General features: G+C 46.8%; 2 protein-coding genes across 18 annotated transcripts; one reads left to right on the top strand and one right to left on the bottom strand.

Annotated features, from left to right (window-relative positions):
- Positions 1-3306: 3306 nt before the first annotated feature.
- On the bottom strand, positions 3307-121669 carry BTRC (beta-transducin repeat containing E3 ubiquitin protein ligase). Of its 17 annotated transcripts, none has more exons than XM_082309074.1 (16): positions 121461-121668; positions 108689-108772; positions 104638-104706; positions 72509-72586; positions 59830-59919; positions 27717-27948; positions 22907-23093; positions 18367-18463; positions 17346-17483; positions 16754-16872; positions 14135-14384; positions 13328-13446; positions 8992-9102; positions 8310-8388; positions 4730-4923; positions 3307-3716 (listed from the first exon to the last, which is right to left on the bottom strand). In XM_082309074.1, exons 1-15 carry the CDS (start codon positions 121506-121508, stop codon positions 4762-4764), a joined length of 1863 nt encoding a protein of 620 aa, XP_082165200.1. In that variant the 5' UTR covers positions 121509-121668; the 3' UTR covers positions 3307-3716; positions 4730-4761. The 17 variants fall into 17 exon arrangements, with proteins under 17 accessions (XP_082165200.1, XP_082165191.1, XP_082165203.1 ...); XM_082309065.1 differs by lacking the exon at positions 104638-104706 and adding an exon at positions 93224-93331; XM_082309077.1 differs by lacking the exons at positions 59830-59919; positions 104638-104706 and adding an exon at positions 93224-93331 and having other exon boundaries at positions 121461-121669.
- Positions 121670-219803: 98134 nt separating this feature from the next.
- On the top strand, positions 219804-220955 carry LBX1 (ladybird homeobox 1; the record flags this gene model as incomplete). Its single annotated transcript, XM_082309157.1, has 2 exons — positions 219804-220128; positions 220453-220955. 2 exons carry the CDS (start codon positions 219804-219806, stop codon positions 220953-220955), a joined length of 828 nt encoding a protein of 275 aa, XP_082165283.1.
- Between the last annotated feature and the right edge of the window lie 5532 nt (positions 220956-226487).

Raw genomic sequence — 226487 nt, 5'->3', positions numbered from 1 at the left:
TCTCAACTTGTCACCTGAATCCTTCCATTCCAACAGCGGATGTGTCTGTCCCTGAACGTTAGCGGGGAGCAGAGGGAGCTGCTCCAGAGGAGACAGCCGCAGAAGTTTTCTCGCTGCAAATTCCTTCATGCCATTTTCTATTTGCATATTTTAAAGCAAGCTGTATTCCTCTGAGGATGAGAAATATTTGCAGCAAAACTGTGCCCTATTGCAAAGGAGTCACAAGCAGGAGACGGTGTGGCCATACCAGATTGTCCTGCTCTGAATGTCCCACACCTCCAGTACTTTCCATCCCATAGTCCAAGGGGAAAGGCTAGTGTGAGCTTCCTACTTGTGGGAGAAGTGCCGATCTCTATGCAGCAGAGGTATTTCATTTCATTTCAAAGCGATGTGCAACACTTAAAGCCCACAGACACTTCCAGCCCTTTTTTACCTCCTTTCAGCAGGCACGTTCTAGTTCTTTTCATTATAAACTCTGCAATTACTCCAACCTGGCTGAGGGATTATCCATCCAGTTCATGCTGAAACCTCTCTCTCACATGCACTCTTGCACACTCACACACACGCACACATATCCTAAGGGGGGGAAGTTTGAAAAAGCCACTTTCTTCTGACATTGGGAGATCTACTTACCAGATTGCTCCTCCCTGGGTGCGCAATAAACACCACCAAATGTCAGGCTGTGGCAGTTTCAAGTTCAAGTTAGATCAGTTAACTTCAGTTTCCTTCTTAGCTATCAGAATATTTGTATAACTCGGGGAGCGGGGCAGGAATCCTCGCCCTTCTGCGGTTCTGTATGAAGTACCCAGACACAGTCCCTTCTTGAGGGCAAGACACCGTTCTTACCACGTGCCAAAAACAGATTTCAGCTGTTGCTCACTAACTGTACCTTAAACAGCTCTATACAGCAGAGTTCAAACTATGGTACCACTTGAAGACCCAACAGTGCTTAGAAGTTACAGAATAGCAGCATGGAGCAGCAGGGCTATGACAACCAAGGACAATCTGCAGTGGTGGTGTCTCTGCGTTTGGCCAGCCAGTCTTCTGATTCTCCCACATTCTCTCAACTAGCAAAATAAAATGCATCCTTGCAGGTATTGCCCTCAAAGACGCAATTAAAATATTAGAAAGTTCTGCAGCCTCCAGAGGCTGGAGTAACAGATCATTGTTTTCTACAACAACCTAAATGTAAAAGACAGAGGATGACCAAACTGAGGAAAATAACTATTAAATCTGCAGCCAAGGTCATATAAACCCCTGCTGATATGCAACCATGCTGCAGACCTTGTAATAACTGAACTTAGAGGAACAGTGTTCAAATAACATTAAGAATAAGACTCAGAACTTCAACTCAGCAAAGTTTGGGATGTAAACTTTGATTCTCTCTGCTCCCTTGCCACTTCGGCTTTGGGACTGCAGTATGCCTGATATGTAGAGCTGCCTGAAATCCAAAACAGCCTTCCTAGACTTAAAAGTAGTGCCAAAATCAGTTGTGGATGAACTTACCATTGTGACTCAGAACTTTTCTGACTCTGCAGAGGTAAGTCACACTGTCAGTGTTACCTGAACAGAGTCGAGATGTTAACCTGTTTGACTTTTACAGTAATAGTTCAAACAGAAAACAGGAGTGTCACCACATGCTTTGAGACGCTCTTTAGAACTGATGTAGTCTCTAGGCTCAATGAAAACACAGGGAGCTGACTGCTCAACACTGCTGCCCACGGGCTTCAGGAACTGCACTGGGTACTCCCCAAGCACCAGCTTTCCCTTCCTCCATAACTCCATCGCCTTCTTGTCTGCCTTAGCTGTCACCAAAATGATTTAAGCCCTCTGGACTGCTCTTTAGGGATTCGTGGCCCAGCTCCTTGCAAAATTTCATTGGTGGAAAAAGCGCATCCCAAGCAATTAGAAACAATGCAACTGCTTCCCCAGCAAAGTGAAGTTGATGAGAATAGCTTAAAAAAAATTCCCATCTGCCAAGTTCCAAGTTTAGAAGGTTTTAACAAAGCCTGTTTAAAACCCCTCCAGCCCGGAGATGAAGGGCCCCGATTTCCTACTGTGGGACTGGAACAACTCCCCACTAAGGCAGTGGGGGTTATTCAAGATCTACAGTGGAAGATCCGGGCCCAAACCTGGAATGGCCAGGGACTGCTTTGCACAGTCTTTCCTGATCCAAATGCAGGCCTGCTGCAATTCCTTCCAGCTCTGTAAAAACAGCTGTTTTCCCCCAGACCTCTCTGTCTAGTTCAGAGATATGCAGAATTGTTTCTCATGTCCCTCCTCTTCAGGGCTATTTTTATCTTCTAAACAATGGCGATTTGCAAAGCCTCAGCTAGGAAGCAAAGATCCAGCTCAGCTACCAGCAAAGGGACTAATCAGCCTGTGTCCCTAAACCGCAATGCAGCATGCACGTAGGTTAGAGAAGCACACCAAAGGCTCTGCCTCCGAAGGCTTTCTAGCAAGGCCAGCCCCAGAAATGCTGCAGAACTGGCCTGGAGCCACTGCTAACTGCACTGACTGTACTCACGGCCATACTCATTTTACCCATCTGCCATCACCAGGAGACTGTGCCCCACTGGTGCTCACGTGAGCAAAATCTTACTGTCATGGCCAGAGTGTTTCTGTGGTGTCTCCACTCTAGGGTGGCTCGATCTTGAGAGCTCCACAAGGTTTTTAGCAGCTCCCTCTTCCAGCACCCAGCTACAGCCTCTCTGAGGGGAGAAGGAACGGAAAGAAAGGAGCAATGTCCAGCTTTTCTCCTCACCCCAGCCTCTAACTTCCTCCACTTTACAGAATGATTCGTAAGCCATCAGCAACTCTTCCGGGAGAACAGCAGGAGGAAGATGGTACAGACAATCCCTTTGCTAGTGAATTACTGCCCTGGGCCAACGGTTCACCCGGGGTGGGGGTGGACGGGATCGCAGCCCCAGTCCATCACACTTGGGACTTTGGCAGAAGAGAGTTTAACTTTTCATTGACTACCATTCCCCAGCCAAGCAGATGTTAAGGGAGACTACAATACACATCCAGCTTCCAAAGGGTTAGCAGAGCAGGCAGGAGAGGAAAGAGATGGATTTGGCTCATAATAGTCAAATTGCAAGGGTCCTCTCTCCACAAAAAATAAGTCTGCAGTCAGAACAGCCAAAAGCCGCAGGGAAGCTGGGGAGGAAGGGGGGCTGGTCTGGCTGTTATAAGTGTTTCTGTTGCTCTTCAGAGCTGAATGCTTTTTCAAAGGCCTAGCAATGGATATTGATTTCAGTTTGAGAGTAGCAGCCTCCTTCCCACCCACCCTCCCACCCACCCTGAGGTGACTCTCTCAGCAGGGTGGACTGTGGCTATAAGTCTTCTGCTTAACAGCAAAGCAACACATTCTGGCAACATCTTAAATATATTCATAGGACATCTGTGACTGGGTTTGGAGGGGAACCAAACAGGGAACAGGGGAGAGGAGTGAAGAGGAAGAGGGGGACAAGGGAGGAAGGGGATGGGAAGGTTTAAAAATGTTAACTGTTCATGAAAGATAAAAGTCATCTTCTGATATAGCAGCACTTTAGCAGTCAGCCGCGCTGAGTAGACCCTGTCTGAGATCAACCGCATGCCAACTTTGTTCCAGAAACAAGTCTGAGAGCCTCTCTCTTCAGCAAGTATTGGTTACGTGGATAGTTCTTTTGTCCTGGCATTGGCAGATAATTCAAATACTGCAGCTTAAATGAGTCCTGGGAACAAAAAACAGAACAAACCAAACAAACCCCATTCGTACTAAACCTTTTAATGATTTAAAAGAACATCTGATTGACTAGAGTGTTTGAGAAAATCAAGATGGCTGATCTGACAGCTCTGCAGCATCACTGTATATTTGCCAATCAAACAGGATACGGGATGTGCCCCATGACAGAGCATTTTCATGGGAAAATGTCACTGTGGACACCCCCCTGCAGAAGCCTGTCAGCTCTTGTGCCATTTCTCTCAAGCTACTAACAGTAACGGTGCATGTACCCACCAAAGTGGGCAATCATGCTATCCCACTCCACTCCTATACATCAAATCCACTCTACAACTGACCCAAACATATGAAACATTATGTCTTCCCCACACTGTGTTGGCCAAGACAAAAGGGTAAGGTGATGAGCAAACCAGCCGGGCTCTAAAACAAACATTTTAACACCCATGCTGTGCTAGACAGGACGAGGGCTAGGCCCTATCAGTAAATGATTTTGCACATTGATGCATCTCGATTTAATTTGCCTGGGCTTGTGCCTCAGTGTCTCCTCCCCTAGCCAAACTGTTCTCTTGAATCAGCTTGCTGCAGAGTGAGAAGAATGGTCACCACTTCGGAGGGAGGGAATAAAGCTGACGCTTCTTGGCAAAACCCTCCTGCCTGGTGACAAGTGCCCAGGGTCAGGCCATCTGCATCCCCTTGTTAGGCAGCAGCTGCTCTACTCGCTCTGCAGAAACCCTCTTCCTTCTGGACAGCAGTGATAGCTGATTTAATTATTGATGATGATGGACAGAGGAGGAACTCACAGGCACCATGTGCCACAAATCCTAAAATAAAGTCCCTATTCTAAGGTATCAAAACCATTCCTGTCCTTTTACAGGACACTGTAATTACTGTCCAACCAAGATGAGAAATATTGATAGACCCAGCTAGTTATTCAAGCAGCACGCTCGCACTACATCCAGTGTCACCTTTGAGCCTCTTCTTTATTTTTTTAATATTTTTTTTTACCTGTGCGAGTGTGAGGTACGGTATAGTGTTATTTATCTTGAGATGTAGGTGTATGTTCTGGATGGGGAACGAGTGGATTCTGCTTGGGCAGCTGGGTCATTCAGAAAATCCCAGATGAGGATGGTGTCATCATGTGAGCTGCTGACGATCTGGAACTCATCAAACTGAAGTCGAAAGACTCTTCCAGAATGCTCCTAAATGCAAGTGGGAGACAGAGCACGTTACTTCACAAACTTGCTGGCACCTAGGATGGAGCAGGGAAGATGAACTTGGGCTTGGATTCTAGTGGTACATTCATTTCTCAGTAAACCCCACATGACATGCTGTGCACAGCGTAAATTAAGCCCTCTTTCAGTGAAAAGGGTTTGCCATATCTGAGTACTTGGCTCGCAGGAAGTTTTCATTACCATTACCCTGTTACTTCTTAAATCCCAATATTGGACACACACTGTCCAGAACAAACCAAGCTCCCTCCACCACACAATTCAGTCTGGCAAGGCTGACAGGAGCACTGTCTTCCTTATTCCATGGTGAAACTCCTTCCTGAAATCACAGCATTCCCAGATGCAGTAGGTTACAGGGGGAGAGATGAGAACTTTGCATTCAAGACTTGGCACCATTGCCACTGCTGAAGAGGAAAGAGCTTAATACTGGAGGACACTAAGGAGCCTGTTGTAAAGTCCAGTGACACAGTAATAATTCCTCTTAAGCAGTTCTAAAAATATGAACCAGAAAGGGCATTCTTTATAGGCACTTTGCATTCTGCTCTGAGGCTGAGTGGAAATGGCATGATGACTTGGCAAGAGTTCAGACTGTAATTAACAGGAGGTAACGGCAAGATCCTGGATATCACAGAGCAAATCCGCTATACTTTCCCTTCTGTGTTGCCTGTTTTTTCTTGGTGCTTACACTGCTGCAAGAGTAAGTGGTGGCCTCCTCAGTCAGAAAGGAACAGAAACCATGCGAGTAGAGTGAGCCCCACCTCTTCTATTAATACTTATTTCTCTTTAGGGCTCATATGTTGTAAGGGGCCTAGGGTCAGGAAAAAAACATGCTTTAAAATATTTTAGTACTGAAAATACAGGTTTCTCAAATATTTAGACAAAAGAGAATTGCTAGCTACTAAATGAGAAGCCTCTGTCTTATGGCACAGGACTACAAAAATACAGCTTGGTTTGCAAAGCACAACAGCTGCTTTAAAGTGAAACTCTGTATTTTTAAATTAAAATTAACTGAAAATACACACACACACACACACAAGTCAGATTCTATTTTTAACATAAATTTTAAAAAAGGCCTAGTCATTGGAAGCTTTCTGATCTTCTAACCTAACTCAAATTTATCTTAAAATCACCTTATGGGTTTCTATCTTCCCACCTATTCCAAAGAGAAATGTTTTTCCAGAGTCTGTGTTGTAGCAGTGAAGTAAGTGAAGTTCTTGCTAAAAAATATCACTATGGCAGTCAGATTCACTGAGGGACTGCCCGCCGAGAGAGAGAGAGAGGTACTTCCAAAGCCCGTTTCCAAAACCCCCTTTTTTCTCCCAGTCACTGTAGGCTAAGTAAAGGTTGCCCTGTAAGTTCCACACAGCACCTGCCCTTTGCTGTTACAGTGGCAATAAGCAGACCGCACACCTGAAGTTGAGGCCACAAGGACCTGAACCTTGTAAGGAAAGCTGAACTCTGTGCTTATTCTACGCCTGGAAAGCTTCTGTCAAATTCATGCGGCCGCTGTTCCAGCTAACGGAAGACAAAACTGGAAGGGACCTGGCATGCAGTGAGCATTTGTTATCTGTGCACTTTCCTCCTACTGTTTGAAAATTGAACACGAGCAGCAGGAGACTGACGATGTTCATTGTGCAGCCAGGTTTAATTTTGGAGGCCGAGGGAAGAGAAAAAAAAACAAACCATGGGTAAGCGGGTATAAGGACGCCCTGTTGTCATAAACATGAAAAGTCCTAAAAGCGCCACAACAGCCTCTTCTGTGCCCCCCCTTCTGGCCCCCTCCATCGCTATCAAACGGGGATTTATGAGTATCCATGTGTTGAGATTCCTACAGTGTTTCCATCCCACCGCTTCTGATTTATAATATAATTAGCTGGGGCACTTTGGCTGTCCACTGCTGGAAAATGCAGAGGAAATCACACCAGTTAAATTAAGTCTACAGGTTACAAGGCACACATTTGTCTCAGGCTGGAGCAGGAACACTGCTAATACCAAGGTGAAGTCTTAGACTCTCAGGATATGTGCTCGTGAGCACAGAGTTGTTCCATAGTTTGCAACTGGGTGGCTGATGACAAAGGGTTTTTTCTGGATTTCAGCCATGAAACTATCTGCAGTTCTATTTGGCTAACACGAAGGTTTTTCAACATAGTACCTGCAGGCATCCAAGGCTCTCACAGACTCTTACTCTGCAGCTTATGGTCCAAATACATGATTGGAAAAGAGTTAGCATGGCTTAATGATCTACTGCCTGTCAGCTGCGTCACAGTAACCCTCACAGCCTGCACCAAATGTGAAGTAAAATACTTTAGCGAAATCTACAGCAACAGTAGCAATTCAGGTGGTCGATGAGTGTGCAGAAGGTCAGCTAGCACAGCTCAACTGGTGAGATGTAACCACACTTGTAGAGAATCAGACAGCCTCGGTATGATCTTGGTTCAGAGCACAGACTGCAGTCACATGCCACAGCAGGCAAAGGTCTAACATACACCAACTCCAACGCTGTCCAAATATTTCATATTTAAAAAAAAAAAAAAAAAAATTGTACTTCTTTTTCAATGAGAATTTGGTACTAGATTGTAATCTTCCTTTATCCCCAGGGCAAGTGCTGTCAGAGCAGCAACAGTGCAAGTTTTTTCGGGTGAACATGATGGAGGAATGCTTCTAGGAACCATCCCACAGCCTTGGCTGTACTGGCATTTTACTCATAACCTTCCTGTATTATTCTAAGACCAGTGCAGAGCCACAGTTAAGCATGACTGTGAATGCTGTTAATGCTCACACAATGACATTTTAACCACACCATCATCAGACCTGCACTAAATATCAATGGACAGCATGAAAGTAGTAGTTCCTGTTTAAGGATGATGCAATTTCACTGTCTGTTCCAGTCCTTACCTTCTCTTTCCTTAAACACCCAAAAGCCAGTTAAAAGCAATCCCAAGGATGTTTTTTTTCTTGTTCCTCAAATTTGCGATGTACTACTTTTCTTTGAGAAATTTCATGTCAACAATTCAGACAACGTACTACTACATCGTTAGGTAAACACAGGTTAAAGTAAACCCAAGCACATGGATTCCAGGAAGGACAAGTCTCAAAAATGGATTTAGTTATTAACTTCAAATCACAGAACAAAACTGTTAAAAAGTGAATGAAACCTCCACAGGTTCTAATTTTTAATGCTTTATAGCTTGCAATATTAAAAAAAAAGTTGGGCACCCAAAGAAGCCAGACCCCTAGAAATGATTTCTAGATCCTGCAGACTGGGGGCTAAACGGACTTGAGTTTTCATGGCTCAAGATAGTCCTGATCAAGCACGCTTTTCTGCCCCCTCCACCACCCCTACCAAAAGCTCTTACCACAAGGGTTCGCAAGCAGAGGGTCCCTGCTGGAGCACGAGGGTCCAAAGCAGCCACAAGATCCCATACTTTAATTTTCCTAGTAGTGAAAAAATAGACAAACACGATGGCTTTGTTAAAGAGAAAAGAGCAAGTGCTCGTAGAAGAAAATTAACTGTTAGTACAGCTTAGCTAATACACCAGTTCAATGAAAATTGCAGCAATCCTTCTCCTCTTGAGACCTGGTTCTTGTATTTCCCCTTTGTAAAGCTTATAGAGTTTAATGGGAGAAAAAGAAATGCTCTCAACAAAGTAAACCACCTAAAAAGCAGGCGGTAATAACTAACAGAAACATGTGGGAGTGCAGACACCTAGTCTGAAATGGCAAACGGTCCAGAAGATATAACCACAGATGGGAAAGATTATTCTTACCAGTGGTTCAGCTAGAAGAGGTTTCAAGTTGAGTTGGTCAGATATGCTTACAAGCTAAAGAACTGGAACACACACATGAAATCACACTGACTTATTTCAAAAGATGAAAAAAAGGTATATTTTGTAGTGTGGTCCTGATTTACCGGCCATTAAAAGGTCCTCTTGGTATGACAAACAAGGAGTCTAATATTTATAATGAAGTTACAGCAAAGTAGGATGTGAGACACTGAGACAAGAAGATACAAGGTATTGACTGAACTGACAGCCTCACCCATCATATGCCCCGCTGACTATCCTCTTGTTATCAAAGCGTATGCATCTCACCAACTCTTCATGGCCTTCCAGTACTCGTAAACATGCCCCACACTCGATATCCCACAGCCTGGAAGAGAGTAGGAAGAAGCCCTAAGAATTTTTGAGTATCTGATCACTGCAACAAAACATTTGGTCTTTGCTTGTAGTTAATGGAAACTTGGAAATAAAGATTATGGTGAAACAACAAAGAAGAAACAGACTACATTCATCACTCCTTTTCCTGCTGTTAAGCTGATGCATGCTTTTCAACATGACCCTGTCATGTTACAGTATCACACGGCAAATGAGTCAGAGATCCAAACATTTTAAGACCAGTTGTGTCTACTGCTCTAGTAACACAGGATATCTCCCAGTTATCTTCACAATGAGCCTCATAGCTTTATTTTACTGAAGCTGATTTTTCATAAAAACATCCTGCCTTGATTTTAAGATGTTAACAGAAGGAGACTTACCAATCCCCTTGGCAGCTTGTTCCAATTGGTAAGATCACCTTCACAGGGCACGCACCCCTTTCTGTACCCCTACACGTCTATTTCTGATTTGGAGACTACCATCAGACAAACTAAGACATCAATACAGTGGTGAAAGGTACAAGAATTAACAAGCCCTTTTTATTTGCAATTTCTCCCACTGAAGGTATGTTTACTCTGTAATCTAGGCACTTTATGCATAAGATAAAATGGACACTCTATGTTTATTATTTTGTAATGCATTTTCTTCTTGCTCTCAAATAATTCCTGTGGTGCTCTGCTAACTGTTGCTAATAATCCAATATTTTAAAAAAGTTCTGGCACCAAACCCAGTACACAGTATCCTAGTAAGAGACCGAGCAATGTGTTAGTCTCTCAGCTGTAAATATCCCAGAGTTTTGGGCTTTGTGAAGGATTTTTAGCATGAAGAATAAATTAAAATACATTAATTTTTACACTTACACACTACCTTGAAAAATACTTAAGAAACGCTTGAAATAGTTATGACCTAAGTCTATTTGCTTTCCATACTTTTGTCAGCTCTTTGACATGACTCCCAATTACTATGGACAAAGAAAGATTATTTGCCTACAAGAACTGAAATTCTTTGACATATATTGTCTAGAGGTGTTCCACCTCTGGCTGAGACACGCTCTGCTCATACAGGAATCTTTTAATAGCAGTGTCTGCTGCAGCTCCCTGACACACAGCTGAAAGAAAGCAGTCACAAGTGTTCTTAAATGCTCATTCAATTAGCATTCAGACTGACATGAACTTCACAGTAGTGAGAAATATGGGTGGTTTGTGGAATTTCTCTGGGTGACACATCTCGAAGCAGCACAGCTGCTGAGGGGTCAGGTCACTTTTCCTTGAGAGACAGACAAAGAAAGAGATAAATTGTCCCCACATATTTTACTCCTGAGGTCCCCCAGGGAATAATCCAGACCCAGTGGGTGCGTGCCCAAGGCTGGTGGATAATGATTGCAGCTGTCCTGCCACAACAAGCTGCTCTCACTTTGGACAAGAGAGGAACGAACAGAACTCTTTCATCACTGTAGAACTGGGAAAGGATTTGTCTATGCACACATTTGAGGCCAACGAGAAGCACAAGATACCAACAGTTTTCACATGAGTACCAGCACACCAGTCAAGGTCAGAGCAAGCAACTCCATGGCAAAGGTCAGCCAAAGGCACTCGGGCTGGTCAGAGAGCATTAAGTCTCTCAAGGACCGTAAACAGGATGGACAATGCCAGAAATGAACTGGTGCGGAAAGGTTTGAAGAGCAATCTCGTGCCAGGAACTTTCATGCCATGTGTTGCCATTCCTTGCCATCAATTTTGAGATCGCCAGCAGCTCTGGGAGGCTGCATCACACTAATTCAGGTCTGTATTTTCAGGTCCCAGTTTGAGGTTTTACCCGAAGCTGAATGGGATTAGAAGAGATGATCATGTCCCTAGCCATGTGGGGAATGGGCCTTCATGTACAAAAGGGATAACTGCTATGTAAGAGCAGAATCTCTGAGCAGAACTGGTGCCAAGGGTACCTCCCAGATTTGATAACCTTCTCAAATTTCTACTTCTTTAAATAGTCATAGGACGAAATAGTAAGAGTACTCTTAAGGCTTGAGAACTAACTAAAAAAATCACTACAAAGTGTACGCAATCAAAAACACTACCACTCTTTCTTCCTGTAGCTTTGGGAGAACTTCTGGACGTAGAGGGAGGTCTGCAATTATCTCAGCCTTTAATTCACTTGAAGTCCTGGCAGAGCTGTAAGATGTACAGAAGGCAGGTGAGCCTGAATCCCCATCTCCTAGAGAGAAAGCTGTTGTCTAAACAGTCCAGTATCAGATCCCCATGTGTGCACACACCGGAGGTTGAATACATATATCAACCACTCATTTAAAAATTAATCCAAGATGATGGAGTCTGATTCTATTTTCTTGCTCTAAATTACCTGTTTTTCCCCTCTTTTTCTATACCATGCTTGTCTGTAGCAATTAGGAACTTTGATCCTAGAGGCTAAGATACTGAAGTGATTGGATATAACTTAATGGACCAGTTTCTACCTGATGGAAATCGGTACAATGATAGTAATGCCTATGTAGCGGTGTCCTTTTACACTGGTGACATTTCTGGCCTAAACCAAAACCTAAATCATTTTTATACATGGATTCTCCGTACAGAATAAATACATTGATTTGTCAGCTACTTCACATGTCCTTACCTTTGCATTTGCAAAACTAGAAATCACAGAGTCATCTTTTGGAAAAAAGTTCCCCTGCAACTGAGGAACAACGAACTTCAAATTCTGTATCAAGAGGCAGCCTCTACTAAAGGCCAACACACAACATTTGGCATTTTATAGAGGATTAAAATCAAACATACAAAGCACCAAGCCACCCACAAAGATGACTTACTAACCTGCCCTTTCTTAATCACCCTTCCACTGACTTGTGCCCTTTGTTAATGGCTGGGAGAAAATGATGTGACCAGGTAAGTCTTGTGCCTTGCCCACACAGCTGCCAAACTTGACTTCCATTAAGATTCACTGCCAACATTCCTGAAATTCTAGCACAACTTATCTGTCAACTAGGGATTTTGTCCAATGTAAGCATAAAAGTAACCGTATTCCTCTTCAGTGTTATCGCTATCTTGACATTTATTTTTATTAGCATTGCAAGTCATATTTTAGATCCTTCCCTAACTGCTGTAATATTTAACTATTTCTTAATCTAATTCTGAGACCAAGTTTCATAGTACAATTGCAGAGGATTATTTTTTTCTATTTGAAGTGAAGGAGTTCTCACCATGTATAAGTGGTTCTACTGTTACACACGCCTGTAATACTTTTTCCCCTGATTAAGAGACAGAAGTTCCAGCCCTCTTGGTCATGCTCTCAGACAGCCCTATACTAAAATCTGTCACAATGACCTGGTCATATCAACCAAAGGACCACCGTTTTCCTACAGAATGCAAACCAGGGAGAGGCAGTGTGTTGCAAGCAAAGTCCACAGGGAAACAGTAGCATGAATCATTCTCACTGAGGAGAAATTATTACTAACACGCAAAGTGAAGACTTTCTGCTTACACTGTCCAGCTTTCAAGTTTTAACAGAAGGCAGACAATTATTTAAGGCAATGACAGACAAAAGGGAGGTTGCTCTTACTCCTGTTTGCACGACAGAGCCATTTCCCTACACCACGTACACTGCTATTTAAGCTTGCTCTGTGCACCCCAAGATTAGTGGGACATCCCTCTGCCAGCAGCTGCAGGATGTAAGGAAAAATCCTGGCTCACGATACCAGAAGGAGTTAAATCTCAGATTGCAACCGGGGCAGCTGGAGAAGTGCAAAAGGCAGCAAACTGAACTTCATGCTCTAAACCAGCTGTTCCAAACTTAACCAGGTGCCAAGTACCACAAGAAGAGTTTGGCGAGAGCCCAGGAGGATTTCTGCAGAGGATTAAATGCCTCTTACTGCAAATCTGACCCCTTTAACTAGACACATAGCCCAATTAAAATATCACAAGAGGACATCACAGAAAGTGGTACTTGCCAGCTCTTTCATACACCAGAATTGTCAGAGCAATGCAACTTGTTGATTAGTATGGGACTCTTGAGATACAGAGGATGAAAGACAACACAGTAAAACAGACTTCTAAGATCTCTTTCCAGTAGTTCCCAATGTTCTATACCAAAGAAAGCATATTTCAAAGACGACAAGGGTACAGAGCACTTCAGTTGCCTAACCTCTGCACATCCCAGGGAATCAGACACAATTTGCTTGCACAGAACTCTGCAACGGGGAGTGTGTCTCTCACCTGATAGTATTATCTGAAGAGCCGCTCACTACTAGCCTGTCTCTGTACTGCAGACATGCAATGCCTCGTTTGTGGCCATTTAAGGTGCGCACAAATTCGCAGGTACTAGTGTTCCATACCTGTGACAGGAAGGGGGGAGGGAACCACACAGAGACAAAATTATTAGGAAGAGACTAATAAAAGCTGGTATCTGTATGATATATAGGTGCATCCAGAATGCTTTTAATTGAAGATGTTATCATTAAGACTGGGAAAATTACCCCTCTGATGACTTGTGACTATAGTCTGCAACTGTTAGCAGCTTGGGTCACTGTACACACAAGATTTTTGCCACACCGTATGAGAATCAGCTTCCAAAATCAGACTTTAACACTCTCGGGCTATGATTTAGTCTACACAGGATCTCGATTTTCCTCAGTTTTAATGCTGCAGATTGGGGTCACAGCAGTAACGCTTAAGTGACTCCTATCCACTCACCTTCGCTTTTGCCCTTATGCTGCCCTCTGACAACTGTTCGAATGACTGATGCTGAAACAGATTATGGAAGTGGTCAAGTCGAAAAAGAACACAGAAAAAAAGTCCTTTTTCAACTGCATCTGTACCTGGACCTGATTTGCCATATAGCTCTGTAAACAAGTTGTGCAAGCTCAGCAGAGGAGGAGGAGTGGAAATGAGCAGCAGGAAGAACACTGCTTCCAAAGGAAGATTTGCGTAATAACTGCCAAGGACCATCTTCCCTGTCTGGTCACTGTTCTTGGTTATTAAATACCCCAGTGCTGCCAATAAAAAGCCTCTGAAACACCTCACCTTTATAGTTCTGTCACCTGATGCTGATACAATGTACTTGTCATCAAAGTCCACTACGTTGACGGCAGCTCGGTGCCCTACTAGCACCCTCCTCAGGGTGATGTCTGTTGGTGAAGCCATGTCCCACACAGCAATGGAGCGGTCTTTGGAACAGGTCACCATCATGCCGTTATTGAAGCGGAGGTGCAGTACCGCTTCGCAGTGGTGAATCAGCGTATTCAGCATCTCGCCTGCATTCACATCCCACACCCTGCAGTTTCAAATTTCAAACCAGAGAGAACAGAGTTAAGAAAACGTACAGTGGATTTTCTGCAGAGCGAGAGAGGGACGGGGAGAGGTAACCGACTCTCTAGCAATATTAGAGAAGCAAACACCACAAGTTATATCTACGTCTATTAAATAGTTCATTAAAAGATGTATTATATAAACCTGTTGATTATGCATACATTGAAACAGTCCAGCAGCCAAAAACCCTGCAATGCAGTTAACACCATAAAAATAACCCAGCCAGGAAAAAAGCATTCTTTAATTAAGGGAATTTAGTGCTGAGGAAAGGTATGAGATTGATGGCCTTAAAGACTGATGTTTCCTGGTTGTGTCAGCCTACCACACACTCCATTTCCAGTCAATGAGTACTTAATCATGACCTGTGGAGAAGCAAGTTCAGTGACAGGTTTCATTTTTGACCTCTCTCACAGGACTATCAACTCAAAAGATAATTTATACAGAAGCAGAAGACAAGATAATGCTTTTCAAACAAATATAAGTAATTGCCACAAGTTGCACCACAAATTGCATTTACCCTGCAGTGCATCTGGTACACAGCTACATTCCAGGAATGTGCTGAATACCCAAATTAAGACAGAGCATTTATGTCAATTTAATATTATTGGAACCAACTGTTTCAGCTGAAAGATAATTTAAGATTAAAGTTAGACAAAGGCTTCATACAGAACTTCTAGGACTTGAAATGAAGATTTTAAGCCTTAAAAATGGTTCTTTTGGGCTATTCAGTTGGAAAACTTCTTTTACCCTCCATAAAGAGATTTCTTTTGGCATTATCACACCTGTATTCCAGATACACTACGTGAGAGCAGAAAATGGCTGTAACATCAGGCACATCAGACATTGCAGAAGTTAAGACTTTCCTCTGCCAATAAGGCGAGCAGTAAGAAAAGGCAAGATGTGAGAAAGATTTCTAATGTTTTATTTTCTAACTTATGGAGGCTGAAGTGCATCAACTTATAGACTATAAATGAGAAAGAAAACTACATTCCAATGACAAAATGCAAAGGAGAAAACCCCACAGACTAAAGACCTGAGCCATTAACATACGAGCAGTTTGCAGACAGGGTTGCCAAACTGAACAGGAGCTGGAGACCTACTGACTTCTTTGGACAAGTGCATCCCTGAGATCTCAGAAGCATTAAGAGCCCATCTGTACTGTCTATTGGATAAAGCCCCTCTTCCTGAGGAGACCCAAGGATAAAAGTGATGCATCCTATGTGCCTCTGGGGTCTGCACAAACATTTATAGATACAGTGGGAAACAAAGTATTTCTGGGCAAGTAGCCAGTCTGCAATTTGGCCTGCCCAGCCTGATATGGAAGATGATAGTGCTTGTTATAGAAATCAGCCTCTCCTTTTGCAATCTGTTTAGCACAGTGCAGTTCCCACACTGTCTCCAGGCAGGCGGTGTTGCCGAAATTCTGGATTCCTAATAATGATAGGACCCCAAAATCTAGCAGCACCACAAGACTGCGTGCATCACATGTCAGGAACCAAATTTAATGGTTATTAGCTTAACAGTGGTATTTTACATGCAAGCACGGTGATAACCATGAGGAGCTTGCAGCCATAGGAACACATGCTAATAGCTTCAGAAAAGGCCACTGACACAGCTTTTTGTTGCCTGTAACTTCACCGCATGGGCCTTGTTTGTACTCTGGCAAGAAGAGAATATATAACAACATGGAGAAGACAGACTTGCTCCTCCACATCCAAGTTCATATTGCAATTCACTAACTCGTATGTGCCTGTATTTACACTGCAGGCCTTAGACTCTCTGGGATCCTGCAATATGTCTAGTGGACTTCACATCTGCACAATATGCACCACAAGTGCTGACTTGAGGTGTCCAGCCTTTTGCTGGAGACTGGAAGGAAAGCAAGGTTAGAAAGACTGAATGAAAAGAAACATCATGCTGAAATTAAAAGCCACAGGAGATCTAGTCATACATCTTTTGTTAAAATTAAGTGACAATGGATGACTAAACCTTCAAACTTGCTTTGAAAACTTCAACCAATTTTTTAAAAGTTATTCTCAGGGAGAATTTAAAACATTCTCAGGAAGTGTCAAAACATGCAAAACCTTGGTGAAATGCCAGATGGCCTTCCTAAGTCATCTTGACCTTGACTGGCCTTTGCTTAGGTTCTCATTTCTCCTTGACAGCCATTTGCATGGACATCTGATAAACAAGGACAGTACACTCCTGAACAAATATGCTGAACTACTTCATGGAACCGATTGAACAGGACACATTTAAGAAAATATCATTTCAGCAGCTTGCAAGGCTAAAATCTTAGAGGCAAACAGAAAGTTCCAAATCATGAGCACACACCTGACTGTTGAGTCCGAAGATCCAGTAATGATCACCCGTTCATCGTACTGGAGGCACAGGACAGAACCCGTGTGTCCGGTGAGAATTCGCTTGCATTCCAATGTATTCTTATCCCAGATCTAAGATAGCAAACATTCAAAACCAGACAGCTCAGTAAGGTTTTCACCTTTCAGCACTTACTGGTTTGACTTGTCTGTTTTTTACCACAACACATCATCAATAGCGCAGTTAGAACATCTTTAGTGGCACCTATAGAGTATTCTACAGGCTCTTTGGTACAATACATTAACGTCTTTGATATTACTGGCTTTACTATGAACACCGGTTTTACCCTCCTTGTCAGGGTACAGGGCACAGTAATTACGTAGCCTGTAATTACTGACGGACAAAAACTCTGCTAGTGAAGTCTGTAAGAAAACAGGGTCTCTCTTGCCAGATAAGAGAGGCATACATGCTGTGCAAGTGTGAGATGGGGGAAGGAGAAGGCTAGGTTACTACCAAGAGATTGAGTAAGTGTCACTGAAATTAGGACACTATTATTTATGGCATAGACACTGCGTGCCATTAGTATGCCATTCTGGAGCATTCTCACCTTAATAGTATTGTCTCGTAGGCCACTTACTATCTTCTGATCATCATACTGTAAACAATAAACCCCTTTGCTTGTCTCGCTTCGGCAGTGGATCCTCTGTAAACTGTGCCTTCCACACCGCCAGTTTGACTCTATTGTCTTGAGGAGAGACAGGAGACAAAAGAGAAGTAAAAATAAAGCACAGAACTATCTCCCCTTTCTTTGTTTGTTTGAGAAGACAGCAGATACTTTTCTTCACACTTTTTCCTGCAATCAGGCCCATACACTGACATAACTGTTTTCTAGAAGTAACACATGTAATAAAACCAATTAAATGGACAAAAGCCTGGACAACATATCGTGGCTAAACTTGTCTGTGGTATCTGAAATAGTGAGGAAGAAGTGACCTAAAAGCTTTTTTATGTCTCCAACCTTTAACCCTCTGTGACTCAACGACGAAGCAACTGAAGAGAAAGTCTCAGTTGAGCTCTAGCTAAGTGCTTATACAAACTTGTCACAACAGTGCCTGGGCACCACTTTTGCCATTAGGAAACCACCAGAACACGGCATTTTGCTCACGCTAGATACAAGGCAACAATGCTCAGTTGCCTCCTGTTTTCCTGGGTCTTAGGCTTGCAGTCTTTAGCAATGCACCTTCTCCCTGGCTCAGTTCCTGATATCTCCCTGTAACATCTTATTAGGTCTCATCTGCGCTGGGTGGAGCAAAGTACTGCGGAACAGAGAAAATCAAGGTGGTAAGGTGCTGCTGTGACATCTGACGTGCAAGGTGTAGAGACTCCATCTGCAAACAGCTCACTGAACAATCCAACCCATCCTCTGCCTAAAGGAGCAGCGAAGCCTGGGACCTTATATAACTATCCCAGATCTACAAACTCTGGACAAACACAGACACATCAGATTTAATGAAATATTTTATTAGAACAAAATATTCTCAGAATTTCAGCATCATGAATAAATCAGGGAGATATAAAAAAAAAGAACAAACAACCAAACACCACCACATCTGGAAGTTGTTTCTTACCTCTATATCCTGTATAATTTTGGGGTAAAGTGCTCTGTAGAAGGAGTTGGGTGGTGCAGTCCCATCAGGAGGTTTATTTTTAAATAGATATTGTCCCCTGGAAGACAAAGAACACTCCCATTGAACACAAATCATGTTTCAGCATTTTGGAGAAAGATCCTTCTGGCATTTTACAAACCAGTAACCACTGTTGAAAAGCACAGACAGATTCAGATTCAAACTTAATTTACTCAGTAACACAGGGTGGTTCCTTGTTTGTTTGCCCTGCAACATGTCAGTGTTGCATTTTGACACTGCAATACTCATGAAAAATCTGTGCCTAGTCACTCAGGGAAGGGAAATATATTACCCATTACGGACTTGAGCCCATTCAACTCAACAGGAGGTGAGAATGGCTCATGCCCGCAATACACATACCTATATCAGAGGTCACTTTTAAAGTAAAGTGTACAAAGAAAATGAAAGAAGACAAGGAACCGTGCAACGCACTATGCATTCAAGGCTAGCTTTTATCTGCATTAGCAGGAACAGTATCAGTTTTGGTACATGGACATTTTACTGCTACTACTATATTTTGGTAAGCAACACTTCATCTGTGGTGCCTCCCTCATTTCAACACTGATTTGGAATACTCATATCCCAAGCTAGATTTTTGCTACAAAAAAAATCCGTAAACGGCAATCACTACCTGCTGTGTAAAAAACTTTAATTCCTCATCCTGAAGTTAAGAAGCCACCAAACACGGTGTGGAAGCTAGTAAACCCCACCATGGGCGTACTAACTGCTGTTCTGCCTGGCAACATGCCTCACAAAATGGAGAGAGGCACAAATGCCTCCAAGTGTAATCCTGGCATCAGAGGCACAGAGTTTACACTGGGCCAGCTCTCCACTTCTCCCTCCCTTGCTCCATTATGGCATAATTAATTCTTCAATGCTTCCTTGCACATTTCTTTCTTGTCCTTTCCATACAGTATACCTTGAAACTCATTTGAGAGACTGTACGTTAGCTGCCCTGATGTACTTGAACAAGGGAAATCACAACAATGAACCACAATATTTAGGTTATAAGGCAATAGTAAACTATAGGACTGAACAAATAAAATAACAAATGCTCAAGAAAAGAACTTCTGATAATTCTTTAAATAAAGTACTTTAAGTGTGACTTGAGAGAAAGGTGCTTTCCACTTTGGACAGAGCAATCATCTGAGTCTTCAAATACAGTGACCAGCAGCCACTCATATGGGGACAAACACACACGAAGAAGGGACACATGGATGCACTAACTAGACGGTTGCCTATTTACTGTGATCCGGTCTGGAAGTGCATACAAGAAAATTAAAATTATTGGCCCAGGGAGACGAAAATGCTTTGGAGATACACAGAATACCTAGGATGCATCCTGGAAGACTTGGGGTAGGTCTACGACAATCTGTATACTAGCCTATGTGCCTGAAAACCTGTCTATTGTTTCCATCTTTACTAGCTGATCTAATACAAGGTCTTGTTGTTACCCATAAGCCCTGCCTTGCTGCGTGTAGACTCAGTTGTTTACAGTTCAGCTAAAGGATTGCTTGGAATTTCCACGGCATCCCAGTGGCCCTTGTGCTGTGGCTCTGGGATAAAAGGAACTATTGTTTGCAGGTTTTGATGACTGGCCAATTCAATCAAGTATTCAGATGGACACAATCGTGCCCAGATTTTGGGCTTCTGTTTTATATTTCTCTAAATCTGTGTAACCCTTACTGCTCCCTGACAAGCTGTCAGTGAAGGCTACCGTGCTGCAGAACTGGGTGTTTCTGTTGTAAACCACGAGCTGCAAATGCTGAAATCAGGCAGCCCCTGTGCAAAGTGAGGAGCTGTAAGCAAATAACACCAGTCATCTATCATTCTGAACTGTCCAGTTAGTCACCTCCTTGTTCCATGCATGGCGTTAGCATTGATTACAAGCTATAAAGCTCTGTATGGCAGAGATGCAATTACACTGGATATTTCTTGTCTGCGTCACTTAACCACCCCACCGTGCCTGCAGTTGCATCTCCTAGAGCTAATCAGAGGGCAATCTGAAAGAGAGGCCACAACTTGCTCCTGTTGTGTCACAGCAACCTCCAGGATAGTGTAAACCTGAAGAAGAGGTGCAGTAACAGGGTGTGACTGTCCTTTGAGATGAGAAGCAGGATTCTGCAACTGTTTTTTAGAAATGTCATGTGTTGTATGACTAGTAATCAGTGCTAATGTTATTTCTAAAAGCTGGAGGAAGAAACTTGAGAACTAACAGCCAGGACCTCTGACAAGATGTAGAGAATCGGTAAAGTTCTACAGAACAGGAAGAAGACAAATGTAGCTCTTGCATTTTAAAAAAAGGGAAGGTCTACCAAGGAAATGGTGGACTGTCCAACTCAACTTTGACAGCTCAGCAGTTTTAGAGCACACAGTCAATCAGATGAGTGCCTAGAAGATGACAAAGTGACAAACAACAGGCAGCACTGTTCAATACAGAATACACCATGTCAAACTGGCGTAATTTCTTCTCATGGGCTATTCCCATGACTTAGCAAGGGAAATATGATCTTGGAAGAGCTCAAGGGTGGACACACAAATGGCTGGAAAGTACAGTTTACCAATGGTGCACTGTCAAACAGGATGGCAACTGGGATCTTGCATGGAGTCTGTCCTAGAGGTGTCATTATTGAGCATTTTCATTAATGACAAAGAATGGAAGAGGGAGTGCATTTATTACCTGGCCAATGATACTAAAGCTGGGAGAAGCTACAAGCGCTTTGGAGGACAAGATTAAACTCATAATGCTCCTGACAAAATGGAGAAATACCAAACAATAAACAGAATCTAATTCAATAAGGACAAGTGCCAAGTTCACCACTGAGTAACAACATAGGCATGCAAGATGAGGAATAATGGCTAAGTAGAACTTCTACAGAAAGGGTAATGAATTTTATAACAGTATTATACCACTGTTTAAAAAAAAGGCACATGTTCTACTGGAAAGCACAAAATTGTCCTCCATGTATGCATGGAGGCATGCAAGCAATGCTTCCCACACCACCAAACTCTGGTGATGCCTCAGCAGAAGCAAGACACCCAGCTGATTACACCATTCTCCAAGAATGGAGTAGAGTAATTGGGAAGGGTCTAAAGAGAGAAAACCAAGAATGACAAGAGGACAAGACGACACAGGATTATGGTTGGTTAACGCATCCAAAATGTAGGAAACATTATCATCTTCCAACATGGAAAAGATTACTGCAAAAAGGAGAATGAGAAACTGTCCTGCATGTCTGTGTAGGCTAAATATAATATGCCGAACTGTAGCTAGGAAGATAGCCTTGATTTTAGGAAAACCTTTCTAACACTACAGTTAGTGAAACAGTGGAAGTCCTGGGGAATCTCCATCCATTAAGGTTTTTAAGAACAAGTTAGACAAACACCTAGGATGACTTAAGAGAAACCTGGCTCTGCCTCTGGGAAACAGGAGGGACTAAATAACCTCTCAAGGTCCTCTTCGGACTTCCTGTGACCTCAACAATACAGAGCAAAGACAGAAGTCCTGGAGAGAACAGGGCACTAAAAGGAATGCAAAAGTTACCACGGCCATGCTTGTGTTTATTTTACACTCTTTCTAAACATTACACTATTGGAAGCAGATCAAAATAGTATTTATTTTTAAAGGATGTTTCATAATCCTGATTTACTTGCCTTTACTTCCCGAGACAAACAGTATAACAAAATTAACCATAAAACAGGAGTCTTTGTTTGCAACTCTGTATCTTTTTCTTTTTAATAGCAACCAAAATGCCTGAGCTGTCACTTTTATCTTGTTTATGAAATATTCATACCCAGCTTCCTTTCTGCCAACATCCTAGGGACACCCTTGGAAAAGAAAATTATGTATTAAAGGACGTACCCCTGAGAGGGAAAGTTCTAATGAAATGTTAACAGAGCAGCTTCAAACTTGAGTGAGACCCACATTGTAGTAAGGCTATTCCAGATGATTATTAACTAATCTATCTGCATTTCTAAAGTCCCCTATTCTCCGTGGTACCTACCCTCAGCTTCCAGTTTGAAAATTAAACAGATATCTAATAGTGAAAATCTGCTGAGGAAAACAAACAGACCTATCAGGAAACAACTAATTCATAGCACATGCTGCCCCACTGCCACCCCTAAAAAAGCTCTTCTGCTCTGAACTGCTGACTAGTTTAGTGTTCCCCTGGGGCGTACACAGCTTCTTAATTTGAACTGAATGACAGCTGGGCGTAAATATCTCAGTCTGTGTATCTGACTTATCACAGTGGGATAAGAGCATGATCAGATGAGGAAGATGAGGAAAAAGCCCCCACATTGCCTGCATAGGCAAATGATGCCCTAACTCCCCAACTCCCGAATTTTGATTTAAGCAACTGTCAGGTTTGGAACCAACATGATGTTTCAGGGTGCTAAATAACCCTCTTCAAACATGGTTTGAAACACACAGGACCTACTGTCCTGAACGGGGGCAAAAGAGGTGAAGATGCAGTTTCCTCACCATCCTCTCCTCTCTGACAACCCCCTCCACAGGGAGTCTGTCCTGACCATTCTCTCGATGAGCTTCTTCCACAGCATGCCATCCGACGTCACCCGGTACCACTCCTTGCACACCAGCTCAGCAGCACACAACGATTTGGCATCCAGGTATGACAGAATGTTCTCAGCAATGTGATCTAATCCCCGAGCTGGCGGAGGAAAAAAAAAAAGATTATTTGCTGGGGAGACACGGAGTTTAAAACAACTCCCCTTGCTAGTACAAAGATACCCTCTCTTTCCATCTCCTCTTCTGCATGCAGAGCTGGACCAAATGCACAGAAGAGCATTTGCCGCTAAGTTCAGGAGCGAACAGCGTTCTCCAACTTCCTTTGGATATAACACAACAAGTCATTAAAAATAATAAAGAATCCAAGAAGTCATTCCAATCTATTTCGATGGGTTTTAGCACTAGGGGGATATTCTATGGATGGCATTTCCAACTCAGCGACGCAGCCCCCAAAATCTCTCTATATTAGGACCATTTCTCATCTCACTGCTACAGCTGTTCTCATGTTCCAACGGCTCAAAAGCTGTTTTTGCTAAAGCAGTAGCTTTTAAACGTAATGAAGAAAAAAATATATATTCCCAATGTGTGCCCTGAAGGGTAGTGGTACCTTTAGACATGGGGGAGGGAAAGATATGCAGATGCACAAGGAAGTCGAGAGGGAAGGAGAGGCTGTGTAAGGAGAAAGTGAAGCAGGTTTGCTAGTTTCATTTATTTTAGTGGGTGGAGGAAAAATATGTACCAAAATGGTATAATTTGCAAATATTTTCCAGTGTGAATACCAGGACTGGCTTTGTTTCAACATGGCTGGAGTGAAATGTAAAGCAATTGCCTGGTTAGCACCAAGCAGCCCAATGTAACATCTGCGTAGCTGGGGGCCAGGGAAGGTTATGCTATCTTAACTGTAAGGATGTATTCAGTAATAATGTGCCCTTACCCACTCAAATTTATTCACCAGCATGACTTCAGGAAAATAAGATGCCTTTTAAATGAGACGTTGCATAAATACAGCTTCTCTTGGAGGCTCTTTAATTCACGAGTGAGACACACCATCAAGAGATTATCTCACTTCACAGGTCAAATTTCAGAGGCTTTGTGAAAGTTGTAGTTTAGACCCCATCATCCCTCAGGCATAATGTTCAGACCAACCAAAAAGGAAGCATGGCAGATTGGTATTACATGCATCTTCCCTCTGGTTCACATGTGGGACAGAGTTAAATATGTCTTTTCTTGCTTTTAAAACAACAGTCTCAAAGACCAGGCCCTGCTTGTGACATGGAAAGAAAAAGAAGCAAGTGCATTTTTACAGTCACATGTCCGTACTTCTGCAAACCCAAACTGGGTGCAATCAGCTGATTCTGATTAGAGTTCATGAGACACAAAAGGCCCAGCCTTTCCAAAAGACCTCAAAATTGTCTTCCAGTGCATGAAAACAAGAAAATCCAGCATGCCTCCTCCTGCTCCTTTCAAACATCTGAAATGTATAATACACTTTGGGTGAGACATTCTGCCCAGCATTTTATGCTTCCATGCATACATAGAAAAAGCACGTGAATGATACCATGCACAACCAGAGAGTGCAGAAAGAGGTCTGACATTTCTTATCTTTATAGATGCAAAATTAGATGTCAACCTGCAAAATAAAAGCATCAGCAGCCTTTATTATGTATTTAATCTGAAAAGATATATAGAGCCGCTATATAAAATTCTTTAAAAAAAGAGAAAAAAAGAGTGTTTGTAAATGTAAATTGACTCTACACCAATTCGTAGAAAGAGAGATACAATGTTTTAGTGAACGTGAACCGGAATTTGCAGGAATTCTGCAATTTGGTAGGGCAGACATGGACATTGTGTCCCCCTGCTTCCCCACCCTGACACCTGGAGCCCTGAGCTCTCTCCACCGGGTGGAAATGGCATATTTGCTTTCCCAGCCTATGTTGCTTCCAATGGGCCCACAGACATTTACAGACCCACCAGGACATTTACAAATGCCTGCCTGTGTAGTATCCACACTGGTGGCTTTATATCAGCAGCATCACAGCAAGAAATTATTCTATACAGGGAACAATCGGTGGCTTTAGGAAGCAGGGCTACACTGCATAAACTGGGCACAGTAATGTTCACCCACGAGCCTGCCTCTGACCCACCTGCCCTTTCTGGATCATCAGTAGTTGCACTTCAGATCTTGCTGCAATGAGGTGTTGTAACTACTTCCATGACCATAAGTCATCCTTTGCCATTGATCCTAGACCCTTCACAAAGAAGGAATACCAATGTTTTGGCCTTTCCTCCTCACATGTATAAGTGGATGGGCAGAGCTATTTTGGCCTGGCTGCAAACTCAATTTTATTATTTTGTTTCTTAGGAACAGCCCAGCTCACTGAGACATATATCTAACAAAGCATTGCTTCCTTAAAAAAGAGAAATCTCTGCTCACAAAAGTTTTTGCTAAATCGATGTGAAACATGATTAGTCCTTCAGCCCTCCATACCAACAGGAATGTTTCAGTTATTTCACACATGAAACCCTTAAAAAATGACTTTCCTCATAAAAAATGTTAAACAGCTTGGAAATGCTAAGCAGAGACCTTATTTTTCAGGAACAGAACAAAGTTTGTTAAGTACACAGTTAAGCTGTATTTTCCAAACAACCTTAATTCTGTTCAAAGTAGTGGGAAAAAAATTTGAGCCAATTTTACTCCATTTCAGTAAAACGTGCTCATGATCTAAAACTACCTTTAATTTTGGTCAGTCTTTGGGACAGTGCTAGCAGGACAGAGATAAGATGCCTCATGATTTTGAAGTAGCTTTATTGTTTTATTTACTCGAGGGGGAGAGCAGGAGAGAGAATGAAGGACTAAAAATGGAACCAGAATACTGAACACTTGAGAATTTCAGAAAGCTAAAAAATACTTAAAGAGTTTAGTCTTTTTTATTACGTGACTTAATTTAAAATTTTAGGTTCACCACTCTTTCCTAGGCAGTTTCTTACCTTCCCCTTTCCCACTCCCCTCATTAGAAACCTGCCTATACTCAGGACATCCTGCACAGACTGCAGAGGCTGCGCCAGTGTAATTCCTTGCCATTAATTTTCTCCCTTAGAGCTATATTCACTAGGACATTAGCACTTTGCAAATATGCAAATTGATGCACATACATTATTTAAGCATACAGTTCCCACAACTATTCAAATACTCACATACTAGCTGCCTGATTCCTATCTGTTCTGCATTCTGAGATAGTAAAATTAGCTGCTTCCTGGGTAACTGTGAAAAGACCACTAACAAATATGGCATGGCTAGGAAATTTTGAATGCCTCTGAAAATATTTATAATGTGCACAAAATTTTCAGAAAAAAGCCTGTAGGATGAAATTAAGCAAGTGCAAATGAGATGTGTTGGCTTACTCTGATGGAATTTTGTGGAGAAAGACCTGGAAAAATTGTGCATGTAACTATACGTATACTTCCACTGTAAAAGTGGGGAAACCAATGCACTTTCAAAATACTCTCTTTTTCTGAAACAGGACAGCTCCACAAGTTATAATGCTGCTCTAAGTACACGAGATTATTGCCTTTGGACTACTAAAAACTAACATAAAGCAGGTACTTAGCATAACTAAGATTTTTTTTTTTAATGCTACAACAGCCATTTGATTACTGGGCACAAGCAGCTTAAAAATCCAGTGAGTCTACATATTTAACTTCATACCAAAACTCCTGCAGTGATTTTATGCTTTGTACAATTCACACTTAAATATGCTTTTTTCTGTCGTTTAACCCTCAAACTTAAATTTCATGTTGAGAAATCCTTTCTGAAGAATGATCAAATGACTGGATTGAACAAATTCTTGGAGTTCAGCAGTTCTCCAAAGCTATTCACAGAACAAGCTTTTGGCAAGCAACTCCTCTCTTCAACTAGCTATTTAGAGACAATGCCTGCAGTGGTTCTTGGTCAGGTCCATCTCAAACTAAGGACCTGTGCCATGGGAATGGTAATCTATTATCTATCTATCTATCTACAGAGGTACAATCTAATGGTCTGAAAAAAAGACCAAAGAGCCAGGAATTTCTGTCTGGTTCTGAAACTCTCTTGCTGTATATATTTTATTTCCCACTGCCTCAGTTTTCCCATCTATAAGACAGCGCAAATACAAAACTGCACGTACACTACTACTTTACGTGTGCATTCTGTCAGATACACCCAATGCCACATCTGAGAACAGCTGGAATAATATTCCCAATGGAAAGCACTATGGAGTTGCAAAAAATAGAAGATTTCCATCCTTTGATCTTATGTCCTCCATTCTCTATTAGCAATAAACACATAATCAAAGTGATGGCTTCAGGAAGTTATTTTAGTAGGAAAGAGAGACAAAAAAAAATCTAAGTAAGAAAAGGGAAAACATAAACTGAGCAACCAGAAAGAGCAGTAGTTTTAATTTTAAAAATTTTCATTATTTGTGCATTGTTGTGGGCATTATGAGTACAACTGCCTGCCCTGTGGCCGATGACTACCCTTACGTTACATATATGAGCCATCATTTACTCCTAGCCAAACCATGGTGGTATTAGATCATTCCTTGAGAGATGGTAGGAATACAAAATAAAATATTACTACATTTCATACTGGTATAGAGGTTTTCATTCAAAAGCTATCATCTGTTTTGCAAGCTGACCCTAGAAGAGATCTCCAGCAGGGCAGGCCAGAGCGGAATAGTCTTCTGAAAGACAAGACGGAGGAGCAAGCTCCCTCTGCCTGCAGAAATACCTGGCAGTGCAGTGATGAAGTCCCGCTGTAACATGGGTTTGAGGTATGAGTTTATATGTCCGTGCTGGTAGTGACACATCTGGGAGATGAGGTGCTCCACAAACTCCACCTGGTCAGACTCGGACCACTGTTCAAAATACTTGACGCAGAGTTCCTTCTCCTTCTCATAGCTTGCAGACAATTTTCTTTGCTTGGGCACAATCATACTGGAAGTGCCATTGGCAAGTTTTGTCTGTAAAGAGGATGGAGAGAAACAACCCAAATCACACATATGAAAAGAAGCACAAGTGGTTTTATGATTTTTGGGGGGGAAAAAGCAGAAGGAAAAAAGCAGCCTGATACATAACGTTGGTGGAGGCCATGTATCCCATTTGGTGCCATCAGTCGGAGCGCAGCCACCGCGAGCTGTAATCCCTGCAGGACAATGCACCGGCTCAGGCCAGAGCCCGCACAAAGGGCTCTGGCTAGACGGGAAACCTTGAGTGGCAATTTAACATAAACACTACTTTATTTACATCTTGCAGACAGTAAAACATATTTGGATTCCTAATCTACGGTTACCAGTTACTTCAACGCACCAACAGAAAACTGCATTTGTATTTGGTTTTTTTTCCCTAAAGACTGGGCTGCTGCTAAAATTCATAGGGAATGCGTGAAATGGATGAGAAAAAAAATGATACTACTTCTTTTGAGTATAAAATTATACCTTGAGAGCAAAGACAGCTAAACACCCCCGGATATTTGGTACATACTTCTTTCACAGAATAAAAGATTTTCAACTTTCTGAGCACTGTTAATATGTTGTCAGAAGGACTCAGCTTGAAGACGAGTTTCAGGGACAAAACAAAACACTGACATTTCAATTTACTACTTGATAGCAAGATATAATTTCTGCTTTCTAAACAATTTAACTGGAAGAAAAGTGCACATTTTGCATTGCAAGGATATCCTTTGTCCAAGTAAGATTAACTGTTCGCTGGGAAATTACTTTTTCCAATACTGGTCAAATAGTTTGTATTAAATGCTGAAAACATGTGATTTTCTCTCTTTCATTGCAAAAGTTTAACACCAGACAGCATTATAATAACACTCAATATTATTACATCATTTTTATTTGCAAAATACATTTAGAGGTTCTCTATTAATTATCAAATAATTAGAAACAAATTACAGATAGCAGAATATATAAAACATTTATGTAGGGATGACATATTTTTGCTCTATTATGATAATTCCAGACATGAACCTCACCAGGAGACTTTATTAACTTTAGGAGAAAAAATGAGTACCTAAATCTCTCTGCAAAGGTATCTAATGATCTAAAAGAAATGCATGGATTAACAGATTTTACAGGAAAAGAAAAAACAACAAAAAGCCTTTTTTCAGCAAGTGCCGAAACAGTCGGTTATTTAGAGACCACAAAATCTAGTTACCAAAACTGGGTTTAGAATGTAGAAATTCCTTATTTCTCAGGAGTAAATAATTCCTGTATTTCAATACCCCTCCAACCTTGACAGCAATACTGACTTTGGAAACACCAAAAACCTCGTAATTTGAAAATCTACTCAACTAATCACCATTTACATTTCATTTTCTAGAGAAAATCCACCTAAATACTCTTTTCAGCATTTCCAGCAGAGCTGGACAGAATGTAGAAGACGACAGTAATTAGCTGTCATTTTTAACAAGCAGTTTCTCCTATTTCTGAACTACGGTTTGATTTAGGTTTCTTTGAAAACACAGAACATGGAGATCACATCATCAGTGCTGAATTCTGCAGCTCAGTGTTTTCAACCCTACTTTTATCCTCATTGCTCCCTGCAAATTTCTGTGTGTGTCCAGTAAGATCATGCAAGACTGAGCTGTGCTTTCATTTGGTCACCACATGGACAGCGCTGACTGCAGGTGAGTCGTAGACCCAGTTACTGGGCAGAAGGAAAGAAGTACTCTCTCTTGGGCCAACTTTTTATATAGAGAAATCTCTAAAGGGACTGTGTGCGTGAAGTCCTAGGTGTGAGAGGCTGGAGTTATTCTAGCAAAGTCCACGGTAGGCAACAGCCTGGCAAAAAATAATTACCAATGGACTGCACTGAACATTGGTCTTAAGGGATTCTTGTCATTTTTGCTGCAGTTAAACTGCCTGCAAAACAGACATCCCTGTAAAAATGCTGGATTAAGACAGCAGAGAGATGTTGTATTCTACAAGCCTGATCTCATTTCATTTCTCATTTTGTCTGCTATGCAGCCAATCTCACAACAAGCTGTCTCTACAAAGCATTTTTAAAAAAACTATACTTCTGCCTTTTAATTTGAGAGACTGTGAAGTCTGACTAATACACTGAGCTGGAGCTGACGTGCAAAGACCACAAGACGGGCAACTCCTTTCATGGGGTGCCACCACGTTCCGGCCCTTCCTTACCTCCTGAGCACCCTTCTCCCAGCAGCCTTCAGCTCCCCAATTACCTCTAAAACATCAGTTTGGGGTATCAAAGAGAAGCTGCAACATCTGCAAAAACAAGTAATGGCTTATATGTGTACAAACAGATGGCTTAGATGGGACAAAACAACCCATTTTGCCTGGATCCCAAGTGAATACAGGCCTCTTGGGTGGGAATAATGATTAAATTAAAGAGTCCATTGACCAACACTTCTAACAGCTCTGGAAGTCAGACTCCAGGTTTATACAGTGGATCTGCTAAGAAAAGCACTATACACGTTACAGTGTTTATGTCCAAATTAGTGGACAGGGGAACACCACATTTTCTAGGTTCACGCACATACTTTGGCTGCATTCTGACAATGTCAGTTTGAGACCTGGTTTGCACCCTTGCCTGCTCTGGTTTCCCATCAAAAGGAGTGAGGACAAGCCCAGAGGTAGCCGTGGCATGCCCAGCAGGTCCTGTGGTCTGTGCAAGCAGGGGACCAGGAGGACAGGGCAGACCACGAACACACCAGTTCTGCAGAGTAGAGACGGACGAATTCACAGGGCTCACAAATCACTCAGTCGCAACACATGCTCACATGCCTCCCCCAGACCGTTTGTAGCTACAGTTTAGAACAAAATTCCAGAATTTCCATTTGAAGATTCCTGAAAATCCACTGGGGGTTCAGTGAAAAAGGCCTGTTATTAAAAAAAAGCCAACAACAAAACAACATCAAGCATCTGTATTATTAAAGCACTGGGGGGGAGGGCGGTTACTATCAGTAAGAGAATTGATTTGCTTCCTGAGAAATGCTGATGACTCAACCATTCTGATCAACTGCCTCAAGTTTACGACAAACCATCTCACAACAATATCAGCAACTATTTCCTGGAGCACACAATCATCTACAGCCTCTTCCCCCTCCTGGTACAACCACCAGGTCCCACCTGAAAAAGAAAGAACTGTCCCACATGCCATCCATACTGCTAGGGTAAATATCCATCCAAATGCACTGTGTGTGGTTATGCTTTTTATAAGCTTCACTTCCAAAAGTGGCAAAGAAGAATAAGCACTGGTAGTCGGTCACATGGGAAGAAGGTTGGGTGGAACAGAGTAAACTACTAACTCAGACCAGATAAAGATTTTCTGACTCCCCTTTCACAAACCCCTGTAAGCGAGGGCTGAGAAGTGCCCAGGCTGGCTTGAGGCACAACTCATCTGCAGGAATAGCAGAGGTGTCCTCCCACAACCGTGTGCCTGAGCTAGTAAGCTGTGCCAGGAAACCCAGGGGATTGAGTGCCTCAGGTTGGTACTAGCTCAGGGATCTACGTACTATGCTCCATTGCAGCCCATAATTACAAGACCATTTCTCCAAATGGCTACATTTAACAGAAAGCACATTTGTATGCCCAGTGAAGTAGAAGAGGACTAATATATGAAAGGACTTTAATCTAAATAATGGCTTGCAACTATAGGAAGGTGCAATATTTCAACACAGATAAATAAAGCCTGGATAAATCTACTGCTCTGCATATAAAACAAAACGGCCATGGTATATCACAGCTGTAACCCACATATGACAACCAAGGTTACTTTTGGTTTTGTTCAGTACAAGGGATCAGGGATCCTGCTAAAGCACAGAAAAAAACCAAACATGAGCACAGTTCCCTGATTCTAGTATAGGTATGGTGTTTTCCCACCCATATGAGTAGTCACAACTTTTACATATTTTTAAAAAAAACCCACCATGTCCTCTCATCATTGCAGAGGACTTTGTTAAGGCACTTTCCACAGGGTGGATGAATTCAGATTATATGTTTCTTAATGTAAGAAGACATCTCTTAAAGAGAAGCTGTCTCCTAGAATATCGAGAATGGCTTAAATGATCCCAGCAAGGTTTGGGACCTTCTGAACCTTCAAGACATCTTCATGCTGGAGCTCTGAAAAGACTGAGAGCTTAGACCACCACTGCACATTTCTCGGAGTTTCTCTCTAGACAAAAGGAAGGGACTTCCCTTTGACGTTCCAGTACTGACAGTCATACTGGGCTTCTCCCTTCCTTCCCAGACTCCCTGGGACTACAGGCTCTGACGCAGAGAGATGTCTTCTACTGCTTATCCGCAACCACAGCATTTCACCTCCAACTGCTTGCACTGCCAGTCGTGGTTAAGTCACTGATCTAGACAGAGCCACCTTAACAGGAATTTTGGATGGGTCTTAGTGAAGGGGAGGAAAAAAGAGGACATAATGTTTAATTATAAGAAATGATTGAAATAGGCACAGACATACCCCGGGTGCCTCTGCACTGCAGCAAGCTCTAAACTTGTTATCGTTAATGGTTTAAATTTCACTGTGCTAATCATTTCAGGACACAAGCCTTTCTTGATAATCTAATGAATTATTCCAACATCCTTCAGCAAAAAAAATCCTCCATGACAGCACTAATTACAAGACGTTTTCCCAGTGCTTATGTAAAATATGACAGAGCAGCAGCTTAGGGAATTGCAGAAAACTGCTTCTAATTTCCACTGAGAAACTGACAAACACCTCTCTTTCATCTCTCCCAGCTCTCAAGTAAGATTTAACTTTCTCATTTAGTTAATTACCGAGTGAGGATCATCATTTTCCCGGATCGGAGCGGCACAGAGCCTTTATCGTGTTAACTTGTGAACTTGATCGATGGCTGCTGCTAAAACTTAATAACTTCACCCCCTGGCAAATTGTAAGATAAATATAATAGGAGAAACTCTGACAGTAAAAACCTGCCAGAAATGAGCGCTGTGTTTATGTTTCTTTGCAGGCAGCAAAAAAACAACCGACAGCTTATTACTGGGTGCGTGTTACTTATATTTAAAAGACTCCAGGCAGTTAACTTTCTGCGTACTGTTCAAACTTTACTCACAAGATAAAAGACACTGGGGAAAAAAAACAAGCAATGGGATGACAAAGAAAGGAACCATGGAGGTGTATGTCCAGAGTGGGGGGGAAGATGGGAACTTCACAATGAAAGCAGAGCCACACTTGTCTCTGTATCCTGAATATTCTTCAAGATTAACCACATTAAAAATACCCACAACAGTGAATCTAGACATGAAACTAGTTTCAGCAGCGGCACAAAGGTCAGGAATTTTGGAGCATGTTAGAAGCTCTGTGGGAAAAGCACAGGGATTAAAAAGTACCGGTGTGGCAGCGAGACGATTCGGTTTGATGCCTGTAATGCTGCTCTTAGCCAGAGAACCTCAGCACAGCTGGCTTTTCCAAAGCTACTTGTGTGGCCATGAAACTGCTTGCTACTGCCCATGACGAAGTACCACTCAATACCACTCCAATGTAGCAATGTAACAAAAATGGTGGAACGGAGCTGAGAATGTATGCGAGGCCTCCATGCTAAAGGGCAGAGCTAGTACTTGAGAATCCTGTTGAAAGGGTGTTGTTTGCATGGCCTAAAGGCAATAACAGCATAATTAAGAGGATACAGGTTCCATTTCTATGGCTGGCTTCTTCTTTTTTAGGCTTGTAATTACCAAATGCTGCAGAACTGATTCCCAGACTGCCACGGCTAAGCAAAGAGGGAAGATGTCCTTTGCAGCTCCTTACTGGCAGCTTCCTATTAAAAAGCTCCTTTGCTTTGAGAATTCGGGGTGGCGAGGGGGTGTCTCACCATAAAGAGCAGGATCTCGCAAGCCATAGCACCTGAAAGACATGAGTAGGGTAGCCGTCTCCTCATTTTTCTCCTTTGCAGGATGAACCTGCTTTTCCAGTGTCTGACTTGACAGCAAAGCTACAATGGCTAGGTCATTAAACAACTCACTCCATTTACTTTTATTTTAAAAGCTCAGTTTAGAATCTACCCATTTCTGTCCGCCTCCATCTCACATAACAGTCTCTGTGAGGTTAACCATGGGTTTAGCACATATATGGACTTACTCGCTCAGTACTGAATTAGTTTCCACGCTGCAAAGCTCACTGAAACATTCTGAAAAACGAACATAACCCAGAAGTAGATGATCATCAATCACATATGAGAGTCAAAAAGAAAGCACCATGAAAGAAACCACAGCATCTTTACTATTTATTTTCAAGAGAAGCTTCAAAATACGTGCTCACACGGAAATTAACAGTCCCCTGGATACCCAAGGAACTAGCAATTTTGCCTGTCTGGGGCTTTCAGCTGCTTGTCCACATCTGGTTTCTGATCACACTGCAGAAAAACTTTGATAAGAAAGGATACATCTAGATGAAAGATCACAGGAATTATGCTGGACACAGCAGCCCAACCTGCTGCACTTTCTGAAATCCTGGGGGGCCAATACTTTTCAGAGGTACCATGTAAGTACCTATGATATGGTGTCAGCCTGGAGGGCACCTGACTAAGGATATTACCTCAGACACAGAAGAAAGGGAGAAGGTTGTTTTGGTTTGGGGCCAGAGAAAGCTGCAGACACCAGAGAAGTAACAGGCTGAGTCTCTCCGGGGACCGGGGAGGCCGGCCTGAGCCATGGGCACTTGCACACCGGCTATACAAAGAGCAGCAATAATACCTTGCTGGAGAAGCTGCTCCCCTCCCACACTGCTACACAGTAAACAGCAACAGGGAGAGGAGATTAAAAAACTATTCTTTTAAGCTAATACTTAATGTTTCAGACAGACTAATAAAGTTTAATTGTCTGGAATCTCGTAGCTCTTACTGTAAACTTTCCTTTGATATAGGTCTCCCATCTAGATTTTAAGTGCTGGCAAAAACCTCCAAAATAAAATGTCTCTGATGCCAGCAATGGATGTGAACTGGGAGTCCCTCTCCTCCTCCTCCCTTATCTCCAAGTTGTCTTTGCAAATAACAAGCACTGATGAGAAATCTGCTTGCATCAGCACAGCACTGGCATATGTTACCTTCCCAAACTACGATCCCTGACCAAATGCATATCTAGACACATGGGGGGGAGGGCAGACACCATCACTCTTAAAGAGCTAGAATTCAGAGCATACCTTTTGTTAGTTGTAAAGTGATCATACACACATTTCAAAGCAGATCCTTCAGTAATGACGAATCACTTCCAGTGGAAGTCACCAAAGGAAATGCTTTCTTCCTCGGCATGGCTACCAGAACCAGAGTTGAACTGCTGGGACCATTACATGTTATTACTGTTAACGGAGGGAAGGAATATGCACATTATCACTTGAAGAACCAGTCTACTAAAGTCATCGGGTAATGGCCAGTAGCAGCAAAGGGCTCATTTATGGCAGGGAAAGGCATAAGCTATGCTCTAAGCAGCAGTTTCGTAGTTTTCTGGAACAGTTGCTTCTGTTTTTAAAATACCCAAGCATGATCTACCGCCTGAGTGAAGTTACTCTTTATGGGTGTTATTGTTGATTTTCTTTTTGCTCCAAGTACTCCCTTAACTCAGAGAGAAAAGCAGCCAGGAATAGGCAGGTGGACTCAAGTGATTCAAAACATGGCTGAACAGTGAAGGCTATACCAAAGGGAACACCACACACATAGCGGGGAGAATGACCCAAAAGACCTGTTATCTGCTTTCAATAACACTACTGCGATTTTCAAAACACTGTGGTTCTGTCTATGTAGAGCTTTTATCAACAAGAAACACAAGCCCTCCAAGATAGTTTACCCAGTAGTATTTTCTGTGAGTTTCCTCCATGGAGATGCATTTTGCTACCAACAACAAAGTGGGCACAAGCGCACCAAACTACCTGGCCAAGGCAAAGTGAGATCTGAAAGTCATGAATATACATGCTGGATATCATACACCATTTCCCAGCTACAGGAGTACTACGTATTTCCAGGCACACTGGAGCGATGCAACAAACAAAATGCAGCAGCGTTCCGAAGAACTGCAAGATTCACGTACGTGCTTTGCTCCCGCTGCAAACGTACTTCTTAGATCTGCTGGCAGAGTTGGCTACACGAGCACTCCCTAACCTATTTCAGTCAAAATAAGCTTGTTAGCAAAGACCTGCTATTTAAACTGTCTAAGCTAAAACACCTCATCTTAACTGAAAGCAGGTTTGCAGTTTTGCTGACAGATCCTGGAGGGCAGCAACCTGCAGCAGCCAGACAAAGGCTGAGTGGTATTCTTTTCTACCAGTACAGCGAGATCTAGAAGAGGACATCTCATCAGCTCACACTGGCTGGTACCAATACTACTGCTGTTAGCAGCCACCACAGAGGCAGCTCTAAGAGGAAAAGCCCATGAAATGCTCTTGCACAGTGTCAGGTCAAAGCTGGTCAGTGGGCTGCAGCCAAAATCTTGACAGATTTTGCCTTGTAGCCTCCTATAAACCCTACAAAATCACCCCATAACTCTCACTCACTAATGAGTATTGTCTTCATGAGATGAACTGTTCTGCTGACCTTGCAGTCAAACGTTACCTTGCTGGCAAATGGGAGTGATTCCCATGGAGGACCACTAAGATTTCTAGGGGAGCTAGATGTGTTTGGCCTGGGGAAGACTGGGGGCTATCTACTAGCCTTCTGCTACCTAAAGGGAGGTTAATGAGCAAAGTAAGACAGAGTCTATTCAGAAGTGCGTAATGACAAGAAGAGGGGCAACAGGCACAAGCTGTAGCAAGCAAAACTCTGGACATTAAGAGGAAGATTTTCAAAATAAGAGTGGACAAGGTCCTAAGCAAAATGAGCTGGTTGTGAAGGTAATCCTTCTCTGCACAGGCAGTTGGACTGGAGACCTCCAGGGGTCCAGACTAACCTAAAGTTTTCTATGACTTTATATCTTAAGATTGCGTCGGCCCATTCTTTCATTGGTACCTGGCAAGAGATTCACGAACTGAGAAACAGACTCCAAAAATACAAGCTAAGGACACTCTCTAATGAATTCTGTATCTTCAGAAATTGCATTAGGTTGAGTTAGGCCAAACGCTGTTGATAGGTGAAAGTACATAACAGAAGAAAGGCAAGAAACAGCACCCTCTGCAACAACAAGTGACCAGCTCTGACCATAACAGCACTTCAGGAAGGCATATTCAGTTTCACAGTTGAGCAGACTTTGTCCCTATCAGCTGATATTCAAATTGCACAAGCCAGAAGCCCAAGTCACAGGCTAGCGCACTAGGGATTCCTCCTTGGCTCGGTGCTTTCAGAAAAACCCCTCAAACTAAAGAAGGGACAGAGCCTTTCAGTATTCCACTCCCTGTAGTAGACTTAATCAAAGTGGAATTGTTTGAATATAACATACAAGGAATATAAAAACCCCAGTAAATTAGGGCAGAACAGGACTGCTAGCCTCACTTGGTCCTTCAACATACTGTATTTTCCACATGATGTTCTTTCACTCAAAGGCATGATTGCACTATTCCTTTTGATGAGATTAATAAACAGTGAAAATAGTATCAATCTATCTGCATTTCCCTTTCTACAAATACAGGCTAAGTTTCCTTGTCTTCTTTTCATCCCACTTTGAGACTTACTTTCCTGTCATATCGAGAACATAATCAGTGTGGAGCATATCTTGTGAGAAATTTGTTCCATCCTCATGCACTGATGCACCCCATTGTAAATTTATCTAACAATCACTAACCCATTCTTTAACTTCTGCTATAATAATTGGCTAAACATCTAAGAAACAACTACATGCTGAGTAAAGTAGCTTTTCTTTCCAACAGTTTTAAATATATGCTCTTTTAAATATCATTAGGTCTTCTATTGTGAGAATTGTCCTCCTTTGTGAAACAAAGGGAATATTAGACTTCATCATTGCATGCTATTTGTTAAACACTTCTGTGGTACCTCTCACTTTCTTCCTGTATTTTCAGTCAGCTCACAATAGCCTGTATTAAAAGTCTAGTATTAGTATACTCGAAAACACACTATTTGCATCTTCTCATCTAGGAAGAGCAATTTGGGATCATGCCTGGAACAAACATACGCGACCTTTCGATACAAAACAAAATTAAAGATCAAAAGAATTCAATGTTTCCTACCACAGACCAAACTAGGCAGATGCACCATTCGTAGCCTGTCCCTTTCATCGAGGGGTTAGAGCTCCCTCTAGCACCCTCGAAACAGAAGAGCCATAGATGCTAAACGGTGACTATCTGGTCTCATCCAAAGCAGTCTTGCATAGGGTTATCCGCAATTTTTATTTGATTTAGTTTTTGCTGTTACATGAATAATTAAGAATACATCCACTAGTTTATCTGAAATTCAGGAGAAACAAGTGTCAGGAGAAATTCTCTCTATAACCGATTAAAATTACTCAGATTGCTATAATTAACTGATCACTATTGTAAAATGTAATTTAGGACCAGCTGAAGGATTATCATGTCAGCTGTATGTACAGTGTGAAATGTAGCAAGAAATTAAATGAAAAAGTTGTTAAGAATAGTCAATTTTCACAGCACAAAAAAGTCTTGCTACCTCACCCTCCCTTGCAGCTGACAAACATCCCAATGCAGCTGACAGGTCGCCTGCAGTTGTGAATTACATGTTTCTATTTCAGCATTAAATATTGAGTAACACCGCTTAAGTAAAACTCAAAAGGTGTAACCCTGCTGAATTCTGCACAATGCTGAAGACAGAGAAACATCTCATGACAGAAAGAGTGTCAGCCCTTTTTAATCATAGGTTATTACTTATTAATTCTTGATAAACTGAAAGCTGGCAGTACAATGTAAAAATAAGAAAGGAAAATGGGAGCCAAGCCTTTTCGAGTTTTACTCCTAATTCTCCCACTGCCTTCTCACGCTGCCACAGGCAAGTCACTCCTCTTCATTTCACGAGTCTATCGGTTAAATAGATGTATCCTAACACACTTCACACAGAAGCAAAGCACAGCTTAATGCTGGGAACGTCTTCAGAAGCCTCTGCACGGAAGGTGCTCGGTAAGGGCAACGTCACCAGGTGACACCACACCACGCTCTACACGAGTGCAAACTTCCCCTCAAGCGCCAGCAAACAACTTTGTCACTTACAAACTAAACAAAACCAGACTCGTTAGAAAAGACATGGCCTCAACTTCACCAATTAGAAAAAATGCAGCTCTACTAATTGTTTCAGCAGCCTTCCAAAGCAGAATCAAAAGTCGAGCGTGTTAAGAAAAAAAATTCACCTCGATTTTTCTCAAACTGAGACACCACATCCAGATACCACTCCTAAAATCAATACAAATGTGCAAACAACTCGCACGCCCCTGAAGGCGAGCGCCCTAGGGAGGGAGTGCTTAGTTAAGTTCCTTTACTCATCACAGCAATTTCAATATGTAACCGCCAGGGGACTTCTGGACATCGCTTGGGTTTAGAAGTTTGCAATTTTAATATTAGTATGTGACGGAGATGAGGAAATACAATAGGATGTGTTAGGCTATCCACAGCTACGTTTTTACGTCTCTGACAAGTCCAGTAAGAAAGACTAGAAGTAACTAGACCCGAGTAGATGACAGAAGCACCTGACAAAAACTTCCCGGCGTCGCCCGTCGGTGTCCCTCGGTCCCGGCCGACAGCTGTCCTTGCCATTCTGGGCCCGAGCTCCGTACACAGTCCTGACACACAGACCTTCCCCCCCGCCGTACAGATGGCATCAAGGCCGTTCCTTTTACCCCCTTAAGAGGACTCGGAGAAAAGCGCTGGCAATGACTTGTCTCTCCCCACACCTCTTGCATGTGGCAGGAGAGGATTACAGGCCGATACCTGACCTGTCCAGCGGGAGTGAAAGGACATCTGAGTGAAAGCAAGACCTCTGCAGTTGCAGATCTGTGAGTGATGCTGGCAGCCCTCAGCCGCCTGCCTCTCTGGGCTGACACTGCAGTCCGCCTGTTCTCCCCCGTATCTCCAAAGAGTTGTGGCTTGGATCCGAATCGGAGACAGGTAAGAGAGAGCTTGTGCTGACCGAACTGCAGTAAGACATGGCATCAGCAGCACTTCCCCACACATGCGTGCCCAAGTACTGAAACTTTCAAGATCTCTGATCACTTCTGTATGTTAGAAGCAATCTATCTCCCATCCTCATTTAGGAAGCAGTTTGCAGCCGTTGGTTTTGTGCCTTTGTTACTTCCAGACTGCGTAACTTAATGAGGTCCTTGATGCTGTCTTAGGAGATAAAGGGAGGCGGCAGCTAGCGCCAAATGTAGCCCTTCTCATGCAAATACGTTACATACTCCAAGTGTTGGCTTCATTTCTGGGTGCAGTGGGAGACTTGGAATTGTAAGGTAGACATTCTGTGTATATAAAACTTGGGTAAAACTGCAGGTACCTAGCAGTGGAGGCTAACTGGGACTAATGAATTCAATATTTACCCTGCTCTGAGCAGAAGGCTGGACCTCCTGAGGTATCTTTCAACCCGAGTTACTCTGTGTTTCTAACCTCATAGTCAAAGCTCATCTACACTTCCCAGGCTTTTGGAGAGAAAAGCGATTTAGATTTTGACTGAAGCCAAGTTATAGTTGTCTGATGTTGATGTATTTCGATGATCATAAGCAAAATCTGAAATTCTTTTTAAAAGATGCTGTATAGAGAATTATTTTTCTAAAGGCTTTCCAACTCTGGGCTTCACAAGCCTTTGCTATTGCATCATTCATTCTTCGTAGCAACCAAATACCAGGTTCTTAAAGAGTACTGCAGATAGGCCTGCTCTCTGGCTTTGCAAGTTGAGAGAGTGCAGTATTCAAGGGACCTGTCTGGCTTTCTTGACTTTCCATTCCATTCCTCCAACTATTTAAAATTTTTCAAAACCTGTTGATTTTGTTATGATGCATAAGAACTGCAGCTGATTCTCTCCAAAAATTATTAAATTCCAAACTTATCTTCACTTATGACCTGAACCAGTTTCATAACTCAGGTCTCAAACAACAAATTAATTGACTGCAATGCCTAATCATCTGCAATCTTCCAAATCAAATCTCAAAATACTGCCATTAAAACCTACCTCAGAACTGTCCAGGATTACAAATTATGATCCAGAACAGGGCTAACAGATCTAAATTAACATGGCAGGAGAACAACCTGATTCAACTCTGTAGTTCACACAATTTCATAAAATCCAGTGACTTGAACGAAAACAACACATGCACAAAATAGGCATTAATTAAGCAACGTTTTTATTACCTACAATCGAAGACTTATAAGGAAGGTTTACTTGTCCAAAAGAGGGCTTTCTTTGCTGAGAAATTACAAGTATTACTTAATTAACAATCTAATTTTTTTTGTGGTATTGTTGTTAACTTAAGTATTTTTCACTTTTATTTTCTTCTAAATGAATGTTAGTCTAAGCACAAAAGCCATAGCTTAAATTGACAGAAGCGGGGTCAGAAAAAACAATGCTGGAATATTTTAATCATCACATATTTTAACTAAATTCTCAGTCTGTGGTCACTGTTACAAGGGTTTCATTTTGTGTGGAGAAGCAACAGGAGAATCTTAGACTTTATGGGTATGAGAACACAGTTAAATCTGAACTTGTGCCCACAATTAGGACAGACCTATCATATTTCACAAATTCAGGGCATCATGAAGGCAAGTTTGCCTATTGGACATAAGACCCAAACAGCCTGGCTACATACAGCACCCGTTTCATTCCCTAATTTCAAACTACTCTATGAGCTGAGCAAGTAAGGACTACTTGCCTGTCAAGGTTCACTACTACAGTAAAATAAGTAGTTGCAGCTACTTTGAATAGTATTTTCAGGTCTGTGAGAGCAACTACTACAAGGTTACTCAGTTTTAATTTTCCTCAACAATAAGGTTCAGCAATTTATACAGTGAGTACTGCTGTCTGTCTCCAAGCTGCAGCCTCAACTAAGCCGTCAGTCACATGCAACAAGGGACTGCCTGCCTTGTTGAAGTTATCTTGCGTATGAGCTTCCACAGGCAGACTAATTCAAATCTATTTTTGTAAATTACAGATTCTGTTAAATATACATGAAGGAAGATATGGAACAGTTTCTTTTACTGCACAACATGAGTTATTCCCCATTCTAGGTTCCCTCCGAGAAAACTCTAAATTTTAAAATCTGCCAATTAGTGGCAGTGACTACTGGTGAGACTGAATCCAGTCAAGCAGTAGTATTCGCTGAGTACTGCAAAGGGCGGAACGAGGCTCCAAGAGAACAAAGGGACCAGGATACCTGACAATAACAAGGAGGAGCATGCAGTCATTTGCCCAAGCTTCTGTCTCCTTTCAGAAGAAATGCAGGTTGTGTCACTGCCTTAATGTGACAGTTAAACCACAAGCTTCACATCAGCCAGAATTAGATCTTTACATAAGACTGTTAATAGCTGCAGTACAGTTTAGGGCAATAATTTGACAATTTCTGTGTAAGAGAAAGTGATCAGAAAAGTAAACATAAATAAATTCCTCCTAGAAAACAAACTCCTCAGCAACAAATATGCAAACATCTTCACCGTTTCTCTTCCCTCATTTCTTAAATTAAACCACTCCCCAAGGACCATTCAATTTATCCTAATAAAACAAAGAAGATATGACTGCTCTCTAAAAACATATGGCAATAAACACCAAAAAGGGTAGAGGAACTATTAAAACAAAAGGAATAAACAAGCCGAAGAACCAGTGGTACAATCTCTCCATGAATAAGCTAGCTTGGAAACTTGGAGAGGATTTCCAGGTGTTAGAAAAATCGGGTTCTGGAATCATCTTCTGATGGAAACAGAATGGAAAAAAGACCTCAGACCAACCTTTAACTGGTTGTAAGATGAAACTCAGTAAGTTCACTAAAGAGGCAAAGTAGTATCGGCAAGAGCAAGAGGCTGGAATCAGTGACCTGCGAGGTCCCAGAAGGCAGAATGACACAAACCGGGCAATGTCCTGTTCTGCAAGAGGACATTCATCACCTTATAGCTCAGAGTCTATCTGAGAGGGCACGGATACAAACTTGTTGACTGGTAACTGAGCAAACTGACTTTCAATGAGTAGAGAACATTGAAGGGACCATGGGCGCCAGTCTGTTAAGTATACAAAGGTAGGGCTTCGTTCTTCTATCATGGATGATGGGCAGCTGCTTCACCCAGAAAAAGAGCTGTCAATTTTCAGTCTGGCATGTGCCCAATGAGATTTTGCACACCTGGGCTTTATGAAATGTACAACCTTTCCACAAGGTGCTGAACTGCTGAGTTGCACGTGACACACAAGAACACTATTTATTCTGGTATGGTTTTATCCATCTGTCTCAGCTCCAGGAGACTCATAGGTAACTTCAGACTGCCCTGAGGCTATATTCACTGTGTCTGTAGATGGTTCAACAGGACACTCCTCATGGTCTCTGATGCATTTATAACACATGTATTACATGGAAACAGAGAATCTCTCTTTTCATGCCTTCATTGCCTCCAGGTAAACTCTCATAGGATCTGGGGCAAACCTTTAAGCTGTTCGTTCATGTGATGTTTGGATGTTAGATGAAGATAAGATCCGGATGTCAGTAATGCACGTGACCTTAGAGTCCCTGATATGGAGGCACTTTTGCTGGATGAGTTACCTTCAAGTCACTTACCACTGACTGGGAAGATTGGGCTGTGACCTGCTGGGCAGTCAGCTGTTGCGACTATGAACTCTATTGTCTCCAGGGACTATTGTCTCCATAATTAGAAGAAAAGATACATGGCTGATTTCAACATTGTTGCTGCCTTCTGCTAGCTTTTACCTTTAACTGAGCAGTTATCGGGGTATAGGTTGCAATGGATATCTGCCGTTCTTGGGACCATGATGAGCAAAAACTCAAGACAGGTACCATCTGGAGCCTGGTATGACTCCAAATCAATTCTTACGACCAGCAGGATCAAAATTTGTCCTGCCAGTCGATGGTGATCTACTTTGAGAAACAAAATGTGAGGCAAGTGTCTGACCTCCCAACAGACTATTTATGTTGAGCCACTTGAGGCCCCACGTAAGATGAAGAGTTCTTTAGTTCCGTACCAGGAAACTCTGAAGGTAAATGTGTCTCCACCTGAGGACAGGATTTGAAACCTGTTGATCTGGTCTTTCATATTAGAAGGGATTCTAAGTGTCAGCACTTGATCCAAAGAAGTTACTGTGGTGACAAATGGTCAGAAATGAAGGTAAAGACAGTTACACATTTGGAAGTAAACCGAGACATCAAGTTCTCCAATGAGAACTGTTTTATTCTATTAAACACTATTGTAGGAGATGAGACTGCAGACTCAACAGCGCTGCTCCCATTTCCCAACTGATAACTTATCTATGCAACCTATAAATTCAGATTTCTCTGACCTCACCTTCATGGGAACTACAAAATATATATTATAGGGACTAGTACTTTAATATATGTATTGATTTCATTAGTACAGCTAAGGTTTTATAATCTCTCTAAAGACAAATTACATTCTGTAATAGTTTATAAATAACTGTTTAGCCATGAAAACCTTGATAGGTAAACTTACAAAATTATTTGTCTATAAATAGATGTTCTCCTTGTGTTTTTATATTATTCACAAAAAGCTTAATGTTGTACTTACATTTTATAGATCAGATACCACGTTGCGGTACTTAAGAAACAAAGTTACCATGTATCACAAAGGGGACAGTGAAAAAATCAAATAAAAACTTTGAATCTTCCAAACTTTAAAGTGTTTCACCTACAAAAAGATACTACTGTAAATTTTAAGCGAGGAAGGATTTCTAGGGAATAGTAATATTGATTATACAGCTGGAAAAGACATACAAAACCTTTAGATATATAAGACTTGCTACTACTTTTTCAAACACACAAAAACCTTCTAAGTTAAATTGAGTCTGAAAATTGTTTAATATGGCTTTGTTGTTTTTTTTTTTTTTTTTTTTTAAAGAGAGAGAGAGAAATTTTAAAGAAAATGTTGCTGGTGTTCTGTCAACAGCTAGTAGATAGTTCGCTAGCTCTCAGAGAGCAAAGAAAGAAATGGATAATTGGAATAAGTAAAATAGAGAGAGTTTACCTAGAGGTAGGAAAATTCTAACACATAATACAAACAGGCTTGGTTTTGGCTTCACCAACAGTATTCGGGAAGGCTTTTGGTGCGCTGGACAAAGCATATATATTCTAGGAGGTGCACAGGTATAGGATCCATGGAGCGTAGCATTCTGCTTGGGGCCATTACAGGGGAGACGCTTTGGGAACTTTCATTACTTAAACACAGCCTGGCATGTGCTTGGTTGCCTGAGCGTTTGTTTCTAGCAATGTGTTTAGTGAGGTTGTGGGAGCTCTTTGAAAGCTACAGGGCAAGGTGAGAGAGGGGGAAGGGTTCTGGGAAAATGTCTTCCTCTATAGGCTCTAATTACTCCATGATTTTCTTTACTAGATCCAAACTAGGCTGGCTTGTCCATACAACTTGCCCTGCAGCAGATTGTACAGGGATTCTGGGTAGCTTACCCAAAGATGAAAGCCACCTCTCTCAGGGCAACGAAGTTGGTGAAGGGTCTGGAGCACAAGTCTTATGAGGAGCGGCTGAGGGAGCTGGGGTTGTTTAGTTTGGAGAAGGGAGGCTGAGGGGAGACCTTATCGCTCTCTAAAACTACCTGAAAGGAGGTTGTAGCGAGGTGGGGGTCGGTCTCTTCTGCCAAGTAACAAGCGATAGGACAAGAGGAAACGGCCTCAAGCTGCGCCGGGGGAAGTTTAGGTTGGATATTAGGAAAAACTTCTTCACCGAAAGGGCAGTCAGGCATTGGAACAGGCTGCCCAGGGAAGTGGTTGAGTCCCCATCCCTGGAGGTATTTAAAAGACGGGTAGATGTGGTGCTTAGGGACATGGTTTAGTGGTGGACTTGGCAGTGATAGGTTAACAGTTGGACTTGATGATCTTAAGGGTCTTTTCCAACATTAATGATTCTATAATTCTATGATTCTCTCTACAGAGGAGTCCTGGCTGGGTGAGGATCTCTTTAAATCACAGAAGCCAATACAGCTGTATCCTCCTCAGAGCACACACAACATTGTCTGAGAACCTGGCTGTACATCAAAGCCTTTGTGGTGGCCTCAGGTCATGGCTAGCTTTACAGAAGCAGGTATACTGCTCTACGGGGTTCCCTTTTATGTCAGTCCTGATGTTCAGAAAGTTACATTCATAGAAGGAGTATTTTAGAGAGAGTTTGATGAAGAGGTGATGGTTATTGAAGTTGTGATGAAAATCGGTGGGAGTCCAGTAAGTGAGCACATCCCTCTGTGAAAGGAAAGATGAACTTGCAGTTAAAGCAGAAGACTAGACTGTCAGCAGAGCTAGAGGACAGCTTTTACTCCTGGTTCTTCTCAGGTTTTGGTCTGAGCCTGGCTAAGACACCCCTTTTCTCCTGAGGTACTAGGTGGCTACTTCGCAGGGTGTTGCAGAGTTACGTTAATGTTCCCTAAGCTGACTGAGCCTCAAGGAGAAGACACTAAGTAGTAACACTCTACACACAGCTCTGATCCTGAAAGATGGTAGAGAAAAACTTCAGAGAGATCAGAGAAAAAAGGTAAAGCAAAACACCCCAGAGAACGACTTTTCCCCCATCTTGCTGGGGAGCAAATGTCCCCAGTCTCAAAGCAGCTCTCAAACTGAAGGGGCCAGAAGAGGGAGAGCCGGGCGTGGGGGTGGGAAGAGAGAGGCAGGAAAACTGCACGAAGAAAATGCAAAATACAGACAATTGAATGTGAAAAGTATGTGAAACATTTTAAATTAACAGAAAACATGATCCAAAAAACAGTCAAGAACTTCTAGCACTGATAAAATCATCCAGGTGCAAAACTCAACCAGGAGCTAGAACAAAATTATTTTATTAGGTTAAAAAAGAATTAAGATTAGCTGTATGTTCATTTTAACACGTATGTAAACATTAACAATCCGTAGGCTGCTTATTAATTCACACGTGGCATATTTACACTATTTATGATATTATACCCCATGCTGGGGCATCCCATTACAGAGTCACGGTAGTGGCTCCATACTTAAGGTGAATTCTGCAACACATTGCCTCTTTCCTGTTGTTCTCTTGCAGTAAGATTACTTTTGGGCAAGAATTTACCATTTGGTTTCAGCCCACAAGGGAATCTCTTTGGGAACTGACAAACTGATTTAAGCAGCTGTGGAATAATTTACTGGGCTTTGTTTTATTAAAGGAGAACAAAAGGCTTTGAGAGCTTTTGGTGTTTTATGCAGCAACAAGAAGAATGTTTGGCTTAGAAAGTGTCCACTTTTTCTTAGATTTTCCCCTTGCCTCCCATAAGGATCAAATTTGACTGCAACCACTGGCAAGTGCATCTCTCCCAAGATGCAGGTCTACCACAGCCTTTTAAAAATGCAGACAGACCTGGGGAGAGAGAAGGTGCCAGAGGAACAGAGCCCAAATCAACATTAGGTGTATACAAACAAAAATAACGCTTAAGTACAAAACATGCTTCAACTGATCTCATGTTTCCAGATCCCCAAGTGGCTAATAAGGAAATGTTAAGCAGCATTATCCCCTTTTACAGATGGAAGAACTGAGATGGAAAAGCAGAATACCACAAAGACAAAAGATGTCTCAAAATCTGGAGCCATAATTCCTAATCTAATATTCCTCCTGCGAGGCCTCATTGCTTAACATAAATAAACTATTTCCTCCCTAGATTTCAGTTGTAAAAGTAACTTTTGAACTTCTCCGCAAAGAAGGGATGCTGTGAGTCCAGCCCTTGCCCCAAGAAACACTGGAAGGATTAATTAAGGTTTGTGAAGCACTCAAACTACAGGGGAAACCCCCAGGAGGAAGTTTGTATTTCCATATTCTGACCAGGGCTTGAAAGGCATGCAATAAATACAGCCCAGGGCACAGAACAAACAACAGGAATAGAATAAAATAAAATATTGAACAGCTGTTCGTTAAGTGAATACTGTTCATCCCACACACCAAACTTTATTTCTGCCTCAGGCTGCAGGGAGTGGAGAGGAATCAGACTGAAGACAAAATAAAATTTTACTTCAAAGGGTTAAATAGTAGCAAAATTATAAAAAATTGAAACAGTTTCTTAAAAAGGAAAATATTAGACTACCTTTACAGGCAGAACCGCAGGCCCCACTCATTATTATATTAGAAATACAACTGGTTTCGATAGTACAAAAGGTCTGTGATTTACCAGGTTACCTTCTTTGCAGAGATGCAATGGTTTTCAAGCTGTAAAAACTACATCAATATCACCAAATTCATACAAAGCCCCCTCATTTTTAAATGAGGGGGAGGGAAGAGGTTACATCACTGTTACAAAGTAAGAAAGTTCAAAATACTACAGTAAGCAAGGATGGTGAAATCTGCCTAGAACTAAAAACCAAAGAAACCAACCTCACGCACGCAAGCTTTCCTTTCTAGCACATCTGTTTACTGCTACCTACCTAAAAGCAAGCAATGCAAAGTTGACGGGCGGGTGCGAGCTTACAGCAGAGCCACGCAAACAGCCTGTACAGTTTGCTGGGTGCAGGGCGCTGATTTTTGGCTTTTCTTGCAAACTGGTAAGATTTTACTTGCTTTTCAGTATCAGAAAGTGGGATACCTAGAAGCGAGGAGAGCCTGCATCTTGATTAGAAAAATGAAAGAAAAGCAGCACGGACACCATGCGCAGAATGACGGAGCCTCACTCTTCAACCGTTACAACATCTTTGGGAATTATGGGGAAGGAGAAAAGAAATGCCTGAAAAACACAATGCAGAGAGCAAGGAAGGAAGAACAGGAACAATGTTAATCAGAAGTAGCTGCATTCCCCTGCACTGCAAACGTTAATACTATTTTGTAATATTTCTTATTTTCCTTCCCCAAAATCGCCCCCTAATATCACTCTTTTCCCCACATTATTTTTTTCCCTTTACAAAAATACCAGTTTTCCTAAGACTGGTATTCAGATCTGACAGTCATTAATTCCAGTGTCTATTTTTAGAATGTACTTGAGAAAATTGTAATTTTATCAAACCACTAGGAAAAAAAAAAGATCAAGTCAATCTTCTTAGCAATTACAGCAGCCAAATCCTTCAAATTATAATTTCTTGTTGGTAAGTGAATAAACTGAAAAATATTGGTACCAAAAAACCCATCGACAAAAAAAACCCAACAAAAAGGAGCATTAGGAAATCAACACAGTATTTGATCTCTCCTCTTTTTTTGCTGCTGAAAGCCACATGGCACGCATAGTATTTTTAACTGGAGTCTCATTTCAAATATATGCCGAGGAATCTTATTTCAAACATACACTAAATAAGGAGGGGAGTAATAAAACAGGCAGTCCCTTACTCTAATTTTATCCATCTCCCTCCTCTTCTTTCCTTGATGCAGTGAAACTTTAAATCCAACACCAAACCCTGCCTCTCTCTCTTTTTTTTTTGTAAACAGTGATCAACATTTTCCTAAATGACCCCCGAAAGGACCTACTTCGAAACTACTCATTAGTAACAGCCACGTTTGCAATATTAACCTGGATGCGGCTGTTTATTAAGATCTTTTAAGGGGTTTAGAATGAAGACACACTGCCGGTGTACAGGGAGCACAGAAGGGGTAATTTAAAACCCATGTTTTTCCTCCCCCTCACCGAAAACATGCCCAGCATTGTGCAGCTGTGCTGCCAGCTTCATCACTCCCTCCATCTCCACTCTTGCTAATTAAAAGGTTGATCACAGAACAATGCTCTTCTCATTAATTTCGGCTTTCTGATTGGGCAGGATTCCCGCTCGCTCCGCCTGATCTTTTCCACACTGCTGAAGTTAATGTGACAGGAGCCCGAAGATGGATTACCCGCTGCCATATTGCCCATCACCTCCAATCAGCAGCTATCTGGGTAAACTGATTGTTCTAATTTGCTCTCATTATTTTTACAATATCAGGAGAAAATAACGCACACAGCTCACTGTCAAAGCCGTGAAAATCAGCCATTAGTTAAAGCCAGACACTGAGTGGCTTTATTAGAAGCACTGCAGTTTATTGATGCAGCTTCGGTAAACTAAGATAATACCTGCCCTCTTTAAACACACTTTTTTAGGCGTATTTATGTTGAAAGAAAATATTACTAGGATACTTTTGGAAACACTCGCCATCTCAGCCTGTTATCTTGATACGCTGGCAGACAACGAAGATTAAGAACAATGGGGGCTTGACTTCCACATAAAGAAGGGCAAAATATGCAGCATTATCCATACGGCAGCCTGCCTGCACATCTCAGCTGCTATTTTACAGTTTAAATAAAAATCATCTCAGTATTAATATGGCAGGTGAATATGTAAATATACCCCAAAATCGCACGAAATATGGTACTACCGTAGAGTCAAACACAGTACGGGCATAATTGTGTGAGCTGTATGTACAAGGTCAACAATTTAGTTTTGGGGGTTTGTTGGGGTTTTTTTGTTTTTTGTTTTTTTTTTTTTTTGCTAAGCAAAGGAGCCTGCGTAGCCCAGCACCAAAACACAGGTACTGAGAGCAGGAGCTCCAAACGATACGGGAAACTGTTTTGTATGGCTGGAACTATTCTCCCTCTACGAAAAGGCGTTGTGCTGCCACAACTTGGGAATGAGTCAGAGCAGAAATGTCACTCCACGCTGAAGCCTCACAGGATCCCAGAGCTAAGAAATGAATAAAGTATTGTTAGCGGTATGAAGTCAGGCATTTTTACACCGCAGCAGCGGTAAGAACTACATTGAAAATCCTGGACCTCTGACAGTCTCTATGCTGTATATAAAGGGACTGACATTATTTTGCCTGCTGCCTATCTGCATCTTAGCAAAGGGAAATGCTAAATAGAGGGATTAACAGAAATACGATATCTTAAATCTTACTAAACATAAACCTTAAACTGGTGTCTACGATGCTGTGACTCGCAATGTGCTCTAAGAGTGACAGGCAGAGCGCAGCAGACTGATTTTACTTTTAAATAATATCTAAATTAGATTAGTTCTTTGTGTAGATCTGCATGAACCAGAGGGGACATTCATCATTGTGCCAAAAAAGTTAAATTCACTGGGGTACGCTCAAAGTGAATGGTTCTAGACCTACGTTTTATCTCTCAGACACATCATCAAGATGCTGTGCCAATATGCATGAAGCCAGCTAGGAGCTGCAAGAAAGACAACGGGAGAGTAACTGGATACCAGAAAAGGTTTAATTTTTCCCTTTGTAGATTACGAATTGCTTGGGACAGGATCCGTGGCTTCTCTGTCTTGTAAGCCCAGAGCATCCCTTTCAATACTTGAGCTTCTTTTTTAATATTTAAATGGCTTAAATATAAGGAAGGGTATTCTCCTCCCTCCCCCTCCAAAACAGATGTAATTCTAGTTCCCCCTCCTCCCCCTGCTGTAATTGAAAACGCTACAATTTTCATTACTGCTTTTTAATATTTTTAAATCCTCATCAGCTAGAGCCTTGCGTTTCGGGGTTGGTTTTTCCTCCCTCCTAGAAAAGCCACCTCCCAGCTTTGTTTGGTATCTCTTTTGACCCTTGCTAATGGTTTTCTCTTGGAGGGGCGTGCCATGCTTTTCTCCTTAAAATTCCTGCACTGAAAGACTGCACCACACCACACTCCACAAAACGTGCTGATGGCACAAATTACAAGCCCCCAGCCGAACACTCCAGCCCCCACCATTCGGGCAGATTTATGTGGGCTCTTGCCGACGTTATTACAAGTCAGAGTTTATTGGGAAATTGTTACATTATGCGGAGTGTCTAACAAATTGCTTATGCTGCTATAATTGGATTACAACAGCCGCTTGCTCCCACCGGTAAGATTAGGCAAGTAGGACTCCTGCCGATCTCTGAGCGTTAGCAGTAATTTTATTTGCCTTGCCTCTCTCTTTCCTAACAACATGCCTCTTTCCCTGCCAGCTGTCTGCTGAAAAGGCACAGGCTTGTTCCTTGGCCCTAACAATGCAATTACAGCCCTGCAGATCGCACTGTTTGTGCATTAAGTACAGAGCCAAAACGAGGCGAATTGATCGTTTGACTTTTGGAGGAGCCATGTGATCTCTGCGTGCGGGTGATCCGGCATGCATCAGTGGGCAACGCTGCAGTACGCGCCTGACGGTGAACTCGCTCCACGCTAGCTCCCCTCCCCTGTCCGCTCCGAACAGCAAAGACGGTGCAGCCTACCCCACGGTAACCCCCATCGGTCTACGAAAACGGGCTCATTTTTAGCAGCTCTCTTGCTAGGCTAAACTCAGAACTCGCTCTGCCTTCTGACACGCGACACTCGGCCACGCCAATGGCATCGCTGCAGTGGGCTACCCTAAGAAATGATCATTCCAGCATTTCACACCACAAGCTTTAGTGCAAGAATTGGGCGTATTTTTCAAACGACTTTTTCAATTCTTGCATTTGAAAAATACTGAAAACATATCTAGTTCATGTCATGTTAATGCTATTTGTATTCTCTACCATCTGAGGATGCTGCCACTGCAGGTGACTACTTAAGAAGCGATGTTTCTCTTCATGTTTGCCACCATTTACCACTAAAGCCACCAACGATTTGGATTTCAAACTGTTTCACGTTTCCAGCACAAAAGATCCCAAAGTACTTTATAGGCACAAGTCCAGTTTGTTTCATAACTCTTATCCTGGTGAACACTCCTTACAAACTTAACATGACAGGACTTGAATGAAGACCTCAAGGCTGTAATTCTTTACGCAGAGCATCAATCACGAAACCAGCAAACACTTGGGGTGGAACTACAGCATGTGACACTACACACAATACAGGTGCGGGGAAATTTTGATTAAGGATGCTAGGTCAAGTTCTAAATTTTAAAAGATTTCTATTACATCTTCACTGCCTGCATACCGAGAGGATCCCAGGATGATTCAGTTCAGAAGGCACCTCAGGAGTCCTCCAGCCCAACCTCCTGCTCAAAGCAGGGTGCGTTATGAGGTCAGACCAGGTAGCTCAGGGCTTCGTCTAGCCTGGTCTTGAAAACCTCCAAGGATGGAGGCTGTAGAGCCTCCACAAGCAACCTGTTCCAGGTTCCATCACCACAAAAAAATTTTTCCTTATAACCAGTCAAACCTGAGAAGGAGTTTCTGTGTTCAGTATTTACTGAACTCAACTTCACAGGTAACGCAATTTGCTTTCTTGAGATTCCAAACCCAGGGCTCCAAAAAGTAGGAAACATCTCCATCGAGTTGACCGAACTTCAGAAATGATTCTTCATATTGAGATTTTGCGTTATCACCTGACTGACCATCCTTACTGCAGAGCTTTGAGAACTGATCTCCAGAATACACATAGAGACCCTCAGCTATAAAGCAATTTATGAGTTAACTATGATATTACTATTTCTTCAAAGTCTCTTTTGCATTAAAAAAAAAAACCAAACCACAAGTGTAATTCTTTTTTAATTCGTGGCTTCATTGACATGCAAAGTCATTTTGGGTGGTAAGAGGAGAAATGACAACCACTCCACAGTGTGCCTAACTGAAGACTAAAGAAGCCTGTTTACATGTAGTTTAACACTCAAAAGAAACTCTGAACAGCTGAAATGCCTTATAAATAGCTCAGACCCAGAGGAAGTGCAAACGTCTGCATTGTGAATTGTAGATCTTAATTACAGACAATGGCTGGTACAGCAAGTAGCACGGAAAAAAAAAAGTGAAACAGTTGCACTGTTCATGGTTGGCAATAATTCTTCAGGAAAATATTTACTATCAATCAGTTATGAGAAAAGGGACTCTGCGCTCATAAAACAGCACGTTGCTTCTCATACCAGTACCATTTTGCTTCAGCATAATCTGAATTTAAACAGCTTGTTTCCTGCGGATATAATTTTGGAAATAAATAAAACAAGTCTATCAAAATCTGGAGAATGTGTATGGTGGGGTGGGGTGGGGGGAGCAGGAATATCACATTTCTTTCTCAGTCATTTGCAAAGAGGTTATTAGACCGAGGGGAAGCTAAAGCATAAAGATTGTCTTGACCTAAAAAAAAAAATATAAAAACTGAGAAACTCACAATTAAGATAAAAATAGACATATTACTAAGAAAGGAAGATCACCAGTAGGTTAAAGCTTTTAGATAAATCTCCAATGCTGTTTTCTACTTGTGCTGTCTAAATAGTGAGAATTCACAGTTTCAAAGCACCTTTTGAACATTAAGTAATCCTAGCAATGTCCCTGCAACACCTGCCATTCACACAACCCTCTTTTTACAGAGAGAATACCTACAACAGAAGGGTAAAACGACATGCTTAAATCTCTATTAGCCAGTGGCTGAGGCAGCCTTCATCCAGTTTGCAACAGCCCCAAAAACTGTCATCCCAGAGAAAGGTATATCCAAGCCACAAACAGGGACACTGCAACCAAGGGGTTGGGAGCTGGAAGCGTGTCCACTGACAGCCCCTCTGCATCATTACACAGAAGCTTAATACTAAAAATTAAGGTATGGAGGAACATACTTTCTCATTAAAACAGTGGAGGGAGTACCAAGAAACTGAATGCAGCTAGTCAAATAATATTTGTTCTTGATTAAATTGCTCTAATTTCAATCTCAAGGACTGGAAAGGCTTCAAAAGCACTGGAAAACTATGCATTATCTGAAGATATACCGACACAGTGGCGTATCACAGCAGAACTCTGAGTTGGTTGTGTTGTTCATGCAAAGTAAACGCAGGGACACTTTCAGGAAAGAGGAGCCATCAATCTGTGACATAAAGGGAGTTGAGAGTACAAGAGGGACACTCTTCAGATCCATTTGTCCTACTGCCAACTGGAACATCCAGCCTGGAACCCGAAATGTTTGTTTATTAAAGAGTACTCATGGTTTCTCCTTTGAATTCATGTAAAAATTCTGAGCTCAACGTTATTATTGTGCAGACTATTTTTATTCTAAAAATTCGGAAGTAGCGATGCAGAAAGAACTGACAAAGGAAGGTAGATTTCAATTACCAGCTACTTCCACCACTCCTTGCTTTAGCTGAATCATCCTTGAATGTAAAATGCATAGCTAGAGCTAAATAATGCTATGCATCTTTGAAAGAAAATTTCACATAGCATACTTGAAGTGCCAAGCCCTGTTCTGTGTTTCCAGAATTGAGCAGAACATAGCTCTGTCCCCCTGTACACAACAAACAGCTTGCCGAGCAGACAGAACATCCCTACGTGCTTAAGCAGGACTTTTCATCCAAGGGTCAAAAAAGCATCCTACAGTTAAATTTCACAACATTTCTGCAAGGAGAATATTACTCAGTTCCCTTTTTGAAGTGGACCAAGAAAAGCCATCATGGCCACGGAGAATAAAATCACACTGCTAAAAATAAAGGGTATGAACCCTTTCTAGATTCCCAGTTCAGTACTGGAACCACTGCAGCATGCACATTTAAAAGTATGATGAATAGCAATCAAAGATTCCCTAGAAGACATAACATGCTTAAAAGACCCTGAGAAGTCTCTTGGTTGGCCTGGACCTTAAAAAGCAGGACCAGTTATCACATGTGGGTAGCAAGGAGTGGCCTGAAACAGAAGTCTCATTTGTCAAGGGTAGTGTGCTTGACTGTATTTTTCTTCCTCCAATTTCACTTATCTCAGATAAAGATAGAGGCAGAGAACCTCTCCCAGCTGCCGCTGAGTTCAGAGCTAAGGAGAAACCTGGGGATGCTGTATGCCATTTAGAAGGTGTCTTTGTGCTGTCTCTGGCAGGCATGCCACAGGGTGCCTCTCTCTGGCACACGTAGGAAAGAATTCAATGTGCAAAATGAAACGGAGAACACTTCTTTATACAGCAGATACAGGCAAACTGGAACTGACTGCAGGAGTTAATAAACAGTAAAGACCTATCTAATGAATAGGGGAAATGGGTATTGACTGTGGAACTCCGTGAGGTCAGCTGCACCCCAGTCTCTTGCTGGGAAAGAAAAGAGCGCTTTGAATCAGGAGGATACCTCCATGATCCAGGGAAGTGCAAAATCTAACAGACTCCAAGCGAACAGCAAAACTCAAACCCAATACAGCTCGCATTATGAAACGATGAAAAGGTAAGACCTCTGTCTGAAAACAGGAATATATATAATCCATCCAAGCAAAGACTCAGCCAAGGAGACTGGAGGCACATCAGAGCATCCCCCACTGCACAGCAAATAGAAAGTGTGAAGGTCACTACAGAAAGTAAGTGGTTCTGGATGCAGAACAGAAGAGAAACTTGTTTGCACACCCAGGAGCATCACAAGAATCCTAGTGACATACCAGATGCCAGGGGATTTTTAACTGTGCCCCTCTCTAATTGAGGATGAAGCACACACCAACACCATTATCTGGCCTGAAGATACTGGCTTACAAAATATGGAACAAACAATAGGAACAGATGCTCATTTGGCCGGATTTCAATAAGCCTCATTAAAACCAAACACCCTGTCTTTGGAGCTCAGGTTCATGCTACATTTCTACCTTATTTAAGCACCTAGCACCAGTTCCTGAGAAAGCTGTCCACTTGTGGTTGCACACCAGTAGCGTCATAAAAAGAAATCCTCTCACAGACATTTTTTGGTTCCTACAGAGACAAGCAGGAGGATTTTGTGTGTGTGCGCGTGTGCGTGTGTACACATTTATAAAAACACAATTAGAGATTGCATTTCCTTTTTAAAGACATTAGGTCAAATATATATATCAGACCTGTTGATCACTCAAATGCAATGGGCAAAAAGATGCCAAAAGATTAATGGAAAAACTCCTGAGGATGGAAGAGAACCGATGTTACAGATCACACAGGTGACATCTGTGCATCACAATATGTAATTTTTAATTTAAGTTCCCACCTCTTCAGTCAAAACAAGAGCACACTTGAAACAATTTCTAGTGCTCCTTACTTGCTTCTACCCAAATATGCCCAAGTCCCATCAAAGGAGTTTCAGAGGACAAATACCAGAAAAGCGCAGCTAAAAACAAAATACAAAGTTGCATCAGAACGTGATATTCTAGTTTTATTTTAGAATTCCTGAATAAAACTAGATAATCCATAGGTTCGCAAAAGCCACTGAGCACCTAGCTGCACAGTCAGCATAACGTGGTATAGAAGACTGGGCAGACAAGGTTTCCTAACAAACACAGACTTCCTTGAGTGGTCAAAAAGACAGCAGCCCTGTGCTACTCTCCGTACTTGAAAACGCATATATGTTTATTATGAACTTCTTTTCCCTCCATTTTAGAAAGAATGCCAGTTGTTGGGTTGGTAAGTTACACCTGACTGTCCTGTACAGAAGCATTCCTTCACAAGAGAGCTTGATGGATGGACAGTGCTTCAGTCTGAAAAAAGATAACCCAATATTGATGTGTGTGGCCTCAAGGGAAACCGCATGTCATTCTTTGAACAAACTTTAGGAACATCAAGCACATGATCAGCCAATGGCATTAATACAGTCTTAACAGAGCACAGTTTTCTTTTTTGCAAGTAGGTGCAGAATCAGAAATTCTGTTTTTGGAAAAAACATCATCTCTTGCAGACTGACTGACACTTCTGACAAGCATGTGATAATGCTGACTGTGGCTCCCAGTCAGGGCTGATACTGCACTGCAGAATCAGAAAAGGTAAATCATGATTTCCAAAGTAATCCTTTTTGTCTTTCAACACCAGTTTAAAAAAAAAAATTAAACCCCTTTTCCAAAAGTGCTGTAAGATAAAGAAATGCACAGTTATACTTCCCAGTATTCACCCCCTTGACAAAACATTTTAAAGTCCAAGGCTGTAAGACACATCAATCATGGAGGATAAAACTCGCCATGTGCATAAGGCTAGGAGAAGGCCTCTGAACTCCTTAAATCCCATTTAAGCCCTTCACCTAGGGAACATTTAACAGTTGTGCCATTTGCCTATGCCATCACTGAGCCATCTGCATTTAGCTAACTGGATTTATAAATGCTTCAATACTTCTGGAATTTGAAAGACAAGCTTTCTTAGAACCTATTTCATTTTGGTTTGCAGCTGGGAAGGCAAAGCAAAGGAGTACAATATCCGGGCAAGCTAGTACTAGGGGAAATATTTCCCCAGAAAAGTCCTTATGTTTTTTCATATATATATTATATATGTGTGTGTGTATATATATATGCATCTATACATGTTTTTTCATATATATGTGACAGCAGATTGTCATACAGCATATATACATATATATTGTCCTACAGCATATAGGGACACAATACTTTAAAACAGATGCTTTTTCATCTCCAGGCTGATAGTTCAAATTCATCCTCAATAACATGAAAAAAGTCTTGCTGTTCCTGCTTTGAGCCCTACCCACACCTCTTACCATGATCCCACTGAAACAGAGTTTTAGGAGAATTTATTATTTGGGGCATTACGATGTTAAAGGTATGTCATTTCAGTTAAAAGAGGCATCACGTAAATTAGGCGTAGTTCTTGCACATCCTTGCTCCTTAGTAAGACGATCGGGTCAAACAAGATGCTATAAAGCAGAGGGGGTTGAACGGGTTTACTCTAGCTAGCTTGCTGCGAGCTGCTTCATGGCATCAGAATGATGCTGTACGCCAATACAATTCAGACAGAGCTGCTCTGGTGCCTTGCTCAAAGAGTTTCACCTACTTTGTATCATAAAGCACCTTAGGAAGCAGTGTGCGATACCAATCGTCTTAAGCTAAGAATGGAGGTGTCGGTATTAAATATTAGCACTTTGTACCAAGACTGGTAGCTTCTCTCTGAAGTGCTTCTCCCCTGGAAGGTAACCTGGCACGTCAAGCACAGTTTACGAGCGCTAAGCCACCTGCAAGCACAACGACAAACTTTTATGATGGCCAGTTCCCTGACAGGAAACAAAAGTAATGGGACATCCAAATTTCACCAGCAAAATCCCAGCAAAGATTTAGCCGGGAAATTATCTTAAAGGTCAATACAAAAGTGGGCCCCGAAGGGACAAGGCACCTTTAACAACCATTCAAAGTATGAAAAAAAAGGACTTCAAGAAGATCAAGGAATAAATAACCGAAAGACAAAACAGGCTTTTGAGTGGTCAGGTTTGTGGTGACAGAGGAGTAACAAAATGCCAGCTGGTTTCGGTAACAGATGGCTGCGTGCACTGATCTGTCCTGCCATGTCCATTCTAAACTTCCTTTCAGTGGAAATATGAAGCTTACACAAGGCTAAACGCATCCTTCGCACAGTCCTTCTAACATATTGCATCATGGTTCAAATGTTTTCTGTTCACAAACAGCCCTACATGTATGTTATTTTACTCTAGTTATGACAACTTTCAAGAAAAGAATTCTAATGGCACCTCATCTTTTCCAATCACATCTACTACAATTCTCAAGGAATGACTTTTCTCTGACGGTTTTCTTACCATCCTGACTGCCATATCTCCCTCCTCCCTTTCCCTTAAATACAGCATTGACTGTATTTTAATTGAAAGGTCTTTCTTTTTGCATCTCCCCTCTGGTAGCTAAGAAAGGGAACCATGATACAAAGAGCTCCTAGGCAGTATTTTTAGCATATATCTGGACATTCATCACTTGAAGTTGCCACAGCTAATTACGTGGCAGGCATAGGTCATCCCACTGGAAAAGCCTATTACTTGTATAGCAGAATGAACCCTTCAATCCTAGATAGCTCAGGACTCAAGTAATCGTTTCCAACAGAGAAAACCAGCAAGTCTGAAAACACTACACTGAAGGACAAAAAAAGCCTATCCAAAATACTTGCTTTCTGTTTAAATATTTTTTTCTAACTGCAATTTTTAACAAGAACTTTTCTTTGATTAAAAATGAACAATCTGCTAAAAAACCCTCAAAACCAAAGCCGTTCTCTTACTTACTTTGGCCACACAATTTTCAGTCTTCATAGCAGTGCTTCCTAGACATACTGTTTCCTGGTTTAAGCACAGTCTGGCACAGCTGTTGTAGGTCTGCAGAAAGATTAAAATCATTATGAATAGAAGAACATGATTTTCTTTCAGGCACCGCATTTTTGGCACAGGAACCCACAACAACTCTACTACATTTCCTTTTTCCTAAGGTGTAAACGTTTCAAACCAAAATAAACTAGTTTACAGCAAAAGCCTATGTTGAGGGCATGCATGTCCTCTGAGAAGCTATGTACAACTTTATAGTTCTGAGATACAAAGCAAAAAAAAGATTTTTCTCCTCTTTTCCTTTGAAAAAGGAAAAAAATATCTGATCTCAGTCATTTGGTCTTTCACAAAATGCTGCATAACTGAACAACTAAAACAAGGTGATTTCTAGATGCTAGTTATCGAAGCGTATGTCAAATGTTAATAAACATCCCCTGTCTTTATCAGGTAAAAATACATGGGGACAGTACAAAGGTTATAATCAGAAGGGAGAAAATGCAGACCACATCTCACTGGTATTTAACCTTCCCAATTTTGGAAAGCTATTTCTTTTAAAGTAGAATGTCTTTTTTCTTTAACTCATACACTGTCCTGCCCAGGGGACACTCAGCTGAGGCTGCAGACTTGGAGTCTTTGCAGAGCACATTACTCATAGTCTCTCCCTTTTTTAAGGGCAGCGTATGAACAGAACTTAGAAAGTGTGCTTAAAATTATACTTTGGTTGATTTGGCTATTTAAACTAAAATGCCCGAAGAACTCAGGAGTTCCCCCCCCCCCCCCAACTTTCAACACCTTTTTAATTACTACTTGATTAAGCTCACATTTTCTAGTAGGGGGGAGAGTACAATAGCACCTAAGAGCTCCAGTATTGGATTAAAACCCCAGTGCCTGTTGCCATTTACAGAAAACTGCTCCCAAGCAAAAGTGGCAGCCCAAAAGCAAGCACAAACTTGCTGTGTTGCAAGAGTAGTTAAGTGGACCACAGAGAAGATGTTGCTACCTCAAATAGTTATGTGGGGAAAACACAAGAAGCATGTTGAAAGAGAATGAAATTAAACTTGCTACAAAGACATTTCCAAGAGCACCAAGTAAAACATACTAACATTCATGATATTTTTAAGATTGCCTTAAGGGGAGGACGCACAAAGATTTGTAGTGAACTGCCTGTCAGTTCTCTCCCTGTAATATTCGATGGCAATCTCTGAAGATCCTTCTTTCGGGGCTTGCTACGGATTTCTATTTGTTTGGTTTGAAACTAATTCAACCCCAAACCTGCCATAGGTTACAAAACCTGCGGGCAACACTGGCATGCTAAGGGCTCCTAAACCTCTGCTCTGCTCCAAAGCTACGGCATCAGAGCCAGATTCCCTCAGCACAAAGCCCCAAACAAACGATCGCCCCTTTCTGCCCCTCTGCCACCGGCCTGACTCCGCGCCAGATGCAGGCAGCAGCAACACACAAACCAGCAGAGGAACGCACTGCAAGAATGCAAAGAGATTAAAAGGGGGTTACGCTGAGCGACGGGAGATACATCCACAAACCCCGTGTTCCTAACAGTTTCCAGCTCAGGAGGACAGTAAGCACCAACGGATGGGAGCTGAGTGTTCACAATGAGTTTATAACATTATTCACCACAGTTCTTACGATCCTCATTAAACACTCCCTACTGCCCACCATGGGAAACCAGTATACTGGCTCAGGGGGATCTGTACTGGTCCACCAGAGTACAGACACTCTTGTGGGAATTCAGGAAATCACAGTCCTTTCCACCTCACTTCTTTACAGACCCCCTTTAAACTCCATCATGAAACAGAAACAAAAAGGAGCACAGAAGCCCTATCTTCTCCACTGCTTTAGCGGTTCATGTTTTATTTCTCAGTGAGCTCTCCAACCAGAAAACAACCAGTGACAGACAGGAATGCAGAATATCCTGGCTCCAGCAGATCTCCTTACAAGTTATAACATCGATATCTGCTGCGACTAGCAGTCAGCTAGCAATTTCTGACTCTGGATCCAGAAGGAGAAACTGAAAAATTCAAACACACGAATCCTTTCAAAGTGCCATGCAGATGAACAGGGAGCATCTTTCAGCAGGGGAGGTTTCAGATTCAAACTGGGATTAGGCCACAAGTAAACAGAAGTCTAATGGACTCGACTTAGCCTCTTGCAAATATTTGCCAACATCATAAAACCATCACTCTGGTATGCACACCACTTTCTCCTCAGAAGAAAGATCAGAATGGCATAAACTATTATATATCGTGGCGTAGGTGCAGTGGCCTAACTGGTGGACAGAAAGTTGACACCATCTGCTTTGCACTGACGTTCAGACAATATCATGCAAACCTCATTTTATAAGCATCGTGTTAAATTCAACCAGATTCTGAAGGTGAAAAAACATTAAGAGTTCACAAGATTCTTTGGTCATTATTTACATTTGTGTAATTTAACCCATTTATCATAAATCTGTTACTTCTTTCATTTGCAATTTAATTCTTAAAATTCCAGTAGCAGTATTTCTGCACAACTTCTCTGCTACATACTATAAATTTTACGAGGAGCCCTGACTTGAAGAAAGCTACTAACTCCACTTTGCAGATGAAAAGCTCAGCCACAAAAACATTTACTGAAAGCAACAGGGAAGCCTGTGGCTCCATGAACTGAACCATGAACCGAACTCAGATCTTGTCAGTCTTTTCCCTCCCAAGACAGGTATGCACAAACCTTGGTAGCAAGCCAGTTTTTTAAAAGCCAGGCTTACAACAGGCTTTCTCTTACGTTTACAAATGGGAAAGACCAGACAATCCAAACACACAATGTGAAACACTAAATGCTAAATCTAAAAGCCCTAGAACTTTCTGAGAAGGAAGGAGGCTCACTACGCCACTATTCAAAAGTTGTGTGTGTGGCAGAACGTAGATACAAGTAATTATTCCAATGTATTGCTTAATTTTTATTATTTTCATCCACACCGAACATCTTAGTGTGAACAGCACCAACTGAACTGCCAGTCTAACTTGTTCATCAAATCCCACAACACCAGGACTAGTGACACTTGATGGAACTAGCATAGTGTAAATTTAAAGCAGATAAAATGAAACACTTCTTCACACAGCAGGCAGTGAACTTCTGGAGCTTGCTGTCCCAGGCCACCATGGAGAGAAACAACATCAGCAAGCGGAAAAAGGGGTTAAACCAACTCATGGACAGCAGGTCCATAGAGTACTCGGCAGAGACATCCCCTGGACGTCCCTAGTGCAGCAGCAGTAGATGCCGCAGTGGCAGGAGGGGAAGGGAGCGCAGACAGCGGCCAGACCCGTTTGCTCTCATTCAACGGCATCTTCCACTGACAGTGCTGGAGTCGGCACCGGAGGAGTGGACGCTGGGTCCGACTGACCTGGGCACTCCCATGCTCTCAGTACCTCCCTGCCCTTTCACAACATGCCAACGGTACTTAAATCCCTCCTTCCCAACCTCTTCAGCCACAGAAAGGAGACAAGAACATGCTTTTACTGTGAGAATCAACTTTTACACAGTAACTTTATTACATAAAGACGTATGTAAGTGCCAAATTACCTGACGACCATTTAGTCCTTCAGCAGCTCTTTGTTTCTCAATAGAAGTAGTGGGGAAAAAAAGAAAATTAAAAGGAGTATGTATAATGGATGCAACCCATCAGGATGGAGATTTGAGAATAAAACATACAGTGATCTTCAGTTCAACATCCATTATTATGTTTGCAAAGTTACAAAGTTCTTCTGTTCTTATTTTCACATTCTGACAGAAGAATGCATTATCAGCCTTGTGGGATGAATAAAAAGGGTAAAGAAGATTCGTGTGCATGTTCTACAATACGTTTAAAAAGGTTTCAAGCAAAAATGCAGACGAAAGCCTACTTCTCCCTTAAAAGTCCAGGGGAAAAAAGAGGTAATGTCACTACTTAATAGGTCTCAATGGAAACGTATCAATAATGTTGCAAAAAAGCTGCATCTGGCTCCTGAAGTGAAGTCATGAGAAGCTGGGAGAATATATTGTGAAGGTAGTAACGATATGGCTGCCCCCTTCTAACGTTCCCCTGTAGGCAGCAGTTACTGGCTATTGGGAGACACAAGATTACTGCTGGACATGGAGATTTGATTTCATCTGGTATTGTTATATTTATGTTCGTACGGTAAGAGTTACTAGTGAATAGACCTAACTGAAAGTAGAATGAATGTCATATCATCAAGGAATAATGCAGAGCCCTACGTTTTAGGTGAAACGTGATGGTGTCTCATGCTACACTGCAACATCAGAGTACCGCCTTTCGTTCATTCTGATGCCTATGGGAACATTAACTAACCTGGAAGAAAACCAAGAAAATCAGAACCAAGCCTCAGAAAAGCAAATTTCTCAAGCTCACCTTTAAAGCTTGACCCTTTTACGAATCTTATCTAATTTGCACCAAAACTGTTCAAGTTTCTCCTCACCTTTCATCAAGATAAGAGGCTTCTTTGCCAAGGAAAAGCAGTCTGAAATGGTAGCCTGGTTCAACGCCACAGGCAGATAGCTTTGCGTTGGAGTGCTTTAATATGTTTTTATATTGCATATAAAGCATGCAAACATAAACCAGTTTGTTGAAAACTACCCTCTTTGTGGAAGCTGGCTGTAATTCTGAACAAGTTTTCAATTTTCGCACCGCTGCTAGGGTAAAACATTTTAAAGAGTTTAATTTTTACAGTGGCTTCAATGACACGAGATTATCTAACAAAGTAATGGTTAATCAATAGAGGGCTTAGTTGTCAGGTGAAACATATAACACACTAAAAGGGATTGATTGCAAGGCTCCTCCTTATTTACTGGGAGGTATATATTTAAAATGACACAAACTTGTTACCAAGCTGCATTCCTTTAACCTTGCAAAAGCCGTTTGAGAACAGTGTTAAGCAGCCCTATAGCAAAAGAAGCTCTAATGAAAAAAAAACCCTACAAATATATGGCAGCACCAAATCATGTCAGAAGCAGGGGAACCACAAAGCTGTATTCACTCTCAGCCAAAGGCTTAAAATGCCACAGAGACGCTAGACTATGGTTCACTAAAGATAGAGCTGCATCTGATCTCATTCCATAAGTGTCTTTGGTTACATTTTTCTTTTTAAAGAAAGTATGATCCTGCTCTTTGACATAAACACATAAACATTTCTGCTCTTGTCCGCGTTGCTCTGGACAAACAGCGAATGTCAACCTGAAGCCTCGAACCCCAGGCAGAGCTCGTGTGTGCATGTGCGTGTGTGTGTGCGGCTTTTCCGCCAACTGAAATCCATCGCTTTGGCCATTTATTCCGAGAATCCCCAGTCCCTGAACAAAACTCCACTTTTTAATAGAAGCTGCAACCCAGGAGTTCAATAAGATTTCCCCCCCAATAGTTAATAATTACATGATTTATCAGAGAAAGATAACACTAATAAAAACACAGCAAAAAGACAAAACCCATACCCTCCCTTCAAGTCATTTTCAGGGAAAAGATTATTAAACTGTTCTTTTTGAACAAGGGCTTTTGTAGCTAAGCACAAATTGCCAAACGGTTAGAAAAAAAGTTATTAGACTCAGAAGAATTCAGCAGAAGTGCAAAGTTATATAAACAAATCACTCCAGCAGATTTGGGAAGATCGCTTTCATCTTACTTAGAGTCTTACGAGACTTGCATTAATTACCCTTTAAAGGTCTTTCACATGGACTACTTAAAATAAATGCAATTTATTTATTTATTTCAAATGAGGTGCTGCTTCTGAAAGAATTAAGTAATCTCAACAAATTTAAAAACGTTTTTATAAACAGGTAATTAAAAAGAAGAGTAGAATTAAGTCAAGCTGTAAGACGTTACCCAGGATTCCCGCGATTATTTTCTTAAGATGAAATTTTTGTTATCCCTAGCCCAGCCTTGGGAAGGGCAGTCTCCACGGAAAGTCGTAAGACAAAATAAAGACTAGCCAAACAAAAAACCAGATCATTACAGGATTTTCCCTAAAGCACGGTTTGTCATATTGCAATTACACCTTGCCGACTGTGAAAGCCAGAGTCCTTAATATTGCCACTAGAGGGAAGACGTGTCTCAACACATGGCAATGGTAGTTGGGGAGTGGGTTTTTTTGAGCAATTACCATAACAAAGCTCCCTTGGCTGTGTGTACCTTCTAATTACTCAGTACAATTAAAATTACTTACCTCAAACAAACAGCAAAAAAAAAAAGGCCCCTAAAACAAAAAACCTCAAGACAATACGAACAAAAAGCCTTACTCCAATCTGCCTGTTATCTGAAATTACAGTAAAGCTGAAGATCTTTTTTCCTCATCCATCAATGCACGGAGGGGGGGGGGGGACGACACGACAAAAACAGAGTATGCCACAATGCCCAAACACCACGGGGTTGTTCAGCGATGTCAAAGCATTAAAACAAACAAAAACAAAGAGCAAGGAGAACTAGATCTCTTGTTAAAGAAAAGAAGAAAAAAAAAAAAGAAAAAGGAAATGTCGTGGTATTTAGCCATCTGGTAGCTGCTTGAAAACAAATTGTCCTCAAAAGAGCAGAAATACAGTATGTCTTCTCTCAGTTCACTGGCTTATGAATCAGACTTTTTTTTTTTTAAATACAAGCATGGTAATGTTAGACTTCTATGCTCCTGCTGCTTTCGCTTCCCTCTTGTCCCACTGTGCAAAGATAACCATGGTCATCCCAAGCAGATCCGGTTATTCCAACTTGGATGCATTATTCGCAGTCTTTCGGGATACATCTTGTTGGGCCCATTGTTCAAAATCCCTCAGGATCTTTTTTTCCTGACAGCTACTTGCTGATTTTTAAACCCTTAAATCTTTCATTTTATAGGGCACATCATTAAGGGAAGATGGCAGCCAAGTGATTTTTCTTTCCATTGACAATTTGTGACATTTTTCCAGCAGCGTGCAAGGTGTTGAAAACCTGGCAGCTGTTACCTCCCGGGATGAAGATCTTTTTTTATCCTCCCTTGACAGTTTAACTCAATGGGTCAGCACCTTTAAAGACTGCAAAGTACCACTGAAGTGGATGGAGGCTTGAATTACTGCTCCCTCCCTAATCAATGTAAACCCTCACTGCAGGTGAAACTCTTCATCTATAGAGGTGCATGGGGGAGGAAAATGTAATGCCCTGAGCCAGATGGTTTTCATCTTGTTTTTTAAAGAAGAAAGGAACAAGCTAACAAGGGGACAGCTACTTTGTTAGCTTCTTGGCCTCTCTCATGGCTTTGGATCCCCAGGGTTCCAGCCACACAAGAGAAAGAATACAGAAAAACATAAACACTTAAAGAAATATAACTAGGGGGCTGGCAACACGCTGCTTTCAAAGAGCTGAGAGCCCTGTTCAGTGCTTTATTTATCACTGCCCACGTTCTTCGGATGGTAAGTGGACATGGACACAAAGGGCAGGGGGGGGAGCAGACAACACTTGCAATTTACTCAATTACAGAGGAATGCAGAAATGCAGCGGGGTGACAGATTCCTATTAGCACTAATGCTGAAAGAGCCCAGTGGCCTTTCTGCCACAAGGCAGCATTCCCATTGTAACTTAGACTCCAGCACAACCCGCCTTGGCTAGTTTTTTGACATGCATTAAGGGTCACAGAGGAATGGAAATAATTTTTTTGTTGTTGTTTGAGAATAAAGAAAAAAAAATTAAACAGAAAGAATAATCTTAAAAGTTAGACTAAGGATGTACTTCTAGCAATTTCAGGAGGCTTTTCAGTCAGCAACTCCTTACTAGCAAGCGTTAATAGTGTAAAAGAGGAGGTAACCAGGATAACTTTACAGATCAGGTACGTCCTGCCTCGGCCAGCTCTCCACCAGAAGCCAAATTTCAACTGCAGCATCTTCCCCGGAGGGAGGAGAAAATAGGAAGGAAGGAGCTGAAGCACCCTCGCTCCCTCCCCACCGTGTAACCTTCCCCACCAGTCGAAAAGAAGGCTTCAACTTTACACAGCAGAAATACTTTTGAGGAGGAGAAATACACCTGGAGAGGAGCCCTCAGCAGCGGGATGAGGCTACCAGCTGGAAGTAAACGGTTGACGGTTGTCACTTTTTGTCTTTCCTTTGCTCTACCTTCTTTAACCGCTTTCTGCTTCTTACGGTTTGCTTGTGTATTGGCTTTAAACTCTTAAGATCAGATTGTGCCTATTTTAACTTTGAAATAGCGCCTAGAGCATGTTTTAGGTGCTACGTGTAATTTTACAAAATGGTCTCAAATCCATAAGAGTGAATTGAGATAATATTCCGTGCCAAAATGGTAAGAGGAAAAATTCTTGAAAATGCTAAGGGGCCTGTTTGAATGGGGTAACAGACAGGGATTTTTTCCCCCGGACTTCCATCTGGAAGCTTACAGAAAGACAGCAGTGTCCAGCGTGAGGTTTGCAGGAGGTATGGTGCGGCAGCCTCGCTGCTGCCAGCATTTCCCCACAAGGCACCTTCGCCCACAGACAAACCACAGCAGCAAAAGGCACTTCATTATTGCTCCACCGAAGAGAAGGGAGGGAGGATTTTAAACAACCTGCATTGTGCCCGTCTTCTTTAAAAACCAGCGGGGTAATCAAGTTCAGGGCAGCCCCGGACAGCTGCCCTGTGACCTATTCATGCTGACCCCCACTATTCATCACTTTCCTTAGGACTATGAGGGCAAGCTCCCGGGGAGTGACCACCACAATAGACAGATACGAGCCAACAATAATACGGTTCCTGCAAAAAAAACAGATGGCACTGCAATAAATTTACAAATCTGCATTCATGGCTCTGTTAAAAACACCCAGAAGCTAAAAGGCTGGAGGGGCCCCCAGAGAGCTTCCCCTTCCCAGTTTCTAAAGGCCGGCTCTCTCCCCAAGACTATTGAGCTCATGTTCTTCATAAATGAAGAATGGAGACATAGCCCTTAAAATAACAAATGCCTGACCTAATCAATCTAGTGTTTGGGTCTAACGCTAAATGATAGGCACTGAAAACTAATTATGTTTTTTGGCAAGAAAGTTGAATTAAAATGGAAACACACAGGTTAAAAAGGCACTGAAGCATTTGCGAGCCCCTTTGAAAGGGCGGCACACACACACACACACACACGCTCACACACAGGCTTGAAACAGGAACCTGATTCAATAACTCATGCATTTATTTTTAAAATGAATCAGATTAGTCCCATGTGTGACCTGCCGGTCCATCTGTATGAGCTGGACTTAATGGGCACTCTTCTCACGCTTACTTCAGTTTGAAGTATGAGAGAGATAAATTTAGTTTAATTTTCAACAGATCAAGCTATCCATTTTCCAAATGGACCATCTGGATCAGCCTATTAAAATTAATTTATAACTTTGCAGTGTGAAAATTCGTTTGTTAGCTTAAATAAAGTTGCCAAAAACTTTTGCCACTTGTCATTGTTTTTTCTGAAGTCTGTTTTCATACTATGATTTTCAGTTTACCCCTTCAAAATTTAGTTTTGTCAGATCAAGCACTCAACAAGAACTGAATGTTTGCATGCTTACTGTCATAGCATAGATCTTAGATCTTTTCACAGTTCCAGCCAACAGCGTCAAGTTCATTGCCTTTTTCTGTTTCCTTTCCCAGTGTTAATCTCTATGTCTCTCCTGCCTTCCTGCCCCTCAGGCACCTAAGAGTGGCCATGCCTCCCACTTCCAGCATGCCAAGGACACAGCTCCACTTGTTGAGACTTCTGAAGACACCCTTCGCCAAAAAACATTTTAATCAAGAGAAGAATGATATTTCTCCTAGTAAGAGGTCCATAGCACTAAGCAATGGGTGCCTTCAGCCCCTGCTTACAACTTCAGATGCTTAAATAACCATTACACCTTCTTATTATCTCCATCTTCTGGTATGTCTGTTCCACAAACCCACCTGAGAAAACATTTATGGCTAAGGCTGCACACCAGCACAGCAAACAAGGCAAGAAAAGGTAATGTACCTTTACTTAAACTTGTTAGCAGCTCAACATGTCGAGACATCATACTTCCCCTGAAGTGGTCTGATGCATCTTATTCATTTTCTAAAACCAGTCAAAAAGTACTAAACATGTGGCAAGTTTCATTGGAAAGACCATTTAAGTAAACAGACTTCTCCTCTCCCCACATTCACACATTCAATTCTTCTGTGCATGTAGGTCCATGTTTCCCAATAATGAAATTTTAACAGCACTGTCTTAAGGGAGGGACAGAAAATATGAAACTGTACACTCAATATTTACCAAGTTAGCATCTTTCCGCTAAGGTACTAGTACAGAATTCAGCACTTTTTGTGTATTACTGCTTTGACAGCATTTGCAGGTCAGATGTTTTTTGGTTTACAAAGTATGGATAGATGTAAGACAGGGTAGCCGCTTTGCACACCTTCCTGGAGGAGATGCAGCTCTTTCCAGTAAGTTTCACTCTACTCATTGATTAGGACAGAAGAAAGCACATGGCTGCGTATGTGTCTGTTTCCTGCACCTAGAGTTGGAAAACTCCCCACTGCTTCTTGTCCATCACTAATACAGGAGCAATCTGAGTTTCCAAAATGCACTGATGGCTTCTATTTATGCCTACATAAAGAACCAGAATTCCTTCTACCACAGGCTAAAAATTGTGGTCAACCACCTCCTATGATCTAGACAAGAGGGCACTTGCCTTAAGACTACAGCTTGAACTTGCCCACAAACACTGTTCTCAACACAAAAGGCTCCAGATAGCAATCAGAAGACCCAAGGATTTCGTCCTGCATCTGTCACTGTAAAGACTGGGCACAAAGATGGAGACTGATACAACATCTCAACAATACCCTGAAACACAGCTAACCATCTTTGTCATAAACAACGTCCATGTGAATTACTTCCGATATGAAATATTTGGACAGTAAAAGTGGTTTTTCAGGTGTATTCTTGATATCTAGACACCTTGGTTACAATGAATTGTGGGTCTGTGGGAAAGAGTTTTCCACGGACACTGAGAATACTTCTGCAGATTGAAATATAATGGAAAGGAAATGCAACTCAAGAAACCATACCTTCTTGATCTGTATAATACTACTCGTGAGTATTTGTATCCTCCTTAACCAACAGCCATGAGGAAGGACTCAGCGCGATGTGAAGGCACACAACACAGGTAACTTGTGCTCCTTTGGACTTAACATCTCTTACTATTAACTTTTTCTTGGAGAAGAGACAGATGCCTTTTCTTGTTGAACCTGAAGGCTTGCCATCAATAAACAAATCTAAGAGGAAAAAGCCAGTTTTCTGGTGTGCTGGGCACCTTGTTGGCTATCTTGGGGATACACAGTAGGAACCTGGTAGCTTTGCCCTTTTCCTCTAGCTCTTGTTTGTTGCTGAATGCCAGAAACATTTTAAGTTTGGTGTAACATATTTAATCAATTCTACAAGGTAATTTTCTGAACAATATCTGGGACCTAACTCATTATCATAGCATATTGCCTCTTGTCTAAAAGACTTACATGGACTACGTCTGTTAGAAGGACCTGCCTTAGCCACAGGCAGTCCTTCACGTGACACTCCCACAAAATCAAGCACTCCTAACACAATACTCTATTTAAAACAAAACAAAACAAAACAAAACAAAACCACCCCACCACACCTCACAAAACTAACTTTGAGCACAAACACGCTATATCAAAAAGGTATTCCTTTCTTTACCATGGTTTTGACCCACAATTCCTCTTGGAAATAGCAGCAGTGGGGCAGTGTTATTACCGCCCTATTCCTCTGTCTGAGACTGCTGCTCCTGTAGCTGAGATGCAGAAGGAAAAGTGCCAGTTCCTCAGCTGCTGCAATGTGTGGCCTGGGGTATTCACTTAAGTCACCTTCATTAATGGTTTTACTCTGATACACCAGGCAGCAAACTTGGGCAGCTGAGGCATGGACATATTTTTGCTTCTGCCACCTGAAGGTTGCAGTGGGAAGAAAGAGCAAGGTGCTATGTAAAGCAGGATCCGAAATCACTAAATCCAACTTAAATCCCCCAGAAATCACAAGCTGGGCCCCCTTTGTTGACCATGGGTATTTAAAAAGTGATTCTTTTGAACTGGTAAGTAGTTTGCTTTACTATATATAAAAGGCAAAGAGATTATGTTTTATCAGCCCACCCTTTCTCCTTTCTACCCGTTAGTAATTTATATAGGTGTTGAAAAAACAAAAGCAGATCATTTTTCAGGTTATTAACCTGGACATCACCTCCAAGAAAATTTACCTTCAAGGGTAATGAAAAGCTTAATTGTTCTAGAACACTTTGAGATTCTTGAACGCATGATCATCTAAAGCAAGGCAAAATACACTACAAACGAGACAGGAACAATTACAGAAGACAGGGCTGAAGAGGTCTTGATGAACACCAAATGGAGAAAAGTAAAACTAGAGAGTCACAGCTGACTACACTATGTAGCAGTCTAGATTTCTTTAGAAAGAGTCATCAGACTCTCCTGAAAGCTAAATCTATGTGTCTGATTTTCCTGGGTACAATGTGACTCATTCAGACTTCAAAGGAGAAAAGAAAGGATTTCCATGAGCACAAGTCAGAATTCAGCTTCCAGAAGCATTTAAGGATTCAAATAGCTAGAAAGTGTTATTGCATTTTTAAAGAGACTGATCACATACCTGTCTAAGTGAATTCTTCTCGGGAATGATCTTCCTAGGGGGCTCATCATTATTACAGTCTTCTCTCTCAGAGGAATTCTGTGAAAGAAAGTAAGCTTTAATTCAGTTCTTATCCCTAATATTACTCTGTGAGGAGAAAAGAAACAGAGTATTTGTACTACACAGGCTGTAGTATTTTACGCATACACATACCAGAGGCTAACTTGTACTTTTAAGCCAAACAGCTTGTTATGGCAGAGAAAGAATTTCTCCTCCTCAACACAACAACGCACCACTGTGCGGGTATCTGTTGAAGAAGCCTGTACTTTGGGGTTTTATTCTGAAACTACCAACGATGGCCACTTGGAAAAGCTGAAACGGTGGTTGGATCAGCATGGCAACACCAGTGCTCCTGAACACCCCAGAATAACTATTTAAAACAGTGGAACCTGTTGAAAACAGAAGGTTGTTAATGGGTGCAACTGTTGCTCTCTGTGCCCCTATGCTTTTAATCTGCCTAACAATTATTAATTGCACTGGGTCTGCTTGGCTGCCAAAAATCATAGAGAAATTATGATAGAGCTAAATTCTGGTGAGAGAGGTTGTCAGGAGGTCCTGACAAAAAAAAAAAAAAAAAAAGGAAAGAAAGAAAAGAAAAAAAATTGTGCAGGTAGCATACGGTATCATGGCTATGTTTTTCACTCCTGCCCCAACTCTACACACATGTACAATTTCTAGAAAAACTGATGCTCCAAAACTTAAGCTGCCACCTCCAAAAGAAGAGCATCCGTAACACAAGAGATGGTGGGCAAGAAGAAATACAAGGGCTTTTCCAGCATGAGTAAGAAAGACCACCAGGAGACTTTTGTCCTGTTAACCTCATGATTAAAACCAGTTATTACTTGCTTTAGAGTAAAGACAGGCTATAGTTTATCTCAGGACATGCACAGTCTGTAGAAACATTTGGTTAAAAACTGCTGGGTACGTGGGGGGAATCCTGTCCTCGCTGCCAAAGTCAGCTACTCTGGAAGACAGCGTTCCTTTGCACGGGTTCAGCCACCGCGCTGACAGAGTAATGACAGCCAGCTTTGGGGGAATCCCACACACACATCTAAAATCAGTTTGATCACCACAGTATTCATAGCCTTAGGCTACATTCCCAGGCATTCAGTAGTGAGCAACTAAACAGGTTTTAAAGAGATACAGAAAAACTGCTTAGGGAGAGCTCTGCCAGGAAAAGGGTGGTTTTCTAGTTACTTGCAGACAAGCTCAGGAGCGTGTATATTAAGGCAGAAGTTTGCATTTTGTACCTTTCCCCCCTTGTCCCCCAAATAACCTGTCCTTTGCTGAGCACGGCTCTGCCCGGCTTCTCGCAGAGCCAGCTTCCAGCCCAACACCTCAGGAGACAGAAGTGGCATCTGTTGGCAAAGGAGGAGCTGGGCCCTGCGAACAGCCAGCGTGGCAGAGCAGGGCTAGCAGAAAGCAAGCAGACTGCGGGAAGCCATCAGAAGAGCAGTGTGCTCGTGTGCCCACTGCAGTGCTGCGTGATCAGGCACCGTCTAGGCAGCTCAGGTTTGCTGGTCTGGTGAAGGGGAAGGAAAGGTACAGCCAGGGCAAGGGTAGAAGCTGTTTGCTGAGAAATGGCAGATAAGGGAAAAAAAAACCCAACCAAAAGATCCCACTTGGGATGTCATAAATTGGCCGGGAGGATTCTGTGTAAATCAAGGCTTGCAGACCAACCGGTGATTTTTGAGGTTTGGGGTTTTTTTTAAACAAGATATAGAACCCGCAAGGCACCATGACATCTGGGATGCTGTAACCAGGGTTTTATAATGGAAATCAATCCTAAACAGGCCTGATAAATCGCTGTAAGAGGCCAGCTTTTAAAAGTTTTCATATGAGGTCTCAGCCAGGACCAAGTTATCACATTAAATCCAGCTTAGAAAGGACTTGATCGTAAAAAACATACAACCTAGAATCACATATCTCCAAAAAGGAAGGTCAGACATTAAAGCTGCTCTTTTCTGCTCATGAAATACAGTTTAGTAAGTGGTTAACTCCAGTAAGGATTCTAATTTTTGCACTTTGAAGAAAAAGACCAAGTGCAAGAAACATAAGAATCTGAGGTGAGTTACTATACATTTCCAGAAAATGCATTTTGTTGGGGGGTGAGGGGGTTGTTTACTATTTCTGGATGCTTTTTCAACATCCACCCCCTTCCCTACAATAAGCGCCAAAACGATTTCCCCTTCCACATAATCTTTCTACAACAGTGAAATCTTGCATTCTTCTTTCAAAGCCATTAAGGATCCTCCCTCAAAAAGCATAAAAAAGCCAGAAAATCAGTGCTGCTGGTGAACCGTCAGCCCTTATTTTGAAATTTCTAGTTACCACAAAGCATCAAGTTATCTACTTTTTTCTTTAAGCTGAGCATCTAATTTTAAGAGCAAGCAGAGGACCATTTTGCATTCATTATCTTTATAGGTGGCAAGGCTAAGAGGTTGGCTGAACAAAGACCAGACAAAGACTGCCAAGTGCATATGGTGGTTCACAGCTTGGCGTCTCACCATTCTACAGCACCAACACAGCAGCTCCGATAGCAGACTATTAAAGAGGAGCGCTGCTCATGCACTTTTGTCGACAAGTAAGTTACGCTTGGTGAAGACAGAATGACTGAAAAGCATTACACTTAAGAAAAAGCACAGATGTTTATAACTCCCGCTCATTTCTCAAGAATAGGAAACCCATCAATCCAGGTGCAGGTACAAGACCCTGCATATTTCAGGACTAACCGTAGCTGCGTGGAAGTGAATTTCACTTGATAGGGCAACACTTAGCCGTGGCCATGGGAAGAGCATAACGTAATCGACTGAAACGGTACGTCTATATATTTCTCCTTGCTGAACAAGGTGGGAGGAGGGATAAACACGTGTGAGGTCAGAATAAGGTTTGCTTCAGCAGGACTTCAGTGATGCTCTCGGCCGCAAGAGAGGCAGACAAAGGGAGGAACCGCTCTGAGCACCCTCTCGTGGTTACTGAAACGCACGTCTCGGGCACAGACCTGGAAAGAAGCATTTGGTATCCAGACGGTAAGTGGGGTGTACTCGCTGGGAATATTAAAGATCTGCAGTGACTGTACTTGATACGTAGTAGAGGAACGATGGAATTTGTTAGAGTGAAAGAAGTGCAAAAACCCAGCGCATACAGAAAGCTGAAAAGCCATACCAACTCTCTTCCACCAGGGAAAATGTTTAAATCCCGCAGGCAAGCCTTCCTTCATAGTCTAAAGCCAGACTGGCCAGAAGTGTTTGCACTTGCATGCAGGGGTCTCTGCTTTTGAATAAGTACAAGCAAGATAAGATGAGAAGTGCTGAAGTCTCCAAAGCACAAATTGATCAGTCTTGGTGAGATAAATACTCCCCCCCTTTCCACAGACAGGTAAAATAAATTTATTTGCCCAAGGTCACACAATGTCAGCGGAAGCGTTGGGAAGAGAAGCCAGGAAACCCAAGCTCACAGTTCTTGTAACCTTCACAATTTCTCTCTAGCAGGAGGTTCCTGTGAAGGGGCTCTGCACTCCATAGCTCATTTTTCCTAAAATGGCTACTGTCTGCAATGAGATCCTTTTAAATCTGATTTGCTCTTAAAACTTCAGCCTGTAATTAACAGAATATAACTCTATGGCAGGTTGTCTTAAAGACCACTACGAAATTATTACTATTTAACTCTCCCCATGAAGCCTCCTCCACCACTAAACACAACATGCTACAATGCATACGAAATCCCTAGACTGAAGCGTTTGACGGGAGATGACACGCAGTATTTTGTGTACACAGCCCAGCAAAACACTGCTGGGAACGCAATATAATACACGGAGAAATGCACTCCCAGGGACTACCAATTGGGCAGAGCTACCTTTAGTACCGCCTCGCTCGTCGTGGTGGAAATCAAACCCCTGCCAACTGGGGGAGGCTTTCTTTGGTGCTGTTCTGCCCTGCACTAATTATAAAAGAGTACAGACGCAGCCTTTTTCCAAGTGTGGGGAGGTGGGGGTGGGGGAGAAGCGCGTGTCTATGCGAAGAGCACAACTATTTTTTATGCTTTCAAATTCTTAATCCTGTTTGGAGCTGTCAGTGGGGGTTAATGGAAGCCTTGGATAGGAGAATTCCAATCTGGTTGGCAGATGGATAGGTTGGTTATAGCTGCATAACTATGTCTTGCCTGCAGGCACAATTCAGAACACTGTTAAAGCAATATAAAGTCTCTGTCAAGCTGAACCATTTGGATCAGTAGCAAGGAGAAATAATAATAAAAAAAGGAGTTCATTTCTGGGCCTTGCGCGTTTATGCTAGTATGCAGAAACTGATTAATTGTCATCATGTGCTGGTCTGCTATACCTCGGATTTCTACTTCTGGAGTAGATTTTGCATGCTAATATAATCATTCTCCCTCTTGAGACATTAGCAAATAATCAAATGAAAAACAGGATCATAATTTACTGAGATTCGGGCAATTCTCTATGCAAATTTGACTTGTTATTGCTGCTGCCTCGTTAATCTGAATGCCTTTGACAAACTCCTTTGATTTATGAACTCATGACAACTCCAATGTGTATATATTTTGCTAGATTGACATTATCATTAAGAGTGGGTGGACTGAGCTCACATGAATGGCTGATTTTATTCGCTGGTGTCTGCTGCTCAACAGCTGAGCATCTCCTTCTCACAAAGCCCCTGAGCGCCAGGCTCTTCCCATCTACCCATCCATTCATCATCTCGATGTTAATTGGCCCAGGCTTTAAGCAAATTTTCAACACGATTTAAAGGCACGATGACACTGATTACTGACCCTCTGCCATACGGTGCCTATTGATTAACCTGACAGAGATGATGAGCTTGAGGGAAACTAGGTGTGTGCGGACCTCAGGGGGGGGAAAATATATATATATATATATTGTTTATGCAGGCAAAACACTTGTCATTATCCCAAAGGCCAGAATTTGTGCTGCACTGGCCCTTAAAACACACTATTGCTTTAAACACCTGCATCCAATACAGAAAATGCTTGCTTGCTGTGGAAAAATGATTACAAATTTGATGTCATGTGCAGTCTGTATTTTAATCGAGTTCCCTGATAAATAGACCCCCTCAAGCCAATCAAGTCTCGCTCCAGCCATTGCGTGCGTATACATCAGCTCGAACAGAAGCCGGGGTAGGGTGTGTTTTTAGTGGTATCAGCAGATCCGACCGCATGTAGGAAATCTACTTGGGTATTTCAGGTCTCTAAGCAAATAATGCAGTGGGAACACAGTGTCCAAACAGTTACAGTAGAGTAAATGTTTCAAGGGCAAACTGGATGCCTGACGTAGCTGTCTCGGTATTTCTGTTGCCACATTAAAACAGATGCTTTAGCCCACACCAGTGAAACAGTGCATTTCCCCTTTTCCAGTACAAACTGTTGATACGACCTGACCCTCAAGCTCCTAGGTGCGTTGAGTGAACGCAGCATTTTATCAGAGCTTGAGAACAACTGACATCCTCCTTCACATCTCTTGAAGTGTCCCCGCGCTGCACTTGGTCCTCCTCACCAAGGACAGAGGGGTACTGCCTCAGCCAAGAGGGAGCCACTGAATGAAGTAGGTACATCAGCATTCCGCCTGCAGACTGGTGCTATATGAAAGGAAAAGGAAGCAGAGGGCCTGTCTAACCCCCGCCCAGCCCCAGGTTAAGTCTGTCAGTCAATGCACACTGTTCTTCTTTCCCAATTCAAGCCAGCAGCCTGCCAGCAAGTCAAGATGTTTCTCCTGTTTAGGAGCGGGGCAGTCAGGGGGACAGGGGGTTGCCCCAAGATGCTACAAAGTTAGCTGTCTTCTAATTGCCATCAATTGCTTGCAGGCAGCAGGACAAGGAATCTGTGGGTAAAGGTGTGGAGAAATTAGCTGTGATTGCCTGATGCCCATGTCAGCCAGAGTGGAATGAAAAGGGGAGGGGGATGGAGAGAGGAGCGAAAAAGAGAGAGAGATGTGTGGAAGCAAGCGCCAGTCTAAGACTAGAGGCACACATAAGCCTTACATTCCCTTTCCAATAACCTTTGTAAGTGATAGATGAGTCCAAGCCCATTGTTATCGTTAAGGGACTGTCAGCATCCTGATTTTATAAATGCTGTCTGTCAGTTTATAAATATCTCAGCCATTTCAAACAGTGCTAGGATGAATCCTGGCATAGCCAATGTCAGCCTGAAAGCAGTATTACCGTTAAAAAAAAGAATGAGTCTAACATCCACTAAAAACATTTAAGGATAGCTTCTCCTTTTTTCTCCTATCATGAGGCCCAAAATGTTCAAATTCATGCTTATTTGGCTAGTCACTACAATATATAAAAGCAGTCCTTAGCATCGGTAATGTTCTTTGAGAAAAACAAGTATGAAAGCTGCAAGTTTGAAGGCAATTCTCTGCCTGTTCAGTAGATAAAACAAAAATGACAGTTGTAACACACAGGGAGATCCACAGCAATGAAAATGCAGAGATAAGTATCAGACCCCATTCCTCTTTGGCATTTGCTGCTCCGAACATTTACTGAGATTAGATCCTTTTAGAGAACACCATAAATTGCAATGTGTAGGCACAAGGGGGTGACTTCAGCCCGAAATGAAGGCACAGACAAGTTTCCCAGCTCTTACAAGTTTAAAGTTAAATGGTACTTTTGCAAGGGGTTTATGGCTAAAGCATTAGAATGACGGAAGGAGCGGGCAGAGAGACTGCAGCCTGCCTTGCAGCGACCAATATTGGAAAAGGAAAGGGAATAAGCTAAACTGGCCTTCCAGTTCAGTGCCTGCTTTGCAGACTGGTACGCACATGTGTATCATGATTATATATCTATTATCCTGTTAGCTGCACAGAATCCTGGCTTTTTTTCCTCCAATACCTTTATAAACTCCCTATGACAGAGACTTCTCCACCCCCACCCCGAATGTTTGTGTGGTGCCTAAAGAAATGAAGTTCAAATTCATGCCTGAGCAGCTCAGGTACCTACTATAAGCTAAATTTTTTAAAATTGAAGCTCTGACAGCAGTGAAAATGGAAAAGTACAACATTGCCCCTCCATCCAGACACATACACGCATGTTCACACAAGTCCCAGTTTGGTCTGAGTCTATGTTAACGCTGCCGAGGACAACAAGAGTTTCAACAACCTTTTTTTGCAGTTGAAAACCAGGACAAGATTCTGTTTTTTACATCTCTAGAATGGATCCTTTGTATTTTTCATTCAAATCAATAATTAGAAAATACACATTTTCAAAGCAATGAGACTTGATAATGGAACTTCATGGCATCAAGAAGAGTTTCTTATCAAGTTATTTAACTTATTAACTATTGATTGGTTATAAAGGGTAAATTAAGGGTGTGGGGAGTCTTAGCATTACTAGAACAACAGTAAATTCAGCAAAAATATCAAAGACCTGACGAACAGACGCATTTTGAAGAGCACGAATCTAGTTGTAGTTAAAAAATAAACAGAAATCCAGGTGCTGGGAACAAGCCATTTAGGGAAATTTTAAAAAACTAGCTTCACTTCATATGCATTTCTCAAATGAGAGTGAGAGAGACAGAGAAAAAGAGAGCGAGAGAAAATATGGCTAATGAGAACAGTCTTTCCACGTTCCCCGGGAAGCAGCCCTGCTTCACATTTCTGTTCTGTGAATTTAAGAGAGTCAGCAGTGGTAAATTTGTTTTTAATATTCAAGCTTTCAAGCCTTGCAAGCTAGTTGGCCAATGGCCCTTTCTATTCCAATGTTTGTTGGTGCCTTATTTACACAAGCATTACATCCGGAGAGCCTTTGAATATAATTTCACGTGGATTAAGGGAAGAACATTTGCTTCTGCTAATCAGGACATCTGGTTATTTTTGTAACTCACAGACATCTGCATTAGGCAGTTCAACTTCCCCATTCCTCATAACAAGGTTAGAGCTTAAGAAGCCTCAGGGACCTCTAGTTGAATTTTATTATTTGCATTTTTTCACAGCCAGGTCTGTTTCAGAATTTCTTTTCCTAAATAGCACAAATCGATCAGCACCTTCACAGGTATACATATGCTTTTATAGCTTGCACATTCTATGCATGATTTTATAGCGTACATCTTGTACTCCAAGATTTTGTAGTAGTTCAAAGCTATCTACCTCTTTTTAAGGAACAGAAAACATATTCCCAAAAAGCATGGATGAAAACATCAAATTAGCCTTATGATACACGTAATACGGGTATACTTCCAAATATCCAACCAGGCCACTTATGCAAGACTGGTGTCAGGACTTGTTCTAAATCTTGTTATCACTGCGCTTTTGTGGTTTGTCTCCTACAAGCAGCTTACCCTGCATATCTGCTCCCCACACTGAACAAAACAGTATTCTTCCCTTTCTATTCTTCAGGACAACCTCAAAGATCTGTCCAATCTTTTAAATTCTTGCTCAAATTCTTCTTTAAACAGTTTCAGTTGAGGTTAATTTCTCCGCCAGACTGCAGGATTGTGCCACACATACTTCAGGAACAGGGATTTCACGTGCAACAGAAGCTTTTTAAAGAAGAACAGCATCAATCAGGGCTCCGCTCTTACTTCTTTGTTGCTTTCATTTTGCTACATTCCTTTCACAAAAATTCATTTTCAACACTCATCCCAGGGTGTTAAAGTACTAAAGTTTGAAATGATACACTCATTCTCAGCTCGCAGGATTCTTCCCTCCCCCTCCGACGAATCATAGCTTTTATCAGTGCTTTTGTATGCTGGAATAGTACAGGTTTTTATTTTTTCTCCCCTGCATGTAAGGCAGGGAACGGGGGAAAGGCACAAAGTCAGCTTTTACAGGCTCTGAACATAAGCCAACATCCAAAAAAAGATGTCAAAAACGTATTTCTAGTACTAACAAGAGTTAGCAAGAACCAACGGATCCAGGGAGAGTTTTTAAAAACTTTTTATTTATTAAAATTCTCTAGATACAGATTAACTTTCTTTGTACAATATTTATTACGGCTTCATCTGCATAGGAGCTGCAAGTGCTCTGAGAAATGGGTTCTAAAATTGGCTAGTTTTGCTGTAGATTTCATGTCCTTGAAGCATTATTTTCTAACTTTTTATAACTACTCCCCTCAAAGGACCAAAGCCATCTCACTGGTCTCACTATAAAACCTCTTCCCTCCCATCCCTGGTCATCGCCTACACTTGTTATTTTAATTTTTTTTTTCAAAACGTCTCATTCTGAGCTTTCCTGTCAAGTAAACAAAAAGACCTCCACTTCTCATCGCACCCCTTCCTTAGAGCCCGTGGCTTTCTCGCTCCTGAACAACTAATTCAACCACAGTGTCCTCATCTCGCTGTACTGTTTTAGGCTTTTCTGGTTGTTTTTTCCTTCCTATTTTTCATTGCGGGGAAGGGGACAAGGAGATACAAAACAAAGGTATAAAGCAGAAGTTAAAGTTGTCTGCTCAAAGTCAAAATGACAGCACGGGGGAACAAACCCCAAATTCTGTGTCCCACATTGTGTTAACTTTTTAGGCACAGCTCCTCCCCAAAACAGAGAATGAAAGCAGCTGACTTGTTTAAAGAAATGGCTACCCAGCGATCTCACTGCAGCGTTAGACTGACGTGAATTCACAGCATATTGTCTACACCGCAGTATGCAGAGGCACCCGTACCTTTATGTCCTAGACCATGTGAGCCGGGTGGCCCTGCAGCCAAAGTGACTTGGTTTTCAGTCTAGAACAGGTTCAAAGTACCTGCAGAGTCACCATGGAGCAGATCAGGCAACACAGCTCCACCTCCCCGACGTGCCTCAGAGTAGCCATTTGTCCATACAGGCAGGCCTTGGTGCTTTTTCGAGCTTCCAAAGCTACCTTCATTACAGCAAGCATCATCCACCACTAGACCATGGGGCAAATTTAGTTAACTTCCAGTACACGGCGTGTTTACTTCCATATAGTGCCGTTGAAAAAACTCATTGCTGATATTAAAAAAAAAAAGCGCGAGTCTAAACACATCCCAACCTTCCATCACATCAAGCAAAAAAATTTTATAATCTTCTAAAAAAAGAATGGAAAATTACAGATTAGGCACTGCACATTATAACACTTGGCTAGCAAGCACTGCAGCCTTTTAACAGCCGCCGCCCAAGAAACAAATCCCTGCGTCCTCCTGATTTGGCTAGACCAAATTTGAATGTGGTAACACAACAGCCGCTCCTATAACATTTCAATTTAAAAGCTCACTATTAGGTTCTGCTATTACAAAATAATTCAAACTCCAAAACACCGTTTTCTTGAACTACAACAAGGAGTTACAAATGTTACTGCAAATCTCTCTCTGCTGGGTAAGGAAGAAGAGTCGGACCTGCTATGGAGACCCCCAAATGGGGTGGGTAGTCAAGCAATCAAAGAAGGAAAGATAAAGGTGTATATAGTAGCTCGCCTTCAGATACCTTGGGGCTAGCAAACATTTTGTTCCTATAGGAAATTATACAGCTCTAGATCACTGCCTATTGAGATCCACTATTCCCAGCTTTTTGCTACAGCATGAATGGCTTATTAAACCTACAACATATCTGTTTTAGTTAACTTCTTGGTGGAGAGGGGCCAGGAAAACAAAATGTACTTAAATGCTGAATTTTTTTTTTCCAGGCTGAATGCCTTTCATCCAATAAGACATTCAAAGCAGTGACCCAGCAAATGGATTGAAAAAGCAATCTTCCGTCTCAGTGCCACATTATCATTCCTATTCAGTATTCTCGGTGAGATATCTCAATCAGCTGGATGTGTGTGTAAGTGACAGCGCAGCCCATTGCTGGGTTAATTAAACATTTGACTTTAACACCCTCCCCGTCATTAAGCAAATAAAAACAGATAATTCAAACTGCACTTCATCCACGGGGTACACAACATACATGTCAAAATTAAGAGAGTCCAAGGCCCTCAGGGAGTTCTACTCGGGGAGGTAATCAGTTTAAATCTTATCTGGTTTATCAATTATTCTATTGATTAAAGCAGGGTGATTATACAAAACTCCTTCTTGCCACATGGGATACATGTCAGCAGAGCAGGACAACACAGGGAGGCTCAAAAACGATTTAAAGAAAATACAGACAGATGAATAACAGTCTATTAGTACATGCCAGCAATCCATAGATGGAAAGCCTGATTCTTCTTTTTAAGCAAGTGAATTAAGATCCTTCCAAATTAGAGTGCCAATGTTGTTATCTCATCTGCTTTAAAGTCAGATCTATATGTTGAAAGGGCAACATTTCTTCATTTTAAGCAGATGATTTCTTGCCCAGTATTTGAAACATGTTTTATTGCTGCTGGTCTTGGAACATAACAAAGACACCAAACACAAGAAATCCCAGACTTTTAAAAGGTATTATACTTATCTATCAATGATTCTCAAAAAGTGGATGGAAAGGGCATTCTCAGTACTTGAACTCTCCCACATACATACATGACATAGCCATAAGTAAAATGTTTTATTTTAACGATTAAAGTGTGACAGCTCATCTCAGACACAGAAAGATTGTGCTTTGGAGTTCTGGAGATTTTTTTGTTTTGCAGCCCTCCAAAATGCGACCTTAGCAGCTGTGGGAGCTGCCACAGCCACAGTCTCCTGATTTTCACAAGCCCTCACACAAAATCCCACCACAGCAGTCCTTACTGCAACTTCTCTCTTGCACGCAGCCACAGCACACAAAGCAATTCCAGTTACTTCTCATTTTTTGTTTCCAGGTGAAGAAAGGTTCAAAGGACCTCTGTCTCCTCCAAGGTCTGTTCATGTCCTCAGTTTGTGAGCACAGGCCCACCTCCACTGCCTTCCCCGTAACATTTTGTTTCAAGTTTCACTGTCATATCCTAAACTGGATCCTAAACTGGCCTGTACAAGACCCTGCCTTACACATACAAACCAGGGACCTTTTAAAAATGAAACACTGCAGTCTAGGAAAAAAACAACAACTGAAATTTATTTCTAAAAGTTCCCTCAAAGCAAACAATTACCAGCAGAAGAAAGATCAGCCTTAAACCAGGGACTTTCTTTTTCCGTAACATCTCCTACAACCTGTTTCGTAATGGTCAGACCATTAGCACAAACTGTTTATTAGTCATCTTATCACCTCTCCATTTTTAACCAGGACAGAGGGTATGAACCACAGCGGTCAAAACACCGACAAGCCGGAGAGCCCCGACGCCCCACCGGCCAATGCTGCTGGAGTTGCAGCCACAGACATTTTAAGAGACAAGGACAGCTAAAAAGAAGGCCCGAGGTACGTTCTTGCCCTTCACCTTCAGAAAGGGATCACACGCCACTCCGTATCGGCACTGCGTGTGCATCCAACCAGACTTCAGCCTCTTCTTTGTAGATCTCTTTTCTTCTTTGGAAGCAAACTGGAAGCCTGCATTAGCATGCTGTATTTTACTCTCACCACTAGCAATACTGAGGGTGCTATTTGTAATTGTATTCTTTTAAGAGGTTTGTTCTCTGCAGCTGTTTTCTGCTTGCAGTGTATTTTGTGTAATCAGCACATCATCATAAATACATTGGCTGTTCCCCCGAGGGAAGCTGTCACTGTTTAATTTACAGAACAACCTGGCCAATGTGAATTCTAACACTACAGCACTATGGCAAGAAGTTACCACACTCGGAAAAACAGGTTTCTATGAATTTTTATATCAAGAGCTGGTCCCAGGACAATATAGGTTCTAGAAATAGATTGTTTTTAAAAGCACTTTATACACTGGATGGAATGGATTCTTTCCCACTTACAGCTTCTTAAGGCAGCACCAAACTCACTCCCACATTATTTCAAAGGTGACAACCCCAATCCCCCCAACACGACCATCTTCACTTCTGACTTCTACCAAAAGAAGGCACTATATGTAGGTGTCTTATGCTACACACCGATTTCTTTCATATTTTTTTAAATGAAGAACAACCCAAAACATCGACACGTTAGTTGTCTTCATTTCAACAAGGGAACGTACTCTGTTGCAAGGTCAAATGTTATTACCTACATCAAAAGGTTGCTGCACAGTTTATTGCTCTGAAGATGCGACAGAAAAGCAAGGCATATTCCTGAAAGAGTGAAAACGTATGCAGCTTTATTGGCTGAATGAAGAGTTGCTTCCTTTGTTTGCTGGATATATGGTTGTATTTTGAGAGAATAAATCACAAGGATTTTTGTAGGAGGTAGGCAGAAGGCGGATGGCTGATCCTACTATATACAGACACGATTTAGAAAATTACACAGTGGTACCAAATTATACTGGCATTCATTTAAGAACTAAACATGAACCCCAAATAAACATTTGGGCATGACCAATGAGTTACTTGGATATTTCATTAGCAAGGGCTACTAGAAGCAGTCTACTTGACTACTTGGAAAGAGAGCCAAGAGGGCAGACAACCTGATTTTTTTTTTTTTTACTTTTTTATACATATATATGTGTGTGTATATGTATACACAAAAAATAAAAATGCTAAAGAGAAACAACCACTAATGTAAATAAAATCAAAACCAATTTAATGGATAAATTTGTTTGGAAATTCTCCAAATGCAACACAAAACTATTTCATACATTTAAAAAAAAAAGAATCTGCTTTCCATTTTGGGGGGCAGCAGGTTGTTAAACAAATTTCAATAAAACTGAAAATTCCCAAGTTCTGTGTATAGCAGCACTTTGCTAATTCTTGGTGGTAATTAGAAGCCCCGTTTAACATCACCAGACATGGGGCAAGTATACAAACATAATAAAAAAGAATCGTATACATCACAGCATATTGTTTATACATTTTGACAAGCATAGTTTAATTTTACTTAGTTTGCAGAGCATTCTAGTAAATTATTTTCATCTATTTGAAAAGTAACAAAATCTAAGGAACTACCAGTGAAGCAAAATAAATACCATCTTATCTCTGATATGGTTTATGAGAATGATCTACCAAACATACAGAAAGCTGAGTGGAAATGGCTGAAATTTTATGGAAAACTGAGTCATCTGGTTGTCTATAGAAGAAAGAATACAGGAAAGAGTATCTGACTGTTTTTATGCACCATGTAAGTAGTAGCAGAAGAAATAAAAAGAACCTCACCTGGCATAGTATAGTAAAGTATCTCTTCAAGCTATGAATTTTAAGATTTAGCAACTGCATTTCTACACTAAGTGTTTGGGTTTGTCCCCCTAAAATTTGCATGTGGTCACATAAATACCTGATTTCAAAGAAGAAATATTTCATTTTGTTCTTCCTATACATGTGTGCATTTAAAGTTACTCAGAACTACCTCTGCGTGTTATATTTCCCAAGAGTCACTGAATTCTGACTAACATTGATTTAAATGCTGGATGATGAAGTACTTTGCGACTTCCCTAAATTTGTGGTAAAATTCCTTATTTTAATTTTTAAATTAAAATTATTATTTCATGCGGTATTAGCTTTTTACCGCTTCTCCAGAAATGGGTAAAACCGATCTTGTGCAACTGGCTCCCCCTGAAGCACTGCCCATAGAGCCACCAAATTCAAAACGATGACCGAGCCAAGTGATTTACAGCAGACTACGCTGGCGTACAGAAATATTTATAATTGCCGCGAGGGGACTGCAGCGGAGGGCGCTTAATGCCTTCTTCATATAAAGCACTGAAGAGGAAGGTTAGACGATGGTTAGAGTATCCGGCAGAGCGCGGAAAAGTCACTAAAATGTTGTTTTAAAAGAATAGATAAATACAAATGAAGGCATTAAGCAACAAGGAGCAGCAGTTTTGTTTGGGCTCCCGAAAGGCCCCGCCGCCGGCCCCCCCCGCCCCTGCAGTTCCCGCCGGGGCCGTGAGAGGGCAGCACAGTACGCGGGATGGCCGAGCCCCCCGCCCCGCCCCGCCCCCCCCGCGCATGCGCGGTGCCGCCAGCGCCCGCCCGCACAGCCCGATTCTAATTCAATTAGTGCAGTCTGCAACTCCAGAAAAGAGTAATTCAATTAGCGCATTGTGGAGCTCTACAATACCTCCAAGCAGATGTTCACAATCCTGAGGAACCGGAGCTAGCTTTAAAAATACCTGTACGCCTTCAATGTGGCGCTGCATATGCCATTTGTCACTGCGGCTTTATACACCCTTCTGACTCCTAACAAGGGAGGAAAGCAAACTCGGATGAGTTTTGTTTCATTTTCTGAACTCATCAGCCAAACTAACGCCGCTGTGCTAAAGACCTTGCCCTCTCCGCGCCGGGAAGAGAGCATTACATAGGCACAAGATCATTAACGCAGAGGCTGAAGGAGGGGAGGCTTTTTAGCTACGATGCGCTTTAAATTCATCACCGCGCTGGGCGTACCGGGGTGGTATTTCTCAGTGACAGATACCGTCGTCTTGATACTCTGAAGAACTACTAAAAGCACAGGCAACTTTTGACAATCAATACAGGCGCAGAATAAATGCCCATTTCTAATTACTAAATTGTAATGTACTACCAAAAAAACCCCGAACCACCTCCACTGATCCACGGAGAAGGATTTCTTTGCCATCTGAAAGGAGGGAAGCGTCCCCCGTCGTTGCTGCTACCCGAGGGCTGGGATCCTGCAGCAGGACCCGAGGGCTCTCAGAGTTGGGTGGGCTTCCCAGCATCGCCCAGTAACAGCACGGGTTATGCCAGAGGCAGACGAGGCCATGAGACTTAAAGGGGATGAACCCTAAATATGTTTAACAAAGCCGTTCTCTGTCACTGGGCATTTACTTTATTAAAAAAAAAAAAAAAAAATAAAACCCCTGGTTAGGATAACCCTCATGGTCCTCCTACAGCGAAGCTCCCAAAAGTCTGAACCACAGATGGGGGCTGGAGTCAAGTGCAAAAATTATGCAATTAATTTGGCTTCATTTCTGGTCCTTCTCGTATCCCCTCTCGTGCCTTTATAATTGCTCCTGCCAGGGGGCAGGATGAGGAGAAACAGGAGAAACTGCTGCCGAACACCTCCAACAAGAAACTTTGCTTAAAAAACCAGGCGTCACGTTGTGGCAGTTCAATATTTCATAGCCAATACAAGGAATGTGCAACAACACTGCAACTTTAAATCTTTGCCTCCCGTGTCAGTCTCTCTCCTCTCATTGTAATGCCAAAGGGAACAGCAATCAGAGTGGAGATGTTCAACGTGATAGAGGTCAGGACACCAGTGGATCAACGTACCAGAAACACGACCTTGTTTATTTTTTTCCCCAGTATTATTGTTTACAGGGTGCTTTGCTCATGTACCTTGTGGTTCTTAGCTAAAAGATGAAATTACAGCCCAGGATGAAGCGCTCAGGCACACATCCAATTTGTGTTTCCATCTCAGAAAAGAAAAAGCTTCTGAGGCCCTCGGGCTGCCATTCAAACTTGGAGAGGCTGACATTTTTAACAGCATGAACCAGAGACTGGCAGAGGGAATGATCTAATGCATTTCTGACTTGTCAATCAAAGATCTCACCTCTGCTGTCTTGTAAACAGTTGGGGGCCACCTAACTACATTCATAAGCAGGGGAGCGCCTGCCGCCAGCCGGGGGGTGCTGGAGCCGCATGCTCTGGCTATTAGTCACCAAAATTATGATTCCGTTTTGGAGGCGCACCGTAAACAGCCCGCGGGCAGATTTCACACGGCCGCTGGGAGAGCGCGAGGGGGGAATACAAAGCAGGCCTGGTCGAGGGCGGCCATGTCTCCGCGCCGATGGAGCCTATTGACGGGGAACCCCACCTCTCCCCCAATTAGAGACAGAACCACGCACACCAGCAAACGTCTGCTCCAAAGCCGAACAATTTCCTTCAAATGCTTTTCTCGCAAATGCATTTCTGAGTATGCACAGCTTGCCCACCCCGAGACTTTAGCTTTAGTCCCCTGTATAACCATAAATAACGTACTGCTACTCACATTTACACTGTATTTCTCAGCAATAAAACATCAACTTTTAAGTCAAAAATGCATGAACAGGCTGAAGGAAATTTAGAGAGACAACTGTGTCTAACAATTTACTGACAATGCTTCTTTAACAAATATTCTACTTCCTAACAAGAAAATATAAACATTAGAAAAAAATAGATGTAAAAATCATTTGAGAAATGAGTTCATCTCTTCCTCATGGGTGCAACAGGCTTCCATTACTGCAAACCATTTACATCTTTCATACTCTCACCCTTCTCCAAAAGTGATCTCAGTCCAAAGAAAGGAGCTGTGTACGTCATGTCCATGCTGCACAACCTCAGGAAAGCTTCTGTTTACTTCAATTTGCCTAGAAGAGTACATCCGTGCTTTCCTCGACCGGGACAGAGCTGCCGAGACCAAGGAAGACACACCTTGCTTCTGCAAAATCAAGTAGAAGCTAGTCCATCCCCCCCTGGTGCCTAGGCTCCAGACAAAGAAGTAAAAGCATGACTCTTGTTCCAAAAAGTTCACAATCTAAACTGGAACAGATATTCATGAGGGGTGTCAATTAGGTAAAAAGGAAGAGCTGGACTGTTCTCTCTGATTACCCTGATACATAACCTCTGGCAAGACTTTTAAATTGCTCCGTAAGTCTCCTCACTTATACAACAGCTTACAGAAATAAATTCAAGGAAACACTATGGTCTTCTGCAAACCTGGAAGGATTAATACAACCGTTTCCTTGGCATACTTGACGGGTGTAATTGTAAATCAGAATTTTCAGAGAACTGCGACTATTAAAAGCAACATAAACTGAGCCTTGTGAGCATGCATGGAAAATATTTTAAAAGGGAAAGTAATTATCTTCAAATGAAAAATGTCATGAAAACAGACACCTGTTGGCACATCTGGAAACTTCCAAAGCACGGATTTCTAGGAAAAATAATATACTCTGCGTAAGGGTTTTTTTTTTCATTAAGAGAATCTACATGCAACCTAGTTTTCAGTTGCTTTTCAGAACAACAGTACAGTAAAATTTGGCATCCAAGACACTGAAAATGGAAGGGCTGGCCTTTTGCTCTTGTTAAAATATGCGCTTTGACTCCTTCCCACGGCGCCTTATAGGAGTTCATGTTCCAATTTGCTGCCATCTTCCACCATGATCTCTATGAAATTCAGTTACACGATAGACTATCAGTTGCAAAGCCCTTTGAGATAAAAGATGTTAAAAAGAACTGTTTCCAGCTCCTTATTCCCCTGCTCCTGGGTTTTGCCTTAAAACCTTTCCCACTGTGGGAGGACTGCCAAACAGAGCTGAGGAACCAGAAGATCCTGTTTTCACACAAGTGTCTCCAATAATAAAAACACACAAAGAAGAAAAATGAAGTTATCTGACATATTAACAGAATCATCTCTAAATCGACTATCTGCCAATGTTTCCCATGAGGAGTCAGCAGGGCTTTAACTGAGCTATTCAAAAAGAGCCTCTTTCCACATTTCTGTCTGAGCATCTGAAGGTAAGCATGTAAATAACTAGACAAATTCAGCAGTGACTAAGTAGCCTTCCAGATGGCATCTTCTCTTTTGCCACAAGCAAAGAACATTGATATGCTTCTCCAGTTACTTCAAGCTTGCTACGGAAAAAAGAAAATAACTTAATATGAGAAAATTTGCTGGGCTACAAGAAAGTCTTTAATGCTTTCCTGAAGATTCGTTACCAAAAAAAGCATTAAAGAACGATGAAATATTATAACATCACAGCTCCAAGCAGGCTCCAGACCACTCCCATGTAGACTTCTGCACTGGAAAATGCAGAAGCCATGCCTCTTAGAGCAGAGTTTTCTTCAAACCATGCAAGTTAATGGGGATCAAAGCCCATTGAAAAAAATGGACTGAAATATGGATGACTCATTGCTGCAGAAGCTGTTGCTGGCAATTTAGTTTCTCTCTCTATTGGCACTAAACGCATTCCTCAACACAGGAGTCAGAGTGCTGTGAAGAGTACCAGTATACCATTTTAGATGGCAAGTGGGGCAGACTTCCCCAATTCCCATAGTCACTAAATACACATAGAAACGTCTCTCAAAATCTGCAGGAATGCAAATGTCAGTGTCCTGCTACTCTCCCAAGAAGGCAGTACACGGTGAATGGTTGTGCAGCTGACTCATTTGACCCCAAATATCAATGCGCTGCATTAGCAGAAAAGTTATTGTTCATATCTATCATTAGCAAGAACATCTTGAGCTAAAAGAGGCTAATTTCCCTTCCCCTTTGTAATATATGCTCATTCCGAGTAATCAAAAATAATTCAAGTAGAAAGAAAAAAGCCCCAATTTGAGTTTATAAATTGCTTTCCATATACTGCTAAGGTTCTCTAAAACCTGAGCTTAAAGAGATCTGAGATTTATTCAACAGCAGAAAGCCCAAAAATGAAGCCCATCCGATTTAGTCAAATTATGCAAATCAGGATTAGAAGTAGGAGTCTAAATTCTGCCGGTTGTCTCCAGAGTCCTCTTAGACTAATAAAAAGTCATCTTCCCCCTCCCCCATGGAAAGCTCTGCTAAAAGCTTGCTTCAGCAAAGGAGGCCTGGCAGGACACCTTCCAGAGTCCATCAGTGCTACTGCTGGGTCAGCAAAAAGAGTTGCAGCAAAATGATGCAAGACACTTACGCCTCCCCTGAGACGGCGAGGATTATTTTCACAGTACTCTCCTAGCCCTGGGAGCAAGAAGCCAAATTCAAAATTATCTTTACGTGCTGTTCTTCAGAGGCAGGTAATGGACTTTCACCAAAATGACTGAAAATTTCAGAAAGGTTCTAGCTTATTCGTCACGTCTGGTTTTGCAACGTGCTGGTGAATAAAACTCTCTGCCACAGGTTAGGTCAGCAGCAGCATAATCCAGCAGCACAAACTTTGAAGTAAACATTCATGATACCACAAGCTCCAATGAATACGCAGTCTACAGAGATGCTCCTAAGGTCCCTCAGTCACTGCGGTTCACAAAGAACATCTCAGAGACAGAGTATCCAACATGAACATAACATCTCTGCAGCCCAGTCTCTGCTGCTCTCCTGGTTTTATCCACAAGTCATCGTAAAATGCTTGCAATGATCTTGAGGGCCTTGTCTAGGTTTCTAGATGCTCACCCAATAGCTGCCTCACTCTCTACCCACAGGAGAGTGGCTGCATTTTGTAAGATTCACTGGTCACCCAAAGCCTCTGAACAAACCTGTTCGGCAGAAAGCTTCTCATGACAGAGAAAAGCTTGAATCTAACACATTCAGAGACCAAAGAAAAAACAGGTTTCCTTTATTTGCCTTTTGATTGACAGCTTACTTGTACAATAATCTTCTGTAGTCAAAATGTCCAGACTACTGTTAACAAACCTGCAGTAAACAAATGCTGGCACCAATTATCACTATGGCAATGAACCCGCCCCCTCAGTCCTCTAAGTGGCATACAGAAAATTTAGATAGGAGGGGAATCACTGCATGAATAGCCAGATTGGAGACTGTGTGATGGATACTGTTTGCCAAATATAATTAAGTGGTATATTTTTGACACAATTGAAAGCCAATGAAAAAGATGATGGTACCAAGCCAATTTAGACAAAATAATTATATTACATCGAGGTAATGGAAATGCCCCAGTACCGAGCTGCCCTGAATCTACACAAGATGGGTTTAAATATCAGAGGAGATCTGAATGACATAGGAGAGGCATACAGCATGAGGCAGAATAAATGGAGGTAAAGCAAGCAAGGAAGTAAAGAAGGAGATGCACACGTACACAGATGGAGAGAAAAGGAGGAGTGGGGAGAGACAGAAAGTACCTGGAAAGCTGGGAGTGCGCCAGTCCCTGGGTTATACAGGCATCGCAGCGAGGGCATGCTGTCCGCCAGGCTGGAGCAGCCCAGCCACAGAGATCTGGGCATAGAGCACTGCAGAGAAAGGACAACTATGAGATGGGACTGTATGAGACAGGATGGCACAGATTACAGGAACTTTCAAGGCTTAGCCAAATGGCATCAACACAACTGCACCTGGCCTTAAAGACTGAGACATCTTTAAGAGAACACAAACCGCTGACGACTCTTTTCCTTGGGAGAAGCTTTACAGATGTCTAAGTAGCAAGAAAAAGGCACTACGGATCACAAAAGTAAATTTTCGATCAATTTTCTACACCAATATCTGAGTTTTTCCAGTAACAAAAAGTTTCTTTCCGATTAATCGGACCTCTTTCTCCATGCACAGCCACGCTCCAGGCACAACACAGAGCAAGCAATTTTGCAAGGGAAGCAGAAAAGGAAATGACAACTTTAAGTGTAATACTGGCAGGGAAAGAAAAGGTTTTGTATGTTTGGGTTTTGTCTGTAAAGGGGCTAAAAGGAAAAAAACAGCAATTCAAGGTGAATAGGAACTTGGTGACGCTTTATAAGAGTTTCATGTTTCTGCTTGCCTTGTTATTAGTTAAATAAAATACAATTATTATAATAAATTGATTCTGTTCCTCCAAACACAAATACAAAAAAGGAGCCAAAGCAGCCAATCAAGGAAAATACTAGCCATTTTGATAGTTAAAGCCATTACCTCCTGAAATATAGAGAGTTGCTTGTTCATTTTACACCACTACTATTAAATTTAGGGATGCATTATGATAGCAATTGCTTTTACCAGCTACGGAGTTTTTGATGCCATAAGCACTGCTGCATTTGTCTAATTACTGGCAAGGCAGGAAAAAACAAGTATATTTTAAATAGGCAGATAGCTGTGAAAACTGTAGGATGTGACAGATTAGATGGTAGAGATTTCAAACCCTCATACTCTTCTTTTTTGCAGTCCTCCCCCCCCCCCCCTTTTTTTTTAAAGGGGGGATGGGAGGAAATCTGAGTGGAAAGGGCAGCTGGAATGGGTATGAAATGACAGCTGCCTTTTGAGCCACCGTTTCTTGCTGCTCTTAAGAGGGCTAGAAAACCTTGCACAATCTTGCACTAAATTAGTATGTAGGAGCAACGTAACCCATCCCTGAATGAGCAGAAAGGTGATCACCAACATCCATAATCTGGTACCGTGCAGACAGCCACACAGAGATTAACGCTGTCTATCACCATGTTCTTTGCTGTACTTTGTTGCAATTTACACTGCTGTTCCACAAATAGTATTAAAAGACTGCTGGGGAACATAACCTATACAAATGTGCTTATCAGAGGTTTATGATACCTTAAAATAAATTCCTCACCTCATTTTCATTTTTAGAAAAACTCTTCACTTTACAAAAATACTGAAACTCACGAACTTGAGTACTTCATAATATTACACATCACATGAATTTGTACATAATGCCCCTCCTGAAGACAAAAAAATTACAGCTGTAGTATTATAACAAGCAACAAAAATCTGAGCCATACTTCCTTGTCTGCCGTCCTAAGCCCCTAGAAAGCAAACACTCGCACAAACAAAAACCTTCCAAATGCCAGCAATCTTTTCTTTGTAATGTAATATGTATCACTTCAGCCATTAAAAGCTGTTGTGACAATCAGCCTTAAAAAAAAAAAAAAAATTATATATGAAGTGGACATCTGTGGTTAAGCATTTCACTGATTTATTAATACATTTACTTAAAGCAAAGTTGTTTACCGCTCTCCAAGAATGTCACAGTAACAAGGGATATTAACTACAACATGGTACCTCTGATGATGCAGACCAAATTCACTAGGTAAGCATCAGTTGCTTATCATTACCCATCCTAGGATTCATAACAAAAAAAAACAAACAAAATCACCCCATGTTTATTTTGTACTTTTTTTGGCATACAGACTTTTCAAAGTCTCGCCCCAACCATTCATTCCCTCTTCTCAGGCTTTCCCATCCCTTGTGCTAGCTCAAGTTTTTGTGCTGTGATAATGAACTCAAAGAACTGATAGCCATTAAAATTAGATTGACAAGATAAAAGAGGTTACTTTAAGTATTTGTACTGACCGAAGCATGGAAAGACACAGAAGCAGGAAAAATGAGGACCACTCTGTCAGTGGAAAGGCAATCTTATGTTGCCTCAAAGTTTATGTGAGATTATGGCTCAAGTCAGAGTCACTACAAGCTGCAGGTACGACACTCCATTGTGCCAGGGCACTTACAAGGTAATGAAATGTCTTCCTCTAAAATTGCCACAATAACAAAGGAAAACATGGGAGGTCTATTCTGCAGAACTCCCTGCACCTACAGAGGATATCGTTAACTCACCCATGCACTCTCACTGCTTAGTATTATTCCAGAATTAAGAAGTATGCAGTAAAAAATTACCAACACCTTAGATGACTTCTGAATCTGCTCCAGTATATAACAAAATTTATATTACTGACACAGTTCTGTTACCTATCTTAAAAAAATGTGTGAAGTTGCACAGTGTGGGAGAAAATGTCATTCCTGTACTTGCCTTTTACCTATTGAAGGAAGCAGAGACGCTAAATTACTGTTGGTGACTGAAAGAGGCTTATTCACAAGCATGAACAAAAGGCCCCAGGTGCTTCAATAGAAACAGCTTGTGTGTACATCAGATGAGTGACCCAACAGAACAACTTCATTTACAGCCTGATCTCTGAAAAATCTCAACAGCCTCTATCCCCATCCACTGAGCCAGCCACGTGTCAAACACTCACTTTTGTACTGTCAGCTCCACAAACAAGGGACTGGCCTCAACGTTCACTGCTTGAAAGCTGACTGACAAAATCCTCTCCTGAACTCAAGTCAATCCACATTGATTCTTCAAAACAAAGATAGAGAGGCACAGCATTTGGACTACAGCCAAATGGGAATGCTGATACTGCTTGCTAAGTACTGGGCCAGGATACAGCACTCTCTCTACCTTCCTGACTCCTGATTACATTAATACTTCGGATGTCTGCACAACTTTCGGACCCAGAGACACAAAAGCTTTTCATTTATAAAAGTTAAGCATCTTTAATACACATCGAGTGGCGTAAGACAGGGAATTACTTGACAAAAACCACAATTTCTTTTTCCAACTGATTTTCAAGTCCCATTCCCTGAACTCTGGAATATATTTTCCCACTAAAGAAATACAGGGAATACAGTTTCAAACAAGACCAGCATCCTCCTTCTGACAGAGGCTGGTACCAGCTGCTCCACTGGTGATTAAAATGGGCTTGCCTTATTTTGAATTAAAATAGGCTAGAAGCATTCACAGTCACTGGCTGAGCTGAGTGGGCAGTAACCGTGAGCTGAAGGGAAGCCGTATTTTAACCTATTCAATTATTCTTGTAACTATATTGCAAAAGCATTTTTGACTACATCAGATGTTCTGCCTCTAATAGCCTACCCTCTCTTCCAATTATTCGATGTCCTAAAGACAAATCTCAATACACACTCAACGGCTAAATTTTTGCCAGTGCTAAAAATTGGTTATTTACTTTATTTGCTATTGCATTACAAGATTACACATTACCATTTCAGACTGGTTTTTTTATCAAATTTATTCTCTTCTAGTCCTTCAGCAAATACAATATACTAGGAGTAACTAACACAGTTTTAGTAAATTGTGTTACAGGTCAGAAATATATCACCTTGTCCTGTAAAACTAAGTGGCTCTACACGGGGAAAAAACAAAAGTTCTTGGACTACTACAATTTACAACGATAGTGCACAGGTGTGAAAACACAAACTCACTGTACTGAACTCACTCTAAAACAAGAACAACAACAACAAAAAATCAAAGAACAGTTTAAGGATATTTTCTTTATAAACACTTCGGAAAAATTAATTAGACAGTAGTACAGAATGACTGTCTCTAATTGTGGTGCATTTTAGCATAATAAAGTGTAATAACCTATTATCCCTGTCTGAACCCTGCACTCAACCTTATGATAACCTGTGTGCCTAAAACACCTTTGATTCACAGGCAACCTAACATATTTTTGTACATCTTCACAAGTTAGTGGCAAAGCCAAAAAGGAAACCCAATTTTTTTTCCAAGGGCTGGTTTTTGGTCAACTGTACATAATACTAATTTCAGCTGCTAACCACATCTATTTCAATCCTTTCCTAGTTCAGAATTATTTCCCTTCCAGTGCAGTGTCCAGTGCTTTATGCAGTTGAAATCTAAAGATAAACCGATAACAATTTCTACTTCTCTTGGGAGATGGGAATTAAGATCCTGTTCACCGAATATTTTCATTAAGGAGCATAAATAGAGTATGACACATGTTGACAAGAGCTGAAGAGTTTAAAAACTGAGAGAAATGGGGCTTTTTCTGGTTGGTCCAGCTGATCATAAGCCAGGGAACTGGATAAGGTTGTACAAAGAAAAACAGAAACACAAGTTGTAACTATTACAAAAACCAGGACAAGAGGGGAAAAGAAGTGGTAGAAATTCTACCACCCAAACTGGAGCAGATAAAACATCAGGGATGCTCTGAAGAGTATTAAAACTATGTACACCAGACCTGAGCTTGATATGAAGAGACAGATCTTTCCCCACCTTTTTTTTTTCATCACTTTAAAAAGCAAATATGGGATGGATGGCAAGTACAATTCTCCCTGAAAGTCTCTTTTCCAGTACTGTTCCCTGCATGCTCTCTAAAATCTAATTCTCAGGAAATGTGTCTTAGGAATTTTGATCCTTTACGATGCTTTATCAAACACATGCTCAGATGTTACTAGGATTCCTAATAGTCACAATTATTTTTATGATATAACACAACAAATGGGAGAACAAACCCCAATACTTTTCAATCCCACTCAGTTCCTCTTATACTTTTTTGGCCACATATTTAACTAAGCCAATGCCAAAAATATAACACACATCACTTTCACGTTGTGTCCAATGCGCGCTATTCCTGTCACCGCAGAATGTAATACATTGTACGAAACGTATCAGATAAGGCAGCTGCTATTTACATTACAAATGTTGGTCTCATGAAACTTAATAACAATTCCAGAAATTTACCTCTGGCTAAAGAGTGATTTTCGTTCCTTTGTTTGGTCTACTTTTCATCCTTTCAACCTCTCACATCTACATAAAAATGAAAAGGTATCACTTATTTTTCCCTCTACTGTTCAGAGAGGTGTTCTCTTTGATTAAATATATATGACATAGGTATTAAAAAAAGAAAGTAAATTCCCAGTGCACCTTGTGCACTTTCACAATTAAAAATCCTGCCATACATATTTCATTTTTCAGCTTGGGTAGCACTTGATCATATAGGCTTCTTATCTGAGAAAAAGGTATATGATACAACTTCAAAAAAACCTGCAAAAACTGAATGAGAATATTCTTTTTTTTTTAGTAGTTTTTTGTGGGGCTTTGTTTTTTTCTTTTCTTCCCCCCCCATCCCAACAGTGGATACAAGGCATACTAAATACGTAATTACATGAGAGAGCCACCCAGCTGCCAAAGGAGCCATTCCAGTGAATTGTGTAAATAATATGCCTTTAAAAACCCTAACATACAAATACAGATTTACCAGTTATGGAGCAGTTATATACCTGAGAGACAAGAATACCCATTTAAAAAAAAAATCCTGCCTAATTAGGAACATACCAAAGAGACTAGCATGGCTCAGAGCAAATTAATACTTTTATAACTTTCTCCAAAAGTTTTTGTCTGTTTTCATTTGAAAATAAGGAAAATGTTATAACCTGTAAGTCTTAATTAAGCCAAAAACAATGGCCAAAACCCATACAGTTAGAATTTACATCTCCTTACACCCCAGACCACTGTGCCCTGCACTTAAAACAAGATAATTCTGACTTTCTTTTCTTTGTCACTGGCAGTTTTTCTTGAAAGTGTTTCCACGTTAAGAGGATGAATGTATAAAATAAAGAGGCAACTACAGTCCTCCTCAGAGTGTGACCATGAGAAGGATCTCCCAGGGTTCAACTAGCCCATGAACTGGGCACATATTGCACCAGACTCATGAAGGGCAACACGCAGTTGCTGTCATAACCAGTGCTTTTCACAATTTCTCAGCTTCTACTGTGTTCAGACACGTCGGTCACATTTCCACAAGCATGTATGGGGACGATTAAAAGTGGTTTGTGCTCCCATCTTGCTATAACAAAAGTAACTGAGCTGTCTCATTAAAGACCCTTGAAGCATTTTCACGAACTGCAAATCAAGCAACCCAATACCTCACTGACGGAAAGCTGAGAATATGTTCCTGGGACAACTGTAGGATCTGTCTTCAAAATAATTAGGTCTCACAAACCAGAGGCTGAAACACACTACCAGGGTTCAATTATAACACTCTTCCTAGATTCCAAACGTAGGAAATACTGGACTTCTTACCCCGGTACAGATCACCGACTTCAGTGCAGTGGCTTCCCCTTCGCTCTGTGGCTCAGGGGGTTACTACATTCTGCAAGCTTTGCTGCGCACACAGAGCGCAAACTGCTGTAAATGACTCCTTTTCCTTCAGCCTCCCACTTTTCATGTAATTGCTCAGTAAATTTTCCTTAACATACATATTATGCAAACTCTTCTCTAATCTTCTGGTAACTCCCTAGCTTACAGTAACTTTTTACAAGAGATTCCAGTTCACTAACTACTCTTAAAGATAAGGGACATAGAAAAGGGTTTACATATTCAGATTATCCAAATAATTTCTTACCTGCGTTGGATCCAGGAGGAATAAATCACAGCTTTTAGGTAAATGTTTTCCCCAAAGAGCGGTTACTGGAGTTCAGCCTCCGGGATTTCAGATCAACAGAAGTTACACGCCCCAGAAAAGGGCCAACTTCCCATCTATAAGGCGTACAAGATCCTCAACTGCCAAGCACTTGAGGGAACTTGTGTAGATCATATCTGAACTAGACAACACTAATGTTTTCATAATTACAGCTCTTTAATCCATGAAGCTGATAAATCTAAACCAGTGCACCTGCACAGCTTTAAATTCAGATGCCATACCCTTCTTTAAGGAGTATAACATGCAGAGACTTGTGTGTGCTTCTTTAAGCAACACCAAAGATGGTGTTGTTAAAAGCAAGCCCTACCCAAACTTACTAAAAGCAATCTCACCAAAGCCTAAAGCATGAAACTATCTGAAGGCTTAAAATTGAGATCTTACAAGACCAAGAGCATTAGGCTCTTTCGTAAGCAAGAAAACACCATTGCTATTAAGCTCCATCATGTCCAAAGCCTGATTTTGCAGCAATTCCAAACAATTTAAAATCTTATTATGCCATAGGAGATAAATCTAATTTTTTGCCATAGGCATTCTGCGTAAGTTTGGGCAGAGTAACACGGCATCTCAGTTCTGCATCCGCACAGCAAGGAGAACAGAACTGCCCTGCTTGAGAGAGGTGTCAGAAACTGTGTCCTTAATTACGAAGCTCTGACATATAAACAACAAAAACTCAAACAACAGGGAGCCAAGAAGAGAATGGTGAATCATCACCTTTAAAATAAAAGGCAGAAAGAGCAATACACCAACTGCCTAACCATCACCGAACCTCAACAACTATAAGGCTTTAAAAAAATACCCAACCCTACTCTAAGAAATGGGTTGAAACCTCTTCAGCTTGGGACACTTCCACAACTTCGGTCTAGATTTCCATCACACAAACTGCAGAGAACAAACCTACATTGGTGGAAAGATTAAATGGAGGTTTCATTACATTTTCCCTCATCTCTAGTTTTATTTAATTCCATAAAATCTCTCAGAATTATTGTTATGTTATGCACCTAGCACACAAAAGTGTTTCAAGGATAACTGATACGTCTGCATAGCACTTTGCATTCTCAGAGTACTATATGAGTGCCAAGTATTAATAATGAACTGCAGAAAGAAAGCTTATTTCTACTTTCCACCCAAGGAATTAGTATCAAGCACATGGATCCACTGAAAATAGAATACGTGTTTTAGAAGTTAAGGGGGAGATGCTAAATGACAAAATTATAAAACCAAAATGTTTCCAGAATCATTGCATTTTTCTCCTAGGAAAGTGCAATTCTAGTGGAAGAATCCTGTTTTCACCACAGTCCTGGTTTTTACACTCTTTTTTCCAGCTGACTTGACTGAAGTGCAGACCATTAATATCTGAAGTGCCTTGTTTTGATTACACTGGCCTTTCCTGGTACCAATCTAGTTAAGGTAGCACCAAGAATTTCCAGCATAAAACATATTTACAGGTCTATAACTTGGCTCTAAAAATTCTACTCCAAAAGACAGTGGGAGGCAGAAAGGCTCAGATGAGTGCATTATATTACATATCCTATGTGATGCATACTTGCTCACAATGGTATGCGAAGGGGAGGGATTAGCTTCAACTCTGAATTACCATGTTTCACGAGCCACCTAAGATGATACTTTTAACTCCCCCATTTATGTAATCAAAATAATGTTTTGTAAGTGTTTCAGCTAATTAAGAGCTCAATTTGCCCAATTTCACAGCTTGGCTTAAATCATAGATGGTGTCAATATAATATAGGAATTGGAATGTCATGTCTATTGATCATATTCATATACAAACATTCCCCCGTTCCTCCCCTCAGAAGTCAATTGCAGCTTGTCTTCAAAGGGTCAAAACCTAGGTGATGGGATGTTACAGACTGCGAGCAGCACAACGCTGCCATTCAAAGAAAGGCTTAAATGAAGATCAAGGCTGAATAAATTAACTGCAGATGTTTGCCTTTTTGTAAAAGATAAACTCACAGGAAACAGCTAAAGAGAGCTTTGTAGGTTACTTAAAATGCTGTTCTTAAAGCAACACATATTTCTGGCCATTGGTATTGTATTTCCTCTGGCCCACATAGGAACACAATACAGCTCTCCACTGCAGCACAGCAACGTTAAATATAAAAACCTGCCATTAAAGGGCAGAGGGTAACAGCATCAGTGTGGGCGACCCATGCTCAGGTAGTGTTCAACTATTATCTCCAGTTTAAGTAGGCTGAAAATACACAAATCCAGCCAGCACTGTTTTTAGATAAAATTGTCAGTTTTATGGATATTTATAGTATGTGTCCAGTCTTGCAGAACTCCATCTTCCTCCACCTCATCTGTAATATAAACTGCTTTTAGCCCACATTAATACAATGTGTTACTGGGATACTTCTCACATTCTGTATAAGCCAGGCAGCAGATCAATACTGAGCTATGCTGAGGAAAAAAGAAAAAAAAATCATTACGTTAGGTTCCTGTTAAAAACACAGACACCAGGAAGATAAACCTGATGCACAGACACCACTCCATCTGGATGCATATGTAGATTACTGCTTTTAAATACATCAAAAGTGGCTTTCTTTCCAATATATGGTTTTAAAGAATCCTACAGGTAGGCCCTTTGGTATATATCCTACACCAAATCAGTCTCACCTCAAGAAAACTCTGCTTCTCATGAGAGCTCTTTCTTCTGACCAAAAGTTTCCATGCTTTATATCAACTCCCTTACCCATATATTTCCTGTGGTGAAATCACAGCACTGAAACTGGAATAGCAAAGCTATTTCCATGACAGCATCTGCTGATGACACAAGCTCAGGTTTATAACTTTTCCTTGGATCAAGGAAGAGTAAGGAGATTTAGGATAAAGACTTTAGAACCAATAACAGTAAACTAAAAATCAAAAGGAAAGCAGCCACACGGAAAAATATTTTTAAACAGTGTAAGTTCTACTATGTGAGGTTGCCTAACGTGAAAGTCTCCTTGGAAAATTCACTAACTGAGCATTTTGGGGTTTTTTCCCCTCAATATTTTTCAGAGTCAAAAAAGCATATATCCTGTCTCTATCAGAGCATTGGTAATATAACATAGCAAGAACAGATGCAGGTCTGTTTGCCTCAGAAGTAAAACAGCCACACAATCCTCTTCCTATTGTTCTCCCAGCCTACCACATAAGAAACAGAAACTGATGCCATGCCCCATAGGTCAACAAACTTGAGCTCTGTGAGACGATAATTGCAGAGCTGAGATTCCTCTGAGACACCTTGCCTCCAGCTCAGCAAAGTTTAAATCAAGAAAACATCAGCTTCGATGTCCCAGCTGACCTTCACTAGTGTGGCCTTGGAGAGAGAGAGAGAGAAATGGAGAGAAGCTCCAAAGTACACTTCACCTTTGCAACACATTGCTCATCCAAAGAAATGGTTTGCAAATGTAATACAGGACTCAATGGCCATCTTCTCTTAGGTGTTCAAGCTCTTCTCAGTTGCACCAAAGTCAGCGTAAGCTGACAGCAGTAAGCAACTTCCACAAACAAGTTACTACTTACTACTTGTAAGGTACTGAGACAAGACTGGAGAGAATCAAAGCCATCCTGTTAGCACCTGCAGTGAAACTCGTGTGTGTTAAGGGGGTTTGCTGCTGTAGTTTTTAATTCTCTCCCACTCCCCTCAGGTGACTTGGCTCTTTGTTTCTGTTGGGATTACAGTACCATACATCCCTTCACCACCATGTTTCATCATTTCACAACTCCAGTTGCCACGACAACAGGATGCAGCTTATCTGTGCCGTTTTCATATTTCCAGTTTTTGTTGCCATAACAACACAATCATTCTGGCTTTCTACAAAAACAGCAACTTTAAGCCACATAGTTTCAAGGACGCAGGATTCATCATACATGTATCTTCATGAGAGAAGAGATTTGTACAGGCAATTTGTAAATTAAGCTATTTTTTCTGAAGGGGGATTTTTCACTCACAAAAGTGAAAAGCTGACAGCAATTGCTAGAGGCAGACTGCTGAGACATCTAAAGCCTGGCCTTTAATAACAGCCAGAGTAATATAGCACTAGGCCACTTCCGAGTGGGGACTCCCCACAGTGTCAGATTGTGTCAAACTGCACAATTGTTATGTGATGTGAGTAAGTGTCCATACTTGTTTCACCCAGGCAGATCTGAATTAGACGCTAGATGCAACTCTCTTGAGTTTTAACCCAGTGGCCTCCCCATTATTACCAGCACCACCACCATGCAGCTTTGTGTTTGAAGGCCCATTTTAATTCTGTAATTCGAGCTGTTGTTGCAGATTTCTTTTCAGACTCTGACCCTTTTCGCTTTCAGGTGACTGCATTTTGAACTTTTATTTACAGAAAGTGCACATTCATAAGACTGGTGAGAAAATGTTACACAAACACAGCATGCATAAACACAAAACAGTGATGGCTATGAGGGGTATCAGCTAACATGGCACCGTAACTTCGTTACACCCTCATTTATGTATTTCACTAATGAGACAAGCACAGGTGTCCAACACGGTCCCTCACATGAGATGAATAACAATAATACAGTCCAACCTGCTTTAGCCATGCTTGGTATCCAGAAGATATAAGTTGGAATCCATCTTTTGGCATGTGTATTCGGGGCTAGGAGAGAATAGACATAAAGAGAGACCTCCTTTTACACTGGGACCTAGCTAACCTAAGTCTAAATTCTGGAGCACTTTAAATAATGCAGAATTTTTTAAGCCACGTATGAAGGTTTAGTCCCCAAATTAGTTCTTATTTACTCTTCTGATATCAGCTGCCTTAAGACCACTTTTCTAATAAAGCCACCACCATTTTTACGATTTCCACCATTTTACATTTCAACTCAGTATATATAGGTATTTATTTAAAATTTCCACACAAATCCACTCGGATATGCACAGCCTCTGTGGTGGGTGCAGTAGCACAGACTAATGGTCATTAATGCTTTCACCACTACATAAAGCTAGATGGTGTCAAAACAGCAGCAGTCAAGCTATGAGAGTGTTTTTACAGTCACCATCCTCAACACAGTCAGACCAGACATTGGACAACATGAAAAGATTAAGGAAAATCCCTGAAGAGGTGCAGCCTTAATACCGGGGTAACAAGAAACTATACTCACACACAGACATAAATTATGCCTCAAAATGATAGACAAATATAATCTTCTCCCCATTTATTGTTTTCATGCTTTATTGGGTTGACAAAAAGACAAGACATCCCATTGCTCTGGAAGCACAAAACATGTATAGCATAACTTACAGCTAGAAAAGAGTATGCAACAAAAAAATGAAACACTGCCTGTCACAACATTCATTTGCAGTTCGAAGATATTCTCACAATCAAGTGGATTCAACTGCTCCCCCTCCCTCCCAAAAAAGGAGATGCTTAGAAATCAAAACCACATCTAAGCAACAGGACCAGACGGGATATCCACAGACACCAAGTCCAGAGATCTTTCTTACTCCTGGAAACTACTTCACAATCCCTTTCTTAATTCACTGTATTTCCCCTCCAAACCAGCAGCTGTGTGCCCCTACCGCTCCTTCTGGAAGGCTGGAAACATCTTTCTCATTTTCAGAATGGCTCTGTTCAAGGTGAGTTTATCCCCATTTGTTCTTGTGTCAGCACAATATTTAGTTTGTACGATCTGTGTCCACCTTGGTACTTGTAATGCTAAAAAATACAATTGGTTGGAGAGGAAAAACGTGTCACCACTGAATGACGAACCTTCACAGCTATGGTGGGGAGGGAGACCGGCCTTGGAATTCGAAATTAAATCAAGAACTAGAACAGACTAAAATGTTGCCTCTAAAGAGAAGTACATATACAGGATTTTACAATATACTTTGAACATTAGTTATTTTTGCTTCTCTCCAGTTTGAATTGAAATCCTCCTAAATCTTTCAAAGCAGTAGTAAGATTATGCCCTGGTGTCCTAGCCAGTAATCTCAGTTAAACATGAATTCTAATAACCACCATTGTGCTGATAAATTAAAGTCATGTATATCTGGTTACTGCATTCACCTGCTGAGTTTGGACTTGCAATGCTTAACACATTAACAAACTATGTTTTAGGGGACTTCTCACACAGCTAGAAGCATCATGCTCCAAGACCTAATCCTTACTTCAGCACTAACTTCATGGGTGGTTAGTCCCCCTACTACTGTAAAATGAGGACAACACTCATTTAACCCACCTCACAGGTTTGCTGAGAGGAACTGCTGACATTTCTACGTGCTTTGAAAATGGAAGAAACTATATGAAGTGCTACGTATCTAGCAAAAACACTACAGAAACCTACATTTTACTACTGGCTCAAGTGTTTCAGTTGCTTTTTCAAAGCAGCACAGCTCAGTATACCTATCAAGGAAAAAAAAAAAAAAAACACCTTTCATAAACAAGCAGAAATAACGACCTTTTGAAATCACAGTGTCAGGAGTAAAGAGACCTGAATACCAGTCTCGGATCTGCCCAGATTCACACAACAAATATGTGAAAAATGACTTCATTTCTTTCTGTTTCTGTCACCTAACCTACAAATTAAAGGATAACAGTGAAGCTTTCTCTTAGGACCTGCAGGCTGATTAGCGTTTGTAAAGCCCATCAGTCCAGAGTAGTTTAAGTAATTGATTTACGACACTGATTTAAATCATTTAATTTGAAGACCCTGGTCCTGCAAATATGTAAGTGTATTAATAGATCTATTGCCATCAACAGGATCGCTCTCACGCAGAAGTGTTTCCAATATCAAAGGTAACACTGTATTTCTATTTAGACAACTCTTACCAACACAAGTTCTTTGCAACTTCAAAACAAAGTTCCTTATTATCAATAAAAGTAATCAGGACTTTCGGCAGATTAGCAGCTACTGTGAACTTGATTTATTTTTCAATGCTGACAAGTTAAACATACAAATAGGAAAAACTAAAACCCATCACCCATCCCCCAGCACCATACTTGCAAAATCCCCTCAGCGAAGTATGTCTCCTCTACATTTGACAAGCCTACCCTCATCTAAGAGGAAAATAAACTATATAGAAGAGAAGCAAATTTTACCAGTACAAGATATGTCATTACCCTCGTACTGCTGCTTATACCAGTAAAGTGGGATATTTGCACAAGTGAGCCCCGATTCATACCAACTGCAAGCACTGATAGAAAAGCATAATTTAATTAAAATCTCTGGAGCTCTCACAAGCATTTAAAGCACACAGACTCACCACTGGCTAAACTTTTACAACCAGTCTCCTAAATCTGAAATTTCTGTGGTTCTCCTAGGCACACTGTGAATGACCCCCAGGAATGTCTCCTTCAGCAAAGACAAGCAATTAAGTAAGTACATCTGGTTAAAACTTTCCAAATTTCAGTGTCTGAAATTACAGAATAGGAACTCATACATGTTTGGTAACCTAAAAAAATCAAAGAAAATTGCCCCTCTTCCCCCAACCTTTAAAAGGTCTGGGACACAGGCAACTGCCTTGTTTGAAAGCTGTACTATTTTATTAATCATCACTAAAATCCTCCATGATTATGATCTGTTCAAGGCAATTCTATCAGCAATACAATTAATTGCCCAGCAAGATCTACTCATTTTTGTCTTTTCATGAGCACACACCATTTATGCTCATGGTTCAATATAATTCATAAGCGTAGTATTTTCCCTTAGCATCTGCTCCAGCGTTTTCCATGACGAGAAGTCAGACTGCTGGGGCAATTTTCCTCTCTCTTTCAATAGCCACCTCAAAAAGTAACTCTGAAAGCACTCTAACCACTCATTTCTATCATACTATTCTGTGAATATTTCACATTTTTATCTAGGTGAGTGACTAATTTGTAATACAACCCTGACAACTTCCTCTTCCAAGACATTCACATTTATTATTGAGGACTTGTTTTAAAAATGAGCCTTCCATCACCGCAGATGGCTTATTCTATAACCATCAGTGACTTATTCACAGTTCTGAAATGCAATTTTACCTTGTATGAAATGCCTGCTTTCTCTTTCGCCTTTTTGGTGGCCACAGAACTTATCATCTATATACTACCCATATATTAAATTATATTATTATATATATTGCAATTGTCTATAAACCCATGGGCCAGAATAGCTTGTTTAGCTCATCTTTTTTTCTGCAACCCCAACTTTTTTCCTTTAGTAATCTACTCTTCCATTTTTAATCCATTTGATTCCTGCAGTCCCTAGCCAGGCCCAGAACAACAGAATGATTTCTGAGAACAAGTCAGTAATTTAAAATTCAGTGGTACCCTCTTCCCTTCCCTACAAAGGCTGATTTTTAGAGGACATTTAATTACAGGCCTGAGTTCCTATTTTCTAAGCCTAAACACAACCCCTGAAGGCTTACAATATTTAAGTCACAGCTGGAGCTGTGGTTACTATACAGTTTAAATATCAGCCTCTTTACTGTGCAATTTGTTTTGAAAATCAAATCAGATGCCGTGTCATAAACAAGTGCTAATTAAGTACTGAGCGGAAATTGGGCTTTTTTGTGCAAGAAGGGTTCTTAAATATCTGCATCTTCACTTCCATGAGAAAGGATAAATATGTCAAGAGTGATAATTATAAAAGGAAACCTACTATGGTACTTGCAAGGCAGTACTGCTGCTTCTCCATTTCATCTGCTTCCACATAAGAAGAAATGGAGGGGGGGAAAGTTGAGACCTGTATGAAATACATATGTACTAAGGATCTTATGAATCTGCTCATCTAACCCATAATGCTTCCTTTTCCCTTGGAGAGGACATTCACTCTGGGTTTCCATCACATAGGATTTAAACAGGCAAGCTAAACCCATCTCTCTCTGTCACTGCAAAGCAACAGTGAAGCTACTTATATTTTCATTCCTTTTAAGTTATGATCTACACACAGTATTTATTTGACGATAACATTGCATTCATTAGATATAACACCTCGTTTGATAAATATCAAGTGAAGAACAGGAATAATGCATTTTAATACTCTGAAGGTTGCCTCTGAACAACAATATTCATGACTCCATTAACTAACAGGCTCTCGGCTACAAAGGCAGAAATAGATCTGTCAGTCACTGACATGGGAGGGCATGGCCAGTTGCACTGAAGACTGTCCGGTTGAGATGACTTCCACAGCAAAGGAAAATATCCCCTGTGGACTAGAACTTGTTAATGACTTTGTATGCATTACAGCAATAAATTGAATTCCTACTACAAAATACACAATTTCATGGCCCAAACAGATACCTTACTCCACTGTCCAGAACAGTACTCAAAATAAAGCACAGTTAGATCTGTGGACAACAAAACCAAAGACAGGATTTCAGAATCTTTCATTATTATTAGGAGAGAAAACCATCAGCGCTCTGATTCTAAACCCATAATCAGACAATATTTAAGTGTGCTCTTTGTGATTTTGTAGAAAGAATGAATGAACACTGAGTCGGTTGACTGTCAGATCTCACAGTCTGATACAACCTCCTTCAGAAGGACGCGGCACTCTCGAGCAGTAGGCTCTGACGCTGCCTGCAAACTTAATGCATTCACCGCACGTGGTGAACATGGCTCCTCTAGTTCTTCAGTGAATTTGTTTGGAGCATGTTGACCAGGATCTGCTCCCAAACAACTCCCACTGGAGAATATCTATTTATATTCCTTGACAGATAAAAAGGCACAGGTTTTTATATCTGCAAGAGCAGCAGCTACCAGGAAAACTACTTTTGTAACGTGAAACACCTGGATACCTTCTTAAGGGCTCACAAGAATACTAAGCTAGAGTATTCAAAACCAAACTGAGATCTGTGACAGCACTCCATTAATCTTTGGACAAAGTAACAGCAAGCTCTGTGAACATGCTTACTATAGCAGAGATCCTCTTTGTGCCCCTAAGTAAAAACATGCTCAATTTCACAACCACTTGACATTTTAAGTCTGAAAATCAAGTCCTATGTTCAGCCTCCTTCAAGACTGCAAGATCTGTGGTGAAGAGAAGCTACGTTTCTCATGGTACTGTCTGAACTTGTGCCAGGTAAGTATCCAAAAAGAACAGTGGCATCCACAGTGCAAGCATTATGCATAAAACAGAAGCTGGAAGCTTGCCTAGAGATCAGTAAAATGAAGTTGATGCCTTTTAAGTATCTTGTCTCTTTTTCCTAAGTCCATAGAAAAGTCAGAAAGCTCACCTGGATTCTAATTTTTCACTGAGACTCAGAGCATCAGGAATAGAAAATTCTGTACTTGAGAAAAAAAACACAGCCAAGGTGAATGAAATTAAGAAGTCTGGAAAACTACAATCTCCATAATCAGCAAAAGAACCCACAGTGCTAACTTTCACCTTCCTGATCTCCTGCTGAATTTTAGATAGCGGACAAAAAAGCAAGCAGAAAAGATGGGCTAGAGGTCTGTGCCAACTATCCTGGAAGGAAATCTGCAGTTCACACATTAAGCAGACAAATTTATAAGAGAAATACCGGTTTTGTTTTTTTTTCTAAAGAAAGGGAAATGCTTTCAAGAGCAGACTCCAGTACTCAACCACACAACACTTTCTGTTTAGCTAGTGAGCTCTTGTCTTCTGAGCAGAATCCAGCACTCAAGCCAAACATTTTCCTCTTCAATAAAGTAACCAAAAAACTTTGTTTTTGCAGAATGGCCATTCTATCCCAATTAATTTCCCTCACAAAGCACTGTGCTACAATTACAATGTGGGAGCTATTCACCTGTCATAAGTAACTCAGAATCCATAACTAATTGCCCCGAGTACTTATCAAGATATGTTAAATTTCCTTTCCTGATCTAAATGCCCTATTCAGCTCTATGACAGTTCTCAACTCCTTGAGACTGGCACAAGATGTAAACGTTCATTTGCTTGGCTTAACTAGAGGAAACTCCTCCTTAAAACAAGAAGTACCAAAGAAGCCTGCTGTCTCGGAGGACTATGATGCAAGAATGAAGCGGGGGCAACAGAAGCAGCTGAAGATACCTATCGGGCAGCCTCTGGCAGCATCCCCATGCAGAACAAGTATCTGAAAGAAGACTAACCAGATTGAGTCTAAAATGCTGCAGAATTGACTGGCCAACCTTTAAAAAAGCAAAAAAACCAAAACACACACAGTGTGTCCTGTCTCTCAAGAAAGGAAATCTAGTGAGACCGAGTACTGATAACTATTGCCAAAATAAAGCAGTCACCATGTGAGGCCTAAGTAAATCTACTCCCAATTTAGAACAAATTAGAATTAGTGCTAGACTAACCCAATCTTTTTCTTTAAGAAGATCACTGAAGTCCAGACAAATTAGAAGTAGTTAAGCATTTGATAGATGACATGTAGGAAGTTACTAGTTAAAATGGAGAGGATTAGGATTAATACCACAGTTGTAAGGAGGATAAGAAACTAAAAAGGGTAGAGGATCACAGGTTATTTTGAAAAGGGAACCACCAAGCTGTACAGAGATTGATCCTTGTTGAAATCCATTATTAATCTTGAAACTAATGTTAAAATATTCTCACTAATGGCTAAAAAAACCCAAGAATTACCAATGTGCTAATGAAATTGGCTGAAGACAAATGTAAGAGACATCGTAAATACACAGGACACAGCATCCTGAAGACCTGGGTAACAGAACCAACACAAGATGTACATAAATTAAAAAGTAATATTATTTCCATTATAAACTAGGGACTCAGTAACTGAGAAGAGGGGAAGAGGCCCTGGGATATGTTACCCATTAGATAATGATGGTTCACTAATAAGATGCTGCCATGAAGATGGCAAATACTACTACAGGATATTGTATAAAGCAAAAAATTCCCAGAGGAGAGAAATTAGGATTACTGCTTTTGTACAAGGATCAAACAAAACTTTTTCCTGGAATATTCTGTATAGCTCTGGTCACTCATGTTCTAGGTAGATTAATCAAATTCTGCAGCTGTTTAAAAAGGTCTGCTAAGATGATCAGGATTTATAGGAAATGTCTTATGATGGAAAGAAAAAACAAACAAACAAAAAAACTTGTTTAGCCTGAGCAGATCCAGCTCAGAGGAGAATACGATTGCTCTCCACAAGTATATGCAGATGAACACAGGGGAGCAAGAAGAGCTGTTTAAGCTCAAGGACAACATTGGCACAAGAACAAATGAGAATAAATTAGCCATGAATGAAGCTAAACTGGAAAATAAGAACGAGGATTCTAGCTTTCAAAGTAGTCAAATTTGGAAGAGCTCTACAATGGCATAGCAAAGAAAATTCTACCCACTTAAGAACTGCTTTGAGTAGCTTGCAAAAGGGACTAGGCACTACGCTGTCTGCCAATATCGGACTTGAACCCATGCTCCACAAGACCTGTTCCAATCCCCTGTGGAGATGTTTTCTCTCACTGATGGGCTCTGACTCTTTTGCCTCTGCATAAAGTCTTATTTTAAGATCAGTTGGATACACATATATAGTAATATCTTCTTGTCAGTAAAAAACTTTCAGGACATTTATGCTTGTTTATAAACAACAGCTGTGACAAACTACAAGAGCAACACACTTTACTGGAGTCATCCCAGTCAAAAGGAGAAAAAAAAAAAGGGAAAAAAGTTACAAAAAGAAAATGAACAGGGAATGTAGATTTTTCTTCTTTTGAACCTATTAGCAACAGAAAACACCTTCTGTCATATTTGAAGAGGGTGTTAACATTGTCTGGGTTTCTTCAGAAAACTGTTGAGATGCTTCCAAGACCCATCATCTAAAACAAGATTGATCCACCGTTTCTTGAGACTACACCCACTTCTCATCGTTCTAATTTGCAGGAGATGAATGATAGCTGGCTGCATTTCTCAACCCCGTTGAGAGTTGAGAGTTTTGGCGTATAAGAAGGGCGGGCATTGAGCAGACCCAATGAACAACCCCCCTGGAGAATTGCCAGCGTCTTCCTAACCAACAGAATTCGAGGCCAGCTATCCATAAACTAAAAGCAACTCCCACATAAACACTGCTCCATTCTGCATCGCTCTCACAATAAATTACCAACAATACGTGTAGAGAGGGAGAGTGACTATACTGTATGATAGACTTTCATGCTAGACCGTTTTTCTCTGAAACAAATGGAGATTGTTTTGGTTGCTATATGGGCAAGCCTGGAAAGGTTAAGATTTTCTTTTCTAGTCAGAATGCAGTCTAGGCCTGCTTTGTATCCAGGCAAAGACAGCCATCACCTTTCTCCTGAGTATTTAATCCATCCTCTTATATTTGGAAAAAAAACCCCTCACAATCTGTAAGAATAACTATGTCCTTAGCTGGAAACATCAAGAGAGAGGACTCCTACAAATAAATTGAGAGAATCCACATGTAGGCACAAAGCCAGCTGATGGAAAAACCACACCAGAGTTCTGCACTGGCTGGTATCTCCCAAACTCCCTTTCTGCAATCTTCTTCACATCTGTTTTGCTCCAGGTGCTTCTGAAGAAGACGGGCCATCTAGACTACAGTTAAAAGTACACTTATTAGTGTTCTGGTAACATACAACTGCACTTAAGAACGTCTTCATTCCTTCATAGTATGTCCCTGCAACTCTTCCCTTCCTACCATGGGATGAAGGAAATTAAACCAGCACTAAGGCACTTTGCTTCTGCTAGTCCAAACGGGTTACCCCAGCGGATTCTGCCAAGAGGTTGCATGGCTCCTGCTCACAGACTGTAAACACTTCTGTCCTTCCCTCAAGAAGACTCGAAAGACCCTTTGCCGAGCTTTCCCATTCTTCCTCATTCTCTCCTTCCTGCTGCTCTCATCAAGATGAATGCACAGACCCTGTTTCAGCAGTGAGGGGAGGGAAAATTAAATTGGATGTTTCTCAGTTCTTAGTACAGAGAAGTAGAAGCAGCTAGAGAGTGCAAAATTATTATTGATCACTTGTTTCCAAATGTGAAATAATTCAAAACTGAAAGTCTTCATTGCCGCTTCTCAAACCTTCTGCCATCACAGCTAACAAATTTGGCTGTGCGCACACAGCTGCAAGCAGGCTGAGCACCCATTGGTTAATGGAACCACAGAACTTGCAGAGGAAAGAGAAAAAATGAATTTTAATGCAGTTTTTAGAAATACTTGTCATTGTTTCAGCATTGCCATTTAGTGAATGGGACCGATTTCTCTCTCAGTAGGGGATGATATTTTAATGATGTAACAATGTACTTCCCAGAAGAAAGACAAGCCTCATGAGGCAGATTAAAACTAAGAATATTCAGATCCCATTAAAAACAGACAGTTTCAAGCCATTTTTAAAATTAATTTTGTTTAATGATAAAATGTGTTATCTTAACAGGTGGCTAGCCAATTGTAAAATTAACCAAAACATGGTCAGAAGCACAATGTTAGCTATTAGAACTGGTTTCTTTTTATTCTGTCTTCTATTATCAGTGTACCATATGACCCTACACAAATTCCTCCAGTCCATGACCCCAGGCAAATTTCTGAGCTTCAGCTTTCTCTTTCTGCAAAGCAGGGGAGGTATTTGTCCAACAGCAGAGTTCCTCAAGACCTCAGGTAAAGAGACATTAGACAGTATTGTTGTTTAATAAGCAGGGACATGTTTACTGTAAGTCCCAGGATGTTTATTTTCAACAGTTTCTGTGGGATCAAGAAGTTTTTCTCAGCACTGATTAGCATCCTGTCAAGAAAACAGCTTCATGTTTGATTGCTTATTAATTGTATTTGGAGCACTTAATATTTCGCTGCACCCACTGGACTCTGCAATGCTACAAGTGATTTTCAGTTTCCAGAGCTAAACACACACCACATTCAGCCCTTCTGTGCAAAATCAATTAAAATATATAAATAATACACCTTGTTGAGCATCTCCTGAATTGTAGGAAGGAGGAAATGAGGAAGACTGAAGAAAATATTGAGCATTAGAAACACTAGTTAAGTTTGCCGCTAAGAACGGTTAAATATTACACAAATCTCACCAGCACCCATGGAGGTTAGAGATGACACAATGCAAGCAGACAAGGAAGCGAGAAGACAGCTTATTCCATCTGCATTGTTGAATTTAGCATGAAAATTTTTATACAACCAAATCAAGTTGCTCGGCTTGCTGGTCTTACATGTGATCTGATCATTTATACCCTAAATACTGTTGCAGCAATCACTGAAAAAATGATTATGACAAGAAATGCATCTATACAGATTAAAAGAGTCACTGGAATCCCTTCACTCAATTCTCAATGAAAATTCATAATTTCCAGGTATAAATGACATTCCTCGTAATAGAAAATAAGTACTTTTCATTAACAAGTTTTATGATACAAACTAGCAGCACAGTAAAATCCAAAGAAAACAAAACGGTGGATGAACACATCCACTTGACAAGCGTATCGAGTCAACATTCGTACATCAGGAAATACTTTCCGATCCCCACTTTAAATGTTTTTAGAGCGTGAAGTGAATTTTAAATGAGAACAGACCATGAAGTTGCCTCTGCCATTTAACTTCTAGTCTCAAGTTATTTCTCCTACCTCAGTAGCTGTTAACACTGAAAATAAACAAGAAAACAATGTAACTACAGTTCCATCGCATTTATGGCCCAGAGATCAGAGCTTGGCTGGCCACTGGAAATACTCCAAAGATCACCATCTCATTTTTTCTTCATTAGGCACCTCTTAAAGAGGCGATCTCCAAACACTGTACACTCCTACCTTACCTCTAGAGATAATACAGAATAATTTTATTTTCTTCCTCTGAAATCTTCATTACCTCTTACCGTATCACAAACCATTACAGAATATTGAGAATGCTGAGGCCACTGCGCACATCTTGTATCTTCCAAGGATTATTTAGGAAACCCTTTGCCTAACCAAACTTTGTGGTTAGAACAGTCTGCTTTACCTTACTAATGAGAATGATAATTTAGTACCAAATACTCATGAGGAATTATAGCTCTGCTGACTGGCAAATAATTTGCCAAGGCAGATTAGTTTAGCTGCATAAAATAAATATCCACCTGCACATACTAGCACTAATCAGGGCGTGAAATTAAACTTTTTATTCAGTGGGAAATAACTGCTGCAAGGCGGCGATTTAGTCTGGGAAGCAAATATTAAGGTCAGCCTATTCTCTCTGATGTTTATAGTATATATTACAGTGCAGAGCGCACGGTGCAACAAATTCTGCTTTTTAAGTCTATGAAACTAAATACTTCAGTGATGCGATAGCAAATTTGCCATTTGCTTTTCTAATTGCATACATTTAATGGAACAAAGTGGCTGAAATGAAACATTACCAGAGAAGCGAGGGTGAAGTTACTAAAGTACCAAGGGCCTGCACCAAGTGCAGAAAAATCTACGGCACAAAGTTTGGATAGAAGAAAATAAATCAACATTTTCTTTACAGCATACTAGTCCCAACAAATCCTCAAACTAAGAGGATGTAATTTCAGTTCTATTGGAAAAAATGACTAAGCCTGTGTTTAATGTTCAAGCAGGATTTGCAACCCCGCACTTAGGAGGCAACTCTCTGCTATCCCAGCTGTTTTACACAATTATTTTTGTTGCTTTCATGCCACCCTTGCTTTGGATACCCAGGATTCTCTACCACAATGACCATGACACAAATATGGTATTAGGAAGACTGTAAGGTTCTCAAAGCAGAGTTTTAAAACAATAGCTAACAAGTCCTAAGTTTTAAAAATCCCAGTCCTACTGACACCATAGATCAGACAGGTTCAGTGCAAACAGAACCTCTTTTAAAGTATAAACCTTGGTCCCTCTGGTGTGTGTGTGTATATGTATATATATATACACACACACACACACAAATGGGGGGGGAAGAGAGATTCCAAGTGTATTACCCTTCAGCCTCCAATTACACTGACTATTCCTTACTATATTACCTGCCAGTTATGTGGAAGCTCTTACAAACATGAGAATATAAAAATTAAGGAACTTCAGAGTTTTCTCTCATTAAAAAAAAAACACAAAACACAAACAAACAAACAAAAACCCCCCAAAACCAACAGATGCATCTTAAAAGACAACCAAAAGGTTTTGGTTCTCCTATGAAACTAGAAAGCCATCAGGACCTCCTAGAATCATGTCACCCAGAAAGAAAAGGAGAACAGTAATTTGGGGGTGAAATGGAAAAAAAAGACACTCATGAAGAATGCTAGTATCAACATCTTCCTATTCACAAGCCAGGAAATTAAATGAAGTACTGCAAATTGATTCATTCAGAAAAACTGAGAAAGTGAAACTTCATTAAATATCAAGCTATTGCCTCCCAAACGATCCTAGATAGGATCCCAAACTGGTCAGGTACCGCTCCAAGCACTGCTAATTAAACACAACTGAAGTTGTCACTAGTCCATTCAAGAAAACAGATGTTGCTTCATAGAGCTTTGATATTTTTCTTAAATACCTTTCAAAATGAGGAGCAAAAAATATGAACTCTTATAAAAAGGGCTTTATAGTATTTTTATAGCATATTACATACCTTGTAACAATCATTCTGTTAAGTGTGAATGTCAGTTTTATTTTCTGTCCCTTTTTTCCTGGCTATTTACAAGCTTTGTAAGAATCGTTCCTTAATTAAGTCTAAACATAGTTTTATATAAATGGATTCCTGGAATTAAAAACGTTCAGACTTAAGAAATGATTGTTACAGAGACTGTAACAGGCCGTAAAAAAGAATGCCACTTTAAACAAAGATTTCTCATTTTAATTAAAAAGATAATCATCAGAACATTCGTACACTTAACAGAACCATTTGAAGCTACTTTGAAAAAATATCTACTATTCTATGCAGGCATATGTAGTTTACTTTATATGACATTTAATCAAAGTCTCAGTTGAGCCTATTGCACTCATACTTTAAATACTGTATCTACAGTTTTAAACACTTTATTCAAATATGAAAGTTACTTATTGAGCACCTCATTTCTAGTACTTTTGTAAATGGTTATGACAACAGAAATCCCATATTCTTGAAGGCATAAAAACAGAGCTTTGTAAAGCAAGGGGTTTCAGAAGCGGGTTTTGTGGGGGTTTTTTTAAGCTGATGGGCACAGTCACCTCTCCTTTTAGCTTGCGCATCAGTACACACTGTACTTCACAAAGAGTGCAGTTTTCTCTGTAGTATTGTAGAAACAAGAAAAGGGGCTGAGGTGAACTGAGACAGGTTTCACTCTGGTAAAATCCTTGGTGTAGCTGCAGAACACTGAACTATATAATTTACAAGATCATGTTTTAAATCTGTGAACTGGCTTTCATTCAAAAAAAACTTCGAAAGAGGACATGGAGAATACATGATAGAAAACACTCATTCACCAGCAAAAAAAACAGTCTTCCCTGGTGAGCAGTTGCTTATTATTACATAATGCTAATACACAGCAATTTAATATCAGAAATAAATTAGGCCTTCTTAAAATGTAGAGGTAAATTGAGCAGGCAAATGAAGTTAAATTAATTACTTAAACCTTAAAGCATTAGATTATACATATTGTAGCTGACCACAGATAACTAGGAAACTGGTAGCAGACATTAATTAAATGTAGTATTGTTTCATTGGCAAGTAATCAAGCCAATACCAGCCAGTAGGAAGGTGGCTTTCTTTTACTCCCATCACAAAGTTACATAGACATGAGCACACAGAAAAAAAATAGAGTCCAGTTTGTCTTTCAAAGCACCAAATAGAGATACTTTAAAGGAAGAAAATTTCATTCATAATATTAGCGTTGGATGAAGTCTCCACATGACATTTTTCTATTAGAGTTAGGCATTAAATAAAAAACAAATTGCCAGGTCTGTCTTGCCTGATACCTTGTGACTCAAGAGAGCTGCTCAAAGTCAATGCCAAAAATTAGGTACTGACATCTTTAAGCGGAAAAACTATTATTTTCTAGAGAAGCACAAAAATACTACGACCTACAGGGCTGCTTTTCAACATGAAATGAAACCTACCACAAATCCATATCAAAAACAAAAGTAGCAAAGGCTGGAGAGAGAACAGGTCTCATGGATTTGAGTATTTACCTATCATGGCACTTGGGAAACTCTCAGGGAAAATCAATAATTAATAGCAAAGGCCACCTCAAACCAAACTGCGAGCCACCTAATACGGAAGATGTACATGAAGCGTGTCACACACTTGGATGAACAAGATAATACACTGTGAATGATTCAGCATTAGTTGAGCGGGTGCACGAGCTGATCTATTACCTCAACGCAGATAATTGTACCAATGCCATTACTGCAGTACCTAAGCACTTTCTGAGTGTTAAAAGGCAGAAACAAGGCAAGTCGCTCCCTAGGAGGGCCAAGCTGCTACTTGCAACTGATACCTCACGTATCCAAACAACCTACCTGCGCCACACCTCCGCGAACACCAAAAGACCCCACCAAGTGGGGGACTCGATGGTTGGACCCGATGATCTTAAGGGCCTTTTCCAACCTTAACGATTCTATGATTCTATGATAAGTCTGACAAAAACTTTACTTCATCAGGATAATTAAAGCAAGAGTCATGTTCTAGACAGACATGCGCTAAAGCAAAAGGCTGAGATGTGTTAAACAAAAGCTTTTCTCACTCTCCTCTCAACCTGTAAGCAAAAGTAAAGTTCCTAAAAAGTTCAGAGGGGACAGAGAGAAGCCACATCTTTCATTGCACTTTTGCAATTACAAGCACTTTGCACACAAGAGGCTTTTTAATAAAACATTGAGGATCTTAGTTTAGCTTTTAGCTCTCAGCGCAGCCTGATCTTCATAATTCCTCCCTTTATCTGGTGCTCTTAACAGATGCATCTCCTGTAAGAGCAGCTCTCTCATGCTCAGGTCTCTCCCTAGTGTTGGGGAGCTTTATTGTTCGAGTGGAACACAGCCAGCTGCAAGATGGACAGGGAGAGGGATTCCCTCGGGTCCCAGGCCCAATCTTACAGAAGATCTCAAACGCCTGGACTAAGCCCTTGGATGGGAATCTTAGCACAGGCGGTGAAAAAATCAGCATATGAGGAGTTCACGTAGCATGTTCACCACGCTGTTTGGCAGAAGACAAAAACGTTTCAGCAGAAACTTTTCAGGATATGAAACTCACTATCTAGAGGCAGGCTGTAATTACCAAGCTTGGCCAAACACAAGTGCAGCAGGATCTGGGACACTCCTTTGGCCAATCACACACCAAAGAGGGTAGTTTATTATTACTAACTGCTACCTTGCCTATTTGGGTATCCATAGCATTTTCCCACTTCACTGAGCTGAGACTCTATAAATCTGACAAACTTGGAGACTACTGGCAAAAGGGTCAAAAAGTCACAAGAGAAACAAGTTCTACAAGATTAAAAAACAGAAGCCAAACAAGTGTTTTGAAGCTCAATTAAAAATTAAAATTTGCAACTAGCGTTTCCTCAGTTTCATTTTGGGCATATGTTCTGAAGGTTGAATAGAATTGCTTATTCTTGATGAGCTTAGATTTAATTCTGTACCACTGGAAGCACTAATCCGAAACAAACTTTTAGCAAGTGCTGCCAGTCATTTAAACTATATCCCTAGGGAAAAAAAACAGTTTGGGGCACTCAAAATTTACATTCAATTCAGCTGGCACCAGTTTGTTTTCATTTCTAAATCTTATGTTTCTGGCTAAAACACTTAGAAATATCAACAAATGAAGAAAGAGAGAATGAAACTACAGTTTAAGTGCATTGTGCCTCCAATCTAAGTAAACCAGCCACATTTGAAGAGCACCTTGGATGCAAGTACCCCCAAGGCTGTTTTCCACGCCAAAGGCCAACTCACAACCCTAAACAATGTAAGTGCTCTTCACGTTCACTATCAGTGATACGCCGCTGCAGCAGCAGGTAAAAGATTTAAGTGTCAGTATTTACAGCTCTCATGGCAGAACGGAAGAGAAAACAAAACAAAATTGCAGAGAGATGGTGTGCGGTACAGAAGGATCGTCTAAGGTGTATCAATAAAGAGAAAAACCCAAGAATTACATGCGCAACCCCTCCCGGTGCCTCTGGGCCCCTCTGCCAGCCCCTGCCTCGCTCGAGTTTAACTTCTCCCGCTCCCAGGTGGCACCCGCAGCCCCCCACCCCCCTCCGACACAACGACGCTTTTCCACGGGTCTGGGGGCCCCGCTCCCGCCACGCAGCCCTCCCCGGCAGGCAGCCCCCTCCCAGCACCCCACGCCGCCTCTGGGGCCCCGCTCACCGCCCTCCCCCGCCCAGCAGGCCCGGGAGGCCCGGCCTCCCCCAGGGTCCCCTTCCCCACTGCCCCCAGCCCCATCTCCCCCCGCCTTCGCCCCTCCCCCACCGCCCCTCCTCATCCCTCGCCCCTCCCCCCGGCTGCCCCTCCACACACACACACAGGTGCCCACCGCCCCCCGCCGCCGCCGCCGCCAACAGCCGCGGCCCCTCACCATGAACTTGAGGGCCTTCTCCTGCAGCACGGCCTCGGCCGGGTCCATAGCCCTGCGCCGCCGCCGGGGCCGCGGCCGCCCCTCCTCTCAGTGCCAGGCCGCAGCCAGCGCAGACAGGAACCTGCGCTGCCCCCCGTCCCCCGCTCCACCTCGCCCCGCTGCCCGCACAGCGCATGCGCCGCCCGCAGGCCCACGGGAGATGGAGTCCCCGGCCGCGCAGCCGGCAAGGGCCCGAGCCGCGGGTCAGAACTACAAAGCCCAAAAGGCCTTGGGGCCGGGGGCACGCCGGGAGCCGGCTGGCGCATGCGCTCTCCGCGGGAGAGGGGGCTGACGGGAGTTGTAGTACCGTGGGGGGTGACGGTGTAACTTGCGGGCAGGGGCCGCGGGGGGAGTCCCCGCTCGGGGCGGGGAAAAGAGGGCAGCCCCTCTCCGCAGGGGCCGTGTGGGCCACCTCCAGCCCCAGAGCTTCCCCGGTGAGGTGCAAGGCTGGCTCCCAAGTGACAGCCCTGCGCTCTCTTCCATAAGCATCTCGCATGTGGCTAATGGCGGGGTGCCGGGGCGGCGGGCAGCAGGTTCCCCTCGCAGGGGAGGAGGCCTCACCCGCGGCCCAGCGCTTGGCTGCTCCCTTGTTTTGCTCCGATTGCACTCCATTCTTGTGCACTGTCGATTTTCAAATCAATTGTTAGCTGGTACACCACCTAGAACTACTCCCCTGCACGGGCGTACTTCTTGCATGCGTAGAGCGAGTACCGAAAATATCTGGTGACTTTGGAGAGAGAATCGGTCTGAAGGGGCCATTGCTGCTCCTTGGCAGGGGATATGAAACGGGGAAACTTGCATCACTGGAATGGGTCAAGCAGACTTAGGTCATTCTTGAGGGATGTTTGTTCAAATTGGTCCCATGAAGAAAACTCACATAAACAGCCTCCTGCGGTGCGTCAGTGCCCTTACACCTAGCTTTTTTTTCTAATAATGATGCTAAATCAATTCTCCCTGAAAATTGGACCAAGTTGTCCTTGCTGTACCAAGCAGCAAACAAAAAAAGAATTGATCAGCATCCCTTTAATAGCAGCTGCACATAGACTGGAGGGTATTTACCATATCCCCCTCTTCAGTCTGTGTTGCACACCAAACAAAACCAGCTCACTCTTTGGCAGCCATTGCTTCTAATCCTCTCAGTTTTGGGAATTTTGTCTAATCTTTTTCCAATTTTCCTACATTTTTTACAGCGTGCCCAAAAGCTGAAGCCACCTCGCATGGAGCAGGAGAGAGGAATTACCTCCTGTGTCTTTAGTACTAATTATAAGAGCCTGCTAAGTTTTTCCTTTCTCCATAGCAAACATGACACTGATTCCTATGCAGTTCATCATCCAGTAAAACATTCAGATTCTTTTCCTTGCTGCATTTTTATATTTGACTCTGCATCTTAAGCAAGTTACCCTGAATTTCTTCCTATTTAGATGCAAAGGAGCCAGCCACAAACATCAGCACTTGCTTGCCGACATGCGGCTTAAACCCATCCTTTTTGTTCCTGTGTTTGACCTGTAAAGTGAAGCTTTGAGTCGCAGGTATGAAACCAGCATCTCCTGTGCACCAGCCCCTTCCCTCATTTTCTCTAAACACCCCACCTCCTCCAGATTTTTAAACAAGATCATCAGAGAGAAAACGACGCAGAGAACATGCCCATTACTGGATTCCTTGCAGGGACGTATGACCTGGGTGGTGCCTCATGACCCGGTGCCAGGAGTGTGTCCTCCAGCCAGTGACCCAGCAGAGGTGACGGGAAATGTCAGCCCATGCAGGGTGTGATGCTGGGTTAAGCTACGCTCCCAGAGCAGTGGCTTGAGAGAAGGGGGCAGGGATAACCTTATGTTCTCCCTCTACAATCCCAAGGCATAGAAATCTTCCAAAGAAAGCTTTCAGGTCACCAGGACATGGGCTGCTATTCTTGGACTGGCCCAGCCACGCTCTTGGTCATCATACTTTAAGCCCAGACTCTTAGCAGTGAAACGCCTGAAATGCTTGGCTGTAATGGGGCTGGGCATTTTCGAGACTGCTGACAGCACTGAAAACACTTACCACAATTATATAAATAACAGTAATTATAATGAGGGAGTCCTATAATTACAAAAGGACGGCTCCTGTAACAGTACTGCAGGCAACCAGGGGCCGCCGGCGCTTGGGGCACGGCTCTCCTGCGTCTCCTTCCTCCGAGCATCCTGCAGTTGGCTGGGATGTAAATGGATCTTCTTCGTAGGAGCGTGACGGGCTCAAGGCTTTGATTGCACGGTTTATTTGTCAATAATATCTGATTCTGGCCTAATTGCAGTAAAATTGAAAAGTGTAATGCTTCAGCACTAGACACCACTGTCCCAAAGCCCTCTAGGCTGATGGATCTGGCTGGACTGTAACTTACAGGGGATTAACGTCGCTAGGTCGTAAAAAGCATGAACAAAGCAAAACCAAAACTAGTGAGTGGTTAGGTGCTGGACTTAACGTTGATGGAAGAAGACAGTGGCTCAGTTATTCTGCTATACTGCCATCAGGACCACACAATGCAGGATGGCTGCAGAGGGGCAGGGCAAGAGTCTCCACCACAGCACAGAGAGACTCCGAGGAAGGACTCGGAGAGGCAGCACTTGGCCCGGCAGCACTGAGCATGGAGGCAGCGCCTCGCCATGTGAACCTCGCTTGGATTCCTGCATCTGCAGCCCAGCCTTGTGGTCTCTTCCCACCACGGGATGCTCACTGCAGCTGGACTGACGGTTCTGCACCCCCAGCCTGCTGTGTCCCCTGCAGCCCAGAGCAGGAGAATGGTCAGGACACCGAGCTGTGACACCCAGCAGATCCCTGCTACAGCCCTGTGCCATCAGGGTGTCACATCACACAGCAGGAGGAGAGGCGTTGGAGAGGTCTGTGGTGTATAAGGCAGAAGGAAGGCACATTTCGAGTTCAGCAGTTTTACAACCAATTAAATAATGATTTGTTTGGATTGCAGGAACCAAGAGCTGGACACGTGCGGTCAGTGCTGTCTCTACCACAGTAGAGCTACCCAACCAGCTTCTCTTACTTTCCCCTTGAAACAGCAATCATATACCCCCCTTTCTGCCCTCCACACCCTCACTGCAGAGCATGTTGCATGAAGCAAGCCATATAGCGCACAGGGAGCTCACCATCCTTCCAGATGAAGGATGCTACCTAACAGTAAAGATATTACTGTGATTATTTTTGCAATAGCATATTGCTCTGTGCATTCTGGACTCTGCGGACCACATCCACGCCTGGTGTAACGCCATGTTAATTTGCTGTGGCAATCATTAATTGGGTAAGGAACAGCTGGTGCTTTGCTTTAAGTGAAGCTGATTGGGTCAGTAAGTAACTGTTTGGTTAAGCAATCTACAGCAGGTACAGCCCTACCTCTCTCTGTGCTCCAGAGGGGTTTCACTTCTTGTCCCAGTGACCCTTGGAGGAAGCAGCAAGATTTGGCCATGAAACATTAGGGAGTTTTAATCAGTGCAGTTCCTTTGGGCATTATTGCCTGAATTTTAATATTTTGAATAATAAAGGATGATTTTAAATTAAATTTGTGGGCTTGCCATCTGTGTGTGCTTGGCCTTGTTTTCCTCTGCTTTGGCAGTCCCTTGACTTTATTCTTTCCAAGTTGCAGCAAAAAGGAAGGGAAGAGAAAAGAGGGGAGAGCACCAGTGGAGGAACCTTTTGTTGTCCCCTTTATCCCGCAAGATCTTGGCAGCAGCAGCAGCCTTTATTGCGGGTGTGTTTCACAGTGCTGAGCACACAGACAACCTTTGATAGCATAAGAGCTCATGAGAGGGAGACAGGGACCCCTGCACCCAGAGATGTCCCAGCAGTTCAGCTCAGCCTCTCCATCCCAGCTTGTCCGTGACAGTGGTGTGCTTCGCACAGGGCGCTGGCGTCTCGGCCAAAGGGACTTGGTGTGCAGTGCCTGGGGGATCCGGGAGCAGGATGGCTCCCTGCAGCCTGTGGGCAAAGGAACTTTTATAGGACAAAGGAACATTGCCACTCAGTCGTGCAAGAGCAAAAGAAGAGAGTCCAACACCACGTAGTATTAATTATGTTCACTGTATGGCTGGAGCAGGACAGTACTGGTACCAAGGAGATGTGCAAGGCTGCGCATGTGGACAGGATGACCAGAGAGAGAGGGGCATCTGCAGAAAAACCAGAACAGTCAGGCTACGGATTGCCATTGCAGGTTGAGTTGAATTTATCCCTTGTGCTGCTGAAAAGGGGAGCTGCATCCCCTCTCCTGTCTCTGCCAGCCACGTGCTTCCTCCTCTCGCCTTGTGCCAGCTCTGACGCTTGTTTGCTAGCATGGTGAACTGTTTTAATTCACTATAGTGGCAGAAAAATAATAATCAGGAAATACAAACTAAACACTTCTTTGTTGGCAAGTCAAACTGGCTTTTCTTGTGATCAGACAAATGGCAGAGGTACTGCGAGGGCGGGTGGGAATTGCACTCCAGGGCAGGGGAGGGTAGGATAAGACTGGTCCCTCTCAGTGACTGGGAGCTGCTAATTCAGCAGATACCAGGTGAAAAACCTCTTGTCTTCACACTGTCAGGGTCCCTTGACCCTCCTGGGGGTTGAGAGCCCTCCCTGCTCGCATAGCATTGTCGCTGCCATGGGAGGCTCTGGATGGCCAAGGCAGAGAGTGGGAGGATGTCTCAGGAAGGCCAGATCCTGGGAGTTTGGGATCCTCACAGGGATACTGAGCAGGGAATCCTGAGCTCATTTCCCATCTTACCACTGGGGCTGCATGGTGCTGGTTCCCCCCTGGATTCTCTTGGCCACCAGGAAGCCAGAGTTGCTGAAGCCCTGGTCCCAGTCCTCTCCGTAGACTCTGTGGGTACTTTGTGTAAAATATGGATTAGAAGAAATCAGGGTGACAGGAATGTTCTTGAACAGGGGCTATAGCCCTTGTCAGCAGCCTTCCCAGTTTCCCTCCCAACCTTGCTGGAGGCCCCACTGTTGAGCACTGGGCTGCCCTGCAGGACTGGGCACATACAGAAACACACACCCTCACTTGCAGCCAGCCAGGTCCCCCCAGCACAGATCTGGAAGCGTTTCTTTACCCCCAAAAGCAACTTCTTTGCTCGCTGAGGCCTGGCCACCTCCCCACACCCTCCACGCTTCTGGGATTCATCCTCTGGTGTTTGCAGCACCTTCCGTCAGCCCGTCCTTGAGAAGGCAGCGGTGACTAATTCATCGGTCCTTCAGCAAATGCGAGAGCCCAGAGGAGCATCACCGGGGGCTCAATGTTGCTGTCTGGAGGGTGGCAAAGGGGGAAGAAAGATTTCTTCTGATGAGGATGAAAAACAAACCCAAACCACCAAACTTGACCCAACAGAACAAAAACAACCCCAACAACTACCTCGTAGTCAGAAAAGCCTTTTAAAACCTCATGAATATTTAGCTTGTCCTCATGTAAAATATATGACTTTGTGCAAGGATCAGGCAAAGGAGGTGCATGATTTTTTTCTGATTTATGGGCCCAGCAACGGATTATTCATAGCAGAGCAGCTGTGTGGAAAGATTCATCCACTGCAAAATGTGATTGTACATCAGGCAGTGTGAGGGAACAGAGCTATGACTAATGGCTACTTTACATATAAATGAGAAGGTTTGCGCTAGGAACTGTAAAAAAAAAATACAATCGTTCAGCTGACGGGCCCGGCCTCTTTATCGCAAGCGCTGCACAGGGGCCGGGGAAAGACGGGAACAAGCCTGCCTGAAGGCGCTGCCTTCCCTCACATCCTCCAACATGCAATAAATAAGGCAATGGCAGTCGAGGCTTCCAAGGGCCAAATTTGTTGCTGGTGTCAGCCTGCAGGCTGCTACAGGGGTAGGCAGGTGTGGCTCCTCCTGACTCAGATGCCCTGGAAGTCCCTCCTGGCCGGGCTGGGGTGGATCCTGCTTTGAGCATCTTGCTCAAAGGCAGAGGGGCTCAGGGTGGGGGGCAGCGCAAGCCGAGGTGCTCAGCATGGCCCTGGTGTAAGCCCTTCGCTTCCCCTCCCCGCTGCGATCACAGCCTCCCCCATGCTTGCTCTTCTAGCTGAGACGGGTTGTCTAGACATTGCAGATGTGGACAGATGTTGGGGCTGTAATTTATAACAATGGCCTCCAGAAGGCAATTCCAATTTGTTTCGCTAAAGCTTTAAGTTACAGGCAGCAAGATCTCCTGTAAATACTCTTGACTTACTATGTAAGTACATTAAGAGAGTTTGCCTGGCAAAAGCCCACTTGCTGCAGCAATTACAGCTTTCCCCATGTCTTGGAGGGACATTACGATTCATAGATCCAAAAGCAATTGCCCTCTGCCATGGACCCTACGAGTCCAAGAGTGACCTGAGTTCCAGGAGCTCACACACATGCAGTTCAGACATCGCTTCTCCAGCACCATTCACCTGCTCAGGGGAAGAGGTTGGGATCCTGCCTGCAGAGCCAACTCCCACACGCCATGTGCTATCTTGCTCATGGGGCATATCCCTGCCATTCAGTGCTTGAAGGACAACTCAGAAAAGGAAATTTTCCCAGCCTGTTAAAAGGTTCCCTAGAGGGAAACCTCTCATGAAAGCAAAAAGACGCTCACAGGAGAGGTTTCCCTCTAAGGAACCTTTTAAATCCAAAGGGAAACAAAGCAGACAGCCTTGCCTCTGCCCAGGCTCCTACCAGCCCAGTTCAGAGCAGCCTGGAATAGGTACCACAAGGCCTTCTCCCATCATCAGACACCACCCAATATCCCAAACACGCTCATCTTGCTGCTCTAACACCCCTGCGAAAGGCAGTCGTGGTCCCAGCTTTGCAAACCTGGGGCAGATACCATGACAAGTGAAGGACATACTAACAGCAGCGAGCCTGCAGCCATGGGAGAAGAGGGCACCAGGAAGGGTGCAGTCATGACCACCTGGTTTGTGCACTACTTCTGTTCAAAGCCTGCCAGCCAGGGGTACTCCTGACAAGGGAAAGAATATTTCTCCAGCACCATTTCATAAGACCTACCGTTCTTCTGCTTGTCCTCAACCCAGAGCTTGGGTTTTCTTGCAGAGTCTGAGGGGAAAGAACAGGAGACCTTAGCAATTGTTTGCTCCTGCAGTCGTGTCTGTGCAGGTTGTTCCTAAATTGAGCAGCATGGACTTTTTCACAGCTTCTGAAGGATGCAGGGCACTAAGATGCTCTGCAGTGACTATATTGGTACATACGTGCATGTGTACCTAGGGAGGCATGTGTTGAACTAGAAGCCACTCCAGCAGTCCCTGATAAATTACAAAAGCTGGTATTAACATGCAGCAGCCAGACAGACCTTGGAGATCCCACCCTATAGCAGATTCAGTCATGCTAGGTGCAGTACAAAGCAGATCACTCTGCCCAGAGAACTAGCAAACTCATTTGTTTCAGTCAACAGATTTCCACCCATACAAGGCTGGCTGTCTAATTGACCCTTGTGGCTTGGCCATCATACTAGTGAGAACCTGTAGAAAAGCTCCGCACGGATAAGACCACAAGACGACAGAGACATGAGGTTACATCTCATGCTCATCAGATGTGAAGGTCACATCTGGAGACTGGGGTATAACATATGGCTGAAATCCCACCTTCAAGAGTCCCAGCACAGGGCATCAAGCAAGAAGTTAAAAAGATATATGTACATAAAAACCAAGGAGCATACAGTGCCTTACACACAAAGTAGGACAAGGTTGAAAAGAGTTGTGCCTTGGAAACTCCCAGTTTTCATCTCAGAGGTGAAAGCTGTAGCACAGCCAGCTGCTATGGCAATTTCACCCATCAAATGAGGTTGTAGAGCAACAAGACTTTGCAAAGCCACAAAGTGCTTCGATTAAAGAACATTCCTGTGAGGTTTGGTTGGGATTAGAAACATGCTGCCTTTGGATTTGCAGCTGAAAGTCTGTAGCCATGTGCCATCCTGGGAGAGTCTGAAAGAGAAACCCACTGGTCTCCCAGAGGGGTAGGAGCAGAGACCAAACCAGCACAACTGCACTTTGTAAAATTTGTCACCTTTGTTCCAGAGTTTGCAATTAAAGCAACGGGAAAAGGCAGTTTTCAGGTTTTCAGCCAAATTAAAAAGTCTTCCTTTCCCCAGCCCCCAAAAGTTTAATCTCAGATTTAATGAAACATTTAATTTGAAGCAATATATCTTAATTTGGGGGGAAGCAATTTTTTGAATTAAAGTAAATAAAGTAATAAATTATTAATTGTTCTTTAATTTGGAATTTGTTTTCAGCAGAGCGATCAGCTGAATTCAAGGTGAAACAAATATCTGAGCCCCCATTTACCTTCATCAGCAAAGATTTGATACCTCTTTCAACTCAGTGTGGGTCAGGAGAAGGTCTTGCAGGAGAGGCTTTTCTAAGAGGGGATCAGGCTTTTGGTACTCAGCTCTTTTTGCACCCAAAGACACATTTCCACACTGCTTTGCATGCCTGTGATTATCAGTGCTGTGGAGGCACAGAGGTGCTGCATCTCGTTCTGCAGGCAGTGTCCAGCCCAGCCCAAGGCCAAGGGATGGTTGCGTCCATGGGAATCTGGCTTGGAGATTTTTCTGTGCCCTGAAGGACAGCATGGAGACTGGGATCCAAAAGTGGATTCACCTCCCATTTGCTTTAAAATGGGAAAACAGAGCAGGCCTCTCAAGCTTAGGTTATTCTCCCAGAACATATCCCAGTTGCAAATTACATACCTGATACCTGCACCCATCCAGCCACTCTTGAGCCCCAGCCTGGAGCTGTGCTGTCCCCGCCCAGGGTGAAAACCCAGTAGATCTTCATGGGAGGGGACTGAGTCAGCATAGGGCAGACAGGACCCATGTCTCACTTGCACACAGAGCTTTGTGCCCTGAACCAGCTTCCAGAGTAGAGTGCAGACCCAAATACTGCCTTTCCCCAGCTGCTTCAGAGCTGCATCCCTCCTGATCCAGCATTTCCAGAGCCCACGTGGGATCCTACCTACTGATGGAGTAGGAAGCCAAGGCTGGGGCACATGGGTGGCCGTGAGGAAGCAAACCAGCCAGACCCTGCAGCTTCCTCAGCAGACAAGGGGATGGGGTGGCCTTGGGACCAGCCAGCCCCACAGGCATGTAGCCTGGGGACAGCGCTGCTGCTTCCAGGGGGCTGGACCGGACTGCTCCCTCCCCTGCTTGCTCAAGCACTTCCAATTAAGCCCAGTGGAATTCAATCTCTTACTCTTAATAAACTTCCCTGTTTCCTTGCCAACTCCCCTCCGGACACCAAGACGCTATTACTCCAAACACAACAGGAAAGGGCTATTTTTTTCTGTAAACTTTCTGACTGAAGAGGCAAGCACAATCCCCCCCTAGCAGGATCCGAGCCATTAGGATCCATGAAAATTAACTGCAAATAAACATTTGGGGAGGGGAGGGGAGGGGGTGGAAATGGGGCTGCTGAGCCACAGCAGAAGGGATGCGCGCACACGCAGGCGCTTCCCAAGACAGGCAGACACCCACAGCTGCTGACCACTGTGTGTTTGCACATGGGACCCAACATGGGAATTGGGAACTCGTGTTCTGCTGCGAGCACGTGGATCTCCAGGGATGCTGACCCTTATCTCCACACCACCACAGGTCCCTTCTCATGCATCCCAGGCATGCAGTTCTGGGGGTGGGGAAGACCTAGCAGCCCCTTCCCCATTGCTGGCACCACTCAGTACAGCGTGCACAGGCCAGGGAGCTGTACAGCCCCCCTCCTTCAGCCTGGAGTCCCTCATCGCCACGCGCTGCATCTCCATTGCTCAGACCCAGAAGATTAATGCAGCCGTCTCCCCTTTCCCAAAGCCCTGGTCGCAGCTTTGCGAGGCAGGAGCCTCCTTCTCCACTCTCCTCTCCCTGACAGATGCCTCAGAGCCCGGGGCCGCAGTTAAGGTGACAAGATTCAGCAATTCTTTATGAACATTTCATTCCCGCTCGCTACACGACGTAAATTAGATGGTGTGTTACATTCGGGCAAGAAGCACGATATGTCACTGTGGCGCCGGCCCATTGGATGGAGAGGCTAATCCTGCCGTGAATTTCATTACTGCTTTTATGCCGTCGGAATTAGCTTGGTGACAGCGAGCCTGATTGTCTTTCACTAGGGGTTTGCCAGGGCGCGGGAAGGCTTCCTCCCTGATGGGAGCACTACAAACTGACCCCGCTCCACGGCCGCACATCGCGCCTTTGCTGAGGCAGGGAGGGAGCGGTGTCCAGCTCGTGGGGAGCTCCGATATTCCTCCACCCCAGTGCTGGGATAAATAAGATGTAAGGAGCCCCTTGCATGAGTGGCTGGCGAGGATGGTGGTAACCCCCCTGCCCACAATGGGAGCGTGTTGTGTGTGTCCCCTCTCGCCTCTACATGCACATAGGCAGTTGTTCTGAGGATGCTCTTCTTTCTCCTGGCACACACCATGCCAGGTACCAGCACTCAAAAACCTGAAGCCTGGAGCGTGAGAGCCAGGGATGCAGTCCGAGGGCTGGAATCTATGCTGTGGCTGGGCCAAGTTCTGTCCTCGTATCAATCTTTGTACTTGGGGGTTTCACGCCCTTGGCCAGTGTAAGAGGACATGAAGGAGATACACAGAGCCATGTTTCCATCCCACAGGCTCCTTATGCACTGCTGTTCAGGCTCAGTTTGGCTGAGCTGCCTCTCTGGAAGCATCCTGATGGAGGGTACCAGGAGTTTGGGTGATTCAGAGCAGGTGTTGACTTTAGTGAGTGAAGCTGGACAAGTTGAACCCATCCTGTATCTATCCCTGCATCTCTCCTGTTATAGAGCTACTGCTGATCAGGGACCAAAGCCAGGAACACACAAAAAGCTTCCCAAACAGCCAGCACTTACCTAAGGTGAGATTGCTGAGAGGTCAGACACCGAGAGGGTGGCTCTAAGCAAGAAGTGGCAGAGAAATCTGGGAACACCTGGAGAGCCCACGTGAAACACAAATGTGGGGCTGGCTGCGTGCAGTGTTCACTTAGCAAGTTACTCTGTCCATGCTAAAACAAGGAGTCTCAGACACATGCAATAAGCTGTCCCTTGACACCACCTCCAAACCCAGCCATCAGGACTCCCCTGAACCTGCCCACCACATTTCATAGACCCCATGACTTCACCTCTCCAAACCTAGCTTCTGGAAAGCCTTTCTCCCTCAGGCTGCATGCTGTGGCCATGACAGCCCCAGTTCACTCCTCTCCATTTTTATTTCCTCTCCCCCACTCCCAGCGAGCTCCCTTTGCTACCTCTCTCCCAAGTTTAGGTGCCCCCATCCACTTAACCAGCAAACACACATGCAAACCCATGCCTGCCCACGTCTTACTGAAGCACTTGACTTTTCTCCTGGTGCCTCCCAGCACTGCTGCCATTTACAGGGTTTAAAATGTCAGTGTGATGCCCTCCAGGGGTCCAGAGGGTTGAGCTACAAAAGAACTTGAAGGTTGCAGATGACGTTGGTGATGGCTGCCAGGCTGATCCAATCGGTTCTCCACCCTAGCACAGGTTCAGAAACAAAATTGCAGGAGCAGGGATAGAGAGACAAACTGATCATCACTGTGTATCATCCCAGTGCATCCCCAAAGCCCAGGCTGTGTGGTTCTGCATGGCTCCAGCCTCCAATCCTCCAGTGCTGGGTGCAGCCCCTGGAAAATGCACAAGAGGCTTTAAAGCCAAAGCACCAGCAGGAAAACACTCTCATGACATTCCCGGGAGGAAGGTCTAGGTATACCGCAGCTCCTGAAGTGCCCTGTACCACCAAACCCCTCTGCTCTCCCTCTGGCTGTCCCAGTGTCTTGTCCCAGGGCAGCTTTGGGTGATCCAATGCTCAAAGCACCGGTGCAGACTCTGCACTTCAGAACATCCCCCAGGGGACTGAAGGAGCCCTCCTGCCCTAGGTGCTGTACAAACACGGCATGGGGAAAAAGCCCTTCTTCCCCCAAGCAGGAAAGCTCATATCTGTAGCTGGCAAAGGACCATGTTGCACCTACTGGGAGTCAAATCCACCTGGATGGGGTGTTACCAAAGGGCAAGTTAGATTTGACACCCATCCCTAAGGGTGCATCAGAGAGCAGTAATGGTCCGACTGTACAGCACAGTCCGGAGAGAGACAGTGATACCGATATTTGGAGCTCTGCTCTGGGCTCTTGGCCCCCTCCTCCCACTCTCAGGACAACAAGGATGTATGGCCTTAATACACAACTATTAGTCAAAGTGCTCTCCCCTCAGGTAAGCACTTTGGGAAGCTTGCCTAGTCCCTCACAGTAATACTCCATTAGCCCTTCACTCTAAATCTAATTAGGGGGAGGAGGAGTGGGAGGGGATGGGGAAGAGAGGGAGGAAGTTAACAAACTGATTTGGGATGATGAACTATATAAGAGGTTTGTCAAAGACAGGAAAAAGAATAAAAGCAATCAGATCTCAGATGTTTGCAGGACAAATGCCCAAAAGGTACATAGGAACAAGGTGTAGGAGAGATTCCTGAGCTCATTCCGAAGGAGCGGGCAGGATGCAGCCTTTCCCCTGGCCTTTGGGGCAGGGAGGCAGGCAGCACCCAGAGCTTGGATGGGGATGGCAGCCCATTGCCAGCAGTTCTGGGGGTCTACTTTGTTGGTTTCAACTGGGATGAAAAGAAAGAAAAATAAATTCAAGTGAGCATGGAAACTGATATTGTATCCATCCTCCCTGAACTTGGGGATACTCAAACCTGGAAGGGACTCACCTGTGATAGGGGACAGGCTCCAGGCAGGTCCAGCAGGAATGAGTCGGTGCAGAAAGCAACTGTTGGGGCACCCAGAGCCCATGACCCTCCCTCAGCCCAGCTCTGTCACCGCCCTCCCAAAGTGCCCCAGCATCAGCAGCAAGGGCAGGAGAGCTGGGTCACACCTGGCACCCAGCCCAAGACCTGGGCCAGCCCCACCAGCACTCCGAGCACCCCTTCCCTCCCCTCCAAACCTCTCCTCTTTCTCCATGCCAGTCCCCCAGGCTTCGGGTAGAGCCTGTTCTGTAGAGGCAGGTCTCCCAGCAGGCGAGAGCAGTCTCAGCTGGATTTGCCCCCAGATGCGAGGAAGCCTTGGACAGATCATTCATCGTGCAGTCCAATGCAGCAGAGACAAGGCCAGGAGCTGTGCAGAGCAAAAATAAAAAAGTCACCGGGACTCCCCATATCATATATATATCAGCCAGCAACGGCTCCATCGGGAACAAAGGTATTCAAGCATTGGAAAGAGAGTGCTTAGCAGTAAAATAGGTCCTGGAAGCCCTCGGGCACTATTTACTGGGGAATGAATCTACCTTGGTGACTGATTGCAGCCTTTTAACCTGGATAAATCAGATGACAGATAAGAGTGTCTCCCAGGTAGCCCTGCCGGCAGGTACCTCCATTACAGCCCCATCCATTTCAGGCAGATCTGTCACCCACCAAGGGACATGTCCCCTGCTGTGTGGGGTGAGCCTTGCGGGGGGATCAGGGGGCAGAGGTGCCTGACAGTTTTTGGAGCACCTCTGCTCTTCTCTTTATGGCAGGGAAGGCGAGGGAGCCATTGCCAGCTCAAGAGGAGGCAGAGGCAGCTGCAATGCTGAGGACTCAGCCCTGCCTGGCTCTGAAACCCCAAAGCATCCCACATCCCAGGCCCGGAGCACTGCTCGGGGGTGGGGAAAGGATAAGCCACAGTCTCCAGCACCGGTTTCTGAAGCACCCCAGCCCCGCACGCTTTTCTCATCTGTGGAGAGCATTTTCAAGGCTGCTTGCAGCAGGGCCCATTGCAGTCTCTGGATCAGCCCATCTCATGCCTGAGAAATAACAGAGATAGAGACACCCCCAAAGCCACCCAGGCTGCAGGGACAGCCACCAGCTGGGGAAGAAGCTTGATTTATGTAAGGACACTTCCAAGCCATGAGTTCTTGTAGGCAGGAGTGAGCAGGCAGCCTATCCCGGTCTTTCATTCTGAGTGATGCCCTGTCTGCCACCCCACGGTACATCCTAACCAGGAGAGTTCAGCATTAGCTTTTGCGACAAATGTCTTTGTAATATGCAGCTTCCCTGCTCATCCTATCCAGGAAAAGGCTGTGGAGACAGAGTCTCCCATCTCCCTGTGTGGGTCTCCAGCAAAGCAATCGGGAGCAGTGGCAATGCTGCACAGCAGCTCCGTGAATGCAGCAGCCCCTGGCTATATGCTTTCAGGCTGAGGGTGCTCAGGGCTGGCTTTGCGTGCATCCATCCTGCCAGGTCAGCCATGGCCCAGCACACAGCAGTAAAACATTAGCACAGGTTAGCAGCAGCAGAGCCTGCCCCATGCAGTCTGTCACCCCTCATGCACAGCAAGAGACCTGTAGCACAAAATTAGGGTGTCACCACTCCTTTCTGTTTTCCTGACTGTTTTCCCCTTTGGGCACTCAAAACTTGCAAGCAAGCAAGACAACTCACTTGATTTCTACAATTTCAGCCACAACATCTGCCCCCGTTCTCTGCAAAGTCTAGGCAACATCCTGCCCCATTTCTGGTCCTAATTCCTTTTATTACTGCTTCAGACACCCTTTGGAGGACCCCAGTAACTCAATGCTCACCCCCGCAGCTGTCCTGACACAGCAAGGAGCACTGCTCAGTAACACAGTCATTTCAACAGCCACTTGAGCAGTTAGTGCTTGATGCATCCCTTTACCTGGCAGAAAGGAGAGCCAGCCCCTTCCACACTGCAGCTTGCCCACAAGGACCTTCTGGAGCAGAGCAGGCAGGGCCTCTGCCTCCTTCCCTCTCCCACTTTATGGATTTTAGGGAGAAAACAAGAGGCACAAACAGGTGTTCTTGCATCTTATAACCCAATCCTGTGCTCTGCCGCTCTCCCCAGCACAGCTCCCACCCAGGGCCAGCTGCTGATGTTTAAGAGAATTAATTACCCACCCCAAGCTAATAACCCTAACCAAAGCACTGGGTGGAGAGTAGTTAAAGGAACAGTGCTTGGCTGTGGTATGAAGCCTGGGGTGAGAGAACCTCACAGTGCCCCAAGCCACCACTGTCCCCAAACAAGGCACTTAGACTGAAAACTTTGGTGGCAGAGAACAAATGGGGGGGAGGATGCAAATGAATTGAGCTTTGGCTTTGCAGGTTGGATCAGCATGGCCTGCAAGGGGCAAAACTGCTCCTGGTTTTCTGTGCCTTGGCATGGCAGTTTCTGGAGGGAGAATGGGAAACAAAATCAAACCGACACATCTCGATTGAGTTCCTGTATATGGGAAGCGCTCCCCTCCATGCCATCCCTGTGCCAGCTGGATGGCAGCTCCGGCCAGAGGTGTTCAGAGCAGGCATGGGATGTTACTGGGGCTGGAAGCAGAGCACAGTGTGTAGTGGTGCCCTGGTTACACCAGAGCACGGACAGTGATGCTCAGTCTGCTGGAAATCACCAAAATCAGGCAGGAGCCCTTTCTGGCTGGTTTAAGCTCATCAGGCTGCAGCTCTGGAGGTACCGAAACGAGCAGGAACCCTTGGTCAGGGTTATTCCCTAAAAGGCTGCAAAAGGGATTTCTCCTCTGTGGTGGCCCTTAATGACATTGGCAGTGCTGGGACACAGAAGAGGATGGGTCTGATCCAGCTCTACAGAGGGAAAATCCAGGCAGTTCCCTGGGAAGCACTGGGATAACCCTGTTCTGTGCAGTGGATTGGCTCCGGGACCTGATCCCGCTGGGAATTAGAAATTTTTTTTTTGTGATAGGGTTGTTTTCAGCCGGATTGCTTCCCTGATCTGGCCTCCGTGCATCCCCAGGGACAGCAGACCTGAACGGGGTTAGACAAACAGCTTGGCTGAGCGGCAGGGGTGAGCTGCCGAGCGTGCCTTGGGGCAGGATTAATCCCATCTTGACACATTTCCCACACACCAGAGCCTCCGAGCAGAGATGGGGATGCTCCAGGCAGCCGGGCAGGGGCTGGGGGGCTTTGGGGACCAAGACCCCCCCTTCAGCTGGCCACACAAGCCGCAGCATGTCCCTGCCCTGCTCCAGGTGCATGACGCAGACAGGGCAAGAAGCCAGCTACTGCCTGTCCATCCAGCCAGGTCTGTCTGTCCAGCGAGGTTCCACATATCCGGGAGGGTAAAAGAGAGATGAAGGTGTGCGTGCGAAGACCAGAGAGCATAGGGGATCCACCCAGAGCCTGACCTCCCCCCTCCATCAGAGATCGCACCCTGGAAGCCATATTCAGCCATCATTAGTATGCAAAGACTGTGATCTGAGAGAGGGGGAGAGAGAAAGAGAGCGGGAGGGAGGGGGGAGAGAGGGAAGGGGGAGAGAGAGAGAGAGAAAGCCAGTTGTTTTATTCATGGCTGGTGATATTATAGACTGAGTGAAAATCACATTATCGTAATGGGAAAGTTAGAGTTGCCGTGATGATGCCCTGAAGCTTGTGTGCTGATTGGGGTGTGATTGCTATCTGTATTTATATGTAGAAAGCAAAGTTCACTGCCAGTTCAAGATGGTGGAGCCTGCTTCTTCATGCTACATAATTCTTCAGTAGGGAGAAACTAAGAGCAGCCGGGGCAGCTGAGCAGGCGTGGGGGGCTCCTGGAGCGCGGGGCCACGGGCAGAGATGGTGAGATGGTGCGTGCTGCCCGCCGGGCTCCGGCACAGGGCTGCCACCGTGCTGTGAGCCACGTGGGGGGCAATGGGTGTGAGCGGGGTGGGGGGCAGTGGGTGCGAGCACCCGGGCGCGTTTGCCTGTGAGTCAGTCTCACAGCCCTGGTTCTTGGTGATGCCGGGGGAAACTGAGACACGGTTCCAGTTTTGGGGGTACAGCATGATGCCGGGTGCGGAGCAGCGAGAGGAGGGGAGCGATGTGAATGTCACAGTGCGGTTTGCAGGCTGTGGTGGGCTGCACAGGGCTTTGGGGACTTGAGTTAATGATGCCTGCTGGTATTTTCTGTGAGATGGTATTTTCTGTGAGATGAGTGTGACAACCTGCGGACCCTGCATGTCCTGTCCGTCATCCAACTTTCCCCCTCAGCCCCCAAAGACTTCTTGGGGGGAAGAGTAGCATTGGACCTTCTTGCTCCAAACTCCAGTCCCTGCACCTGGGACAGTGCTGGGGTTTCTGTGCAGCAGCAAGTAGTGGGGACGCAGGTAAATCCTTATGGCATAAATTCACCCACAGAAAAGGATGATGCTCAAGGTGCTCTTAAACCTCTAAGCACACTCCTCCTCTGCCAGCCCTGGCACTCACATCTGGCTGCTGCAGGCCCTGTCCCCCATCCTGCCCCAGGCGCCCCAGAGAGCCTGTGGGCCCAAGAGCACACTCCAGTCCAGGAGCTGCTGTCCCTCACACAGCAGCACTTGGAAAACATCCTCCCACAGGACGAGGACATGCCGTGGCCACCGGCTCCCCCAGGCACTCACACAGAGGAGACCCAGGGGTGGAAAGTCTCTGCTCTGCTTGGGACTCAAGCAAGTGCTCTGATGCTGCAGTACAAGGGGACTTCCATTCACCAGTTTGGGTTTTTAGATCCCAAAGTGACACATATTAAAAAGACAGACCATTAACTGTGCATCTGTCAGCAATAATGCTGAGGTTATACCGGCATCCCTGCCGCCTCCTCCCAAGGACACACCTTCCAGCAGGCTCCTGCCTCTGCAGAGATGTGTTGGTGTCCAAGGGGTGCATTTACCTTCTGTTTCTGGGGTCCATCTGAGAGAATAACAATAATCCAAGTTTGAGGGAAACAGAGGTCTATTTACTAAATCACAGAAGAGGGAAATAAAAGTAGCCAGTGTTGCAGATGGAAAGTGAGGCAGGTCATTGGAGAAGTGGGAAAGAACAGAGGAATAGGGTAAATCCTTTCCTTTCTTTGCTGAGCTTCAAGAGGGTTCATACCACTAAACGTGCTCCACTCCCACTGGAGAGCCTTCTCCATAGTCAGCTCAGCCACGTGCCTCCCATCTTGCTGTTGCATTTCCCTTTCAGCCCCCCATGAGGCCCTGCAGCACAGTGGTGGGAATTTCTTGTGCATCTCCAGGCTCGTCACCCTTTGGTGTGCTGTACAGCCATTTGCAAACACACCTGGGGTGCATGAAATGCTCTTCCGAGGTGATGCTGTCACACCCACACTTTGCACTGATGCAAGTAATGGCACAAGGTGCGGGGCCCAGAGCAGCGTCCCCCAGATCTGCTCTCACAGTCAGGGGCAAGACGCAGCCTGAGAAGAGACAGGCAGAAGCCGGACTGTCCCCAGCCTGTGCGGAGAGCTGCAGCAGAGCAGAGGGACCGAGGGATGCGGTGTGCTCCACAGGGACTGCTCAGCCCCAAGGTCAGAGGGAAGGATAAGTTTCCCTTTCCAGGCAGAGCTCAGCCCTGGCCCTTCCAAGGACATGTGGTGGCAGAGCCAGCTCCTGGGTGCCAAACCCCCTGTGCCCTCAGCGCACCAGATGGATGCTCATGTTCCCGAAAGAGCAGCCATTACCTCGCCCGCCTCCCTCCCGCTGAGGGAGTCAAATGTGGCTCTGAACCGTGCCATGCTGCAGAGCAGAGACTGCCTCCGACCCCACCTGTCCCCTCCACCAGCCGGCACAACGTGGCTGCCAGCCAGGACGCCCCATGTATTGGACACAGGGTAGGCTGGGCCCGAAGGAAAACGAGCTGGGATGTGCAGGAGGCAGCAAGGGGCTGCCTGGATACACTCAGAAATGGGAGACCGTGAAGGCTGCCGGCTCGGCTTGAAGGCAGAAGAGGTGGCAGTGGGGCACTGTGGAGTTGGGGACAGGGACAGCAGAGGCAGAGTGAAGGTCAGGCCATGGGCACGGCCAGCTGGGGGGACCTTCCGACTGCCCCGGGGGAAAATGCAGCCCGGGGGACCTTGTGAGTGCCCACGCTGATGGCTAGTGGGAACTGCCTAAATAGCTGCTCATGAGCTGCAGCATCAGGCCGCATGCCCTGACTCCCCATCCCTGGGCATGGCAGTCCTGCTGGCCATGAGAGCTGGCCATGCCGGTGGCCAGCTCTGGTTTGACCCCTCTCCCGCTCCCCAGCCACAGGGGAGGCTGTGCCAGGGGCACAGGGGAAGAGGGGCTGCTCTGAGCTGCCTTTGTGCCATGCAGGATCTGCCATGGCCAACGGCCGGAGACCACAGCCCGCCCGCCTCCTTCTTCGGGAGCCTGTGTGCAGGCATTTGGCTGAGTGCACATATGGATGCAGGACACACACACGCTCCCTGCACACACGCACCTGTCAGGAGGGTGAACAAGCGCACGCACGTGCATGCCAGAGGAAGGAATCCAGGCTCCAAAAACCTCATTTCCCAGCCCTGGCTTCCCCCGGTGCTTAAGTCGTGGCATCCCTGCTCATTTCTGTTGCTGGTGCATGCAAACAAATAAAGAAAACAACATTTGCAGACACAGACTTCAGCAAACACCTACACGAAACTCGAGGTTTCCTCCTGCCAAACACCCGCACAGGGCTCTGCTGCACACAGGAACACACTGTTGTCCCAACACACCCACGCAGGATCACTGCAGCCTGCGCTGACTGCTACACAAACATCTCAGCCCCAATCTACGCGGGGTTTGCTCTGTGTACGGAGACATCACCCACATGCCCAGGCACTGCCAACCCACGTGTGAACCGGGTAGTGGGAGCATGGTGGACCCAGGCTGCACACCCTACAGTGATCGAAGAGGTATGAAGGTCTGGATATTCCCATATGCACGTGGGTGTACACACACAGACGCAGAGACACACAGACGTTTTGTTACTACAGATGCCCTGGCCAGGATGCCTGTGGCTCCCCTCTTCCCATGACACTGCCTCTCTCCTCTCCCTAACTTATCCGTTTTTCACAGTTTAACCAGAATCAGCAACTTCTGTCACCTGCTGCTACCTGGCGCGTCCCTTCCCGCGCTGGCTAAATCTGTTTGAACCCACAGATGTGTGATTAAACACGGCGAGCGTTAGTGGCGAAGCACCGCTGTGCGCTCCCCGTCTGGCTGATGAGCGTGCAGCTGGAGCAGAGCTCCCTGGGGTACCCTGCTGCTCGCTCAACACGCGCCAGGTCGGGGGGAGGAAGGTGTCGACATGGCAGGGAGGGTATTTAAGCATTAAGCCATTTCTTTTCCCTACAAGGATCCTGAAAATGCAGCTTTTCCTGCCTGGATGTATCTGGTTGAGCCTCTGACGGGAAAACTGGAAAAACTTTCCTTTGTAGGAGAGCAGGATAGGGCAGGGAAGGGGCAAACGTGTAGGGAGAAGGGGAAACTGTGTACAAAACAGCAGAGGGAGCTGCCATGTCTTCTCCCAGCCTTGCAACACAAAATTCAAGGGGCTTCCAGGGGAACTGAGCAGCAGAGCACATGGGGGTGACACAAGGAGCTTGACTCTGTACCTCACTGCCACGTGATGATGCCAATACCAGACAAGAACATACCAGCCTATGTGTTTGCAAAGGGGATGAAAATCTCGCACGCTCCAGCATGTAGACCACCCTCTAGCTTGTCTCAGCATGTGTTCCCGGGATCCTGGCAGGTTTGGGATCCAGAGGACTCCCCTGGCTCATGTAGCCTATCGCCCAGGAGCAGCCAGGCTGGCTCCAATGTGACCTGTGCTGCAGGAGAAAGAGGGAGATGAAGGGAAAGGTGCCTTGATCCAAAGCACTAGAAGAAATCTGCCAATGCATTGCCCAAACAGAGCAAATCACGAGCTCAGAGCAGGGGACCTAGGTCCCTTTTCCAAGCTCATCAGTGTGAAGCATTTTGGTTCAGGTTTAAGAGGCATCAAGAGGCATCTAAGGATAGATCCCAGCAAAGGGGCAGAGATGTTTCACGTTTGCCTCCAATAAATAACAACTTCCAGGTTTCTTGCAAGGCTGGTCTGAGGTGCAGAAACACAAGGACACACTTGGGTAATGCAATAAAAACCTTCTCTCGCAGCACAGGACTGGTCTGCTGTCTCCTCGCCAGCCCCTGCCATGGACCCTGCCGACAGACCCTACCCCACTTCTCCACCGCCCTCCCAAACTGGACACAGCATCAGGGCAGCCTCCCCGTGCCGCAGGGACAGGATAACTGCCTGGGCCAGGATGCTGTTTGCCTCATTCCTGATGGGAGCTACACGTGGCTCGCCTTCAGCATGCCAGCCATTGTCGCCTGCAGCGGCTCCAGGGGTGCGATGGGGAATTACTACAGACATACCACTTTGGAGTGTGCTCTCTTGCCATTTTCCTGCTGAAACCCCAGGGTTTGCTCTGGAGAGGGGAGACAGCTGGAAAAACGCTGACGGGGCTGAGGAGCAGCGTGGGACAAAGCAGCCTGCCAGGCTGGGGAGCCAGCAGCCCCGCTCACCTCCAAGGGACACAGAGGCCGGGTCTTGCTGCCTCTCTTATTACCTCTCCCAGCTCCTTCTTTCCCTGAGGGACCCCTTCAAGACACCCGTGCACAGCATGAGCCCATCTGCTCCCAGCACTGCAGCTGCTGACTCTTTGCTGCTCTCCCTTTTGCCCATTTCCCTGCAAACACCCCTTATTTCTCCTGTCCTCACCTCTCCCTACCAGCTATCTCTTATCAGCCTGCATCCAACCCCTATGTCTCTGCTTCCCTCTCTGCTCTGTTTGCTTCAGGTCTTGCTGGCCTCACCACCAGCCTCCTTGCTTCCCTGTGTCCTGATTTAATGGGGGGCAGATTGGGTGCGATGCTCCTCTCTGAGCAGGCCCTGTGCCGTGGAAATGCTGAGGTGGCTGTTCTGCTACGTGCAAACGGTTAACGCGTAAAGGGCAACTAGAAAGCCTATAAGACCACGAAGCATCGTTCCTGGGGAATTAGTACCGATACAAATTGACGTTGTGCGCTGCAGCTGGCTTCCTCTGTGCAATGCCTTGTGCCAACAATTACTGCAGGCAGGAAGAGGAAGATAAACGGATGAATGGGTGGTTCACGGAAGATCCATGGATGGAGCGATGGATGAAGGGCAGCCCAGATGGATGGTGGGTCCAGTCAAAGTTCCGGTGTAAATTCCCAAATTCCTCATATTAATTTACTTTCCCATCTGCTGTAGTGAAACCAAACACCCCAAATTTTTCCTTATTCCACAGTTTTCCCACTTTCTGACAACAATTTGATGCCATTCTGTTGGTGCCTTGCTTGCCAATCTCTTTCTGCATGGCATGAAGTGCTGTGGCGAAGTAGCCAGGATTAACATCCTTCCTGCAAGTGCGTTGTCCCCTCAGGGCCAGATACAGGATACTCCGGAGTCTGTGTTTCCCCCGTCCCATCTGTGACACTGTGTAGTCTGATCAGCCACCGAGACCTTTGCACTGATCTTCTGCACCCTGAAACAGGCATAAAGATACAAGGACTTGGGGAAACAGAGAAGGCTGCTAGCCCCTGTCTCCCCCAAACACTGTGAGATTCGCACACCATCAAAAAAGTCTGTAGACCTCTGGGGTGTGAAGCTAATTTTCCTTTGCTGGTCTGCAGCGTGGCTGGAGTTACCCAGGGACACAGATCATGGGCACAAGGCAGCAGCAATCCCCCACTTTACTAGATTTCAACCCCTTGGCTCTCCACATCTCACATCTGCTGCCCGCTGCGGGAGCCAAGCTGGTCAGAGGGCATGCAGGGATCCTGGAAGGGAGGTGCTTTGCATACCACGAGTGGTTTTGGGGCAAGCAACAAGGTGCTATTTGGATGGAGTCAGTGGAGTCATAGCCTTGTTTTCCTTGTGAGATGAGAGACAACAGAGCTGGTGACGCTGATGACTTAGCAGAGAAGGGCAAAGGATAACCCTGCTCATGAGCTCTGCACGTCTGCAGCAAATGCTGATGGAGCCGGGTGACGTTTTGAACAAAACATTTCTTAAAGCAAACCAAGCCCTTTGCAGAAACTTTTCACTTCAGTAGAAACCCCTTTGTTATTTATTTATAATTCTGCAAAGCTGTCATGTCCAATTTGGGCCTCAGCAAGGCAAAATAAACAAAAAATGACAACCAAGGGTTTGTTCTGATTTTTGGAAAGCCCAGCACGCTTAACAAAATTTGGCTTTGAAAGCTGATTTTGGGAGAGAGGGAGGACGGGTTGCTTCCAGCCGCTCATCCATAGGGAAAAAAGAAGGAGAAAAAGTGAAGCCATTGGCAAATGCACACAAACTTGGAGAAGCAGAAGGAAAATGTCAATGCCATGTCACAGCTCTAGCTGGTACAAGACAGCTCTTAGACAGAGATGTGAAAGGGCTGTTTGGGATCATGTACCCTCTGTTCCATAAATTACGGGTGAGTTGAGGGGGGTAGAGCAAAGCTGGGCTGGTCGGCGGTTTTGGGAGGAGGTCCCAGCCGGTTCCTATTTCATCCAAAGTGGGTCACCTGTCCCGGCTCCTGTTTCCTATCGCTTTCAACCTTGGCTTCCTCTAGCGAAAGTCTTTGGGCGGTGGTGGGCACCTTGCCACGGCGCTTTGGTTCTGCTCAAAACCAACTTTGATCTCACCCCTTTGCCTTTCTGAGCCCTTCCTTCCCAGGAGCCATTTGTGGGGCGGGCAGAGCCGGGGGGATGGAGCCGGCCACCCCCCTTGCCCCGCACCGCTCGGGGTCCCACGGCGTTGAGGCCTCGCGAGCCAAACAAGCGCTGGCACGGTGCAGCCGGGCAGGCCGTCCTGCGGGCTGTAAATCATGCCTGCACATTCCTCCGGTGGCATCTCGCTCAGAACACGTTCCCCCCCAAAAAAGTACAGCAAGCCTGCACCCCCCCACCGCCTCCTCACTCCTGCCCAGCCAAGCTCCAGCAGCCCCCACCCCGGGGACCAACACTCAGCCCCTTCTTGTAATTTTTGAGCACGAAGAAGCATTAAATTGTAATCCACCTCCTTGGCACTCTTTCTCCTTCCCTCCTTCTTCTCCATCCCCAGTCTCCTTATCCTTCTGGGCCCATAAATCTTAATTGTGTCTGTGACTTGGGTTTTCGTTTCCTCTCTCTCTTGCTCCCTTTCTGTCTTGCTCTTTCTTTTTTTTACAATGTTAATTAATCACGTTTAGGCCTGGTCCCAGCTGTTACACAAGGAGAGTCCCTTGCCAGCCCCCTCTCCCCGCCCCCAGCCCAGATGCACGTCACTTCTGAATAAATCCAACCAGTTGGAGGAATTCTTTGATTGTCCAGCAGTAGAGACACCAGGCAACTCATCACACTCCCCCTGCCACCTCTGCGACGTGCCGCTTGCAGCTCTGCTCCACCAGGCTGTGCCTACCCCATCCCCACCTCCGAGGGGCTACTGCCCCAGAGAGGCTGGAAGGGTCTTTCTGTTCGGAGAGATGCTGAGGGGCCTTTTGCAAGGAGGACCTGCCAGCCCAGCGTACATGGATGGGAGCAAGAGGTGACTGAGGGGCTCCTGTCTCCAGGGCCTCATCCCTGCCTGGGAGGGTTGCAGAAGGGAGAGCTGGCCTCCCTCCTTGGGAAACCATATGGTGGGCAACCTTGGCAGAGCTTCTGGGGGGTCCGAATGTAAGGTCGAGCCCTGCAATCAGACTTCCCCTGCTCTCCCGTCCCCTCCCTTCTCTGCAGTCAGTTGCATCCTTGCCTGGCACTGCTCCGTGGGAGCAGGAGCGGTGTTTGCATCAGCTGACAGGGCTGGCACATCTCTGTGCCACGTGGCACCCCGTCTCCGGAGGTGACCTTGTATCTGGCACTGCTAGGATGCATAGGGACATGTGGGGACATGGCCGGAGGGTGCTTGCTCTCCCCGGAGCCTGCTGACAGTGGATATTCAGTATCACAAAAAATGGAAAGATCCCTGTGTGTGCTACTTAGAATGGTTGGGAATCCTTGTCTTGGAAAGACAGAGGGCTGGAATAGCAGAGGTGGGAAAGGTCAGCCCCGCCATGGTGTGGAGGATGTGCAGAGCTCCCCAAGCAGGGGCTGGGAGGAAAGGTGGGGTGCAGGGAGATCCCAGGGGTAGAGTGAGAGCAAAGGGTGCCTCAGCCTGAGCAGCGCTGGCAGAGCTGGCACTGGGGAGCTCTGGGAGAGATGCAGAAGACATGGAGGGCACCAGCAAAGGGAGCAGGGTTGGATATCAAAGGCCTGAACTGTGCACCCCGACTGACGTGCGAGTGTGGCTAAGGCACAGATTTATCCGGCTTCCAGCCATGCCTGGCTGGCACGGGCCCCCATCATTTCCATGAATGCTTGCCTCTTGTGCCCGGTGTTTTATTGCTCCCCAGCAGTGTGCCAGCCCGTCACACCAGTGATCATACAGGCCAGCAATGTGAAAAGCCCATGAGCTCGCCCCAGTCTTGCCCCTCACACCAGGTGTGCTCCCCAGCACACATCCCAGCACCTTGTTCAGGCTGCCTGTGGGTCCCAGGCTGTGTCCCGCCATTGCCTGGATGAGCACATCCCATTTCCTAGTGCTCCTGGTTCTCTGGAAGCTTTCTTGAAACTCCTTCTCTATTTTGCCTCCCTTCCCTACCGCCTGTCCCTCTAAATTATACCCTTTCATCCCCCCAGGACTGGCTCCTAGTGCTAATACCCCTCACATACTTGCAAGCTATCATCGTGTCCTCAGTGAGTCATCATTAGGCTAAGCTCTTGCAGTTAGCTCCTTTAATCTTTCCTTGTAAATCTTTCCCTTTGCACCTCTGCTTGTTTTCATAGCTTTTCCTGAACGTCTTCCAATCATGCCAGTGGCTTTCGGGTCATAGGCCTGGAAATGACCCTTGTAAATCTACTTGGACCATAGGCAGAGCTGCTCAGGGTGTTCCCAGGCTGATCCTCCCCTCTGCGTGTCTGTGTTCAGTCCCAAATCATATCGGCATCTTTCCCATGGCAATCTCTACTCGTGGCTGTGCCCAAACGTGATGTTCCCCCACTCCAACACTAGCCAAACCAACGTGGACTGAAAAAACACATGATAAAAGTTCAGTCTGTTTATTCCCTTTGAAAAAAGCCAGCCTGTTTTCCTTTAAGCTCACAAGGGGAGAGGTGGCGACTCACATGAAAAGCGAAGCAGGTGAAAATGGATCAGGATTCTTTCCCCCAGGACAAGCCAAGTTGCCCCTGGGTATTTTGGGTTGGGAGCTGGAATGAAGCTGATGGGGCCCATCTGTTACTTTCCCCTTTGCATATCAGCTGTGTTTTCCCAAGCTGACCTTCATCTGCTATTTCAAACCCCAGGTCAGCGTTCCCATGGGCTCCGTCCAGCTCCCACTGGGAACGAAACCGGGTGCTAAATATTTTGGTGTCATTTCACTATCTGTTCCTGCCTTTACTACCACCTACAGGCTTCAGGAATGAAGCAGCCTCTTCCCAGATCATTAACAGGGAGCTTAATTAAGAGCTGTCATAACAGCAGGCATCATTGCTGGAAAATGGTAGTCCACTTTGCAGCTGGGTGACAGGGTCGTGCTGTTCTCATTTCCCTGTGGAGAACGCGATTTCTTTGTCGCTGACTCCAGGACTTGTGGTGGCTCCAACTCTTTTTTTAAAAACTTGCCCCTCCTGCAACCTTTTTCTATCCTTCTTAAAAAATCTGGCCAATATTTTAAATGGAAAATTCCACTTTGAAATGAAGAGTGCAGGACGGGCGAAACAAATTGTTTCAAGTTTTTTCTGCCCCATCTCCTCTGGAGAATTTACCACAGTGAGACATTTCGAGGTTTTAAAGCAATATTCCATTAGAGAGTTTGGGGAAGAGCAGAAGTGGTTCCCCAATATCCAGAAAAAAATCTTCCTTAGATTTAGATGGCGGGCAGCCAGCAATGCCAGGCGCAGCCAGGCCAGAAAGCTCCGTATCGTTTGTGAAAAAATGGCTCAAAGCATGCTTTGTTCTAGCATCCTGGGCTATTTGGGTACCAAAAGCTCCATCTCACACCAACTCTACATCCAGAAAACTCCCCACCCAGAAGGGAGGTGAGAATAGCAAATGGGTACTCTTGGGTTTGCTTCATTTTCACTCATTAGGAACAAAAGCTGTTGACAGGGCTCTGTGCAAGGTGTTTTGGGTTTTACCTGGTTGCTGTACCTTCCCTGCACTGTGCTAGCTCCCCTTCTGCGGGTTTTCGTACCCCATTTCTCTGCAATTTTGCTGTCCATGAGCGCAGCCGTGACCCTGCCCCACACTGGCATGACGAGATGAGCCTCTGTCCAAGCGTACCCTAATCCTACCCAATTCTCTGCACCCCTTAAATGGGTAAAAGTCTTCACAGAGATCGGTTTCTGTCCTGCCCCTTGCTGTTTTCAAAGCTAAGCCCCATTGGGACCCCAGTTCATGAAAATATTGAAGCACACACTCAAACCATGAGCGCCTGAGCTCTGCCACTGCTCCCAGAGGACTTCAAAGGGTCGGGCCCACGTGCTTAAAACTGAACAGGTGTTAAATAAGCTGCCGGATCAGGGCATCAGTCATCCGCAAGGCAGGGGGCACTGGATATATCTTGCGATAATAGACCACTTTGCTACATTTGCACAGGCCTTTGCAACAGCCAATAAATCAGGCAAAACAGCTGCTGCTAAGCTATGCAGAGACTTTGCCCTTCAATACGAATTTTCTGAAAAGATCAGCCGCGATCTGGGCTGGGGGAATTTGAAGCTGGGCTCCTGCAGACCCCGGTGCCGGACTAGGGATGGTCAGGGCAGCCCGCCCTGCAATGCAGAAGCACAGACTAAAGAGCAGCTGGTGAACAGGACCTGTGGACCCATGCACCCAGCCAGCTGGACTGAGCACCGTGCCACTTGCAGTGTGGGGAGCCCAGTCGAGCCGTTGCTTTAAGAGCACCAAGCCACCCAACAGCTAAAACACCTGTGTAGCTGGGGAGGTTTTACCCCTGACTCTGCTATCGGGGCTCCTCTGGTCTGCCCAGCTTTATTAAACCAGGCAGCAGCATCAAACTTGGCTCTTTTGAATGTTTTGGGATCTGCTGAGCGAGGGGAGACAGCAGGAACTTGGGGCATGGGTTCTCAGCCTGACTCCATCAGCTCCTCCTCAACAGCCCTGTGATTTGAGCCTCTTGCTTCCCGGCTTTGTTAAATAATCCTCTCCAATTCAACAATTTACTGGGTACAGTTCCCCAGGGTACGTTCTCTTTGGCCTTTATCACCTGCTGCTATGAAGCAAAAGAGAAAGAAACCCCCCAGCAGCCTGTGAGATCCCAGGGACAGGCTGTTGGAGAGACAGCAACAAACAGCTGCTGGAGCAGGTAGCAAGGGATGAAGAAGGAAGAGTGAGGAAGACCTGAGTACAGCCTGAACACAAAGAGGAAAAGAGGAGAAGGATCCCATTTGAGAGGAAGCCCCAAATGAGGCAAGCCTACAAGCTTGTCGGAGCCCACCATGGGGAGAAGGGCTAATGTTGCTCTCCATCAGCATTTTGCTCCTGATCCCAGAGGTTCGTTTCTGCTAACAGAGAGCAATTCGCACTAGCTGGGATCCCCAAGGTGATGCCAGCTCCCATTCTGCTCCTACACACACCAGACATTTCAAGCCCTTGCAAGCCTGGAATCCATACGTTGGGGCTCAGCTGTCACCAAGGCACTGGGGGGGCTGACAGAGCACAGCTGCTGGACCAAGTGCGTCCCATGGGGGTTGGTGCTAGCACGCTAAGTTTCACAGAAAAATCTCTGCTAGGTTTTCCAGAGCCGGCTACCGCTTCAGCACTGCCAAAATACTTGTTTGCAGCAGGGAAGGGGAAAGGGAGTTTCTCTGCAGGACAGGAAGTATCACTTCCCTGTGTAACCCCACGGGGGGACTCCACCCCGGGCCCTCGGATTTGAAGGACAGTCTTTACTCTGTAAAAGACCCAGCAGCCGAAGTGTGAGATAAAGCCACCAGCAGTGAGACAACGTGCTGCATTATATCAACCTGTCAGGCAACAAGTTTATGCTGTACTGGACTCTCTGCTTTCAACCTGGGCAAATATATCCAAGCAGGAGAGGGCAGCTGTGAGAAGCTCATTTGTGCCTCTTGCGATCTCAAGCCAGGGGTGCAGAATGACTCCCAGAAAGCTCCTTCTGACCTTTGTCTTCTTCCCTACTGCTTTTCTGCCTCCATCCTCCCTCCAAAAAAGAAAAAAAACCCCAACAATCTCCAAATCACTCCTGTTCCTCCAGCAGCTGCAAAAAGAGTACAGCAGGGGGATTTTGCTCCACTGCTCACCCATTTTTTCACAACCATGGGTTAGTGCAAGGCTTTGCTCACAGAGATGAAAGTCTTGATGCTATGGCAGGATGTGGTTAGCCATAGAGCGCTGCAGGTTTGGTGCTGTTGTTAAAGGGCAAAGAAGCCCACAGCTGGGCAAGCTTCAAGTTGTTATCCCTGTGCATGACTCCACAGGACATGGACAAGCATCAGGGCTTGCTGATAATCCAGGCAAAGTGGCAGGAGCACCACTGATACCTGAGGCCAGTGTTTTCCATTTGCCTGCACTGAGCTCAAAGTTTATGCAGCACAAAGCCAAACCTGGAGGTGCAACTGGGCCTAGGAGACCCAATGATGGGCTGACAAGAGGAGGGAATGTGCCCACCTGGCCACACTGTATATTAAAGGGCTCGTTTGTCTAACATTTACAGCTGATCATGTCCAACCTATTCATTTCAGTGTGAGATCCTAGAAAACTATTCAGGAACTCAGCACCTACCTGTATTTTGAGTAGACTCTGACCCTTATTTTTCCATGTCTCAGGTAGCCCGATACATCTGTCCTTCATTTTTAGATGTATTTCTGCTAAAACACCGAGTCTCATTTCTCTCTTTCCAGTTATCCACCCATGAGCAGCCAAGTGTCACCCCTTTACCTGTCCATCCCCACACAGTATCTCCCTCTCCAAAGCCACAGGACCATCCTTATCTACCTGTCTGTCTGTCCACCAAGGCAACAAAGCACAGTGTGTTTTGTTAGGACAGCATCAGCTGGCAAAACCCAGTGGCACCCTGTCCAGCTGCTCATCCTTGCAGAAGGAAAAGCAGTGACATAGGATTAGCAGGAGGCAGGAAGCCCCATGAGACAGTTTGGAAAGAAAACCATGCAGGACCAAAATTTGGGGAAGATAAAAGGTGATAAATGTCCGTCTCTTCACCAAACTTTTCCTCTTAGCCTCTTGCTGAACCCAATTACCCTAACTAAAATGAATGTGCTGTAATATGACAGACTTTTCTCTTTGATTAAGGACTTCCAGGCCTCTTGCAGGTGATGCACTCTATAACTCATTGTAAAGATGGCTGCATTTTATAACCAATGAGTTGCATGGAGTTTAGGGCTTTTTTTTCCTTTTCTCCCCCCTCTTCCCTGTTTCCTTGCTCTCCAGTTCAGACTGAACTGGGTTTAACTAGGCCTGAATAATTTAATAGAGTCATTATGCTCCTGTGTTTTTCCCTTACTGTCAACTGTAAAATCCATACAGTAGCTTCGGGAAATGGGGCTAATTTGAATTGATAATAGGAGACTCTGGAAAAAGTCATCTATTGCCGTGCAATGGTGGAGCAGATGCATGCTAAATCTTGTATAATGAAAGAATATGCTGGTGTCAATTATGTAAGAAAACGACTTTACAGTGGTTTGAGGCAATGGGTTAGCATTCTGCTTGATATTATCACATAAAGAAACACCCATCAAAACTTCTCATAAATATGGAACGGCAAGTAAGATTACATTATAAATTTGAATGTTATGAATGTGTATGAGAGAGACAGATCGAAGCAGGATACCCACCTCTCATAACTGGAAGTAAAAAAGAGCCATATTTCAACATTTACACAACACTGTCGTCGGGAGAGTGGACCAGGAGAGGGGCCAGGGCTGCGTCCCTCCCCTGCCTGCCCCAGAGCTGCTGTCATGGCGTTGGTTGGGCAAAGCACCACCGCTGGACACCGGTCTCTTAGTCGTCAGCCTGCATGAAACAGCAATTTGTCATCGGGCAAGGTGGCCAGGAAGATGATGATGCTGCTGCAAGTGCAGGGGTGGCTTTTGCTTTGAGAGATGTTTGCATGAGGAGCTAAACTTCATGGCAGGCATCGAGCTCAGGGGCAGCACTGCTCTCAGCTTTCAGGGTTTGCTGCCACCTGGGAACGTGTTGTTTGGTGAGGGATCTTAGGGATGGAGAATTACGGTTCCAGTTGTCATCAGCCAAAACCGGTTCCAGCGGCCGGTTAGGAGAGGATGGCACATTGCTGAGCACGTGTTTGACTGCAGAAGGTCTCAGCAGCTCCTGTTAAGCAGGAGCTGGGGAAGAGTCTGTTCCCCTGAGGGGAAAGCAGTATCAGCTCGGGGCACGGTGGGGTGGAGTGAGACAGAAAGGATTAGCAGATATCAGAGGGGATTTGCTTCAGAGCAGATTCCCAGCACGTGCTGGAGGGAGGAGGCGCTTGGGGCGAGGGAATTCCAGGGCACAGAGTCAATGAACCACGTAACTAAATTCAATTCCTCATAAAACATGAGCTGCACCCGGTGTAGAGGAGAAAAGTGGATGGCTGGCCCAAGCCGATAGCAGGGACCGGGGGAGCTACGTGGCCGGTCACACAGCTCACATCTAGCCTGGGGCAAAGCAGGTCACCCAACACAAACCTGCTGAGCTTGCACTGCCCACTCCAAATCCCCATGAGATCCAAACACCACCCGAGCCGCTCACATCGCAGGGCCTCCAGCAGAGCTGTCGGTTAGCCCCGCTCCAGGGCTGGACAGAAACTGGACCAGATCCAGGCTCCTTGTGCCCAGCTGATGGCTGAAACCTGTCAGTTTGCTCTCCCTGGGCTCCAGCTGGCTGGCTGCAGCCCGAACCCGTCAGGCTCTGTCAGCATGGTGCACTCGAGCTCCCGACGCGAATGGGAGGCATGTGTGATACATCAATTCGCAGCCATTCCCTCATGCTCTCCCAGATGTTGCTGCCCTACACAGCCGGGACAGCTGAACACATCACGCATCCAGCCCGGAGCCACCCCGATCCGCCACAAGCTTTTAGCCAACGCTGCATCAGCACAGAGGGAAATCAGCAGACAGCGTTGATGCTGGGGTTTTAAGCTGTGGCACTTCAAGAGAAAATAGACAGCCATCCAGCTGCTGTGGTGCAAAGGGCCAGCTTTGGGGCTGGGGCCAGTCAGAAAGTTGGGGGTACGACACGTCTGCCATCTGACCTCGGCCTGCAGCATTTGGGTCGTCCCTTGCTCTCCCTTGCTGGCTGCCCTGCCCTTCTGCTGGACGTTGCTACTCTCAGAGCAGAAAGGTCAGAAGGGAATGTGGCCTGCACCGCTGCCACCCCAATCCGCAGTCTGCAAATTCAACTTCAGCAGCGGATTATGCTGTTGGTGCTTTCTGCTGACTGCTCCAGGGCTGGTCCCTCCAGGAGAGGCAGGGTGGGCAGTGGGGATAACGTTCCTGCAGCTCGATTCACCCAAGCTTAACTGTACTAAATGATACCTCAGCATGCCCCTGCTAGCACATAGTATGGGCACAGCTTAAAGTCATGTCTTGGATGGGTTGGACCTGGTGTGGAAGGCTGAACATCCAGCTGCTCTTTGGGGCCTGGGAGCTGGAGCACATCCCAGCCGAGAAGCTGGTCCACCTGGTTGAGAAAGGGGGGGTTCCCAGTGCCAGCACCTCCACTGAGAGAGAGAGACAAGCCAAGGAAAGGTGCCTCTCATCAGCAATGCCTGACTTGCGTGGAAAACATAACTGGGGCTGGGTATTATTGCTCTGAACACATCCAGCACAGCAGCCCCTTCACGGACTGAACAGGCTCTGTCTTACACAAGCATTGACTTTGGCCCACTCTGGCCCTGTGGGATGCCTATTCCAGCCTCTCTTTGCTCTAATGGTTACAAATCTGCCACTAATTTCCAGCCTACATTTCTTTCCTTCTGCTTTAGCCCTGTTTGCTCCAGTGCCAGTGTCCTCTTTTAGCTTCAGCGGCTCTTCCCTGCTGTTAGCCCTGTTGACGTATTTATGGACAGCAATCAGATCCCCTCTCAGCGGGTGTCATGCTGGGCTAAACAAGCCGAGCTCATTCAGCCTCCTCTCTCCAGAAGTGATAAGGACATCCCGCACTGAGGCAGTGCAGCTGCTTTGCTTCTGCACCCAGGTGGGAGCACATCTGGGCCGAATTCATACCACCCCGGCCCCTGCGCCTCGCTTGCTGCCATGGCCTTGCTAAGAGTGGGGGCAGATGCCGTGCCTCACCTGTCCCCTCCAGGACAGAGATGTATGTGCAGGAGTCACCCTAAGCAAGAGGGGCACTTCCAGGGGCTTCTCCAGGGACAGCCTAAGGCCTTGCTTGCTCCTGGAAGAGCTTAGTAGGGAAACAGGGAACATCTGGACAAGCTAGTGGACAAGCTAGTGTCTGTCCACCCAACAAGTGTCACCTGAATGCTGTTGCGAGGAGGGTTCCTTCTCTGGCTTTGTGGAGGGGCTCCTTGTGGGTGGCTCTGTGCTTCCCTTTCATACTTTCCCTGCTCCTCACCTTTTTGAAGAGACCCAGGCAACATCCTGATCTAGAAGAAGGGCAGAGCGATGGGGCTCCTGTCTCCCCCATGACAATAAGCAAGGAAAGCACCATCTGAAGATGAGGTCGGAGGAGGATGTATTTCCAAACCCATCTGCGGGAAGACTGGAGTGGCTGGTCCATGCCACCTGATGGAGTGCAGCAACGTTGGCAGGGGAGGAGGAACATCCCCTCTCTGGTTGCTTCACTGGCTGTTCCCCTCCGATCTAACAAAGATGTTGGCTTTTAAATGTAGCTAACTTAAGACAATGACAGCTTATCTGTCAAGCTAACATACAGCCCACTGTGCTTGCTCTTGCCAGCAGCACAATACCAGATAATTTAATATTCTAATAGGATTCGAGTGGCCCTTTAAACTAACAGGGTAACAACTCTATTAACTGGTACACAGGAAGAGAAAATGAGGCACTGCAAAAACAGAGGATGTATCAAACTTAGACTTTGATGGAGGGGTTCACATCACCCCGACATTCACTTTGTTCCTCAGCTCCTGCAATTTATTGTGTGGAGAGAGAAAGTATATTTGTAGGATTAGCTACGGGCTGCGCGTGAAGGCAGCGGTGAGGAAGGCGGTACAGAAATCCGACCACTAAGGTCTAATCCCTAGCATGGATCAGTCCTTTGTGGTCTGCAAAGATGCCCCAACTCTGGCTGGTTGAATCCACAGCTAGTGTAACCTACCCAAAAGCCTGCTGGCTGCACTACTGACCTGGACTGTCATCTTCAGAGGAGTAACCTTGAGGTTAGATGCAATAGGGTCAGGGTCTGGCCCACTGAAGCCAAACTTGGTGTGGATAATAAAGACAGTGTGAATGGGGGTTAGGTCCAGCTCTGTAGAGTGTCCACTGGTAAATTGCATCTGGATCCCAAAACAGCAGCTTAATCTGGCTCCAGAGAAATCCACTGGCTGATGGTGGTTCTTCTTCTCTAGCACTCATCTTTTGGATTCATATGTCCACACCCGTGATATGGGAAGACCTCAGCCCCTGCCGGTCCTCTTGCCACACTTTCCAGACCCCCTCAGTCACAGCACTATTCCCTCTGGGTGCTCTTGGGCCAGGGTATTGGCCCTCTTGGGCACAGATGTTGGGTTGGTTGAGGTCCTCTCTTCTGCTTGTTATGTCCATTTTTGGACTCCTGCCTTCAGACAGCAATAGTCTGTTAGATTTAGAAATCATGCAGCCCTCTCCACCATCATCCCGTAGGGACATTCATCAGCTTTTCTTTTTCACATGGACACTTCCATGTGGTCACATACCCCAACCAATATTGCTTTTCTCCCACTGGCTTTCGTGCAGTGTTTGCATCTCATTTCCCATTTGGTTTTCTCATTTCCTCTCGCCCCTGCCCATTTCTTCTTTTTCTACCTAGTAGAGAGCACAGCGTTTATTACCTATTTTGAACCCTATCAAAAACCTTTCTGCTCTGCCCTACCTGCAGGACCTCATTTTCACCCGTATTCACCTGGCTTGTGGTGCCCATGGCCTCTGCGAGCAATCCAGCTTCTCTTGACGTCAGTGGCAATGCAACAGCTTAATGCTTTTGCTTATGAGAGCTCTGTGTGCTGAGGTGTCTATCATCTGCTGAGATCTGTTCATATGAAACACACCATCAGCTGATGAATCAGCTTCCATCTTCCCATGTGACATAGCTCAGAAACGCCCAAAAAATCAGCCCGAGAGCAAGATGGCTAAAAATATTTCTGTTGGACAACACTCATTCAGAATGGACCATTCTTCCAAGGTTGAAAAGATTTGCCTCATTTTACCAGGATTTCAGTCTGGAAGAGAATCCAGAGGAAAAGTTTGGTCAGTGTTTTATGACTTCACGCCTGTGTTTTAAAAAAGTATTGCGCTTGGTGTTTAAACACAACTTTCTGTTTTAACATTTAAAAAGTATGATGCTTTTAAGCCTTGAAATTAAAATGAAATTAATTAATCTGATCTGAAATGAGTGTTCCTTGAGGTATCCTTTAAGCTAGTTTTGAAATCAGTGAAAGGAGAGAGGGAACGAGATGGACATTTCTAATTAAGTGCTGCACATCTGGAACTGTCAGCCTTCCTTCTCCCCTCTGGATTTTGCAAACTTCTGCACTTTGCAGAGCTGTGGCCAGCTCTTTATTGTGCTTGATGCCATATAAGCATTTAAAAATGGCAGTCCCAACGCCAGTCCAAATCCCAGAGCTTCAGTTCTTATGTAGCCACATGTTTTTCATTTATAAGCATGGATTTTCTCCTAGAAAGCTGTTTCTTGCTTATCTTTGTGCAGCATCCATTGCACTTTAGCCTGCCACCCCCTCGTTTCCTCTTATCACCCCCTTGCTCTGCTGCAGACCTTTTGCATAATCCACCAATTCCTTGGCTGTAAAATAGAGACACCTTGCCTAAGCAGAATAGTGTTTTATTCATGTTATCTCCTGATTTCCTGAAGTTAAACTATTCAATGGGCTGGTTTAGACATATTTCCTGTTTTATGAAAAAAGTGTAAACATTTTGAAACAGTTTACACGCTCTACACTGAAAAAGTAGTTGTTTTCTGCTTAAAATGAGCTTTTTCTTTCAAATTGTAAGATAGCTTGATGAAAGGTTGAAAACTGCAACCCGGTGATTCAAAGCGGCACATACGAAAATGCTCATCCAGGTTTCTGACCATACAGTTCTGGTGGTGGGAAGGGGGCTGCTGTGACTTTTGTTGGTTTTTATCCTGACTTGGGATGGGACACTTCTGCAATTCTCAAAAAAAAGCGAAACTTTCTCATCTTAATTCCAACCTCGTTTCAAGGCCTCAGACTGTAAAACTCATTGAGATATAGATCTTTATCTCAACTTTGTCCCTGCCCCAGCTGGACAGGCCTAACCTAAAACCCTGGAGTGAGAACACCCGACCAGCTGGTTTCTTTGCAGTCTTCTGCCTCTTTTGCCTTGGCTTGTAAGCTAAGAATGGGGAGAAAACCTCCCCAGCCGGCTGGAAAGCTCTGCCAGTGGTTTGACGGCAGGGCCCAGTGCGTGCAGCATGGACCCTGCGCTGCCTGCAGTCCCTGGGAGCCTTGCCCGCATGCTGTTCTCATGTACGGGGTATTTATAGCCTCCGATGCCAGGAATTCGGCAGGGACGCTGCCGGGGAGGATAACAAGTTTCTCTTTAGGAGGAATGTTCCACCCCGACCAGAGGAGCAAAGAACAATAAAAGATGATTGATTTCCTCGCAGCCGCCCCAGAGCACGGCGCTGTACGCACGCCAAGCGTCCCAGTGTGCAGGGCTCCCTTTCCCTAGCTGATGTGTGCCACGTCCAGCCGCAGGATGACACCAGCGGGCAGGCGGGGGCCGCTGCCCGCTATCCACATTCGCTCCCCAGGCCGGGCATCTCACGTCGCCTTTGCCTGAGATGAGTGAGAAGAGGAGGAAAGGGAGGGAGGGCTTATAAGACCATCTCTCTGGGCCTTCAGGCACTTTCTATTTACATTCTTTGGAGTAAATTACCGAGCCTTAGAAATTTACAGGGAAATCGCTTTGATTCTTAAACTATATGAATGAAGCTGCAGATGGAGAGAGTAATGGCTTAAATTTATTAGTGTGCATAAAATTGTTGATGCTAATTTTCAGCTGTACACTACGCAAACAGTCGATGGGATTAAACTGGATCCCTTATTTAAACAAACTCACAAAATGTAATTTACATCTAGTTATTGCTTCCGACTCTTCCCAGACCCCTTCCCAAAGCTCCCTCTAATGTTGCCAGGTCTGTATTGCACCCGCTCCCTCCTGCTCCTCCATCACCTCTGGCAGAACAGCGAGGCGACCGCTGCGGGACCTTCATGGAGAGAGAGATATATATTTAGACAGAGCAGCACTCTCTGAGCTTTCTTCTCCAGACGAACTGGCCTGGATTTTTTCCACTAGAGATGCCAGATTTTCCACTAGAGATGCCACTTAAAGATGCTTTTTTTCCACTACCGATGCCAGTCGTGAGTCTTTTCACCGCTTTTGGTTTAAGCCTTCACCAGTGGGCTCTCACAGTGAAAGGAAACCTTACAGGGCAGCGCCAAGCTGTCAAGCCTCAAGGATTAAGTATACAGCCTTGTCTCCTGCCTTGCAGCCAGGCTGGATACCACTTGTTCACAGCACCAAGCGTCTCCCCTGCTTCTTGACGCCTACTACTGATGCAGCCATGCCTGGCACGCAGCACCCTGGATGGGGTGGGAGAGCAGGGGGGATATAGCAGCAAACAAAGCTCACGGGGACCACGGGAGGTGGTCTCCATGCCAGCAGCAGCCTCGTGCCCTGCTCCTTGCTCCACCACCTTACCTGACATCACCTGCATCTTGATGTGTGCCATCTTCTGCCCTGGGAAGGGGAAAGCTCAGCAGCTGCCCCTGAGCCAGCAGAGAAGACAGGACAATCAAAAGGACTGCGCACTGTGTTTCTTCTGTGTGTAAAACTCTGCAGGTCCAGTGCAGATTCCCTCATTAGATCCAGAGTGCCTGACCTCAGTGGGGTCCGTAGGTGCTGCAGGGATGTGAACTAATTAAATGGAAAAAATCTGGCTGTCCTCAGCCCTGACCAGTCACATGAACTAATCCCATAAATTTATTCCCTGCTTTCTGGTGTGTCTCTATGAGAGGAGTCTGTGCTACGGAAAGTCTGGGTGTCACTGGATGGTGGGAAGGCTGCAGAGGAATAACAGGGCTGGCAGAGCATGTGGAAATATAGGGATACCACAGGAGCTGCTAATCCCGCTCCCTATGGCTGTTAGGGCCCTGCCAGCAAGACCCACGTGCTGCCATCCCGTGTCTGCCAGCAGCAGTGGGGAGTAGAAGCGTTGGGCCAGTGCAGAGCACAGGAGTCATCCAGAAATGCCTGCTGAGGGGGCTGGCTGGGAGCAGGAAGAAGGATAGGGCAGTGCGGCCGGAGAAGGGATTGCAGGGACATGCTGGAGCCACCTGTGCTTGCTGAAAAATGTGGCACATGTGGCACAGCTCTTTCTTTGCTGTCCCCAGATGGTGGTAGGGTCCCAGCATGTTTCTGTGTGCCACGTGGGGGAAAAACGACCATGGTAGAACTGACCCAAGGTAAGGAAATGGACAAGATATGGACATATCTGTGCTTGAATGGCATCTACTTGCCCCCATGCATCCTCTGCACCTCCAGCTCCTGGAGGCACCCCACTGGATCCTCACTGCTTGGGACACAGAGAAGAGGCTGGAAGAACAAATCCCATCCTCCTTGAGGGAAAAGGACACAGAGGTAGGGCCTAAAAGGTGGGTGGCAGGTATAGGAGCTGCTCTTCCTCCAGCTCCAGTGAGGACAGGCTTCTAGCTTGGGTAGCGACTGGACAGGAGACCAAGGGCAGAGACAGAAAGCCACTTCAGCATCTCCCCTCCCACCACGCCGCTGAGAGCTGATCAACCCCGTGTCACCTTACAAGCCATTTAATCCCTTCCGTCATGCTTCTCAAGGAAGGGGTGTGCGGGCCAAGGTTTAGCTGCCACCAGCTGCCCCAAAGTCATATGCCGAGCGTCTGCAGGAGCATGTGCAGGGGGATGTGACTGACACCTCGGCGGTCCCCCGCACCTGGGAATCGCCCAGCCCTGCAACCCCAGACCCAGCTGGCCCTTTGATCTCCACAGGGGCTGAAGCCAGTTCCCCTCCGCTCCAGCTTTGGAGAGGATCATTCTGATTTTGTCTGGACGTCTCACATCCTGGCAGGTGTCAGTCTTAGCTTCCAAGATGCCTTGGAGGGGGAGGTGGGAAAAGGGAGGATTGAAAAAATAAAGTGTTGAAAACCCACGCTGTGCCCATCCTTCCTCTCAGTGTATGTGTTGGGGCTTTGTTCAATCTGAGGAATGGCCACCTTCCCTCTCCCAATGCTACCAGCCTCCGTAAGAGCAGCTACACACTTTCTCCCACAGGAAACATCACCCTCAATGTTTTTGGAGCACCCTGGAAGTGGTGACGTGGGTAGCTGGATGACCTGGAGACAGCCTGTTCCCTGGCTCAGTACTGGGCAAAGTCATCCATGATCTCTACTGGGGAAGGAACGAGAGAGACCACCAGGCACATGCAGGGCTGAAGAGCAGAGCAAATTAATAATTCATGTTCTTCTCAGCTGCCCTGCTCTGGGTCCCACCAGCTGCTGCTCACACCAGCTGAGCTGTGTGATGAGTCAGTCTGCACTGTTCCCTCGAAGGAGCTGCTGTAGAAGTAAACCATTTACAAACCAGGGCCCCCTAAAGCCTTGAGTGTCCTCCACCTGCAGCAGACAACTTCCAATCCATGCCAGGAGGCCTGTAATACCAGGAGGCATCTCCTGCTCTTCAGTACTCCAGCCCCAGACTTGGTAGTGGTGAGAAAGGATGAGAGTTCCTCGCAAAGTCAGACTCTTCCTGTCTGTTCAGGCTTAAATTACAGACACAAAAGCCATGGCTGCCAACAGGTTCAGCCCAATTCAGATGGGCCAAGACACTGTTTTGCTTTGGACCTCACCCTTCTAGGATGCTTGACCTTCATTCCAGACAGTAAGTTGATCTCACGCCTGGCTGAGATGGGATTTGTGAAATCTTACTGTAAATTGCCTTAAGTCCAGGGGCAGAGACATGAACAAAGCTGTGGCCACACAAGACTGCAAGGCAGGTCACCTTCCCCCAGCCCCAGTGTCCCATATGAGCCCAGCATGTGCTTTTAGCTGAGCAATGTTTTTAGGATCATAGTTTATTATGCTGGAGAACAAACCCTTAAATGGGACCAAGTTTGGTCTGTCCTCATGTGAGTTTCTACAAGACACACTGATGCCTTCTTTCTCTCTCTTTCTTCATGTTTCTCAGGTGTCCTCTCTCTTTAGCTATTGAGAGAGCCTAGACAACTGAGTCAGCCTAAGTGCCTTTTTGATAGTTAATGCTGAACCCATTTTTTAGCAGGCCTGTTGTTCACTAAAGCAAACAGCGTTCTGGGATGCTCAATAGAGGCACAGTGTGAGCTAGAACAGGAGCCGACCTGATTGGGTCAGATCTAAGGTCCGTGCAGCCCTGCACCATGTCTGAGAGGATGCCTAATGTGTAAGAAGAGGGTCAATGTGCTATGATGTTTCTCCAGAATAGTTTCCCAGTCTTCACCAATCTTTGGTGGGAGACTTCCTCAGCCAAACATTGTGGCTTTGTATTTAACAGCAACTCCTGTGCATTTTTTTTCCCATGCATTTTTTTGAGTTCCTTTTTGAACCCCTTTAAACAGCTAGCATCCCCATATCCCAAGGCAGGGAGTCTCTCAGGTTAGCTGTACACAGCATAAAGAATTTATCTTTCTGTTGTTCTCCTGCTGCTTTCACTTGGCAGCCCTGGTTCTTGTATTGAAAGAAACAGTGAACAGTCATTCTTTATTTACCTGTTCGATAACATTCACCTCTGTCACATAACCTGCCTCTAGTCTTTCACCAGCTGAAGGCTCTCAGCTCATGCTTGATAGTGTCAATCCTCTGACCATCCTTGTAGCCCTTCTCTGTTTCTCATGAAGTCTTGCTAGGTGCCCTTTGAGGGGCGAGACCAGAAGCACACTCTGGAGCTGACTATTCCTCTTTGCTCACAGCAGGTGGGACAACCAGAGGGCTGCATGCCGTTCTTGGCATCACACTGTAACAAAGATAAACGCTTTGGAAAATCTGACCTTGGAAGGAAAATTGAAGGAACTGGATTTATTTTGTCCAAAAAGGAAAGGACCAGTAGGCAGCAAGTAAAAAAATATTTCCATATATAAGGTTTTTATACGAGGACACGGATGGATTGCTCTCCATATTCAGCGTGGGGACAAGACAAGGAGAGAGAGGCTCCATTTGCAGCAGAGATGATTTAGGTCAGATGTTAGGAAACTCCTTCAACTCTGAGCATACACAAACCCTGGAACAAGCTGTCAGGAAGGGATGGAGCCTCTTTCACTGGCAGTATTTACAAGCAGGTTGGACACCCATCTGTTGGGAGGGTTTGGGGAGAGCTGTCTTGCAAGACTATCTCTCAGGGTCCCTCCAGCCTCACATTTCTCCCTCCGTGTTCCCTCTGTCGAACCATTCGGTTAGGACAGACCGTGCCATCCGGGAGCTGGAGACACTCTGCCAAAGGCCCTGAGGGGATGAGCAGCACTAAGAAGAAATCTGTGCAAATCTATTATCTGTACTCTCTGCCGAAGGCAGGGAGGGTCTCAGTATCAGGCACATCCCCAGTGGGAACTGCCTTCTCACCTCCCTCTGCTCCCCCAAAATGTCACCGCTCTAATTACAGAGGAAATCACGAAGGAAAACTTGCCAGGGGCAATGTGGATTTTAGTCACTTGTGGCCCCACTGGCTTTTCTTTCTCACTTTTCAGGGACTTTTTGGGAACCCATGGACCACAGGCTGAAAGTCGTTGATGACAACTACATGTCTTACATGTCACGGGCTCATGTCCCTTCCAGGGTCACAGCATCTGGGACCAAGCTGAGGGACCCCATCCTTCTCAGCTGCATCAAGGCAGAGGTACCTGCTCCCAGCTCTGAGCCAGGACATGTGAAGATGCTTTGCTGCTTCCTAGAGCAGTGCTGCTGTTCAAGCAGCCGTTCCTCAGCTGCCCAAGGAAGATAAGGTGGACAAGCAATGAACCTCCAGCTGCCTGATGGATCTCACTGAGGACGTTGTTTGAAATCCGAGGCACACATTTTTAAGAGTTTACACCAAAGGAGGCTGCTGATGGTTGCTTCTTTCTCTGAGAGCAGGGTGAGTTCCCTACCCATGCGTGCTGTGGTGCAGGGGTGGTGAAGAGTTGGATTAGCTGGGCTAGATGTGCACGAGCCACCCAAGAGTGCAGTCGCTTCCACTCTCTGTCCCTGAGGACAGACGTTCTGGCTGAAGACGCTGCTGAACTGCTCTGTCAACACTGCATTCATCATGGGAACCTTCATAAGTGACTGGGCTGAATTAATGTGTCCTCCATGGGCTGTCAGGGCATGTGTTAACTGTGGAGGATCATTCAGGTTGCAGTACCGATCCAGAGACGATGCTCAGCTCCACCGGCATCTGCTGATGCCCAGCTCCCTCTCCAGACTTGTCTGCACAGCCAGTGCCGCACAGTCACTGTTGTGTGCTCTCCCTTCTTCTCGCCTAGCTCATGCAAGGCATGGCCACAAAGCAACCCATCTTTTTGCACTTGTAAACGCATTTTACAGAGTTGTAAATGCTCTTATTGATTCCTCAGCCTTATTATCCCCGCTGCTCAGCCAAGAATTAACTTCCATTTGAGGATAAATTATTAATCAGCCTTCTCCAGCTCTATTTCATAATCATTTCCACCATCCTGGCTGTCACATAAGAAGGATTTGCATATTTATTCTGCCACTTTTCCCCAGAACAGTACGTGGGAGCCCATGTTTACCTGCAGTCTCTTAAATCACTTTCCCTACCTTATAAAAGCATTGCTTTTAGACAGAGCAGGCCCTGCACAGCGCAGTCCATGTCCTTCTGACTCATTTACTTCGTGGCATATTTTTGCAGGCAAATACTTTTCCTTTTCACTTCTCTGCTTTTTCATTGCTTATTTATGATACCCTGTAGGGTAAAACTGTGTGGTTTGTTCAACAACCCATAACAAAAATACACAAGCTTCCAGCCTGGTACCGACTGTCTTTGGTCCCTGGCCCAGCTTGCACAGGAGAGCATGTTGAGCTGGTGTTTTGGCTTTCAGCACTATTTTTTTCCCGAGACAGTCAGAGATGAGCAGCCCGCGTGCCCTACTGAAGGCATGGCTGTTTTTCTGTGGTAGGGGAGCACTGTTCGATGCAATACGTTTTTGGAATGGTGGGGAGGAAAGGGGATGGGAGCATGGTGAGGCTAATGGCACCTGTCTAGGAAGGGACAATGTTTACAGTCACAATAAGTCAAATGGAGGGGACTGAGCAACACCAAGGGCTAGTGTTTTAAGTATCAGCAGGGAAACTGAGGCACAGACGAAATCAAAGCCTTATGCAAGACTGTGGAGCCGGGCGGTGTCAGAGCCAAGGAAGCCCTCAGGAATCGCAGCCTTACAACAACACGCAAGAGGCCACACGATAGGAGAGAGACCCGGGCATCCCAGTCCCCCTGAGCGCAGGGTGGGAAAGCGGCGAGCGGGCAGGTTCACCCCAGCGCTGCCCTCGTCCTTGCGCCATCCCAGTTATGGCTCCCAACAGGATTTCCGTGTGGTGGGTGAGTGCGCAGGCTGATTCTTTCCAGCAGATGGTAGCAGGAGTATACGAGGGGACGGGCGTCCACACTGGGATCCCCAGCCGGACACCGCCATGCTGCTCCACCGCCTCACGGCAAGGCTGATCTCCGGGGAGAATGGCCGCTGAGCGCAGCAGCCAGAGCCGAGGCACCCTAGGACACTACAGCCCTTCCTTGGCACCCAGGCCATGGACAGCGTGAGTTTAACAAAGGACTTGCCACTTCCACAGCAAATTCAGATATGAAATGGCACGCGGTTGTGCTCGTAGACTCAGTGGCCAGTTGGGGTGGGTCAGCCAAGATGGCTGCCACGGCACAGGCCAAGATGATGACCGTGGCACAGGCCAAGGTGGTTGCCATGGCATCAGGCAAGATGGCAGCCATGGCACAGGCCAAGACAGCTGCCACAGCACTGGGCAGGAACTGGTTTACAGCCCTGCTTAAAATCAGCCCCGTTGTCTCCAGGTTGCATTTGAAGTGTGGCTTTTCCACCTTGGACCTCGCGCCCGTGTTGCCTCAGGAGGTGACATGGTAACAGGCCTTGTCCCTCTCTGCAGCTCCTCACGTTTACACCAGTTCCTCTCTCCCTTTCCCTCCTTCATTCTCCCTGCTCCCCTGTGTACATTCCCAGCTATCCTGATTTATCGCCAGCAGTGATGGCTTTCTGCACATCTTTGAGTCCTGAGTTCTTGGCACGAGGACACTGCAGGGAAATTTCCGCCTTTTTTTTTTTTTTTTTTTTAGAGAAAGCTTGAAAATGTGATGTGAGTGCAACAGGAAGAGCAGAGACCAATCAATAGAAATCGAAAGGAGCCATTAAACAAGCGGCTGAACAGAAGGACCCAGACGGTTGAGGTGTGCGTGGTACATGGAGCTGTTCCTCAAGCAGGGACAAAAAAAGATCCTTTAAGCAACCTCAGATGAGAGCAAAGTGGGGAGACCCACCAGGAGGGTGGACAGGAGGATGGGCAGGGAGCTACCAATGCTAAAGGACATGGTTGGCAGCTGAGCAGAGTGAAGATCAGCAGTTTCCAGCCGGGTGCGTTAATGAGCAGGGTTGGATTGGGTGTGATTGCCCAGCAAGCCTCGTAGCACCCAGGCTAGCATGCCATGGCATCCACAACTCTACCATGTCATGGTGGGGCAAGCAGGAGGGAGGTGTGGCAAGGAGGGTAGATCAACAGCAAAAGCATCACCTATATCTTCTTTTCTAAGGGAATTTTTTATTTTGCTGCATGGTAACAGGGCTACATTACCATTTTGGCAAGCACATGGAGAGGGTTCCTTCAAGAAGCCTTGCTGGGAAGAGCCAGGTATGTGCTCTTATATATACAGTATGTATAGAGAGGTGTTGCCAACTGCCAGAGAGTTTGGTAGCAGGTCTGTCCCACTGGCTAGCAATATATCTCATTCCTCTAAGCCCAATGACTTTGTCCCCAACGCCTTTGTCCCCAGCCCTGGTGCCTGTGATTTATGGTTGCTGCCCAAAGGGCTGCAGTTCTGAGGTTTAGCTTGGGGGTTCCTATGGAAGCGAGCTTTAGGCCCTCTGTTTGCATTTATGCCTGCCTGTCTCCTCCTCAACAACTTTTGAAACTGTTGGACCGTTTCAAGTAATTTTGACAGAAGGGAGGAGGCCTCAGAGATGTGAAGTTATGGCAGGCTTTAGGAAGATAAGTTCTTGGGAAGAGGAGAGACCCAAATTAACACCTCTGAGAGAAAGAGCTCAAGCCATGAAAGAAGACCAATATCCCCTAGCCTTCTTTCTTTGCACTGCTCAGTGTCGCTGGTTGTCTCTGGAGCAGACAGTTTGGCTGCTCTGCTGCAAGGTTGAGCCCCAGGTTATCTGGGGGAGGATGCGGTGCAATGAAGACATGGCTGTAGCACGTCTAGCAGTGAAGCTGAGAGGTGTTTGCTCCAACAGCCGGTGTGCCCAGGCTCCTGGAGAGCTTGTGTGCTGGTTCGCAAAGCGATGGTTGCAGCAGCTTCCCACCTCCAGGAGGTCTGGCCCCCATTACTCTGCCCGCTTTCCGGAGACCCCAGCATGGGACTGGATGATGGGGGTGCTCCTCTCGTGAAGGTGCGCGGTTCACACCTGTCAGGTGCTGGAGGATGGGGAGGTGAGGGCCCGGTGCTGCAAAGGGGGGAGCCCGGTCCTGCTGTGGAGGGAGCCATGGGGCGAGTGTTGCTGCGTGTGACATTTGACAGCTGCGTCCCACTGCAGGCCCAGGCTGCCCTCCGAATCAGCTTCCAGCCTGTCTCGACGTGAGGTTAAGTCCTCGCTCAGGAGCAGGAAAGCAGAGAAGCAGCAGATGGAACCAATCAATTTGCCATCCGAAAACTGATCAATTTGTGGGGACCCCTCCCCATCTGAAGGCAGGGTGGGAAAAGGGCTCAGCCGCTGTGTGCATGCAGGAAAGATCAGTGGGCAGCCCATAATAAACCCTAAATGTATTTCCAGCCATAAAATGCTTGACGTGCCTTCAGAGAGGCTGTTGAAATCCCTGATTTGCAGCTGGCACTCATTTTCCATCACAGGTAGTAAAAAGACTCAGCCAGAGTGCTCAGATATTTCATCGTCGGGGTCCGTTGCCATCCCCCAGCCCCACAGCCACATCCCCAGGACTCACACACCTCCTCCTCTTCCTTCTCAGGGTTCTCCTTTCCCTTCAAACAGGGATCCGGACCCGGTGCAGGTGATGGGAGGGCGAGATAACGAGCAGGAGTGGCGATTTCAGGAAGTGGTTGGGACTTGTAAATCCTCGCGGGGGCTTCCTCTGTCAGAGGAGCCATCCGGGGAGCAGGGCATGTGCAGGCTGAAGTCACGCCTGTTAGGGAGGTATTTGTTCTTCTGGCCCCCTCGGCCCAGGCGGGTTGTCGTAACATCCCCCGAGCCGGGATCTGGTTGCAGCAATAAAGTTGGACGGGTTGGGTTCCTGGCTGGGCAGGAAGGAGTTATTGATCAATGCCATGAATCCTTCCCACCTTCCTCCCGCCCCCAGGGTGGATGTACCACATACCAAGAGAGGTGGGAAGGAAAGCAAAGCTCAAAAGATGCTCTGGTTGGGAGTGGAGAGTGGCACAGCCAGGGCAAGGACATGGGGAGAGGTTAAATGTGAACTGAGTGAAGCGCAGGACCTTTTAAATGTCTCCAAATCAGGGCTGCAGGTGGATGTGGTTCACTCTGTGGCTGAGCAAATGCATCTGCAAACATAGTAGGGAGCAGGGGGGTTAGTGTTCTCCATCCATTTGCTCACAAGATATGCCAAGGCCCCGATCTCTCCCTCATGCCCCCGCTGGGTGCCCAAGCTGCGGCAGCTCCATGCCTCGTACGGGCCGCAGTGATCAGCGCTGGGGACAGTTGCTGACAGGAGCGCTCAGCCATTCCCTGTCTGCTGAACATGTGCACCCAAGCTCACCAGCACTGTGTTTGTAAGCATGTTTAGCTGGGAGCAATTTGGAGGCAGTTCTTTATGCTCTGGGGCTGGAGAGACAGGGAGGACCCTGATCCAGGGTGGAGGTCTCACCACAGTAGGATAATACCGGGGAAAACTAACTCTAAAGGAACAACGTACTTGTGTCTTGCATTGTACAGGATCTCCAAGGCTTATTTTCTCTCCTGCAGTGGGGCTGGGATTGTTGGTGGACTATTGCTACGTGCCCACTGGGGAAACCTTTGGCATGTGGCCTGAGACCCAGCCTTTCGGCCAGCTAGTCAAGCTTTATAATTTTTGATCCTGACCAGATATTATGACTATAATAAGATTGATATTAGTAATACCGCTAACAATTGTGGTAATGCTAATAAAATAATATTGTACTCCTCAATCCAAGGAGCTCAAAGCTTTTAAAGGAGATTAAGTCTCATGGCATCTATCCCACTTCAGGAAAGCTTATTTAGACAGCAGCAAAGCCTCCTCACTACCTTTGTGGAGTGCAGTCTCCTCCAAGGTGGAACACAGCAGCTATTTGTGAGTATGCAATAACAGTCCACAGCAATCTAGGCCAAGCAATGAAAGCAAATACCATATTCAGGGCAATTACAGGGGTTATAGAGAAGACAATGTACCAAGACACTCAGCTCAACCACTAGGCTTTTAGATGTATTAGTGGACTTTTTGTGGTGTTCAGAATCTACTGTGGTCCATCACAAAGACCTTCGGCTGTGGCAGCAGTGTGGTCTCTCGCCCCACCCTGGGCACCCATCTGCTCCTGATTTGGAAAGCATGGAAGGCAGGAGCCTTGCTGTCTCCTCTGTGTTACCCAGCACACCCTAACTCCCGCCCTGGCACTCTGCAGGAGGCATTTCTTCATGTGCTAATTTGGGGTTGTCCACTGAGACCAGCAGCTTGGAGACAGAGAGCTCCCTGGCTTTTGAAAACCATGTTCCCCTTCCAGAGCTGTGTTGGTACAAGCCTGTCAGGAGCAAGCAGTCCCCGGGAGTAAATCGCATCCACAAGAGCAGGTTTTTGATGACTATGAAGCCTGTTCAAGCCACCACCTTTTCTTCTGTGGCCTTGTGGAAGTCACGGACACCAACAGCCCAGCCTGAACATCTCCAGTGGAAGCTGCTCCGGGACTTAGACCCACAAGGTGCTTGCACAGAAAAAGCCAAAGCGTTTCTGCTCATCAGCACACGGTGCGCTGCCCTGCGCTCCTGCAGGCTTTGATGAACACAGAACTAGTTAGCAGCACTGGTGTGAGTGGGTCCGAGAGGTCATGCTGAAAAATGGCACTTTGTCAAAAATGTCATTTCAGCAGCATTTCATTGCCTTTTTCTTTAAATGAAAAATTTCAGAAGGAAATGAAGCCAATGTGGTATTTCACTGTGATTTGAAATTTTTTGCCTGCTGTTTTTTTTTTTTTAAACAGCTCTTCCCCATGCCTAGACTCCTCACCCTCTTTCAGTCCATCATTTACAGCTCAAAAGGCAGATTTTTGTCATTCTTCAGAGAATCCAGTTTTTGTGTCACATCATAGAAACTCACTATTTCCTGTGCTTGGAAAAGATGTGCAAAGGCAAGATCAAATTTTTTACTCCATAGGCTTGGTACTGCGCATGCTTCTTTTTTTCTTTTTAATTGAGCAATTTTCAGAGAGCTTGGCCACCTCTTTCTACTCAACCTGGATGACTGTGCTTTGGGGTCCCAGTGCAGGAGGCCAGGCTTTTTCCCATGGCCACCAGTGGAAGCCCAGGGCTGATGCAGGGCAAGCATAAAGCCTTACTTGCCCTGGCCCCCCTCTCCCCCTCCCAGCCTGCCAGCCTAGTGCTGGGAGATTTCAGCTAAAGCTCAGCCATATCACCTGTGTTTGGCTTCCCAGAAAACATCCCCCCCAGATTCAGGGATCTCCAGAAACATAACAGCCACCCCTGCCTTAGGTTTGAGCTCCAGCAGCTCATCTCCTCTTTTGCTTGAAAATGTGGGCTTTGTTGCTCATTCGAAGCCATCTGGCTTCATCTCCAGCCTTGCATTCACTGCCAGAATAGGCAATAAGCTGTGGGGGCCCTCTGGCTTTCAGTATCATGGGGAGAAGAGGTGTGAGGGGTGGGGGAGCCTGTCCTAGCCCTCCTCGCCACCCTCCCCCATCTCTGCCTTCTCGCTGCCTGGAGAAGAGAGAGCAGGACCTTACCTAGGACCCTGGAGACAGACTTTCAGCAAGGAAGAGGCTGCTGCTGTGCACGTCAGGAATGATTTGATCAGCAAGAGAGATGAGCACCTCTAGCACTGACATCAGGGGACAGGCAGAGGAGAGTGCGAAAAAGCTAGTGATGGACAGCAGGACTGCAGCACATGGCAGGGTGTGGAGACCCAGGGCTGGGGAGGAGCACCCACGGACTGGGCACGGGTCTCTGCTGGGGGCTGCAGAGGGGTTGGTGAGGCTGCCTGATGCTGCGCTGAATTTCTTCTGCAAAACCAGCCCCGCTGCTTCCATCTGGGATAGCAGTTTAAGAGCTGTCAGTGCAAAGCTGTGTCTCTATGCATCCTGGGAGTAAAACCAATTGGATGGCACCAGGGTGCTTTGCTCTCACCCACAAGCATGAGTATTTACCCACATGTGCAAACACCCCACACGTTATATACTACCTATGAAAAGAAGGGTGAATTCCCCAAGTTGGGAATCAGCTTTGCCCGAACTCTTCCTTGGCAGATCTTACTTAACCTGCCTTTCTCGGGAAAGTAGTCCCTGATCAGGCACATCTGCTGAGCCTTTCTGTGGGCTACCCCACAGGCTTCCTCTGTGCTCACTGAGCAGCAGCGGGAATGGGCTGCACGACCCAGACTCCTCCAGACAAAACTGTCTCAGCCACCAGGTTTGCCAAGCCACTGACAGAAACCCATTTTTGCTCTTTAAAATTTCATTTAAAAGTGAATTCAGTGCTGGTGAAAGGTGCTGTACCAACAGCCCTGGACAGCGACATATCTTATTTATCCATGAAACAGAGTTTTAAGGGTCCTACAGCAGTAACAATAACGTCCTGTTGTTTGCAAGACCAGATTTCCAGCAAGAGAATTCCCATGAAGGTTTCCAAGCAGAGGCCAGGTGCAATGCATGCCCCACGTACGTGCATCTACACGTGTGCTCCAAACCACATGGTGCTCTGTCTCCTCCTGCCACACCAAACTGTCAAGGCCACCAAGACCCTCAAGGTCCTTCTCTGGACTCCCCAGCTCAGCATTTTCTGAGGGCAAGGATACCAGCTGCAAATGGCTTTCAAGGGCTGGATTCCCACCAAGCACAGCCCAAAGCCTGGCATTACAGCGTGTCCTGAAGGACCGTGGGTATATTTTTGCCTCTTATATAGCCAGGCACTTCAAGGCCTAATCCTCTTCAAGGATGCTCATGGGGAATAGGTCTTTGGGTAATATTCCCTCCTCAGGAGCAATTCCCCTCCTTTAAGAGCCGGACAGTTTCCAGAGCTCTTTTAATACATCTCACTCTCCTCTGCCCTCTCATCGTCAGAGCATTTTGCCATCTGTTTGCCTTTATTTCCTTTGGGAACAACTCCCTTTTATTTTCAGATTCCAGGGGCAAAACGTAGCCAGGTGGGTGTGGGTGCGGTAGCCTCTTTTAGCCTCCACCTTAAAAAAAAAAAACAAAACATGTAAAAAACATAACAGCAAGCTCAAAACAAACAAATTGAGACCAGAAATTCTGCAAAGGGCCACAGCATGGTATTACCACCATATCTACAGCCAAGCCCTCCTGTCAAAACCCACTCTACCCCTCTGCACGTGATTCTCAGCCATACAGTCTGCTGGTGTCTCCTTGCCTCTATTTATACTAAAGCCCTTGCAGAATAAAACATCCATGTAAAATCCAATTTCCTCTGAATCTCTCTCGGAGACGAGGCCTCGAGATTGAGTAGATAACCTCTGCAGTAATTGCCTGAACCACTCCTGTTTGCTGGAAAGGTGAGATCCATTTTTCAATTATCTATCTGCAGTGACAGCAGCGAGCAACGGAGCTAAGAGGAAGGGGAGAGAGAGAGAGAGAGAGAGAGGAAATCCAGCCAACAAGAGCCGTCTGTGTCAATCCTGGCAAACGGGAGGTACGATAGATGTGGTCACAGTTCCTGCCATCAATATCCTCTAATATAAATGTCAGCGATGCCATTTTACCCACAGTCATTTCCCACAATGCTGATTACATTATCGTATAATAGAGGGGCGCCAGCCGCACCGCTTTCTCTCCTAACCCTCCTTGCGGTAATGTGTCAATAGCCTGCCTCCATGAAACAAGTCAATTTTCTGCAGGCTTGGCAGCGGAATAAATCTGCCGACTATCTAGAGAGCTGGAGATATTTATACACACCGCGTCCTCTCTCTCTCTCGCTCGCTCTCTTTCTTTCGCCTTCCCCCCTCCCGCCTTCCCTCCCTGTGTGTGCAAGCATAGATGTGTGTCCTCAGCAGAATTGAGTGATTTTCAGCCCAGACTCAATAAGAAGAGAATTTAGGGCAGTCCTACAGCTTGGCTTCCAGTAACAGCCCTACACGTTTATTTTCTTTAGCTTAACAGGAAAGAGAGAATTATGTTTAGATTTATATGACAAGGGCAGTTCTACCAAAACGCATGCGATAAGCACTGTGGAAGGGGGAGGAAGGTGTGTGCATGTGTGGCAAAAACCAGGCAGGCCGGTGGCAGAGAGGGATTGCAACACCTTGCAGGTCACATCAGGGGAGTCCTCTGGGAGCTGGAAAAGCAGCTCTTATTTTAACCGACAGCTCCTTTTTTAGTGTATGTCCGAATTGAATGCCAGTGGAAGAAGGAGGAGGGAGGCCATGGGCTCCTCCATTCCCGCTGATGGATGAGGGTGGAGGTGTTTGGCTCCGCTCTCTTGACTCTTGCAGGCAGAGACCTTGCCGAGGATGAGATGTTCTAACCACCTCAGGGATGCTCATTCCCCCAGGGATGTCCCCAGGACACCCTGTGGTCCACCACCCCACACACCCCTGCTGTGATTTCTGCCTTCCCCCGGCTCAGAGGGGACTCAGCCTCCCCGAAAGCCCCAGTGTCTCCCTCTGCCAGCAGGCGTGGGCTGCTCAGGCCATCCTGAGCTCCCAGAGCACAGGCTAAAATGGCAGATGCTGCTCATGCTCACAAAGGCAAGGCTTTGCCATCTTACTGAGACAGAGCAGCAACTCAGAGTGCGCTGGAGAGGCTCTGCTCACTCTGGGTGCTGGCCAGAGAGAGACGGAGCCTCACCAAGTGATCTCCGATCCCTCTTGGCCTGAGCCAAGGGAATGGGAAGGGTTTCTCCTTCCTCTCAGATCTGCTCAGCACAGAAGACTATATTTTACCCTCAGTGGGGGATTTTTTGGTGATGGAAAATATCATCAACTATTTTTTGCCAAGAGGTGAAAAAAAAGTCCTGAAAAGACTAATAGTGAATACAAAATTGCCTTCAAATTTCTGAGCTTTGTTTTTTTAATAAAAACCTGCAAATGTTCCATCTGTTTTCATGTTTTGATCAAAATTTTGTGCAAGAGGCAAATAATGCTTGGATCATTGCTTTTGGCTTGATTGCTCCATCCTCCTGCTCCAGAACATAGCAGTTTCTGGGCAGGGAGCCGGCGTGTCCTCCACTAGCCCTGGGAGGAACGAGTGCACCGCCTTCCACAGTGATGGGGAAGGCTCCACCCTACGAGATACCAAAGACACACAGGTTGCAGTAAAATATTGTCCTGCTGGCTCCATACAATCACTCCTGGCAGCTTTCAGAAAGATCTGGGAGAGGACTGTGACCTGCTACCATGCTAAGAGGACCCCAGAGACCTCATTCAATCCCTGGCCCTGAGCAGAGCTCTGCCCAAGTACCCCTGGCCTTGGTGAACATCATGCACTTCCTTACCCAGCTCCACGGCGACTTTGCAAAAGGTCATTTGTGACCCACACCAACACTGCAAAGTTCATTTCAAACACAAATCCCCTCCGGGGAAGAGCAGGCCCAGCGGACACAGAGCATCCTCAGCACAGCAGGGTGACGTGGCACGGAGGGAAGGCCAGGCAGCGGGTACGTCACAGAATTATCCTGGGCTTGGGCTCTGGTTCCTCTCTGCAGAGGGAAGACATCCAACTCCCCACCCGCTGCTCTGCTTCTCTACACGCCTTCACAACGATGCCGGCAGGTTTTTTTTGCCCTGGCAGCTGTGTCAGAGATTGACATGAGCTTTACAAAATTGGGAGGGAAGTGAGGCTCTGTGTCTTGATGAAAGCTTTATTTAGAAATCAGTGAAACCCACAGCTCCATCACACAAACTCCAGCCCTCCTACCCTTTTCAGTCCTGTCCGCCTGGGCTGCAAGTCATCAGCACCTGTCAGAAAGAGAGGCCCATGCCGGAGGTACCTAAGAAAAAACAGGCACCATGCGGTCTCACACCCAGAGGAACCTTAAATTCCTTTCATGCTATCTAGAAAAGACACTTTGTCTGGGAAAAGGTTTGTATTGGGTCTTTGCTGGGAAAGGCTCTCCCCACAACTGGAAGGGGCAAATCTGACCACAATGGAAAAGAACTGAAGTCAGAGATAGATGTGGCTGCCTGGTCCAAGAGCTGTCAGAGCCAGCGGGAGCCTGCCTGTTGAGACCATCAGCCTTCAGATGAGTCCAAAATTTGGAGACGTGCCCTGAATTACAGCTTTCAGGGGTATTGAGGCTGTTTTGTTGCCAAGCCCCAAGACAAACTGCAAAGGAAAGATACTGCGTTAAGATACATTTCTCTGAAGTGAGGAAGTGGGGACCAACTCCAGAGCTCTGATTCAGATCCTTGTCTGCATATGTGGTATGTCATTAAGGGAGAAAAGCTGGCAGCGAGCTTCAGTCGCTTACTACTGCACTGGCAGGAAAGACAAATGCAGAGCATAAGATAAATGAGGCACTTCCAAGTGCGAGAAAGTCAATACTATAGAGACCTTCAAACTGGAGTCTGGGGAACAGCTTACAATTCAGCTTGCTGGTACAGATGGGAAGACATCTCTGTGTGCTGAGAGCTTATCAACACTTCGGACTGGTACATCCCAGTGGGGTGACAGGACAGGAGGCCACATGGGACTGGACTTGGGGACAAGTCCTTGCAGAGGCCCACTGGGAGGGATTGCTCATGTACCATCTGTGTTATGGGAGCTCTTGAAGGAAATCAGAGCCTTGCTGTGCATCGTAATGTTCCAGTAAAAATAAGACTGAGTCCTGGTGCAAGACAGTCTCCAGTGTGACCAGGCAAAGAGCAAGAGGGAACAGAAAAGAGACTTGCCCAAAATCTCTTTAAAAAGCCAGGCTGATCTCCCTGAGGCTGCTCTTCAAGATGCCTGCAGTCACCCAGAAACACTGGGCACCCAAAACACTCTGCCACATGTCAGACCCCATCCTGTATCATTCCCTCTTCCCTGCTGCAATGCACGGAGGGGACGCACCTTCTGCATGGCCCTGCAAGAGCCACCAGCCACGCTGGGCGCCGGCTTGCTCTGCTGCCCAGCATTGTGGCACGGCTGTGTGTGAGACTGGATTAAACATGGCTCTGAGTGCGCGGGCGCACGTGCTGGGTCCGACAGCTGAAGGAAATGCAAACTGATCCATCCGAGGAAAGAAAGGAGGCATTGCCCTCCTTTTTTCAATTATATCCAGGTCCAAGGTCAGCGACCTCTTCCCTCCTGCACTGCAGTATCTTGTCACACAAAACCCAGAGAGAAAGGGAATGTGATAAAGATGAAAGTGATGTGGCAGGCTCGTATGTGAAAACAATCACCCTTCAATTAAGTGTGATTGATTTCCCAAATCAGAGATGCATTCAGCTTCCAACAGATAGATATGAGCGAAGGCCAGATGCTGGGGAATTCAGCACACGTGCTTGGGCTAGGACATCGCAAGGAAACAAAATGGAGATGCTGTAAAGTACCAGGTGCTTTGAGATGAGTCTGAGACAGGCATAAAGCCAAGCCAGGAAAATTTGCCCCTTTAAAGCAAAGCTCAGGGCTGAGAAACAAGATGCAGAGAAAGAAGGCATTTTTCCATGCAGTGAAACTACGGCTTTGTAGAAGATTTTTTTTTGTACGAGAGCAGCAGCCGGGGACAGCCCAATAGAGAGTGAGGATTTTGCAGATATATAGAAGAGACTCACTGACATAAAGCTGTTTCTGTACAGGACAGACAAGGGACACAGCCTGTCTCACAGGGGAGCTGGAGGCAGAGAGGGGCAAAGCACCTTAGTGACATCTCACAGCATTGCTCTAAAGCCTTTGACAAATGACTGCGAGCTCCAGAAACTCCATTTGGTTCTTCTAACGTCAGCTGTGTCCCCTTTCACATTCAGATATATGTGGGGCCCTTCCAGCTGTTTTACAGACCCCTGATGCTTCATGAACCAAACCTGCCCACCCACCACATCCATGCTGCCACTGCCAGGGTGAGGAACCTCGGGGTGCTTCACAGCAAGCGGCCAGTGGTATAGAGGAGGACATCAGAGAAGCTACTTTGCCCAAAGTGGAGGGAGCTCTGCTGTAAACGTCTGCAGCAAGCCCTGCTCTTCACCGAAGCGCTGCAGCGTGGCAGAGGAGCAGCACCCAGATAACCAGCCTCCATTGACTTCATGTGACCTGAGCCCTGTGCAGCTCAGTGCTCCGAGCCCACGCGCATCGGGGCTGGCCAAAATATGTGCAGTGCTTTTGTAGGAGACTCGGTATTCTCACCCTGGCTGCCCAGAATTGCTCCAGCTAGCACCCTTCATCAGCACTGTTTTAACTTTGAAAGGGGAGCTTGTTACCCTCTCAGAAATTTGCCCCCTCAGCTCTTATATGAAAGCCCATCATTGTGGCATCCGGTCACACCGTCCTCCTGAGTCCCGCATGCTCCTCCTGCATTTATCAGCAATAGGCAAGGGCAAAACTGGAAGCACCAGGGAGGTGTTTGGACAGGGAGAAGGGAAGGCAGCGCTGCAGATTTAGCACAGCTCGTGGCAGGAGAGCAGCTCCCATAGGTTAGTCTGGGCTGTTGTCCCATTTTCCCTATCACCATCAGCCTCATCCATCTCCCCCTCTCTCCCCCTTGTCCCTTTCAGGGATTTCACATAAAAGGTCTGCACTTGACCCCCATCCTCCCTGCCGGGAGAGGGGAAGGCCATGAATAGAGAGACCCTCATGTTTGCAGAAGTGATTTTCACATTAATGGCAGCATATGTTTGCATTGATTCCAACCTGCGGGGCTGCGCGCGAGCGCGTGTGTGTGCCTGCGCGCACGCTGCGGGCGGGGGGCGGCCGGCGGCTCTGCGTGTGGGGGCACCAGGTGCTTGCTGTCAGGCTGAACAAAAAGAAGTGTCAGCACTCTGCGCCGGGAGGCTGCGCTGGCAGCTCCCCCCTGCCTTCAGCCCTGCGCTCAGAGCATCCTGCTTCTGACTCACAGCAGCATCCTCTTGCGTCAGCTCCTGAGCTCTCCTCCCCTTCTCCTCTCCCCAAATTGCGCGGCACAGCACGCCCTGATCCCGGGCTGTCTGCTGTCACCCATCCCTGCTCCCCAAAGGCTCAGATGGTGACTTTGGACGGACGGTGGTTGTGCAGCCTCCTTCTACTGGAGCATCCTTTGGAGGCTGCGCTGACCTCCTGCCAGACTGGTACATCTCACAGCCCATGTAAAGTCCTGCCATCCCCAAAAACAGATCAGCCAGGTCACTTGCTGAATTCACATCTCCAGCCCGCTGCCTCCTTTCACACCTTCTCCCAGTGTTGAGACATCACGGGGCTGGCACCCCAACAAGCGCTCCAGGCTGTCCTGGCTGGCGTCCCCATGCTCTCTGGAGGAGGAGAGCTGCCCTGTCCCCAGCACGCCATCCTCAGTGTGAGTGCTCACTCACACTGCCTGCATGGGGCTGGACACCCCGCACCCAGCACCAGCAAACCCCCAGCTCTGCCCTCCCCGGCCAGCAGGGAAGTCGGGCTTATAGCTAGAGCAGATTAAGAGCAGCAGGGACCAAAGGCAGTTTGCACATCTGGGTGCCATCCCAGGGTGTACTGAACCCAAATGTTTCCCCATGATGATGAGGCCAGGCAATGCAAAGGGGGAGGCCTGACCCTGCTGCCTGGTTCACTCACACCCAGGGAATTGGCCAGTTCATGGATACACTCAAACTTCCATCAGCAAAACTTTCTGGAGGAGACAAGGCCTTAATCTTTTTTTCTGCTCCATTTCTCCTGCCTCTGAAATGGGAGTCACTGTTTCTTTTTGCTTCACTGTGCATCCATCTTGTCTGCTTAGATCCTGACCTGTCTGGTGCCCTCGAGAAATGCAACGGCTCCAGCAGTAGGGCCAGCATCTCCCCGGGGGTCTCCAGGCACTGCTGCAATCACAGCAAAAACTCATGAAGAATAAGAATTAGGCATGGTTCTATGTGGACTACGAGGACCCTCAGAGGCACAGCTGGAGAGAATGGAAAGAGCAAGCGTGTAGGCAGTGCTGCTGCTCAGGGCGTGGTGATAAGAAGTCTTGTCTCTTCCCAGGTGAGCTCAGGCCTATGCCCTGTGGGAGAGCTGCCTCATGCCCCCAGGTGAGCTCAGCTGCTGAAAGATCCCATCCTGAGAGCAGCAGAAATTACTCATCTTCCTGGGTAAGCCCACCTGCACTCAAGTGTGAATGTTGCAGAATTTACAGCCTGCGCCACCTATTTTACCCCTTGATGAACAGCACATTTCTTCCATCCATGGTTTTATCTCCATTGCAGGTGAGGATTGATATGAACAGTGACACTTGTGGGGTTTGCAATCTGGAAATTGTTTATCATCTACAGGACGGCATTGCACCATTGTAACGAGCTGTTCTGCAGGCAGAGCTCCCAGGGAGAGCTGTCGTGGTACCTCCACGCTCTCACAGAACTTGCTTGGGACAGACTCGGGGCCCTCCAGGCAGCCAGCACCAAGAATTCAACATTCATACGCAGTCCCCAAACCAGGACATTTGGCATGGAGCTTGGAGCTCCTTCTCTTTGCCCTCTGGCTCTTCAGCCTGGCTGGGCAGGAAAAGGAATGGAAACTTTCACTTGCCAGAAATCTTGGTGTTTCCAAATCAGTCTCTGTGGGGAATCCAAAGGGAAAGTTGAAATATCAGAAAGCAAAAGAAAGCAGTCTCCGAACTGCAGATTGCAGCTAAACAGCAAATGTGGAAAACGAAAACACCAGCAAGAAAAATCTCTACTTTGCCAGTGGAAGTGTGACTTGGGAAGGGAAGTGCTCTTGCCACATTTTAAAATGAAGACTGCTGCTCAGCCTGGGAATTTCAAGGTGGAATGATTTGTATTGTTGCTTTGATTCTCCTGATCAGAAAATAAAATACCTGTACCAAAGTATTCTCCTTAGAAGAATCTTGATGTTGGAATAACCACATTTTTCTCCATAAGAAATTCTTAAGCAAAATAGATCAACTCCTTCTATTTAGATACACTTGGACTCTAATCCTAAATTTTTCTTTCTGCCATTTGAGCTATTAACAGGGTTTTTATTTTTTCAGAAAAAATCAGAGCTGCCCATGTAATCACAGAATCCAGGAGTCGGGGCTTTAATGAAAACACCAGATACCACAAAGGGGCTGCTGCTATACATAGCCCAGACACTGCACTGCTATAGACCGGAAGATGGGGAAGAATTTGGTGGGTGCAATAGCTCAAATAGCATGAAGCTGTGGAGCAGTGGTGGGCTGAGCTCCGGTTGCCATTTCCCTTGCTGTGCTTGCACCCAGCAAAATAATGGACATGTGAGACAGGCTAAGCCGGTGTCATCCACTCTCAGAAGGACACCTCCAAGGCAGGCTATTTTAATCTGCCTGGACATAATCTATCCACTGCTGTAACCACCCTCCTTCTTTTTCACTTGTGCCTTACGCACAGATGCCCAGTGCAGATTCACAGTCCCAAGCACCTAATGACTTGCTGTATGTGCAGGTCCATATGAGTTTTTTTCTTTATTTTCTCTCTTATTCTGATGCAAAGGGTTGCAACACTGCTCGATGTACAAGAGATCTGCCAAGGAGAGCTTTGTAGAACTGCACTGGAAGCACCCAGGACAGGTCTTGTTAATGAATGAAGGCTGTTTACACTCTTCCAGACACTGGATCCGTTGGTTGTGAGAGGAGCATAGGATGCAGATAGCTTGAGCATTAGGAGCACTGAGTACAGCAGTGTTTCAAGTCTCAAAGACTTTGCTAGTACCCAGCAAACAGATGATCCACCAGATCCACCAGCGGTACATTCAGTGGATAGACTTCTACCAAGCCAGGATGTGGGAATCGGGCCGGTGGCCTTATGGCATGGGGAGGTTTCCTTTGGTGGTTTTGTGGGTCGGGAATGATGGGAGAAGAAGCTAAAAGCATCATGCTTTTTTTTTTTTTCCCATGCAGCAAGATCAGCCATTCATGGAAATGAAGGGTCCCACACAATTTTGAACATTAAAAACTCAGATGGGACTAGAGGCCCGTGCAAAATGCCCCGACAGCTACTGTCCTCTGAGACCACACTGCAACACCCACTGCTCCCTTCCTCCAGGATAAGCAGGCGGTGGGAATCACGGGCTGCTGAGCAGAGCACGGCTGCTGTCACGTTGACAGCAGGGCACAGCGAAGGGAAGCCCCATGCCTGCAGGGGACAGAAATCCCTTTGGCTTTTGAAAACTATGTTTTCTTTTAAGATCTCGAAGCAGCCAGTAGCCCTGATGTGCAGCCACTCCGATCAGAGCAGAGGCGCGAGGGTGTCTCACGCAAGGTCTGCAGGGCACAGCCGACTTTAACCCCACAATCCCAAATGTGTATGTGAAATTCCCTTGCCGAGCACCTTCCCCCCAGCATTCCTGTGTCGTGCTGACAGGATCACACGCTCCCAGTACATCCCTCCTGCAATAGCAGGGCTGCGGGGATGGAGGCTGATGTGAGGGCTTAATTAATCAGTTAATTAATCCCAAACATTTTAACCCTCCAAATCCCTGCTGCGCTCTAGTTTGGCAATTTGTTCATTAGCGGAAGTTTTTTGTTTGTGTTTGAACTTGGATCATTTGATTTTTCCCCCAAGACAGAAGCGAAATATAATCATGTCATTAGGAGAGTGAGTGTGTCTTTGTGTCTGTCTGTGCGTGTGTCTGTGTGTGTAGCACTGTCTCCTGTGTTAGGAGCAAGCTCTGCTCAGGACTTTTCTGTGCTATCTCTGACCTCTCCTTGGATCCTCCTTTGCACTGGACATTGCAAGGCTAAAGTCAGGCCGTGCACGGGTGGTAAAGCTCCCTTGCCCTCTTTGCACTGGTCAAGCCACCCCAAATGCTCAGGCTGTGCTGATGCAGGTATCTGGGTCTATTGGGAAATGGTCTTGGTGGGGCTCATGCCCACGTTCAGCAGCAGCAGAGCGCTGACTCTCCTCCCCGGCAGCGTCAGGGCCACCCCACACAGCAGATGTGTGAGACACGACCCTCAGCTCGCTGGAGGAGCAGCAGTTAAATGCATGGTCTCTGGCTATCCCATGAAATGGAAACCTGCCCTGCTGGGATCCTGCACTGCTTGTTTTGGAGTAATGTTAAGTCTGAAGTGCCAAGACACCCTGTCCCATCCCCTGGCAGGTGCGGACACCCGGATGTATTTTACAGAGCTCCAAACTCTTCCTCCACCCCTTTGCCCTGCCTCCATCCCTGTCCCTGGCTGAGCTGGAGACTTGCCTGCCTTACCCAGGCTGTTACCCACACCTCGTTACAGCCACTGTTTTCAGACCTTCATTTTGTTCCCATTCTCTGCTCCCCTGAGTACACACGTTCACCACCCCTTGCTGAATCTGCAGCCTCCTGCCTTGAGACAAGCCCAGCAGCTGGGCTCAGGTGCCCAAGCTCCAGCTGGCACCACCCAGGAGAAGGACCTCTGGGCAAGTGAGAGGATTTACTGCTCTGAATCCTAAACACTGCATCGGTGCTGGTACTCTGCCGGTGCACATCCTTGTTCCCTGGGTTTTTACAGCATATCTTTGTGCCACTTGGCTACAGTAATGAGGCCCCACCTAATTGCCATTCGATAAATTCCAGTTGAATTAACAGCTCCATCCAATGATCACCAACATCTGCTGTTCATCAGGCAGCCTTCCCTCCCCTCCTGCTCCCTGTGTCTCCTTAAATCCCAGTGCCCCAAAATTCAGCCTGGCAGGTCCCTACTGAAGGGGTTGTGAAAGCTGGTCTGAAAGCCTTGCCATGGCCAGGGGATTTTTATGGAGCATGTGGAGGGGTTTGTGTGAGTGAGAGCAGGGGGGAAGGTTGTGGGTGTGCAAGCAGAGAGAGGATATGAGAAAGAAAGTGTGTGTTCAAGAGGGGAAAGACTTCATGGTGTCCTATGGCCTGGAAGGTGTCGATATGTGTGTGTGAGACAGACAACAAGCAGCAAGCGAAGGAGGGCAGCACGATGAAGAGCAGTGGGAGACCCTGAGTGCCCAGTTAAGCCCCTGGAAATGGCAGGCAGGCAGGGCAGGTGGAGGGGATGGGTGGATGCACACACACGCTTGTGGCAAGCGGGAGGAAGGCATTCCTTTGCATCTATGCAGTGCGGTGAAATGAGTGTGGCTCTGTGCGTAGATGTCTGTCTGATTGTGGCATGGTCATCTTATTTCTGTGTTCACACACAGTATGTTTGTGATGGGCATGAGCTAGGGGTAACTCCAACATGCCATCTCTGCTCGCAGCTGTGTTTGGCCAGTGTATGAACCTGCTCACATGTGTCAGAGCACATGCTTAGAAGCAATGATGGGACTAGGTGAGCCGGACCAAGACATAATCACAAAAGCATACGAGCATCCCTGTCCCTCTGTCCCACAAACACCCGCTATCTTGATCTCTGGCCCCTCTGTCACACTGGCGATTCATTTTCCCCACGTTGCATACGGTGAAGAGGGGACAACTTGTGCAGCTGCCGCCAGCAGGGACACTGAATTCACAGGAGCTTCACACCCCTTTGACTCACCATTTCTGTGTGAGGGTTTAGTTCTGCATCAGCCCAGCTCTAACTGAAAAGCAGATCCTGAATCTGACTTCTGTAGGTAGGTTCAGCCTGTTTGTACACAGATCTGTGCACGCATGTATGAAAGCCTGCATGTGCATCGCCATCTCCACCAGCTCCACAGCGACTGGGGAGAGGGAAGGTCACCTCCCTGATTCAGAGGTTAACAGGGTCATGCTTCACTTGTGGAAAAAACTCTTGCCTAAAATTAAGCCTCAGCCTTGCAGAAAGGCAGGCCAGACAAGCCATTAAAAAAGGTCAAAGATATTATCAGCTCCTAATCCAATTAGATACTGATTATCTGTGAATTCAGCACAGCCTCACTGTTAGAGCTATGCTTAGGAAAATGAGCATCTCCAAAAAACCAGCTGGAGATTGAGGGGGCTCTGAGAGCCGAGGCAGCCTTGTGAGAGATTATGCCACTGCCTGGGGAGCGCTGGCTGTAGCAAGAGCCATGTCGAGTTTTCATAGCTATCTTTCTTCTTACATGTCACCTGGTGGGTGACATTACGTTGCTGGTGAAGGAGGCAGACGGATCTGTAACCATCCCTTCTCCTGAATATAAGTTTAAGAACAAAAGGAAACAAGAATTTCTGTATTCGATTAAAATCAGTGATGCAGCAGCCTGACTTGTTGGGAATTCTCCAGCAAAACATTTTTAATGGAAAATATCATTCTGGCAAAACCAACAGTTTCCATGGGGAAATAACAGTTTTACCGTTTACTTGTTGTGGTTTTTTTATTCTTGGTCAGTCCAGCAAAAAGCAGCACATTTTAAGGAGGTTTCCTACTAGTGATGTTCCGGAAAAACCTTTCAGCGGGGTAGAAATCTTACTGTTTTTAATCTGGAACTTGATTGCTTTATTAAGGGGCTTATGTGATACAGTCCTGAGATACCAGGGGAATGGATTTGCTCCCCTGGCAGGCGGTCTGACTTTGAGAAAAGAGAGTTTGTGTGTTGAGTGCTGGCTGAAAGAGTTATGGAAATTACCCCCCGTGATTTCATCCCCCTGGTCTCCAGACAAGAAGGTCTTTGATTTTTTTCTTACTGAGAATAGGACTGAACCATGGCTGGTTTCTCTCCCTAAATGGAGCACCTTGCGCACCTTGCTGTGGCAAACTTCCACATAGGTGTGAATGGCTTTGGGTGGTTTCTTCTCTGAAAACAGGGAGAGGTGCTCTGGCCAGGGCAAATCCTGCTGCTGCTGCTGGATTTCTTTTTCGGTGCTGACTGATGCAAAGGACGGGTTTGAGGAATGTCTCCCTCTGCCTTTTGCAGCTCTCCCTTCCTGAAGGCAGCATCAGTTTGGTTTCTTATTTATAAAAGGCAACCGATGTAAATCTCTTTCCCTCTGTTTTAGTCTCCTATGCCTGGCTGGGCAGAGCCAGATAGCTTTGCAATAACTAGCTGAGCAGCTCTCTGGATTTCCAGTGTTGCTGTTTGGCTGCAAAGACACTTTGGTTGCAGCTTCTGCCTTAGGAAGGTGATACTCTTTTAAAAGCGAACCTGCCCATCAGCACAGCCACCCCTGGGCAGGGGCTTGCAGATGCTGCCGAGTGGGGATGCGACCGGGAGGGCAGCACTCCTGATGGAGCCAGGACTCGGGTACCACTTCCTAACCTCCAGAAACAAAACCTTCTGATCACAAGCTGGACCTGCTGAGGATGTTCAACGCTGCAGGAGCTGAACCAATCTGGAGCTGAGTGCTAACAGCGGTTCTTGCTTCTGATACAGATTTGCTGCTCAGCCTTGGGAAGATGGAGTTTCCCCTCCATATTTTAGCTGTGAGAGCAGGTCTTTGGCCAGGCAATAGCACTCAGAGTCTGTGCTTTGGGTTTACATCTGCTGAACATCTGGAATTGAGGGTTTAGCCATGCAGGAATGGTCACCAGCATGCACTTGTAAAGGGCATCTATTATGCTGCATTAACCCCACGTGGACACGTGCGGGCAGGATTAAGAGGCCGTAATCACATTCAGCTTGGTGGGCTTTTGAAAGAGAAATCAAATGAAGGCTGTGAACAAGGACGTCCCTGCGGGGGCTTAACGCAATTTGGCTAATCCACTTGGCGTGTAAATGGTTTGTTCAACTTCATCTTTCCTGCCAGCGTGTATAGACAAGGTGAGAGTGAGTGCACGTGGGCTTGAGACCCTCAGGTAAGCTGAGTCAGGTCTGCTGGGGGGTCTGGCTCTGGGGTTCCCCTCCCACTCCCCTTAGAGCGGGGTCCTTTTGTGGGAGTCTGAAACAAATGGGGGGAAAGCGCGATGGGCACAGCTGAGGGTAGGAAGCAGTTTCCCCAGCTAAGTGAAAGACAGAGGAGGTGATGTTGGTAAATAGGCTATTAACACCCAGTGTCACTCCATTAATTTCATGGAATAAATCTGTCCTGTTTTATTCCTCCCATCTCCCATGGCCTGAGCTGGAGGCTGTTTGCTGGGCTGGAAGGGAGGACCCAACACGAAACCAGGGCTGTTCTTGGCTCAGTCCCCCTCCTGGAAACTCAGCCGGCTCCGGCACCAGCACTGTCCCTTTCATTTGACAAAGGTGACCAGCAATGGAAAATGTTCCTTCCATGCCAGGAAAGCAGGAATTTGTTGGTATTTGCTATCTTCTTCCCTCCCGTAGAAAGGCAAACAGATGCCTTCCAGACAGCACTTGTACAGCTGTGCCCATCCTGCCCAGAGGGTACCTCTCCCTCCACGTCTGCATCTCCCCAGCAAGGACAAAGCCCACAGAGGATGGGAAGAGCTGCTGGCCCTGTCTCTGGGCCAGGCTCTTTGCTGATAGAGAGCCAAGACTCTAGGCAGAAGGGTGCGAAGGCTCCCTGGGCTGAGCTGCAAGGCCATGGCCAGAGGAAGAGCTGCAGCCAGTCCCCAACTGGAACAGCTTGCCTTGGACCCAGCGCCTGCAGCACTGAAGCCCAAGGTGCTGCCGCCTGGTTAAAGAAGCAGCTCCACTAGGATATCAAATCAATTAGGGGATTTTGCTCTTTGTGTGCTGCTCTCTGAGCCGCAATGTGAGCTATACTGCAAGACAATGTTATCCATGCAGGAGACACCAGTGAGGTACCCACAGCCCATGGCTGTTCACATCGCATCCACCCACTGCCACTGCAATATTTCATGCTATCAGTAGCTACAGAGGCCATCAGGACCTGGCCTGTCTGTGCCAGGCGTTTCTCTGGCAATCAAAGCAAAGGGAGTGAGCACAAGGAGGAGGAGGGAGGAGAGGCAAGAGGTGAAGCTGGTGCTGGGACCACAGCTGCCCTGAAGGAATGGCCAGGCTTAGGGACATTGAGCATCTCCTCGCTGCAAAAGTGGCAATGGATGTATCCCTGTCTCTAGCTTATTGACCTGCCTGGATTCTGGCCATAATTAATTCACATCTGTAAAGCACTGCTTAAAAATCCTCACAAGCTGGCATCACAGACATGGAATGGAGTGTGACTGACCTACGTGCCTTCACAGCAATCCTAGACCCTGTCTCAGGCCTTCCCAGACCACGTGCAATCACATTCAACCCTTACCGCCATGGATCAGTGGAGATTTTGGTTGCCAGGTAGAGATCTCATTGATTTTTTTTTTTTTTTTTTAAATTGATGTTGCTATGGCAGGAAAGAGTTTTGCCCTATCGGAGACCACACGGCTGCAGGTAAAGACTGCTACAGTTTGTGGGAGGTTTAATTAGAGAAGGTGATTTGAGTGACCTGCCTAGCCACTAAAAAAAGCCCTATTAGAACCAGCCTTGCCTCGGGAAGATGGGGCAGTTTGGGAAGTGCTATCGGGAGGGAGCTCCCCATCTCTAACCAGCCTTGCTAACCAAAGTCCACAGCAACTTCCCCTCCAGTGTAAGAAGGCTCATGACTCAGTTTTTAAAAACCTGCCATGATGGCTTTCCCCATCCCTTTGCCAATGCAGCCAGCGCAGTCCTGTGTGCTTGGTGGTACTGCTGCCTTTGCATGCCACAGGCCACTCCATGGGTCCATGAGGGGGAAATGGGGTGGGTGGGGATGACTGAGATGGAGGGGAGAGGCGACAGGAGATCCTTTGGTTTCAGTCATGCCTGGTCCCGTGGGAAGCCAGGGAGAAGGTGAGAAGAGACTCTGGCATGCGTCCCTCACATCCCCCTTCCCACCGACTCTTGGGCAGCTGCAAAATTCACCACTTTCCCAGCACTCGCCCAGGAGGGAATAATGATAATAAAAACAAAATTAGAACAACTCCCTTCCCCAGACTGGGGGGGTGGGAAGGGAACGAGCTCTTGGGAACGGCTTGGATTTCACAGCCTCTCCTGGCAAACGTGACTTTTCAGAGAGAAAGTCGCCGCCACCGGCTTGTCCTTTGTGTCTGCAGAAACAGGGTCCTCTCTCAGCCTTTCCCTTGTCATTGGATCTGGTCGGAGGGGCTGCGGTCCTGCCACTTCCCCCATGCAAAAGAAGCAGATTTGTCATCCCTGCTATGGGCTCTGTGTTCCCAGCCTCTCTTGCCTCATTTAAAGAAAACCCCCAATCCCCCAAGAATGTAGAGCTTGAAATCTTTTCTTCCTACTTGATACTTCATTATTGTGATTGCTTTTTATTGATTGACAAAGCTGCCTTTGCAAACACCCAGGACCCTTGGAGAATTGCAAGCGGCCGATCCAGTCCTGCTCTTGCACACGTGCGCACACCGTCTCCCACTGAGCGCGGTGGAGCCACATCTTCACCTGCTTCTGAAACACAGCTTTCTCAGAGGGATGGTGAGAAGACTGGGAGCTGGTTTCTCTGGCCGTCAGTGCAGCACAGAGCTGGTCCCTGGGGGAGGCTCTGTGCCGCATGTGGCACAGCCAGGCACGAGGCTGCACGAGGCTGCCACCAAGACCGCTATTAATAATGGCCAAAATGGTCTTTCTCTGTGCACCAAGGGCAGGCTGTGGCTCCTGGGGAATCACTGCACAGAGACACGTCACTACATCAGTGACACGCAGGTCATGGCAGGATCTTTGGTTTCCTTCTCATCTTGAAAATGTCCCTGCTTCCTCCAAACCCACGCCACAGCTCCCCGCTGGCCTCACGTGAAGGGTGACTGTGGTTTTCCAGCCATGTTCACAGGTGTGTCACCTGGTCACCTCAGCCACAACCTCTTGTCCCAGCCTTCAAACATGCCTGTGCCCTGCAAACAGGTACAGGGCACCCAGTGCCCACTGAGCCAGTCTCACTGCAGAGACCCAGCCCTAAGTACCTGTGAGCAGACTTCAGCTCCTGCCTCTTCTGGGAACTCAAGGATGGATGGATGGATGGATGGATGGATGGATGGATGGATGGATGGATGGATGGGGTAAGGAGCAACCCTAGCTGTGGGGAAGATCCTGCCCTCACTCCTGCCCCAGGACCCGATGCATAGGAGCACTTTCAGAGTCTAGACTGAGAGGGGACACAGAGCCGGGCTGCCAATGTGCGAGGTCCCAGCCTGTCCGTGGAGCTGGGAGAGCTCACCCTCATATGTGAGAGACCCAGCTTGCTGAGGCACCCCATAGCAGGATGGGCATCTCAGTTCTGCCCACACTCAGGGGATTTAAACTCCAGGGACACGGTCGGGGGGTCAGAGCAGCCTGCTGGGGACTTCCCAACAGCAAACCCTTTTTCCCACTCTGAACTTCTTGCTATACATGCAAACCTAATTAAGCACAGTGCAATGGTCAGGACTTGTTAATATTAGGGCTTGGCTGGTTTCACTCCTGGCTGCCAGCAGGCAGGAGCCGGGGTGGAGGAACGGGCGAGGCAGCATAGCACAGACAAACCACGCAGCATAGCAAAGCTCTGGCAGCTTTCCTGCTCTCTCTTGATAGGATTTAGGAGGACAACAACTCCCGGCAGCCAGATCTCCCGAGGTGGTCTGGAGGATGCGTCTGCCTGCCCTGGGTCTTCAATCAAACCCGAGGATACTTTCGTCTCCTGACTTTCTGAGGGCACATCGCTTGGAAAGTAGGAGACAAAATGCAACTGTCAGAATACAGATCTCGGCTGTGATGTATGGGGCAGCAAAATGGGCTGCTGCTTGTTATCCCCTGCCCTGCCGTGGCGATAGACAAGGGGACGACGCGGAGAGTCGCTGCCAGCCGGCAGGCAGATCGCAGGGAGCCCAGCCATAAGGATAAAAATGGCCTGAAAGGATCACTTGTAAAGGTGAGGGGAGCACTAGCTATTAACCTGCTGCAGACACTGATTAAAGAGACACTATCCTATAGATTACATTCAAGGTTTTCTAGCCACACTAGGAATAGCAATAATTTCTAACCTAGGGGCTTCCAATGCTGTTTCCAAGTGTTTAAAATTTTAAAGCAGACCTTTTCTCTCCTTCCCACAGGAGGGATGATGTCGGGCTGCCCCTGCAGTGCTAACCCAGCCCTCACTCCCCGGCCCCTGGCCCGGATCACCAGCTTAGACCTTCCCAGACAACTAATCTAGGGTATTTGCATCTCAGACCAGATTATCGCGAGCGCTGAGCCACCTCCCTCTGTGGGATCATGGTGCCTCCAAGGGTCAGCCCGGAGCGCAGCAATCCTGGGGAAGCAAAGGAGCAAACACAGCCCATCCCCTTACGACCACAGTGTCACAACTGCTCTGAGTCCGCAAAGATGTCAAAAAAGGCAGGCTGGACGGCGTGGCCACGCTCCTACCCTTCGTGGTGTTTCTGCACCAGGTTATCTTTTTGCTGGGATCATTTTTGTACACAACCAGCAAGTCTTTCCCAGCAGAAAACAACTGCAGCGTGGATGCTTGATGCCAGCACACAGCCCTCCATCCCCAAATCCCATTTGCCATGGGACCTGTCTGAGCCTCCCTGGTATCTCCCAGCAGAGGGAAGCACCGGCACAAGGACGTGGCCAGGTTACAGCAATATTTTATGTGATGCTAGTGATGGACATCAGAACCCTGCTTCCCTTCTGGGAGCCAGGGCACTCCTCGACCCCGTCTGGGTGCACAGGGGTGCCCCAGGCACAGAGCACCCATGCAAGGGGATGGAGCGGCTGACAGGCCTTCGTGTCTGGGGTGCTTGGCTGCTTTGCATCCAGGAAGCTCTTCCCTGCGGTGAGGGCAGCTTTAAGCAGTGCCCCGAAGCCCTGGCTTCTTGGAAGGGTTATTCCCTTTGTCTCATTTTCCTTTTTTCCAGATCTGACTTAAAACGGAGATCAGGATGACTCTCAGCAAGCAAAGATCCCATGACTGTTTCCCCAAGAGCCAGGATATTAGTCCTTGTATCCTGGCCATATTCCAGCTTGGGAAATTACCTTCTGCCTCCCTAAATCCCCCCTGCGGTTTCAATTGGATATAGGCTTCTTCGCTCTCTTGCTGAAACTGCTGCGCAGGGTTGCTGTGCGCGGTTAAGCAGCTGCTGTCGGAGGTGGGTGACAGGATTAATCTTGGGGGTGCTGGGGTCACAGCCGAGCAAGGGCAGGGAGCGCCGCCTGCCGAAATGCCAACGCAGCGGCCTCTCCCCAGGGTCACGCCGAGCCCCAAACGGGGCTCCTCTCCCAGAGCTGCCCCTATGGGCCCTTTTCCCAAGCTTAGCCCTCTCTTTTACCCGCTTTGCTTTGCAGAACCACAACTAGCACACACCGAGATGCATTTTGCTTCGTTTTCCGGCACGTCAGCTGCCTGGCCGGACACCAGCTGCCAGAGCATCGATTTGCTCACGCACCTGGAGAACACATGCTCTCCTTACGGGCACGTTTAGGCACAGGATCCCTCTCCCCCTGGCTCGCCCTCACATCTTTGCAGAATAACAATGGACTTTCAGCCATTCCAGGACTTGTCCCTCTGGGAGCAGCTGGGGGGGCCCCGCACAGGATGCTACGCCTGCAGTATGGGGTCCTGAGCAGAAAGGGGCCATGGCACAGTGTGGGACCCTGCCCGGAGGAAGGGCCCTGCTCTGCCCTAAGCCCGGGGCACAGCCCGCAGTAGGGCCCCTTTCGCAAGCCCTCGTGCTGGGGAAGGCGCCAGCACAGTCCCATCTACAGAGTCACCCAACACTGGAGCAAATCCCAGGAGCGAACAACCCTGGAACAGGAATCCCAGAGGTCTCCAGACTGAAGTTGTTCAACCTCGAGTTAAAAATGCAACACTGTCAAGCAGCCAGATTTTGCGTTGTTCTTGTTGCCAGAATCTATACAAGCAGATTACTTTGCTGTCAGGAATACAACAGGAGACAGAGAGAGAGAAATCCCCTGCCCAGGCACTCTGGAGACATACCCGCAATATTGTGAGTAATGCAGCCATCTCACTGACATCCCCTGACATCTGGGGAATACAAAAAAAAACAACCGAAAACCTTTAAAGTCATTTAGTAGATGTGATTTGTGGGTGAAATATAATATACAGTGAAAGGTGGGGACAACAGCCTTTAATGAAGTGTCTTGGAGGAAATCTTGTATGTTCATGCACATGTGTCAAGAGGAGGTGTTTATACATATAAATATATACACACACATTTACACATATGTGTTAAACATTCTTCCTATGTGTGCATATATAAATATATACATCTGTGCGCGTGCCTGTCCTGTGGGCAAGAGAGCTGCCAAGAGCAGTCAAATTTCAATCCGGCGTGCAGAAAGCAGCGGGGCCCGCGGGCAGGAGCTCAGCCCTCTCTTCTCCCCATGAATCACAGCCCACGGACGAGGATCAGTGCGGACGTCAACTCTGGTGCCAGCTCTTCTTCCCTGGCTCCTCCGGGCCAGATTCCCTCCCCTCCCCTCCCCGCCTGCCCCGTCCCCCCTCTTCCCTACCCCCCCTTGCCTTCCCAGCAGGATGACATTCATCCATCATCAGCATTTTAAGTGCTGGCATGTCATTGAGGCTGTCAGCCGCCCTCTTTGCTCAGCACAAGGCGCTCCGCTTGGTGGCTTGGTGCGACCATTTCCATTTGGAGCCCGTAATCCTCCTATTCGGGTTAGTTCCACTCGGTTTCACGGAGCGCAGAGTGAGGGGAACCCGATGGGACAGCAGTAAATTATATCAAATAATAGAGAGAGGGCTTGCTCTAATAACTCCGACCATGGGATGCTCAGGCATAGATGCACTGCTGGGGGTCGAGCGCTGCAACCTGCCAGGGTAAATCCCCTGTAGCCTGCCTTTACCCTCTTCGCCCCCAAAGCCAGAGGCTCCGGGTCCCACCTCGGTGCCACTGGGTGTAAATCTGAAATTAACTCCCCTGACTTTGGTGGAACTACTCCAGATTTATGGCTGTGAAACTGAGCTTGGGATCTGGCCCCAGCTCAAATCCAATGGGTGTAAACCGAGCTCCAGCAACTTGGCCCCACAGCTGAAAAATGGTTTGACATAAGGAGAAGGGAGCTGGAGACAGGATTACTTAGGAAAGTCAGTGCAAGGTGCCAGGGAAAAGTCACTTCGCTATCCCTTGCCTGGAGGGCTGGCATTCCTCGGAGGCATTTCATCTTGTCAAATGACCACGTCCTGATGTCAAACGTGCTCTTCAGAGAAGACTGGGCTGTCCAACGGTGGGTACCACTGGGGGGGACACCCGCCCCTGTGCTCACCACCCCGCTCCTCTCCCAGCAGAGCCCCCAGTCCCTTCGAAGCCCATGCAGCCCTAACCCACACGCGCCCTGGCCCCAGCCACTCCAGGTGCTGTTGCAGCAAAAGGCGGCCGGAGAGATGGCACAGCTGCCATCCCAACCCTGCTATGTCATGCACGGCTACTCAGGTTTAAACTGGGAGTTAGAAGAGATGCTTATTTTAGAAGCAAGTTGTTTTTGCAGCATGCTTAGTCAAAGCAAAAGCAGGAGGGGAGGCAGGGGGATTATTTAAAGGGAAACCCCCTGAGCATGGACCCAAGCGCTGGGCTAATTTTAGAAGCCAGAATACCCTGGAGTTGTGACAAGGGACTCAACAGGACTTTAAGAAGTGGGCAGCGCACCAGAAGAAAGTGGGGTCCAGGGCTGGCTGTGTATGGACTGGTGCTGAGAGCCCGGGTGGATGCACTGAATCAGCCACTTTGGCTGCAGCAGGCAGCTTATTGCTCTGTGCCTCAGTTTCCCCATCCCTATGTGGGGATACTGCTTTCACGTGAGGTCACTAAAAGGGTCACATCCCAGGGGCTGCAGATGGCAACTAGAAAAGAGCAGTTTATTTCAATCTCTGAGAAAAGGTAAAAGGGAATCTGTGAGGACTGGCTCATGTTTGGGGATTTTTTTCACACATTTTGGCAAAACTGTTGGGATAAAGGTTCACAACAGCTCCCTGGCAGAGATGTGAGCATTCACAGGCAGGATGCAAGCCGTGGGGCCAGGGCCATACGCAGCCAGCCGACAGGTTTTCATTCCACATCTGCAGACTCAAGGTCAGGGTATGGCGTTACCTCTGCTATTCCTTGCCCCGCTGCTCCAAGCACCGCAAAACCCAGGAGTAAGCATTCACCTGCCCATGGCGTGTGTGTATGGCAGTGCTTTGCGGGCCAGCAGTCCCATGCCTGCAGAGCCCCAGCTCACCCTCCTCTTCTTGCTGGGCATCAGCAGAGAGGCGTGCCGGGGGATGTGCGTGCGTGCATGTCTGCCTGTGCTCCTTCCCTGCAACCTGCCAGCCTGCTGATCTATAAGCTAATCCTACCCCAAGCTGATCTATAACTAATTCACTTACAACACAATTGCAATATCGATTCCCAAACTGCTTTGCAGACAGTGCTAAAATGTGTGTGTGTGTACGGCAGGGACAAGGGAGCCGGCTGACAAAAAGCCAGAGCGCAGGGAGGGCGCGGGTCAGTGCCCACTCTTCGCAGGGGAGATCGGAGCGTGCTGCAGAGGCAGCGTCGCGCGCGCCCTTCGAGTCCTTCCTTTGTCTCTGCTGCCACCGAGGGCTGTGGCTGGATGCAGAGAGATCTGAACACGCCTTTCTGCCCAGGCATCCTACGGATCCTATGCATCCACCATCCTTGCATCTGCTGAGTGAGGCCTGTGTGTCACTGTGAGAAGGATGGGATGCTTTTTGTCCATCCCCACCATCTCAGGAGAGCAATGGGAGTCGTAGCTGCATGGGCAGGCGTGGGGACTGGATATCGGTATTTGGAGGAGACGCACACAAGCAAAGAGCAGCTTCTCCAGGGTCACATCTAATGAAGGAGGTGAGAAAGGGGCCGTGTTTCCAGCCTGCTCTAGCCCTCTCTGGGAGTGGGTTGGAGCAAAAATTGTGCTTATCTGGGGAGATAACCACCTCCACAGCTCCTGGTCCATCTCCAGAGGACAGGGTAGCTCATCCCAGCACAGCGATTGCCCTCTCCGTGCCACTCTGGGAGCCCCTGCCCTGTATGGACTGACAGCACTTTGAGGGCTGGCCTGAGCCCAGTGCCTTTGCACCTGACCTTGCTCACACCAAGCTGGTTTGGGATCAGTCTGAGGCTACAAAATCCAGCACAGCCTGGGACCAGTGATCTTGGTACCTTCCCAACGCCTGGGGCAAGCACAAGCTATTGCAGTGTGTTACCTCCTGCATCGAGCAGCGCGGCAGAGAGTGCAGGGGCAGCGTGAAGGCTGAACGTCCCCCAACACCTGCAAGAGGCACAGAATTTCTGTGCTTCTTCCCAAAGTTTACACCATCTACACCAGCAGAGCATGAGAATACTGAAGCCACCAAGAAAAGACCCCGTTTTGGTCAGTGGTCTCCGAGAGCGACTCTTCACTCCAGGAGCCGCGTTTGAAAGGTTGATTTATGCAGCACAAAGTAAAGAAGACATATTTAATGACGAATGGAAATGTCATATTGATCCTATGGACAGGCTGTGAAATACTGTTGTACACGGGCTGTCGCTGAATCCACCGAGCGGGTGGAGATGTTCGACAGTGGGGCAGTCAATATGGGGAGCATGCTGCCCCCTGCACGTCTGCCTACCCAACGAGCATCACCAAGCCAGGCTGGAAATCAGGAGAAAGCTCCTAAGCTGTGAAGGAGAGAGGATGTTGAAGGACTTACCCATCCACCCAACGGTACCGTTAGTATTTCAAGGGTGTTTGCAGGCATGCACGTGCAGGGTGGCAGGGCTGCCATCGCATTGCACGCAGCACAGCAGGGCACTGACTGAGGCCATGGCAGTTCCAGCATTAAATAATATTGACAAGAGGCAGGACTGTGCATGGTGGAAGGACAAAGGTATGTGTCCCTCACCAAATACAGCTCAGTGGTGGGCCTCCCACACAGTCTGTAGCAGGAGCAGTGCTACCCATGTGCATCCTACGCCTGTGATTCTCTCCCCATGGGAAAGGCGATGCACCCAGGGTTGCCAGCGCTCAGGCAAAATGCCTTGGGTTGGAAAATTGAGGGGCAACGCTGCTGTTGAGTCTAAGGAGGGTCTGTGGCATCTTTGGAAAAGGGACCCAACGACCACACAGCCACGTGGAGTGACAGCAAAGGGACTTTCGGGCCACCTTCATACTCGTGCCCTGCTCATACTGCAGCCATCAGGATCTGTCGCGTTGCCGTAGCAAAGACTCAGCTCAGCTGGAGGAAAGTTCCACTTGGACAGAGCACAGCAGAGGGGAAAAGTGATCTTAAGCTGGCAAAAATAGAGCATCGGCCTCATATAATTTCTCTGAAAACAAGATTTATTGAAGTTCTGTCTGTGGAAATCACTGTAGTGTGGAACACTCAACGTATAGATTCGATCACTGACTCGTACCCCACTACATTTTTCATTAGGAAAAATATTGGCTGGGAAAGTTTGACCTCATAATCTCTGCATTTTAAACAATAACCAAGGAAAACAAAAGTGACGGGCTAAGGAAATCTCTTCCACTTCAGCACTCCCCTAGGCAGGAGCCAGGAGCTGAAATTCGCTGCTCTGGACCAGCCGGTCAGAGCTATCTGCTGTGACCCGTTCTGTCCAGACCCCTCCAGACCTGATGGTCTTTGGCCACATCTACCCAAGGGGTCTCCAGGGTGAGCACAATGCACAGCAGTACCTGCTGGAGGACTGAGCCATGCCGGCTGTGTACTTGGAGCAAGGAGAATTCACAGAAAGGATAGCAACATTTCAGAAAACCGGACTCTGTTCTCACCATGCTTCGGGAGCCTGATCTGCCCAAGTAGGGACTGTCTCCACCACAGGGCAAATCAAAGATAACCCTCATGTGAGACTCAACTTCTCACCTTTCTGTAATAAGATCTCCCGAGCCTGCAGTCAGCACAGGGCTGAGAGAGGGGTAGGCAGATGGAGAGATTCCTGGTTGGGAGAGCTGTAGTCTCCACCTTCAGTTTGGCCAACACGTCCCTGTTGCCCCACCAGCATCACACAAGGGATGGTTGGAGTCTCAGCAGCTGCTCCACCACAGCCCCTTTCAAATTAATTCCTGTTTTACGGTCTAAATAAATTAACCTACATCGATTAGAGGTTCCCAGTGCTTTTAATGTCAGTGTCATAATCAGATACCAGAATGGATTTACCTTTCTAAATCATAGCTCCAAAAGGCTTTCAATCTGAAGCTCTATTTTATGTGTGACCCAATTAGAGACTGCAAGGCTTTGGGCCCCAGTCGCTTGCCAATAGCCTGCTTTACACACGCTGCTGGTTGGTGACCTTCATGACTGAAAGGACACCTCACCCCAGGCCCCGTCCCTCCTTGCTTCACACCACCTGCACTCCTCGGTTCTCACCTTCTGACAGCCAGAGACCCCCCCCACCCTGCAGCAAAAGCCAAACTCAAGAAAGCCAGAGGCACGTAGTGTTGCTCTGTTTTTGATTCATGCACCAGATCTACATGGGAAGAGGTTTCCAAGCCATTTATGAAGACAAATTCATCTTGGGAGACAGCGCCGGAGCTCCATGAAAACCCTTCTGTTCCTGCTGGGAGTGTCCCTGATAACCCAAAGCCAAAACTCAAAGGATCCAATTATCCATGGGTGTCAGTCTCTTTTCCCAGGTAGCAAGTGATAGGACAAGAGGAAACAGGCTCAAGTTGGGCCAGGGGAGGTTTAGATTGAATGTTAGGAAAAATTTCTTCACCAAAGGGTTATGAAGCACTGGAACAGGCTGCCCAGGGAAGTGGTTGAGTCCCCATCCCTGGGGGTATTTAAAAGATGGGTAGATGTGGCGCTTAGGGACATGGTTTAGCGGTGGACTTGGCAGTGCTAGGCTAATGGTTGGACTTGATGATCTTGAAGGTCTTTTCCAACCTAAATGATTCTATGATCTGAAGCAATGCATCGGGCAAAGGGCTGAAGTGGAGATCTTGGAGGACTTTGGTCCCAAGCGTGACTGAACAAAACCTTTTGCCCATGGGGAGAGGAAAGGGAAGCCTAATCGGCTTGGATCGGCAAGAATAGCCCTCAGCTTTCTAGGGAGGTTTTCTGTCTTTCCCTTTATCGCTGCAGATCTCGGGGCCCTTTCTGAGCATCCATCTGATACCAGGGAGGGAATTCCTCTCCACCCCCTCTCCTGCGCTCAGCATCTCCCTTGCAACTTCTTCCAAGACCCTTCGGTTTGATTTCCAAGTTCTGACACAGCCATTAGTTACAAAGAGCGATTAATTTGGTTGTTGTCGTTAAGTCATTTTTTAAATGGCTCCAGGCGGCATCAGAGAACAAAGAAACAAAATACCCGTGAAAAGAGTTAATCACAAATTACTAATTATTTCCCCCCCTCCCTTTGCACTCTTTCCTCCCCAAATCATGAAATATTATCCCCATGAAGAAAGGAAAAGGTCTGTCCGTTCGTGAGCCCTTCACGGATTTTGTACACCTAATTCATCAAACGAGAAACACTTCCTGATCGCCCAGGATTATTTTGAGAGGTGAGCTCATGACCCCCCGACCCTGCCGCCAAGAGCCATGGCGAAGGGCGAAGGCTCTGATTTACGTGTCCCGAGATGCGGCCCCGAGTTATGAGGTGGGGAACGGTGGAGCCTCGCCAGCTCAAGGAACGAGCCTTGATACCCCGGTGAGGGGCAGCCGCTGAGCCAGGCCCTTCATGTAGAGAGACCCCGTGACTCCAAGTGTTTCTGAACCCATTTGGATTTTATGGGGCTGCTGATTTCAAACAGGCCGAGCGCTTTGAATGAGGCGCTGTGCATGCCATTTGGGGTTTTGTATTTATTTACAGCGAGGTCTTTTATTCCTCTTTCCAGCCAGGACGTACGTGCCACAAGACAGGTCTTTAGCTCAAAAGAGTGCAACCAGAGGCACGGTCTGGAAGGCACAGGAGTCTGGGCTCCTGCAAATTTTACTTGAAAGGAAACTTTGGGGGGGATGAGAGCTGAGCAGTCCAAGACACAGACGCCCATTGATGCCAGGTCTAGATCCACTGGGTCCTGCTTGTTAAATATCCACAGGTCGCTCAGAGTAGAGGTGGCTTGTCTGGGGAAAGCACTGTTGAAAATAATGACTCTTGCAGATGCCCAGTTCCCTGCTCGCCCAGTTCTCCCAGTCCCATAGTACCAAGCATCTGTGGTTCCATCAGAGACAGCTCTTTGGCTGTGCCAAGGACAGAAACTACTGGTGAGGAATCTGGATGCATAAAACCTCTATTTCAGATGCCCATGCCCCTCTGTCACCCTTCCACTTTGGTCATCAGCAAAAAAAAAAAGTGTTCATGTGCCCAAACCCAAACTAGAGCATCTCACTGAGCCTTGGAGATGCTCAGCGTTCGGCTGCAGATCCATCTAAACACCAAAGATCTTTTCATAAACAAGCCAAAGCAAAATCAAACATCTCCAAGAGATTTGACTTCCAAATCTGTACCAGTACAGCCAACACAAAGCAGAAGGCAGCAGAAACACTGGGACCCCTCTGCAGTGGAAGGCTTGAACATACCTGCTGGCTGGCAGGTACGTAAATCTCCACCTTCCAGTATTTTTGCAGACTTTAGGGACGGCTCCAATCTCAGAAGTGCTCTGAACTGCACCAACATCACTTCAACAGGCTCAGATTTTGCCCTTTGCATGGCTAAAACCCTTTGACCTTTTCTGTATGCGTTCAGAAGTACATCCTATTTTGCGTGAAAATGAAGCTATTTGTCTAACTAAAAGATAAATAAATAAACCCCGGTCTCCTAGACCTGGAAGGGGAGTTTGGGAGAAGCGTGCTCCTGGGGTAACCGTTGTTTTTCCCAGGACAGAAAGCCTGTCCTCTTTGCCTAAAAGCTGAAAGTGATGCAAAAGGGGACCATAAGGGAGTACGAAAATGCATTTGAATCAATAGGATAAAGTTAACAGGATCAGGAATAAATAGAATGAATGAAATAGGATAAAAACGCCAGAGGAGATGCTAGACTCAACATCGCCTCAGGGATCAATGCTGAAGGAGCAGCAGGGCCAAGTTCATCCTGAGTGTAATTCCCTTGGCCGTTTCCTTCTGGCATTTTAAAGCTTGGTGGATTTAGGAGCTTTGGGTGGGATTTTTTTTGTCCCTGTCAATGATGTCTCAATTCAAATAATGTGTGAGATTCTTGGGTTTGCTCCACGCTCGCCTGGCACAGCTTAGGGTCTGGCTTCTATAAATGGCAGCTTCCCATGACCCAGCAGCGCTGCTCAGGCTACCGGGATATCCAGAAAGGTGCCTACATGTGAATTTGGGTGGTGAATTTAAAACAGCCATGTTTGCAAACCAGTTTTTATGTTTATGTAGCAGATTCCATCCCAATTCAACAAGCATGCTGACAGCCAGGCTTCACTCCAAGCACGTGTTTAAATCTCTTTGGCTTTCAAAGAGTTTATGCTTATGCTTTAAGTAAAGCAGGTGTTTTGTGGATTGAGTCCTGCATCCTTTTAACAGATGCACCATCTTCCCAAGGTCCCTCGAAGACAACAGCGAGAGATTTTAGAAGAGATACTTGGGTATTTGCTGGTTGTTTTTCCCAACAGCTCCCTGCTGTGCAGCACAGCAGGGCACTCCAGCAGCTCCCCGATATGCCTGGCTCCCACACAGCCCTTGCTACACCACAAAAAATACAAAAAGAAAGAAAATTAAAATATGTGGAAGAGCATCTTTTCTCTATACTGGTTCCCAGGGCACCTCGTGAGCAAGTGTGAGTTCTGCATCTCAGCAAAACCATGGACCTGATTCATTTTCTGTTTTATCTAAGGAGAAATGTGCCCCTTCAGAAACCAGCAGGCCCACATAAGCCTCATTCATCAGTGGGTGAGCAGATGGTCCCTGGGCACCTCAGCTCCTGGAGCATCCCGCCCCGGGTGCCTGCTGGGATCCCCATGCTGGGACACAACACCGGCTCATGTTCCCGTCCTCTCAAAAACAGCCAGAGAAGTCGCTAGCAACAAAGCTGCGTCAAACATCTTGTTTGAAAGGTGACCCCCTCAGAGGGGGCAGTGCCCCATAGCCCCGCGTCTGGGCACCCCGCTAATTCATGGTGTCACTCATGGACCAGCTCTTCATCTCGCTGCCTTGGCTTTCCCACTCAACTCCCGATCCAGGGCCGAATTTTGCTTAGCTTAGGAGACTTGATGAGTGCACCGCCCCAGGCGAGATGGCTGCAGGCCATCAGCTAAAATAGCTGCTTGTCATCATCTCCTTTGTCTGGCTGCAGGCTGGCATGACCTGCCTCCACTCCTTCTGAGATCCTTTTACACCCGGCCTTTGAAGGGCTGACTGACAGCAGGACCTTGATCTTTCCTTTCGTCCTCTTCCCCCTGCTTCTCTCCCTTTCCTTTGCCACCTGCTCTGGTTATTTCCCCCCCCCGTGCCTTTTTGGGGTCTTTTTCTCCCTTCCTTATTGTCCCCTTTCCCCCTCCATGGATCATCTCCCTACCACCCTGGGTGGCCAGTAGACTCCCAGAACAGCCCTGCTGTGAGTTAGGGTGCTTATCCAAACCGCAACCATGTTCACCCACTCTGGCATGGTGGGGTGTGCTGGTGAGCGTGGGTGTCAGCACAGGGGACCAAGCCGGGACCATGTCGCACCCTGGAAGCAGCCAGCCTGGGGGATTGTGTGCTCCAGCATCCTCCCCCAGAAGTGCCCATCTCCTCACGCTGTGGGGCAGGTGAACCGTGTAGACCTCACAGGTATCGTGTGGACCTCACAAGTATCATGTGGCCTCTCCAGAGAGGGATGATCAAAGGAGCCCCTCTGGCCTGGCACCAGGCTGTGCCATGGGCTCCCTCTGCAGCAGGTTGCCCCCACAGTTGGGTGGCCAGTGCAGCCCAGAGCACTATGCCAGCACAAGCAATTCCTCCCAGGTCAAGGACCTGGCACGGTGGGGGGTGTCACTTACACCCCGACGTGGATGGCACAAGCTGGGGGGGTTTAACTTATCTCAGCAGGCTGGACCCCTTCCCGATGGGCACAGAGCTCCTGAGCTCCGCCAGCTGCTGGGAGCAGGGGTGGGGGAACACAGCAAAGCACCAACCAGCCCCAGCGCCGGCTGTGCCCTGATGCCCCAGGCTGTGGCGCAGGCAGAGCCAGGGTGCCAGGGCTGCCCTCCACCACAGCCTTTGGCGTAGGGCCCTCCTGCCAGGGGGTTTTAAGCCTCAGCCCTCTCCAGCCGCGCTGGCTCTGGCCTGGCCTGGGCTCTGACCCCAGACACAAGGCCTGAGCCCATCTGATGCCGACGATTTGAAAGAGGGAGATGCCGCTTCCTAGAGCTCTTGAAGGGGGTGGATGCCAAAAACGTGCCCACCCATCTGCAGCGCACTGCTGACCCCTCAAAGCTCAGTGTGTATGAGCACCTCCCGGGCAGGTCCTGGTGTGCCGGATCCAGCACGCCGGAGGGTGTGGAAGGGAATCCAGGCACATTGATCTGTGATCACAGGTCAAGGACAAAAAAAGCTTGAGGCTTGTGCTATTGTCTCCTCCCATGACAGAGAGATGGACATCAGCAGGCCCTATCAGTGTCATCAGGTCGCTCTTTCCAGTTAGAAATGAGTTGTTTCACTGAAAATAATTGACCCTTAATGCCAGCTGCAGGGACCAGAGCATGCATTGCCATGAGGTTACGCTCCTTCCAATCCATCTGCTGTCCCTGTGTCGAGCTCGGATGTCTCTCCTTCTGCCCCAGCCCCCAGCTCTCCTCTCAGCTTTCAGAGCCACCCTGGCTCCTGGGATGTGCATTTAGCCTTTCCCTTCTCCCACCACCTCCACTGCTCCACAAAGATGAACAAGGTCAGGGATGGGTGATACATCACCACCAGTCCCTCTGTAACCCAGGAGGGACCTGGGAGAAGGCTTAGCTACCCAATATCCATCAGCTCCTGGGGACATCGCTTATGCTAGTGTCGCAAAGGTGACGTTCTTCTCGCTTCATCTGAGCTATGGCTCCAGTGAAAGCACCAAGAGACCAGCATTTCCAGAGAGAGTGATGGCAGGACGCTGCTGCGCTTTGAGGGTCCTTGTCACATGCTGCCCCCCGCTTGTGAGCCTCAGCAGCTGGGAAATCTGGGGTCTCTCTCTCCTAAGTCTCTCCAAAAGGAGCTGCCTCATTCAAACAATTCAGCCATGTGGTTTGGTGAAGGTAAACAGCCAAGCAAATGGTACATTTATACAGTGGTATAAATGGGCTGGAGGAAGGTAATTCCTTTCCTTGCCTCTGATCTGCTCTCTGGCCTTGGCAGGGTCACTTCCCACCCCTGTGCCTCTGTTTCTCCTCTGCCTCTCTGCCTCATGCATGCAGCCTGCAGCCTCCTTGGAGAGAAGCAAGAATAACAGGGGCTGATTTGGGCTGGGGTATCTGGTGCCTCGGGAAGAGCAATAACTGTGGCCGTTGCTGCACGCTCAGGCTTTCCCCCAGCCTGCAGGCTCTGAAGCTCTCCCTGCCCACCCACGTCCACCCAGCGTAGGTTGGATGTGGTGCCCATTCAGGGCCTCAATAGGCTTCAGCAGGAGGCTGCTAGACACTTTTGTGGATCTCTGAGCATGGACTTGGTGGTGGACATGGAAAGCCACAGGAAGGAGGTGGAGGCAGGATGGGCAGATGAAAAGCAGCTGCTGCTGGGGTGCAGCGTGGCAAACAGCCGTCTCCCCCAGTGGCATCCGTCTGAAGCTTTTAGGGAAGGGAAGTCAGAAAGCTGGGAAAGGGAGGGAACTGGGAAGCAATACTGGAGAAGCCAGAATTTGTTTGCCCGTGGAAATCTCCTTGTAGCCGTGGCAGGGTCTTGCTGTGCTAAACACTTTCAGGGAGGGGGCGGCTGTTCAGCCGCATTCCCACGCCGCTCCCCTTCCCTTCCCACTCCCCTACCTTTCCCTTACGGCACTGCTGCACGGGAATGTTTAGGCAGCAAATGGGCAGCGTGAGGCCAGGCTGGCAGCGTGGGGCGGTGAGCGGGACAGGTGTGCAGTCCAGGCCTTTGCAGGTGCAGGGCTATGCGGGCGATGCATCTGCCATGCTCGCCTCCACGCTCCCACCCTCCAGGCTATCTCGTATACTGGTCCCCTCTTCCCACGTCTCTGCTGCCTTTTTATCCTCAGTGCCTTCACTCGATGGGAACATCCAACCGAGACGCAGCGATGCACTGCCATTTCCACTGGCATCAGTGGCACAGCAAGCACAAGGCAGCCCAGCCGCCAGCGTGGGGAGGGCTCCAGCCCGGTGGGGAGAGGGTAGCAGGACCAGCCCCGGCCAGGGATAAGCCTGGGGCACGGCACACTGCAAAATTGATGGCGGCCGGCTGCAGCGAAAGAAAGAAGGGCTGATTTACGCCCCTGCCGTCTCTGCGCTGCTTGGTTCCAGCAGAGCTAAAGTGCCGGTTTTGCCTGTACTGGGCCCATCGCGGTGCAAGATCCTGCCAAAGCGTGAGAGGGATGTATGGTGCAAAGCGTATCAGGGGTGGTATTGTCTACACGCAAATGCTCAACTTTATGTACTTTTAACTAGAGGTGTAACAGATGGTTGCATTTCGGTCCAAGCAGCAGAGAGCCATGCCCATTCCGGCTGGAGCCAATCAATCCCGCCACTCTGGGGAAAACGGCAAGCTGGGTTTGGAAGCACGTCTGCCAGCAATCCAGAGGAAGGCTTTGCACAGGCGAACGTGGGCCGCTGCCATGCAAAACTGGGGAAACAGGATTAAAACACCGTCGAGGCAGACAGCAGAGCACGGCGCTGCAGGCCTTCCCCAGAGCAAATGGTGGGAGAGATGGCGAGCAGCCGGGGCTCAGCCTCCCACCAACCGGCTGCGCCTGCGTGCAGGCACAGGGAGGGGAAGGAAAAGGGGTTCGCTGGGGAGGGAAGTATTGTGGGGATGGGAGAAGGCTGTTCCCACAAGGTGGTACCAGGGGAAGGGGCTGCCTGCGATGCTCTGCCTGCTCACAATGCTCTGCCTGCTCACGGTGCTCTGCCCGATCCCCTCGCCTGTCTCCACAGCCCACAGTGCTGTTTCTGTGTGGGATGGGGACTGTCCCCACTGTCACAGATCCTGCTCTTCACAGCCCCACAGCCAGGGCAGCATCCCTCTGCTGAGCTCAGGTACCAGCGGGGATTGGGCACGTGGGTCTGCGAACCCCAGCAGGCTCTGCTCCATGGGGAGCCCAGGGCAGCACAGCTGGGGGCCCGGGGGAAGGGAGAGCCCTGTGGTGGGGAGACAGCCTCCCCCAGCACAGCCCACACTGGGATACCACTATGGACAGGGATGAGGCAGCTCCCACACCAGGCCCCAGAGGGGAGATTTGGTTTTTGGGGAACTTTTGGGCTAATGGAAGGGAATAAGGAAGTGCAGAGGTATCTGCGTTGGGCTAATTCAGGGGTGCAGTTTAAGGTCTGGGGTATAAGGAGGTAGATGATAAAGATCATCCAGTGGTGGCCATGGGAAACTGAGCTGGGAGATTACAGCCAGGAGGAGTTTTCAACGTAACAGCTTTCAAGATAATGAAGAGCAAAGGGAAACAGGCATCATCACCTCTGTTTCTCAGGCTCCTCACCACATATAGCAATGGCAGATCCTTGCGCACTTGCTGGGTAAGGTGCTGTATTTCCCACAAATCCCAAGAGGGCCAATTTATCCTTATGGTGTGAAGGGCTGGATAAGCACACGGGTTCTGCTAGCCCTCCCAGGCCCATATTGTGGGGTGTAATGTCTGCATCACACCTTCCACAAGCATCTCCCCAAACCACATGGGCGTTTCTGCCTTTGGGGCACCCAGATTTTCTCTTTACATAGTTCACCCTTCAGCAACAAGGATCACTCGAAATACAGCTTTATCCTTTTTTCTCAAATACAGGTTTATATTGAGAGAGAAGGACAGACAGACCAACAGAGGTAAAATTTACCTGTGCCCCTCACCTCCTGCCAGTGAACCTGCAAGGCTGAAGCACCATGGGAGCAGATACAGCCGGAGGCAGCCGGCAGCCGAGCCCACGGTTCCTTTGCGAGGTGCTCAGCAGCCACCCGGGGTTTGGGAGGTACCCTCAGGATGCAGCCTTGGGGGCTGCGCGTGACAGCAGTGCAGAGCATCGGATCGGGAACTGCAATGGGAGGTTGCAGGGAAGAAAGTGATTTTGTTTAATGGCTTCTGGAGACTGAGGGATTTTGGAAAATCACTAGAATTGTGGATCCTGGCAGGAAACCCATGCTCCATTTCAGTGCTGTCAACACGAAGCAGCCAAAAAAAGCAGGTTAAAAATCATGAGATAATGCTTACACCAATAAAAAGCAGTGTGGTTTATCCTTGTCCCTTGCCCTGGATGGTTTGTCCGTAACATCTGCCCATCTTCAGGGGTACCTCTGTCACCACAAAACTCAGGTGAGAAAACCCACATGTGCAAGCTGAACTGCCCGCAAGGTTTTGAGTGAAACATTAAAAACTTGCAAAAATCTGGTGAAACAATGAGCCTGGGTGACCAGAGGAGTCTGCCCAGCAGGGCAACGGGCAGCCCTAGGGCTTAAGTCCTACAGGACTGTTTAGAGGGAAACATCTGCATCAAGGACATTTTGGTCCCTGCCCATCACTAGCACCATTCACCAGTCCAAAAGTTGCATGCGTATGGCTGAGACAGAAACGCATCCCAGCGAGCCGGCAGGGAGACGGCAGGCAGCCTTCTGCAATTAAAATGAAGTATTTCAAGCAAATCTGGCTCTTTCCTCACTCCTATCACATAACAAAAGCCTCAGGAAGTCTCTCCAGAGGCTTCCTCCCCAGCCTGGCAGGGTTGGTGCCCCCCACGGTGCCATCAAGCCTTTCACATCACCCCCACAGCGCTAGGGGCTTTAACCTGTTTCAAAGACCCCTTCTCCCTCCCCGCTGCATCTCCTCATTCTCTCTCGTAGTCACGTTCCCAGGTACCTCTCAGCAGATGTTTATGACGCTTTTGTAAAACATTTCCACTTTCTGGAGCTTACTCGGTCTCGCAGGTGCTCTTGTCTGGGGAATGCAATGTCATGAAATGACTGCTCTGACAGCAGACATCTCCTCCCCCAGCTCCTCTCCCTATCCGACAGACAGGGTGCCACATCCACAGAGACCAAGAAAAACCTTGAGGAGGCCGAGGACGCTTGTCCTTACACTTCTGCTATAACCATTATCATTCCCAAGGCATGATAATTTCACAGCAGGGCCCAAAAGTCCCTTGGCTGTTTCATCTGCATCCAAATTCCTTGGGTGTTTCATTTTACATCTGCAAAGCCCTCCTGGCCCTGGGAATATGAGGTACACAAAGGTAACAAAACCTGGGTGGGCAAAGGAACAAACCCAGAGCGTTGCAGCCCATGATGGGGCCAGGCTGAGGACAGCCTCTCGTCCCAGCAGCGCTGCCTTGCGTGCTGCCAGCAGATGCTCTCCACCTTTGTTCAATGTGCTGATGCCCAGCTTAGGTCTGTCCCAAGACAGTAAGGGTGAGCCTCAAGCTTCGGGTCTGCTTTGCCCTGACTCCTCGGGAAATTCTGGAGATTTTGGCCAACAGGGATGAGCTCCCTGCCCCACTGTTTCTGTTTCACCCCTGCAGCCCCAGTAGCCAACGTTCACATTCACAGCTGCCTTCCCTCAGACATCAGCCAACCCCATGCATCAGCCAGGCATCTTCCTCCAACTCATCCTGGTGGCCCAAAAACTTCCCCAGATATTTGCCCAGCCAGGGACACCACAGACCTCCCCACTGCCCACCACACCATGAATGTCATTCTCTCTATGAGGTCCATCTTGGTTTTCCTTGGTCTTCTCCATCAGCTGCTCAGTCCTGAATAATTCACCTCTCCCACAGTCAGCTCCGTGTTTCCAGGCTGACAGGCTTTACCAAGGACTACGAACGTCTGTGCTGTCAGACAGGCTGAGGAATGGGTGAGCAGGGATTAACCGCGCGTCGCCTCTTCCTGAACAAGTGCGAGTGGGCTTGGAGTTATCGGGTGGCAGATTCAGAGCAAATGAAAGGAAGATCTTATCTGCATAGCTTGTAGATTAGCCGTGAAACTCATTGCCCCAGGATATCGTGGATGCCAAAAGATTATATGGGTTGAACAAGTGGTTAGACACGTTCGATGGAAGAACAATCTATCTGGGGCTATAAAACACAAAGGTATCACTTCTGGCTCAGGGCTCCCTGAACCACAAACTGCCGGGGGCTGGGAAAGTATCCCAGGGAAGCATGCCATATACTTGCTAATGTTTGTATTATAATAATATGATGTAATACTATAGTGACAATAATATACTATATAATTGGGTCTTTTGCTCTGTCAGGACATCCGTCACCAGCCAGTGGTGGAGCCAGGATATGGGGCTAGGCAGACCTTCATTAGATCCTATATTGCCTTCCTCAGCCTCTCATATATGGTGCCAGTATTGATCAGTGCCAGGCTGACTGCCATCAGCACTCCCGCAAACACGTAGCGGTCACATCACTGACCTGCCTCGTTGCTCGTCACAGGAGACAGGCAGGGATAAAGCCTCTGAGTCTGAGAGTGTTTGTGAACCTAAATCTGCAGGTCAAACCCCTGCCTGTGCCGGGGAGAAGTGTGGTGTTAAGCTGTGTGCTTAGCTGAGCCCTGGGTCTAAAACTAAACGTGTTGATCTCTGAGTCAGTGTTGTCTTGGGTATGGATGTCTGCATCTTTCCTGGGAAGTAATCGATTAGGGAAAGACCTCTGTCTGAAAACAGCTTTTTGTTTCTCAGGAATAGAGTCTTTTCCATTGCTCATCTCCTACCACCTGATGCAATAACGTTGACTTTTCACTGCTCTTTTGCCTGATCCCCTCAGCACCCCCAGAAGCGGCACCATCTCCTGTGCTCCTGGTCCATGGAGAACCACTCCCATTCCTGGCACAGCCAGGTCCCGTGACGTGTAGGTCTCAGACGGTGCCCTGCTCCATCTCCATGAGCAAGTACAGACCTTCTGCCCCCCTCCACAGCCTTGTAAAGCAGAATGAGCCCAGCTTACCTCATGCAGGCATTTTTGGGACTGAACCAGCAGCTTTGGGGCAGGAGAGCATCATGGGCTTGACACAAGCTGGCCCTGGTTCTGCAACCGTGACTGCATTCCCATCGGTGTCCTGCCCCCGTCGCCTTCACACCTACCTCTGCCGAAACTCCCACCTGGGAAAGAGAGCTGGGGATGGGGACAGATTTGACCCCACCAGGGGAAAGTTTTGGGGAGAAAAAGCAAAACTCCTTTTCCATCCAAATATCACCAATAATAAAACCAGGGAAGAACAATGCTGGAAATATGCTAAGTAAGCAGAAATCTGGCTAAACAGAAGTTTTCCACGAGGCATCGGGAAATCTCTGAATTGCCATGAGTGCCTTATTTAGTGGTGTGTGTGCTTTTTGTCCACACAAGTTCCAGTCACTGCAGCCATCAAACATTTTTTAATAGGAGCATTAACTTAAGAATAGCTAACAGTAATATTCCTAGCTGTGTGGAAACAGCATTTTATTAAATGCTTCACACAGATTTTGTATAATAAAGATGAATATATTATATCCTCTGCCTCCCCCAGAGTGAAACAATAATAGGAAAATAAAAAAAAAAGCCAATAAAGTGAAACATAAATAGAACATAATGGGACCAGTAGCGAACTGAACTGACTATATAACATCTGCTATTGTTTGCCTGGCAAACGCAAACAAGGGGAGAAACCAAGAAAGATTTGAACAGCCCTAACCTCTTTCCCCTCTGCTGCAAGAAAGCGACACTGATATCCCAAGCAGATCTGTTTCAAAGCTGACAGAACAGTACAAGGCATGCCTTGCAGATTTGTCTTTAAACAAATGTGTTGGATCCCCTTGGCTTCAGTGCACGGAGCAATTTTCACAAGTCTTTGGATGTTTATGTGTGAAAATATTCCTGGGTCTGGAGAGTTCTGGATGCAAACATTCATTCATTCATTTAAAAGCTCAGATTTTGCCATGTGTTTGCCCCTCTCTATTCTCTGATTTCTGAAGTCCGGTCATCCCATCAGCTGAGCCCAACCGAAGCCGTGGGAGCCAGGCAACAAACCCTGCCGACTGAAGAGGTACAGAAAGGCAAGGTCTATGGGCAAGGACTCAGCTGGGTCCTGTATATCATAACCAGGGAGCACTTGCCTGTATCCAGGACCTTTGGAGAAATCAGGATAACTAAAGGATCACACTGTGAACAGAGGGAGGAAAAAAAAGGAGATATTTTTGCCAGGCAACTCCTTCGCAGGTAGAAACCTGGCCAGCTTGCAGGTGCTGTGAACCCAGGGCTCCGCAGCTGCAAAATCCAGTCTGGGTTTGTGACCAAAATTAAATTATAGCCGTCCTGACTGATAACAGAACTGGCTGGAAGCTGGGGGAAGGAAAGAAGAGCTAAATGCCTATAAAAGTCATTTTCTCTTTTATTTGTTATCTTGCTTGTAATGATCACACCATGTTTCCTATCTATTTTTATAGTAAGTTGTACGCTGGTCTCTGGAGGCCCCTGGATGACTTATTATTAACGATGTCTTCTTATTATGGATGGTGATTTATTATCAGAATCATTCTATTTGTACTGGGTATGTTGTTCTTCTGCCAGCACAAAGCTCTTACCATCTTGAGAGCAAAAGGTCGTGTTCTTGCAGCACAACGTGCCCAGCTCCACAACGCTGAGCCGGTGGGTCTGCAGATTACGCACACACACAGGGCAAAAGCTCGGAGACCAAAAAGAAGAGCGGCCTCAGTGCAACCACGACATTGCAACTGCTCCATAGACATCGGGTGCATGGGCACTCCTTCTCCCGCTGCTGGATTTCACTCCTCCTTACCCTCTGCCTACATCCCCTGTATGGAATGAGGTCACCATTTAAGGACCTGTATACATCTCAAAAAAAAATCATGTCTTCTGTAATTTTTACCTTGCATTACCAGTCAACAAGTGTTAAACCTTGGGAAATTGAAATCGCTTTCCTACCCTGTCCTGGAGTCTGTGTACTCCAAGGCTCACGGACACTCTCTAGCTATAATAAGGGACGATCTGGAGTTTGGCAATAGGTTTGCAGGGCACAGGAGACTTTTAACATGAATTTCTTTGCTGAGCCTGAAAGAAGCAGCAGGAGCAGGTACACAGCTTTCCAAGAAGAAAATCACAGGATTTAAAATGCAGGAGAGGGGCTGCTCCTGGAAAGTTATCCTGTGGTTTGGGATAGACCAAACTAGTCCCTCCATGGCTGATTTCCCATCTCCGAAGCAGCAATGAGCCCCAGGGTCACCCCCGCCCCCTCGCTGAGGGACGAGGGCCGTGGGAGCTCGGCGAGGGGGGGACATGAGTGTGCAGGGCTCGCATCCTGCGCATTCGGCATCTTCCCTCCAGCAGCTGCTGCCCCCCCAGCACCCACCTTCCCTATCCCCCACCGAGGGACCCCTTCAGGTCCTATGCACTGAGGCTTATTTTTCCATACCTGGCCTCGCAAGACCTACATCCTCGCTTGCCACAGGCCTTTCAAACCAGCCACAGCGTTTCCCAAGGTTGAGGGATGCCCACGGCAGCCAGGCTTTTGCACACCACAAACTGCACTATTTCTGCTGTTTGTAGTTTTAATACCTCCCTTTCTGGGTCTGATTCATCCCTTTAGCTCTTACTGAGGAACACTGGTAGGTCCTCGTTAAGTTGCAACACTAACGATGCAGATGCAGGGAACCTGACTGGTTTTGCCATATGCAAGCAGAATCCAGACCCACGTGTTGCTGCATATTTGGCATTAGCAAAGACCCATTTCCCACACCTGTAAAAAGCAGCAGAACTAAATAGACCCTGAGGAGATTTCAAACAGAAAAATGGGAGAAATGTTGAGGCTGTTCACTACACATGCTTTCCTCAGTGCCTGGAAAAAAAGCCCAGGCAGTAAAGTTCCACCGTCGCAAGCGATCGTACATCAGCTGGAAAAGAGCCCTGGGTGCCAGGCAGGAGGACGTGGGAATTCGGTGCCACAAGATGTCACAAACCAAACAAAACAGAGAAGGGAGATGGGCTGGACCACAGGATGCTCAGAGATGGAGTCACATAAGATGAGGCATTTTTCTAGCGATATTAAACCTCAGAGTTCAGAGTCTGACTCATGTTCCAAAGAGCGGGAATTAGGGAAATGCCTAACAGGAGGGAGATTTTTTTCACCCCAGCCCCCTGCAGGAAGCTCTTCTCTCTCTCTGTTGTACCGGCATGCAGCACTGGAGACAGGGAGACAGCCTGATCCGACAGCGATCGGTACAGAAACGCTGGAAGCTGACAGCGGCTATTACGCAGGATAGGAAATGCCAGCCACCATTACAGGATGCTAAAAGTACCCACAGAAAGAGCCATGCCTGATTCAAGCTGGTCTGAGGAATGTGTCTAAGGTTCCTGGGGCAGAAAGCAAAATAAAATAAACAGAGGTGCAAAGCGTCCCGTCAGAGGCGTCTGCTGGCTGTGGCCAAGCTGCTGGGGAAAGGTCGCTTTTCGAGGCAGGTCTGAGATGGGCCCCAAGCGGGACACAGAGAGCAGCTTGGCACAGGAGAGTGGTGCAGCGGAGCCCTGTGTCCAGCAGCAATGGCTGGGAGATGCTCGAGAATCAGCTTGTGAAACCTGGCCATGGATGGAGGCCACAAGAGTGCCAGACTATAGCCTGGCCTTTGGTGAGAGAAACAAGGGAATACAGAAGAGGAAAGGTGCAATACCCTGGCTGGGTCTGGGGGGATGTGTCCACTGCTAAAAGGTGCTGCGGTTTGGAAGGAAAAGAACAAGGGTCTGAGGCCTTGCAAACTCATCTCGCATGTGAGTTCAAAGACAAGTGAACTGCTGTTTGACCCTGCCCCTGCCTCTAGCTGCTACCCCTTCATAACAGGACCCGAGAGGGACAAGGGGAATAAACACAGCAAGCCTAACACGAAGGGATGGCTTCTCAGGACGTTTTTTTTTCCAGCGGCACTTGTCTGAGCTTGGAGAGGCCCCGCGAGGTCAGACGGGGTAGGATGCAGGAAAGGAGGGATGGAGAAACAGGAGCACTGAAAGAAAGAAGTGAGAGGTAGGGAGGAGCAGCCTCACAGCACACAAAGTTGGAAGAGATCACTGCCAAACTCTGGCTTCGCATCTCAGTGCTGCTTTTGCAAGAGGTGGAAATATTAGTTTTTAATTAATTTTCTTATTGCGGTTGTTGGAAGGGGAGGAGGGAGTGGGATCACCTTCAAAAAAGAAATACAAATAACTGCTTTAACAGGAAACTTTTGCTGCTGTAATTTATTGGAAGGCGAAATGAGCTCCGATTACATTATCCACCCGCACTGTGCCGGCAACGCGTACTTCGGATATTGCGCTATAATCCAATGACTGCTCCTGAATTATTAACACCAAGTTGTTATTAGAAGAAGTTGCCTGGCTTATTTCCGCCATTCCCCCCCCCACTCCCTTTATTAAGTTTCAATTGATTCCCCACACCTCCTCCTGCCCCCCAAAAATGAGCCCTCGCCTCCCTGGCTCCTTCATAGCTGCCACAAACGTTACTTGCATTTGGCAGCCTGGTGAATTATTCACGCGTGCCGGGAGCGGCGGAGATATTGCAGGTCTCGGAGGAGCCAGCGCGGCTCGGCTGTCACAGCCCCGGGTGGCTGTGGCGTTGTTCCACACCCCCCATCCAAAAAAGTTTTGTCGGGCCCCGAGTCCAGAGCGGAGCTGGGGGGCTGGGGGGCACCCTGAACCCCACCGCTGCGCGCTATTTCCAGCTGCCCCCCGCCTCCCCTGCGCCCATCCCCGCCGTCCCAGGGCGAGCTCCGCGGCGGCGGAGCCCCGGTTCTCCCCTCCCGCTCCAGGCTTTTCCCTGGAGCCGAGAGGGCTGGGGAGAAGGCTGTGGCTGCGCCCCGTCCCAAAACGAGAGTGAGCCAGGGGACAGCCAGGGTCTGATCCCCTCCGGCGGGTCTTCCCCGCTTGCCCCACGGCCCGGCCTGGCCTCTCCCGGGATTGGGACGGGGCAGGGAGGGCCCGAGAGCTGCTAAATCTCTGCCGCCCACAGAGCCTGGCACGGCCGGGAGGCCTGAAATGCCCCCGTCCGGCTCCGTCCCACCTCCCTGCCCTCCCCGGCCTCCCTCCTCCTCCTCCGGAGGGGTCCTGCAGATTGCGTTTATCGAAGTATTTAAAATTAAATTAGTAATAGTAATAAAAATCAAATTCTTCTCTGTCCTGGAGCTGGGACAGGCACGTCCCGGCTGTTCTTCCCGGGGAGCCCGCGCCCAACTGGGTTTCTTGGACTAGAAATTACAATACTAGTGTTTAAAAGAATAAAAACGCGTTCAGGTGCACGTATTTACGGGAACCCCTGCGGCTGCTGCAGGAGGACCCTGTCCCCGGCGCGAAACCGGGGGCCGCCTCTCCCCGGTCCGGCTGGGGAGCCCCGGAGCCCGGCCAGGAGCGGCGGGAGGTGCCGGGCTGCTGAGCCCCGGGTCTGGGTCCCGCAGCAGCGCAGACCGGCTCTCCAGCCCCCCCAAACCCGGGGGGAACCCCGAAACCCCCCCAGGAGTGGTGGCTCGGGAGGGTCCCCGGCCGTGCTAGGAGAAGAAGGGACGTGCGGACCCCCGACATTTGGGGTGGGGACATCGCCGCGGCTCTCCCCCGCCGTGGGAAACGCACCCACGGCCCCACGCAAAGCCATGAGGCGGCCGGAGGAGCGGGTCCGCCTCGGGAGTTACTTTTAATTTGTGCTTTACACCGGCTTGCCGGGGGGGCGGGGTCCCCTGTTTTCCTTGCACCCCTCCCGGGAGCATCCCCGCTTACACCGTCCCGGGGGCTGACTCAAATTAGGCTCTCCCCCCCCCGGCCCTGCGGCGGGGGCAGCCCGGGCACCGCCGTGCCCAGCTCTGCTCCGCGGGAGCTTTTTGGGGGGGAAACCAAATCGGCCCCAGGGTTGGGCGGGGGGTGCCCGGACCCTGCAGCTCCGCCGGCCCCGGCGCCGCTGGGTCTCCCCGGGAGTTCGTTTGCAAACGAAAAAGCCCCGGGGAAAGGCGGGGAGCCGGGGACTGCGCTGCCGGCCCGCCCGGGGGAGGCTGCTCCCCGCTCCCCCGCTTCTGGCCGGGTTTCTGGGGCGGCGGATTTCGTCCCTGCCCGGCCCCGCACCTCTGCCGGAGCCCCCCGAGGGAACGGCGGCTTCTCCACTTTGCTCTGCCGGGGAAAGGCCGGGGCTTCGCGGGGAGGGTGAGCTCCAGCCGGGCCGGGCCGGGCGCGCTGCCCCTGGCCCCGGCTCCCCGGCCGGGTGCGGGCACTTGGGTCAGATTTATTTTTGGTGCAGCGAAGTTTTTTTTCCCCCGCAGGGAGCTGGTTGCGAGGGGAGGAAGGAGCGGGCGATAGCTGTAAAACGACCTCCAGAGATGGGCTCGGCCGGGGAGTTTGTCCCCAGCTCCGCATGGCCCCCCGGCCCCCCGACGCCCCCTCCCCAGCAGAGCCGGGAGCCGGTGGGCGCCCAGCGCGGGGCCGTTGTTTTCCAAGGGGAGCAGCGCCGAGCAGTGCCCGGCGGGGACGGGGGACACCTGTGGGGCCATTTTACCGGCGGTTTTGCGAGAAAGGGCTGGGACAGGGACCTGGGACCCCGCCGCGGCTCTCCCTCCTCCGGGCTCCACGGCGGGTCCCACCGGGCTCTCTGCGCCTCTCGGCACTCGCAGCCCCAAACTTGGGGGGTGCTTAAAGACAAAAATAACAGTTATTTCCTAGGTTCCCGGCTCGCCACCCCGGCCCCCTGTGGGATGCTGTGGCAGGACCCGACGCTCGCTGTCAGCTAGAGGGCACGGAGTTTGCTCCTCTCCCCGCTGCTAACAGGGAGCGGCAACGTGTTTAGACCATTTAAACTAGGCGGACATAACTGGGAGCCATGCACGGCTCAGCTATGCCGGGAAAGGAGGTGTCATTTGTACGCAGTTACTTTGGTGATCAACACTTGAATGATTTATGCCTCCCGCTTTAATTATATTCCTGTGACATTTTCCTGGACAAAAGTGGGCCGCCCACAGCCGAAGCCGGGCAGCCCCGGCAGCGCCCTGCCGCTGCCTGCCGTGCCCGGGGGAGGGCAGCCACGCCGGCACCCCGAAATACGGCTCGGGGGGCGGCGAGGGGAGAGACGCCTTCAAAGATGCTACTCGTAGGCAGAGGGATTTTTTTTGCTCCCTCCCCTGAGAAGTTTCCGATTCAGCGGTAGTTTTCTGCTCCTTGGAGGAGGAAAAGCCGCTGCTTTAGTCGCTTTTCTTCCCCGGCGAAGGGCAGAGACCCGGAGGGACGCTCCCCCGACGGCTCCGGGGGACCCCTCATCCGTCCCCGGGTACAGCGAGGGGCGGCCGTTCCCCCCAGCCCTGCTCCCCTCCCTGCCTCTCGGCCGGGGACCCGACCCGAACTTTTCCTGCCTGCACCAGGAGGGGGTCAGTGCCGGGTGCCCCCTCGGGGAAGGGAGCGAGGGGGTTGAAGCGCTTCGGATGAGGGTGTTTTTTTCCCCAAAACGACCCCAAAGCTGGGAGACACGACCCGCAACTGCCTCCCGGTGGGAGCGACAAGAGAAGAGCCTGGCGGGATGCGAAGTTCCGTGGCGGCCGTGCCCCCCTTGCTCCCCGGAGCCCTCCGAGAACGGGGAGATGCGATGGGGCCTGCCGCGGGGCACCGAGGGTCCCTAATTCGGGGCTGGGTGCCAAGCGGGCTGCCGAAAAAAAAATTAAAATAATTAAATTGTGAAGGGTGCGGAGGGGGGATGCTGAGCCCTTCCTCTAAGCTGGGGCAGGGGCAACCCAGCCTGCCCCTCCTCTGAGTTTTGGCCACCCCCGGAGCGCAGAGAGGGAGTCGTTTGCGGGGAGCGAGTTGCAGCGGTTGCAAAGGCAAAGTGAGCGCAGGGGAAACAAAACCAAACCCACCGAAGGCGCGGCGGAGCAGCCGAGAGCACAGCGGAGAGGGGTCGGTGGGACCCCGCCGGGACGGCCACAGAGCCCCGGGGGTACTCGGGGGGGCCGGGACCTGCCCCCTGCCCTCTCAGCCGCCCCTTTTCTCCATGAGGTGCTATTTGGGGGGGGACGTTGGGCGCAAGGGCGGGAGGCAGGCCTGGAGCCACCGGGCTGAGCCACTCATGCAAAGCATGAACCCGGCTATCCCCCGCCAGGCAAACGAATAAGGGTCCCCCTGCGCCGGGGAGCCCGTCCTGAGGCTGCTGCCCGCCCCCCCGGGCTCTGCCCCTACGCGGGAGCCAAAAAAAAAAAGCGGGGTGCATTTAAATCCCTGTCCCCCTTGCGCAGGCAGGGAAGGGGAGATGCGGGCTGAGAGGGGGACAACAGGGGATCCGGAACGGCTTGCGGGGCTTGGCCGTGCCTGGCGCAGTTTTGCCCCTGCCCGGAGCGGAGCGGGCTGCGCTCGGGCTGGGGGCGCAAGTTGCGCCCCGGGTCTCCGCGCCGCTCCGCGGGCAAGGCGGGCCGGGCCGCAGCCTCCAGCCGGCAGCGCCTCGGCGCATCCCAAACGCCCGCCCAAACTCTCACCCAGAAACGAGACTATTTTTCTTTCTTTTTTTTTTTTCTTTCTTTCCTTTCCTTTCCTTTCCTTTTCTTTTCTTTTTTTTTTTTTTTTTTTTTTTAATCTTATTTCTGTAATTATAACACCAGCATCCCCGTCTGAGTTCTCAATAAAACCCGGATCCTGACATAAAACGCCACGCTGGAAAATAATGCGAGGGGACACAAGGGAGAGGAGGAAAGTCTCTAATTGGTTAAAATATGTTTAAATCACTTCATAAAACCCAAGCAAAGCGAAGCAAATAATCCACCTAGCAAAGCAAAGAAGCCGGGCGATTTAGAATCAGTGTAATTCGCTCCCCCCCGACCGGCTCCCCCCCAGCTCCTCGCAGTATTTGATATGATGAATAACCCAATATAGGCCTTTAAAAATAGGTCACTGCATAAAGAGACTCCCAGAGAGCTATAAAAAATGGGAAGAGGGCGCTTTAAGGAGAGGAGCCATTTGCTTCTTTTGTGCTTGTTTGGTACCTAGCGGCCTGGGAGCTGCCAGCCGCCCTCCTCCTGCCCGTCAAGGTGAGGAGGGAAAGTTAGGGCCGGATCCGGCCCCGGCCTCTCCTCCTGCCCCGCCGCCCCGCCAAGCGCCCGCCGCCCGCCCCGTCCAGCCCCGGCCCGGCCCGGGGGCCGCGGCCCGGCCGCCCCACGGGGGACCCCCCACGCAGGGTGGGGGCCAGGCAGTTCGCACCCCCCCGCCCCGGCTCCGGGCTTTGTCTCCGGCCCTGCGGAGCGGCGAGACCCAAGCGGGCTGGTGGCCCCGGTAAAAATAATAAGGAGCGGTTCTGGCCCCCACCGACGGCCGCGGCGGGCCGGGCTGGCTTTGCCCCGAGGGTGGGGGGCACAGCAAGCCCCGCCGCCGCCGCCCCCGCTCCGGAGCCGCCCGCGGGCTCGCAGCAAAAGGCCTCGGGCTGGGAACCGGCCCTCTCCGGCTCCGACACGGCGCTTTGCCGGGCGGCGGAGCCCGGCCGCTGCCTGTCCCTTCTCCCCGCGCTGCCCCCGGTCGGGCTCACCCGCCACCCCCGGCGCCCACGGAGCCGAAGGAGCCGCCGACATCCCGGGAGCGATCCCGGCCCGCGCCCCGCCGTGCAAGCCCCTCCGCGGGCACCCCCGGCACCGGCAGCCTCCCAGGGGGGGCCCGGCCCTGCCCCGCCGCCGAGCTGCCCCCGCCCCGGCCCCCGCAGCCCGCTCCGGCCCAGGGCGCTGGGAAAGAGGAGCACGACAAATTCGGCGGAAACCTTCGGATTTTATTGGAAAGGAAAGGTCTGCCTTACCTGGAACCAGGCTCTCCCCTTCTTCCCCTCATTAAAAAAAAATCAAACGGCTCTGGGTAGAGCCGGAGAGAGACATTTTAAATAAACTAGTAGCCGAAATTAACAGGAGGGAGAAATAGAAGAAAAAAAAAATTCGGGGGGAGGGGGGAAAAAAAGATACCGCCGGATATTTTTCGTTTTGTTTTGTTTTCGCTTATTATTATTTTTCACTATACTATATTATCCTGATGCAATAAAGGCTGGTTTGTAATGTAATTTAAAAATATATATGTCCAAACAAATAGCAGGGCCAGAATATGACAAGTGCATTCAGCATTATAATTCAACTGGGCTCCACCTCCATACCGCCTCCTAATTAATGGGTCTCCGAACTTGCAAAAGCCTGCATTGGACAGAGAGAGAGAGAGAGAGAGCGAGAGAGAGAGAGGGCGAAAAGTGTCATTGAAGATAATTGATTACCTCCCAATCAACAATAACTTGTTAGCAATAGTCAATTACCCCGTCTCTTCTCGCCTCTTTCCCCCTGGTCCGAGGTCTCGGTGCGAGGGCTGCTCTCCCCCTCTCCGAAGTCGTCTTTTTATTTTTTTTTTCTTTTTTCCTTCTTTGTTTTTTAATTTTTTTGGGGGGGGGGGTATTCGCTTTTGGGGGGAGGGCAGGGAAAGTGCTGCGATTTGGGGTGTTTCTTAAAATAGCAGCTGGGAAGAGGAAGAGAGAGGAGAGAGCGAGCGGAGAGTGAGGAGAGAGAGAGAGAGAGCAAGAAGGGGGGAAAAAAAAAATCCCCGACCCAAAACCCTGGGACAGGAGGTGCGGCAGGACCACCTCCCGGCGAGGGACCGACGGCAGCTCCGCTCCCGGCCGCAGCCCGCCGCCCTGCCCGCCCTGCCCGCCCTGCCCGCCGCCCGACGTGGCTCTCCCCGGGAGGACCCGGGGCTCCTCCGCCGGAGTTGGAGGTGGGCTTCAACTTTTACTCGCTGTCTCCGCCGCCGTCACCCCGCGGTCCCGCCGGGGGCTTCTCCCCGCGGCAGCGCATCCCCGTCGCGGGTGGGGAAGGCAGCCCCGAGCGGCCCGGCCCCACCATGACTTCCAAAGAAGAACCCAAGCCCTCCTCGGGGGAAGAACGGCGGCGGAGCCCCTTGGATCACCTCCCACCGCCGGCCAACTCCAACAAGCCCCTCACCCCCTTCAGCATCGAGGACATCCTCAACAAGCCCTCGGTGCGGAGGAGTTACACCCTCTGCGGAACGGCCCACCTCCTCTCCGCCGCCGAGAAGCACCCCCCGGCCGGGCTGCCCCTCTCCGGCCGGGCGCTGCTCTCCCAAACCTCGCCCCTCTGCGCCCTGGAAGAGCTGGCCAGCAAGACCTTCAAGGGGCTGGAAGTCAGCGTGCTGCAGGCGGCCGAAGGTAAGCCCCTCGCAGGGCGGGGGTGGGGGTCCTCCGGCGGGTGGGTGCCCCGCTCCTCCCCACGGCCTGATTTTCCTTCCTTCCTCCCCCTCCATCTCCCGGGGTGTCGGACTGGGCGGGATGGGGGGGTCCCCGGGCGGCCGGTACCCGGCGGCATCCTCCTCCCCCCCCCCGCCCCCATCCCCGCGGCCCTCGGGGTGCGGGAGCGGCGGCTCTGCCCCGGTACCGACGGGGCAGGGGCGTGGGGTCTGGGGGGGCTCGGGTGGGGCTCGGGGCGAGGGGGGACATCGGGAAAGCGGCGACAATCTGGCGGCTCGTCGGCAGGCAGGGACGGGATGACGATCTTCGGGCAGCGGCAAACGCCGAAGAAGCGTCGAAAGTCGCGGACGGCCTTCACCAACCATCAGATCTACGAGCTGGAGAAGCGGTTCCTTTACCAAAAATACCTGTCACCGGCGGACCGGGACCAGATCGCCCAGCAGCTGGGGCTCACCAACGCCCAGGTCATCACCTGGTTCCAGAACCGCCGCGCCAAGCTCAAACGAGACCTGGAGGAGATGAAGGCCGACGTGGAATCGGCCAAAAAGCTGGGCCCCAACCCCGCCGTGGACATCGTGGCCTTGGCCGAGCTGGAGCCCAGCGCCGAGGGAAGGGGCAAAGCGCGGTCCGGTTCCCCGCCGCCGCCCCCCTCCGCCGCCCGGGAGCCCGGCGCCCCGCCGCCGCCCCGCCCCGCCTCGCCCCCCACGGAGCGGCCCCGCAGCCGCCGGGACAGCGAGGAGGAGGAGGAGGAGGAGGAGGAGGACGTGGAGATCGACGTGGATGACTGAGGGGCGGCCGGCGGGGCCCCCCCCATCACCGCCACCCCCCCCCGCCCCGTCCCGCTCCCCCCCCCCCCGCCCCGGCGGCTCCAAACCGGCGCCCCCGGCCCCCATCCCGGCCGGGCGGCTGCTCCCCCTCGGTCGGAGCAATAAGCAATAGAAACCCACCACACTCACACGCAAACACAAATTAATTTAGGGTAGAGTCGATATCCCTCCGCCTGTCACGTCTTCGGAATGGTGCAATTACGGACGGCTTCTGTATAAATATTTAAACGTATATATTGGATTTTTTTTTCCTTCCCCCTTCTTTTTGAGGTTTTGATTATTATTTTTTTTAATAGCTATCAATGACGATTATTTTGTCTCTAAGGGAGACGCGTAACCTTGGAATAAACTCGGCTTCCAACAGATGTTTGGGTAGGCAGTTGTTTTCAAAGACTTCCGAAACGAACCACTTTAGAGGAGATTTAAGTTAGACTTAAAAACGGCAACAGCAAAAATTAGCCACTTTCCTTTCCTTGCATGTTTCAGATGTGCACGAAGTAATTTTTTTTTCCTTTTAAAAATATATTTTTCTTTCCTTCGCAATCTTGGGAACTTGGGGATGGGTTATAATGCAAGTTGAAAAATATATACTTTCTTTTTTTCCTAGAGCATAGAGATTTGTCTCCAATGCAATTTCTGCCTCATTTTACCAATTAAAAGCTATTTTTACCATTTTCTGCTATTGTTGTGCTTTTATTAAAAAGCTGCCTTTCGTATTTTTGATATGAAGGTGGTAACAAAAAAACGAAAATGAAAAAAAAATCCTAGAATTATTTTTTACTCTTTTTAGAATTTTTGCATGCTACGGAAATAAAAAAAGGACAAATCCCAAGATCGATACATTTAAATATTACACTATAAATTAAAAAAAATGTACAGATTTAAGACCTGTTTTTGCTTGAATTGTACAAATTTTAAAAGGCCTGCTATTTAAGTTCCGATAGGGACAATGTCGCTTTATTTACTGTCTCTTAGAATTGTACAGATAGCTCTTTTTTCCGATACAATAAAATCTTTACCATTTTAATAGACTTTTAACGTCCTTCTTTGTGAACGAAAAATCCGCTCCGCTGCTCCGAGGTTACGACAGACTTTTCCCCCCGCGAGGAATCTCCCATCCCGTTTGCATTTAAAGTTACTTTCACCGCAGTACCTGCGAGGAAATGAGGGGGAAGGAGCACACGAGCCAGAACTTTATTACTTTATTTTGTTATTATTTTTTTTTTCAAGGCTAATGCCAGGTCGAGGCTCGGCCCAGGGAGAAGGCGGCGGGTCGGGAGGCCGGAGGAGCGGGGAGCGCTTCCCCGGCGCGGGGGATGCGCGGCGGCGGCGGCGGGAGCGCGGCGGGGCCGGCGGGGCCACGGGCACCGGCACCCCCCGCACCCCCTGCCTCCAGCAGGGCATCTCCAGGGGAAAGGGGGGGGAATAAAAGCAAGAAAAAACCCAAATCCGAGCGGAGGGGCAGGAGTTAGCCCCGATTTGGACAAAAGAAGCGGGGTGTGGGAGCGGGGGGAGCTGCTCCCCGCCCGGCGGGCCCGGCCTCCCGCTTCGGGGCACAGGCGCTGCTACGGGGACGGGAGGATGGAAAATGTTTCATTTCCTCCCTTTCCTTTCCTTTTTTTTTTTTTTTCTTCCCCCCCCCCCCCCCCCCTTTCTTTATATTTTTTTTTCGCCAAAATTAAGGCTCTGGTGAATGTGTTTTCTCTTGGCAGCGTGACCTGCCTTTGGAGTTGAGCAACGTGTGTTTCTCCCTATTCTTTGCAAAATTTATGTGAGAAAGACAAATCTGGTGTACAGTGGCGGAGCTCGGCGGAGCAGTGTCCAGATAAGACAGGGCTGGTTTGTGGGTTGGAGATTTTTTTTTTTTTTGGTCCAGTTTCTCCGAGGCTAAATAAATCTTTCTCCTCTTTGAGAATGGATGGGGTTGTAATTTTTAGCGTAAAGCATGAAAACTGGGGACAAATGAGCCCTCTTCTCTGAAGTGACAAGCGACAATGGAGCATATACAGCCTCCTGCGGTTCGCCATGCTGAAACAAGCGTGCCCCTCCGCAGCAGAGAGAAGGCGAGCGCTTGGAGACCATATGGTTTTTGAATTTTCTTCACAATTTCCAGACAATTTGATGGATTAGGTTAACCCTCCCTTCCACTGTTTAACTCCACAACAATGGGAGCAGAGCTGTTCTCCCTTCGTCGGGGCATCTGTGCGCTTCTATTCTTCTCTCTTTCTCTCTTGGTATTTGGAACAAGCCTATGAATTACAATGAAATTCACTTTTCTTTAGTATTATTTGGAAGAGCACTTGTTTTCCGCCACCTCCCGCCCCCACCCCGCCATCCCCTCTTTTTTGTTTGTTTTTTGGTTTGTTGTGTTTTTTTTTTTTTTTTACCTCCGAGTGATAGCTTTGACTTCTGTCCAGATCTCTCGGAAAGCCTTCAATCTTGTCCTTAAGTGTTTTTATGCTAAACAGGCAAATCGTAAATGCTGAGAAACTGTGACATTTATGTGAAGATCTAGTTAAAGGGCTTTATTTGTTTTCTTTATCTGTGTTTTTTTTTTTTTTTTTTACCCGTTCCCTCTCCTCTTCCCCCTCCTCTCCTGTCCCCTCCCTCCCCCCAGTCTTTTATTCTTTTGTCTTGGAATGGATTTAATGAGGCTGCAAACACTACAATTCAATATAACCAAGAAATAAAAAAAAAAGGGGGGTGGGGGTGGCTGGGTGTATGGAAAATAGGCTGGGAGTTAATTTGGATTTCTGATCTATTGACTTCTGTGTGCAAAGAGAAGAGATGCCGGGCCGCCTTGCACCCGCAGAAGTTTACCACACGTGGCTGGGGCGGGTTAGTAAATAAAGCCTCCTCTCGAAGATTTGCAGCGTGTTAATTTGGCTCGCCCCCATTTCCAAATAGCCGGCATTTCGGTTATTTAATTTGCATATTAAAAAACAAAAGCTTTTTAATTTTTTTTTTTTAGCTTAAAAATGAAGCGCCGGCTTGTGCCCCTCGTTTGTCATTCATTTTTAAACGCGCCGTTTCCTGGGATTACCTAGCTGGGTAGATTTATTGCTCGGGGTTTGCTTTCTTTCGAATTTTAGATACGATCCGGAACTGGCTTTTTTTCACCCTTATTTTTAATTTCTTTTCTCTCTCTGTTTGTTTTTCCCCCGCAGCAGAAGCAGGGACGCGGTGACAGCGCTGCACCGTGCCCTCTGGGGCTGACCCAGCCGCAGCCCTTCCCGGCCGGCTCGGAGCGCTGCTGCTGCCGGGGCCGCGCTCCGGGCGGCGGGCAGGGCCCGCACGCATCCCCCCCCTGCCCGCCCCACACCCCAAAATTACCCTGTCCCCCTAAACCAGCCGGTCCCGAGGGCGGGGGTTCTGCCCCGGCCGCCGCCGGCCGCTCCGCTCCGCTCCGGGGCCAGCGCTGCCCCGGAGAAGGGGGGAGCTGAGCCGAGACCCCCGGGACTTGCTGGCCGGGGGCACCCGGGGCGATGGCCCCCTTGCCCGGCCTTCTCCCTGCCCCCGGTGCTTCCCGCGTGGATCCACAGAGAGGGCAGAGCCGGTCCCGTTTTCCCAGCCCCGGGCAAACCCGGAGCGTTTCGGAGCTGCTCGCCCCCGGCCCGGTGCTCCGTGCCCCGGGGACCGGCTCCCCGCGATTCCCCGCCGTGGGGAGGTGGGCAGGGGGCAGGGGGGAGAAACCCGCCTTTCCTAAACGAATCAGAGAGAAAACGGGCAAATTCAAGTGGGGAAGGTGGAATTCCCGACGGGAGAAATAAAGGTGTAAACCCGGGCAAGGAGAGCTGCGAAATCCCCCCCACCCCCCGGCTCCTGGCCCGGGGAGGTGAAAACCCGCAGTTCGGCAAAAGGGTGTGCGGGAGCGGGGGGGGCTTTGCGGGAGCGGGCTGCAGCTCCGGCGGTGCCCCCGGGTCCCCCCCGTCGGGGCGGGCGTGGGCGATGGGCGCGGGTGGGCTGCAGCGCGGTGGCTGCGCTCCTGCCTGGGGCATGGCGACCCCCGGGGGGCTCTCGGCCCAGCCCGCACCCCGGCCCACGCTGTTCCCTCCCGGCAGAAACCCCATTTCTCCATCGCAGGAGCCGGCGCACCCCCCAATCCCCATCCTTCATCCCCAAACCTGACACTGCCTTGGATTTCGTTTGGAGGTGGGAGGGAAGCGGGAGGGGAGGGGGCGGGGGGGGTGTTGTCTGCTTGGAAATGCTACCCTTTGGGGTTTCGGGGGAGGTTTAATGCTTCTATTTTTTTTTTTCTTTTTTTTTCTGAGGGGGGTGGAGGCGATCCATATTTGATCTTGTTCACTTCACACAGGGCTCCCAGACGGAGAATAAAGCCCCCTCCTGAATTATCCAACAGGGCTAAAGCAGGTTGAGTCAGTGAAATTCAGTTCCTTATTTTATGAGGTGTCAGAGCTGATGTCGAATATGGCAACGATAACTAATACTACAGTCTGAGGGACCAGAACGTGGTAATTAATCCCAAAGACTTAAGTGTATTTTAGTTCAGGAGAAAAAAAATCACTAATTCAATCGTCCGGAAAATTGAAGTTTGATGCATGAGTCTCTGCTGAAAGGAAAGGCTTTTTCTTCCCGATTCTGGGGTTGGGGCAGGAATCGCAGCCTCTCTCCTCCACTCCCCGAAAGGCCCCGGTGCAGGGCCGCTGCCCGCCCGCCCCGGCCCGGGCACCCCGGGGACCGGCACGCCGAGGGAGCGGGGGTGGGGGGCACAAGGCGCTCCCCCCTTCCCTCCGCACCCCCCACCGCCATTTCCACCCTCCCCCCGCAGCGAGAACGACCTATTCTCGGCCATATCGCGACCGTCCCCTCATGTCGCGACATGCGGAAAGGCTGTCGGGAAGAGCCGCGCGCCCCTGTCGCCTTGGCAGCCGCCCAGCCCGGGCCCTTCCAGACGCGGGGGCTCCTCTCCTGGCCCCCCCCCCCCGATACCCCCGGCGGCGGGGCCGGGGGGGCTTCAGCATTTTGCCCGCCGCTGCCCCGGCCCCGGGGCAGGGCCCCCGTGTTTGCTCTCTCGCCTCTGCGGCACCCGGGCGAGCACCGGCGGGGTGCAAAGCGCCGGGACCGGACCCGCGGTCTGTGCAACGGGCGAGGGGCCGGGCACCCCCGGGGAAGCCCGGGCAGGGGCCGGAGGGGCCGGGAGGGGAAGGCTGCCGGCGCCGCCTTATCCATGGGGCCGCGCTGGCTGCAGTCAGCCCCACCGGCGCTAGCGGCCGTCTCCGCCCGCCCGGCCCCAGACACCCTTCAGCCTTTAGAAGCTCCGGCCTCTCCTCCGAGCCACGGCGGGGACGCCCCGTCGGGCCGCTCCTGCCCCCGCCTCCTGCCGGGCTCCCCCCCCCCCGCCCCGGGGGGCCTGGCAGGTCCATCCGCCCCCCCCCCCCCGGGCCGTGCTGGCACCCCCGGGGTGTCCGTGGGGTCTGGCTGTCCCTTCTGCAACCAGGGGCGGCACCTTCTCCCTGCGCACCGGCGGCCGGG

Source organism: Platalea leucorodia, assembly GCF_965183815.1.
Source record: "Platalea leucorodia genome assembly, chromosome: 4".
Lineage (NCBI taxonomy): Eukaryota > Metazoa > Chordata > Aves > Pelecaniformes > Threskiornithidae > Platalea > Platalea leucorodia.
This window is presented reverse-complemented; position numbering and strand designations above follow the sequence as displayed.

What these genes read in the sequence shown, in the direction of transcription:
- BTRC (XM_082309065.1), bottom strand. Translation starts at nt 121,508, where the DNA reads ATGGACCCGGCCGAGGCCGTGCTGCAGGAGAAGGCCCTCAAGTTCATG. An exon ending in AGAAGAATTCACTTAGACAG is followed by an intron (nt 59,920 to 72,508) that starts GTATGTGATCAG and finishes ATCTTTCTGCAG; the next exon opens with ACCTACAACAGCTGTGCCAG. An exon ending in TCTTCAGATAATACTATCAG is followed by an intron (nt 9,103 to 13,327) that starts GTGAGAGACACA and finishes ACTCTCTTCCAG; the next exon opens with GCTGTGGGATATCGAGTGTG.